Source organism: Papilio machaon, chromosome 27, assembly GCF_912999745.1.
Source record: "Papilio machaon chromosome 27, ilPapMach1.1, whole genome shotgun sequence".
Lineage (NCBI taxonomy): Eukaryota > Metazoa > Arthropoda > Insecta > Lepidoptera > Papilionidae > Papilio > Papilio machaon.
In genome coordinates this window covers 3,960,754-4,249,111 of record NC_060012.1, presented here as the reverse complement: position 1 = coordinate 4,249,111, position 288,358 = coordinate 3,960,754, and the positions used below count along the sequence as shown (strand labels likewise).

The window sequence follows — 288,358 nt, the reverse complement described above, 5'->3', positions numbered from 1 at the left end:
TTATTTTTGTCTTTACCATCACTACTAAAAATACTTTCTAGTGCGGTGCTGGTCGATATCGACCCGCCACTTTCCCTGGTTCATTTCTCATTTCCTGTTTGGCAGATCCCGGGGCGAATCAACTCTAAAGAAGGTGGGTTCAAGGTTATTCTAACAGTCCAAAAAGTACACACCTATATTATGTTTTCGCAAAGTTATAGCGATTTAATCTAACCTTATGCTGGTGGGTCGAGAAAGGCCTGCCACGCACTGGCGGAAAAATCATTGGGGGCACACTTTGGCCCGCCGCCGCACCAGACGAAGGTTTAAGATTTTACTTGCCGCAGCTAAGGTGCTAATTTTATGATGTTTTAAGATTGGCCATTTTTTTAACTTTATAAATGCATATTTTGCACGTTATCATTTCCTATTTCTTAAGAAAATTCGTCTAGTATTGAATCCAAATCTTTTGAAAGGCTCTGTTTGACAAAACTTTCAAGTTTAGATATTTTCATTATTTATTTTACTTACTTTAATATTTACTTTATATCTTTTATATGTAAATTAATAAATAAATATAAAATTAGCTTAATAAAGCTACAAAAAAAAAATAGTTTTATTTCACGGTCGCTTTTTTGATAAGAAATAAAAATTTTAACACTACTGGACCTCTTTTAATTGATGCACATGGCCGCTATATTTTATTACTTTCTTTGTAAGGTGAGTGTAATTATAGACATTTTACGACATTAAGAAATTAGGTTAAAGGCACACCGCGCGCTAAGCGGAAATAAAATAATTTTCATTTGATATTTAATGAGTACCTGTGTTCCGGTATTTTATTATTATCAGTTAAACAAGGAAGAAGTGTATTATTGTTTAAATCAATAAAATATTTTAATACAAAGAAAAAAAAATAGAGAAGTAATCGTGACATTGCATATTTTTTTCAATTGTAACTGTTTTTAGCCGACTTCGAAAAGAAGGATGTTATTTTTAAAGTCAGTAATAGTAATTTATTACTTGTTAATGTGCGGAATTAGTACAATTGGATTTTTATTCTGCTTATCTCTTTAGATATAGATATTCCTTTTATCTTTTTATCATAGCTATTAATTTCTACTATTAAAAGACGCCAAATCAATACCTCCCAAGAAGAACTAACCTTACTTATCTAAAGTATTTAAAACAATAATAATAAAACTTTTAATACCGCATAAAAGCATTCATAGTTAATTTAATATTCAAAATAGATAACAAAACTATCCATCAACAAATAAACTGTACCATGTGTGTCATCAACTTTATACTAAGATGTATTTTATTTGCTTTTAACTGTCGTTTGTTCTTTTAGAGGCGAGACATCGTTAAGCATTCAGCGGCAAAAGTAACTTGATATGACGTGATTGCAAATAATGAGGTCAGCATTCAAAGAAATTGAATCACGTATTGTCAATTAAGAATCGAGTTCAATTTATAATCATCATCATCAGCTCACTTTAGGTCCCAACTGAGGGGTTCGGAGCCTATCCTAAGTTAGGAGTGACTAGGCCATAGGCAACCACGTTAACACAGTGCGGGTTGACTTCACACATATCATTGAATTTCTTCCCAGATATGTGCAGCATCACGATGTTTTCCTTCACCGTAAGTCGGATAAATGTAGATATCTAAATCGATAAACCTATTGGTACATGGCGGTATTCGAACTTAGAACCTGCAGATTGTGAGTCAAGTGTGTAACCCCTGAGCCACCGACGCTCTAATACTAATTTATAATGTTTTGGTTAATTATAAACATGTTTTAGTTGATTGATTGAAATTCAATTGATAATATATTTACTTGAAGATAACTTCAACTATTAAAGTTATAAAGTAAAAAATGTAAAAAAGTTAACTAGGTATAGGCAAGTAATTTGCCAATAAACCGAAATCTATAGAAAAATAAGTTCTTCAAAAAAAAAATATTACAAAGGCTAGTTTCCGCGCGAACGCGCGTTCGCGCGGAATTAAAAAAAACGTAATAAGTAGCCTATGTGTTCCTCCAGACTATGCTCTACATCTGTGCCAAATTTCATCAAGATCCGTTGACCCGTTCTGCAGATACCTTCAAACAAACATCCATCCATCTATCTAAACTTTCACATTTATAAGTAAGAAGTAAAATTATACCAAGAATCCGATCCAAACCATGCCACTTCTCTAGTCTTAAGTCATGGTGTTACCTGTAACAAGAATAAAATAATATAGTTAATTTCTCATTCTATATTAGTAACTTTTTTTCCAAATAATAAAAGCAAATAGAGTCATTGGAAAACTAATAAATCGATCAGTGATTCACTTAAATGGCCAATCTGACCTTAAATAAACACATTTAACTACACCACTTAACTTACTGGCCGACAATAAACTAGATGACGACATCCCATTAGTACACAGTAAAAAACTAACACGACTAATTGAAAAACACGAGCTGTAAAAAGAGAAAAAGCTATTACACCCCACTGTGACATAAATATATGACGTAAGAAGACCTAGATAAAATCCAACTAACTGACCGGGTGGGCAAAAGTAACACTAAAATATAATAGCACACTAGCGCCACCCTTCAATATTAAAAAAGCATAATATCTTTATGGCACTAAAGCTGTCATGTTATGTTTTCGCTTTTTATGTATATTTCTTATATTTTCTGCCGGATAAAACGTTGATGTTATTTTTTTATTTTTATATTTTCAGAACTGAACGCGATGACAGCGCCACTCTCATCAAGGCAGACGAGTTTCGCACTATATCTAGATTGTGATGGCATGTTATTTTATTCTGACAAACACTTGGGAAAAGTAGGTCAAAAGAGGTTGGGGACAAACATTTTTCACCCTCTATCTTTGAAATGACACGTCGTTAAAATAATGAGGTTGGTGTTTAAGAAACATATTTTTACAACTAGTATTTTTGCATGAAAAAGTTTATATAATGCTAACACTGTTTAATTTCGTATCTTTTTTAGCGTGGAATTAAAAAATATAGCCTAAGTTACTTAAACATACATCAGCTACCTTCCAATAAACTTCCCGTCTAAATCGGAAGAGCCGATTCGTAAATTATCCGAAACAAACATAGACTTGCGAACAGACAGACAAAAAAATATGCTTTTTTTTAAATATTACCTACATACAGTCCAAAAATTACAACCAAATTTAGTTTCTTCTTCAAATATCATCCATGTATTACTTAATGTCTACATCAAAGATCTATCTTACTAATATTATAAATGTGAATGTATAGATGGATGGATGGATGGATGTTTGTTCCAGAACGGCTCAACGGACCTTGATGAAATTTGGCATATATGTAGATTGTAGATGAGTCTGGAAGAACACATAGGCTAATTATTATGTTTTTTTTAATTCCACGCGGACGGAGTCACGGGCGACATTCACTAATTTATAGATACCTAATCCGGAGTACAAAAGTGAGGCGAAAAAACTGAATATTTCGAAAATCGAATCTCGATTCCCACTTCATATTTACGTTAAAGTTAACCACACTAAAACAAGTTAATCTATGAAGGTAAATAAACGTTTTTCGTGTGGAAAATTCTACACAGAAAGTCCCGTTCGTATGACATCATATCAAACCTTGACATGGCGCAGGAATATTTGGTTACAGAACAAACTCAACATCATTCTAGTCTACATTTCGCTGTCCCATGTTGACATTGTACAAAGCAAAATATAACACGAAAAAGCAATCAGCAAGATGACGTAATAACGAATTTTCATTTGAAGACTACGTTTTTATTTCGTAGACATTTTCAGAATTCATATAAACTGGGTAAAGTCATTTAAAATATATTGTACGCATGATTTAATGCATTGTACACTCAATACTCATCCTCGTCGATTATCCCATTTGTATTAGAAACATGCATTAAATTAGCAAATAAAATGCGACAATCTGACTCACTTTATATAGAAGTAATTAGGTGTGAACGCGGAAAATTACAATATTAATTACAGTAATTAATTCTTTATAAATAAATAGTAAACGGATTATTCTAGTTAATTAATTAAGAAACGGCTTAACTCACGTTTGATCGTCCGGTGACGGCACCGACTAGTTTCGGACCCATCGGGGGTCCATCTTCAGGGCGAGTGTTTAATCCGAAGACTTCGCGGTCGCGTCGCGTCTCGCACTGATTATTCTAGTGGTACATTTGTATCGTCAGAGGAACAATTATCTCTGTTTTTTTTTTCAAAAAGACCGAAAGGGATAGGAAAATGTATGTATGCTTCAATAGGAAAAACCACGTTTTTTACGCTGGCAAACGAGCAAGTGGCCACCTGAATTCGCCGAAATAGCGATGTGACCTGCCCATAGACATCTGCAATTACAGATACGTTGCCTACATTTAATCAACGGAAGAGAGGACGCACAGATATAGGATGTTTGTCCATCCTATGCTTCCGCTCCTCCTCCAAATCCACTTCCCTTTCCCATCATTTTCTTATAAGTAAAGGGTGGGAAGGGATTGTGGACTAAAATTAGGGCTCCGTATGGTTAAACAATAGTCATCATAGCTATTGTTACTTTGTGAAATCGTATCACTTATGCTTTCACACAAGGGCAGTGCTATATTCCGTAAACAATACTATGTCCGTTCAATAACAGTACTGCACTGCCTACTGCTCTGCCTTGCTGTCATGTGAAACTAGCATAAAGCTGTATTAAGGCGTAATAAAATTCACAAAATATCTACAATATAAGATATTACTTAAGTATACTCCAGTGAGTCACTAACCTTAACCAACTTACATATAGTCTTGTTACTTAAAGTTCAATACGCGGTTTCTATGGCCCCTTAAAGATTACTATTTATTTAGTTACCAGAGTGCACTTGGCGAGGCCTTCAGAATGTAATTCGTATGATCCCGACGCAGCTACATACAAATAAATTTGAGACTCAGACGCGATGCGTGACTTTTAAACTGACGTTCAAGTTATATGCTGAAGCGAGTTTACCATAATTAAAAAAAAATCAAACATCTAATTTTAATTTCATAAAATAGACTATAATCAATAAAATGAAATAGACAATGGTTTATTTATTTATTTACACTTTTCTGAAAACCACGATAGAAAAAGTGAAAAAAGAAATAAACTTAACATAAAATAATTGTCCACATAATAAGACTTATACCACATTTTCCGCTACACTCAGAATCTAAGGTGAGCAGAGTTGGAAGACCCTTAATGTTTATTATAAAACTTTACTACCGGTAGTTTGAGTAACATAAACAGCTCATCTGTTTACTTAAATCGCTACTTCTTATGACTTGTAACAGCGGCTAACTCGTTGCCGACTCACGCCGGTACAGTCGCGGGCAGCTTTTCAATTGACTCCCATCATCTCGTGACTCAGCTCTGCGTCATTGAGGTGCACTCTACTTGCTGCCGGGTCATGACACATTATGTGATACATTGTGTCACACTTGTCAAAAAAAAAAAAAACAAAGAGCTCGACTGACTCTTCGTTTAGGTTCCAGTGGGCCAAGCACCATTATTTATGAAAATCCCCATTTTTTCGTAGTCAACAAAATTTGCATTAAAAACCCTATCAGGCGTAGCGTCGCCAGGCGTCCGGATAAAGCCGGACATAGGTAGGCTTTTTCATTGGGTCGCAAAATAAACGATTTTCCGATTTTTATTAGGCATTTTTACATTTCCCAAACGAGAGTGTACCTATTAATACTGAGACAAAATCCTAAATAATATAGGGTGTCCGAACTTTCTACCCAAATGTACGGCCAAACTGGCTGGTCTATCCGGCTAGTAGGTTTGGCGACCTGGCAACCCTAACAGTGCGGTTCTCGCGAAATTATTGTTGCGCACGGCCGCGTTGTGGAATGGTCTGTCCTCGGCGGTATTTCCAAACCAGTACGACTTAGGGTCCTTCAAGAAGCGAGCGTATCACCATCTCAAAGGCCGGCAACGCCTTTGCGATTCCTCTGGTATTGCAGATGTCCATGGGCGTCGATGAACACTTTGGTGTTCCCGCTGCTCGTTTGCCCCCTTCTATATTAAAAAAAGTACATCGAAAATGTCATACTTATATGGACATAATTAATGACGATACATGTCCAGGTCTACAGGTTATAATGGAATTATCATACACGCAAAAAACCTCTTGACAGTTCAATAAAATTGTTGCAATTCTTTCTTCAATAAAAAAAAAACATTCAAATTGCAGTAAAATTATATAATAACGATTCATTTGTTTTGCTATACGATACAATACCATTAAAATTCAATACAAGCCATTCGTGATTAACACCGATACAAAAGGCAAGGGACTTCCCTTCATATTGATTAGATCGCACCTTTGATGTTATGATGACGTAACAATATCTATGACGTAGTTCAATAACAACAATATTACCAAAGAAGCCGTAAGGTAAGAAAGGATATATAATAAATGTCATGTCTAAATTCACTTCCTTCTTATATCTTCTTTCACACAATCCATCCATACTTTCTTCAGTCAACCTTTTTAGCCTAGAACACTGTATACCAATTATATAAATATTAAAACGAAATATTATTTAAATACTGTCGAACCTGGATAAGCGAGGAACCTCTATAGGCAAGAATCATTGTCCCAATGGACATCATCCATAAGCGAGAACACAAGGTGGCAAACGAGCAAGCGGTCACATGAATTCGCTGAAATGGCGAAGCGTCCGTTGCCCATAGACATTCGCAATTGCAGATGCGTTGCCTACCCGCAATCGACGAAGGAAGGAAACGCACAAAAAGAGAATGTTTAACCTTCCAATGCATCTCCTCCTCTATCAAACCCACCTCCCCTTCTCATAATTTTCTTATAAAAAAAGGGCGGACTGGGAAAGAGGATTAAAATTAGGCCTTTATAGGTTTTATGTAATTACTAAATTAATTACAATAAAGATAATATAAATCATTCGAGACCGATTAATTATATTCATAATATGTTAAATGACCTTGTTTAGTAAATTAATTAGAAATTAATTCCCTTTAGGAATAGTCTAGACATTGTTATCTAGTGCTTAAAAAAGCGTGTTGATATTACAAAGGTCAGTTCCCAAGATAGATGTAAAACGTACATTACTTTATAAAATCTCTAGGGTACTTGTCTATGTCGATACTTACATGTATGGAGTTGTTTTTTTCACTGCTAAAAATATGTTACCATCTCTCTTTGAACAACAGATATTTTAGTATGTAAAATGTTGTAAGTATTTGTTCCGTGGGGTCCTAGCGCTAGAAGGCTTTTTAAGGAAACAGCAAAAAGGTTAGTCGACATCACAGGAGACCGAAGAGCTGGCAGCTACCTCGGACAAAGAATTAGTCTAGCCATTCAAAGGGGGAACGCTGCCAGTATCTTCGGAACCTTGCCTAAAGGGACACCTTTTAATGACATATTTTAGTTTTGTATTATGTTTAATCTAATATTTTAACTTTCCTTTTAATTGAATTCCATTTTATTATCTGTATACATAAACAACTCATAGTGATTTGTTTACTTCGCCTTTACCTTAATAATGTACATTTAAATGATAATTATAATGTTTTTTGTTAGCAATGGAAACTTTTTGTGAAGTCGTTTAGATGTTTATTAATCGTATCACATTGTATTTAGAGACATTTTGTTTTGATTTTTTAACTTTCAACTTCCTAGTGTTGCAAGATCATATTTTCATCTCTCGCATTTGCATTAAAAAACAAAGATATTATTGTTGTTGTTGCAGTGTAGTATTCTAAAATTGTTTTTAGTTATTATAAACTAGCTTTTACCCGCGACTCCGTCCGCGCGGAATAAAAAAAATGCACACAAGATAAAAAAGTTCCTATGTCCGTTTCCTAGTTCTAAGCTACCTCCCCATCAATTTTCAGCTAAATCAGTTCGACCGATCTTGAGTTATAAATAGTGTAACTAACACGACTTTCTTTTATATATATAGATAGATTAACCGTGGATTTTGGAGACCGAAATCTCTGTATAAAAATATCGTCATCCCTGTTTATCTTTGGCACAACAGGGATAAAAATATATTTTAAATGGAGTTAATTACAAAGCAATGAATATGTTTTGTACAGTTTTAAGGCTGACGTATTTTTGTATAGAATATTTTTTCAAGTTTTTCGCGATTTATTCGAGGTAAAATAATTCAAGAACGGGTTAATAAATAATTTATCACGCGGCAGCCATTTGTAATTCCGAGCGCGGTAAACACATACAGCCATTGTCCTTTGCCCGTTTCTGAGTTGCCATAATTGTGTATTTTTTATTTGTTAAAAAACTGTAATTTAAGTCAATTTAATTAATATTTCAGGTTACATCTTTAAAGTAATATAAGCTTGTAATATTTGCATCAAAACCTTAATAAAAGTCATTTGAGTTACTTTTTAAAGAATTTTTAATAGGGATAGATAGATAGATAAGGAATTTTAAAGAATAATTATAAGTACAAAACCTGTATTGAGACAAAATTAAATTTACTTATTCAATAAATGTAATGAAGTGTTATTGAATGAATACGTACTGAGTTTCACAAACCACAAACGTATTTACCGTAATTTGATATTTTATCTTATTTCCTGCGATTTAATTCCCTTTTGTAAAAGTGAGCGAAAAAACTTTCGATTATCTGTAAGATAAATCGACAAGAAAGCGGGTTATTGTGTTAACACATTTTAAAATCTTGATAATCAACGATATAAAAGTGCAAATTGCCAGATATAAAAAATTATTTTTATCAAAATAAAATTCACTCGAACAAAACGTGAGTGTCCGAAAAGAGATTATCTTTGCCTTTTAATGTCACTGAACCTTTCTCCTAAAGAACAAGTTTTTGTTTTATTCACCCTATATTGTTGTGAAACTTGAAAATAATGTGAATTATTAAATCCTTTTTTAAAAACAAAGTTGATATTCCGTCTCTATTATTTAGTCATTTTAATCTGTTGAAATTACAATTTTAACATATTTTTAATCTGTATTTAAAATACTTATACTGTATTTTTTTTTCTTCATTCAAAGTAATAAAAGCCCCATATTTAACTGGCAACTACAAAGCGCTTCACGCTACAAAAAAGATAAACTAGATATCAAAAGTATTATATCGGACATTATTAGGGTTGCTACCTCGTAGTTTGACGTAAAGTCTTCTTAACATGATGCTATTAACCCTTATATTGACTATAAATATCCGCTGCTTGGGAACATTGTGCTTGGATATGGAGCCTTTGCTTCGTTCCGACTCAAAAGCGCCAGTTGAATTTACTGCCTGCTAATTTTATATCTATTAGAAATGACAGCTTCTGCTTCCAATTTAAAATAACCGCTACCATCAGCGCTAAAATGACAAAAATGAAATAGGCACAAAATACTACGTCTTATAGCCAGTCCATTTACATAAGGACAGCTACCAACTGACAGTCATAACCAAATAGGCATAAAATACCACGACTTACATCTAGTTGAATATAGAAATCAGTGATTGGAATGCAGGAGAGTCCTCGTTTATTTCAACACGTCTATGGGTGTACATGTAGTTGCCAGCCCTAATCACATCGGACATACAAAGAGTCTGTGACAAAGCGGGCCACCATATCTCGTACGTTATCTTGATAACATTCCCATAAAAGCCTCGGTTGCATAAGAAATTCAACCCGACAAGTCCTCAGTCAACAATTATGAAAGGTATTATGTGACGTATAAATTAATGTAATGAAAATATTCTAGTAAAAAGTAAGTTAAGAAAAGTTTAAAAATTAACTAAGTAAATTAAAGAAAATATAAAGTTTTGTGTTGCTGTATACTAGCGACTTGCCTCGATTTATAAATTTTTAAGTTATTGTTAAGTTAAAGTTATTATTATTATATAATATTTCAATTTACATAAAACTATAATCTTACTTATATTATAATAAATGCGAACGTTTAGATAAATGGATGTATGTTTGAAGATATCTCCGGAACAGCTCAACGTATCTTGATAAAATTTGTCACGGTTGTAGAACATAATCTGGAGGAACACATAGGCTATTTATAGAGCTTTTTTTAATGCCGAGCGGACAGAGTCGCGGGCGACAGCTAGTAAATTATATAGCAAAAGCCTTCTTCCAAATAAATTTATTTATTAATGAACACTGTCTGCAAATTGGTATATAATTTTTGAGTTTATTACGTTAAAACAAACTGTTCATTTTGGGATTCATTTCTCAGAATCATAAACCTAAAATTTAAAATTCATAGATTATAAATTGTTAATAGATTAGTAGATAATCTTGCATTATAATTCTCATTATCAGATTCATTTTAGGTGTCAAAATTACATGACCAATGTCTACCAAAAGAAAAATCAATTCATTAAAGAAGTGTTACTAATCCGTTGACTAAACAACGTGTATTTTCTTTCATTCATCTAATCTCACATGAATGAAACACCTTGTTCCATAATTGGAAAGCACAATGCACTGTCTAGAGTGGACAGACAAAAAATACTTGTGCCAATTCAAAGCGCAACCGGTTGGTCGGCTATCCTGGAAGACTAGGGATGGACGAGAGTTCGAATGTAACTTCAGGATAGGTTGAGATTTTTGGTTTCCTTCTTTCGTGATACGGGAACACCTTTCTCTTGTATCTTTTAATACTAAACTAGCTTTTACCCGCGACTTCGTCCGCACGGAATAAAAAAATATGTACACAAGATAAAAAAGTTCCTATGTCCGTCTCCTAGTACTAAGCTACCTCCCCATTAATTTTCAGCTAAATCAGTTCGACCGATCTTGAGTTATAAATAGTGTAACTAACACGACTTTCTTTTATATATATAGATATAAGATTTATTCATTCAAGTGCTTCTAAGTAAGTTTAAATAGTTAGTAATAATGTAAATAAGTGTCTTGCCATAATTTCAACATCAATTAATAACGAAGTTTTTTTTATCACAATGTTTTTAATATGTCTACGCTCGATATCGATATAGTCATCGCAATGTACATCACTACAGTAGAATGCTGCTCAGTAAGTCTTTAGTGAATGAAAACTTTAGCCGTTAAAAAACCCAAGTCTGAAAGAACATCCCTTCCTAACAAATAAGCGGAAAAGAATATGTAGAAAGAGGATTGTTTTTACTTATTGCCCGACCAACAGGAGGGTTATATGTTTCGCGGATATAGTTCAACAAACTTATCTGGCCTGTGAGAGTGGAGCTTGACATGTACAGAAAATATTGGAAAACCTACTTAACATTAAATGACAAGACAGCTACATTCCGACAATGATCTTGTGACATTTTTTTGACATTATAAATAGGAGTTTTGATTTTTAAAATTCATTACTAAATTCAAAATAGTTCGCAGTGTACCAAACGTTTGCATTATATGTATTCTGAGGTCAAATAAAACGGGACAAAGAACATAAAATGAGACCTTGAATTTATAAGCAATGTGAACTAATGGCCGTGGAATCTTAAATAATATTGCCTGACATGTGCGTACCATTTGGCGTATTAAAGTTGTTTGAATTAAAGTACAGATAAAAAATACTTCATAATAGGTACAGAATACATATTACAAAATATATTAAAACACTCAAGACTAAATTTTTTATAAAAAAAACTACCGTAATTAAATTTTTTTTTTAATGAAATATGTACTCTATTATATAACGCGAGTATAAATATCTCCAAAATGTTCAATAAAAAAATCTTCAAAAATATTTTACATCAAAATCGTCAATAAAGTTTACTGTCAGTGAGTTATAAACGTGTAATTGTCATTTTCGAAAAATTTTGCTTCATTATTATTAAAAGACTAGTTGTCTCCCGCGACTCTGTCCGCGCGGAAATATAAAAGAATGTAATAAGTATAAAGAATGTAATAGTAAGATATATGTATTTAGGTTTAGCTGGAATTGTTTTTAATTTAACTAAGAATACGTGTATATTAATTAATTCAGGTTTATATAGCAAAACACGAGTACACCAGAAACCGGCAAATGTAACCCCGTAAAGCAAGGCGCGCGCGTTGACTCAGGTCATTGATCCCAAAATGGCGCTAAAATAGAATGAAAGAATGCCCGCCATTTCAATTCTAACCTCGAAAATTGTTTCACAGGGCCATCGTAAACAATCATTTTTTAACACTCACTATACTTTACGTACAGGAAACGTGAAGAAATATAAAAAAAAAGTCTTAAAAACTGTGAGTCATTTGTTTTTTTTTTTCGGTGAAAGTGAAAGTTTTAATTGATACACAAATATAATAAATAATCTTTAAATTTTAAAATAACTGGCAATAAAATGCTCTAATTTTTAATACAATTTATTAAAACAGAATTTGTTTTTTTTTTATTTGTTGACAAAATATAAATTGTAGTTAATATTTTTTAGTTTTTAGGCAAAGGTATGGCATTCAGCCACGCGTCATACCAAAGATTAAAAAGACAAAATCAACAAGTGTAAATCAATAAATTATTGAATAGATTTAATCCGATTAAGGATTTCATCCCTTCATATGGAGTACAATAACCTTGTTCAATTGTTGAAGCAATGAAAGTATTTAAGAGTGTGTATGCGGGTTTTTTATTGTCGCCTCTCGCTCCAAGTCAAATGGAGTGATTAACTCGATGACAGTGCGTACTGCAGTTTCACACGAGGACAGAACTAGTGAGACAGACTAGTACACATTGCAATACAAATTCAGTTCGAATGCAAACTGTCAAAACAATACTATTGAACAAAGTAACATAACGATGTCACTAAGCGACATGACAAAATTGTTTAGAACTGACATTAACTTTCAATATATCACGTGCTTGTTACATTTTGTCTATTAACGACAATCACTAGTTGTATGTTACATTGTCTACGGACTAATTACTGTTTTAACAATAGCAGTACTGCACTGTCTACTGCTCTGTCGACTTTTCTACCCTCGTGTGAAAGATGTACGGGAAATACGCATTGTAATTGTCAGAAGCAGTTATGATTTAAGGACGGTCTTTATGATAATTACTGATCTTTTTCGTGACCGATGGCTGGGAATTTTTTACTTTTCAAAGGACTAAAAGTTAGTTCACAACAGGTCAAATTTTTTTTATAAAAATACTTTTGTCTTTTAACCGAAATTTATAAAAGAAGGTTCAATTAAAAAGAAATCTATTTGGTATGTAACTTGGGACACCCAAGTTAGATGAAATCTTTGACAAAAAAGTGTTGAATAAATTTTTTAATTGGGATTAATAGTGGCCAGTAATTTGGTTAAAAAGCTGTCACATTAGAATTTTTACGGCCACTACGCTTTTTTTTCTAAACTCTTAAAGAACTGATGTATGCTATAGACGTCTATCTTATATATGTAGTCAGAAAGTCGTGTTAGTTACACTATTTATAACTCAAGATCGGTCGATCTGAATTAGCTGAAAATTGATGAGGAGGTAGCTTAGAACTAGGAGACGGACATAGGAACTTTTTTATCTTGTGTGCATTTTTTTATTCCGCGCGGACGGAGTCGCGGGTAAAAGCTAGTTTTTAAATATATTTCTATCTATATCAATTTCTCCCATACTTAAAAACTTTCTTTATCTTACTAATATTATAAATGCGAATGTTTAGGATGGATAGATGGATGTTTGTTAGAAGGTAACTCCAAAGCTGCTCAACGGATCTCGCTGAAATAGGGCATATATATAGAACATAGTCTGGAAGAACACATAGCTTACTTATTAAGTTTATTTTATAATTTCGCGCAGACGCGGGCGACAGCTGGTATAATTATAATATACTAGCTTTTGCCCGCGACACCGTCCACGAGGATTAAAAGAAACTTTATAAGTAGCCTATGTGTTCTTCCAGACAATGTTCTACATTTGTGTCAAATTGCATCAAGATTCCTTGAGCCGTTCCGGAGATACATTCAAACAAACATCCATACATCTAAACATTTATAATATTAGTAAGATTATACGATATAAGAATAACATTAAAAAGCATTAATCGATACATTTATTAATATTATTATATTTTTCTACACATCACTATTAAAGAAAGAGTGTCACTCATTGTTTTACTTCATCCGAATTTTTTATTCTATTTATAATCTTTGTCTAAAAACAACAAAGATAAATATTATCTGTGAACATGTCATTGTATGACATATTAATTAAATTTGAGACTTAAGTCTTACTGGTAAGGATGAATATTGTTTGTCTATTTCTGTCTGCTACTGAATATTTGAAAAATAAAGGCGGGAAACACCGAAATCTCGATGTCAATCGTCGGCGCGAGGAAGCCATTTATTTTTGTCGAATCAATTATTTTAATTGATTTCACAGATGCATTGAGTTTCACGTTTCCCAGAATTAAATGCGTTTCTGACTCATCCTTCTCAATAAAGAATTTTTTTTTTTCTGACTTTATGGGAAAAGAAGTCAATGTCAGTGAGATTGTTTATTTTATCCATTTCTGAGTTTTCCTATTTCATGTAATCGTCAGACGTACATTTCAGTGTTATTTTTATTTATTAGTTACTAGCTTTTTACCCGCGACTCCGTCCGCGCGGAATTAAAATATAGAAAACGGGGTAAAAATTATCCTATGTCCGTTTCCTGGTTCTAAGCTACCTGCCCACCAATTTTCAGTCAAATCGATTCAGCCGTTCTTGAGTTATAAATAGTGTAACTAACACGACTTTCTTTTATATATATAGATTAATATATTCGATTAAATTATTTTTTAGTCGACTTCAACAAGAAGGAAGTTATCAATTCGACTGTTTTTGTTTTCTTTAAATTTGTAGACATACACATTTTAAATTAAAACTTCAATGCAGTTAAAAGATTTAAATTCTTTTTCAATTAAATCAACAACATTTTATTGCATAGTTTATTTATTATGTTGGTGTTATGACAATAGTTCCGCATTATCTTGTAAAAAGACCGTCGGTGACTCAGGAGTTAAGCACTTGATTTGCAATCTGCAGGTCCTGGTCGAATCCCGCCATATACCAATGTGTTTTTCAATTTACATATGTACATTTATAAGACGATTTTACGGTGAAGGAAAACATCGTGATGCAACCTGCTTATACCTAAGAAGAAATTCAATGATATGTGTGAAGTCAACCCGCACTGGGCCAACGTGGTTAACTATAGCCTAGTAGCCCTAACTTAGGGTTGGCTCCGAGACCCTCAGTGGGGACGTATAGCTGATAATGATGTAATATAATAAAACTAGTTTTTTAATCACGATATTTCGATGACTAACATTTGTATAAAAAAAAAAATCAACACAACTAATTTTATGAGTAATTGTAAAACGCAATTCAATTGCAATAAATCGTTTTACAGGTATTTATTAATAAGCAATTATTATTATTGCGTTCAAACATGGCTGTCTGAATGAATGTACCCACACTTTATGATAGACCAGAATTACTTGATCTATTGTCGTTTATGTCAACTATGAAATCATAGTTCAATTAGAATTGAATAATCAAATAATCAAGAACTATGAATAAAATACAAATCATATTACAAGGAGGCTCTTTTAACATTGGACGTTTGATAACAAGATGTCCAATGTAATTAGACTGGTAAAATCACGTATTTATTATGGTGGTAGGGTTCTTTTTATAGTGGAAATAAACCAATTTAGTATGATCCGTCGTGACTTAAGCTTTGATATCTGATAGTAGGTCACTGATGTTTGGTCACGTTTTATGCATACTGAGACGAAGTTAGAATGTGTAAGGAAGGGCCGTCCATTGAGTAACTATATGGTCTACTAATTAATATGCTTTAGGATGGGCCCTGTTGGGAAATGTTGGTACAATGAATATGTTAAGTTTTACGCATTGCAATGCATGAGTTGTTTTGTATAAATGTTTATTTTGTTAAGCAGGGAAGTGACAATATTTTATTAATAGATATAAACAATGGTTAATGTCATTGAAGAAAGGATTGTGTCAAAACGTATAGGTGAAATAGTACTTACAAATGTTGTCTAGAATACTTGTAGTAGTAAAGACAATCAGCATTATTTTCTTACCTGAAACAGAAATAAGAAAAAAATAATAAATTTTTAGTATTACCTTTTTAAACAAAGATAATTTTTATTTTTATAATAAGCCATCGTAATTATTTATTATGATACTAGCTGTCGCCCGCGACTCAGTCCGCGTGCAGTTAAAAAAAAAATGAAAAATAGATATTGGCCGATTCTCAGACCTACTGAATATGCTCACAAAATTTCATGAGAATCGGTCAAGCCTTTTCGGAGGAGTACGGTGACGAAAACTGTGACACGAGAATTTTATATATTAGACTAGCTGTCGCCCGCGACTCCGTCCGCGCGCAGTTAAAATTAAAAAAAAAATGAAAAATAGATGTTGGCCGATTTCTCAGACCTACTGAATATGCTCACAAAATTTCATAAGAATCGGTCAAGCCGTTTCGGAGGAGTATGGCAACGAAAACTGTGACACGAGAATTTTATAGATTTTACTTAATCTTTGACGAAAAAAACTTTCTAATCTATGGTTGTTTTGGCGCGTGAATTAGTCAAATGGCGCGTAATTCGGTGCCCGCAAACAATGAAGTAACATTTTGTTAGTTTGTACTTTAAACATTGTTTACCGAATTTGCTCATCGGTGAAAGTCTGCGTAATTCCACTTAGCAAATCTCCTAATGTGGATAGAAATCGAGCTTGTTTAGTTTGAAATTAGGAATTACTAAAGAGTTTTTAGTTTAGCGTGTCGGTGGTTCAGGGGTTAAGCACTTGACTTGCAATCTGTAGGTACCAATGTGTTTTTCGATTTACATATGTACATTTATCCGACGTTCTTACGGTGAAGGATAACATAGTGATACAACCTGCACATATCTGCTAAGAAATTCAATAATATGTGTGAAGTCAACCAACCCGCACTCTCTAACTTAGGGTAGGCTCCAAGCCCCTCGGTGGGGACGTATTGTGAACTGTTGATTAAGAAAGATTTTTTTTAATAGAATAGTGACAGATATTTGTTGAATTATGTTAAGGGATTTTTACGTTTACGTTTACGTTTTATTTTATATACTTTTATTATATATTCGAATACCAACCAATTAAATAGAAGTACAAAGAGACACCGTTTGAACATCTCCATAAAGAAAATAGTTTGTTTAAGATTGAAAAATAATTTCGTAAAACATTTTAATTAATACACAGTACACAAAGTTTACATAAAATGTATTTATCTATATATATAGTCAGAAAGTCGTGTTAGTTACACTATTTATAACTCAAGAACGGCTGAATCGATTTGACTGAAAATTGGTGGGCAGGTAGCTTAGAACCACGAAACGGACATAGGATAATTTTTACCCCGTTTTCTATTTTTTATTCCGCGCGGACGGAGTCGCGGGTAAAAGATAGTTTTATATAAAATAAGAGACTAAATTCTACTACGTCTTAGTATTTGAATAATTCTTTAACATAATTCGAGGTTGAAGCATTAAAACGCGCTCGCCACAAATAAATCCCAAGCGAGCAACAATCATATTGTATTACATAATAAATCAAACAGATTTACGATCTTAAAGCATATACGATGTACAGTCGAGTACTTTGTCGGTGTAACATCTTTACAACGAAAATCGTTTTAATATTAAAATGAAGGAAGTTAAATGACGAAAGTTCAATTTAAAAGACGAAAGCTTATTGTGCCCCTATAGAGTGGGACAGGGAGACAATAATTAATTAAGACATTAGATTGTTTAGTAAGACTTAAACCCTTAATTTAAATTATGCCAGTACAGTAGGACAGTAGCACTCAAAATAAACACTGACAGTCAACTGGCGTAATGTAAACACTAACTGGCGCGACTAATTTGATTGTCATCAAAATATATAACTGGCCAGCGTTACGTTCCTACTGTACTGGTATAATGTCACCGGGCTCTAAGTCAGAACATTACATTACAATTACAGAAAATTTCAAATAACTGACTTTTTATTTCATTAAAATAGTCTCCACTCTAAGTGTTTATTTACAAGAATGGCCGAGAGCTAAGTTTGTTTCGAGATGCAGGATAGTTTTTCTGTAACTGGAATACCTCGTATGACGATGACTGTACATAGTGAATATAACAATGTTCAATTGTAACATACGGTTTCGTACATGAATGTGATTCTGTATGTACCAAGGTTAATTCAAAAACATACTTACTATAACACTCTGGGTAAAAATACGAACAGAATTTCAATAGATGGAAGATTACAAGATGATATATAAATTATCGTAAGTAATCAATCCTACAAACATCACTCTACTCTTAGTCAGACAAAAAAAAATACTAGTACATCTTATTTCTTACTAAAATTATAAATTAACTGTCACCCACGACTCCATCCGCGTGGAGTTATAAAAAACTTAATAAGTAGCCTATGTGTTCTTCCAGACTATGTTCTACATCTGTGCCAATTTTCTTCAAGATCCGTTGAACCGTTCCAGAGATACCTTCAAACAAATATCCATCTAAACATACGCATTTATAATATTAGTAAGATAAGAAAGTTTAGATGGATTTATTTATGGATGGATGTCTGAAGATATCTCCGTAAAAGCACAACGGATCTTGTTAAATTTGACACATTAGAACATAGTCTGAAAGAACACATAGGCTACTTATTATGTTTTTTTATTCCGCGCAGGCGTTAAATGTGAGAAATAAAAACAGATTGCTTGTATACATATGGAAGTTGAAACTAATATAATCAAATTTGATGTTATATTTATGTGGTATTTGGGTCAAATAAAACACATTACTGCAATATAAGTGGCCATTAAACTAGCGATTTTAATTACTGCACTCTAATGTTTAGTTTAAGGCATTTTGCATGTTAAGATTTATCAAGTATCCTCAGTATCTTTGACAGAATAGAGATTACTGTTACGTTTTATATAGTTATTTTGGTCTCAGAAACCAACGATGAATCGAGTGTATAACGATCTACGAAGCTATAAAAGATTATTTTTTTTTTTCTATTTGTAATGTTAATGTTAATTACTAATATTAATTTTTTGTTTATTTTAGAAGTAATTTAGAAGAAATATATGAGGTTTCATCACAACTATTTCGTAGCCCATTTTGTACTTCTACCTAAAAACCTAATTCCCTCCAACGAAACGTATGATCAACAAAAATAGACCAAATCAAAACAGCAATCGAAACAGACCTCAAATATCTAATAATTTACTCTGAAACAGAGATCTAATTAGACTGGTTGATTTTAGAAATATCTCTGATAAAACCAGGTCTATGTCCCTCTATACATCGTTTTACGTAACAGGTCTTGTTAAACTGGTTGTGAGTAACAGTCCACCATCTGTTTCCTTACAACACTTTTATTCTTTTGTTTATTTTGAAGCCGCCATTTTGAAATTTCACAAACGGATGCACAGATTAATGATAGAGAATCTAGACTTTACGATCTTATTTGGTCTAGATTTAGTACCTTGTTCTACTTTTTAGACGGTATAGACAAGTATGCTAAACAGAAATGACCTACATATAAAATTAAAAAGTAGATTATATGAAATTGCTTTGTTAAACTGTATATAATATTAAATATTTGCTTCGACCTACTTAAGTAAAGCTTTTAAGCTCATGGGATAATCAAGTACTTGATAAGCAAGTCAACTAAATGAACTTATCACTTTGTAAAGTCCCCTTTCCCTACCCACCCTTTTCTTATAAGGAAATGATGAGAAGGGGATTTGGATTTGTCGGAGGAGGGACGCATAAGATGGGGAAGTATCCTCTTTCTGACGTCCCCATTAAAGGTAGGCAACAGATCTACAATTACAGTTGTTCATGGGCAGCGGTCGCTTCGCTATTTCAGCGAATTCATGCGTCCGCTTGCTCGTTTGAAAAGAGGTGACGCAACTGTCAAAATGACGCAACTGTCAAAAGTGACGCAATTGTCAAAAGTGACGCAACTGTCAAAAGTGACGCAATTGTCAAACGTGATGTTCGCATGGGTGGTTCAATGTTAATTTGATTCTGGTTACACACACTTATTATGACAAGGTTTCGTAAATTTGAATGGATGTGGGTGTATGACGAAATAATGAGGTATCATCTTTTAAGCCAGTATTAATCTTACTAATATTATGAACTAGCTTTTACCCGCGACTCCGTCCGCGCGGAATAAAAAAAATGCACACAAAATAAAAAAGTTCCTATGTCCGTCTCCTAGTTCTAAGCTACCTCCCCATCAATTTTCAGCTAAATCAGTTCGATCGATTTTGAGTTATAAATAGTGTAACTAACACGACTTTCTTTTATATATATAGATAGATGTTTGGATGTGTGAATGGATGCTGAAAGATATCTCTAGAACGGCTGCATGAATCTCACAGAAATTTGGCATAGATAGAGAACATAGTCTGGAAGAACATATAGGCTACTAAGTTTTTGGAACGAAGTTCCTTATCGCGCGTTGTGAAAGAGGGCTGGACGGAAAGAATTCTTACGAAAAGTTGTCACGACACTTTTAACGTCTACTTCACCATGGCAACGACGTGACAATATATAACGAAAATTCATAGAAATAAAATGTACTTCTTGTGAAGACTTAAGTTTTTTATTCATAGAATAAACATTGGTTCCTTCACTAATTAATAGAAAGGAACTTCGTTCCATCCGGGTGTCCCTTGACACCTCTCAAGTTTTTTTTTTAATTCCGCGCAGACGAAGTATAAAATATTTGAAAGTCTGTGATTTTCTATTCATTCATTTGTTTAAACACGTTTAGTGCTGTTAATATTCATACGAAAAATTGTATGAAATAAAACTTGCCAGGCGAGTCGGCATTGAACTTGTTTAACATCTCATAGATTTATCGGTGAAGTCATCGGTCCAAGTAAAAATTATTATGTACGGCGAAATTACATAATTTATACTGAGACACTTCGTACAAAAGGCAACTTAAATAAACGAAACTAATATTGTATGAATGCGCCGCGAGAATTGTTACTCTCCGTCCACACGTTGTAACGTCGACGCGAATCGTCCATTTGATCAGTACAGGCATATGTACAAGTCAACTGTATATAGCTCCGCCATCTTGAAAATTGCAGCGATTTTTCTCACGATCATCTTGACAAATAGATTGCGAGCGACTTTTCTTAGTGATGACAGATAGAAATGTTGGCGACGCGCGCTGTGTAATGACACTGCATTGCGTCAGTCGCTTAGCGACTTAAATCACCGGGCTACGAAGATTTAAGATACCTAGTTTATGAAAAGCTTACTGCTATCTTTTTAGGAAGAACAGCAATATTGTTGATTAAATCACAAACATTTTTAAAGTAATTTACATCTTGGCAATGTGAAAATCGATTCCAAATCGATTTCATTGATGTTAAAATCGATCCTATCGATTAAACAGCCGTATTCGATGTTTAACACGCTTCGATTCCCAAGTAATCGAATGACATCGAAGTGTGCAGCTAATAATAATCGCCTTCCGGCGGCAGACTGGGCAGAATGTTGGGAGCACGCCAATGCGGACATCGCTCTTGTCTATGGAAATAGATTTAACGGGTTATGCATCTGTGATTGTCTGTGGTCGCTTCGATCAAGTTTTATTGACAACGTTCATGTATCTACGATTGTCTGTGGTAAATCAATACGATCTTATTGACACTCAGATGAAGAATTATATAGATATGGCATGCGCGTTCACCCGTAAGGGACAGATAGAGAGTACTATAGACTATACCTATATATAAGTAAAAGGATTGGGGTTACCAGTTATTTGTTTTGTCCCGAAAATGAATAATTACGATATAATTTAATATAGACCAATTTATATATTCCCAATTAAATTGTAATTAATAAACGTAATAAATATAAAAAACAATGCGTAATTTTTGTTTATGTGACTAAGATTACGTAAACAGATTTTTTTTTTTAGTAATACTTAGTCAGGTCATAAATTCTGTCACATGTTTAATATAAAATAATTGAAACAAGTTTATTCATTATGTGACCATTTATATACCAAATTGAACTTAACAAAACATAGATTCTTATGACACTAAAGTTTATTCAAAATGACATCCGTGATTTTGAATACAGGCCTTCAATCTGCTCGGCCAGTCGTCTATCACAGCACGAACGAGGTCCATGTCAATATCGGCGGCTGCCTTAATCAAGGATGTCTTGAGTGACTCCAAAAAAAGAATTTCCCGATATTTTTTCCCGCGTACCGCTTCAACAAAGCGCGGCATCTCTTCAGTCTTAGGTCCATTAGACGAGCATTCAAACGATGTCCTATTTTTCTTCGATATGCACGAAGCCCTAAGTCTTCATAAAAAGCTACAAAAAACATACCAATATTATAGTCATATAATTTTAAATTACTCTGTATATCATTACAGTGAACACTACATGTAAAACTACTTAATATTAAACTATTTTGATTGTAATTTCTAAGAAACATAATTTACATGGGACAAATTAAAAAGCATACTCTTTAAAATCAACGGGATAAGAAAGTATCAAATATTTAAAAACACAGCATATACCAGAATTAAAAACTCCTTTTGAAATCTGTTGAAAATAGTATAAAAAATGTGAATTGTTTCATTTATATACATTATACATACTATAATTTATTTCCCCAAAATTCAGGGTAATTTTTACAACAAGATGGTGGTATTATTTTTACGGGTAATAACCAACCAATTTGAAAAGAAGTTTAATATGGCCGCTTGTTTCCCAGATCTACAGTATATTATTTGACACAAATGACATCTGCGTTTGGGCGCATAATGTTCGAAAAATACTATTTTATTTTAGCTAATTTTACCCGTATTTTAACATATTAGTTATTACAAAGACTGTAAAAAACAACTAGTTTGTATTTTCTTCCTTATTTTGTATGAATACATGTGAATAAGTGCGTAGTTTCAGTACTTACGATTGAAAGGTTATGTTTTTCTCTTTTCGCTGACTACGGCTTTTACAACCAACAATACAGCAGTATACCATGTTTTATACACTTGATCTCACTAAAACTGTAATATCAAAATATTTTTGCACAATTACAGCCACTAAGTACTCACAATTTTCGAAAAATAGCACGAATGTCAAACTTTGTTAGGGACAACCTAGGTTGTTTGTAGGGGACAACCTTTGTTCCAAACAAACCCCAAACCCTGGTACGCAGAAAGGGACGGAAGATAGTTATCCCTGTCTTTGTCACGTCACAGGAATTGTGTATAACTGTATCTCTCTCACTCACGGTATTATTATTACCGTGTCATAGACTTGTATTGACACTTGGGCTTGTCTATGAAAATATATCCGACTCTATTCAATAGAAATTAAGTAAAAGTAGACAATTCAAATTACAAACATGGCGGCCATTGACATATGACTTTTTTTAGTTATTATGTGAGGAAAAGTGAAGTAATATATTGTGAAATAAGGTTAGATAATGTTTAATAATTATGTGCGAAGAAGTATACTTTGGAATTTCATCAGGAATATAAAGGAATTTTCAAGTTTTTTAAGACAAGATAGAGTAGATGTCAGATATCTTGGCGGCTCTTATCTTTGCGCGGGTCACGAGTCATTGAGTTATCCTTTTAAAAATCTAAACCAAAAGCTACTAAAATGACCACCCATTTGACAGTTTTCAACAAACATAGAAGGTTTGTCAAATATAGAAGGCTATCGTTTAAAGACCCTAAACTAACATTTGTTCCAACACCTCGCAAACCAATATTTGGACCAATGTTTTATGACGAACTATGATTAAACAATCAAAGCTAGAAATATTCGATAATTATTGCCGTAAAAATCGTGTTTTGCTTTTTTATTTCTTTATTTTATTTTAGCGAAATCAGATTGATTTTTGAATGATTTTATATCTTACTAATATTATAAATGCGAAAGTATAGACGGATGTTTGTTTGAAGGTATCTCCAGAACGGCTCTAAGGATCTTGATGAAATTTGTCTCAGATGTAGATCATAGTCTGGAAGAACACATAGGCTACTTATTAAGTTTTTTTTTTTAATTCCGCGCGGATGGAGTCGCTGGCGACAGCTAGTCTTCTAATAAAAATTACGAAATATTTTCATTTCAGAAATCTATCTATATATATAAAAGAAAGTCGTGTTAGTTACACTGTTTATAAGTCAAGATCGGTCGAACTGATTTAGCTGAAAATTGATGAGGGGGTAGCTTAGAACCAGGAAACGGACATAGGATAATTTTTACCCCGTTTTCTATTTTTTATTTCGCGCGGACGGAGTCGCGGGTAAAAGCTAGTTAATATTAAATGTTACGTTAACATTTAGATACAAATTAATTTATATATCCTTGGTATGTTTATAATGAAAACTGGGCATTTTAATTTCAGCCGATATCTACAATTAGACTGCGACGTAAACATTTCGACAACATGACTCACAGTTTACACTACGTGAACATAAAATTTACAATTGCTATACGTGACCGGGTTACAACATATATTTATGTATTTAGATCTTTTGTATAGGTTATTTCGAGAAATACAATCATGTTTAAATTTGCTCATTGCTCTGTTATGTAGTCGTAAGAAAATCATTATTAAAAATACGCTGTTAAATGTTACTGTTAGAAATTTTTTATCATCATCATCATCATCATCATCAACCTACCCTTATCCCTATGGAGGGTCGGCACAGTATGTACTACTCCTCCATACATCTCTATCAGCCGTCATATCTGAATTTACCCCCTTCTTACGCATATCCTCTTTCACACAATCCTTCCATACTTTCTTTGGTCTTCCTCTACCTTTATAGCCATCCACATTCAATCTCATTACATTTTTGTTTATATGATTATCATCCCTTCGCATAACATGTCCAAACCACGCTAACCTTCTACTCCTCAATTTCTAGATAACTGGTGCTACTTTTACTCCATCGATATGTATGCGAGGCTTTAATAGTTAAGTCATACTAAATCTCGACTAAGTATCCTCTCTATATATAAAATGCAATTCAAACAAGGGACGAAACCCACTCGAGTTTTGGCTGCAATTTTTGTCAGTATTTAGACTTGAGCCCCAATATTCAATCGATTATGAACTTACGAAGGGGCTTATCGAGTATACTCAAACTTGACAGTGAAAGATTTTTATCTTTCATTTTGAAAATATAGTCAAACCTGGATAACCATCAGGGTTACTAGACCATAGTCAACCATGCTGGCTCAGTGCGAGTTGGTTGACTTCACACATATCATTGAATTTCTTCTCAGATATGTGCAGCATCACGATGTTTTCCTTCATCATAAGAACGTCGGATAAATATACATATGTAAATCGAAAATCGAAAAACACATTGGTACCTGCAGATTGCAAGTCAAGTGCTTAACCCCTGAGCTACCGACGCTCTTACAGTTAGTAGTCAGGGGTTACAAATGCGGTATTTGTGTCGGTGCTTCAGTTTCAATGAAATACCTATCAAAGGGACCCCACATCTGCATATGTCTCAGTTAGGGTTGCCAAATAACGGAATATTTTACAAACTTAAAGATTGTTATAATATTAATCTTGATTTTTACTTCTTACTAATATTATAAATGCGAAAGTTTCCATGGATGGATGGATGATTCGATAACGTAACTCCAGAACTGCTGGCCTATCTGGATAAAATTCTAAACAGATAAATTAAAGTCTGCAATAATGCATGGGTTTTTAAGTCAGTTTTTTTTTTAAATCTCAAGGTCAGTTTAAATGTAACGAACGATAGCCACTAAGAGATAAAGAACAGAGGTAAAACATATTGATTTTTGTTCGAAAACCAGTGAAAAATTAATCAATTAATACTGTATTTAAAAGAAATTAAGATGACTTCAACAGTACAGCTGTAAGAAATTAATTCAAATAACTTTATTACGTTCCATTCACACCATCTCGCTGGTTTGCAATCCACGACCGTACAGTTTTCACGAAACTTTCTGTCTCGCAAAGCCGCGTTGTTGAATGGTCTGTCGTCGGCTGTTTTCCAAACCGTAACCGTCCTTGAAGAAGCGAGCATATCGTCATCTCATAGGCCGGCAGCGCATTTGCTTTTCCTCTGGAATTGTAGATAGGCGGCGTTGAACACCTCAGTGTTCCCGCTGCTCGTTTACCTCCTTATCTTATATAAAAAAACGAGCATTCTAATTTTAGCGGCCATACCTTTCTTCTACTTTACTAAGATTGAATTAAACAAAACTTTAAGCAATTTATTACCTATATAAAAGCTATAAAGTAATTTAGTAACACCCTGTAGCGCGCGGTAACCCAACGCCGCGGCATTAAAGCTACAGACGGGCTGCGGCTCGACTGATGTATGGATACTCTTTGTTCTGACAGAACTGGAGAATGTCAGTTATGTAGACATATTGCACTGCACTGTACTCGTATCAATACATATTGCACTGCAGTATACCTATATTATATTGGTACCACAATATCAGTGCAGAAATAACAACTTCAATCAACTTAATTTAAATTAAAACTTTAGTCAACTAAATATGAATTTCTTTGCAAATATGTGCAGGTAGCATCAAGATGTTATCTGTGTTCAAACCAGGACCGGATTACAAGTACAAATTTTTAACCACTGCGTCACTAACTAAACTAAAGTCAAAAAATAAGCAAGTCAGTAAGTAGCCTATGCCCTTTTCCAGACTTTACAGTCTGAATTGACCACTCTATTCCAATTCAACGGATCTGCGCTTAAGCTTAAGATCGTTCAGACAGGCTGGACGTGCCGCGCGTTCGAACGAAAAGGTTTGAATCATCGTTCCTTGTGCGTACTACAAAGATTTGGAATAAGTTGCCGGCGTCAGTTTTTCCGTCCAAGTACGACGTAGTGGCCTTCAAGAGGAGAGTGAATGGGCATTTGCAAAGCTAGCGCGTACTATCTTTAGACCACATCATCACTTCATCGGGTGGGATCGTGGTCAAGCGCTAGATTTTATACAAAAAAGCCGTTCTAGAGTTACGTGAATACAAATATAAATTCAAACTTTCACATTTAATAGTAGGAAGATATTTATCACTTATAAATAATAACTTCACTCTTAAAACGATAGTGTGATCAGATTATCCTTATAAGAGTGCAAGCGGCGGAGAAATTGATTCCTCAGGATGGTCAAGCGATGCAGACTATGAAAAGCTTTCGATTGGCAATTAGCAAATAAAAATGCCAGACATGGTTCGCCTTACATGTCCTGATTGCAACTTTATCTTCTTCCGACCGACTGATAGTGATGTACCAGATATACTATCGATATCGATGTCTAATAAAACTATCGAATTACTTGAACCAGTACATATCATCTTGTTCTCTTTAAAAAGCGACACCGACACCAAACAAGAAAACATTACTTAACGTATACATGACATTCCAAAAAAATGCTAATTAAATTAGGTATATTTTTTTAAATCAGTAAAGTCAAGTCTTTGAAATCAGAAGTTCAAGTTTTAAGGAAATCAGTTCTTCTTATATAAAAAATATGTCAATTAATAAATCACGAATACTTATATAAATTATATTCCGCTTATGAGAATTACGAGTGACAAATATCAACTGGAAATGAACCAAGAAATGTTTATACGAACTGTCACTTTAAATAAGAAAAATCCCTATGAGTCAATATAGGTCAAATAATTCACAGATATGAACACGGAGCTATCTATATATATAAAAGAAAGTTGTGTTAGTTACACCATTTATAACTCAAGAACGGCTGAATCGATTTGACTGAAAATTGGTGGGCAGGTAGCTTAGAACCAGGAATCGGACATAGGATAATTTTTACCCCGTTTTCTATTTTTTTTTTATTCCGCGCGGACCGAGTCGCGGGTAAAAGCTAGTATAATATAAAAGAAAGTCGTGTTAGTTACACTATTTATAACTCAAGATCGGTCGAACTGATTTAGCTGAAAATTGATGGGGAGGTAGCTTAGAACTAGGAGACGGACATAGGAACTTTTTTATCTTGTGTGCATTTTTTTATTCCGCGCAGACGGAGTCGCGGGTAAAAGCTAGTAATTAGATAAAACAGATAACTAATATCTTTGTTCTGAAATCCTCGAACTAGCGTTACTTATAAATTTTGAAAAAGTTTTTTGTATTGGCTAATAATCAAGTCTTTGTAAATACCAAAATTAAAGATGGGTTTCTACTTTACTTAACTTCAAATTCCAAATTTATGTTATGGCATAACCAAATCTATTATAATCTATAAATTTTTATCGATAAAACAAAATCACATCACTAGTAATGACGCATCAAGGTGAGAGTAGAATCAAAGACGTATCGATATCCATATATAGTCCGGTCTAGCACTAGGTCTGTACGGATGTAGGCCAGATAAAAGTAGTGTTAAGTTTTTTATTACAATTTATCATAGTCACTTAATACGGCAGTGGTTCTTTCCATATCGGATACGTAGTACATAAAAGGATATTAAATTGCGAAATAAATGCTTATAGTTTTAAACTTTCATTGTTTCTTTTGTGATCGGAGAAAGTAGTTTTATTTTATGTTAATTTGTTACAAGAAAATAATAGTCTCCTATATTTATCTAATATAGACTGTATTTATGGTTTTATTGAATGGTTTCTTTCATGAGTTTTAGACCACAATACTCATCTATCTATATATATAGTCAAAAAGTCGTGTTAGTTACACTATTTATAACTCAAGAACGGCTGAATCGATTTGATTGAAAATTGGAGGGCAGGTAGCTTAGAACCAGGAAACGGACATAGGATAATTTTTATCCCGTTTTCTATTTTTTTTTCCGCGCGGACGGAGTCGCGGGTAAAAGCTAGTACATAATATTATAATGATGGCAGTGAAATCGCAGTACAATTTTTTTTTTTTTTTTTGTATTTAATAGCATAATTTTATGCTGAGGTAATTTAGATTCAGCATAGAATAAAACATAGTTTAGTTTCTTTTCTTATTTATTTTTTTACGTTTTTTTTTTTAATTTTGATGTATAATTGTGCCAGTGGTAATGTAGTATAGTTATAAAATTAAACGAGCACTTACTGGTGTCTTTTTACGTAGGTTTATCAAATATTTCATATCCATATTGACTCAAGTGTACGAGAAAAATGCATTCCTTTGTAAGGTCAACTAAGTGCAGAGTAGAAAAATATCAGAGACACATCGATGTTTATTTAAATTTAATTTGTACTTTGAATACTCTGTCATTCTGTAATCTTACTAATGTTATAATGCGAATGTATGGATGGATGTTTGTATAGGTATCTCCGGAACGGTTCAACGGATCACGATGAAATTTGTCGTATATGTACATCACAGTCTGGAAGAACATATAAGCTTCTTAGTTTTTTTTTTTTAATTTGCGGTCGGAATCGCGTGCGACAGCTAGTTTCTTAATACAACATACTATATTTAACATTTAAGTTGCTACAGGATGTTCTAAATGTAGACTACATACTTTTAGTAATCAGGTGGTTGACGAAATATACTATCTCTGTTTTGTCCCAAGAGAATGAAAGGGATGGAATCTCATTAAAGATACAGTAAAATACATAAGAATTCTAGTAAGATTAAAGAAGTCTACAATGTACCATTTTATAAGACCTCCACATAGTTACGTAGACGACTTTGAAATTGTTTATGGTATGTCATAAGTGAAGATTGATCTGATGTTTAATAAACATTAGAAACATATATAATGGTATTGTGATACGCAGAATACCAGTGTGTAAATTGGCTTTGAATCGGTTCAAAAGATCACGGACTTGAACCGTTGAGTTGCGCTTCAAAAACAAATGACAGCTGACGATTCATTGCGGTATACTATAACTATGTGAGCTGACAAATCGCGAGCTGCCTGGTGACTAGCAGTTCGCAGCTCAGCTAGTAATATCTATGCAGATACAAATTAAGCTGAACTGTGAGCCGGTTCACTGATCTGCTTCTCACATGTGAACCGTTAGCAGATCTGCAGGTCATCAATTTGTAGGTTTACTTATTTTAAAAAAAAAGACGTACAAAGTAAAATTAAACCTTATTTCAATCGTGTAAAGCTCAATTTTATTAGCGGTAAAAAATCTGCTCTACTCTCCGCGCAAGAGTGTACGGACCCTAAGTAAGATATTAGGTTTTCTAGATAGGTTGTACATATCTTTAAATTTCTAACATATATGCAGGTACCATGATCTTCTCCATCACCGTAAGAATATCGGATTGTACTTAAGAGGTTCGAAGATTGTAAAACCACAGTGGTACATAAGGATCGAACCTGGATGTTCAATACAAGTCTGTTGCTTAACCAATGTGCTTGTAACGACACATACTTATGTTGAATGTCTTTGTCTGACCATTACAACCTTTTAACAAGAGTCATCAGTTTCAATTGATTGTTTGGATTTCCTCGACCATTATATTAAGATTCATCGATATGGAATTTTGTTTTTTTTGCTATACAAATATATTTATGTAGTCAATTCTTATTTATATTTGTTTTTTTCGTGTTTTTGTCGGCGCACCTTGATGAATAACTTATGATCACGCCTAATTCGTGGTATTTTGCGGAAGACAATCTTACTACTCGTAATATTATAAATGCGAATGTTTAGATGTATGGATGGATGTTTCTTTGAAATTATATCCAGAAAGGCACAACGGTTCTTTATAAAATTTGACATAGATGTAGAACATAGTCTGTAAAGACACATATGTTACTAATTAAGTTTTTTCTAATCCCACGCGGATAGAGCCGCGGGCGACAGCTACTTAGATATAATGGGTGTAGTATTTATTCGAAGCTGTATAAATCGTTTATGTAGTAGATAATATATAAAAGCTGTAACTTTATGAACACCGAACGGTATTTATAACGGGATCTAATAATAAAACACAACACCCTTGTTTCAAGAGCAGACCAACGTAAAGTACAGTCACGCACAATAACTGTAACATGAATAAATATTTGTTAAAAAAACAAAGAAGTAACTGTACATTTATAATCCTCAAGTAAAGAATACGGATCACTACATATCACTAATTAAAATAATTAAACTATTTTTTTATACCTCTCAATTTATTATACAAAGTAAATATATTATATTGTTAGATATTTGATGCAAAAGTATTTTAAAAGAAATAAATTAACAGCGAAATAGTGAATTTAACTCTACTTCTAAGTAATCCTCGCAATAGGATAAACTCAAACCGAACGTAAATAAACAAAAATGTCAGACGTTCCGCAATGACGGATGGAAAGAGACTGCCTCGAGCAGCAGCGCACGCTTCCTTATAAATCCTTTTTTTTGTGTGGCTACCCTCAACAGTCCTAACATTTGTGTGGCTACCCTCAGCAGTCCTAACAATATATACATATATTATTTTTGAATCAATGTTTTTGACTAAACAAACTTTCTCAAAAATAAACTAGACCAAAATCTAAAACACCCATATTTTAGAAGAGATTTTACGCCAATATAACAGACTTCCTTACTATGTTCTACTGTAATAAAGTTTGCTTTAAAACAAAATGTGATCGCTTTCTTTTTTTAAAACAGTTAGTGAAATGTCAATATGATTTGAAGTGTTTTAATACTGAAAATCCATGACTAATACATACTGTACGGATATTGTAACACCGCGTTTGAACGCGATTGTACCAATCACCTGGTTCAAACAAAGTTCGACAAGGTTAAGCAAACATCGTTCAGTTTGTCAGCATCGCTGAAGACGTGTTTGGACAAAAGCAAACAAAGACATTTTTGCTTTTTATTACAAAACTAGCTTTTACCGTTGACTCCGTCCGCGCGGAATAAAAAAATGCACACAAGATAAAAAAGTTCCTATGTCCGTCTCCTAGTTCTAAGTTACCTCCTCATCAATTTTCCGCTAAATCAGTACGACCGATCTTGAATTATAAATAGTGTAACTAACACGACTTTCTTTTATATATACTAGCTTTTGCCCGCGACTTCGTCCGCGCGGAATAAAAAAATGCACACAAGATAAAAAAGTTCCTATGTCCGTCTCCTAGTTCTAAGCTATCTCCCCATCAATTTTCAGCTAAATCAGTTCGACCAATCTTGAGTTATAAATAGTGTAACTAACACGACTTTCTTTTATATATATTGATAGTATTTATTTTCATTTATATTTTTTTTAGTACGTAAATCTATTTGAATGGTTGTTTAAAGATAATGGCTATTGCACTATGTTGTACATTTCATTACATGAAAGAGGAAGAAAGATGTCACAGAGTAGTTAGGTCGAAAACTTACTTACGTTTTAAATTTGTGGGAGTCACAGCCGGAGAATACTTTTAATAAAATACAGTCTTCTTTAACTCGTATATTTTCTTTGATGAATTGTAAATTACAACTTTTTTACAATTACTAATCTTACATCTGTCTCACGATTCCCCGAATGATGCCAACTTGGCTGTCATTCGGACTACACATTACAATACTTTTAATTTACGATATCGAATTACTGTCCGATTAATAACAAAATAAGTAGAATATTTCTATTTCAAATTTGTGAATCAAATATTTAAATAATATGGTGGATCCCAAATCAATGATAAATGATGTTATTTTAAAATAATCAAAAGTGTTATTGATTTATAGAATAGACAAAATAATGTTTTAGGTTATGGAATTACAGAATATATAAAATAGCTTACAGCTCGGCCTTCCTGCTAAAAGCGAGTCCCTTCGCTTGAAGTAATTAAAAATTTATCGAATTCATATATAAAATACATAGTAGTCGGCTCTAAATCATTAGTTATTTTAACATTAACTTTAAGAACAAATAAAATAAACTACTTCATACCTTTAACTAAACCACGCTTATCAATTAATTATCAAATTATTAATCAAACAGTAATTTTACAAAATAAAATAACCGCTCTGCACGAGGCTGACATATAAAACTTATAGTTTAGATCTTTATTCTCTTCCTCCTCTTCCCTATTATCGTCTTCAACAATTCGATAAATCTGATTTGTTTTCTTTTAGTTTCTTTATAATTGTTGTTGCATCCAAGGTCTGTTTCGAATCTGTATCTAAAAGTTATATTATTCCGCCTTTAACGCCTTCATCTTTTCATCGGATGACTAGCCTGTGGTGATCCAGTCCTGTTCTCCATCCTCAACAGCCAATACATAAATATAGTTAATAAATTCTAGCTCAACCATCTCAACCGGGTCATGGCTCAATGTGGAAATAAACTATGTTTCCGCGGTCACTCAGAAAATATTCCTTCAACGTTTGAGAAGCAGGGCCCACTGCCACGCCAAGAATATTCTTTTGTCACTTTTTAAAAGATCAGTTATCTGTGTTCCATATGAAGGGTAATTTTTATGAATTTTCCCAAAATCCAGAAGGTCTAAGAAATCCACCTAGTTCGCGCTGGATCGAAAAACCCAGATACAGCCTCAGTTCCATTGTAGCCAGGACCAACTCCACTTGCACTCACTTCATAGTCAAGAAAATCAATGGTGTCAAGGAAAAATGGCAAGATTAAGCAGCTCTAAAACTACCAAACGCTGTAGCTCCTCAGTTAGGTAGCTTTATAGCGTGACTCCTCGGCTATTAGTACCTGACAAAAACTAGAGTTAGATTCAGCGAGTAAAAACCTTGATGCCCGAAATCAGTCTAATAGGTTTTCAGTTCGGAGGGGTGTACAGTACCCCTTGTTGGCCCTGTAATTTAAATCACGACAGTTCATTTAAACCAGAACTAACCCATATTCCTCAGCAAAAACGAACCGGAACCTGGACAACCACCTCTACTAAACTTGTGGAACCTAGTTCGTGAAGTTCAACTGAAAAGCAACTCTTCTTTTCAACTATCTTATTCTTCAATGCTTAAATTATTCATCAGTATAAGACTGCAATTCAGCCATATTATAGAAGATAACGGTTCTAATATAAGTCAGAACCAAAAGAAGAATAGTAGACATACATTATTATATCCTTTAGTTTAACTATTATTCCTAAATAAAACTGTCTATAATGTCTTTAATGAGAAAATGTCATCAAGGCCACCAACATTGGACAGTTACGTCAACCAGGACAATTAGCGGCAATGAGTAACTGCAGAGAGCCCAAGCGTCTAATAGAGAGTCGACGAGAGGGACGTAGATTACATGGAAAACCGAAATAAACATGTTTGGATGATGTCGAACGAGATTTCAAGATATCGGCTAGAAACAAAAAAAACAGCCAAAATAGACCGATCATCACACCGCTGTGTTTAACTAGTATTGACATGATAAAGAAACGGAATTTGAATGTTTGAATTTTGAATTTCGAAGAGTGGAAAAAGGTCACTGTCACCTAACAAACCAGAGGCCTCTAACAACGATTCAATGTTCGTTTGATATAAAAATCCCTATAAATAATAGTTCTATAAGACTCGTAAGAACACAGCCATATTTCGATGCATATTTCTTTCTTGTTATTACTTTATATTTAAGCCTAAATAACCAAATGAAGACTTTTTACGCAATAATTAGTTTACATTTCCACTTCATCCTCATCGTATATGAGTAAGTAAGTGCTAAAACTCAACCGAAACACGTCAGATATTATTTTTATTTCTTTCATGCATAAATAGTTAGGAGTCAGAGGAACCAAAACTGCCTCGGCGCTCAAAACCAGTTGTAGCAAATTAATCTCTTGTAAGAGCCATCCGATAAATTACAAGTCTATACTCGCTAAATATACTCCTCGTTTCGTATTCGCCAAGAAATAAACAACACTTCTTTCCGGCTGTACCCCCAATAAAAAGTTAACATACATTTTCGGATCAATAAAAGGAGAAGAAACAACATGAACTACGCATGAGTAGATTTAAGCATCCTAACGACTCTAGTAGCTTCAAAATATATTTTAGCCCTGGGATCACCTCAAATACTTTTAGTGCACCAGTCATAAAAATATCAGGGATCACTGTAAATAAATGTTACTCACAAAGTCGTCACTTATCACATACATATCCACTGCCTTAGCAGTTCTCCTTACCTTAACTCTGAACGAAACCTCCGTAACGCCCTCCAATACACCTAGGCCATTAACCATGACAAAAGAGCGGGCCCGTCTTCTGGTGTCATGATGTCCCATCTCTGCACTCCTTCTACCATCGAGCTGGCAAGGGGTCATTAGCTTCCCAAATGCAAACGGCAATACACATTGTGGTCATTAATTTCAACGTCGAATATATATTAGTCGAGCGCCCCCGTCCGAATCAGTTGGGCAACTCTCCATATATCGTCTCCATTTCGGTCCGGCACCTTCTCAATGTCCTTATCAGAGCGCGCACCTTTTCGAAACAACAAACAGAGGCGCTACAATCCTTCACATGCTTTACTTTCCGTGAGCACACTTAAAGTCTCAAAAGTCAAACTCAAAGTCCTAGTTGGTCGGCTATAGCAAGTCAATCCTGAAGCATTTGATTTTGAAGCAATAGTTGCATTTCTCCTGTCATTACGAATATCAGCGTCAAAATATTTAATCGAGCCGTCTCTACAGCCATAACTTCAATACAATAAGCATTTCAACAAGCAATCGGTCGCCTGATGAACAAATATCCAACATCCGATCAACAAACCTACCTTCAAGTAGCAATAATGCTTCAAAAGTAATTACAATAACAATTTTAACGGTAATATATAAATTACAGTTCATAAAAGTAAAAGTTATAAAATCAATCTTATAATAACAGAATCTTAATGTAAACCAAGAAATTGTTTACACTAAATTATTTGATTAAAAATGAGCACAATTAATATACTTATACATTATTTTTCTTAGTCAACAAAAATCATTCATAGTTATACCGAGCTTTCTGGATACGCCACGATTTTAATCTATCTTTAAATGAGGCGAAGCTGGTAGCTACTGTGATGTGGTTTGGCAGGCGGTTGTAAACAGCAGGCCCACAACGTGTTCTCCGCTCGTGTACGTGTTCGTGTCGACTTGTCCGTCTCGTCCAGTCGATGCGCTACTAGAGCTAGCTTGTCCGCGCCGCAAGTCATCATACTGCTGCTGCCGGATTCCTTTTGTGTTTTAAAGTCGCGAAGCGTATAACGGGTGAACATTGCCACCTGGAAAATAACGCCAATCTCCAGCAGAGTGAAGGCTCCGGTTTCGACTTTCCTCTCCAACGTGGCTCCTTCGGTTCGCGGCGATTAATGCACACTTCCGCTTCTAGCATGTGCACCTCCGCACTGCAATGATTAGCCTCGACACGCTGCTACCGTAAAGGTTTCGGCCAGTTCAAAAACCTCGGATTCTCCCGTCTCACTCCGCTCTTGCATCTGGGTAAGTTCTTGGGTCTGTCATAGTTCTCGCTCCTAAGCATTCGCAGATTTGATCCATTGCTCACGCCCGTGAGCTCGGCAAATCTCGGCTGTCGCTCTCACACCTGAGAGAATACAAACTTTATTCATCGCTCTCTTACCTGAGCGGATACAAATCACGGCCGTCGCTCTCCCACCTGAGAGCACAACCTTGATTCATCGTTCTTATACTTGAGTGAATAAAAATCGCGGCCGTCGCTCTCCCACCTGAGAGCACAACCTTGATTCATCGTTCTTATACTTGAGTGAATAAAAATCGCGGCCGTCGCTCTCACATCTGAGAGCACAACCTTGATTCATCGTTCACATACTTCAGTGGATACAAATCGCGGCCGTCGCTCTCCCACCTGAGAGCACAACCTTGATTCATCGTTCTTATACTTGAGTGAATAAAAATCGCGGCCGTCGCTCTCACACCTGAGAGCACAACCTTGATTCATCGTTCTTATACTTGAGTGAATAAAAATCGCGGCCGTCGCTCTCACACCTGAGCGCACAACCTTGATTCATCGTTCACATACTTCAGTGGATACAAATCGCGGCCGTCGCTCTCCCACCTGAGAGCACAACCTTGATTCATCGTTCTTATACTTGAGTGAATAAAAATCGCGGCCGTCGCTCTCACACCTGAGAGCACAACCTTGATTCATCGTTCACATACTTCAGTGGATACAAATCGCGGCCGTCGCTCTCACACCTGAGAGCACAACCTTGATTCATCGCTCACGTCAGTCTCTGTTATAGCTCTCACACCTGAGCTCACGTCAGTCTCTGTTATAGCTCTCACACTTGAGCTCCCGTCAGTCTGTCACTGCTCTCACACCTGAGAACTCATAGGTATCTGTAATCGATCTCATATCAGAGCTCACGTCAGTCTTAGTCATTAGTCTCAAACCCGGATTGTCGCCGATCTCGCTTCTCAGCCGTGAATACACGCTAGTCTTATCATCACGCAATGCTAGTCTTTATTTTCACCCTGGTCCTCGCACCTGGGCACAACTGGATCTCCTTAATTATCGTTCTCACGTCCCATTGTGGCATCTGAAACTGACAATTATCAGCGTAGTAACCAATAACAATACTAAAATCTTCCAACATAATCTCCTTAGTTCGTAACAAAGAACAATACAGGAATAGCATAAAAACTAGAATTTTGTCAGGTTACATAAACAGCCATGTTCATTTTCTCTATAGATTTTTAATTTATTATTCATGTAAACTCGAAAATGTTTAATGGAATTTAATTATTATTGTACAAAACTCTGGTACCTACACATATATTGCTATGCCCTTACAGGGTGTCACATGTAAGTTCTTGACATTACAATTGTAAACATCAATATAAGTACTGTAACATGCAAGAAAGGAATAAATAGTAAAGGAATGAATCAATAATCCCAAAATACCAGTCACACTATAGGACTCAGGAGTTTTAACTCGCCTTAGTATCATAGTCACATACAGGTAAAACCAGGAAACCCAAAAATCAAGTGTTATTTATAAATTATGAGATATAAATAAAGAAGTTCTGTAATTTCAATACTTTTTTTTTTTGAAACTTTATATATTTATTTTAACACATCATAATTAATCTTAGGATTAGAGCAAAGTTCCACAAAACTTTATAAAATAATTTGTCTGCAGAATTAAAATGTAGGTTGTATAGTTAATCTTAAAAATATTAGATTTATTTCATTCAACAACATCTTGTTTTGTTAGTCAAAGTTAACTTTTATTTGTATTCATATTGATTTTCAAGTATATAAAAGTAGAAGTATAAGGATGTAAATCTTGAATTAATTGCTTTGGCTATGTGTAACTTGTGATATAGTATTTACTAAACTTAACTACTAAGAAGTTAATTTATGTGTATAATTACCCTTTTTGTACACATAGAATGTATTTAAATCTGTACAATACACCCAAATTTAAGAAAATAATTTAATTAAATAATAACAACATAACATTTTGTACTTTCCACATGTAGCATTTTTGACATAAATGTACAATCACCTTCATTTATGTTGTTCCATTAAATGGAAGATTGCTTTACTTTGCAATGTACATCCACAATCTCTGATATATTTATTTAATTATGTATTTATTTGGACAAAATAATAACCAAAATAACAAAATATTATAATAATATAATATGATAATTTGTTAAAAAAAACATAAAAGCAACTAATAATAAGAATCCATACTGAGAATAAGGAATAATGAATTAAAAAAAAAATAGCACACACTTTTGAGTGCTAGTGATATTTTGATAAAACCAAAAGTATCCATGTAGGTACTTTACTTTCCCCACATACACGAACCATAGCACAACCCTAAGCCATTTTGTTATGGCTTTGTAACCCAAAACAAATCCTTCTCTCTGTATTCGCTTACAGTTTATCTACAAACACACTTTTCAGCAATATGTTTATGTTTAAATTTGATTGAACAAGGTTTACTCACATGAACTTTGTAGACGTAGATCGAAAACAATGCTTGTTCTCGTGTCATCCCACTTCTGAAGCTGTGGGAGTCACAGCCGGAGAATACTTTTAATAAAATACAGTCTTCTTTAACTCGTATATTTTCTTTGATGAATTGTAAATTACAACTTTTTTACAATTACTAATCTTACATCTGTCTCACGATTCCCCGAATGATGCCAACTTGGCTGTCATTCGGACTACACATTACAATACTTTTAATTTACGATATCGAATTACTGTCCGATTAATAACAAAATAAGTAGAATATTTCTATTTCAAATTTGTGAATCAAATATTTAAATAATATGGTGGATCCCAAATCAATGATAAATGATGTTATTTTAAAATAATCAAAAGTGTTATTGATTTATAGAATAGACAAAATAATGTTTTAGGTTATGGAATTACAGAATATATAAAATAGCTTACAAATTATAGCTCTTAGGCCCTTCGTGTACAAGGCTACGTAAATCTTCGAAACCTGGCGATTTTAGTCGCTAAGCCTCGTTACCTATTTATTAAGATCTTTGTGAGAGAAGTCGCTGCAATTTTCAAGATGGCGGAGCTACAAGTTGACATGTAGTGTCGCTGTGCCAGTACTGACTGAATAGAAGATTATCGTCGACGATTCAACGCTGTGTGTACGAAGCGCTCGCAACTGCAGGATACAGTTTCATCGACTTATGTTTCCTAATATATACCAGTGTTTCCCAAAGTGGGCGATAACGCCCCCTTGGAGGCGTTTGAAACCTAGGAGGTGGCGATATGAGGCCCAATAGTAATTAAATTGTGGTTTTTAAGTTTTAGGGCTGAATAAAAATTAGGGGCGCTCTGAAATATAATTGATTTTCAAAGGAGGCAGTGAAAGAAATAAGTTTGACAATCACTGTTATATACGAAGGGCCTTGTGTTGATAGTTTACTAGATATGAGAGTTTAAGTGGGAAGCAAATTAAATTCTTTGACTGTAACATATTTATGAACACATGCAGTAATCAATATGTACATTAAAAACATCGATAAATTCAAAACACATTCGCCAATGGTCGGCGTGGCAAGTATTCTGAAATAATTTGTTTTATATCCCATCTCGGGAACATGTGTTGTAATTTTACTCGCTTGCGCAACACCACGCTCCGTTTTCATTATCACTGGTCATACGGCAACGTCAAAATTAGTATACAACAAACGCGTTACACTACTATAAAATTTAGACTAAATAAAAAGTCTGTAAATAAAAATGCATAAGAAAGTGTTTAGTTCATTATACTAATATTATAAATGCGAATGTTTAAATGGATGGATTCCTCCAGAATGGCTCAACGGTTTTCAATGAAATTTGCCATGGATATAGAACAAAGTCTGGAAAAACACATAGACTACATATCACGTCTTTTTTTTAAAAACAGCACGGCCGGAATCTCGTGCAACCTAACTAGTTTCCACTGAAATAAAACGTTTGCATAATAACAGAATAACAGAGATATCACCAGCATTTCTATAGTCTATTTTCACGCTGTAGATATTAACAATTTCAACAAAAATATTACTACTTTTAAGTGTCGTGTCGTATATCAATGGAGACGCGCAATGCCAGATAAACTGAATGGAAATGGGTCAGACGAGAACTTTCCTCACATCACGTAAGCTTTATACGATTCCCCTCTTCCGGACTTCAATGTTTTATAAAACATAATAACATCAAAGGTATAATAATGAGATGAAAGTTAAAAAATCACCTGTACAGTTATAAGTTACTAGCTGTCGCACGCGACTCCGTCCACGCGGGATTACAAAATAACGTAATAAGTAGCCTATTTGTTCTTCCAGACTATGCCAAATTTCATCGAGATCTGTTGAGCCGTTCTGTAGATACCTTCAAACAAACATCTATTCATCCATCTAAACATTCGAATTTATAATATTAGTAAAATAAGAATGTAACAAATAAGTTTCGAAGTAAAACAAATATACTACAAATTCGTCTGCGCAGAATTAAAAAAAAAATGATTAAAAATATCTCATTTGTTACTCAAGACTATGTTCTATATCTGTGCCAAATTTCAATAATGAACCGTTGCGAAGTTATCGAATAAATATATTAATCAAACATATCCGATGGGAACCGTACACATTTCCGGAATCGTATGTAGCCTATGTGTTCTTCCAGACTGTGTTCTACATCTATACGAGACTTCATAGAGATCTGTTCCACCGTTCTGGAGATAACTTTCAGGGCAAGAAATTAACCCATCTGAAGGTTTGGATTGCAACGTCGGAAATGATTTAAGTTTCTTGTAAGAAGTTATCGAAATTCCAGGATTTTTTTTAACCTGTTAGAGGAAAGTACGGTGGATGACGTAGTGGAATGTCTACTATTGCTCCTCTAATTTTACTGTCGTCTGTTGCGCCGTGTGTATTCAATATTGTTATTGAACGAAATATACTTTATAAGTTTAATTTTAATTTTTAATCTTACTTTAAATAAGATAAATTAATAATTTAATTAAGTGCCATGTAAGTACTTATTGCATTAACCGGGCCACTCTAACCTTATCAAAAGTTTACTTGGCGTTATCTAAGCACAATTAAGTTGCGTTGGACTAACGTCCACCGAGGCGTCGGAGAGATTTATTAGGTCGAAAGACAAATGAACTGGGTAGCGTTTATCTGCGTAAGAATAATTACAACTTTTTATATAAAAAACTATGTATTTTATATAACTTAAGTATATAAAAAGTATAGTTTTTTATATATCATATGTTAACTGAAATGGGAATCTGAGAACACTGAGTGAGAGAGTGAGCGACGGGCCACGTCCGCTTAATAATACCAGTCCCACTCACCCTGGTAAACGGCCCCCGATGGGCTGGAAACTAGTCGGTGCCGACACCGGACAAATGTATGTGTTTTTGCCGATTCCTATTTTAGTTAATGATAATGTCTCACGATAGTTTGAATAATTTAAAATCACATGTGTTCTCAAAGACTATGCTCTACATCTATAACAAATTCCAACTAAATATGTTGAGCCGTTCTGGAGATACATTCTTACAAAAATCTATCCAAACTACTAGCTACTAGCTATCAAAATACTAGATTTCGCGAACGACTTCGACCGCGCGGAATTAAAGAAAAACTTTATTAGTAGCCTATGTATTCTTCCAGATTATGTTCTACATTTATGCCAAATTTCATCAAGATCCGTAGATTCCGAATATACCTTCAACATCTATCCATCTAAACATTCGCATTTATAGTATTAGTAAGAATAGTAAGATTTCATTTATGGATTTAAGGATTAGATTTTCAGAAAGCTTAATGTTAATTATCACAACAGTAATGTAAACATAGTCTGGAAGAACACATAGGCTGGTAATTAAGTGTTTTTTTAAATCCATGTAGACGGAGTTGCGGGCGACATTAGTATAACAATAATTATTATCCACAAATGTTTCTTTCTACAACAGATATTGTTCGTAATATAACAATTAAAATTACTAATCTATCAAGTTTGGTTAACAATAAACAGTTGCACGTAAAATAATGATAGGTGCAGATGCATTGACCACACCTTGACTGTCACCCAGCGTGACGATAGTGTTAAATAAAAATATAGGGGCGCGGATACCATATTTATACGATTTTGTAGGATGTTTCAAAAAAATTATTAAGCATAAAAAAATCTCAAGTTAACTCACAGCACCTTATTCTGGTTTATTTCTTGTATTTACCTGAAATTAAAAAGACATTTTATTGATTATGTTTAAAAATGAAAACCAACGAAAACTTTAAAGATGTAGATGAAATTATTATCAGGAAGGAAACGACATTTTTACTTATGTGAAGAAATACAGAAGTTTTATAACCTTACTAATATTATAAACTAGCTTTTACCCGCGACTCCGTCCGCGCGGAATAAATAAAAATGCACACAAGATAAAAAAGTTCCTATGTCCGTCTCCTAGTTCTAAGCTACCACCCCATCAATTTTCATCTAAATCAGTTCGACCGATCTTGAGTTATAAATAGTGTAACTAACACGACTTTCTTTTATATATATAGATGCGAAATTTTAGATGGATGGATGGATGGTTGTTTGTTAGAAGGTATCTCCAGTACGGCTCAACTGATCTCTATGTTTGGCATAGATGTATAACATAGTCTGGAAGAATAAATAGGCTACTAAGTTTTTTTCTAGTAATAATTATAAATGCGAAAGTCCTGATGGATAGATACAATGTAACTCCAATATGGCTAAACGAATCTGGAAGAAAGTAAGGTAGATTACGGTCTAGAATAGCGCATAGGATACTAGAATAGATGAAGTCACGGGGGAGGGTTAAAAAGGTTAAACTGTCATAGGATACTTATACGATAATCTCAGTATTTTTCCTCTTAAGGCAATCTATAATATTTTCTATACAAAAAATTTAGAGTACAAGGTATGTGGTTACCCTTATGATATAGCGTGATGTTCCGATCAACTGAACACGAATTGAACTCTTTATGGGGTCAAATTTGATCGCTAAATTGTACCGAAATTGTTCCTCCAATAAAAGCATTAAAAAATTTAATTGATAATTATAATTAGATGTAAAGAAATTACATGTTTCGTGGAGTTCAATACCACAATTTATATATATTATAGCTGTCGCCCGCGACTCCGTCCGCGCACAGTTAAAAAAAAACTAAATGGGGGGGGGGGTTATGAAAAATAGATGTTGGCCGATTCTCAGACCTACTGAATATGCTCACAAAATTTCATGAGAATCGGTCAAGCCGTTTCGGAGGAGTTCAAGTTCGAACCCCGTGACACGAGAATTTTATATATAAGACTAGCTGTCGCCCGCGACTCCGTCCGCGCGCAGTTAAATAAAAAAGAAGTAAATGAGGGGGGTTATGAAAAATAGATGTTGGCCGATTCTCAGACCTACTGAATATGCTCACAAAATTTCATGAGAATCGGTCAAGCCGTTTCGGAGGAGTTCAAGTTCGAACCCCGTGACACGAGAATTTTATATATAAGGTTAAAATTGGAATGTCTGTATGTAACAACGAAAAATGTCATGTCAAATCTGTCCGCAAATTCGTGATTGTTCTTGGTTTTATTAGAAAAAGCTGTCCCGATTTTAATAGGAAGGTCCCTGATTTATGCGAGCATATGAGTTATTTTTTTTATTCCGCGCTAACGAAGTCGCCAGCGGTAAAAATCTTACTATTGAAACAGGGCCAATAAACAACAATAACCTAGTGGGTGATATCAAAATATTTTTGTAACTTTATCTATTCGCGGTTGAAGAAAGCATTCCCATGTAGGTCATTGAACCCGTCTAAGATTTTACTGTGCGGTACTGAATTGGAACAAATAACGGTAGTTTGATATGCATGTATCACACAATAATTTTACTAATATTATGAATGCGAATGTTTAGATGGATGGATGTTTGTTACAAAGTATCTCCAGAACGATACATAGAAGTAGAACATAGTCTGGAAAACATATAGGCTACTTATTAAGTTTTTTTTTAATTCCGTGACGGAGAGGCGGAGCTAGTCTTACATATTTTTAATCCAAAAGCAAGTGACGTGTTTATAAATATAATGAAATACAAAAACAAAAAACTTGAGAGGTGTGTTGGGACACCCGGATGGAACGAAGTTCCTTTCGATTAATTAGTGAAGGAACCAATGTTTATTCTATGAATAAAAAACTTAAGTCTTCACAAGAAGTACATTTTATTTCTATGAATTTTCGTTATATATTGTCACGTCGTTGCCATGGTGAAGTAGCGCTCATTCGTCGTTAACATACTTACTATAGCAAAAAATGTCGTGACAACTTTTCGTAAGAATTTTTTCGTCTAGCCCCCTTTCACAACGCGCGATAAGGAACTTCGTTCCAATAAAAATAAAACCATTTAATTCGTACATAAAGAATTACACTAAAAAAACTTAATTTCGTAACAAAAAATACATAATTTTTTCTCTCGCTTGAATCTTTTGACTTGCACCGTTTTTAATAAAGTAATAAAAAACATGAGTATATTTACCACCTATACGAACCTAATTTCGTTCTCCGCTAAAGCAATCCAACTGTTTCACTTTACAGAATGAATGATATGTTTCATTCCAGAATGAATGATTTGTTTCTCCCATTCAAATGTACACGTGCAACAATCCGGGTTTCTGGTTCATTCGGTGTATAAATTTTATTTAGTTCACGCTGGTTCATTAATCTTTTGTTTTTTCATGTACTAGCTTTTACCCGCGACTCCGTCCGCGCGGAATAAAAAATAGAAAACGGGGTAAAAATTACCCTATGTCCGTTTCCTGGTTCTAAGCTACCTGCCCACCAATTTTCAGTCAAATCGATTCAGCCGTTCTTGAGTTATAAATAGTGTAACTAACACGACTTTCTGACTATACATATAGACTAGTTTTTACCCGCGACTCCGTCCTCGCGGAATAAAAAATAGAAAACGGGGTAAAAATTATCCTATGTCCGTTTCCTGATTCTAAGCTACCTGCCCACCAATTTTCAGTCAAATCCATTCAGCCGTTCTTCAGTTATAAATAGTGTAACTAACACGACTTTCTTTTATATATATAGATGATAAAAAATTGTGCTAGCAATAATCCCCAGCTTTGTACGAGTTATATATTAAGACGTTTTGTATGTCTGTGTTTCGACTGTCAAACTTGTATTGACACATGTGTCATTGTTTCAAAGTCTTTTGTTTTACATGTTTATGTCTTTTTAATCTATATCAATAAGTAATCTTATCTATATATTTAAAAGAAAGTCGTGTTAGTTACACTATTTATAACTCAAGAGCGGCTGAATCGATTTGACTGAAAATTGGTGGGCAGGTAGCTTAGAACCAGGAAACGGACATAGAATAATTTTTATCCCGTTTTCTATTTTTTATTCCGCGCGGACGGAGTCGCGGGTAAAAGCTAGTTATATATATAATTACTTCAGTTTATCGACCGGTAAATGTTCGTTGATTAGGCCTTATAAAATTCAAGATAGGGTAACCATATGGTACATTTAGGAAAGGCATACGCCCAGTACTGGGCCAGATAAAGGCTGATGATGATATGGTACCCTAAAGGAACCACGCTTAACAATACAGGCTTGACTATTATGGTAACGTTGACCATAATTGATGAAGATGCGACAACATTCTGTGCTAGTGAAAGTCATGACAGCTGTGACGATATGCTTCGGTGACGCGTGCATGTTGAAATACGACCGACATTAATAATCCATCTCAAATTATTTTTGCTTCTCAGCAATGATTTAATCCGTTTGATTCAAATATAACCGCACTTAAAATTACCGGCCATTTCTTTAAAATTAATTTCAGCCGATAGTGAATCGAAATTGACCAATCAAAAAACTTTTTATATCCTTATCTTTTGTCTATTTTATTATTTGCTACATGGTCACCATATTATCGCCATTAGGGCGTCCCAACGATTCGGTGCTTTGTTTATCCGATGCAACGGAATACAAGAACATATTTAACAGTTTAATGTACCGTACAAATTTGTCGCTTCGCATTTCCGGTGCAATTGTTGTGATAAACATTTTAAGTGCTCAGTAAAAAATACAATGTGACAGGTAAATTTGAAGCCGAAATACGCTTTCGAATCGGTACTGGAAATTAGAAAGTTGTGACCATGATTTTGTTAGGATTTTCCTAAACATCCAAACATTCTAAGACTATTTTTTAAAAAAAAAAAACAAAAGAATGGTCAGGAGAAGAATGCAAATCGAGTGACAGCTCACTTGTCAAATGAACATCTTACCTTTTCCTAATATTATAAATGCGAATGTTTAGATGGATGAATATTTGAAAGTATCTCCGGAACGTCTCAACGGATCCTAATGTTATTTGTCACAGATGTAGAACATAGTCTGCAAGAACACATAGGCTACTTATTATGTTTTTTTTTAATTCCACGCGGACGGAGTCGACAGGCGAGGAGACAGTTAGTATGTATATAAATTCACATAATATATAAAACTTTCATACACTAGAAACACTTTATCTTCCTGAGTCAGTCGTGTATAAAGTAAATAACTCCTTCGTGACGTCTTTATTTACTGTTTATTACAGTAAATAAAAGAATAGCAAGAAAATCGATAACCTCAAAGTTTATCGCGTACAATAATAAGAAATTAGTAAGCATGCATAAATAGCAGTTATTGGATACAATATAGAGCTATTTCCCATTCAATATAGACACTTTTTCGCTTGTCGTAATTTACAAGATGAAGCGATTTTAAGTAAAATTTTATAAATTCCAACTTTTGACAAAATATCTGAAATAAAAATAATTTTATATGTAACAATACGACTCTAAATTTTTATTGTTTTTACATTTGTTACGAAAAATCCATTTAACATACATCGTAAGTACATTTTCTGTATTAATAATATTTTAATGAGATTAAATTAAAAAACAAATATAAAAAACACTTTTTTCCTTGTGATCCATTTAAACACTATATATATTTTATTACATATATAAATTATATGTTGACATATTGTAAAAAAGTTAACCTAAAAAATTATAAAGAGTTTGGTTAGATTATTTACGTCCAATCTTTGACACTAACCATAAAAAGGTCAGTTTCTTTTATCGCACGATATAAGACATTAACAGAAATCACGATTATTAGCAAAACAATAACAAGTAAACCAGAAACAGTATTGGTTATATACAGTGATGGTGGTAATCTATCTATATATATAAAAGAAAGTCGTGTTAGTTACACTATTTATAACTCAAGAACGGCTGAATCGATTTGACTGAAAATTGGTGGGCAGGTAGCTAAGAACCAGGAAACGGACATAGGATAATTTTTACCCCGTTTTCTATTTTTTATTCCGCGCGGACGGAGTCGCGGATAAAAGCTAGTATTTAATAATAATACATACTATTTTAAACCAATTCGATGTATAAATATATGTACTTAACTGTATTTTGAAGTAAAACAAACATCATCCATCTCATCTAAGTTAGCGCATCAATAAATCTTAGACATCAAAAAAATTCTAGTGTAATCTTATTCCAAGACAGGTTAAGCATAACCACGCGTTATGTAAAGCACCTCAAGTAAAGTTTTTTAATGGTGATATCAAACACACGACGGAGTTTTTATGGCAGGCTATTATGCCAAAATAGCTCAAAGGATGATATTTATAACGACTCATGTTAGAACTCCATATTTAACTTAATTCCAAGAGTACGCACGGCATCAAAATTTATTTAAAAAAATAATAAACTAAACGAATTATATTATGCTTAAACATAATCTGTGTTTGTTCTTTACCGTTTTTATAATATGATAAAGGCCCATAATTTATCAAAAATGGACACAAATGGACATCCGCAACACCAGAAGGATGGCAAATGCGTTGCTAGCCTTTAGAGCAGAGGTAAGTTTGCTTCTTGTTACTAAAATACGTTCGTAATAAAAATACAGTTGATTTAAAATGATTACAGTAATTTTTACAGCGCTATTAACCTGTATACTTAACCTAATTGCATTGCTTTAAAAACGCTGTAAGTTAACCTTTGCACCACAAATAAAGTAAGCTGTTAACCTAATTACTAGACCTACACTGCACCCATCCTACGTCTACTTAATTAATGGTCTAACACTGCAGGTCATGTATAAAACAATATTTATTTTAAACTAGTTGTAACCCGCGACTCCGTCCGCGCGGAATTAAAAAAAACTTAATAAGTAGCCTATGTGTTCTTACAGACTATGTTCTACATCTGTGCCAAATTTCATCAAGATCCGTTGAGCCGGTCTGACAGTGAAACAAACATCCATCTATCCATCCATCTATACATTCGCATTTATAATTAGTAAGATTACTAGTTTAATAAACAAACCAAAAATACCTGACTGACTATCAGACACTCTGGAGAAGAATGGCAATCGAACAACACCTCACTCGTTAAAATAGGATCAGCAGGAACAAAAAAACTTATATAGCCGCGAAAAGCATTAAACTTATCCACTTGTGTCGGTCACGTAACAAATAATTGACTTGTATTTTTGCTTAGTAAATTGGCATTGAATAAGAATAAGAATACTAGCTTTTACCCGCGACTCCGTCCGCGCGGAATAAAAAATAGAAAACGGGGTAAAAATTATCCTATGTCCGTTTCCTGGTTCTAAGCTACCTGCCCACCAATTTTCAGTCAAATCGATTCAGCGGTTCTTGAGTTATAAATAGTGTAACTAACACGACTTTCTTTTATATATATAGATTAAAACAAATAGTTTTGCCAGATTGTGGCATAGAACGCAGTCATTTGTAAATTTGCAACTACATTGGCAATGTTCCATGAGTTATGCAATAGGAACACAGAATTGGTTCATACGTATTTATGATTTGAAAGATCAATCATTTCAAACACAAAAGAATTAATAACACATTTCTAATGCCAGAGAAATGATTAATAAAATGTTTCTTTTTTTTATATTTAATTTTTGTAAATGTTTTTTTTTTATATTAAAGACTCAGTAAACGACGTATGACAATATGTGATTGCTTTCCTAAACTCTCTAATCTTTCTAAATTTAAGTCTTTTTAGAGAGAAGAGGTAAGAAGGGAAGGACTGAAAATCCGTCATCCATTCAGCCTCTTAACGCCCACTGCTGGGCATAGGCCTCCCCCAAAGATCGCCACGATGATCGGTCCTGTGTTACCCGCATCCAGGATACACCCGCAACCTTGACCAGAAATGTACAACCTTGACTAAAAATGATCCGTTCTTATTCCATTTTTAAAAAACTAAGTAATGTCAAAGAAATTGAAATAACAAAAGCTTATTGGTCAAAGTCATGGAACATTCACAAAGAAAAACCTGATGAAAAACATTCACAAAAAAAAATAATTAAACTTGCATAATTTTGATAATTTAGGTTTTTTTGTAAATATTACTTCTTGTCATACAAAGTTTATTTTCTTTTAGAATTAGTAGAATTATTAACCTAAACTATTAAAACGATGTTATTATGAAAATAAACTAACAAACAAAGGTAAGAGAGAGATGATCCAATGTTAAAAAGAGATAGCACAACGGCTGATCGTTCTTTGATGATAAATACAGTCTTTGCTTTTTAATTTAAAATTTAACTCGTATCTGAAAGGCATGGAAGAATGGGCATTATTGCTTTATAATGGTACACTGTTTGTTGTTTTTTTTTATTGACCTTTCTTCCGTGTGAGCAAAGATTACCTTTCGATAGAGCCACAAAAGAAACGACCATTCATCTTCGTCTTCAGAATGACTGTCTTTATTAGTCTACTAGCTATTTGCCCGCGACTTCGTCTGCGTGTCTAATCTAACCTATCTAAAAAGGCCTGTAACACTCGGGGATAGTGTAGCTTGACAGTGAATGAATTTTTAAATTCTGTCCAGTAGTTTCAGAGTCTATTCAATTCAAACAAGCAAACAATCAAGTAAAACTTCTCGCTTGGAGAATCAAACCTAAGTAACTCCGAATATAGCAGTAGTCACTTTAGCAATAAATTCATCGGAAAACAAGACTTTCATTCAGTCCAGTATGGAGGGTCGGTACAGTATGTACTACTCCTCTATACATCTCTATTAGCCGTCATATCTGAATTTACCTCCTTCTTACGCATATCCTCTTTCACACAATCCATCCATACTTTCTTTGGTTTTCTTCTACCTTTATAGCCATCCACATTCAATCTCTTTACTTTTTTGTTTATATGACCATCACCCCTCCTAACATGTCCAAACCACGCTAAGCTTCTGCTCCTCAATTTCTCGATAACTGATACTTTCAAACTTTCTCTGATAAACACATTAACTTTATCTTTTCTTGTCACAACACATCCTCAGCTACATGCAATCTTCTTCATCATACAGTAATTTCATATATCAATCTTTAATCCAATAAAGTAAGAGGTTAATATTCTAATTAAAATTTATGACAGCTCATGATGTATGAGTCTTGTTGAAGTGTTAATTTTGTGGTCAAATGCACCATACATAGTTTAACATTCACCTGTTAATTATTTTACGTATAGAACAGGTGCTTATTAATCAATCATTGACACTATGATTCATTAACGGTAGGTTTCTGAGACCATCGGTTTAGTGGGTATGCTCCCATTTGGGGAGAGAATCTCACATACTCGTAATTACCGTGTCGACCCCGAGGCACGGAGTATGCATTAAGCATTCCCCTCTGGTCAAAAAAAAAAAACAAAAATAGGTTTCTGAGACTAAAATGTCTATATGAAAATCCTATTATTATGTTTGATAAAACAGAGATAACAATGTTTTTAACTGAGATTATAGTCTCGGAAACACACGATAAGTGTTGCCGTGTTAAAGATGCATTCATTAAAGTGAGGTAAATTAATAAGCTATTGGAGTTGTTTTTAAATATTTGTCGTGTATTTTTATATACAATAACCATTGTTTTTTTACCAAAATTTAGAGGATTTTTATAGTTATCAGGAAAAGTATTATATTTTTAGTTTTTTGAACTTATCAATTATTGATTTATACAATGGAAAACTATATACTAACAAAGTATATAAAGATGATTAATAAAATAATTTGTGACATAATATATTAGATACTATATTAGATACTAGCTTTTACCCGCGACTCCGTCCGCGCGGAATAAAAAATAGAAAACGGGGTAAAAATTATCCTATGTCCGTTTCCTGGTTCTAAGCTACCTGCCCACCAATTTTCAGTCAAATCGATTCAGCCGTTCTTGAGTTATAAATAGTGTAACTAACACGACTTTTTTTATATGTATAGATATACTTATATACTATGCTACTGACCAGAGATTATTTAATACTATACGAGTCACTTTGTACAATAATGTATTTGACCAGACAGCGTGGGCGATCAAGTTCAATATCTTTGTCCGTCTAACACACGACCACAGACAATAATACTTGTACCATAGACATCGATTAAATAGATAATAAAAATTTATTGTTGTACATTATACATTTTTAAAGATTTTTGTTAATATCCTTCGCCTGATATCTTCCTTTCTTACTATGTATTAAAAAAAAACTTTTTAAGTAGCCTATGTGTTCTTCCAGTCTATGTTCAACATCTATACAAAATTATATCAACATCAGTTGATCCGTTTCAAAGATACCTTTAAACAAACATCCATCCATCCATACAAACGCATTTATAGTGTTAGTAAGATATCTGTTAGCTGTACTTTAATGTACCACTTGGCGTTCATCCAGACATTTGATTTCAAATGATTTTTCGAACATTTCTTCTATTAAAAACAATTGCAAATCTCAGAATACCACTACCGTTGATGTAAGTGATCGCCCATTGGTCAAAATTATTATCTTACTAATATTATAAACTAGCTTTTACCCGCGACTTCGTCAGCGCGGAATAAAAAAAATGAACACAAGATAAAAAAAGTTCCTATGTCTGTCTCCTAGTTCTAAGCTACCTCCCCATCAATTTTCAGCTAAATCAGTTCAACCGATCTTGAGTTATAAATAGTGTAACTAACACAACTTTCTTTTATATATATAGATGTGAATTTTTAGATGGATAGATGTTTGAAAGTGTCACCGGAACGGCTCAACGGATTTTGATGAAATTTGGCACAGATGTAGAACATAGTCTGAAAGAACACATAGACTACTTATGAAGTTTCATTCAAAAATAAAGATTTTTTTAATTAAAAATAATTTTATCCACTTCTTATAAAGAGGAATAATGTTCAATTCCAGTATTATATAACGATTGTAGTCTCGATTTTGGATAAATTAATGATGTACATAATTAAATAATATATACACAAGCAAAGCCGCGGTAAACAAAAGAAACATACAAGAGTAAAGGAATTATTTCTTTGAAACAGTCCGTGTTAACATTGGGTCATATAAGGACCCTTTATAAATGCTCTTATTCTGATAAAGTAGATTTATAACTGTGAAATGTTCATTATTAAGCGATAAATTAAATAATGGGGTCCATTTAGAGCATTAAAGGAGTTGTTTTTGTTGGGTCCCTTGTTAATAGTATCTGGACTTAAAGTTATGTCTTTATTTAACGTATATTGATAATTTCTATCTTATTTCTTTACAAAAACTGTTATTTCTTGGTAGGAAGATTTTAAAAACAATAGCATGTGACTTCGTCCGTTCGGAATTAAAAATCTTATAATATAGGTTATGTCAACTGGAGATAGTGTAGCTTCTAAACAGTGAAAGAATATTTCAAATCGATTCAGTAATTTCGGAACCTATTCAAAGCTAACAAACGAACAAATCTTTCATCTTAAAAATGTTATTATGAAAAAAAAATTAAATATATTTTTGGTAACCTATTAAAATCAAATAAAATAAAATGCCTACTTTACATTAGAGCATTTGCACTAGAGCATTTACATGTAACAGAACAACGAACCGTTCTATGAAATGTTCTAGTGTGTCCCTTTCATGAACCCAACATGCTTTGAAAACTGTGCTTTAACCTGTATTATACCATTCGTAAGAACGTTACATTATATAGAAATGCTTGAGAAAATGCTTTAGTGTATATTCACCTTTAGAAACTTCCGACTAAACTGTTATGAGGTAGCTGATTTAAAAAAAAAACAGAAGTCTTGCAAATTTTACCTGAACTTCTAAGAAATGTCCACTTATTTAATGGTACGTATATCTGTGTTATTGTACGTTTTCATTCAAAGAAACTACTCCAGCCGTTTAATGGCTGGAGTAGTTTCTTTTTTAATTTCTCGAAAAAAAAAGAAAATATCGGTGCGAAAAAAAATTGCCCGACTGAGTATAGCCTTCAGTAATAAGAGTGTATAAATAATTATGATGCTACCAAAATTTGACCGATTTTGTGGAGTTGTTTGGGTTTTGTTTACTAAATCTGTTCTTTAAAGAAACCTTCTTAAGGTTCATTTTGTAATATTCAATGATTTCCGTCGTACAAGAAAATGTAAAAAAGTACATACATCAACAAAAAGCTTACGTGACGGTACTAAAAAAAAAATATGAAAAAATGAAGGTTTTAAAATAGCCCTCTCATGAGTCGCGTTATAAGAAACAAAGCCTTCCCGTGACGTAGTGGTCGAGGTTATCTCCACCCACAAGTAGTGTTACTCATATTAGTACAATCAAGCACAAAAATGTTAACAATTTTATATTGATAATAGTAACTATTTGAATTGGGACATCAGAAAATAGAACACTAGTCTATTCGAAATACAAAATCGAATGCTGGGTACGGCTATAATTTGGAAAGTCCGGAAGAAAAGTATTGCTATCTCAATATTAAATAACTAAAAGAATACAGAAAGATTTTTCTCGTGTATAATATTAAATTAAATTCTATGTATATTTCGTGCGTGACTGTACCAACACTGTGGTGGTCTAACCCTTTGTAATTTGGAAGTCATCTCGGTTCACCGATCCCACAAATGATATCAATTCGACACGAGCCAGTGGCTCATTTTCATGTCCTTGTTACAAATGTACCTAAACTATGACAGTGAGTGTACATTGTTGGAATACGTGTATTACAACAATATTGTTATATCCCTCATTAAACAACACGTTATTTATGTTTTACAATTATAACAACAAAATTATTAACGTAAAAAATTCAAAATCTTTTGTTCGGTCACTTTTAACGACATTTTTTTCAGCTCACTGAACTCTTTAAACGACACTATTTTAATTACCTCGCAATTTATAGATTTATGTTAATATACTAATATTAATAATATTACCACCACAACTCACGCATATAACCCAGAGGGGTAGGCAGAAATCACGGACCTCCATTTGGTGAGGCCAAATGAACCTCCGCAATCCTCTTTTCGCCATATCGGGAGATGGAACGTGACGGGTGGCGAGCCGCGTCGCCGTCTTTTAAGCCGACTTCAAAAAGAAGGAGGTTATCAATTCGACTGTATTTTTTTTATGTGTGTTACCGCGATGCCCCGCCCCTGGTGGTTCGATTTTGATAAAAATTATTTTAATCGAAAGGAAGTGCTTGCAGATGGGTCCCATTTTTTTAAATAACTAGAAGACTAGTAGATTTTGAATTTAGCTTCAAAATTTGTTGCGAAAACTAGGGACAATTTTGCCGATGCGTTGCTCGCCTTTAAGATTTTGTTTGCATTGAATAGGCTCCTAAACTACTGAACCAATTTGAAATTTTTCCACCACTACTACAATTACTACTACTTCACTATTGGGAAGCTACACTATTCCCAGGTGACATAATCTGGATTTTTTACTAGTTTTTTTTTGCCCCATGGATGAAGTCACGGGCTACTACGGGCTTATCCATAATAATTCCTAAACTATAACTTATATACTTAAAGCCTTCCGTATAGTGTGACAGGTTATTTCCAACTGTGAACTTGACTGGCGAATGACACATAAGTATCGTTGTCTCTATTTATTCAAATAGAATGTATGAGATGAAAATATGTATACAAGTGCAAGTCGAAACCTATTACAATTTCACTAGTTTAAACTATTCTAAGGCAGTCCCATTAAATATAAAGACGGTTATAAAATAAAGATTTACGAACGACTAACTAATAATACAACTGACTGTAAGATAATAATAGGGTTTTAAAAACAGACCACCAAAGAGTTTCGTATTACACGTACTGCTTTTTATTTAATTACAACTCTACAATGGTAGATTTATTGAAGCAATAGAATTTAGGAAATACTAAAAAAAATGGTAATAATGTGAAGATGGTGAGCACAGAAACGAGAAAGTATTGAAAGAATAGATGGCTATAAAGGTAGAAGAGTGAAGGAAGTTTATATAGATTGAATGACAGAGGATATGCGTAAGAAGGTAGTGATTTCAGATATGAAGGCTGATAGAGTTGTGCTTAAAAGTATTAGACACAAAGTGGGGAAATTTTTCTCTAATCTATGCGATGTATACAAATTGTTAGATAGACTCTCGTACAAGGCTACGTAAATCTTCGATTTTAATCGCGAACATTTTCTTTCATCGCCAAAGACGCTACAAATTTGTCTAGATTACGAGAAAAATTGCTGCAATAGGCGACACGCATCCCGCGACGCAAATATTAACTTCAGATTTACGTTTCCTTCTCATGATAAACAAATGAACTATGGCTTCCTTCTTAGCTTCTGCAAAAATCCAGTAAACTCCAGAAGAATTATCTAAAATTATCATCGTATGAAGCAGCATTACTTGTCATGTAATTTTTTTTTAGGTTATATTACTTATATTTTAAATGCAAATTTTTAGATGGATGGTTGTTTGTTTGAAGGTATCTCCGGAACAACTCATCAGATCTTGATGAAATTTGGCAAACATGTAGAATATAGTCTGGAAGAACACATAAGCTACTTATTACTTTTTTTTTAATTCCGCGTAGACGGAGTCGAGACGACAGCTGGTATTTCTATAACCTTAAAAATGATCTACAATCGAAGGGAGACATTTCAAAGTATTCAAGTTAGATTCTTTCCCAGATATATTCTTTGTTGTTGTTAAAGAAATAACTTCTTGTCAAGTTGAAGCATTTTATCTAATGATGGTAACGGGTTCTAATACTGTAGTCAATTGTCATTATGTAGTCGTATTACTTTTATAAGGCGTTTATTACAACGGCCACCTACATTGAGCTGGCTATATTCCTTGTGTGGGTGAATTACGTTTATGTGTTCTTTGATATGATTTCAATTTACTTATTCATTAATGTCTTTACTTACTTTATTTTTATGTTATTTTGTGAAGGATACTGTACACTTTTTTGTGTTTGATGTCAACTACAATTATTTTGTAAATGTCACCGACGAATTGTGAACACCGCCCGTTTGTAATTAGCCTATACAAATTGTGTTTCATTTACAAAATGAAGCGTATTTTACCATTTTTTAAGGTGGCATTTTGATGGCAGTTGCAATATCATCTAAGCTCGACAGTTTTTTTTTTTAGCGTTTACAGAAAGTAAATATAAAGGAATGCAATCATTTTAAAATAGTGAATTAAGTAGTATACAAAATAAAATAGATATTTAAAAGTTAAACTTGTAAAATTTGTATGACCCCTCTACAATGGCACCTCCAATAGAGCACGAAAACAATAGTATTAAAAAAACCGAACAATAAGATCTAAAATACATTGACATTTATCCTCAACATCAACATAAAATACACCTTAAACAAAAGAATTAAGGTTTATTTTACCAGAGCTCGATGTAACTTTGGCGGAGCATTTTGAACTCTATTGCTATGCAATAAGGGATACAATTTCGTGTAATAATAATTAAGGGCTAGCGCGTGTCCGTATGTACGTCACCTGCCCGCGGCGGGTGTGCCTTCGTTGGACATAAATCTCTCCCTTTTGCCTGCAAGCGTGCCGATACTAAGATGACAATGATGTGTGCTTTTATAAAACACTAGTGGTCGCCTGCGACTCCATTCGCGTGGAATTAAAACAACAACTTAATTAGACTATGTGATTTTCCAGACCATGTTCTACATTTGGGACGAAGTTCCTTATCGCGCGTTGTGAAAGGGGGCTAGACGGAAAAAATTCTTACGAAAAGTTGTCACGACACATTTTGCTATAGTAAGTATGTTGACGAATGAGCGCTACTTCACCATGGCAACGACGTGACAATATATAACGAAAATTCATAGAAATAAAATGTACTTCTTGTGAAGACTTAAGTTTTTTATTCATAGAATAAACATTGGTTCCTTCACTAATTAATCGAAAGGAACTTCGTTCCATCCGGGTGTCCCTTGACACCTCTCAAGTCTTTTTTATGCCACATTTCAAGATCCGATTTTTTTTTTAGCCGTAGATATCTTCTAACAAACATCCATACATCTAACATTCGCATTTATAATATTAGTATGATGGATGCAATAGTGGGAGATTCCGCAGCGGCATATTGCTGACCAAATGTCTTGCAGGTCAATTCTAGTTTCCCCCACCCCCCTTTAAGTAAGAAAGGAAAATAGATTTGGCGAATCAAAAAGGTAACAATAGCATATCTGTTCATCCTCTCCCCTTTCGATTTAAAACAACGCATTTGCAACCTAGTTACTAAATCCAGATATTGACGGAAGGAGGTTTCTTTGCATTTTAGGCTACCTTTGCTACTTTCTATTATGTATTTAAATTATTTTATCTTTATTAACTGCCGATAAATATCTTTAAAATAAGTGTAGTCGCTTAAAAAATTACCATCAAAGATACAGTCTCTCTTAGGATATAAAACCATAGCCACACTACACAAGTTCCGAACTCATTGTTAATTTTGAAAGGAACTCTCAATTGTGGACGCACCTTTACAACACCTACATCGTCTTTTGTTGGGCACGCTTCATTCTTGTATGTCTAATTTTGATATGAAACTCCGATGAATTTGAAATAATTCTAAGAAAGATTCAGGTACATTTTTATTACAACATTTCCGTTACCAACACTGTAACATATAGAATAAGTCCGCTTTCAAAGGCTATAGACAGGCCACGTGATTTCAGAGAAAACTGTTCGAGAAAAGGACTACGTGATTAGTGTCTTTTTATAAAAACAAATGCAGTTGTAAATACTTTGTTTCGTCCAATATGTTATTTTAAACCTGTAGGTAACTTTGAACAGTCAAACCTGGATAAGAAAGAAACCTCTATAAGCAAGAAAAATATTTCGGTTCCGTGGACTCTCCCTTATTCAGGTTCAACTGTATTTAGTTAGTTTACTTTGATTAAAGACTTTCACCATCAGCTCACTATACGTCCCCATTGAGGGACTCGGAGCCTATCCCAAGTTAGGGGTGACTAGGCCATAGTCAACCATAGCCAAGTGCGGATTGACTTCACACATATCATTGAATTTCTTCTCAGATATGTGCAGGTTGCATCACGATGTTTTCCTTCACCGTAAGAACGTCAGATAAATGTACATATGTAAATCGAGAATCGAAAAACACATTGGTACATGACGGGATTCGAACCCAGGACCTGCAGATTGCAAGTCAAGTGCTTAACCCCTGAGCCACCGACGCTCTAAAGACTTACTATTGTTTAACTCTTTAAAACATGCCTAATATTATTGTTGTTGACCTCTTTTAATTTTGTAACATTCTTCAACAAAAGAAATTAACATTCTTACCCTAATTCACAATTATAAACTGCATTTTAAAACGGCGCCTCTGTCAAAGAGAATTTCCATCAAACCAATGTAGCGGTTGATATTAAATTTAAGACAAAATCAACTTTATCCCGATCCAATAAAATTTTACTGTTCCAAATTCGAATGATAATAAAACGTTGTCGAAATACCTTTTCTCAGGTAAGTAGAAGAATTTTGTTACAAAAAAAAAAACTTTAAAATCGCATAACAAAAACTGCGGTTTCTTTGACCGTAAAAGGTATTACAATGGTTAAACTTTACTGTTTGATACTGATTCTATCTTGATACGAGAAAACAATAGCTTCCTTACATACGTTTTTGTTTAAAAATCGCATTAATTTTCATGCAATATTCAACCTTATTTTTATAAGAATAAGAACCTTGGCAATTTTTTTTTTTTGGTTTATTTTTATAGCTTTTATCTGTTTTAAAAGAACATGAATGGGTTTCGCTAAACGCTCATAAAGTTTTGATGGATTTCTTATGTACTTTGTTTTTTTTTTCAGTTGGTACTTTTTTAATTTATACGGCACGTAATAAATTCCGAATGAAGGACTAAGCTATTTGCTCACATTAATTCATTTATAGTTACTAGCATTGTCTATTTATAAATGTACGTTTTGTTTTCAAATAATTTAATTACCCATAGAAATATTTGCTAGAAAAATAAATTCAGAAACACTTCATTTGTCATGATCTTATGGTTTTGGGCGATATTCGAGATACATTTTGTTAGAAATTTTGTAAGGTGTTTTTCAATATTTTTTTGAGCAATCTAAAGCCAGATATAAGTTACGTAAATTTGAACACACAATTTAAATTGAATTGAGATATCAGAAGTCTTAATTAAAATACATAAATGAAGTGATAAAATTCTTTAAAAGTAACAAATAGTTTTGCATGAGAACATTCGTACTCTATTTAGAGTTAACGTGCTAATAAGTCATGGGAGAATTCTTAATTAGTGTTCTTAACTAAACAACAATGTTAAACTTAACTTCTATCTCAAACTACCGTACTCAGAGTGAGATTGTTATTATAGGAGACTCTTAGCGTAGAGTATGAAATATACAATATTGTAAAGATTAAGTCACTAATAGACGGTAACCTTACTAATATTATAAATGCGAATGTTTAGATGAATGGATGGATGGATGTTTGTTTGAAGTTATCTCATGAACGACTGAACGGATCTTGATGAAATTTAGCACAGATGTAGAACATAGTCTGGAAGAATACATAAGCTAATTAACAAGTTTTTTTAAATGCTGCGTCGACAGAGTCGCGGGCGAACAAAAAAACTTTCAAATCATTTTTGTAATTTTTTTAGTGTATCAACATTAACAAACCGAGCGAGTTTATTTTTTTTATGATGTATTATAAATATCTATAAATTTAGTCACAGATTAAAGGATTGATGTTCTCAATAAATTGTTAAACAGCACTCGAGATATGAAATATACATTGGATAGATTATAAACAAAGGAATGTGGAGGTGACGGCAAAAAATGGACATTTTACGATTTGACTAAAATCATTCGCCGCAGGTGGCATTGTAAAAACAACACTCTATCTAGTCGTAAAACAATAATTTTTAGTGTGGAATTTTTATTCATGTTATAAATTCGTAGAATATTAGTATTATTTGTTGAGGTAAACACCGCTGGTTTCATGTTACATTTAAAAAAATATAGAAAAGTGTCTATTAAGTGTAGAACATAAATTTTAATATTTTTATAATAAATTAACTGTCACCCCCAACTCCGTCCGCGCAGAATTAAAAAAAAAAATAATATAATAACTAAACTAGGTTTTCTTCCAAACTATGGTCTACATCTATGCCAAATTTCGTCGAGATCCTTGGAGCCGTTATGAAGATACCTTTGTGGCGGACATACACACACGAACACTCACACACACACGCACGCACACAGATACCCACACACATTCATTAATTTCTTACATAAAAAAAAATAAAAAAAAAACAATTACTAATTTTGTATTTACAATTACAAAAAATTATAACTTTTTATTCTATATATTTTATTTAAAATATCAATAAAAAATAATAAGTAAATAACGATTCTAACGCCCTCTAGCCGACGCATTGAAAACGCTTCGCGTGAAGTTTGCATTAATTACCTGTCGTTGCGTCGGCTCAGGGGCATTCCAAAAAATCACACAGTCACGGCCATCTTTTGCGACAGTAAAAATCCCATACTGGTGACCCCTTAAAGTGAATACGTGAATTGATTTAAGAAAAAAATGATAAGCGACGGTGAACAGGAAATAGATTACGACGCGCGAGTGACGAAGCGGCGAGTGCGCGTGCCCATTGTGTCGGACGACAATTCAGACATTTGTCGTATAGGCGTAAGAATGCCGCCATTTTGGCCAGAGAAGCCATTATTATGGTTTAGTCAAATCGAAAGTCAATTTTGCATATCGAAAATAACCGATGATGATATAAAATTTCATTTCTTAATCACAAATCTGGACCGGAGATATATAAGTGACATCGAGGATTTAATAACATCACCTCCAACGACCGGCAAGTATGAAAAATTGAAAAGTGAAATTATTAAACGGCTTTCCATTTCAAAAGAGAAAAAATTAAAACAACTACTACAGGCCGAGGAGATGGGCGATCGCAAACCATCTCAGTTCCTGCGACATCTACAGCATCTCGCGGGCCCCAATATACCGGAAGATTTTCTTAGATCATTGTGGACTGGTCGACTCCCAAGTAATCTGCAGACTATCGTCGTGTCGCAAATGAGTATGCCCCTTAGCGAAATAGCTGACTTGGCAGATCGAGTACACGACATCGTCCCAGCTTCACCCGTGGTTGCGGCCGCATCATCTTCACAAACCAGGTTAGAACAAACCATTGAGGACATGGCGCGACAAATGTCAGAACTGAAGATGCAGGTCAGTACTATTAATTCGAAAATTGACGAGCGCTCTCGGCCACGTCATAAAGTTAGGTCACGTGAGCGGAGCCGTACGCCATCGAGAAGATCACAGTCGTCCTACAGAAAGTTTCCTACCTGTTGGTATCACTCCAGGTTCGGCAGCCAGGCTAGACAATGCATTCAGCCTTGCGATTACAAGTCGGGAAACGCACCGGGCAGTCTGTAATGGCGACGGATGACTGTCCCACATTAACTACTGGTCGCCTATTTGTAATTGATAGCAGATCGAAAGTGCAATTCTTAGTGGACACAGGAAGTGACCTATGCGTTTTCCCCCGATCTGCACTCAAACAACAACGTGATAAATCTGATTATGTACTGTGTGCAGCTAATGGTTCTATTATTCATACGTATGGTTATGTACAACTTAATTTAAATTTAGGTCTACGTAGAGATTTCATGTGGCGATTTACTGTTGCTGACGTCACAAAAGCTATCATTGGTGTTGATTTCTTGTCACATTTTAATTTAATTGTTGATGTTAGAAATAAGAGATTAATAGATACTACAACAAAATTGTCAACGTTAGGTGTTTCTGAAAAATTATGTAGCCTAATATCTAGTGTAAAGGTCATGACTGGTGATTCAATTTTTTTCAAATTACTAGCTAATTTCCCAGAACTTACACGGCCAGCAGGCACCCATCGCACACCAACACATAAGACAGTTCATCACATACGTACCACACCAGGTCCACCGGTTTCCTGCACACCACGCAGACTTCCCCCAGAGAAGCTGAAGATCGCCAAGGCAGAATTCCAGGTAATGTTAGCTAATGGTATTGCTCGTCCATCCGAGTCAGCCTGGTCGTCACCACTACACCTCGCTCCGAAAAAGGATAATGGTTGGCGACCATGCGGCGATTATCGCTTGCTTAATGCGAGAACGATCCCGGATAGGTATCCTTTACGCCATATACACGATTTTGCCCATAGTTTATTCGGTTGTAAAATTTTCTCAACTATAGACCTAGTAAAGGCATATAATCAGATACCAGTATTTGAACAGGACATTCCCAAATGTGCTATAACCACACCATTTGGACTTTTTGAGTTTCCTTATATGAATTTTGGTCTTCGAAACGCTGGAGCCACCTTTCAGAGATTCGTTGATGAGTTGACACGTGGTCTAGATTTTTGTTTCCCATATCTCGACGACTTTCTCGTATTTTCGCATGATGAGACAGAGCACAAAGAACACCTTCGCCTCCTATTTAACAGGATGAAGGATTATGGCGTGCTGATCAACACTGCAAAGTGCGTTTTTGGAGCATCAGAGGTAACATTTCTAGGCTACTCCATCAACCAGCACGGCACGAAGCCCCTGGAAGGCAAAGTTCAAGCCATGAAAGATTTCCCCCTTCCTACAAATGCAAGGCAGCTTAGAAGGTTCCTGGGCATGATAAACTTTTATAGAAGGTTTATCCCCCACGCAGCCAAAATCCAAGCTCCCCTGAATGCATTGCTTAAAGGTTCAGTCAAAGCGTCACAGACAATACACATGGACAAAAACTCATTAAAAGCTTTCCAAGACTGTAAAGATAGCCTTTCTAATGCAGCCCTGTTAGCTCATCCAGACCCTACAGCAAAGTTAGGTCTTATCACTGATGCTTCGGATCTTGCTATTGCTGGTGTCTTACAGCAACTCGTAGATGGTAGTTGGCAACCTCTTGCCTTTTTCTCTCGTAAATTGAGCCCATCACAAACGAAATACTCACCATACGATAGAGAGCTTCTTGCTATTTATGAGAGTATTAAGTATTTTAGACATTGGCTAGAAGCAACACCGTTTACTATCTTCACAGATCATAAACCACTGTGTTTTGCATTCAGTGAAAGGAAGGCCAACTGCAGTCCACGACAATATAGGCATCTGAATTTTATTTCCCAGTTCTCGACCGATATTCAACACATCTCCGGAAAAGATAATGTCGTTGCTGACGCACTTTCCCGAATCGAGGAGGTTGAGGAGATAGTAAGACCCGTGGACCTCGAAGTGATTGCTAAAGCTCAGGACTCCGATTCTGAATTAGCAACATTTCTAGAACAAGAAAGTTCCCTGCATATTAAGAAATTAAATATACCTGGAAGTCGATTGCAGCTGTACTGCGATGTCAGCACAAAGACTCCCAGGCCTCTAGTACCCAGATCCTTACGCAAGCAAGTATTCGATAGCTTACACTCTCTTAGCCATCCCGGCGCTATCACAAGCGCGAAGCTTGTTGCTGACCGTTTCGTCTGGCCATTGATGAGAAAAGATTGTCGCGAATGGTCTAGGGCGTGTTTGTCATGTCAGCGCGCAAAGGTAAATCGACACGTTATGTCGCCTTTAGGCACACATGATTTACCTTCAGCGAGATTCAAATACGTTCATTTAGACCTTATCGGACCATTACCTCCATCAGCTGAGTTCCGTTACTGCTTGACAGCCGTCGATCGCTTCACGCGATGGTGCGAAGCTGTTCCCTTAACGGACATCACTGCAGAAACAGTGGCCAAAGCATTTTTGTCGTCATGGATAGCGAGATTCGGCTGTCCTACTGATATTGTGACAGACCGTGGTAGGCAATTTGAATCGGCACTTTTCGAACAACTTTCAAAATTCATATCTTGCAAACATCGTAAAACAACCAGCTACCACCCTCAATGTAACGGTCTTATTGAGAGGTTCCACCGGCAGTTAAAAGCAGCTATCATGTGTCACGAGGATAGTAGCTGGGTCGAAAGTTTGCCAATAGTTCTACTGGGTATAAGAAGCTCCTTCAAGGAAGATCTTCAATGTTCTTCCGCTGAACTTGTCTACGGAGAACCAATACGTCTGCCAGGTGAATTTTTTGGTCATAAAGCGGAGAATTGCACTACTGATATAGCAGATTTTACAGCGCGTATTCGTTCTTTTGCTAACAATTTGCAACCCGTACCAACTTCTCATCACAACACGAGCAAAATTTTCGTATTTAAAGATCTTTCAACTTGTTCCCATGTCTTTCTAAGAGAAGACGCGTTAAGAGGCGCTTTACAACCAGCTTACACAGGTCCCCATGAAGTTGTTGAGAAAGGCGAAAAAGTTTATAAGATTAGAGTTAAGGGAAAAGTCTTACGAGTATCAGTAGACCGTTTAAAGCCAGCCTACATACTTGTATCCAACCAAGACCCTGGTTCATCTCCATTACCCATTCCTATTTCAGATGCTGTTCCACAATCTACTCCGACCGCAGTGACTACACGTTCTGGGCGAACAGTCCATTTTCCAGATTATTATCGCCCGTAGACACGGTCTCTGGGGGGGAGTGATGTGGCGGACATACACACACGAACACTCACACACACACGCACGCACACAGATACCCACACACATTCATTAATTTCTTACATAAAAAAAAATAAAAAAAAAACAATTACTAATTTTGTATTTACAATTACAAAAAATTATAACTTTTTATTCTATATATTTTATTTAAAATATCAATAAAAAATAATAAGTAAATAACGATTCTAACGCCCTCTAGCCGACGCATTGAAAACGCTTCGCGTGAAGTTTGCATTAATTACCTGTCGTTGCGTCGGCTCAGGGGCATTCCAAAAAATCACACAGTCACGGCCATCTTTTGCGACAGTAAAAATCCCATACCTTCAAACAAACATCCATTACATCTAAACATTCGCATTTAAAATATTAGTAAGAAATAAGATAAAGAACAAAAAAATCTAAACAAAGCGCTCTACTTTCCTACAAAACTAGGTTCATCCATTGAAAGTCAATCAATACGTATTGTATAAATCTACATACATGGAGATATCGCATATCCGCAATTTGATACGTTTCAATGGGCAGATGTATTGATTCGCAGATGTTTATATGTTCAATATACCTAGATAGTAACGGTTCTACTCCATTGTTGTACTGTAATTTGATTCGCATTAAGTCTATGAATTAATTTTAAAAGATCCTTCTCAAATAAATTCATTTAATTGGATACTACATAAATCAAATAATGTTAAATATTTTGATAATAAAAATTTAGAAAACCGTATAATTTTTGATCAAAATACAAAAAATTATGCTCGCTCAGATTGTCATGTTGGCATTGCTGAAATATTTTTAGGCAAAGGTCCTAATTCCATTCTGCCAATCTTTTTTTTTAATTTATTTTCACGTATAATTTTGTGTATAAAAGTTCCGCCCCCTCACACATTTTATTATGCATCGTTTAATAGAAGTACAGATACTAATCGACAAATGACAGATGTCGGCGCCATATTGCTGATGTGTTGTGTGCCAGTAATTTGTTAGTTTAAAATAAATTCACTTTTGTTAATTAAAAAGAAATATTTATTAGTCGAAGTATACCAGATATAGGTTTACATTAATCTCGAGCCATTTGGTATGCTATGGTCTAGATAGATGCTCTGAGCTCCGTCGCTGACGCTTATAATTTGGGGGAGCGCCCACTAGGCGCCGCTGTGACGCTGTCTGTTGCTATGACGACCGACGTATTTGCTCCGTTAGCTATGGTAACAATGATATTTGAGATTTATTAGGAAAGATAACAGTACTACTTTTTTGGAATTTACTGGTTGATGGTCTTTACAACTTGTGTATTGACACATGTAGTCATCGCACTCTCCCTCTTCAAAAAAAACGATAATATGTCAATGATTGTCGCTGCAGTTGTTCACAGTGCAAAGAGAAAAAGAGCGGAGTACTAAAATAGACTTTCCAGAAAACGCATGGCGACCCTATTGCTTGCCATAAGCGCGGTGAAAGTGGGGCGATCGTGCTTAAATAGACGGCGGGCGAATTCGGAAGGATATCAATGTGTTTTGGAATTTGGAACGTAAACGGATCTTACCGTTGGTTTTTGAGACCAAAATCGGTGTGTAAAACATACCCCTGTCATATTTGACAAAATAGAGATATTAATATGTTTTAAACCAGTATTTTGGTCTCAAACCCACGGTTATACAGTTAGAAAGAAACTTACTGGTCACGATTAGATTTATTGGACTCCTTTATACAATTAAATGGTAATTAAATCATTAAATTTTAGAATTCCACTTTAATCTTAATGAATAGCTAATATTATGAAGAATGCTCTTGTAGGAAAGAAAGCTTTATGGCCAAAGTATCTCAGGGCCTAACACGAATATTTGCGATATGCGTTATCTAAACGTCAAAAACATGTCAAAATTATTATGAGATTTGTCGTTGTACGGGCGCTTTACAAACCTAATACAAATATTGTCGATAAAGTTTATTCTTGGAAGAAAAAAAACATTAATTACGACACATTATTGTTCTATATGGTGACAAATATTATTGGATATATGCGAAGTTCCTTCATAACAAAGTAACTTAAAGTTCTGAATTATCCATCATTATGATATCCTTAGGTAGAATATACATTAACGCTTTTTACAATTTTACTGTAACATATTTAAATGCTACTAGAACGTTTTTCGTTACAAGAAATCTACGAAACAATGTATGGGTGGGCAAAATTGTAACTGCCTAAATCGTGATTGTTTTAACTTATTGAATTGATTCGCGAATCGTAACTGAATAGAATAACAATTACATTTCTCATGAAGGGACTCGTTTAGGGCTGTCACACACAAAATTAAATTTGCTTCCCACTTGAGAACAAATATAGTACAGAAAATTGTCACCATAAGAGCTCAAAGCCCGAGGCCTGATGAGAGGGGCGCTACTGTCGCGGTTAGTTCTGTCAGAAAAATGTATAACCTACATGGGCAGCTACAGTAAGAAAAGGATCGTGTGATAGTTTTTGACGTTGACAAAGGGGCTATAGTGAGCTGTCATAATTCAAATTGACTTATACGCCCAGGTCAGACATCCTTATCCGTCTATATAATAATTTAGCTTCTGTTGTTATGTCAACTACTGACTGTCTGATGATTTCATCGAAATGGGTAGGAAATAAACGTCCTGAACTGTACTTGTATAATTCATTTCTTAATGTAGTAAACCAGCAGATGGGCACCTCTGAACGGGCGCATGGCCCACTGGGACAGGCTGAAAACCAGCTCCACAAGGCTATGCCTTGCGGTCTACGCTGAGCCTGCAGCCCATTGTTGTCATATTTTTTGTTCTATTATTAATGCCTGAAATATTGGATCCCATATGATGACAATAAAGAAGTTTATTATTATTATTATTATTATTATTATTACTTTGTAAATTTTTCGCTAAATTTCGGATCTTCGTTTATTATAGTTGTCAGCCCTAATACAGGACATGATGTAATCGAAGTTTAGCCAAATTTATCTTATGGTAATAACATACGTGCCCTTCCGTAGGCGGTTTAATACTTTTTGAATACGATTTACTAATAATGTAACTACCCACATTATATGACGCAACGAGATGCTATCACACCCATATCATACATTTGTACTGGAATTAAACAGTGATATTATCAACGCATACTTATTGTACGACAAACGTCGGTCGGATGAGAGGCGCTACTATCGCGGTAAACTCTTTTAGAAAATATGTAAAATCTACACACACAGGCATAGAAAACCATATGAAAGAAAAAAATTATCGACAGCTACAGCCTATCTTCCCCTCAGAGGCAATCTTTTCAAAGATTACCCCCGAAACCAAAAAAATCTACAGTACATAGATGATCTTATGATTTTTTTGATGCTGGCAAGGGGCGCTAGAGTGCAGTCATAATTTAGTTTGACTTGTGCCCACCGGTTAAGATAACTTTATCGGTCTAAACAATGTCTATTTTAAGAATTGACATCTCATTCGAAGAAAAGAGTGGCATGTCTCAGGGGGTCTCATAATAAGTAAGCTCTGAATCGGTTCAAAAATTCAGGTCACGTAGACTTGATCCGCTGAGCTGGGACTCAACAACTAAAATGGCATATTATCTGTTTTAACCGAAGAGTTGTAAGCTATCTGGTGAGTCGCAGCTCGAAATGTACATCATAACTCAATGCAGGTACAAATTTAGCTGATCTTCGTGTCAGTTCACTGATCTACTTTACATATTTGATCCGTGAGCTGATCTGCAGGTCAACAATTTTATTTCAGTTACCCATGATTATGTAACTCTATTCAGATTGGTAGATCTTTATAAGGACAACTGTGAATCTCTATTCCTGCTCTTATCGTGAAAGTATTTGTTGGTTTAACTGTACTAATTACTAGTGATTTACGCAAAGTTGTACTCCATAATGGGGGCGAAAGATCGTGGAAATATCGTTAGCGTTTATTAGCAAGTCGAGTTTTTATTGCAGCGTAACAAATGTTACTGGCAGATAAATATTTAAACTTTTGTGTCACTTAAAAAAAAGTATATGAAATAACAATTCTGTTAGGTTTCTTAAAGGATTGCAATTGGTTAAGTGATTTAGTTTAACTCTTTGTATGGGCATAAATACTAACTCTTATTGTCGAACTTTATGTCGACTTTAGCTGCGAGCGTGTCATGTCAATGCCAGATGAAAATGAAAAAGAAATAATTATTTATTTACATCCAAAAAGATACAGTTAAACGTGTCATTAAAAACAAAAGCCTACCTCAGTTTACTGTACAGAATAATCCAGGATCGTACTAGGCGTAGTCTATATCACGAGGAGCAAGCTCGACTGACATCACCACCGTCTAATGATTAGGATGGACACTGAGTATAAAAAACAAACATGCATCTTAAAAACCGATGCACCTTTCATATCATATTATTGTACTTCGCCTTACAATCATAGATACTTTAAACCAAAATATATTAAACTTTTTTAATCTGCGTTTATTTCCAATTCATATCGATACTTATTCATTTGTTGAGTAATAAGGAAGGGAGTTTAATTATTTGCCTGTACGTTCTTCGTAACAAGATGCAATCTGATATAATAATGATGGACAGTCAGCACTCATTGGATTCCATTCCATCCGCATTCTTAGTTATTTATAATATGTTTTGAATTGCATTTCATTTAAAAAATGACTCGTTCAATATTTTCCTTGGATATTCAAAATCATGGAGTAGCTTATCTATCTATATATATAAAAGAAAGTCGTGTTAGTTACACTATTTATAACTCAAGAACGGCTGAATCGATTTGACTGAAAATTGGTGGGCAGGTAGCTTAGAACCAGGAAACGGACATAGGATAATTTTTACCCCGTTTTCTATTTTTTATTCCGCGCGGACGGAGTCGCGGGTAGCGCTAGTATATTATAATTAATTTAAACAAAAATATTAATAAATAAAACAACAGCAATTATCTTACTTTTAGAAAGGTGAACGTCTGGATTGAAATATACTCGTAGTGATGGACTAAATATGTTTTAACTGATATTTACCTGTAACAAAAACAAAATACAACATAAAATCATCATTATTTATACATATTCAATTATATTTTCTACTGTTCTCTGTATTAATACAATAGAGTCAAAACTAAGCAACTATTAAATACGTTTTTTACGAAAAGTCATAGAAATTTATGAACAAAGTTGAGAACAATTAACAATATTAACCATAGAAAAAAATACTTCAAATATAGATACTATTCTAAACCGGGATAATCCCGTATTATACTAAAACAATGTAACCAAAGGACTTCAACGCATTACAATAAATAACGTTACTGTGACAGGACAAACGCGTATCTATGCGCTGTTTAACATCAACAATAGCATTTTAATAATTTGTTGTCGTTATAAAATAAATTGTATAACGCGTTGGAATGCAATAGCAAACACGTCATAGAGTAAATTTTATAACTGACAAGAATACTAAATAAAAAACAACAACAAAATCCTCCAAAATCAAAGGCAGCCAGAGTTCCATTTGTCGCGTTCCTGATGCACCTATATAGCTTCTTCTACATTAATACATCTAGTGACCTCACCACTTTGTCCCCTTTCATTTTCGTTCCAACTTTATTGCTTACTAGATTTTACCCGCGACTCCGTCCGCGCGGAATAAAAAAAATGCACACAAGATAAAAAAGTTCCTATGTCCGTCTCCTAGTTCTAAGCTACCTCCCCATCAATTTTCAGCTAAATCAGTTCTACCGATCTTGAGTTATAAATAGTGTGACTAACACGACTTTCTTTTATATATATAGATAGATTTTAAAATATCACAGCACAAAAATACATTAATGAAAATGAAGACATCGCCACTAATATTAACTGCCTCATTCCCTTATGAATATTAATGTGATATTTATTTCTACCCCACCCTCTAGAACCCCTATTTGCCAATATATTCAATATTACGACAACTATTATTTTTTCGAGAATTACCAATGAAACTCGATTTCTGCGAAATTCAAAAATACTCAATTTAAACTCGAATGAAACGGATGCGGCTTTTCTAAAAATGACTTAAGTAAACAGACATTTTACTTTCGATTGCCAAGAATGCCATCTGCATTATCTCAGTTTTGTAGTCTTAACATAATTAGCTTAAGTTCCTGTTTTTCTATTTTTTTATGAAATTGCATAACTTAACAATAAAGTCGTGATTTAACAACATAATAGCATAGACTACTAATCCTTTTCTTCAATAATTGAATTTTTTTGTTACAATGTTTTCAATAACTAAAAATAATTTTATCCGCTTTTTTTCTTTTAAAAATTAATAAGGTGTTGCACTCGATTTTAAAAACTTAAATAATCTTTTCGAAAACCAATTGAAATTTATATTATCGATGTTAATCAGAAAAAGCTTAAACTACAAAAAACAAATTAAAACATGTGAAAATCTTTCGAGTTACTATAGTACTGGTCAATCTGGTAATTGGCCGTCTACATTACCCCAACTCAGTATTGGCCATGTTCGTCACACTCCCGCATGTTAATTGTTATGTCAATCGATTTCATTTGGCATCCGACGCACCAATGCCAAGGCCAATCTCAAACAATTGCTCTTTATAAATTGCTTGCAAACATTTTATTTTTGAAGTGGAAATTTTTAACTAGGCAGTCGTGACATTTGTGTTGATAAATATTTTTATCCTTTCGTTCTTGTTGAAAAACACAGAAAAGACATTATTATGAATCAATACAGCGGTAACGTTATAAATGTACATATCGACGCTGCAAAGCATAAACGCTGTAACCCTTGAAATCGCGAATATGTTTTTCACACGTTAATAATTTCAACCATTATCAAAGGATAATGATTTTATTATAGGTTAGCACAAACTACACAATATTGCTAAATACCGCATGCTTGTAGGCGTATCAGCTCACGAGTTATTATTTTTTGGCTCTCCTGTAAAGTTCATACTTTCGGGGTTACAGCGTTTACGCTTTCCAGCGTCGATATGTAAATCGAAAATCGAAAAAAACATTGGTACATAGCGGGATTCGAACCCTGGACCTGCAGATTGCAAGTCAAGTGCTTAACCCCTGAGCCACCGACGCTCTCACATGACAAAGAAAAAAGATATCATATATCAGTAGAGTGAAAGAGAGACACTCTTCATAATGTAAAATATAAGCTATAGTTATGTTTAAAGCATTAATTTTCAAAAAAAACTTGAGAGGTGTCAAGGGACACCCGGATGGAACGAAGTTCCTTTCAATTAATTAGTGAAGGAACCAATGATTATTCTGTGAATAAAAAACTTAAGTCTTCACAAGAAGTACATTTTATTTCTATGAATTTTCGTTATATATTGTCACGTCGTTGCCATGGTGAAGTAGCGCTCATTCGTCGTTAACATACTTACTATAGCAAAAAGTGTCGTGACAACTTTTCGTAAGAATTTTTTCCGTCTAGCCCCCTTTCACAACGCGCGTAAGGAACATAAGGAACTTCGTTCCAATAATCTTACAAAAAATATCGACAGAATCTTAGGTTAAAAAACTAACTACCACTTAACAAGAAGTTAACAAAAGCGGCAACATGAAAGCGGAAAGGCAATCAACGAATCGACCAATAAGCTACATTTCGATGTGTGCAATAAAATATAGACATCTATTGAACCCCTGCGGAAATTTGAAATAACTAATTAGTCGGTTCTACCCTCGGATGTTTTGACAAGCTAGGGGCTGTCAGTAGGTAGCGGTTAATAATAAATTTCGGACAATCGTTAAAGTGGCCGGCTAATATTTGCGAATTAGGATGGTTTAGTGATGTGCTTGTGATATCGATTGGTTTTCTTCAGTGCATTGCAAAAAGTTTAATATATAAAATATAATGTAACATATTATTGAAGTCATTCGAGATTTTAAACCAAAATTCACAGACGTTTACTGAACATGTATGTAACAATTTTTCAATAAAATAGAATAGAGAATAGAGAAGGTCGAGAAGAGAACACTTATTAAGGAGACAGCAATACAAAGAAAGTAAAAAAAGATCGTCTCGGAATCAGTAAACAGCAGCCGGATTAAATAATATTTATGACTTCATCGTACATTGCTCCTAAACACCTAATTAAGACATATACCAACCCGAATTACGTAATGTATGCAATCCAGAGATATATTCCCACGTTTTGATGTGTATGTCCCGTTCTCACGTACACAATTAGAACGGGAAGGGTACGTTGTGTTAATTTTAAGCCGTTTATACTAATTTAGAGTGTTTAGTTCGGTTTATCAGGGTATCATGCGGGTATAAATGTTGAATGTGTACTTTCGAAAGAAATTTACACGTATATCTATATCTATACATATAAAAGAAAGTTGTGTTAGTTACGCCATTTATAACTCAAGAACGGCTGAATCGATTTGACTGAAAATTGGTGGGCAGGTAGCTTAGAACCAGGAAACGGACATAGGATAATTTTTACCCCGTTTTATTATTATTTTTTATTCCGCGCGGACGGAGTCGCGGCTAAAAGCTAGTTTATAATAATTTTAGATTTGGAATTTCTATGACATCCCCTTTATCTTTTTTATCGAGGGGGAAATCTTCAAAAAGATACCCTACCTTTTCGGGACAAAGACAGGGTTATGAGATTTCTACTCACTAAAACCCCCTCGGTGGCCATCTTCAAGTGCGAGTGCAAGGTACCCGGGATCTTCAATGGAACACACCGGGTATCTTTGACATCTCCTACCAACTATATTAGTTTGGCAGCATAGTTACAGCCTGTTATTTATTGCCTGCAGAATATAAGAATGATATAGTGCAATAAACTTTACTGATCCGTTGTGAGGATACTTAGGCATATAAAATAACATACAAGTCAAACGGTAAGGATCTCGTGACAATTTTTGACATTGACAGAAAAGCTCTAACGCTATATTGTAAGTAAGTGTAATTTTTTGCCTATTAAGTCAGATAAATTTGTTGGTCTATACTAGCATATGTTTCAAAATGACGACCACATAATTTGATACAATGGAAGTAACAGAACTAATCAAGGTTAAGGTACACACACCTCAGTGGGCCTAGCACGATTTTTTGTGACAATCACCATCGTAACAACAAAAATAAAGTGTACCAAAAATCTCATACTAATATTAACTTTATTGACGATGACGATACGAAGACGATTGACACAAATATTAGGTCCTTACATATGAAATTGGCGTTTTTCGTACTGGCCACTTTAATCACGAATTTCTCCTCTTTGGTAAGGAATTCCAAATTCAAATTTGTACAGCTATAGACTCATGTATTTGTGGTTCGATGACCGTCATTCATTTGTTTTTTTTCTTCTGTTTTTGTCTATTTGCGTCACTCATTTTACAAAATGGAAAACTTAAAATATCGCATTATTTACGAGTACGAGTTCCGCCGTGGCACTAGTGCTGCGGAAACGACTCGAAGGGTGAATGATGTGTATGGCGGTCGTGTTGCAAAAGAAAACACAGTTCGTTTTTGGTTCCAACGTTTTCGTTCTGGAAATTTCGATCTGCAGAACAAGCCCCGTGGACAGCCTGAGACTCAAGTTGATAATGAAGAGTTGAAGGCTATTGTGGAAGCGGATCCATCGCAAACCACGTCCGAGTTAGCTGCAGGCTGCGATGTTAGTGATAAAACTGTTTTAATTCACTTGAAGCAAATTGGGAAGATTAAAATGCTTGAAAGGTGGGTACCGCACGAATTGACTGAAGCAAACCGGCAAACGCGCGTCGACTGTTGCGTTACATTACTAAACCGGCACAATAATGAAGGTATTTTAAACCGAATCATTACCTGTGATGAAAAATGGGTTCTGTACGATAATCGGAAGCGCTCAGCGCAATGGTTGGATCCTGGCCAGCCAGCCAAATCCTGCCCCAAGCGAAAATTAACCCCAAAAAAGTTACTTGTAAGCGTTTGGTGGACTAGTGCCGGTATTGTTCATTGCAGTTTTCTCAAATCTGGCCAGACTAATACGGCTGATGTCTATTGTCAGCAATTGCAAACCATGATGGAAAAGCTAGCGGCTAAACAACCTAGGCTGGTCAATCGCTCCACGCCACTGCTGCTTCACGACAACGCTAGACCACACACTGCGCAACAGACGGCTACTAAATTAGAAGAGCTTCAATTGGAAAGTCTAAGATATCCTCCGTACTCCCCGGACCTTGCTCCAACAGATTACCATTTTTTTCGAAATTTGGATAACTTCTTGCAAGGGAAAAAAATCAACTCCGATGGGGCAGTCCAAATCGCCTTCAAAGATTTTATTGATTCCCGTCCGACTGGTTTTTTTAGTAAAGGGATCAATGAACTACCTATGAGATGGCAAAAGTGCATAGAAAATAATGGTTCATACTTTGATTAATTAAATATATTATATTAAAAAATATTCGACTTTTTGTTCCTCCCATACAAAACGCCAATTTCATATGTAAGGACCTAATATTTGTGCTATTCCTACTGTAATTTCGCAGATATATGCAAACTAGATATCGCCCGCGATTCCGTCTACACGGAAATACAAAAAAAATAATTAACCTGTCTGTTCTTCCAGACTATAACTACATCTGTGCCAAATTTCATCAAGATCCGTAGAGTCTTTCCGGAGATATTTTAAAAAACATCCATCCATCTAAACATTCACATTTATAACATTACAACATAGAAAGAAAGAAAAAACATTTATTGCCACACAAAATAATAAGAAAAAAAATATAATATATAATCAAAAAATAAAAAAACACACATACAAGGCACAAAGTGTGGCAAAGGGGAGCCAGCTCAGCGAAGCAGGGACAGACTAAACTGCCCCTGCGCTGGTTTTCAGCTGGCATCTTTACAAAAATAATAGTTATGATAAAAAAGAAGAGAAAAATAAAGAAAAAAAAACAACAAAACAACATAGTATACATATACGTTACGTTAGATAATTACTAATAATGAAATCTAATTCCAACACTCGGATTACATAGCTTTCTTGAATCAAACGTGAACACTTCGCTCATCATTTGGTGTAAAATTACAAGACACAAGACACTAGAGACAAGTCGTTATTTCTTAGAAGTCGGCGAATAACAAACACTTGTACCGGATGCACTGATACTGCTATCAGACTCGAAGGACCGCACGTAGTGCTTAATGATCTAATTAAGGTTATGAACTAATTTTAAATATTGAACGAAACATGAATCTATTCTATCTATATAAATAAAAGAAAATCGTGTTAGTTACTCTATTTATAACTCAAGAACGGCTGAATCGATTTGACTGAAAATTGGTCAGCAAGTAGCTTAGAACCAGGAAACGGACATAGGATAATTTTTACCCCGTTTTCTATTTTTTATTCCGCGCGGACGGAGTCGCGGGTAAAAGCTAATCTAAAAGAAAGTCGTGTTAGTTACACTATTTATAACTCAAGATAGGTCGAACTGATTTAGCTGAAAATTGATGGATAGGTAGCTTAGAACTAGGAGACGGACATAGGAACTTTTTATCTTGTGTGCATTTTTTTTTATTTCGCGCGGACGGAGTCGCGGGTAAAAGCTAGTTTATTATAGTTTGAAATATATTGTCATCACCTCATAACTCTTTTCTTTCAGGATGTACCCCTTTCAGGCATCCAGTCTACCAAAGTTAAAGGTGACTTAGCATAATTAAAAATTCTTCGGAGATATGCACAGGTGGTATCACGATGTTTGTCCACTTTAAGATCATTAAATAAGTACATGAAATACGAAAATCTTAATTGGTATGGCGGAGATCGAAACCTGATCTATGGATTCCAGAAGTCCAATGCGCTACAGAGAAGAAAAACTGCCTTTTGTTCACATTATCATGTATTAAATATACCACAGATATACGAAAAACATTTTATTTTATTTACATAGAATTTTGTGGACTGTAGTCTGTTTTATTAATATTATAAACTAGCTTTTTCCCGCGACTCCGTCCGCGCAGAATTAAAAAAAAAAAAGAAAACGGGGTAAAAATTATCCTATGTCCTATTCCTGGTTCTAAGCTACCTGCCCACCAATTTTCAGTCAAATCGATTCAGCCGTTCTTGAGTTATAAATGGTGTAACTATATATATATATAGATATATAGATATATAGATGTGTATGTTTAGATGGATAGATGGATGTTTGTTTAAAGTTATCTTCGGAACGGCTCAACGGATCTTGATGAAATTTGGCATAGACGTAGAACATAGTATGAATAACACATATTACGTTTTTTTAATTCTGTGCAGACGGAATTCATTTCGCCCAGCAGCAGTTTTTAAAATATTCATAACAAAATAAAACAAGGTCTACATTTTTTTAAATCGTTGAATGACGTATAAAAAATTTGACAGCTTACAGTCCATTCCTGACTCTAGCGCCACCTACTTGGAGTTTTCAGTTTTTCTCCCCATTAAAAACTCTACAAACACAGTAATTGACAAATCGTTTACTGTCCGCGCCATATGTTGCAATTTCTCCAGCGTTTTCATAAAATCCAATTGACCTAAAACAAGTGACAGACAGACGGACGATTGTGAACAAGTTTTATTGATCGATGTTAAGTCGGTCATTTTCATTAACGACAAACAGGAGAAATGCTCTCAAAGTACAGTCTAAGTACATTGTATGATTACAAAAAAAGTTTCTTAACTATCAAATTAAAAAAATAGAGATTATTATTTTGTTTAATATAAACTTTAATCTTGGTTTCCCATTAACTACTTTATTATTCTTTTTTTAAACTTAATTCCGCTTTTAGTTACTAAATTAGTAAGCAAAAATCAACCTATGCTCTAAGATCTGTATAAAAAAATATCGTCATCTCCAACTTTTCAAAAAAAGTGAAAAGGATAGCAATAACTCGTTGTAACAATTTTCATGTTGACTGTACGCGTAATTAATTTCCCAGAAACTGTTTAGTGTTAACGTTTTTAATTGGTAACACCAAATGTTTAACGACATAACTTGTTGAGATATTAAAAGAAACATGTTATTATTATTATTAACAATAAAACTCTCGTAACCCTGAGATGTAGATAGTGACCACGGGTCTCCATTTGACGCAGTCCTGACACACCTCTCTCGCTTCTTGTACATACATCTACGTACAAATGCACGTCGGTTTCAGGCACCCATCTTGAATATTGATCCAATACAAATTGCCTATGAGCGTCGGTGACTCAGAGGTTAAGCACTTGATTTGCAATCTGCAGGTCCTGAGTTCGAATTCCGCAGTGTACCAATGTGATTTTCAATTTGCATATGTACATCTATATCTGCACGATATTATATGTGAAGTGAACTCGAACTTGACCAGCGTGGTAGACTATGACCTAGTCACACTAACTTAGGGTAGGTTCCTAGCTCTTCAATGGGGACGTACAGTGAGCTGATGATAAACTTGAATATTTCATTTCAGTGGAACTATTTTAAGTTAAAGAAACGCACTAAATTATTCTGTTAGTTAATTTCCCTTGACCCTTCAAATAATTTCCTAGTAATCGTACATCTTAATTAAACAACACCCTAATATCCCCTCCATTTCCCCCCACACTTCACGAGAAACGTTGATTCATTTGTATGGAATGCGCATTCGATATGCAGCTTGGGATTTTGTGAAAGGCGAATATATATACATCTTACTTCTTACTAATATTATAAATGCGAGAATTAAAATGAATGGATGGATGTTTGTTTAAAGGTATCTCCGGAACGGCTACATGGATCTCCATGAAATTTAGCACAGAAGTAGAGAATAGTCTGGAAGAACACATAGGCTAAATATTAAGTTTTTTTTTTAAATTCCAGACAGCTATTAAATCAATAATTTCGACTCAATTAAGGAGAATAACAATCGAATTACACTTAAGTTTTCAAAGTTATAAAAATTTACGCTAGAAAGTTGCGCTTGTAACTACGACTAGTAAAAAAAACACTCACAACATTAAGGTACCGCGACCATCATACGTTAATCTTACCAGCTTCCCATTTATCAATCATCAGCATTATTATAATTTGAATAGCTGTGAAGAAACAACGTAACATGTTGAATGGCTTAACTGTTTAATTAATTAAAACGTGACTTTTGTCACTTATTCGTCATTAAGTTAAAAGTGGTTGAAGATAAATGGTTAAGAGGAAACTTTATCAGGAAATATAACTAGTTATTAATTTAAAAAAAACTCAGGAGATTACGAATCGAATACAACTCGATCGACAAAATAAGCCGACACTTTTTGCTATAGTAAGTATGTTAACGACGAATGAGCGCTACTTCACCATGGCAACCACGTGACAATATATAACGAAAATTCATAGAAATAAAATGTACTTCCTGTGAAGACTTAAGTTTTTTATTCATAGAATAAACATTGGTTCCTTCACTAATTAATTGAAAGGAACTTCGTTCCATCCGGGTGTCCCTTGACACCTCTCAAGTTTTTTTTTTTAATTCATTAGATCTAGACCATATTTCCATCCAGTAAGAACACTATAATTTTTTGTCGCTTTTGTGACATCTCCCTAAAACTATTTCCTGTTCCAAACATCTGTAATCTAAGCTGACAAGGGTATATAACCCTTTCACTTCGTTACCCCTGTTGATGTAATCTCTGACAAAGTCCATCAATCGATAACCGCTTATTTATTTTACTTATGTTGTTATTAACGCTTCACTATAATTGATACAATGATTTAAATCGGTCGTAACTCAATTTGAAAAATAGAAGTGATGGATAAGTTAGTTAATGTACTTTGAGTCATTCGTTGATTAAGTTTGTTATATATTTATGAACTTGGGATATAGATTTTTTTATATTACAAGGTGGCAAACGAGCAAGCAGCCACATGAATACGCCGAAATGGCGAAGCGACCGCTGCTCATAGACATTCGTAATTGCAGATGCGTTGCTCTCAATCGACGAAGGAGGAGACGCACAAAAAGAGAATATTTAACCTTCCTATGCATCCATCAATTCCACCTCCCCTTCCCATCGTTTCCTTGTAAGAAAAAGGTGGGAAGGGAAAGAGGACTAAAATTATGCCTCCGGTACCACACTCATCAGACGAAACGCGGTACTTCCACTTCACGCCCGTCCTCTGTGTGTTCGTGGTATTTCACTGAGCGAGGCCAATTCGTGCAACTGATGTTGTTGTTGCTGGCGTCTACCACTGTTAAGATGTTTTAATTTAATATGAATGTCAATAAATTGAATATTGGACTGACGTATATTATATGAAATTTTCATTCATTCAAGAAAAAGTGTTTTACGAAAGAAATGAAGTAATTCATGGCTGATGTTAAGAAAAATAGTCAATTAGTGTAAAGCAAAAAAATACTTGAGAGGTGTCAAGGGACACCCGGATGGAACGAAGTTCCTTTCGATTAATTAATGAAGGAACCAATGTTTATTCTATGAATAAAAAACTTAAGTCTTCACAAGAAGTACATTTTATTTCTATGAATTTTCGTTATATATTGTCACGTCGTTGCCATAGTGAAGTAGCGTTCATTCGTCGTTAACATACTTACTATAGCAAAAAGTGTCGTGACAACTTTTCGTAAGAATTTTTTCCGTCTAGCCCCCTTTCACAACGCGCGATAAGGAACTTCGTTCCAAAAACAAAAGCAAAATGATTATTCCTTTTTAAATTTCGCAATGAACATAACATCAGAAATTAGGATAAATTAAGGTGCATTAATTCCACTAATTCTGACAGGTCAATGTCAATTCCCAATTAATTTAGGTGCGGGGAATTGGCGCACTCTCATTTGTCGAATGACTTTTACTACATTTTATTACTGAGGGCATTCGTTTCAGCTGAAATATTTTCAAGGATAACTTTGTGATTAATAGCAATTGATGTTAATTGTAAAAGGAAATGATGTATGCTCGTATAACAACGTATATTATGTATAATAGATCAGTTTAATGATTTGTTAAACTTACTTTTTGGTAGAGTGTAAAAGAGAAAGTGAAAAAAAAAGTAATTTCAGTTTCAACATCTCTGTCACAATATGTCGTAAAAATTCCACGAGACTTTTTTGACATATCACAGAAATTAAATATTATTTATTCTATTTTCCTATGTTATTCACAATATCATGTTATAACTCCACGTACATACAAAAGTACGTTGCCTTAGCTTAGTATGGATTTAATCAATACTAAGAATCAAATTAAGTAATCTTTAAATACAACAATCATCTTCAAATACCTCAAACATTTAAAAAAACGTGTCCAATTCAGAAAAGTTAATTATAAATTGCCATTAAATATACTAAAAATAATCAATTGTTTTCTAACTGGTAACACATTGCATCGACAAACGTCAAACCCCCACAACGCTCAACACGTGCGAGCCGCCATCTTATATAGAGCTGTCAGAATTGTACTAATTGGCGTTATCTAGAATACGGTAGGAGAGTTGAAAGGTTCATGCCCCTTTTTTATCTGTCGTTTTTTATTATCTTTGTTATTACAGGTACTATTAGGGTGTTGTTTTTTTTAATTTCACCGACGTTATTATAAAAAAAAACTTAACTAACTTAATAAATATTTAAAACTTTAACATATTAGTATATATTTGAGGTTATTTATATTTAAAGGCACTAAATCTAATTGAAAAGTTAACTCTTTTCTAAAAAAAAGATATTATTAGGAATATCTTTTCAAATTACGTTATTTAAATATAAAAAAAAGTACAACGTTAACCAAAACCATGGCAAGAAAACAGCTATCAAACGTAACACCAACAGATGACAAACTAAAAGATAAATTAGTAGAAAACCCCATAAGTAATAAACCACTCAAAGTTGTAACAAATGTAGTTTTTTCCGCACAATACTTCTCATATTGAGCGAGCGTGTGAGAGAATTCGTTTGAAGGCCGAACAAAACTGGTTGAACTTCGGTTTAGCTCTGTTTACGTTACGGCCGCGTATAATTTATTTTTTAACCGGTGATTAGTCATTTTGACGGTAATATTGTTTAGTCTACCGCAGCTGCGAGGGGTGGCTTGCGTTAAAAAGACCCACCTATGTCGCTTGTTATTGAAATTACACTGAGTTTTTTTGTCAATTACACGTCAAGATGAAAATTATTATACCACATTTTTTTAATTCTACTGTAGTTAGTAACAATGTACCAATGAAAACTATAATCATCATCATCATCAACCTGCCCTTATCCCTATCGAGGGTCGGCACAGTGTGTACTACTCCTCTATACATCTCTATCAGCCGTAATATCTGAATTTACCCCCTTCTTACACATATCCTCTTTCACACAATCCATCCATACTTTCTTTGGTCTTCCTCTACCTTTATAGCCTTGCACGTGGAAACTATAGTGTCTAATTATATACTTATATATTTAAAACAAAGTTAAAATTAATTATATTTAAGAACATATTAAATGGTTGAATAAATGAAACGGCCATTTACAACTAGCGAAGCGCTATTTAAGGCGAATAAGAGCTGAAAATCTTGTCGCAAACACAAACAGTACGGCCGAGAATAAACATTCAACAAAATAAGGATATAAGATGTACCTAAAGGTTAGATAAAATTATTAGGATAACGATAAGTACATTAAACATAATAAAACGAAACACTTAATAAAATCAAAGAGAAAATTCAATTACGGAAAATTTCATTCTAAAACACCAAAAAGATCCACGATCTTGAACATTCCACAAATACAAAATCTTGAATCATATTATAATACAGTACTTCAGTAATACCCAAGTAAACATCTTTATAAACACACCTTCCAGTATCAAGTTGGAACTTAAAACGTACAAAACCTTGAGTACACAATCTTGTGATGCACGTCTAAAAATATACCACCCTTTCTCCGTCGCCTTGGAACATCGGTGCTATAAACTGATTGACGCACATACAATAATTATTAGTTATGTATATTTGAAATTTAATGAACCATAATTTAGCTTATAAATGGATTCTCTGAAAATTTTCACTGACAACTATCTACTAATATTTTGGTTAGTAGAAATCAACTGGAATTATGGACGTAAATCTCTCAATTTAAAATTAGCTCCCATATCTTAATACAACTAAGATCAACAGAAAAGAAGTTAATATGTAAATGTGGCCATTTTGTTATTCAAAAGTAAGACTGAAAAACATGACGAAGTCCTATCTACGAGTCTATAAAGGTCTTTGAAACGATGAAATAGTTCTACCAATGAACATTTACTTGTGGTAAAACGTATTACTCTCGATCTCGAAGAATGATTTCTGAAACACTTTACTAAACTTTACGAATGCTTCAAGTTTGACGGGCATTGATAAAACTTCTATAGAAAGACCAGAGCACTTTAAAATATTTATTATTTAATGCAAAACTAAAGAAAATAAACAACTCAGTGCTGTAAAGACGTCCAGTTTACATTTGTATTAAAACAAAAGGGCACGAAGTATTTCTGCGAAATTGTTTACATCAGATCTTGTGGTAGATTCAGATGCTTAATGCTTTAATAATAAAGTTCAATTTTGAGTAATAGGTTCGATTGTGGCGTTAACCTTTTATTTTTCATTTATAACAAGATAAGCTTGCGGTTTGATCTCCGCCGTTGTGAGATACAAGAGTTTATGATTTATTATGTGAGAAATAACACGAAGCTCTTTCTATATTTAACAAGGACTGTATTTTTAAGATCTTGTTGTCGATGTCATGCTATTTTCATAATAGTGCGTGTATTTAAAATGACATTTGTTGAGACTTTATAAAATTGGTATTAATTTAGATCCCTGTGGGACGCCAACTTGTTTGTGAAATTATTTATTATTAATACAGTAAATTCTTTGTCTATTATTATTATACTTTATTCATAATGTTAACTAGTCAATATGTACTTTTAAAAGTTCTAGACACACTTGTATAAATTATATTTTAAATATGTAACCGTATAAAACGCGTTTTATAAGTCAATGACAATTACCTTATTTAGCTGTTGAAAAGTTATCAATAAATTTATAGATGAATAATTTGAATTTTGTAATTTAATGATAATATAGACGAAGATATTAGAGTATTTTAGCCGCACCCAAAATGTTCGTAATGAACATCCATTAATATTCCTTGAGAGACATTAACCAAAACTTATTTCGCGGTAACGAATTTTAGGTTATAATTTACGGTGTCGATAAATCAACGTGAAGACATAAAAAGAAATAAACCTAAGGATATAAATTACTTTGTAGTTAATGAAGATTTCTTGTTAAATCTTCTTTGGATTATTTTTAGAGCAAATACAGAAACAAATATTTTTTTATTCAAATAGAAGGCAAGTAAGAAATTCCTATGCTTTGACTTTTTGGTATACTTTAAATTGAGTCACTGTTAGTAAAATTTTTTCATTGTTAACCTACTTTACCATTTTGAAATCAACTTTGAACTTAAAAACTGTCCATGAAAAGTTAGTATATTATGTACATGACTGGCCAGAGCCAGTCAAAGAGGTTTTATATATATACTCTTTTTTATTTATTAATATTGTAAAATGTCATCGACTTTCAATTGTTATTTTTCTCTTCTTGCTAGTTCTGGTTTTGTGTCTTACTGTTACGGAATTATACATGTTTTTCGTACAATCTTTTTATTATTTTACACCACAATACAGTTCACTCGATAACAAATGAGTACTAGCTGTTGCCCACGACTATGTCTGCGGGGTCTTAAAAAACACAATAAGTAGCCTATGTTCTGCCATCTATGCCAAATTTCATACCTTTAAACAATCAGCACCTACCTCCATCCATTTAAACATCGCATTTATAATATTAGTAAGTTTAGTTACTAAGAAAAGATCTATTTACAAATTGGACTGTAACGTAAACCAAACAAACAAACGAAAAAACATTCATTCACACTTCAGAACATTCCACACGACAAAAAAACAAGCAAACTAAAGAGCGTTTACACAACGACGTGCGATATTTGCTTCTTATACCTTTGATATTGGCCTTGGATGTGTTTATGCAACATCAATAAAATCGCCTTGTTTACTTAATAACCCTACCACACCTTAATTAACGTAAATATTTGAACTATTATAAACACACTGACCTATAACACGTAAACATCATAACGTTTTATAAATTCCCTATAATGTTATTAATATTACAAATGCGTAGATGGATGGATGGATATTTGTTATTAGGTAGCTCCAGAACGGCTAATATGTCCCACTAAAATTAAGAAAGTCTGGAAGAACATATAGGCTACTAATAATTTTTTTTTTCATAACCCCTGCACGATAATACATTTTAGAAATGAAGGAATATTAAAGAAAAAACTAAAATGTTATATTCAGGAATAATTTTTTTATTCCCAAAAAACCCAAGGAAACAAGTAAAAAATTACTCGAAGTTATCTTATCGTGTATGACGCAAGATTTGCGAGTTCCACACCACGTGTTCGGGTGAAGTCATTCTAATTACAAAACTTATGATCCCTACTATTGTAACTCATGCGCAATTCTCGATCGAAAGTCGAACCTATAATTGCCAAAAGCATAACTAATTCAATTGTATAGAGCTTTTATTTACATAAAACATTCCAATTTCATAAAACGAAATTCAAAATCATCCTCTTCCTTATTTCTTCTTTACATAATGACGTCACAATATGTTCTCTTCCATACATCTCCATATCCTGCCATCTAAATTCACTCCCTTACACATATGTGTAAGATGTGTAAGGGAGTAAATTCAGATAGTATGGATTGTGTGAAGAGGATATCCTCTTTCACACAATTCATACTTTCTTAAGTATTTCTTTACCTTTCCAAACTAATATAAGAGCTTAAAATATAACCTACAAAAAACTATGTAGCTCGACAAACAACTCGACAAACTCTCGACAGCAAATCGAGAACTTATGGTAAGATTAACTTGTTATCAAAATTATGAAACTCTTAATAAAGATAATTAAGCAACTCTTCCGTTTACATTTTTTGTGATAAGAAATAACGTTGATAAAGTTAATTAGGAAAGCTTAGAAAAAGTTTGGCAAATACTAAACAAAATGGTGTAGCTAAAATTATATATAAGTCAAAAACGAATAATAATTTGTAGAATAATTGGAATAAGACCAATACAAGCCATATTTAAGTAAACTTAAGTAACTTAACTTAATAAAGTAACTTATCTAACTTCTAACTTAAAGTTACAGTTTAAAAACAAAACAAACGACTTGTTACATAAACATTTTCTATTGGACGATGTTATCCAAGAATAAGACAATAAAATAAAAAAACTAGTTATTTAGTTTAAAATGAATCTATCTTACCATTGACTTTAAAGAACTAATATATTATCTAGATTCAATAATACACCAAATAGTTGACCTACTTTAGTATTACCAAAATTATTTTACGCAAGTACTACGAATAGAGTAACCATTAAACAAACAAAACCTTAAAGTTTACACAATCTGTGGTGTTTATTTGACAGTCATGAACTCAAGAACATTCAAATACCAGAACCATTGGGAACAAGGTCGTATAATATTATGTGACTTTATTCTTCTGAAGATAGAGAAACAATTGATGAACTTAGACAGGAATAAAGAAATTAAAAATTGGGACAATCCGCTAGGTTAAATGACATCCACGCGCAAAACAATACCTTCGAGACAGATGTGTCAAAATAAACTTGATATTCAAGACTATATGTAAAGGTTATTTGCCAATATTTTACATTTTTGTGAAGAAATTCATTGTGTACGAAGTCGTGTGTTTTAACAGTGGTAGACGTCAGCAACAACATCTGTCGCAAGAAGGAGCCGGCTCGCCCAATGAAATACTACGACCACACAAAAGACAGGCGCTTCAAGTGGAAGCAATTCCGCATACAGTCTGATGAGTGTGCGTACTGGAGACCTAATTTTAGTCCTCTTTCCCTGCTCTTCCTTTTCTTATAAGGAAATAATGGGAAGAGAAAGTATATTTGAGGGAGGAACAGATGCATAAGAAGCGGAAATATCTTCTTTGTGTGCATCCCCTCTTCCTTCGAAGTAGGCAACGCATCTGCAATTGCGTGTGGGTCGCTTAGCTATTTCGGCGAATCCAGGTGATCGCTCGCTCGTTTGCTACCTTATAATAAAAATGTCTGTGTATTTAGGAAAGGGTCGTGTCCCTAGAGTGGGCATGTATATGAACTGATGATAAGACATGATCAGATTTACGCTAATCTTTTGTTTTGTAAGTTTTCTAAAAACCTGTCATGAATTCGTTTCAACCTAGATACTCTCTTTTATCAGTCAAGTTTTATCTCCACATGTGATGTAAGACAAGTATTGTTAAGGTTTGAGATTACATTATCAAGAGATTTAGAAGTTTTCCAAAATCTTTTAGCTCGGCCTACTTTACAAGAATTTTGGTCATTTAAATCTTTTTTTACTGTAAGAACTACTTATGTTTGCTTTTCTTCTATTCCTAATGTAAAATTGATTTTACTTTGCTCCGGTATAAATATTTTGTAACGTAAAAAAGCATTTATTTGTACAATCATGATTAACTGTCGTCAACTAAAGGTACCTCTTCTATAATTGCGGATGTTTAGGGACAGCGGTCGCTTTATTATTTCGACCAGTATTCAGGCCGCTTGTGCGTTTGCCGCCATCTACATATATAAAAGAAAGTCGTGTTAGTTACACTATTTATAACTCAAGATCGGTGGAACTGATTTAGCTGAAAATTGATGGGGAGGTAGCTTAGAACTAGGAGACGGACATAGGAACTTTTTTTATCTTGTGTGCATTTTTTTATTCCGCGCGGACGGAGTCGCGGGTAAAAGCTAGTATGATATAAAAAAGAAACTTATATGTAGGGAAATGTTTCTTGTCCAATCTATAACTTATTGTCTTTGTAACAAAGTTATTATGCAATTACATAGACATTTACAATACTTATACCGTGACAACGGTACATTACAAATTCAATTTATCCTCCATTGTTCGTAATCAAGGATGTGGTTTGTTTGATACATCATTCAAACGATTTCATTCATAACATTATCCATTACCGGTCTTGTATTTGCAAAGTAAATATACAATGACAGTTTTATTAAATAAACTATTATTGTAATACGAACAAAGTTGAAGATCCCAGGCGTTAGTGAAATCTTTAATAATGCATTAACATCCCCTTCTTGTATTGCGATCCTTGTAGTACTGCAGCTGTTTTGACCTGTCTTAAGTGCTATTTTCTATATCTAAGTAAATTATTTAACAGAAGGAACAGCGATACCAGTTGCTCTAATACCAGTGTTAGGGTAAAGCGTGGTTGGGACACCGCACAGCACAGAGATGTTAGCCACAGTGCATCTCATACCAAGCTAGATAAACTTAAAGGAATATTATAAATTGTCCGTATTGTATATACATATATATACTAGCTGTCGCCCGCGACTCAGTCCGCGCGCAGTTAAAAAAAAAATGAAAAATAGATGTTGGCCGATTCTTAGACCTACTGAATATGCTCACAAAATTTCATGAGAATCGGTCAAGCCGTTTCGAAGGAGTACGGGAACGAAAACTGTGACACGAGAATTTTATATATTAGATGTATATTCACATATTTGGACCGAACAACTGATGCAATACCATGAGAACACAGAAGACAGACGTGAAGTGGAAATAATTGCGCATTTTGTCTGATGAGTTCAATTTAGTATTTTGATGAATTCAATCAGCCGCTTGATCTTTTTATTATAAAAACATGGTATATTAAGACGATTTCAAATTTATTTCAATTAAAGAGCAAGACGAAATCGGTATTAAGCAATAAGCTACATTACGGAACGCAATCAACGTCCGGAATGTTGTAACACGAGGTAACCTTTCAAAGTTAATACTATGATCTTAATAGTATACAATATAATAAAGCAATAGAAAATTTAAATAAAACAGTTTACGTTACTATAAAAACATACTGTTAAAGACAATGAAAGGGAAGATAGAAATTTTGCAGCAATTATGGTGTCGTAATGAAGAGCGCCGGTGGCATAGAGTTTAAGCACTTAACTTGCAATCTGCAGTTCCTGGGTTCGAACCTCCAATGTGTTATCGATTTTAGATTAACATATGTACACTTGAAGTGATTCAATTTGCACATATCTGAGAAGAAATTCAAAGATAAAAAGTCAACCCGCACTGGACCAGCGTGGTTGACATGTGACATAGGCTCCGAACGCCTCAGAGGGGACGTATAATGACCTGTTGATGAATAAGTTATCGGTTTTTGGCCTTTTAATACTTTCTAAAGACATATTATATTTTGAAGTGAAATTCCAAAGACCTATTCTATTCCTATTCACCTTTCCTATCGAAGTGATAAACATTTTTTTTGTTTTCTTAACCGTAAATAATAACTTATTACCTAACTTTAATCAAATGTTTCTATAATTTAAACAATATCTTCTGCATTGTACTTTAGTAGTTCAATTTAATTTAATAGACTAGTACAGTCACGTACATAATTACAATCATATCATGAATCATTTTCATTTGATTGAATGATCAAACAGATAATGTTGAATGAATCGACTATTGTTTGTACATTTGATAAGTAATAGGCGTAATTGAGTAATTAACATCAAATTATGAGTAGGTGTAATCTTTATATGTTACGTAGTTTTTAGGTTAAGACAAGATTAGCCAAAAAAAAAACATATTTCAAGGTTCTTTTTTTCGTAAGACGTAAGATAGTAACAATTGAAAGTAAAACATAGCATATTGTATAGATTGTGTGAAAGTTTTTTGGAACGAAGTTCCTTATCGCGCGTTGTGAAAGGGGGCTAGACGGAAAAAATTCTTACGAAAAGTTGTCACGACACTTTTTGCTATAGTTATGTTAACGACCAATGAGCGCTACTTCACCATGGCAACGACGTGACAATATATAACGAAAATTCATAGGAACTTCGTTCCACCCGGGTGTCCCTTGACACCTCTCAAGTATTTTTTGTTTTTTAGAAAGGAATTTATTAATATTGTTTTTACATATTTAACAAAATTTCATTTGTAGAATTAAAATTGTAAAGTTTTTTAACAACTTTCAGTATTTCAATTTACAGTAAAATAAAATATTTAAGTAAATATCAGTCAATATTTGCACTTTCTTTGCTAAACAGTCTGATTCTCACAACGTGTTATCTTTCACCTACATTTTGTTGCGAATTTCAAGATAAGTATTGACACTTTATAAATGATAACACTTTCTTTAACTTCCATGTAAATAAGAAAATAACTATTTACTAAGTTTAGATTTCGTCTACAGATAATTAAATCTTCAAAAATAAGGTAAACAATGGCATATAAAGATAATTGATATAAATGAAAAAATACGATTTTCTATTTTTACCAACTAAGATGAAAAGATATGAGAGCATAATTTTTTACATCTATATCTATCTATCTATCTATATATATAAAAGAAAGTTGTGTTAGTTACACCATTTATAACTCAAGAACGGCTGAATCGATTTGACTGAAAATTGGTGGGCAGGTAGCTTAGAACCAGGAATAGGACATAGGATAATTTTTACCCTGTTTTCTTTTCTTTTCTTTTTTTTATTCCGCGCGGACGGAGTCGCGGGTAAAAGCTAGTCTATATATATAAAAGAAAGTCGTGTTAGTTACACTATTTATAACTCAAGAACGGCTGAACCGATTTGGCTGAAAATTCATGGGTATGTAGTTGAGAACCAGGATACGGACATAGGATACTTTTTATCTCGTTTCCTTTTTTTTTTAATTCCGCGCGAACGGATTCGCGGGCAAAAGCTAGTCTATATATATAAAAGAAAGTCGTGTTAGTTACACTATTTATAACTCAAGACCGGCTGAATCGATTTGACTGAAAATTGGTGGGCTGGTAGCTTAGAACCAGGAAACGGACATAGGATAATTTTTACCCCGTTTTCTATTTTTCATTCCGCGCGGACGGAGTCGCGGGTAAAAGCTAGTATATATATAAAAGAAAGTCGTGTTAGTTACACCATTTATAACTCAAGAACGGCTGAATCGATTTGACTGAAAATTGGTGGGCAGGTAGCTTAGAACCAGGAATAGGACATAGGATAATTTTTAACCCGTTTTCTATTATTATTTTTTTATTTCGCGCGGACGGAGTCGCGGGAAAAAGCTAGTTTACATTAAAGAATAATTTGAATAGATCTTTTCGAATGTCATGATGGTAAGGTCATCAGTGTGCTTGCTGCACAGTGCCCTTCCCCATCCCTCTACATACCGCTACACGTAATATTGTGCTGCACTCAACTCGCGCGAAGTCAAAAGAAATGCATGTACGGATGTTAGGTATAAAATATCTTCAGAACTGCTAAACGAATATGAATTAAATTTGGAACAAAGAAAAAATACTAGCACAGAGTCTACTAATTACCTACCTTTCTTTTAATACCACGTTTACGAAGTCGTGGGCGGAAGCTATCATACAATAAACAGTTGAATATGTCACTCCTTTCATTGTTGTTATTGATTTTACAATGATCTGAGCAACGGCCTTATTGCTATAAGCAATTTCTTACTGGCAATCCAGTGTGACTGGATTCTTTAGTCATATACCTCATCATACCACATATCTTTACTTGTTTCAAAAAACCTGTTATCGTAAAACATATCAGTATATCCATTGCGTGCATAACTACCATTTTGTCTCCCCGAAATTTACAAGAAACACTTTCATTAGTGAATCAATTTTGACAAATGGATGCGGTATTTATTTTATTTACTCTTAATACAGTTTAGATATCTAAAGTGTTTAAACTAATCGCTTTCATCTATATATATAAAAGAAAGTTGTGTTAGTTACACTATTTATAACTCAAGACCGGCCAAATCGATTTGACTGAAAATTGGTGGGCAGGTAGCTTAGAACCACGAAACGGACATAGGATAATTTTTACTCCGTTTTCTATTTTTTATTCCGCGCGGACGGAGTCGCGGGTAAAGGCTAGTAGTATCTAAAAGAGTTTATTTCGCACGGGAAAATATTGTAAATATGTTTCGAGTGGGAAAAGAAAAGAAAATAACTATAGACCTCTGAAAGTCACAACTTTTGATTATTGCTGTTTGACTCTTTGTACAACCACTAGGCACTAGGTAGTAGCGTTTAGTATTACGTGGTCTAGCAATAATGCTTTTCCTTTTAGCAGTTTCTTTACCTCCTTTCGTCTATTTAACTCTGTTCCGTTATCTATCAGCATATAGTAATTTCTAATTCATGTTATTCTTTGGTTAAATACTACATTGGAGTTTTTGTTTATCAACTTACCATGAGTGTGACTATCCCACGCGACTGTCATAGATATATCCGTTAAATTGCACGTTAACATTATTTGCACATGTTGCACATTATATGAAGAGCTTGATGGAGACTAATACCATATGTGAATCAAAAAGGTTGATGCACTCGACATTTTGCGATATTATGCAGCTGCGTTGATAGATCAACTATTAATATTAAATACTAAATATGGAAGACAGTACTTCTAAATTTAGAATTCTAACTATTATTAGGAAATTATATTTTTTCCTAAAAAAAAACAATATTCACATCTCTCACAATTAAAATTGTAAAGAGTCTTAAGTTAATTTTTGATTAAAAAAAATCAGAAAAAAAATGTTCATTGTAAAAAAATGCCATATCCACACCGTATTTATTACTCTAGCATAATTGAAGTATTATTCAACGTTGGTAATGAAGTCGTAATTAATTTGAAAAGGTCTTTGACCTCTGTCGTTTTGGGTGTGACTGTATTGATCATTTGAACAGTTGCAGAGAAATTTGCTTTTGCCCGAAAAAAAACATAGTTTATGTTGAAAAGTATACCTACAACAGATAAACAAACATCTTTGGCATAAAATCAATATCGCTTTTGTCCAACAGGTGGTAAAAAAATAATAATTGTACTATCAGATGTCAGGGTGTAACCAGTTGTCAAAACTCTAAATAGAAGTACGCATAAAACGCTTTCGAAACTCCAATTGCCCAATTACAACGCCGTATACGGTAGAAATATAAAAACTAATAATACGAACACACATAGAGTATCAAATTAAACAGTATTATATAAAATTACCGTTATATTGAATGTACTAAAGACGCCAAATCAAATGTCAGCCGGAGGCAGGTAACGGAACGTCAAAATTGATTAAAAAAAGTTTGACGCTGTCTATGGACTTGATTATTAGACGCCATGTTGTCTACGTGTGTTACAGATATATGTATAACAATAAATTGTTGTGAGTTACTTCCAATCTTATTAACATACTAGCTTTTACCCGCGACTGCGTCTGCGCGGAATAAAAAAAAGAAAACAGGGTAAAAATTATCCTATGTCCATTTCCTGGTCCTAAACTACCTGCCCACCAATTTTCAGTCAAATCGATTCAGCCGTTCTTGAGTTATAAATAGTGTAACTAACACGACTTTCTGACTATATAAATAGACTAGCTTTTACCCGCGACTCCGTCCGCGCTGAATAAAAAATAGAAAACGGGGTAAAAATTATCCTATGTCCGTTTCCTGGTTCTAAGCTAACTGCCCACCAATTTTCAGTCAAATCGATTCAGCCGTTCTTGAGTTATAAATAGTGTAACTAACACGATTTTCTTTTATATATATAGATGACATAATATGTTGCATTCATAAACTGAACTGTTATTTCTAGGAATTTCTAAAAATACCAAGTCGCTTAAGTTATAATTCAAAATGATGTAAACTGTCTTTAAATTTAATATAACTTAAGAATAAAAAACTGTTAAAATCTGCAAATTAGAAAAAAAAATGATGGCAGAACAAATAAAACTTTCGTTAACCTGATTAAAAAAAAAATAAGCCATAAAGAAATGAGAGAATTATCACCGTTACAAATTTAATTCATGGCCAAAAAAAAATAATCTGTTTTAAAGCCTTTACTGTGAATAAATTAAAAAAAAATTAGCATTATAATCTATGGTCAGTTGGAGAAGGTATAATTTGTCAGATTAGTTAAGGGCTTAAATAATAAGTAGGTCAGGGATTTTGTTTATGTAGTTTTATTTGATGGCATGTATTTTTACTACAGTCTTATTCAATTCAAATAGACAGACAATATCAATGTCTATGGATTTATAATGGAATGTTTTAATGTTTAAATTCATGATAAAAACATGTCTGTTTTTAATAAGTCTGTGAATAAAGCGTTATAAAAGTAAAACTGTTTAGACAGATCTGTTATAATATTCAATTTCTAATAAATTCGACTATACAGAAAGAAGTTTAAAACTAATCTAATTGAAATGCTTGTTTTTGCTATTGGTAATTTTAGTTGGCCTTGAGTTCAATCTGGATTTAAAGTCTATGTACACAGCTACCCAATCTAAATGTATTTACACAGATTTGAAGAACGTAACCAGGGGTGTCTACAGCACAAACTTAGGTTTGACTATTCTACGAATTGTGACAGCCCTGATAAGACGACTCTTGCTTTTAATAATCATAATAGGTCTTTTTAGTGACTTCTATACTATGTGGTTTTCCACTCGTAGATTTTTTACTTAAAAACATCATCTAACTTTTTATCCTCGACACCATCATATTTATCCAAGTAAAAAAAGAAAAAACAAATGACATTCGACAGTTTTTTGGTACGTCTATGGTTGGCAATAGACACTTTTTTTCAGATTCTGTTGACTGTAGACATAAGTAATTTATATTCTGACATGTACCGTATACAAGTGAATTAAAATTGTAGTCCATTTTACATGACTCAACTGATAATTGTTTCGTAGTCGTATTTTTTGCCTCCAACTTTTTTATACCAATTTGACTAGCGAATTTAGTCAATGACCTCGTTACGATTCGATAATTTGGAGATCGTGCAAAAATCTAAATCCGCAATGCAGATAAATAAGGCATCTGTTTAGATAGAATAACCATAGAGTAAAGAAAGATGGCGGATATTCCCGCTAATATTAAACGCGCCAACTTGTATTTTCTATGACATTTTCTACTGCATTCAAAATATTTTAATGTCTAAATAAAATTTCGTTTAGTGTAGATTTCTCAAACTAAAAAAAATAAGTTAAATAAAAACTCAGATGCGCCATTAGTGACCATTTAATGTCTCTGAGTACGACATTACTGTATGCAAATTTACTTGATTTTATTTTTCAAACTACACTATAATGCGATACTGGAATAATAAACATAAAATAAAAAAATTGCTTTATTCGATTAGGCGTACAACGAAATATGTTTTACGATAGATGGAAAATATAGTACCAAAACACGCAATAAAATATGTATTCTTGTGTATTCTTTATAATAAAATAGCATACCTGTATTCTGTGCGAAGCATACCACCGCTAAGACCACCGTGCAATACAAAACCCATCTCAACTCCATCTCTGCAGCTATTTTTGTATCTCTCACACAAGAACAAAACACTACAGCAATAAACCTCGTTGAATTTTATCCAACAAATTTAAACTCTATTCCAATATACACTGAGTTACACTTTCACTGAAGGCACATCCCTTTACAACAGGCACTTTCGGATATCTGTAAACAAAACAATATAAGATTAATAAAAAGGGATAATAAAAAAAGAAATTCGAATTTTAAAATAATTCAACAGAAAAATAGTCATAATATTATTTTACAAATTCGAATTTTAAAAATTTACAGATGTTAAAATTAAAATGCGTTCCGTTACTCGAAATATGTGCGTTTAATTTTATTAAATGTGCATTTCATGTTTTATAATTCTAACATTATTTTTTGTTATATTAAAATACAAAAGTTTATTTGTGTCTGAAACGGATTTATTACAATTTTTTTATCAAGTTATACTAATATTTAAAATTATACAACTACTAGCTGTCGCCCGCGACTCCGTCCGCGCGCAGTTAAAAAAAAATGAAAAATAGATGTTGGCCGATTCTCAGACCTACTGAATATGCTCATAAAATTTCATGAGAATCGGTCAAGCCGTTTCGGAGGAGTACGGTGACGAAAACTGTGACACGAGAATTTTATATATTAGAAGATAGTTTTAATACAAAAGCAATAGGCAAGTAAATGCTCGTTTAAAACAAATTGTTAACTTAATTTAGGAATAATATCAATAAATGGTTATTATAAAATTTACGTATCGTAATATTTAAATTAAATTCACACTTTTATAGTTACATTTAAATTAATCATTAAAAATTTAATTAAACAACATACAACGAGTTTTCCATAACACTTCGATATCCAATTTTTAAAGTTGATAACTTCTTAAATTAAACTAGAAATTTCATAGAATTGGTAATTTTAAACGATTAAAATTATTACAGTTATTTTTATAGTTCAATCCGTCAAATGAGGAAGCGGTTCACATGATGTTAATAAACCGTTATTCATCAACATCCGTACAATCCAAAAGTTATTAACTAAACTTCGTCTTTGGATAGGAAAACTGACAAGTTTGTTCTACCACTGATGAATATACCATACTACTACGGTCTTTATACTAAAACTAGCTGTCGCCAGCGACTCCGACTTAACAGCGGAAATAAATATAGATAGTAGCCGACCCTCAGACCTACTGAATATGAATAACATAACTGAATTCACGTCCTTCTTACACATATCACAGTCCGAACACTTACATACTTTAGATCTTTCTGTATCTTTGTAGAGTATAATATTTTGACATCCCGGTGCTAAGAGAGTACAACCATCTGTGAAAGATGGCTTACTGTTAATAGATGCTTTTATTATAATCTGTATTAAAAAGCAAAGCTAATAAAGTTGCGAAACAAACTCTATTATTCGGTCAGTATAGATTATAGTAATAAAAACCATACGTGCCAGTTCTATAATAGTTCAACTATCGAACCAGGAAATGCGTACTTATGGCACGGCTGGTGTTTTAAAAATAAACTTAAGAATTTATTGACTTATCCCAGCTTCCTTCCGTGGTTCCTTTGATCTTTGGTAACGTAACGACTTTAAGAATCTGTACTAATAGTGTGACGAATAAAACAAGATGGACGGCGATGTCATTGCTTTCGGTTATGGAATAAAATGGCGGAGAAATTAACTGTGACATTTGTAAAGAAGCTAATTTTCATTTTTTCACCAAAGTAATTGTGGTTATTTTAGACAAAATAATCTTACTATCTTACTAATATTATAAATGCTAATGCTTAAATGGATGGATGGATGTTTGTATGAAGGTATCTCCAGAACGACTCAACGGATCTCGATGAAATTTGGCATAGATCTAAATCATAGTCTGGAAAAACACATAAGCTTACTTATTATGTTTTTTTTTAATTCCGCGCGGACGGTGTCGCTGATGAAAGCTAGTAGTAAATATTTTTAAACCAAAATAACTGTGGGAAAGTACACAAAGTAGACTGATTTCTTTTCCTTGGAAACTAAATGGCCGGAAAATTAACAATCTGATCAAACGTATTTTATAAAAAGCATGAAATTAAAATTGATCGAACGGACATAAACAAAATTGTATTATTTTTAACATCACATTTAAACAAAAAAGCGGGAAAAATGTGATATTTGACATTTGATCAAAGACTAAAAACCTTCTAAAGACAACATAATATTGTCGGTGGTCCAAAACATCAAAGATTAAGAATTCAAATATTTAAATCAAAACGCAAAGCTCACATTAACAGCCCTTACATTGAAACTCACTCAGATATCAATATGGCTTGTAGCTAATAAACTTGATAGTACGACCCGAACGAACCAGAACTACTCGATAAGAATATTGGAATTGCGAAACATTCTCCTTATCGTAGTTTACCGAATGTTTAGTATACGTAAGACACTCTTAACCGTGTGTAATTCAAAGACTAAAAAATGTAGTTGTGTAACAATAATTTAAAGAAAAAGAAACATTTTATTAACACCTTTTATTATGTTCTTGTTAATTAAAAGAAAAAAAACCCTAAAGCCGATGTGTTATCGCTTCATTGACTATGGTTACCTTCCAGTTTCATCAGAACAGCACCATGTCAACATAATATTGCAATGTCACGCAATTTACACATGTATGGAAAATTTCAACTCAATCAATAACCAGGAAGTGGATCAAATTTAATCGGATAAAAAACATCGGGACAAGTGAAATTACAATTAAAGCTCTAAAAAAAGTAGAAACGACTGTCCCTAAATCTGTTTAATAAACACTGACAGTTTGTTTGTTAGACATTTATTTATTGATAGTTAACTTGTATATTGACTACAAAAATTTAATAATATCATGTGTTAATAAACATTGTAATTTTCCTCTTTTCTAACTTTAAGTACTCAGTCCTAAAGTGCAATTTCGAAATGTATTCGAAGTATTATATCAACGTGGCAACACCGAATAAGGTACATCCCACACTATCGAACATCCAAGGTCGATACGGTTCAATGGTGGTCCAAATTATGCTGGTTGAGCAACAAGCCTAATATAATGTAACCTTAAAGCCTTAACTCTTTGTCTAATCAAGTTACACTTCACTAAGTATGGCATTGGCCCTTAATGGGATCATAATTGTGTATATATTTGGGTACAAGAATCATTGTATTCTTACGCTACAGGAACATGTAAAGTGAATGTAATTAAGACTTTATACGTTCTATCATTCAGTAGTTTTTTAAAAAGTGCATTAAATTCAGTTATGAAAAAAATATTTACTATTTTTTTTTGTTACATCGTTAGTGTTTAAAAAGAATCACTGACGCAAAATAGCGTCGTTCGAAGGTTTTTATTTCATGAAGTATGTAATCATAATTTTATTAAAAAAGTAAAAAAAATTGTGCAGTTCTAATTTCAAAAAAATAAATAAAATTTTACGACCGCCTCCGTTACAAGATTATGTCACATGAGGTTTTATTGTTTAAATTTAGAAAGGTCAAAAGTGATCTATTATCTGTGGATTTCTGAGACCAAAATCTATTTAAAAAAAGTCGTGTTAGTTACACTATTTATAACTCAAGAACGGCTGAATCGATTTGACTAAAAATTGGTGGGCAGGTAGCTTAGAACCAGGCAACGAACATAGGATAATTTTTACCCCGTTTTCTATTTTTTATTCCGCGTGGACGGAGTCGCAGGTAAAAGCTAGTATCTGTATAAAACGTTATTCATCCCTGTCATGATCTTTGACAAAATAGAAATAACAACACGTATTAACCGATGTTAATATTAGAAACCCACGATAAATTAGTCATTGAATGGATTTAAAAATAAACATAACCTAACAAAACATAATCAAAGCTTGCATATTACGAAAACAAATTGAAATAAATTAAATAAAGATATAGGTTTACCTTTGACTTTAAAGATAGTATTGGCCCACTAAATTTGATGAATGGTAATTGACAATAACATAGTCAAAGAGTTGGTTATCAAGAAAGTCGTTCCAGTGACCTCAAGTTATATTTCATAATAACGACATTATATCATTTTATCAAAGTAACTCTGTAATTGAAATTAATTAAGATTTAGAACAAAGAGATTATTGTTACAAATTATAGAGAAATTCACAAATCATTTACGAGTAAGTAATAAAGATGATTTTTTTATATTAATTCGTAATTGAAATTTATTGATTTATTAACATACTAACTTTTGTCCGTGACTTCGTACTCGTGGATTAAAAAATTGTTTATTTATAAAAGTATAAACAACAGCTAAAATTATCACACTATTTTTAATATCATAAGGTGGCAAACGAGCAAACGGCCACCTGAATTCGCCGAAATAGCGAGACGACCGTTGCCCATAGACATCCACAAATGCAGATGCGTTGCCTACCTTTAATCAACGGAGAAGGGGACGCACAGAAAGAGGATCCTTCTCCTTCCTATGCATCCCCTCTTCCGCCAAATCCACTTTCCCTTCCCATCCTTTCCTAATAAGAAAAGGGTGGGAAGGGAAAGAGGATTAAAATTAGGCCTCCGGTACCACACTCATCAGACGAAACGCGGAATTGCTTCCACTTCACGCCTGTCTTCTGTGTGGTCTTGGTATTGCACCAGTCGACCTGACCCATTCGTGCACCCAACAAATATTGTTGTTGCGGGATCTACCACTGTTAAATCACACTATTACAAAGGAAAAAAGAAAAATAATTATACACAAAACTGATAATTTAGCCAACAGGTGCATAACAACATTATTAGAACAATATAATAAAGTTCGTTGTTAATACGCTATTCCAGCCAGTAATCTACTCGTATCTTTGTGTCCAATTTAATTAAGATCCGTTTAGCCGTTAGAGAGTTGTTTGGTAACAAACATCCATCCATTAATAAGATTTTTAAATAAAATTTTATGGAGATATCTATAATAATATTAGGTCCTTACATATGAAATTGGCGTTTTGTATGGGAGGAACAAAAAGTCGAATATTTTTTAATATAATATATTTAATTAATCAAAGTATGAACCATTACTTTCTATGCACTTTTGCCATCTCATAGGTAGTTCATTGATCCCTTTACTAAAAAAACCAGTCGGACGGGAATCAATAAAATCTTTGAAGGCGATTTGGACTGCCCCATCGGAGTTGAATTTTTTCCCTTGCAAGAAGTTATCCAAATTTCGAAAAAAATGGTAATCTGTTGGAGCAAGGTCCGGGGAGTACGGAGGATGTCTTAGACTTACCAATTGAAGCTCTTCTAATTTAGTAGCAGTCTGTTGCGCAGTGTGTGGTCTAGCGTTGTCGTGAAGCAGCAGTGGCGTAGAGCGATTGACCAGCCTAGGTTGTTTAGCTGCTAGCTTTTCCATCATGGTTTGCAATTGCTGACAAAAGACATCAGTCGTAATAGTCTGGCCAGATTTGAGAAAACTGTAATGAACAATACCGGCACTAGTCCACCAAACGCTTACAAGTAACTTTTTTGGGGTTAATTTTCGCTTGGGGCAGGATTTGGCTAGCTGGCCAGGATCCAACCATTGCGCTGAGCGCTTCTGATTATCGTAAAGAACCCATTTTTCATCACAGGTAATGATTCGGTTTAAAATACCTTCATTATTGTGCCGGTTTAGTAATGTAACGCAACAGTCGACGCGCGTTTGCCGGTTTGCTTCAGTCAATTCGTGAGGTACCCACCTTTCAAGCTTTTTAATCTTCCCAATTTGCTTCAAGTGAATTAAAACAGTTTTATCACTAACATCGCAGCCTGCAGCTAACTCGGACGTGGTTTGCGATGGATCCGCTTCCACAATAGCCTTCAACTCTTCATTATCAACTTGAGTCTCAGGCCGTCCACGGGGCTTGTTCTGCAGATCGAAATTTCCAGAACGAAAACGTTGGAACCAAAAACGAACTGTGTTTTCTTTTGCAACACGACCGCCATACACATCATTCAGCCTTCGAGTCGTTTCCGCAGCACTAGTGCCACGGCGGAACTCGTACTCGTAAATAATGCGATATTTTAAGTTTTCCATTTTGTAAAATGAGTGACGCAAACAGAAAAAAACAGAAGAAAAAAAACAAATGAATGACGGTCATCGAACCACAAATACATGAGTCTATAGCTGTACAAATTTGAATCTGGAATTCCTTACCAAAGAGGAGAAATTCGTGATTAAAGTGGCCAGTACGAAAAACGCCAATTTCATATGTAAGGACCTAATATTATGAAGACTGTGATTGTTTCTTTGTTGAATAGACTCGGAAACAACTGAGCCAATTTGTAAAGATATTTCACTGTTGGGAAACTACCCTATCCCCAGCTGACATGGACTATATTAATATGTAGATATTTTTGTTTAATTTGCGCGGAAGAAGTCGCAGTCAACTGCTAGTGTATTAATAAATCTCATAAACGTTGTACACGCACTAACCAGACACATCACTTTCTACTTACTTAAAGAAAGCGAAAATGACCAATATTTGTTCAACGTTCGTTTGACGATCTCTTGGAATTCTAGTGACCCATATTTGTGGACCAAATTGACAAGTCTGTTGGTATGTAATTTTCGATATGTGTGGCCAACATTTCGGAATAATGACAAACAAAACTTTTTTTTAACTTTATTTATAAAAAAACTGAACTTTCGCTTTCATGTTGCATATTTTAACACAGTTTTGCATACTTGATTTAAATTGTAATACAGTTACTCTGCCAATTTAATTAACGTTGTAACTTTAAATTCGTTGTTTGTTTTGATTTTAATTCTTGAACTAGAGTTAAACAGGTTTGCGTACAACTTGAATCTATATAAATATTTATTTATACCAACCGGTTCCAAATTCCATTCATATTTTTATATAACTATGAAACCTTTTTAATTTGAGGTTATAAAAATGTACTCAGGCTATAAAAAACTAATCGATATTTTCTTGCACTATTCTCTTATAAATAAAAATAATCTTGAGTCGCAAAGCTATAAAAATATATCGTCTTGAATGCAGTTTTGTATTAAAATTAACGATCCTTACAAAATTCCCCCATCGTAAGTCTATTGGCTCACAAAGAACCCCAGCAATAAATCCAATCATCAAAGATCCCAAAAAAAGATGAAATTAGCAGAGTATTGTTACTATAGTCGTTATTGATTTTTATATCAAACTAGCTTTTACCCGCGACTCCGTCCGCGCGGAATAAAAAATAGAAAACGGGGTAAAAATTATCCTATGTCCGTTTCCTGGTTCTAAACTACCTGCCCACCAATTTTCATCAAATCGATTCAGCCGTTCTTAAGTTATAAATAGTGTAACTAACACGACTTTCTTTTATATATACCTATATAAGATTACGAGTGGCAGAAATTAGTTGTGTACCTTTGCTTTTCTAATTTTAAAAAGCTACATTTTGACGTTTACTTGTGTACGGTTCGGTGTGCGATTTTTGTTACTACGAAGTAGTTATATACTTTTTGGTTACATTTTGCCTTACGATATGTTTTGCTCGTTAAAGTAATATTTATTAAAATCTTAGTTGATATATTATATATGTTTATTCAAAAATAATACAAAGCATGACTTTTAAGGAAATCTTTCGATATTCTTTCGAAATCCACTGTGAAGTGTATCGCAACAAAAATTTGGTGAATCTTCAGTTTGGTAAAACCTCCTTGGAAATTTTCTTGACGGTAAATCTTATCATTATCAATTTATGTAATCTATATTACCAATAAATCTGTACCGTAACTAATAACTTAAACTAAAATTACCACAAACCAACACTACAATTATTACTGACTTCGATGTAACCGAATAACAGGGATAACAAACCAATGGCATAATATTTTTGGTTATATATATTTTAGTATAAATCAGGTATTTTATGAGGAGAGAACGCAAGTGATTCCGTTAAGGAGTGCATCCATTAATCACACAGTCAAGATTATTTAATAGCATGTCTAAAACCTCCTTATTATATACTTTTTTTTAATAAAAATATGGCATTTATACTTAAAGGTTTGTTATTCCTGCCGTATATAACAATGTTACCTGCGATACAAAATCGATAAGTTATCGGTTTTGCGTCATTCAAACTACGCTAGCTCAAGTATGATAAGCGTTTTGTACAATTTTTGTGGCTGATTTTGATGCTATCGACAGTAGAACAACTGATCCTTACTTCATCTACAAATATAAAGGTAGACTGAGGTAAGCATCAGTCTTTTGTTCAGTAGACATTCTGTAACCGTCTCATCGCTTTATTTAGTACTAACTGTCGCACACGACTCCGTCCGTGCCGAATCAATTATAAAAAAAAACTTAATTAGTAGCCTATGTGTTCTTCCAGACTATGTTCTACATCTATGCCAAATTACATCGGTATCCGTTGAGTCGTTCTGGAGATACATTCGCATTTATAATATTACTAAGATTAATTTTATTTTATTTAATAGAATGAATTATACGTGAGTATTCATTCATCAATCTCTTTGTAACTTTTCTTCAGTTTAAAGATTGTTCTAGAAAAGCAAATACGTCAATGTACCGTTAGAATTGAACGCATAGGAATCATTTCAAAACGTACACTTTCAAATAACACTCAATATTTGATACCAAAGGGATCAAAGGGCTAATAAATAACATGTTCCGAAAGTACATAAAGAACGTCTTTTTTAATACATCCGAAAGAAAGTCCGAAGTGCACAGGCCTCATTCACTGACCGAACGAAATTACCATAACCCGCTCTTACTGGAAGAAATAGTACGAAATTGAACATGCAAAAATTAACCCTAACACGATAGGATTGAGTCTAAAATTGTGCAAAATCACAACTGTCGCCAGAGACAAATTGTGGGCACAAACAAGTTCCATATTTTGTTTTTATTTTAACAATTTACCGGTACTGATGATCAATCGCTATAAAAAGATTCAGTCACGAACGACATTTTGGATCGATTGAAAATCGATATTGAACGACATAGACGTGTAAATCGATTCGAAATTTGTTTCGGCGTGGGAATTATGATTGTTGGGATATATTTATTAGTATTAAGGGTTATTGAACTTAAACCTAAAAAACTGATAAATAATTCGTAAACAACGTGGAGAATAATAAGTAGAGATATTTTAAATAAAGACCTTCATTTATCCACTGGCTATCACAAAAAAAAGAATAAATTATATTTCATGGCAACTTCAATTTATAATCTTTAAAAAAAACAATACATCTAGATAATAAAGTTGCTTTTGCCTTAAGTCCAAGAAAGTAAAAAAAAAACAAAGGTCGTGACATATGCCAAAATGAGATATTTTAAATACGGCAATTTCAACACTACCCTTAAAAGTAACAGATAAAACTCGTTTCATTTTAAAACATCAGACATCACCAAAAGAAGAAACTGTAAAACAATTATGACGAATCAAGGGATGTACCTGAATTTAAAGTTACCTTTCACGATTTAACCGCGCATTTTAATCGAACAATTAAAATTGTCGTCGCGTCGAAATTTCTTTTTTTCCGGCCAGTACCATAATTATAATTTCCCGCCATTTTGAGACTTTTTTTTTATTGTCTGAATTGTTTTAAGACATTTAACATTATATAAAATGTCATGGAAACTGAGTCATAAATCTCAAGAGAGAAAAACCGGTAAGTTAAATGCACAACCAATAACTATAATGTATCCAATCTATTTCTAAATATTCAAAACAGTACTAATCTGATAATCTGATTAAAGGCTTATTCTATTATTATATTGTAACTAACTGTCGCCCGCGACTCCGTCCGCGCGCAGTTAAAAAAACTTAATAGCGGTATGAAAAATAGATAGTAGCCGATTCTCAGATCTATTGAATATAAATATAAAATTTCATAAAAATCGGTCAAGCCGTTGCGGAGGAGTATAATAACTAACATTGTGACACGAGAATTTTATATATAAGACTAGCTGTCGCCCGCAACTCTGTCTGCGCGCAGTTAGAAAAACTTAACAGGGGTATGAAAAATAGATGTTGGCCGATTCTCAGACCTACTCAATATGCTCACAAAATTTCATGAGAATCGGTCAAGCCGTTTCGAAGGAGTACGGGAACGAACATTGTGACACGAGAATTTTATATATTAGATTATCGTACAACGCATTTTTTAATCTTAAATACTCTCGTATAATATACGATTTAACAAAAATTATAATTGTCATAGTTTACAGCATAAAAAAACACTAACTGTATTACTCCAAAAAAATACAGTTAGACACTGTTTAGCTTAACACGTGTTTTAACACTTTAACTGCCGCTGATTGATATTATTGACGTCAACGTAGTTATATGTTTCACTATAAATTTGCATCAACACAATACTTTCGGTATAAGTACTTCATCTATATATATAAAAGAAAGTCGTGTTAGTTACACTATTTATAACTCGAGATAGGTCGAACTGATTTAGCTGAAAAATAATAGGGGCTAGCTTAGAACTAGGAGACGGACATAGGAACTTTTTTATCTTGTGTGCATTTTTTTTTATTCCGCGCGGACGGAGTCGCGGGTAAAAGCTAGTTTATTAATAAAGAACACATTTCGCAAGCCTACGCCTAATGTTTCAATAACCATGATTTGTCAAAAATCCGCGCCGAGTGTTAGAATCACGTTATAAAAGAGTTGACGTATGTTTAAGCTAAAATTTATTTGAAACATGAAATTTTTAATGGTAATGCTCTAAGTTCATAAAAAATAGAATGCATCTAACTAAAACTATTAAAACTTGATACTTTAAACATAATTCGAATTTTATAATAATCTGATAGGCAATTTTCCCGCCGTTTTAATATGATGTTACAGTCATTTTATAAGACTGATCGACGTGCATTCGAGTTCTAAGCATGGGTTACACCAAAACCGGTATAAACGTATGCACATTTAATGAATCAGTAAGCCTATTACACGAAGCGCGACAAAAATAGCCCACCTGTTGATAGGGTTGCTACCACATTACGATACCGGTTTTTGTAATATTGTTGCCAGGTATAAAAATAACCATAGAGTATTTATATACTACAATTAAATTGGTGTTGTTCTATATGTCATCGCTTTAAAAATATGTAAATTAAAGTCACAAAATGTTTATGTATTAAAATAAATAATGTTTAAGAAAAACAAAGGTAAGGTCAACTCTTTTTTTATATATCGGTTTAAAGTTATACGAAAACCTACTAAGAAGGTGTTTTTCCGTGACATTGAATTTCACCGGTTTACATGGCAACCCTATTTGAACCGTCTATTCACCTCAGCCGTTACAGATAATACCTATTAAGTAGTGCTTCGCGTCGCTAAATATTGCGAGATAAGAAACCGGTTCAGGAACACTGTAGTTTGCATTATGACACGTCTGGTTAACCATTCAAGTGAAAGGTATACAGTAGCAAGACATAAGTATAATACTGTCTTATCAAAGAACTATGAATCAACTAGTTTAAGGCAATTTTGATTGCTATCACTACGTTGGGAAAATGTTAGTAAATTGATCTTGTTTGGAAGGATGTTTGTTAGAAGGTATCTTCAGAACGACTCAATGGATCTAAATAAATTTTGGCATTATTATAGAACATAGTCTGAACGGACACATCAGCTACTTAGCAAGTGTTTTTAATTCCGCGCGGACAGTCATGGGCGACAGCTAGTAATAACACACTTAACAGATATTAATAAATTAAAATCAATTTAATAATAATAAACTAAAAGAAAATATACGACGTATCATATATATTAAATTGGTAGTAATGTTCCAGAATCTCTGTAGAGATTTCATTTTCATATCGTCCAAAAAAAGTCGATTTTTCTAGTAAATTACATGTGTTATAACTAAATAGATATATGCCCGTATACCACACACTATATTAGAATATTAACTAACATGCATCGGTTAACCTTTAGTGATAAAAATGTTATCATATAATATTGTTTTGTTGGATTCCGTATAACAATATTTTAAATACATTGTTACGTCAAGTTTATTTCAGTCCAAATAACAACGGACACTAAAATACAGAATAATTCAATGAAAATAAATATTACGCATTTAGAAATTCAGTAATTCAGTGTAGATTTAGTATGAAAAAGACACACAAGAGCCATTTTACTTAACCATTTAACGCAAGTACTAGTATATTCTGAGTGCGACAGTTATCTCTTTTCCTTAAGAATTATTTTTTTGTTCAAATTAAATTATAAAATATCTTCTGAACTTCGATTTTTAGATTTAAAATACCTAAAACCAGAAATTTTTATGAATTAAATTCTCTTTTGAGTAATAAAAAATATGAATAATGTCTTGTAGTATATAGGTTTTGAGTTTGGCCAGTTAAAACATTAAAAACCAAAGCGATATTAAAGTAAGAGAAGAGAGTGACAGAGATGTATCAAGGAATAGTACATACTGTATCTACCCTCGGTAGAGATAAGAACAGGTTGATGACAATTGTCAGGGATCCCTAAAATCTACAACTGCGCATCGTTATTGCAAAACATGTGTTCGATGTCAATACATGATGCACGACTGTTATCGTTTATTTCAACATAACCTAAGTATTGATAACAACTATGTTTACGTGCTTCTCTATGCGTTATGTAATATCAAATTGTCTATTATTAGTTATTTCATCTGTGGATGAGACGTATGGCGGGAAAATATGTCACAGAGTAATTTCGTTTCTTAGATAATTAGTTAGGTTTGGCTCACTCAAAGAATTGATACTTCTTTCACTTTATATTGAAGTAATTATACTACAATAATTGTGGCAAATGTATAATTTTTATTATGTATATTTTAATTAAATCTGTCAAATGTATACAGGTAATATATAAATTTTTTAACTCTTTAAGCTTGATTACGTCACGCAATGAAAACGAAAATATGTTTGTGATAGAATAAAATATAATCTGGTAATATTAAATTCTAAGTAACAGTAATTTTTATGTAACACAATACATTTCGGCAATGCCACTCCAAAAAGTAATAGAACGGAACGTTATTATTAAAAAAAATGTCATCTGACAGCTGATGATATCGTGGGACAGTGGTTGCCAACCTTGAAATATAATACAATGAAATAAGCAAATATCAGGGGTGCTAAACAATAGGTACATTATTCAAGATGATAAAAAATTAAAGGTGTGAAGGGTGACGCCCTTGAAATTATAAAGGGTGCTTGTGTGATGCAAATTATGTAGTACGGGAAGCCCTAAATCATTGCATAATCGTCCGTAATAAGTTGACAGCAAATTAGGTGGATAATTTCATTGGAAATGTCAGGTTACGTTTTAACAATAATTAATAGTAATAATTGACTTAAATACAATTATTTTAATTTAAAAAAAATTACTGAATAGCATTCAAATACATTTCAGTATTTTTTCTATTAAACCAGACCTCTAAGAAACACAGGGTACAAATAAAAAACATGTAAAAAAAAACCGTTGACTCTATGACTACATATTATGGTCATTCTGGAATTGTCTATATACATAGTCGTATCCTATTATACATTGAGTTTAATCACTTGTCGATAACATCACTTCGTTATCCATACAAATGCAAATACGGCAATAAAGTTTTATCGACTCGAAGGTCAATTCAATAACGTCCTGCTTTGTTAATAGCTCAGCTGTTTTTATAAAGAGATTACCTAATTACGTACCTTTATACGCAAATTAAATAATAACAAAATAAAATATGTATTCACGTTAGTATTCCACGAGACTAAAAATACTACGGGTTTAAACATGGAATAAAAAAAAAACATACAACAAAAATTTCTTCGTTAACAATATAATTTAGTGATCAGGACACTAAAATATAAATAAAAATTTCTAGCACAGAAATCTGAACAAATAATAAATCGATCATATTAACGAGACTATATTAAAATAACTGGATTATTAAAGTTAAATGTGTTTGAAAAAGGTAAATAATTGCATAATTTGTTACTACACGACTTATTTATGAAGAAACATTTAAATAATTGCTTTCATCTAACTCACCTCTTCTGTTCTCTATGGCTCACAGATTATAAAAACTTATGCAACTCAAAGTCAAGGTTACAACAGTTATGCAAACCGGTTATCGATATGCTAATAGCGCATTAGCAATTTGCAAATATGCATTCGATTACCATCAACAAAATGCATAACATTTTCACGTTTCCGCGCCGTGTTTCTAAATTTTTAATTTCAATATGACGTAAAAGGCAAAGGCAACGTGATCGTACGGATTGTCTTATTTATCTGTTGCTTTAATTTATTGATTTTTATATGCGTAAGATGGGAGTGAATTCAGATGTGACGGTTGAAAGACATGATTGGCAGATTACGTTGTACATATGCACCAACCCTCTTAAGGAAAAAGGGCAGGATGTGTTTTATAAAAGGAAAGTGATGACCGTAAGTCTTAATAAATAATTTATGTTACGGAAGTGAATTGAAGTCGGTTTCTTATCTGTTTTAAATATTGGATATCATCATGATGATCAAATATCAATTTTAATAATTGTAATATAATAATCCGGCACAAATAAATAGATTATGACATATCACACAGCGGAATATTGCTAAGAGATATAATTTTTACATCACGTACGCATTGACCTTGAAAAGTAAAAAAAAATTACCACATATTTAAATTTAGAATGTGATCATGATTTATTTATTTTTTATTTTAAGGACATCAAAAAATAATGAAAAAAGAAACACCATACTCCTTTCATTTCTTTGCAGACATTTAATATAGCCGACAGTAGCAACAGGATTGAAAGGTATGATGACGTCATCTTCAAAAATTCCAAAGCAACATTGTCATATAGAAAATTTGACAGTCGCCTGTTTAATATTCCAGTCAAAAACACACGTGAAATCGTCACATGCGAGTGTATAGTAACTTTGACTACTAAGAAAGGGACAAAGATCCGCCATTGTACTTTATCAATTCTGGCACTTTTAGTAAGGTAAAGATGACAATCACAAATATGCATGCTGATTTACATAAAATTGAAGCGTCTCTAAACGCATACTATCTAAATTATTACACAACATAAGAACACAAGAAAGTTAAAAACTTATTATTCGTTATTATTTGACTTAGATGCGCGCTTGACAAGTCCCGTCTTTTAAAATTCAATGATAGCATCGATACTAGTAACTAGAAGTAACTGGATACAAATTCCTTTATAATGTACGGCTCTGGATCCTAATTTGAAAGTAAAATAAGTCACGGATCCACGGCGAATAAATAAATAGACTTTACAAAGAGAATTCAACAAAAAAACAATTTATTATTAATACTTTCACGATTTAAAAAAATACTTAAATGAAAGCTTCCAGTTATTGATTAATAATTTAAATTATATTTTAAAAGAATAAATTAAAAAAATACATTTTTTTAGCATCGATGATTTTTGAAAAATAACCTCTCGTCTATACATTCCTGTTATTATTCCCGGCATAACTTTGCACAGACAAAAAATAAATCGTGTAATCTTCCACAGATTATAGCGCATGAAATTGCGAACCAACCTTGTACCTAATGACAGCTAGGCGTTATCGTACCTAAAGATTGCGGCCCACGATAATTATGATTGTACATGTATTACGATGTAACAAAAAATATTTACTCGTAATATGTAACGTATGTAAAATTTTGTAATAAAATATTTAATAGAACATATTTTACCTGTGCGTCTTCAAAAGGTTTTAGTAAATATTTACACAGTTTTTGCTATAAAATTTGACCTATTTTTATTTGTTTCAACGGACATTTGTAATTGTAATTAAATCAAGCAAATTAAACATATAAAATGTTTTTCAATTAACTAAGCAATCTAAATGACAATGCAATTTTAAATTATATGGATTTTTTTAAAAATCAAATGAAGGCTTTTAAACGTTGTCATAAAAAAAAAACTGTAAAAAGTCAGTATCTATATAAAAAATCTTAAATTCAACTCTTAGCTTACCCGTAACATGATTTTTTTTAAAAACTATACCAAAAATCCAAAGTTTAACAACTTTTTAACGTAAATGATTAATTGTAGGGTAAAGAACTCAAAAGAGAGAGCCAACCCATCAACTACCTAAGACCTTTGGCCTCAGGACCTTTACAAAGGTTTAAATCTTCAAGAAATAGTTTTATATTTTATTTTGAAATATTAGATGAAATATAGAATATTAAATGCGGTGTAGCGTTATGAATATTTAGTTTGCTCCGACTTTTCCAACTCGAATGCATCTTGTCTTGTCTAAAATAAATTCCTTACCGCACCGCGGAGCTATTTTAAGTTTTCGCAACAAACCCGCTCAGACACAAAACAAAAAAGTGGTCATAGCATAAAATCTTATTAATAGGCATCTCACGCCGACACAGAATGCACCCAAGCTCTATTAAAAATAATCCTTTGACACTTTATTGAAAAAATAAAACTTCCACAAGCACAAAATAAAAAATAAATTAAAACACAACACGTGACTTTTTAAAAGAGCGCGAAAGCAAAATTAAAAAAAAAAGAAACACAAATATCTATGCCATTAAATTTAAAAAAATACAGATTAAATATAAACGCGGCATGTTTTTAAACGGAACGCATTTGTGTAATAAAAAAAAGTAAAAATAGTTGGTGCGTTTGGCACGTACCGAGCGGTCGTATGTCGCGACTGTTCCGTCGCGCTCGGAAACTCTTACTGAGGCGACTTTTCGAGCGCTTCGCTTTCAGAACAAGCTCTGCCATCTTTCTTTAGTGTGTGTTTGTAGTGAAGGACATCATGTCGATAGGTTAATGTTATCGAACTATTTATCTATTGTAGATTCTAATATTTTCCATTGTTTTCTTTAACTGCTACCTAATCTAATTTGTTCAAGTTTTCAATTTATGATTCAATTACTTGAATTCAATTTATTTCGTTACCTACGTACGCCATTATTACGCAGTGATAATTTTCTGTAAGCACTACTATTTATATTACATATTATTTTAATCTATTAGAAGAGCTGAATAACGTAGACTACCAGTAAAGTCATTGAGTTGGTAAATTTAAATTTTGTTTGTTTTGGTTATAGGTAATAAACCCGAATGTGCTGTTTTGAGACACTGGTTTCATACACATGTCCATGTGCCTAGTGCCTCAAATCAACGCTGATTTTTGAATTAAATGTTTTAATAATTTTGTCAGTTTAAATTTAAATTTTACTTATTAGTACTACTCTACTAACAATATATGGACTTATAATTGGTCTCAATTAAACGATTTTTATTTTTTATTTTAAAATTTTCATTATTTACCAGAACAATGACTTTAATTTCACTTTCCGAATGTTGCCATTTGTTGTGTCTTATTTATTGAAGCAATCACATTTTTCCAATATCTTTTTATTACTAATATGAGCAAATAGGCTATTTATCATTGCTGAGATTTATAAATACGTGCATAAAAAATATATTTAAAACATTAAATATCGAGTTCCTATACACCATGGAACATCACTAGCCTGGAACATTATCCCATAACACACACGTAATTCTATTCCAAACACACACATACACATTTAGTGAACTAGAGCTTAAAGCTAAATTATACTGTCCATAGTATTTTTAACTTTAATTCCAGGGTGTAAAGTCTAATATAAAGTTGAATATATCTTCTAGGTGATTTCACAGCTCCAGAGATTAATAGATTTTATTGTCTTTTCTCCTTGTTTGTTTTATCATACATCTTAGTAAAGTTTCATGACTTTAAATATAGAGGATAACTGTTTTGTATATATAAATAAGAACATTTAACTATTTCAGCACTTATAGGTGAGTCAATTTACTGTTGATTTCCTAGACCAAAATCTCTGTATAAAATATACCGTCATCCCTGTCATTTTCTTTGACAAAATCTAGATAAAAATATGTTTTAAACGTATATTTCGGTCTCAGAAAACCACGGTTAGTAGGCTACATTTTACATCACTCAATTTTGGCTTCATAAAGGCCTCTTTGACTTAAAAAAAACACGACCAACAATTAGCCAATGAAGTATTTTTGGTTTAAATTACTGCAATTATATTTGTTTAAGTGAAGGGGGCAAACGCATTAGGGAATACAACGGTGATTATCGACATGGACATGCGCAACACTAGTGGAACCGCAGATGCGTTGCCGGCCTTTGAGAAAAAGATACACTCGCTTCTTGAAGGATTAGTCGTACTGGTTTGGAAATACCTCTGGGAACAGACTGTTCCACAACGTGGTAGTGCGTCGCAGGAAATTCCTCTAGAATCGCTCCATTGAGAAATTTCCCATCAAAGTGGTGTGCACGATAAATGGCGGACTGTCGTGTCGTCCGAAATTAAAAACAAAAATAATCACAAGAAATGGAAAGGATACATACGTATATACTAAAAATTTGTTTGTTTACAATAGTTTTCAGATATCTTAAAGGCTTTTAACATTGCACGAGTCGCTGGCAAACATATATAGGCGCATAGATGTAGAGAGCACGGCACAGCTCGCCAATAACCTTGGACCGATAAGTTATTTGAAAAGATCCATACCTACCTTACAGGTACCCAAAAATATTAAAAAATTGTCAATTATCTCTAACCTAACATTGATAGTTATCTTTACTTGTTTATTATTTACTGGTTAAATGGATAAGTCAGTATTTCTCTCTCATCTATCTATATATATAAAAGAAAGTCGTGTTAGTTACACTATTTATAACTCAAGAACAGCTGAATCGATTTGACTGAAAATTGGTGGGCAGGTAGCTTAGAGCCAGGAAAAGGACATAGGATAATTTTTACCCCGTTTTCTATTTTTTATTCCGCGCGGACGGAGTCGCGGGTAAAAGCTAGTCTATATATATAAAAGAAAGTCGTGTTAGTTACACTATTTATAACTCAAGAACGGCTGAATCGATTTGACTGAAAATTGGTGGGCAGGTAGCTTAGAACCAGGAAACGGACATAGGATAATTTTTACCCCGTTTTCTATTTTTTATTCCGCGCGGACGGAGTCGCGGGTAAAAGCTAGTTGATGATATATCTGCTTGATTTCTTATCTCTGTATTATCTTATGTTTACATAACTGTCATCACTCCACACATAAATGCATAATAGACTACAAAGAAAGGAATTCAAATTGCTCTATCACTCTCTATTAAGTACAGAGCCTCAATCTTAATTCCTATTATTCAGTAAAAGCGATTAATTCATGACCTAGAATAGATGTGTATATAGGTTAAATATTATACGTAATTTATTCCACCCTAGTGACTCAAACATATAAAGCTCGTAATATGTATGACTCATTCATCTCCAAGGGCGAACTTTATTGCTATTGAAATCATCCACGTATATATATAAATTACGTAAACTGTTTGTCTGGACTGATGTAATCATACTGTACTTATCCCACTTTATATGAACACCAGAATTTCCTCTTCCAGATCTATCTACCGCCATTTCTGTCAATCTTGCTCCTATTTGTAAGATTTAATACATTCGATGAACTTCTCCTTTGCTTTTATTTAAAAAGACAGTTTTTTTATTATTTTCCGCTTTTTCGTTCAATCTTATAAGATCTAGGTCTAGCATTTTCTTAATAAGATAGTAAACAAGACAACTGCTATAAAGATAACATGATATCGGTTATTTTTTTAATAGTGTAATGTAAGCATTTGAGCGTCGGTGGCTCAAGGGTTAAGCACTTGACTTACAATCTGCAGGTACTGGGTTCAAATCCCGCCATCTACCAATGTGTTTTTTTCGATTCACATATGTATATTTATCCGACATTCTTACGGTGATAGAAAACATCGTGATGCTGCACATATCTGAGAAGAAATTCAATTATGTATGTGTAGTCAACTCGCACTGGGCCAGTGTGGTTGACTATGACCTAGTCACCCCTAACTTAGGGTAGGCTCCGAGCCCCTCAGTGGGGACGTACAGTGAGCTCATAATGATGCAAGGACTTGAAGGTATTTATTTCATTCTGTTTGATAAAACTGAGATTTTTTTGTATGCATGTATGGACAGTGTAAACCCACGTTGAGGAATAAATCCTTAAAATAGTAAAAATGTAAGTCTGTCGTATAATGGACATTGAATAAGCATGTTGGTGGTTAGCTAGCGGTAAGTCACGATGGCCCACATCATGGGACAACCGATCGCAGGCGCACTAGTGATGTACCTTCAACTTCTTAATCAGCAATGAAATTATCGATATTTAATTTTTATCGATATTTCAAAAAAAAAATTACAACACTATTTTTTCACATAATTCATTTTCTTTTTTGCTCGTTTTTACATACGATTGCTTGAATTGAAAACTTGAGCACTGCAAATTAAATTTGCAACGACGATTAAACGATTAATCGGGTTTTTAGATACCTTTTGACATTCCTAGAATCAGTTAAATCTAAAGAAATGGACAACAAACTATTAAATATTCAAATCATCTTTAAAAAATTTGATAAAGTCACATCACTAATAGAAAGTCAGGGAATTATGATCGGGCAGCGGGCAACGTGCAGCTTTGACCATAGAGAAAAATACTAGGCAAAGAGCAATAAATTCTGCCATTTCACGGTCGATGAAGTAAAAATAACAACCAGATATTACATGTATATCATGCCGCAACTGACTCAATTTACACTTACACAAAACGAGCACACAAACAAGCAAATTTAAAACAGATTATTCGTGTTTATTCGACGGAATGGGCGCGCTTTACAAGTCCTGTCTCTTAAATGTCAAAGGGCATTGGTATCGAGCACGATCTGTAGCGCTGCAGCGCTGCAAGCAGCTTTAATAGACTATTGTTTGTTAAAACATTGTTCCTACATTTCTGATCGCATTATCAATATGTAGCCCAAAATATAAATATTAATTGTAAAATAAGCTCTAGTTAGTAGGGGTTATGGTTTCCCCAACTCTACATCTAACTTTAATTCTCCATTAATGAACACTTACTCAAAGTATGTTTATGTTCACTGTCGCTTAGTACATTTCTTATACTAATAGAATAGAATAATCGTTTATTGCCACACAAAAGAGACTTATGAACTAATATTAAAACAAAAAGATTAAAAACATGGCAAATGGTAGCCAGCTCAGCTGATACAGGGACGACATCGGCCCTCCCTGAGCTGGTTTTCAGCAGGCCCCTTTGCTCTCACAACATATGCACTTAGGTGGTAGGGTAACTAAACTAAATAACAAAAAAAGAGAATTATAGTACAATTTTTTAAATTTTAAACAATGTTTGTGCGAAGTTAATAATAATTTTAACTTTCAATAACAATAACATTATATGGATGGACTAATACATTTAAAGGTCTCTAAGTACTCCATAAGTTCCATTGTAAATGGGAATAGAAATGGGAATAGATTATTTGACTGTACATGAAACCGATCCATATTATTATGTCACTAGATGTCACCCATTCGACCGTCGACCTTAATAAGCCTCTGTGTTCTTTCAGAGTAAATTCTACATCTATGCCAAACATCAAGATCCGTTGAGCTGTTTCGGAGATACCTTCAAACAAATATACATCCATCTAAACATTCGCATTTATATAATTAGTAAGATTAACTGATATATCTAAATGAGAGATGACAAATTACAAAAAAAGAACTATTAATAAAGATTCGAGTACCATAAACATAATGTTAGTCACCACAACAGATAATAAATAATTCTTTATAAATACAATTCAACCAAAGCATTGAGTCAACTATGTAATAAATAAAATAAAATATAATACATATGCAACCGCAGTATTGCATATTATTTAAAGATGGCGATGACGTTTCTAAGAACATAATAACATGTCATTTAGTACCACATTTAATCTATGACACAAACGTTTCAAACCTTTCTGTGCCATCGATTCCCTCTCCATGTTCACTTTAATAAACTTACTTAGTGGCAGTAAACGTTTTAAAGTGTTTGGATGTAACGAAAGTCAGCTCTATAATTGATTTACAAATTCGAATATCTCTGTGTAATATAAACTTTAATATGAACTCATCAGTAGGCAGTGATATTTAAATCTTCCCAGTATCAAAGAAAAACATTCCACAAAATCAATTAAAATAAGTTTAAAGTTTACTTTATCTTTAATACTAACGCTCGCCCGCGACTTCGTAAGCGCGAAATAACAAAAAGTAACCATAATATGCCCGCATGTATCAACCTTCCAGTAAAAGTACCGCCAAAATTGGTGCAGCCCTTTCGGAAATTACCCGAAACAAATGCAGCTAGCTGACTGACAGATACACAAAAATTTCAATTGGTTTTTCGTTGTAGGTAAAGTAAATACGTCACGCACACGAAATACGATTTTATTTTCGATATAACTTACAGACACTACAATTTTATTAACTGTATAGATCTTACTAATATTATAAATGCGGAAATTAAGATGGATACATGGATGGATGGATGTCTATTACCAGGTATCTCCAGAACGCCTAAACGTACCTCACTGAAATTTGATATAAATGTAAAACATACTATGGAATATAATATATAGGCTACAAATTAAGTTTTTTTTTCAATTCCACGGCAAAGGCGGAAAAGAACTAGTGACATTATAAAAATGCGTCATAAAAATTTCAGCCTTTAATTTACTTTTTTTAAAAATCAAATACTTAAGAGGAAAATAAGATCTGGTTTTACCATATGACTAATTTTCTTATGACTGTTTTAAAATTGAACAATAGCTTCATAGTAAAATATAACCACATTTAGGTTTGACCCATTGTTTCAATTCTCTTTATAATTTTAATTTAGATCAGAAATAAAATGTACGTAGGTCATATTTATTAAGAAATACACGTAATTTCTAACCACTGGAATAACAATAAGTCATTGGTCTTTTTATAAAGTTGTAAAAAAAATTAACAAAACGTTGTAAAAACAATTGCTTGCTGCCTCTGTAAGTCCAGATTATCAGCGACGCACATGGTTTGAAGTAAGTGCAAAAGCCGCCGCCATATTGTGACGTCATAGGTCTCACATTAAAAAGTTGGTAGTCTTTACAGACAGCTTACCAACTTTATCAAAAAATTATTTTTTAAATAAAGATTTAATTAAAAAAAATATATTTACCTAGTTGTTTTTTGGTTGAATTTAAAGTTTTTTTCTTGCAATTTTTGACAGATCATAGTGAAACAATTGCATATTATTATTTGAAATACATAATACAGAAGAAAAACAGTGATAAAGGTAAACAACGACTTTACATCTTTATCACCTTCAACTTCAACGCAAAGTCATAAAAACATTACGCATAGCCTAATTAAAATCTAGTTTTGTCGTACACGTTTTAATTTCCTCGAATTTTACTAAATCATGTTACAACGCTATGTTCACAATGAGTAAAGTATGCTTTGTACAAGTACAAGAAAACAAAATATATGTTTTCGCTGTCATTTTATATTTTAAGACAAAGAATCTTATATAATTATAGTTACTATACTACGATTGTACCTCCAACTCTATTTTCAAAGTTAGTCGAGCCGTTCAGATTACAGTTAGTTCTTAGATTCAAATTTTCCCAACCGTTTCTTTTTAGGAAATGATGGGAAAGAGAAGTGAATTTTACGGAGGAGGGACCGCAAAGGAAGGATCCTCTTTCTGTGAATCCCCTCCTCTGTCGATTAAGGGTAGGCAACGCAACTACAATTTCGGATGTCTATTGTCAGCTTTCGTTTCGCAATTTCGGCAAATTCAAGTAGCCGCTTGATCGTTTGCCACCTTAATTAATTAGTGAAGGAACCAATGTTTATTCTATGAATAAAAAACTTAATTCTTCACAAGAAGTACATTTTATTTCTATGAATTTTCGTTATATATTGTCACGTCGTTGCCATGGTGAAGTAGCGCTCATTCGTCGTTAACATACTTACTATAGCAAAAAGTGTCGTGACAAATTTTCGTAAGAATTTCTTCCGTCTAGCCCCCTTTCACAACGCGCGATAAGGAACTTCGTTCCAATATAACGGTTGTATTTAGTTTCTGTCCTGCAAAATTCTAGTAAATCAAGCAAATAACAGTATGAAATTACCTTTATACTATTCGATGAATCAACGAGCTAATCCTTACATACTAAATCATCACATATGTATGCATAACGAATGATTTATAGATGTCGCCACTTTGTATGTCATGATGTGTGTGACACAGGAAGGCCTAGAAAGTGCTCGTAAAATACCATGCGATAAAACTCTGGTAATTTGGGTACGATGGAACAAAATTATTTCTCGTTATAAGGCCGAGCGAAACAAAAACTACAATTGCGGTAAATGCTAACAAGTTAGGTGAATGATTTCTAGTTAAATTCAGTATAAATTAAATGAAGGAAATAGTCAGGTTATACCGGTCATAAAAACTAAAAATACAGAGGTATTTAATTTATTCGGCCAGTAGTGTCAATGTCAAACGCATCGTATATTTCGGGCGCCGAAAACGATTACCTTTCTAGTAACAATAGTATTCTACTGTATAAGGTTTACGTCTAGGTCGCCTAAAAAAGCTAGGCGCTAGTCACTAGTCACGCTTTGATGTCTGAGAAAGCGTCTCTTTCCGTTGATGTCATTGTTCGGGTGTTGAATTAAAAAAAAATAAGGTGACCATGTTGCCTGATTAAAATAATTGGAACGGTAAGACAAAACTATTTTCTGGCTTCATTATCAGATTTCTTATTAGATTTCATGTATAATATTTTCTATTCAAATACAGGTTTTGACTTTAATGATATTTTATGTAGATGAAGTTAATTTTTTTGTAAGTTCACGACGAAGCTGAAAATGAGGTTTTATTAGTACTGTTTATTTTCCTTTTTGGGATCAAGCTTTTTAATCTATCAATAATATCGATTATGTTATGATTCTGTTATGATACAAATCTTCAATTAAAATAAAAAAAAATGAAAAAAACTTGTTATTTGTACGGATTAAAATGAAAAATATAAAAATGTCACCACCATGACCAACTGACTCACGTCAATAAATCATTAAACGCGCGAAACGCGTTACTTTTTTTTGGTACAATGTCCCGTATAGAGACGTGCTTAAACTGCTAATGTTGCTAGTTTAAATTTGTAAAGATAGGTGGCGAACGTAACGCGCTAATTCATTCATTAAAAACATCAATGATCTAAATACTTTGTCACGTAGGCTTCATTAAATATTTATTGGTCAGATAAATGGAGTAACAGCAACACGTGTACATTAAATTTGTTTTTTTTTAGTATTTTCATTGTTTTGAGAATTAGTTCAAACTTAATTTTTATGTTCTTGTAGGAATAAGTAACTCAAAATCAAAATCATCCTGCCCTTTTACCTACGGAAGTCGGCACAGTATTACATCCTTATGGGTCCTCTTATTTGAAATCACTCTATTCTTACACATATCCTCTTTCACACCATCCATCCATACATCTTTCGGTCCTTTGCACCTTTGTAGCCATCCGCATTCAATCTCATTTCTTTTTTGTTTATTTGATCATCAACTAAGTTCATTTTCACGTTAACTTAAAAAATGTGTTTCTATGTTTACTAATAGCTCCATGATCGCATTTGGCGTTCTAGTCATCAAAACGAGAAACTTCCAAAGTTGTAAAACTAAAACCTAAAAAATTTATTAAAAAATATAGTTTGGAAATGTCTGAAAGCGAAATGCGCGGCTTTAAATAATACTTTAGAAACGGTAATGAAAATTTAGTCTCTGTCATTATAGATCCAAATATTAACTTACTTCAAAGGGCTACATGTATGAATACAGGGTAAAACTTTCAAGTGCGGCAAAGAGCATGCGGCTGTAGCAATTTGTCCATTATACTTTCACTTTGATACAACTCTCGCCATCTATCGACATTTTTGAAAACTCGCCTCACGATAAATAATTAATTTTTCAAATAATAAGTTGCAGTAAATAGTTAAAAGCTTATTTTCAATTAAAATTATAATATCTATATTAAATCTTCCAATTTTAATATAAGGATTTAAAAGTAAATGTGCACATTGCTCATTGAAAGTATGAAAGTAATCGATATGGCAACACCAGGCTATTCGCGGTCAAGGTCAAGTTCATCTTTGCTTTTTGTTTTTTGGAATTTGTACTTTGGATTTACCTGTTTATATTCTGATAGTTGAAGATATAAGTATTGTGCATTGAACTGTGATATAATAACCATCAAAATGTGTTCATTAGCAAAATCATTTAATTATCTGAGAAATAGTAACAGAGTTTTAGGTAAAATGAAAACATTGATTTATTTAGCCGACATGACCTTTTCGCGAAACTATAAATTGTTTTATTACAGGATTATTTCCGAGATTATATTCATCGAATACACCTCAATATGAAACTTTAGCTGTGTCAGTGCCGAAAAAATATGTATATCATGTTGAATTGAATAGACCTAACAAGTTTAATACATTCACACCAACTATGTGGAAGTAAGTTTGAACCGATTCTTTATTTTTTTTTTACAAAAAAAAAAGTAAATAATAACTAATAAGCACAGGTGGGCACAGTTAATCGAAAAGTTAACTTCGTTAATTGTTAATTCGTTAATTAAAAAATTAACTTCGTTAATCGTTAAAGCGTTAAATTCTCGAAAATTTAACGCAAGTTAAAGTTAATCGTTAACAGTTAACCATACCAAAATTATACATACTAATTTCACACTTATTGTGCCGACACTTGTTTAAAATGTTCATTTGATATTATAAAAATGAATTTTATTAATATAAAAATTAATCTTAATTCTATAAAACATGAGTATAAGAGACAAGTATGAATGCATTATAGTATATTTCATTACGAGTGCGGAAAGCCTGTCATTGCAAAGTGTTCCGACAAATGTCTACCCGACCTGAGGCGCAGCCGAAGGTGAGGGTTGACAGTTGGCACAAGTTTTTTTAATACAGTTGCGAAAAAATTAAGAAATTAAAATAATAATAAAAACACAATAAACTCAACTAACTAAAAAGTTTGAAAAATTGCGCCAACCGTGAAAGAATACAAACAGAGATTTTTTTTGTTTTCTTCACCCATTCTGGGTAGGCAAAGGGAACTATGCCCAAACGTCCAACTCTTCAGGAGATTATTTTTATTGATATGACATGAAAATGAAATTTAATGAGATGAAATAAAATGAATCCAACCTAATTCATTGAATCTAATCATTAAATCTGATATTGTAACAAATTAGGAGCTTCTTTTTAGAAGTATTTGTATGAATCATAAAAACTTCAATGATTTTTTTTTCTAAAAACTTCGTGGTTAGTTTTTTCTTTTTAATAGATATTATTTTGACAGTTGGGAAAGAGAACGCACGAGTTTGGAAAAGTAAAGAAAAAGCACGAATAAAAAAGTGTTTTTAATACAGTAGCTCAAAAAGTGGCGTATTGCAGGGACGAAGAGCGTTCGGAATGTGGGCTATTACATACTCGTGCTTTTTTATATACTCGTTATGAAATATACTATTTCGAACCTTCTTTTGATTTTGTCCTGTTGGTCATGTCTTTCCCGGACGCTCTGATGCATCACACTTGCACGCGAACTTCACATATATCAATTATCAACTCGCTCGTTCACCATTCGAGTCGCCGACAGTTGCCCAACATAGTTAAACTTACGAGCGTGCCGTGGCGCGTAATTTTAACAAAATGACAGCACGTCTCCAAGTTTCTAATTTAACGATTAACGGACTTTTATTAACGGAAGTTGAGTTTAACGGAAGTTAACAAAAGCGTTAACACTTTTTGAAGTTAACTTAAAAGTTAATCCGTTAAGCAAAATGTTAACTTCGTTAATTAACGATTAACGGATTAACGAGTTAATGCCCAGCTCTGCTAATAAGTTTTATACTCTGCCAGTGTGTCAGTACTTAGTTACATGTTCAAATGACTTTATCTGAGTTATATTTTTCAATCTTAATAACTATAACTGTTATTGTATAAAACAGTTATATGGTGTTCGGCCAGGATCTACATCTATATATATAAAAGAAAGTCGTGTTAGTTACACTATTTATAACTCAAGAACGGCTGAATAGATTTGACTGAAAATTGGTGGGCAGGTAGCTTAGAACCAGGAAACGGACATAGGATAATTTTTACCCCGTTTTCAAATTTTTTTTTCTTCCGCGCGTACTGAGTCGCGGGTTAAAACTAGTTTGATATATTTACATAATATGTATGTTGTTTTAGCTAATGTTAGATTATCAGTAGAAACTATCAGTAGAAATAAAGAATTATTTGTTCATGTTTAAATTATAAGTTGATGTGTTTTTGTTTTTCATTAAAAAGTTTAGGCTTTCAAAGTAGGTGCCATTTTTTTGTCGATTTTTATGTATACAAATATGTTTTGTATAATTAATTTCAGAGAGTTGATCACTTGTTTCTCAGCATTAAGTGATAACCCGGAGTGTAGAGTTGTAATATTATCGGGACAAGGAAAACATTTTACTGGAGGTAACATATTTTACTTACTTTCTTACTAATATGATACAAAAGTTTGGATATTTGTTATCAAATTTCTCCATGGTTCGTCCATCCATTTTGGTATAGATGAACACAGACTACTTATAATCCGGAAAATGTTTGGCTACTTTGGAATAAGTTTCATTTGCATATTTACTTAATAACTGCAACAGTTCAACACATTTTATTGAACTTTGGTACAGGTATAGAACATAGTTAAGAGTCACAGATGAGATACTTAAATTTTTTTTTTAAATTCTGCAAAAGCAAAAGTTGCTAGTAAAAGCCAGTTAACAATATTTTTTTTAAATTAGGCTATTGTATTTTGTTTGTATGACTTTGTAAGTCATGTAAACTTGGCTGAAAAGTCAATGTAAGTATGTAATAAGTTATGTCGTCAGAAACTTATCTCCGTACCATGAAACTAAATTATTAAGTCCAACATCTGATTTATATTTAAAATTTTGATACTCTCTTGGATTTAATGTAGCATAAATAACATAAGATTGAGAGTAAATGTGTCACAGAGGTAGCGGAAGACTGAAAAAAGTATGGATTATGTGAAAGAGCATGTGCATAACAGAGACTTCAGATATGATCGCTAGTGAATGTATTTACGAGTTCATAAAGTGCTAACATTACATATGTCAAGCGTTGGTTGCTTAGGGGTTAAGCACTTGACTTGCAATCTGCAGGCCCTGGGTTCGTATCCCACCATGTACCAATGTGATTTTCAATTTACATATGTACATTTATCCGACATTCTAATGGTGAAGGAAAACATTGTGATACTGCACATATCTGAGAAGTAGTTCAATGATATGTGTGAAGTCAACCCGCACTGGACCAGCGTGGTTGACTGTGGCCTAGTCACCCCTAACTTGGGGCTCCGAACCCTTAGTGGGGACATATAGTGAGCTGATGATTGCATAGGAAAAAGGACCAGCTGATGTATTATTTTCTATTTCAGGTATTGACTTGAATGGCTTCGTGGAAAATGCTAGTAAAGCCCACGAATTGAGTGATGTAGCAAGAAAAGCTAGATACCTGTACAAAATGATCGAACATTATCAGGTATATTCTGTTATTTTGAAATCATATTTATTTATCAAATATTAATCCAAGTTTATTAATAGATTTTTTCAGCCATATTTTTCTATACTTTGTTCTAATAATACATGTATGGGTAAGCAAATACAGTCCAACCTTGATAAGCGAGAATCCAAGCGAGCGGGAAATTTTTCTCGCTCATGGAGGTTGTTCATTGGGACCGAACCATTGTTCTCTCACAGAAGTTTCATATTTATCTAGGTTCAAATATATTTCTTTATACAAGACTAAAGAATAATATAGAATTCTAATGATCTAAGAAATTTTCGAATTAATTTTGTACTTTATTTGTTACATATAAAAATTCACATACAAATTTCTGCTCTTTATAATATTAGTGAACATATCTTACTTATATTATAAACTAGCTTTTATCCGCGACTCCGTCCGCGCGGAATAAAAAAATGCACACAAAGATAAAAAAGTTCCTATGTCCGTCTCCTAGTTCTAAGCTACCTCCCCATCAATTTTCAGCTAAATCAGTTCGACCGATCTTGAGTTATAAATAGTGTAACTAACACGACTTTCTTTTATATAAATAAGATATAGATGCGAATGTTTAGATGGATGTTTGTTAGAATATCTCCGGAAAGGCTCAACGGATCTTGATGAAATTTGGCACAGGTGTAGTTATAGTCTGGAAGAACACATAGGTTACTAATAAAGTTTTTTTTTTATTAAGTGCGGATTGAGTCACGGGTTATAGCTATAGCTAGTTATTTATAACAATAATATAAATTTCCAGGATGGTATAACAGCATTAGAAAACTGTGTAAAGCCAGTACTTGCAGTTGTTCACAGCGCATGTGTCGGTGCAGGAGTTGATTTGATTACAGCCGCAGATGTTAGGTGAGGATTTTTTTTTTCATATAAATGTTTACTTAATTTCTATGTACTATATTCAAGTGACCAGTTTTAAACAGTGGAAGAAGTCAGCAACAACATCAGTTGCAGGAATTGTCCTCGCTCAGTGAAATATCACGACCTTACAGAAGATAGGCCTCAAGTGGAAGTAATTCAAAGTACAGTCTGATGAGTGTGGTGCCGGAGGACTCATTTTTGTCCTCTTTCCCTTCCCATCCCTTTTCTTATAAGGAAAGGATGTGGATTTGATGGAGGAGGAGATACATAGGAAGGTTAAATATTGTTTTTATGTGCGTCTCCTCCTTCGTCGCTTGAGGGTAGGCAACACATCTGCAATTGTTAACGTCTATGGGCAGTGGTCGTTTCGTCATTTCTGCGAATTCATGTGGTCGTTTGCTCGTTTGCCACATTGTAATATAAAAAAAAAAACAATTCCCATAGACATTTGCAAGTTTAACTCTTACAGGACCATAAGATTTCCAAGACTGTAAATAAGCCAACACAATATTTTAGCTACAATAGCTTAGCACAGTTTTTTTTTAATTAATTTGAAACACATTTGCTGCTTTGGACATATATTTTATTTTGACATTCAGGAAAAAAAATAGCTATTAAATAATAATTGAACGATCCATAACGGTTTTTGTAAAAGGGAAAAACATTTCCCTTGAACGTGAAATTGTTAAGGGACAGAGAAAAGTTATATCTCCTTAATCGGGTTAGATTAAATATTGCTATATTTTGATTTTGTGATGTTTGTTAGTTTTTTTTAATTATTTAATATTATCTTTTCTTTTGTAGATATTGTACAGAGGAGGCTTGGTTTCAAGTTAAAGAAGTAGACGTTGGTCTTGCCGCTGATGTTGGTACATTACAGAGATTACCAAAGGTAAGTTCTAGAAGTTACAAATTATTAAATAAGCTCTCATATTTGCAATTACTAGATATATTAGCACAATTGGTATAGTATTTTTCAGTCCAAAGTCAATATTAAGATCTAAATATGAGTGCCATTTTTTCTTTTTTTTCCAGTTATTTTGTAAAATTTTATAAATGTTAATGTAGTAAGTTTAGATAAATGGATGGATGGATGTATGTTTGAAGTTATCTTCGGAACAGCTCAACAGATCTTGATGTAATTTTACATAGATGTAGAACATAGTCCGGAAAAACACATAGGCTATTAATTTAGTTTTTTTTATAATTCCCCGCAGACGGAGTCGCGGGTTAAAGCTAGTATAATATATTTATGTAATATCTTAGTATTTATGTCTCCTATACACATGACACAGTATTTCTACTAATCCTAATTATTTAAGTTTCTAATTTTATAACTTAGTAACAAAATATAGATTTCTGTTGTCCAAAATAAAGAATTATGTATTTAAATATATATTTATATGTCTACAGGTAATAGGTAATACATCAATTGCCCGTGAACTTTGTTACACAGCGAGAAAGTTGCCCGCTAAAGAGGCCTTGGACATTGGTCTTGTTAGTAAAGTGTTTCCAGATAGAGATAGGTAAGTTATTGATTATTATCTTAATATATATAAATCTCGTGTCACAATGTTTGTCCTCAATGGACTCCTAAACCACTTAACCGATTATAATAAAATTCGCACACCATGTGCAGTTCGATCCAACTTGAGAGATAGGATAGTTTAAATCTCAAATTATAGTCGCAATTTTAATTTATTGCTAATTATTTGTCTGTTATTATTTGACAGTCAGCTTGACCGATTCTCATGAAATTTTGTGAGCATATTCAGTAGGTCTGAAAATCGGACAACATCTATTTTTCATACTCCCCCCCATTTAGTTTTTTTAAAACTACGCGCGGACGGAGTCGCGGGTGACACCTAGTAATATTGTAAAAAATATTTAAAATATAGATACAACCTCCATAAGCGAGAAACTACTATAAATAAGAAAAAATATTGCGGTACCTTGGACTCTCGCTTATCCAGGTTTGACTGTATAAGTATATAAATAGAACCAAACCAAATTGTATATGAAAAAACTACTACTGGTAGAGTTTTGCTTTAATAATTGAAAGCTTTGACAGATATCGGTATTAATTATGTACCAATATGATTTATATAATAGAAAGGGCTAGTAATGTCCGCTCTATAACTAGTATTATATTTAAATCTATTTGATATTTTTTTACTAGAATTTTATTATGCTTTAGTTGAAATGTAGCCTTTTACGTTATTGTTTTATCATTCTATACTTAAAATAAATTATCGTACACTTAATGATGTATTCAGAACCATTAATTGGTAACTAAGGGAGACCCTTAGCTTATATATCTCCAGCTAAATCTACACAAAGGGAAATTAATTAATGATTTGGTGTTTTGGATGTTAATTATTTTTATGGCTGACATACTTTGTGTTTACTGCCATCTATTGACAGGTTGTAATAACTAATTGTTATTGTAACATTACCGATAGATGGCGTTGTTTTTAATGAATACTGAAATAGTTTTAATATTAAATTCTAAAAATTAAAAAAAAAGTTATAAATTGTGTAAATTAAGTAGTCTATATGTTCTTCCAGACTATACTTGATACATTTGTGTCAAATTTCATCAAAATTCATTTAGCAGTTCTAGACATACCTTCAAATAAACATCCATCCATCCAAATATTCGCATTTCTAATATTAGTAAGATTTACATTAAAATTTCATAAAACTAATAATTACTACATTCCGTTGTAACACTTTTCGCGCCATTCTCTAATAAATCTTTTTCTCATCATCATCAACCTGCCCTTATCTCTATGTAGGGTCGGCACAGTATGTACTACTCCTCCATACATCTCTATCAGCCGTCATATCTGAATGTACACCCTTCTTACGCATATCCTCTTTCACACAATCCATCCATACTTTCTTTGGTCTTCCTCTACCTTTATAGCCATCCACATTCAATCTCATCATTACTTTTTTGTTTATATGATTATCATCCCTCCTCATAACATGTCCAAACCAAGCTAACCTTATTAAATTTATTTCTAATAAATCTTTTTCTAATACAAAAAAAAGGCAAAGGTATCAATGACCAATGCCACCTTTTTGGCAGAATATTTATTTCTCCACTCAACAAAGATTAAAATTATCTATTTACTAATAAATACATATTTTTATTTACCTTCCAGTGCAATACAACAAGTATTAGAAGTAGCACAGACTATAGCATCAAAGAGTCCTGTAGCGGTACAAGTGACAAAACAATCACTGGTCTATTCACAAAGTAGACCTACATCTGAAGGATTGGAACATATTGTGAGTATAATTTTTGATACTAACTTCACATCCCCCCCACGTCTCCCCACTTTTCAGGTAATCTACACACTTTTGAAGCTCGGAGCTAGAGTTAGGACTAGGACATAGTCTACGTTGACCTAGTATATGTTGACTTCATATATATCTTTGAATTATACATTATAGTGTTTTTATGTCGGATAAATCTTGTTTAATATTATAAATGTGAATGAATGGATGGATGGATGTTTGTTTGAATGTATCTCCGGAACAACTCAACGGATTTTGATGAAATTGGACACAGATGTAGAGCATAGTGTGGATGAACACATAGGCTACTTATAAAGTTTTTTTTTAATTTTGTGTGGACGGAGTCGCGGTTCATAGCTAGTTGTTAATTATGATACGATTTACATTGTTTAATATTAGACAGATAGATGGCGCTCAAATAAATATTAAATATAACTATAATTATTTTTCTCTAAATTTTTTGATTTGTTTTTGGTTATTTGAAATAAGTTTTAATTGTGTATCATAAATTAAAAAACGACATTTTCTAAAATCAAAATTGAAAATCAATTTTCGAACGAAAGATTTGAACCTACAACCATTTTGTATCGTTACATGTTTTTTTTTTGTATTCTTGATCTTTTAACTTGAATAGTTGTTACTTCATTTTAATTGGTATTAAAATAAACATCTTACTTCATTTGAGTTAATTAAATACAAAGGAAGAGTTATCAAGTCGTACTATAAATATAAAATACGTGTTAAGATTAATTTTTTTTTAAAGATACCAAAACATAAATACTTTTTTTTTATCATGTTTCTATCATCTCAAATAAAATATCAATGAGTTAATTTTATTCTAAACCTTTTTTTTTAACTAAAATTATTTTAAATTGTTAGGAACATTATTTATGAAATCCAATTACACCCGCAACATAAAAGAATAGGCAGAGATTATAAAATTACATTTAATGCAATCTAAAAACGATTTTTTGCTTCTTAATTACTTAACTAATTAAGTTACTAAAGACAATTCTATACTAAGTGTTTCACTTAAAGACTCTGAGTGTGACATTTAATTTTTTTTTAATTTTCAGCGTTTAATAAATCAAACAATGCTACAAAGTGATGACCTAACAAAGGCAGCGATCAGTCAAGCAACAAAAACTGAAGCTGAATTCGACGATTTGTAATTCATTGAGAATTATTTAATTAAATTTTTATATTTATATTAAATGAAATCATTGAATGAATTAGTTGATTTATTTAACCCTATTTTTCGTAAATTTTTTTTTTATTTTTGGTCAAATAATTAGAAAATAATATTGATCTTAATATTGCAAGTTTTATTGAAAATAAATAACAGCTAATTTGAATTATTAAATAAATATTCTTTGTTTAATTAAGAAAAATAATAAGCTATACTTCAATAATATTATAATTAAAGTTATATTAAGTTAAATCAATGGCCGATATTAAAATAAAGAAAACAAGGAAGTTGGGTGTGTTATAAAATTTCATCTCTGACGTCACGCTCGCAGAAACTACGTCATCGCGGGACTATTAACAAAGAAAATCAGGTAACCTAGATTTACGGAGGCTGCACTTACGTTTGCAAGCGAATGACCTGCCCAAATATAGAACGGCTATAAATAGAGTCGGGGGCTCGTCGGCCTCCGCCCCTGAATGCAAGCCTGCAAGTGGGACACGCTGCAACGATCTGACCTATTTATTTTTCAATGGGTCGCCGCATGAACGGGAAGGGAGGGCCCATTCCGAGCCTCCATTCAGTAACACTCGAGCCTCGAATACGAACTCACCTACGTCGCTCTCGCTCGCCGGCTTTATCTATACAATATTATAACGTTTGACGAGAATAGAAACACTTAACAGCTTGAAATATCAGTAATAATCTAGAAAGTACCAAGTGGAAACGTAAGGAAAAAGTGTTAAAGACACCCATAAAAATTTTAACGAAAATTTTGACATTTAAAAAACCCCGCGTCTTTGTTTTCGCCCTTCACCAAGACGTCATTGGCTGTCGGGCAGTGTGCTGCGCTCTGATTGGTTGAAATACCCCAGTGAGGGAAATAAGCCAATAGCGTGTCGAGTTTTCGAATTTGTCAGCGATAATCGCGCCACCTGTCGCACCAACACGTTTCGTTCATTGAATAACCCGCCCGGATTGCTTTATTGACGCACGCGCATTGAGGCCCAACAAAGGGCCGAAATAAGAACGGTTCGCAAGTGTGTCTGATGTATTTATGTCATAAAAATGGTGAAATCTGTGAAGTGGCAAGTAGAAATTAGGATATTCGACGTGTCGAATCATGACCGAGGCATCTGAAAAGTAAGTGGTGTGAATTTTACTCTGTTCAAGCGATTTATGTGTTCGCCCTGTGCTCGATAGGTAGGGTCCTACCCGGCCATTTTCCGTAGCTCGGCTCAGTAGTAAACTTTTCGCGTTATTTACTAGCTTTAACAGTAGAATATATTGCTTAGCATAAACTTTTTAAGTATATAGTTTGTATATGTCAAATCTCGATTGATGATATATGACCGCCGCCCTTTTCACCCTGCGTGGTGTGTAGTTATAATCAATGACTGCTAGTTCATTCAGAATGAAGCAGGCGATTCCTTTCGGGGTCATACGAAGCTAAGCCCAGCCGAGCTGTTTCGCTCAATGAATTGGGCGTTACACCAATTGCTGTGCGACCAATCATGTTAGGAATATTACGCGAGAATTAAAAAAAACACATCAATGGAACATAATCTAATCATGCTATCATTGTTTTTAAATTCATAATTAATAAAATTAATTGAATTATACTTATTTTTATTACAGCTATATATAAAAAATATAGCTTACTTTACTCGTCATATTACTTCAGTAAAATGAAATAAAAAAAAACTAATTAAGTCACTCTTCTTTCTTTTATTTCAACCAGTATTAAAACACAAACATTTTCAGAAGTTAATTACTTAACTGTCAAAAGAATAATTATTACATGCCAGTGTCTCTTTCATAAAAAAAAATAAACTAAAAGAGAAATTTTAGGCTAATGCTGTTTTAAAACTTACATTTTAAATATAAATTTCCACTATATTGATATACTCTATCTAAAGCATACTCTGTTGGCCTAGAAATTATAAAAGAATCTTTCTAATATTATAAATGCGAATGTTTGGATGGATTGTTTGAAGGTATCTCCAGAACGGATGCATGGATCTCGCTGAACTTAGGCATAGATGTAAAACATAATTTGGAAGAACACATAGCCTAACAATTAAGTTTTCTTTTTAATTCCATGCAGATGAAGTCATGGGCGACAATTAGTTCAAAATAGAATAGTAGTAGTAGTAAGGGGCCAATTTTTTTACTGTTTCAGAATTTATAACTTATACCCAATTATTTATAAAATGTTCAGTCAGGATCTAAAGTTATTATAGCCGAAACCAATATATTTTAACCTAAATCATATTCTAGGAATATTGTGCATTATAATGCATTGCAATCATACAAAAACAGACCTATACTAAAAACATATATTTAAGATATCTTTTTCCTTCATTTTGTTTTCCAAAATCAATGGTTCAATTACTGAGCAATATGTTTACCCCTTATACACAAAGAACATGGCAGACATATTGTTGTTTTCACCAACCATTTGTTAAATTTAGGGATTAAGTAGCATTTAAGTGGACCCTAGTAGTTTAATTGATGTCACCTAAGTTAATTTTTTTTAGATTTAGAGAGACCCTTAACCAAAGTGACACCTGTGTACTACTTTAGGATACTTTACTGAAATAGGCAAAACACTGTCCTTTATTTAGGAAATTTAAATGCAATGTAAGCAATTTAAGATGTGGAAATATATTTCTGTTCAACTTATTTTTGTTTTCTCAATCAAGAGTAATCTCTTTGTCTATGAATGTTATGGCAAGGCTATACCCAGTCATGTCAAAATGTCTATTATTATACCTATCCTTCACTAGTTAAGATGCATAGCTAAAACATCCGTATTACTCCAAAAAATACATAGACATTGTTTAGTGAAACATACATTTTAACCAGTGATAAATAATTGATATTATAGATGTCAACATAGTTAAAAAAAAGTATTTTTTACCATAAAAATATATATATATATATATATATATATATATATATATAATCTCTGGTAATGTCTAATATCAGTGTTGACACTTAACATATTAAAGCTATAATTTGAATGAAAAACTATAAAGATTTTTAATGTTAGGCCCACGGTATATAATAACCAAGTGAAACACTTACACAAACATTGTTCTACCTCTCATTCATGAAAAACACTTAGACAATATGTCTTTGCAAACATGTTTCGACGATAGAAACGCACAGTAACGGTAACTCGCGTTGCAAATGACAGCTTCCGGTGTTCGTTTTAACCAATAAACGTGAGGACAATTGATAATTATAGAAGCGTTGTTCTTGCCTTGCAATTTTCTACTTTGAATTAAATTATACAAGTATGGGTTGTGCATATCTTTGGGGCAAAGAAAAAACAAGAGAGAGAAAAGAAATAAAAGAAGAGAGAGGATGTTTTTTCGGCGATCGCGACCGTCTCATATTGAATACCGCGAGCTATAAAATTGTCAGATAAACTTTAATGTCGTCAGATCAGATCCTCACTGAGAAGTTAGCCGACCCTATTAATGATTATGTCTTAGAGTCTTAGATTATGCCTTATTTACACTGTCCCAGTGCGGATTGTGACTTACATAGTTGGGGTATCCCTGTCTACCCCTCTTAATAACGGATGGATGGTCCAAATAAAGTTCTATTTTCTTAGCTTCTTAAGCTCTTAAATAACTGTCGTAAATCAGGTTTTTTTTATTATTATAGTATTCTATGAAGTCTACATTTTATATCGACGCGACGAAAAAATATATATCTCTTAAGAATATAAGAGACTAGCTTTTACCCGCGACTCCGTCCGCGTGGAATAAAAAAAATGTACACAAGATAAAAAAGTTCCTATGTCCGTCTCCTAGTTTTAAGCTACCTCCCCATCAATTTTCAGCTAAATCAGTTTGACCGATCTTGAATTATAAATAGTGTAACTAACACAACTTTCTTTTATATATATAGATATATAAAATTCTCGTGTCACGGTTTTCGTCACTGTACTCCTCCGAAACGGCTTGACCGATTCTCATGAAATTTTGTGAGCATATTCAGTAGGTCTGAGAATCGGCCAACATCTATTTTTCATTTTTTTTTAACTGCGCGCGGACGGAGTCGCGGTCGACAGCTAGTATATATAGATGTTATACTTTTTATCGAATAGATCATTGTATAAAGTTGTATAAGTTATATATTATAGTGATATAGGATTCGAACCTGTCACATTACATTGAAGGTTGCAATGCGCGCGCAACAAGGCCAACTCAAGTGCTTTCTATATCAATGAAAATGAACATCAATGGAAACGTAACGCCCCATTTCATTGTTAATGTCGCAATATGGTAAATATATACTATGGTTTGTTTTATTAAAGGTCATTCTATTACATGGACAGGCTTAAAGCCGTGGTATTTTGTGCCTGTTTGATTCACGCCATTTTGGCGCTGACCGTTGCGGTTGTTAGCTGTGGTGATGATGCGAACTAATTATACAGATGGAATTAACTGTCAGTAACTTCGATTAGCGCAATGACGTATTCGTTTATAGATATAATACTAGTTATAGAGCGGACATTACGAGGACTTTCATTTAATTAATTATATTTTAATTATATGCACGCATCTTTAGTACGGCTATTGGTCACAAGTCAAACTAGACAACCGAAACTTTATTGGTACATCTTTTTAGGAGGACTGTTTGGTTCGTAATGTCCAGTCTATTTATATATGTATATCTTTGATACTAAATTATCATTTTTTCATTCTAGGAAACTAATATTTGAAGTTCTATAAATTGTATTAACGTATAAAATAAACCTGACTTTTTTTATTCACGTAAAAAAATAATGCTAATTATTCTTTGTCTTGCGGTTATTTTTCAATAGTTTAGTCTAAGTTTAGTCTTATAGTTTTAGTTTAGTCTTCTTAATTTAGTCTTATATTTACACAAATATTTTTCGTACCTATTTATAAAGTACGCAAAATAGTTACGCAAAGTAACTGTATGGGCTCTGAAAATTTCTTTTCGTAATTGGCTAATGTTACCAAATATTCTGAACCGTTTCAAAATTAGCAATGTTGCAACAGTTATAGCTTTTGTATGGTTTCCGAACTCGAAGTTTGCTGAAGTTTATTTAAGAATCTTGAATAAAAAAAATATTTTTTAAGAGTTTTATTTTAACAGTAAGACATCGCCGGTAATTTATATTGTGAAATTAAAAAAAATACTTAGAAAGTAACATGCCTTATACCAGACAGTAATTTATCCCTGTATCAAATTTCATCCGATCAGATCAGTTTTGAAGTTATATATTTAAAATATTACTGGTGGACGCCCGCGACTTCTTCAGCGCACAATTTAAAAAAAATAGGCTATAATATGCCTGCACATATCAGCTACTTTCTAGTGAAAGTCCCGTCAAAATTGGCCTAACCGTTTCGGAGATTACCGGGAACCAACGCATCTTGCGGATAGACAGACAAAAAGAACACATTAAGAATATGTTCTTTTTTATACATTTTAAATTCTTCTTTTTCAATTCACCAAAAACACTTAAAATCAACTTTAACAGTAGGATTACTATGGGAAGCGAATACTTCGTACCTCTTTTTATTTATTTTTTTGCAACAACTAACGACTACAAAATAGGTATCTAATATATAAAATTCTCGTGTCACAGTTTTCGTTCCCGTACTCCTCCGAAACGGCTTGACCGATTCTCATGAAATTTTGTGAGCATATTCAGTAGGTCTGAGAATCGGACAACATCTATTTTTCATTTATTTTTTTTTAACTGCGCGCGGACGGAGTCGCGGGCGACAGCTAGTATATCTATAATATATATATATATAACAGATACAATGTAATTATGTATCCAACATCGTTGTTCACAACTACAGAAACCTCTTTTTAAGGAAATTTCTCGAACGGACGAACGTGGACACAGATAAATTAAATATGGAAAAAATGGACATAAAATTATGATACATTGTGTGCAGTGCCTATCTGGTGCGGGTGCGAGCGCAAGTGATGTGCCGCGACGAGGGCACTGGAGGCTGGGTGGCGCTGGGCGGTGGCGGCCTGGCCGACGTTATGGTCGGCAAGCGCCGCCACCATAGACCTTCCTCTGGTAAACAAATACTGACAATTAACATTATCATGGAATAAAATCTTTCATCACTTTTAATAACGTATCACATTTTACTTGTAAACAAGACTTTCTGCTGTGTTATTGTTGAAAGATTTTTGATAATACCTTTATAAAATGTATTTTTAATATCATAAGAAGGCAAACGAGGAAGCGGAAACCTAAATACGCCGAAATAGCGAAGCATCTGCTGATTATAGACATCTGCAAATGCAGAAGCGTTGCCTGCCTTTAATCGAAGGGATAGAGATGCAAAGAAAAAGGATATATCCTTTATATGCGTCCCCTCTTTCATCAAATTCACCTCCTATTTAAATCCATTTGTTATAAGAAGATTGTGGGAACAGACGAAATCGGAATTACTTCCAATTGAAGCCTGTCTTCTATGTGGTCGTGGTACAATTTGTGCAACAAATATTGTTGCTGGCGTCTACCCCTATTTATAGTATACAGTAGTTTACTAGTCCGTACAGGACCTGCAGTTGGATTACAGAAAATAAGCTCGCATTTAACTTTCCACTCTCTTATTGCAAAGCAATACAATAGTGAAGCGAGTCTGTGTGTTGGTTGCCTCGCAGAAGACTTGCTTCAAGTGAACTATACCTGCGTTTCCCTTGACTTTTTGTTTGACCGAGGCCTATTTCTAGTCCTCTTATCAATTTAATTTTTTACTAAGGATTATAAGGGGTGATGTATTTGGCGAGAGTGTACGTATATTCCTGAGAAATATTTTTCTGTACACCCTTTCCAATGTTCATTAAAGCTTCCAATATTTATCAGTAAGTACTCTTTAACCTTTAAAAAAATCTAAATGTAAATAACAGGAATCCATTAGCTAAAAATAAATAAATTAATTAGAGATTTTTACCTTGTAAATGTTCCAAAATATTCCTTTTTTTTTTTCTTTATAATTACGCTTCAAAATAAAACGTTCATTAAAGTTATTTATAACTTTTTGTTGATTCGTTTCAAAATAATAAAGGTGAATTTCCACTACCGTAACACAATCTTTGATAAATTGATATAACGGCAATAGAAGCCTATAGTAACCTATGTCTCCTACGTAAGAGGAATACGGGAAGAGGAAATATTCTCTGATCGTCCCCTCCTCTGCCTATTAAAGGTAGGTAAGGCATCTGCAATCATTAAAGATGTATCGATTTCTTCGCTATTCATATGGCCATTCACTCGTTTGCCATCTTTAAAAAAGACCGACTTGACGTCGACCGACAAGACAACTACAAACAGACAAGGATCTTGTGACTGACATTGTCAGGATCTACTGTATAGTTTATACTATATCTGTCTACCTCAAAATAGTAGTCATGTATATATTGCAGCCGGCGCGGACAGCAACGGGGACACATCCACCTCTACCTCGGCTCCCACACACGAGTACTACATACACGGGAAACGCATCAGCGATAGCATGGTAATGTATAACTCTAACACAGTTTAATTGACAGGGTAGGGGACGTATCAGTAGGGCGTCGTTGCAAACTAACGTGATCCCGTGGCACCCCATATAATGGTCTTGAGGGAACAGTGGGGTTTAGTGGGTATGCCCATTGCCCATTCGGGGAGTATGCATTAAGCATTCCTCTCTGAAAAAAAAAAAAGGGTAGGGAACGTATAGGAAGGGTAATTCAGTACATCTCTGTCCTTATAAGATGGCAACTCATCTGCAACTTCTGACTTGAAATTTCAGAATGAGTTTTGTTGAAATATGTTTTTTTTTAAACTAGCTTTTTCCCGCGACTCCGTCCGCACAGAATAAAAAAAAAAAAAAGAAAACGGGGTAAAAATTATCCTATGTCCTATTCCTGGTTCTAAGCTACCTGCCCACCAATTTTCAGTCAAATCGATTCAGCCGTTCTTGAGTTATAAATGGTGTAACTAACACGACTTTCTTTTATATATATAGATTAATGTATCCTTGTACACTCCAGGTTGTTCTAGAATGTACTATAAAGAAGGATTTCCAGTACAACAAGGTGATGCCAACATTCCACCACTGGGTGACGGATGAGAAGCGCTTCGGTCTCACTTTCCAGACGGCGGCGGACGCGCGCGCCTTCGATAGAGGAGTCAGGACAGCTATCGAGGAACTGTTGGACGGTAAGCTTGGTTAACGACAAAAAAAACTTATTATGTAACAAAAAATGGTCACCATTTAAAATATATATTTAGTACAAGCTGTCGCACGCGATGTCCGTGTGGAATTAAAAAAAAAACATTAGTAGCCTGTGTTTTTCCAGACTTTGTTCTACATCTGTGACAAATTAAGTTGTTCCGGAGATACTTTCAAACAAACATCCATACATCCATACATTCACATTTACGAGCATTAGTAGTATTACCGGTGTTAGAGTTTACAAGTTTTGTTCCTATTAAACCTGTTTTATCGGTTTAAAGCAGAATTAAATCTCCACTAAGGGTGTCCTTTAATGAATGTGACAGTTGAAGGGATTTTTAATTATTTATGCATAAACTTGAACTAATTTATCTAATGTGTTTTATTTTGCCTTCCCTCTACCGTATACTGGATTCCTACACGGTGAGTGATAACGTATTTACAACTAGCTGTCGTCCGCGACTCCGTTCGCGGTTAAAACTTAATAAGTAGCCTATTTGTTCTTGCAGGTTATGTTCTATATCTATACCAAATTTCATCAAGATATGTTCAGCCGTTCCGGAGATAACTTCAAACATCCATCCATCCATCTAAACATTCGCATTTATAATATTAGTATGACTAGCAATACAATAGAACCTGGATAACTAAATTATTTAAACTTTCGTGAGACATTATCATTAACTTATATAGGAACGGCTAAAACACTCACGTATATATATCCGGTGTCTTCACCGACTAGTTTCGAGCCCTTCGGGGGTTGGATAAGCGAGAAAAATATCACATCTCTTGTACTCTCACTTAACTAAGTTCGAGTGTAGTTAAAAAAATAATGGGCTTATTACACTTAAGGGAAGAAAAAGAATTTAATATTTATCATCTTCATTCGTCAAAATCGATTCAGTATTTTAGGCTGGAGCGTCGGTGGCTCAGGGGTTAAGCACTTGACTTGCAATCTGCAGGTCCTGGGTTCGAATCCCGCCATGTACCAATGTGTTTTTTCTAGTTTCGATTTACATATGTACATTTATCCGACGTTCTTACAGTGAAGGAAAATATCGTGATGCTGCACATATCTGAGAAGAAATTCAATGATATGTGTGAAGTCAACCCGTACTTGGCTGTGGTTGACTATGTCCTAGTCACACCTAACTTAGGGTAGGCTCCGAGCCCCTCAGTGGGGACGTATAGTGAGCTGATGATGACTTTAGGCTACAGGTCATAATGGAACATAACCTAAAAAATTCTTTTTTATCATTAGGTTAGAAAACTATGTACATTAATTTCCACTGAGCAATCCATAAATACACTTTATTAAAATGTCAATCGCCGCAGTGGAAATTGTCCATATCTTGCTTGTAAAAATAGCAGTTTTTAAAGATTGTAGCGCAAGTCGAAAAGCGGTTCTAACATTAACAAGTTTACATTTGTATCAAAAAATACTCATTATAAACAATTTTTTCATGTCTTAAATGTTTCTATACTAGTATTAAGACAGTGTAAACCCACTATGAGATAATATATTTATCACCAGGTCTGGGTGGGGCGTGGCCGTCGCTTCACGCGTACAAAAAACACAATCCAGCGCCAAAAGACGACGACGAGGAGCAAAACATATTTGAAGTGAGATGAATTCAACAGCATACAATTTATATCGACGCTGAAAAGCATAAACGCTGTAATCCTTGAAATCGCGAATATGTTTTTCACACGTTAATAATTTCAATCATTATCAAACGATAATGATTTTATTATAGGTTAGCACAAACTACACAACATTGCTAAATACCGCATGCTTGTAGGCGTATCGGCTCACGAGTTATCATTTTTTGGCTCTCCTGTAAAGTTCATACTTTCGGGGTTACAGCGTTTATGCTTTCCAGCGATATATCGATAGGTCCTATGTATACGGGTCAAAGTAACTAATTTATAATTTTTTAACTTGTTTTAAAAGCTACCTCTTTGTTTAATTAACATGCATTAAACTAAATACATATTTACAGGTGTTAAAGTTATTTTTTGCTAAAGAAACTTTAACACCTTCTGAAAATTTGTCTTGCAAATTGTCCCTTATTTGTAGGAGCCATTGGTTTATTTCATCTCTTTGTTTATATAAGTTTCGTCAGTGTAAGACCTTGTTAATTTCTAATTTCAGTGTCTCAATCTGCCGTCGGATTCCCGTTCAAGTTCCGATACGTCGACGACCAGTCGCCGACGCGCCGACATCTCGCAGACGCCGATACTCTCCGCAATCACTGGGCCCAGACATCCGCTTGACGGTGAGATATACACAACACTCATACACAACCATACAAACATTTACACTTGTATAATACAAATTCAATTTTTTACAATACAAATATCGTTGTTGTAAAATGAAATTTGCGTTATTACTGATTCTAATTACAAGATTTTTTATAAAATACTAGCTGTAGCCCGCGATTCCATCCGTGCTGAATTAAAAAAAAAACTAATTAAGTAGCCTATGTGTCCTTCCAGACTATGTTCTACATCTGTGCCAAATTTCATCAAGATCTGTTGAGCCGTTCCGGAGATACCTTCAAACAAACATCCATCTAAACATTCTTATTTATATTATTAAAATTAATAAAAAACCTACTGTCACAACAGAATTGACATACATACAAAAAAAACATACATATGTTCAAAACATTACCCTTTTGAGTCAGTCGGGAAAAAACTTTAACAAAAATAATGCACCTTTGTAATTTAATAAACATTTCCTTGTTTCAAAAAACAAATTCATGAATTAAAAAAACAATATTACCAAAAAATATTAAAGATTTTTGTTTAATAAATATTAAACATTTAAATATTAAAATGGCAACTTAGCCAGGAGCTATTTTTATTTATTATTTTTTTTGTTATTGCAACACTTGTCTTATAAAATTAAATTTTCACGCATGTCATTTTTTTGTTAAATCTTGAAATAAATATTAATTAATATGTTTAAGCTTGCATTTTTATTGTACAATTTTAAAAAAGTAAAGTCAAATGTGTATTTTCAACTTAAATTAAAAAGTTATATGTTTTTGGAATGAAGTTCCTTATCGCGCGTTGTGAAAGGGGGGCTAGACGGAAAAAATTCTTACGAAAAGTTGTCACGACACTTTTTGCTATATCACCATGGCAACGACGTGACAATATATAACGAAAATTCATAGAAATAAAATGTACTTCTTGTGAAGACTTAAGTTTTTTATTCATAGAATAAACATTGGTTCCTTCACTAATTAATAGAAAGGAACTTCGTTCCATCCGGGTGTCCCAACACACCTCTCAACTTTTTTTAATTTTATATTTCAGAATCCGGGAAGCAGTTTGAAGTACAATATGAGGACAGAGGAACCACCGAGGAGTCTGACCCTGAACGATGTCCTTATGTACACTTGAGAGCGGTAAATACTATATTTAAATACATAATTACAGGAAAACTAATGAAAAAGAAACAATTATATTAAAATATCCTTTTTATATATGTTTTTTTAATTTAAATGAATAACAATATATTTTGAAGAAAATTATATTAAAAAACTTAGAAAACTTAACAAACTAGATTAGATAAAAAAAACTTTAGATTCCTAAAGTGGATATTGAACTTAAAGTATTGCTAATTCTAACTCTGTCTTCTATTGACTTAAGTCTGGATTGATCTTAAAAGTAGGTAATCTGGCCATGGGGGGGGTCTGGGGTAACAGTTCATTTTGGAAAAGGGGGTCACTTGTCCAAAATAGTTTGGGGATTCCTGCCCTAGACTATGTTCTACATCTATGCCTTTATCAAGATCCATCCATCCATCCAAATCAGTGATTGTCAAACTTATTTCTTTCACCGCCCCCCTTTGAAAATCAATTACATTTCAGAGCCCCCTAATTTTTATTCAGCCTTAAAACTTAAAAACCACAATTTAATTGTTTTAATTAATTTCAATGCCCCCCATTTTTTGGGCCCCTTATCGCCCCTTCTTAGGTTTCAAACGCCCCCAAGGGGGCGTTATCGCCCACTTTGGGAAGCATTTATAATATTAGTAAGATTTATGCTCCGAATTGAATATATAATTTAAATATAATTTTGAATTTATATAATTTTCAGGTACACGAGTACACTTACCCACAAGTGGGCGCGGGCGTGGGTTCAGAGAGATCTTCACCCAACACTAAACCACCGTTACTTAAACGGGACTCAGGTAAGTCATTAATCTATATATATAAAAGAAAGTCGTGTTAGTTACACTATTTATAACTCAAGAACGACTGAATCGATTTGACTGAAAATTGGTGGGCAGGTAGCTTAGAACCAGGAAACGGACATAGGATAATTTTTACCCCGTTTTCTATTTTTTATTCCGCGCGGACGGAGTCGCGGGTAAAACCTAGTATACATTAAAATTTTATTTGATACTAATCCTAATACTTTTTATAAAACTATATCTAAATTGATTAATATATATCTGAGATCAAAGCACACAAACACACAGACAAAAATACCTGTAACTTCGTCAATGTAAAATAAAAAAATATATTTTCCCACATTCCCACGTACATAAGCCACTTTCTAGTCTAAAGTTCCGTCTTCTGGAACAAATCTTTGCATACAGACATACAAACAGACAGATATTTAAATTGCTCTTTCTTTATTACCAAAGTAAAATACATCAAATGTAAGTACTTTTTTTTGATACATAAAAAAACCAAATATTTAATGTATCCTAATGAATAAAAACCATTAAATATAGTAAACAGAAGAATTAAGGGATTAATAGACAATTTTTTTTATTATATCAAAGTATCAAATATTAGATACTAACTTTTACCCGCGACTCCGTCCGCGCGGAAAAAAAAATAGAAAACGGGGTAAAAATTATCCTATGTCCGTTTCCTAGTTCTAAGCTGCCTGCCCACCAATTTTCAGTCAAATCGGTTCAGCCGTTCTTGAGTTATAAATAGTGTAACTAACACCACTTTCTGACTATATATATAAATAAGATTTGATCTAAAAGTATTTTTAAAAGAAATAAACTAACAGCGAAATAATTTAACTCAATTTTTAAATAATCCTCACGATCATATAAACTCAGATAATCGTAAATAAACTAAATATCAGACATTCTACGATGAAGGATGTAGAAAGACTGACATGAGCAGCAGCAAACTTCCTTAGAAAACCTTTTGTGAAACTACCCTCAATAATCCATCCATACCTAACAATAGATATTTTCATTACTAAATTATCTGTTATATTTCTAATCTCTGTTGACCCCTTTTTTATGATGCAGGGTCAATAAAGAAATGCAGCTATCCAGGTCCACCGCCATTACCGGACAAGAAGCCAACTGACACATTCCAAGCGAGGCTCAAATGCAGGTCATTAATAACTAGAAAAAATATCTAAGCATCTTTAGTACAAATTTCTAGTCAAACAAGAAAATCTGAATCTGTGAGAGGCGCTATCGTAGTCAATTCTGTCAGAATAACTTAATTTATTTCTGAGACTGAAATCTACATTTAGGTCTTTTAGGGATTATGATATGTTTTATATAGAAATTTAGATCTCGGAAACCAACGATTAAATGACAGATATAGTACTAAAGAGTTGTAACGTTTTTGACGTTGACAGGGGGGCGCTAGTGTGCTGTCATAATTTAGTACAAATTATGTCCACCGGTTCAGATAATATTATTAGTCTAGACATCCATTTTTTATTTCTGAAGTAATATAATAACAAATATACAATCAATGAAATAATACATTCTAATATTGTATGTATAATATATTCTAGACACTGTCACGAATGGTACTTGGAGAGCGCGAACCGAGCTGGAGCGTGCGAATTCGCGCCTGACTGTTGCCGCACCTGCATAGATTGCGTCTCATGCATCAAGTGCGCTCAGGTACCTAATCATTACTAGTCATGATCAGTCATTACCGATCACAAGTAGTCACGATCAGTTACAGTTAAAAAACAAAGTCAATCTTCTCGATAACAACGAAATCTGTGACTATGTGCCATTATGACATATTCAAACAGTCAACATTTGTTGATTATAGAAACAAAGCTGTCAATTCAATCACAAATACTATAACACAGTTTTATTTGAATATGTCATCATCGTTTTATTTAACAGTGGTAGACGTCAGCAATAACATCAGTTGCAGGAATTGTCCTCGCTCAGTGAAATACCACGACCACATAGAAGACAGGCCTCAAGTGGAAGTAATTACAACTACAGTCTGATGAGTGTGGTGATGGAGCACTCATTTTAGTCCTCTTTCCCTTCCTACCCCCTTTTCTTATTAGGAAAGGATGTGGATTTGATGGAGGAGGAGATGCATAAGAAGGTTAAATATTCTCTTTTTGTACGTCTCCTCCTTTGTCTATTGAGGGTAGGCAACGCATCTGCAATTGCGAATGTCTATGGGCAGCGGTCGCTTCGCCATTTCGGCGAATTCATGTGGCCGCTTGCTAGTTTGCCACCTTGTTATATAAAAATAATATCATCAGTCATAAATTATAATTCAACATATTATTTACATTTAAAAATTTACATATTACATTTAATTTCATAAATAAATATGTTTTTACTACGTTTTGCACACATATAATAAATTTCGGCTCGGAAAAATTTTAATAGCGCGTTCTAATTCGATACTAACGCCATCTAGTATCACATAGACACATTTAATAATGAATCTATCTTATTTCCCAGTGCATGTTGTACCACTGTATGTCTGATGCTGAAGGTGAGTTCGCGATGCATCCCTGCGCCTGCAACAAACCTGACGACGCGTGCGCAAAGAGGTACATACATACATACATACATACAAATACATACAATTTATTTATAAACAGCGCATTTTATTTAAACATATTACAGTTATTGCTCTATTGAAAATTAAATATCTAAATATATTGGAATTTGCAATTTGTCTATTGAGAGTGTTTTCTATTGGGATTTAGATCATGGGTTAAAAAAAATAAACATTTGCATTATTAATATTAGTAAGATTATTTAACATAGTAATAGAACAAAGTTCAGTAAGAGTTTAAAAATGGCTATTATCTAAGTTCTATTTAAAAAAAAACAATGTGTTAAAAAAAATCTTATTTTCCAGATGGATTGGTGTGGCATTACTAAGTCTGTTAGTGCCATGTCTCTGTTGCTACCTGCCACTGCGCTGCGCACATCGAGGTGCGCGGGCGCTGCATCTCGCGGGCGGACACCACGCCCCGCAGCGCAACTAGCCACGCCCCAGCGCAACAAGCCACACCCATCAAAGGCAAACGGCCACGCCCCACAGCGCAATTAGCCACGCCCCATAGCGCAATTGGCCACACCCACAGTGCAATTGGCCACGCCCCCAACTCAACTAGCCACGCCCACAAATACAAGTAGCCACGCCCCAGCGCAACAGGCCACGCCCCCGACTATAAGAAGACTATAAGATAATCTTCTCATTCCTTAGCCTTCAAAACAGATATTTGAAGAAGAGAAATTGAAAAAGAGATTGAGATTTTAAAGGAAATAGACAGAAATCATTAGAAGAGAGAAATATACTAAATCTTTTGTATATTTCAATAAGTGGGAGAGAGATAAGCACTTTACAAGTGTAAAAGAATTGTGTTAGAAAGAGACAGATGTATTGTAACGGCTAAAGTGTGAAAAGGACAACATTAATATCAGAAGTTTAAATATAAAGTTAATATTAGAAATGCCTCTGACAGTTATAATTAGTACTAATATTTGTACGAATTTTCAAAATTCATGATTAATTCGAAATATATAAGATATATATCCATATATAAATCAAATCAGATACATTATATATATAAAAAATTATTCTATATACATAATCTTTTTGATATTATTTCGAACTAAAAAAAAATCCAATCTAAAAAATGGTTGTCTTATTTAAAACGGAATAACATAATGTAAATATATTAATACATAGAAATATTTAAAAAAACAATATTGAAATTATTCATAAAAAAAAATAAACGTGAAATATATCATAGAAAATTAATATACGCCAAAATATCGAAATAATGTCGAAAAGAATTAATAAAAAGTAATTCTGAACACTGCCGTTAGTTAAAACGTGTTTACATATAAATAATACCGTAATAGTAACAAAATATCTACCAATTACGAACGGTATTAAAAATTATCGATGGTAGAAAATGGTAAAATATTTAAATTAAAAAAAAAACGATCAAGATGTGAAGAGATTTTTTTTTAAATAAACAAAATTCTTAACCTTTTTAAATGAACTAAATTGGCTGTATTTTTTTTTAATCTATGGCATAGATATATAATCTATGGATAGAGATAGAGTGTCGTTTATGGATAGTAAATAACAACACTAAGAGAATTTATTCCAATAAAAGGCATTTTCAGGTCTTTTTACTCCGTTTATGCTCCGGAATAAATGTCTATAAATTATATAATTATGTTCTTTTGTATATAAAAACATCTCTTTAAATATTATTAAAATTTAAATAAACTATAATTTTTAAATAGTTAAGTATTTGAAAGTATTTAATTCATTAAATTATAAAAAAAAAATTAGTGTTACGGTGATTTCTGACACTTGAATTATGACATATTGACTTGTTTCTTGTCTTTGTTAAAATATAGACAATATGTTATAAGGCAAGTATCATTTATAATCTATGAATTAGACGATTTGTGAAATCGCTAGTGTTACCAGTGCGACCAGTGTTACCAGTGCTATAAACAATAAAATAGCAACTTTCCAGTGTTGCCAGTGCATTGATAAGTGTTGCCAGTTGGCATTTAAAAGTGAAATGTGTTACGGATATTAACAAGTGAAGACAATTGGTAAGTTAATATTTATTAGCAGTATTATTATACGTATATTTGATGTTTTGTGAAATTGTGCTTACTATTAATTCGCCATGTTTAATATATATTGGGATTTATTATGTGCCATATTTATTAGGAAACATTTAAGTCTTCCAGGACTGTAAATGTATTTATATCTTCCGATGTCATGTCTTTCATACTATGACAAAATAATAATGATTCCATACTTGATTTATAAAGGAAATGCACACTAAGAGAGGCACTTTGATTTATTTATTACCGTCAAACGGTAAAAACAAAATTTCTGTCAACATCTCCCTGACTCTATTCCACTTATGTGTGACACAAGGTTTTATGAACCTTAAAGTTTTGGCTTAAGTTTTTACGACCGGCTACTGGCTTAACTCACATATGATTTTCGTTTTTAATTAATTATTATGTCTCACGAAAGTTTAAACAATTTAATGATCAACTTCATATATTGTCCTTATTTATTTGGATTACAAATATGAATTTGTAAATTTAAAAAAAAACATTTTCTTCCTAACATAAAATTATTATACAAATCTTGTATCAAAGAAACTGTTAAAATGTTTTTTTTTTAAACTATTACCTTTTTTCAAAGTGCTTCTCAATTTCTTTAATAAAATTGTTATATTTGATATTTGTATAACTTTAAAGGATTCAAATCAGTTGTATTTGTTGTAAATTCTATTAAATTACATAATATATTATATATACATATAATTGTATATAAGGTTAACATATCTAAATATTATAAATAATTGTGCTTTTAACGATTCAATGTTGGAACAATTTTTTTGTTTTAAACGAATACTTGAGTTTTTATCATCTATATTTAAAAAAAAACCTTAAGATACAATCTGTATTGTATATAGTGTAGTTTTGAATCTAGCACAGGAAAGAGTTTAAATCAATTTATAATAAATTCGTAATAAATCAATAGAACATTGAAATTTTAACACTTGCAATGCTAAATTATGGTGATTATTTTCATAGGAAAAGAATCGTAGTGGCATGGAAGGTGTTGACACAAACTTAAATCCAATGAATTCCTCATTAAATATATATTTTTTTTATATAAAAACTCTTTCTTGTGCATTGTTGTAATGTCATTCGGAACAACAATTCTATTACGATGTAAAATGTTAATTATATAATAAAAAAATTAATCTTCATAAATGTGGAAAAAGTTTTTAAAAAATTAATTGTTTAATATTTAAAATAAAATATATTTGTTGTGTATCTTCGAAATGGATATTTCAAGTTAATCCGTTCAGTTTTCAAGATCAAACATTTGTGTACAATGTTTTTGTATTTGGTCGACACAATATGAGATATGCTACGATATAAAAATATATAAACAATTTAAAAAAATACAATAGAATTTTATTGGTAAAATGAATAAAAAATCTCTCTATTTTCATAGGATTCTAGGGCTCACCTATGAAAATACATGAAATTATTTTATTCTAAATTATAACAGGATCAAAGTGTATTAAAAAAAATAAAAATCAGATTTCAAGATGTATCAATCATTGTAGCATATAACATATTCCTTTTGTCCAAAGACAATTTCTTTAAAATGTTATGCTGCATTGTCTCAAAGAGGTTTTATTATATTATTAAATGTGTAATGAAAATTTGAGAATTAAAAAATGTGAATTTTAATTTTTTTTAATATCAATAAAAACTTCGATAAAATAGAAATCGGATCCATTATTTTAGAAATATAAAGAGACTATTATTTACTGTAGTAAATTTAATTCTATTTAAGATGAAATAATGTTTATTGTGTGTTCTAACACACAAAATGGTCACAAGTAAACCAAAGTTGTATTTCCGACAATCTATAAAATAAAAAAAAATTGGTTGTTTAATATTAAAAATGAATGTATTAACATATGGAAATAAATAATAATATAGAATGTTTGAATTTCATTAAAACTTACCTATTTCATGTTCTCTTAGTTGTACGTACTTTTGTATAATTCAAGATTTTGATGGCGGAACGAAATAAAAATGCGTGGATCTTTTAATCAAAAATTAAAATGACTTCAACATTAAATTAATACTTTATTAAAAGGGTTTCTCTTAAAAATTATCTTAATTAACTTAAACAAATAACAGTAGATGTCAAAAATAAAATTGCGATGACGTTTAATCTTTCCCGCGCTCCCTCGTCTGACATTGGCATTTCGTTGAGACGTTCGAAAACATGCGCTTGAGTGATGTTCTCTGGTTGTTCTGATTCCGGTTCTTCTAATGTCGGAGTTATGTCTTTGTAATCTAGTGTTACGGGGAGAATACGACCCACTGAAATAAATTATTTAACGTTGATATTGGAAGAAATATCAATTAAAATGCTTTGAAAATAAAAAAGTAAGACTTTAAATGTTATTAATAAAATATATCGAATAATAAATAGAAGTTTGTTAGAAAGTATCTCCAGAACAGATAAACGTATCTTGCTGAAATTTAGCATAGATATAGAACATAGTCTCGAAAAACTGCAGAAGTATTTCCTGGCGACAACTAGTAAGTCTAAGTAATCAAGTGATCATTTTGGTGTAATATTCCATTGTCATAGTAATACATATAATTCTACCTCCGGGTTCAGTCGCAAAATGTAGAACCGCCGACGTCTTACTCCATCCGAATCTAAAAGAATTTTTAATTATTACTTCTTAATTTCTGCAAAACAATTAGTATTACTAAGGTAATAATTTGTATCATGCACAATTTAGCATACCGGAACAATATCTCGATCTAATACCATTCTGACGCCATCTTTTTAATTGAATTTTGTAAAATTACGAACCTGTTTCTAGATGTAACAGTCGCTTCATACACAGTAGATGGTGTCAGTCCCCTAACTGTATAACTTGCGCTGTGGATTGGACCTGAAATAAATACTATTGATAAATACCACATAGCAAAGTATCGATGGTTAAAAAATCTCTAAAATAAAATTAGAAAAATAACTTGAAAACTTTTCGAATAAAATATTTAATATAGATACCACGACCTCACAGAAGACAGACCTCAAGTGGAAGTAATTCTAAGTACAGTCTGATGAATGTGGTACCAGAGGACAAATTTTAGTCCTCTTTCCCTTCCTGTCCCTTTTCTTATAAGGAAGGAATGGGAAGGGGAGGTGGATTTGATGGAGGAAGAGATGCATAGGAAGGTTAAATATTCTCTTTTTGTGCGTCTCCTCCTTCGTCGATTGTGGGTAGGCAACGCATCTGCAATTGCGAATGTCTATGGGCAGCGGTCGCTTCGCCATTTCGGCGAATTCATGCTCGTTTGCCACCTTGTAATATATATGAAGTCGACTAAAAAAAAAGAAGAAATCTATCCTATTCTTAATGTAAATTCTTCAAACCGTCAATAGAGTCTCCAGGTACAACGATCTTGCTCCAGAAGTAATCGGGTCCTACAGTTGACACAGAGTCAGGGTCGTATGGAGTACGACTGCCATAGTATGGTCGGATCCAAAGATTGTACTCTGAAAAAGTTATGCAATTTTTAAGCTACGGTTAAAGTGATTTTTAACAAATTTTACAACTAACTCAAGTTAGTTTATTTTAATTTACTTACCAATAATCGTTGAATATGAATCCACTTCCCATATAAGTGTGAAACTAGTTGATGTCGCTTTATTTAACACTGGATCAACTTTGAACGATGCAACATTTGGTACACCTGAACGAATGATAATTATTTTATAAAAATCTGACATTTATCTGCTTTTTTAGTGAAATTAATATTGTATTTATAAGGAAATTGCTACACACCAGTAAGTTTAAATGATACATCCGCCATTCCCAACTTATTCTCCGCTCGGAATGTATAATTCCCTAAATCAGATTTCCTCACAGTCCTAAATATTAACTGATGAGAATTCTCGTGACCCATAATAATGATCCTGAAAAAAAATTTAAATTTGTAGAAAAAAAACCGTAAATTTTAAAAACTTTACCCATAAAAATAAAATGCAGGCACATCTCTAGTAAGGAATTTATTTGAGTAAATTTTGACATCGATTTACTTGACATGAGAAATATTTTTCTTTTCTACGGAAAACCAAATGTATTAAATAATTTATTACTTGTTGCACATTCGAAATATGATTAACTGCTATATTAAGAATCATTAAGTGGTCACTAAAGTAATAACAAATCTCCATATAAAGTTCCTTTAGAGACAAGGTACTGAAGCACACATTTTTAAAGCTTAATTGTAGAGTTTACAAAAAATACCACTAAATAATAACCTATCATCAGTCTTGACCGGTCTTCCGTCTCTAAACCATGCGGTCTTCGCAGGCGGCGCGGCAAAGTCCAGCCTCGCCTGGAGCGCCGCGCGGAGCCCTATCGCCGTGTGCACGAATGTACGCGCCGCAGATACTACTGGTGCATCTGAATAAAGCAATTAAATAATATCACATTCATTAATACAGTAAAAGATAATATGGTCAAATGCATTAAGTTTTTTTAATTTAAAATTAAAACATCTTTGTTTTTGAATTACGGTTTCTGAACGAAGTGCGATCTTGTATATATATTCATGTGACAAGAGTATTGAATTTTTAATCTGTACCTTGAATGATCACTCTGATGGCCGCCTTGACAGGATCTCCGACGCCATTGTCTGCGATACATTCGTAAACTCCGGCCAGCAGGCGATGTTCCGCTCTAAATCTGATGCGTGATCGATGTTCTAAAAGTGCCATAGCTTCACCCTGTTCAAAACATACAATAAAAAAACAAACTGTTGGCACTGTTTAGTGAACTTTTTGACCGCCACTGATTGATATTATTGACTTTTTTTAATATTACAAACGAGCAAGCGGCCGCATGTATTTGCCGAAATGACGAAGCGACCGCTGCCCATAGACATTCGCAATTGCAGATGCGTTGCCTACCCTCAAGCGACGAAGGAGGAGACGCACAAAAAGAGAATATTTCTGGGCCCATAACCTGAAGGGTTTTGGGAAAAATAACACGGATTGAGTAATATAATTGAGATTTATTAAGGAACACATCTGACTTACATGGTAGAAAAAAGCAAAGAGAAAGAGTGGCAGCAATCGACACCATAGATTATGCAACCGGATAAACATTCATCGATTAATCGATACAAAGATCATAGAGTATAATTAATTACAAATTGATTGATTTATATAATTTCCAACACTATGCATCTCCTCCTCCATCAAATCCACTAGGAAAGAGGACTAAAATTAGACCTCCGGCACTCATCAGACGAAACGTGGAATTACATCCACTTCACGTGTCTTCTCTGGGGACATCGTATTGCACCGGGCGAGCCGGACAATTCGTGCAAAACGTCAACGTTATTTTTTTCACCATAAATATGTATCGCCACAATACTTTCAGTATAAATACTTCATTATGTATTAGTAAAGATAATATTTCACAAGCTTACGAATAATAATGTTTCAATAAAATCCAGTTCAAAAAACAAAGCGCAGTTCTGGCACTCCCTTGCTCTTCTACAATCAGACATCTACATACATACGTACGTCGGTTTTGGGTGCTCTTAATATGTTTTGATAACCATTTTTATAACCTAGTAACCATGTCGCAATCAAAACCAGAAGTATTACCAATACATAATTTAGCTAAAATTGGAAAATTTCAAAGCTTAATTACCAAAAAAAAAACCGTTTAACCATAAATATTTTGGAATGTACAGATTAGTGTATTATGAGGTCAATGTTTTGGATTGGAGTTAGGTATACGTACATTTTTCCTCCACTCAAAATTGGGTTTAGGCGTCCCTGAGGCCTCGCATCCGATGTCCACGTACTCGCCTTTACGCACCTCAAGGAATCCTTCTTCTGGAATCGTTCTCACTGATGGTGAACCTAGGAAAGACAGATTATTTTAGGACCTCAAAGACATTGTTTACATCAACAATATTAATATTATAAATTTATATTGTTAGTACTACAACTCACATTGGACTTCAATAGAATGTGACTGCTTTATAGGTCCTAATGGCTCTTGTCTTATCACCTAAAATTAGAACAAAAACTTTATAAATTGTTATAAAACTGCGTTTAATTGCATTTGCGGCTGTGTTACATGCATAATCATAACCACATATACTCGTATGTCATTAAATTATGTCTCAGACTTAAGAGGATATGCCACCGTAATCGTTACAATAAGGCATGCACATAAAAAAATATTATTTTGTACGGATGTTTTGGCACTAAAATCCCACGTTCAGACTATACCAGACTTATTGGGTTACTAAGTTAATTAAGGAAGTCCTGAATCATACAACAGCTGCTTGTAACAAGATCATCCGAGATAATTTAGACTAGTTCTCGTCCGTGACTTTATCTTGGAAAATAAATTCAAAATCCTGAAATAGGTACAGATTTTTATATAAAAACTAACTGTCGCACGTGACTCCGTCTGCGCGGAATTAAAAAAAACTTAATGGTTTATGTGCTCTTTCAGACTATGTCCTGTATGCCGTTACGGAGATACCTGCTAACAAACATCCATCCATCCAATTAAAGTTTTGCTTTAGTAAGATTGTTTTTGTACAAGTAATTCTGTTGAAGGACAAACATTTCTCCATACAAACTTTCATCCCCATTTGTGTATTCGTCTAACAGAAAACACTCTACCAAAGACATCGTTGTTATGAAAAGGTTATGACAGTTTTTTAAGAGTTTAAAATAACTGTAGGTATATACAATTTAAAATAAGAGTGACCGGTTTCAACAAAGAGTTGAGCAAATTGAGTAATTGTATAATTGATTGCTAGATAGATAGGTTACGTAGTGATGTGAATAATGTCGATATTTTATCGATGCAATGTTGAATAAAAAAGGTGTAATCTATTTATAGTACTTATTGTGGTGCAGCGTCCTCTACAACTAATGACGAAGTTCTGCTTCGATAAAAATATTTTTCATCGAAATTCTGTAAACGTTTATTGTGTAACATGTATAAAATTAACATATATTAACATTAATATATATATTTTTTTTAGTTTCCAGTATATTAAAAAATTCGAGACACGTGTAATTACAAAATGAAAAGATTCACGTTTTAAAGGCTAGTGTTCTTTATGTAATAATTAAATCGGTTTTTTTCTATGTACCTAATTTAAATATAATAACTATGTTTTAATTTAGAGTTTAAAGAAATGTATGACACCTAGTATATATAACTATCGATAATTTATCGAGAAACGTTCGCATCATTAGCTTCAACTAATTGTTAAGATCGAAAGGCGGTACGTTTATACGAATTTGTACAAGTACTTAATTGGTGTAAGCCCGCATTGTTTCGCAATTCATGTGTTGAAGAATACTTCAAATACAGTTACTAAAGTTCATTTCGCGGAACTGCTTTATTCACATATCTTACTAATATTATAAACTAGCTTTTACCCGCGACTCCGTCCGCGCGGAATAAAAAAATGCACACAAGATAAAGTTCCTATGTCCGTCTCCTAGTTCTAAGCTACCTCCCCATCAATTTTCAGCTAAATCAGTTCGACCGATCTTGAGTTATAAATAGTGTAACTAACACGACTTTCTTTTATATATATAGATACGAATGTTTAGATGGATGTTTGTTAGAATGTATCTCCGGAACAGATCAATGAGTTTTGATGAAATTTGGCACAGATGTAGAACATAGTTTGGAAGAACACATAAACTATTTATTACTTTTTAATTCCGCGTGGACGGAGTCGTAGACGACAGCAAGTTAAATTATAAAGACTTCGTGATTATTACAACATAACAAAGACAACATGTGTCAACAAATCGATGGCTCCAACGAATAAGGGCCAATTGACAACTTTACAGGAGAGGCTCTCAAAGATTCGACCATATAGAAAAATAGGCCGCATAAGCCCTTTTACTTCAGCAAAAAAAAACATTTACACCTATAAATGTGTATTTTATTTACTGCATGTTGTTAACTAAACAAATAGGTAGTTTTTAACACAAAAAAGTAAAAATCATCAATTTGTTACTTTGGCCCTTATACATAGAACCCATCGTAATATCGCAAACAAAACAGTAAAGGATAAAAGATAAATACCAACCTCACAGGTATAATCAGCTGTATCGTGTCCTCTCAAGCTGTCAATTTGCAGACTGTAATTCCTGTGCAAATACATCCTGCTAGGTAACAAAGTGTGTTGGTCCAGCGTGTCACCAAGTAGACGGTTGTTCTTGTACCATTTCACTCGAGTCACAGTCTCTGGAATAAATAATAGATGGCTTTGAAACCACATCACAATAACAGTAGAAGAAAGTCAAAGTATGGTTGTTTGACTGCGCTTATTTCTGAAAGTAGACTACGAATTTAAACCTTTTTATTTTTATGGTACATTAAATCTATCAAAAACCTCAAAATCAGAATGTTTTAATTTGTTAATCTCTATTAACATGTTCAATATCACAGACTTCTACTTATAGAAGTAAATTCGTAAGCACACGTAAGTTGTTTTTTCTATTACATACACTACAACAAGAGGTCCGTAATTCATTGACAGTACAATTTGTACATCAATACGTGAACTCTCAAGCGGGCAAGCGACAATTGCCACACAAAGATTCAAATCTAACCTCCCTTCCTGTTGGTAACTATCTGCTGATGTACGAAGATTTGCACACTTCGAAATGGATACGATATATTACGGTAGAATTTGTCTGCTGTGACTCTATTAATAATACTTATTGTTGTCTCTATTTTTCAAGGTGAATAAAACAATTTTGAGCTTTTTGAACTTTTTTAACACAATCTTCTTGCAATCATCGTCCTTGTTCCTTTATTTAATACTAGCTTTTACCCGCGACTCCGTCCGCGCGGAATTAAAAAAAAATAGAAAACGGGGTAAAAATTATCCTATGTCCGTTTCCTGGTTCTAAGCTACCTGCCCACCAATTTTCAGTCAAATTGATTCAGCCGTTCTTGAATTATAAATAGTGTAACTAACACGACTTTCTTTTATATATATAGATGTAAAAATTACTTTTAATCATACCACATCCACAACTTGCAATATTCGCATAACAATGTTCACCCAATGACTAAACCGACGTGACAATTCACGTGTTTGTGGCCCGTGACTTGTTGCGAACCAAATAATTTCACTTTTGTGTTCACCCCTTTTGTGTTTAGCGTGATAGACAATAACTCAAACGCCATTGTAATTGCGAAAGCGGGAAATTACACAAAGTTCTTTTTTTAAAACGAAATTCCAAATTCGAATTTTGAATACAATTTTGTAGATCAATTTAAATAAATATTTTAATCGATAACCTAAAAATAATGGCCAGCCCTATTAGTATAATTCTAAAGTAATAAAAAAAGCAAAGGTAAAAAGGTTAAACGTATATTTGTATAATAAATTATATCTGTAGCAGGCATACAATTAATTTATTCAAAAGATACAGCTCTTTATAGTAAGCAATTTATTAAAATTAAAGCCGCCATCAAACGTAGTTATCGAAAAGATTTTGTACGTCGTGATTGTCATAATAACATTATTATTATGCGTGAAACGTCTCGTTTTTCTACGCAAGGTGTGTAGAAAGCCTAAAGTTTTTTAAATGATTGCAGTTATAAAGGCTTGGGATTTTAATGTAATCATAAAAATGTAAAATAAATAAACAGTAATTTGTAAAACCATAATTTAAAACAAAGGTTAAGTTATTAAATATTTAAATACCTTTCTATTTCATATATTTAATAGTATAATTAGAATATGTATTTTTCATACTAAAATAGCTTTAAAATTATTACAAATAAAGGTCAAATTAATATCATCTTAACTGAAAGAATTTTAATCGAAGAAACAAACATACTATCTTCTCTCTCATTATATTTGAAAAAATAGAGATAACGAGATGTTTTTCTACACGTTTCGAGAGTACTCACGAAAACGTAGTTATGCCCACGTTTCTTATTTATATTATTAACTACCGTTTATAATATGTTAGATTCGCTCTAGAATATTCTAAAGGTTTTTCTAAGATTTTGTCTTTGAATTAATCGTAATATTTCTAATTAAAATTACAATCCATACGATTAATAAAATTGCATTGTCCATTGCGAAAAAAAAGTATTTGAATTTCTTTTAACGAAATTCCAATTTTCAAAATTCCTCAGCGTATGTCTGTCGGCCAGGCCGCGTCTGTTCCGTGTGATCACCGAAATTGATGGACTGATTCTGTCGGGACTTTTGAGGGAAGGTAGGTAATATGTGCGTAACTTAGGTTATGTTTTTATTGTGTGCTGATGAAGTCGCGGACAACTGCTGGTTTATAATAAAAATTTGTCTTATCTTCATGTTAAAACTTCAAAATGTACAGCCCTAGATGACATTCGATCTAAGTTGAGTTGTAAAAAAATTGAATGAATAATTCCTACTTTATTATGCTAATGCATTTTATGTTCCTCGATTTAAATCGGAGCACAAAAGATGTCCGTCTGTAGCTTTGTATGTCCATTGAAGTACGTGAATGGACATAAATTGAACTAATCAAAGTAAAAAAGGTGTTATCCAAGTCCATAAAAATTAATATATTAATTTATTTAAGTTTTGGTGAACTTTTTTTGAATAATTACAGTTGAAATTAGAAATTAAACAAAAATTATTTGTCACTGACTATATGATTAAAATTAAGACGTAATATACTTCTTACTAATATTATAAATGCGACTGTTTGGATGGATGGATGGATGGATGTTTGTTTGAAGGTATCTCCGGAACGGTTCAACATATTTTGATGAAATTTGGCACAGATGTGTAACAAAGTCTGAAAGAACACATAGGCTACTAATAAAGTTTTTTTTTTAATTCCCCTCGGTCCAGTTATTTTTCGTTATTAGGTTTTATTTCAATTTACTGATAGTTGTGTATACAAATGTTTTATAAAATTTCTCGGCACATTTTAAACAAAATGTTAATTTACAAAAGTATTGTATTCCTAAAATGAAAATCTTTATTTTTCCTTTCATTGTCTTGTCTATTACAGATTACATCCTACGCATTCAAAAACAAAAGGTAGAAAGCTTCCCGCCTTTTTAATGCATTTCTCTAATAAAAGTAGATAATGTCAATACAATGAATATACACACGTCAATAAAAGCGCGCCAGAACCGGATTGGATACAGATTAAATATATCCTATTGATAACTTTTTAATTGATGCTGGCCGAATTGAATACGTAAAGAAAGTACATAGAGACCAAAAAGTTTTTATAGAAACTTTTCGTTGTATTTCGTTGTTGTACACGGAATTTATACGTTTTTTTCTTGTTAAGAGTGAGATTTAGCGGGTCTCATTCCCGTTCATATTTTGCTCTCATTTTCCAGAAATATTTCATTGCTTTTTCTAACATAAAGGCTGAAAATTTAAAAAATATATACCTTACGTTAATGTACGCGAAAAAAACAATGACTAGTACCAAATCTTTTGGTCATTATTAGATTAAATATACATAAATAAGCTATGTTGTTAAATAAATAATAAAAATTAAAATAATACATATAAACTCACCATTATCTTGTATATAACACGGCAGTAGCACAGATTCATTTTCGTAAATCTTGAAAACGACAGGAACGCTCTTGAAAACTTTCTCACAAACGCCAAAATTTATGAATATAATTATAATTACAACTAATAATATATTTATTGACATCCTAATCGACATTATAATTTTTTAAATTTAAATAATTACATTTGTCTTTATAATACAAACAAAAAAGAAAACAAAAATGTGTTTTATTTAAAAACCGCACAATAAAAAGCCTTTGCCTGCTCTTAATTTTTTTTCTTTCTATTTTTAAAATACTAGCCAACAATAGGTACGATTTTTTTTTAATACTTAGCAAAAGCAATCTGTGGAATTTTTGTCTTGCAGTGCGCACGATTCAACTAACCGAATATGACTGTACTGTCCAAGCGCATGTCGCCTCGATTACAATAAAGTTAGGGATACAATGAGCAGATATACTGCGCAACTGAAGTATTATTTTACAATTCATTTTGTTTTATTTTTAATACAAGGTTTACCTTCCTACCTATCGACTTTAGTCGATAACATCAAGCTCTACCACTATTGTTCTTAAATATATAACTTGTAAAAAATGTAGTGTCATAAATGTACTCAGTGTACCACTGTCATTCGTATCCCGTCAATTAATTGATTCACCTTTATAAAGTAGCTGGCATCTGTAATGTGAGAGATAACTCACTGCGTCTTAACAGCTGTCAAATGAAGATGTTCTAGACAAAAAAACCAGGCGTGGGTCCTACAGTTAAGATCTATATACATTAAATGACTTCTAAATGCTTTCTCATCTGCCTTCCGTTTCTTAACCTGACTTTTAAATAAAGTGACATTGCATCTGCAATTTGTCATATTAATCTTCTATATATATAAAAGAAAGTCGTGTTAGTTACACTATTTATAACTCAAGAACGGCTGAATCGATTTGACTGAAAATTGGTGGGCAGGTAGCTTAGAACCAGGAAACGGACATAGGATAATTTTTACCCCGTTTTCTATTTTTTATTCCGAGCGGACGGAGTCGCGGGTAAAAGCTAGTAGGTATAGTATAATAAATGATTATCACTAATAGTTTCATTATTCCGACGGAGGCGTTTTAAATGCGTTGTAAGTGTTCGTCCCAACTTTGACACGACTGTCAAAAAGAGCGGGAACTTTTCCTTTTGGACATGAAAATATTTGATGATTGATATTTCTTGTGAATAATTGACGAAGACCACAGCATACGTTTCAAATAAGATTTTTCATAGTAATTTTCATAGTATCACTTTAATAATAAATTAAAGAAATATTACGAATATATAAATCGACGAATAAATTAGGACCTTTGCTTCGTCTAGGTGACTCAAAAGAAAATTAACTGAACAGAACAGATTTACTAATAAAATTAACAAAAACAAGAATTTAGACGAATTCTTGAACAGAAAAATAATGATAACACTATATTAATATTTACATCATAAATTCCTTGTACTACAAAAGAATAATAGCTTTATGGCTATAGAAGATAATTCAATAGCCTTATACAGAAATAATTTCATTGGATAATATTTTAAACATGACAAATACCGTCATATATTATATATTACCTTTTGTTTAGTGAAACAATATCTAAGTAGTTGAAACATTTTCAACTATCTAGCATTTATAAACTAAACAAAAACATAAATTGAACTTGAACTACGATATATAACGCCATTACTAGTTTCGACTTCCATTATAAATACAAAGAAAGAAATAAAAATTAAATATAGCTTCAGAAACGTATGATAATTACTCCTTTATTTCTCTACCGATAATTTGACAATCATCTCACAGCAATTACAATAAAACATTAAAACACATCAGAAACTGTTAATCTAACTAACCGCCATTTTTTATAATTGCCGGCGAGCCGCGGGCAACATACGTTGATTATTGGCGGCCATCTTGAAAATTATTTTAATTAATATTTTGACGTTTTCATATTAGATCTTAACAGAAGAATAATTAATTACTAGTTAGTTCTGAATTGTAAAATACATATCATTTCAAATGTAATCAAACAAAAGGCGTTATTAAAAGCGGAAGCCGACGTGCATGTATGTGTAAACGTATGAAAGTGGAAGAAGCGAGTGAGTTGTGCCAAGACCGAGCCAAATGGATGTTTGTTATCTCAGCCTACCCGTTTGCGTTACGGGCATAGCTTGTGTTGTTTGGTTCCTTATAATATGAAACAAAATGCAATTATTTTTATTAAAAGCGTGACCCTTTTTATGTATTAGTACGACCTTTGACCTCTGCTTAGTGTGTGGTCACTGGTCGCTTCTATTTGTTAGCTAAATCAGTCTTCGACGTCTCCGTGTTTTGCTATACAGGTTGTGATGGATTTCATTTGGGATATTTACAACACAATCTCTTTCAGCTTTTAGGAAATCGTGAGTTTTATTATAACGATGTTTGGTTTTGTTTGTATTATAAAAAAAAAGAATTGTTTCGATGTGTGGTCGAATTTTATTTTTAAATTATGAATTTCTTATCGAGATTTTACTCGAAACATTAAAAGCACGGAATTAAAAAAATCTAAAAAAATCTAGTAACAGACATATGCTATGTTACTCGATGATAATGTAGCTTTCTAATGGCAAAAGAATTTTGGGAATCGGTGCAGTAATTTTTGAGTTTATTAGTTACATACAAAAATAGAAGTCTTTCCTTGTTTTATCCGAAATACGAAGAACGATTTATTGATGCATGCACTGCCAGAGTCGATAAGTAAGTAGTACTTAGTATTAGCTACTCAGCACAAGAGACAATAATGAAGTCTCTTAAGTCACTAATTAACTAATATGAGATCGACAGTAAAATTTTAAATGTCAAAACATCCTGTATAAATCTATTAAATGTTCTTGAATAGTCTGCTGCTAAGCTCACTGTATGCTTGATATTTGTATAGTTAGTGATCAATTAATCTCAAGAGTGACGACATGATTATGGAATCTGTATTCAAGATCATCAAATACAGAAGTACACTGAGTGTTATTTAGATTTATTACTTGAATGGTTTCATTTGGTACATAATCAGATTATATATTATGGTAACGTTAAAACATTCAACCTTTACTTTAACACACTTTTGTCATAGTAGCCCATTCCGCTGAGGGAGAGCCATAGTCATGAAACTGAACCATCATAATTTTTGTATAGAAATATGAATACTTCCGAAAGACTATTCTTCTTACATTAGATAGCAATAAAATAGTGTTAAAAATATGAATATTTATTATTGTATTGTCGTTTGATTCAATCCAGTACGATTTAAAGCAAAAAGTTATTGCAATAACTTTTTCATTTTGTTGAAATACTGGATTTTCCAGGTGGAATAATTCACAATGGTGGAATGTTTATAGCCACTAAATCAATATTTTTAGAAACCTTTATCATTTTATTTTTTTCCTTTTTGTAAAGCCTCCAATACAGATAACAATAAAAAAAAATTTTAGAAATATTTCATTTAATTTGCCAAGCTGGCAACAATACGTCTGGCAACATTTACAAAATGTCCGACACTAATTCCGAAAATGACGTTTTAGGGCCGCCTTCCTTAAAGAAAATTAAAATTGACGAGCAAAATGAGAACGGTGTCGACGACATTCAATTGGAATTGAAAGACTTTATTCCTGTGAAAATTCTTAACAATAATACGAATAGGAAAACTGTGTGTATTCAAGGTACATATAAAGACAAAACTGGTGTGGCTTTGGTTTTGTTAGAAAAAAATGCTTTCAAAGAAGAAGATTTAGACAATAAAGGGTATTTTAGTGAGGATACAAAGCTGCGAACGTTCTTCAAGAACGATATTTATGGTTACTTCGAATGTTTCCCGCTTCCTGAAATAAATGGTGAGTGATTTGAAAGTACTTTCAAAAATCTCAAGGTTTCCCCAATCGACGTGATTAGTCATTTTTCTCAGTTTATACTTGATGTTCTATACACTGTGATATTTACGTAAAATCGTGAATGTTTCATCTTTTTGTTATTAGCATGTTTTTATATTGAAAATGTACTTTTTAAAAATAATTTTTGAAACATCTGTGGTTTCAGTTATTAAGATTAGATAAGTTATTTGAGTCAGCAAAGTTATTACTAATTATAAAGGTCAGATAACTGTTATTTACATTCATTTAGTTCATTCTATAATTAAACTTTAAACAATATTTATATTGGTTACAATTTCTACTGAGTTTTACTTATTACTTTTCTTAAACAGGTATTTTTGAAGTATTCATAATAATTCTATTTTGCTGTTTAAAAACGAGTTCTTTTAACCTTTCAAACATTACACAAAGATAATTAATGTGCTTTTTTGTTATTTTTAAATAGTTTAACTTTATTTAACTTGATAAATATTCTTTTTTTTATTATTTGTGTTCTAACTAATATACAAACTAGTTGTCTCCCACGATTCGGTCGGCATGGAATCTTAATTAGTAGCCTATGTGTTCTTCCAGACTGTTCAATGTCTATGCCAAATTTCAGATAGATCCATTCAACTGTTGGAGATACCTAGTAATAAACATCCCTTCCATTTATACATCCAAACATTTGCATTTATATTGTTTATTCATGATTTAGTTGGATTAGTTTATATATCTTATATATATAAAAGAAAGTCGTGTTAGTTACACTATTTATAACTCAAGAACGGCTGAATCGATTTGACTGAAAATTGGTGGGGAGGTAGCTTAGTACCAGGAAACGGACATAGGATAGTTTTTATCCCGTTTTCTATTTTTTATTCCGCGCGGACGGAGTCGCGTGTAAAAGCTAGTATTGTATAATACTTTGTTATTTACTGATATGTGAGTTTATGTTTCCAGGTGTAAAAACAACAATCATCTACCCTGCTACAGAGAAGCATATCACAAAATTCAGTCAACAAGAAGTTCATGTTATATTGGAAACTCCAGAGTTGTATGAAAAATTGACTCTACCACATATTGAAAAAGAACAGTTTAATTTACAGGTAACTACTGTTTTTTATAAACTATTTAATAATGCATAGCACTCATATGTAAAATGATTGACCGAGATATATAACATACTAGCTTTTACCCGCGACTCCGTTCCCGCGGAATTTAAAAAAAGAAAACGGGATAAAAAGTATCCTATGTCCGTATCCTGGTTCTCAACTACATACCCATGAATTTTCAGCCGAATCGGTTCAGCCGTTCTTGAGTTATAAATAGTGTAACTAACACGACTTTCTTTTATATATATAGATAGATAGATATAAGAGATGAAGGAGTGTGTTCATTTTAGGTCAACTTGAAACAGCTTTAAATAATTCTAACTGATAAATTTTGTACTCAGTTTTTATTAAATCTAGTCATACTATAAAAGTAAAGTACTAAAAAAAACCTTGCCTTTTAGGATAGTGTGTGCAATTTATACATGTTAAGAACATACTGTATATGTTTTTAATTATCTTGCAATCTATAATAAATTGCTGTTTATAAAATTTTATAAAAAAAAATTTGATTTTATTAGTATTTTGAATCCTTTTTCAGTGTTTCTGCATGTATACATCTTTATAAGTAACTAGCTTTTACCCGCGACTCCGTCCGCGCGGAATAAAAAATAGAAAACGGGGTAAAAATTATCCTATGTCCGTTTCCTGGTTCTAAGCTACCTGCCCACCAATTTTCAGTCAAATCGATTCAACCGTTCTTGAGTTATAAATGGTGTACACAACTTTCTTTTATATATATAGATTATATATTTACTAAACTTGTCATTTTTATCACTCAACATCATGATTATTAGAAGATTCCTCACATTTTTGAAGAAAAAATCAGATAATGTTTTAATTTCTAATTAAATTTCGCTAAGTTTTGATTGTTATTTTCCAGTGGGTGTACAATATTCTAGAAGGTAAGAGTGAGCAGGACAGAGTGATATACGATAACAAGTGTGAAAGAGAAGGCTTTGTCCTAGTCCCGGATCTAAAGTGGGACGGTCTCACTAAGGAGACATTGTATTTACTAGCTATTGTGAGACAAAGAGGTATCAAGTCTTTGAGGGATTTGAATGAAACACATTTGCCGTTACTAAAGAGAGTCCGAGACGAGGGAAAGGTAAGATATTTAATTATTTAAAATGTTACCATGTCAAAAAATATTTATACTTAGGTTAGGTTAACAAAACAAGTGTGGTTTTAATATATTTGTATGTATGTATGTATGGATGTAGTGATCTGTATGAATATTAGAATAGATATCATCATTATCAGCCTGGATTTGTCCACTGCTGGACGTAGGCCTCCCCCATCGATTGCCACAATGCCCGGTCCTGTGCCGGGCATTGTGGCAATCGGTATCGATTGAGATAAAAATTGTAGTGGTAACAAATTATTACTTTTTTTTCCTTCCAGAAAACAATATACTCAAAGTACAAAGTGTCAGGTAGTCAGTTACGTGTCTATCTTCATTACCAACCTTCATTCTATCATTTACACATTCATTTTACATATCTAAGACACGAAGCACCCGGTATATATGCGGAGAAATCACATTTACTTGACACTGTCATTAATAATATTGAAATGATGGGAAATTACTATAAAAAAGCAACTTTACCTTTCACAATTCGTGAAATGGATACCATTTTTAATGTCTATGAAACAAACGGACATGTAGAAAGAATTAAGACGGATAAATAAAATAATATAAGTGAAAATGTTAGTAAAAAATATTTTTATAGAATTGCGTTCGCGATTACGTAGTTGTAATGTTTATATAACTACTAGTATTGATTTAAATAAGAATTGTAATTTAAAAATTAATATACAATCGAATTGCATTGTACTGAATTATTACAACAATAGTGATTATATAAGAAGGGATAGTCTATCCTCGATAGAAAGTCTGTCAGATTATTCTGACGATGAATTCGATGATACATCTATAATAGCAATTGATGAGTTCTGTCATATAATACCGAATTCAATGTCATGTCTTAAAATAGATAAAAATACGATATCATTTCGTGTTTTAACACAACCGAAAAATGGTGGTAATTTTTACTCGGAATTTCTATCAGCAAATAATCTTACAGATTCATTAAAAACTAGTGAATTAAAAATTAATCTAAACGCTGAAAATGATATGAAAATAATTTGCGCCAATTGCTCTAATGTCATATCAATTGAATCTGTCAAATTTGACAGAATATTGGAGTTGCCAACTGAAAATATAGATATGTCGGAATGGTTCTGTCACGGTCATAGTCATGGCAGTACTTCGGAACCGATCGTTTTGAAACAGAATAAAAACGATTTTCTTTACCGTTTAACATATTTTATAGTTAATAAAAATTTGTTATCCGAAAAAACGAACAAATTTAACCTCAAAAGGGATATTTATCATTGCAACAGATGTTTAGCTTGGTTAGGTATAAAAATTAAAGATACAGTCAAATTATTTAATTCCGAAATAAAAATTCAACAAAATAGTACAGATAGTTACGTATTTTCGCATAATAATCCAACTAATATAAGTATAGACGATTTTATTTACACTATCGAATGTATGACGAAAGAATCAAACTTAGGTCTGCAATATGCTGTTATGTGTAAAATTGTTCTGGAATGTTCTATAACATCAACAAACAAACAGTATCTATTAATTTGGGTTATGGACAAAGAGTTACAAGTCTTAAGGAATAATGAGGTTATAGAAAGTGAAAAAGTTACATTAAATTCTAGTTTTTTGACTAAAATATTGTACAAAGTTGAATTATGTTTGAATGAAGAGGTTGAAAGTTGGTTGTCGGATCCTACAGTGGTCAGTACAGATATATCTAAGAGTATGTTCTGTAAAGGACTAGAACATCTGAAGTCAACATCGCAGAAAGTTCCAGAAGCATTCCGTAGCAGTAACGGTTATAGCATCAGTTATTTGAAAGTCTGATAAATAAAGATCAAGCATATATTTGTGTTTTTTATTTTAACATTTCCTAAAATCATTTATTTTACCGTTCTGAAATGCCAGAAAACAGACAAATTAAATTTTTTTTTTTTTGCGAAATTGGTATTAAAAATGTTAGCTTCATTCTTTAGTGTATTTCCTATAAATTAAATAAGGATAAAAACACTTCATAAGGATATATAAATATTTAACAGGAAAACAAAACATCAACATATAATACAAACATATCTTTAGTTACTAATGGGTCTTTATGTTTAGTTTAACACTACCTGTCGCCCGTGACTCCGTCCACGCGGCATTAAAACATAATAAGCCTATGTGTTCTTCCTGACTATGTTCTACATCTGTGTCAAATTTCATCAACAACCGTTCCAGAGATACCTTCAAACAAACATTAAAACATTCACATTTGTAATATTATACATTAAGAAGTAAGATTATGCTTGTTTTATTAGATTACATTTAAAAAACTAACAGACACTTAAAAATTGTTAAATAATCCCTTCAATTTTTATATCAAACTTTCTTATTAATTTTCACATAATGTAATAGAGTGGTTATATAAGTTTGCATTAAAGGAAAAATAAACAATAATCAATACATAGTATAAAACAAAGTCGCTTTCGCTGTATGTCCGTATGTATGCTTAGATCTTTAAAACTACGCAACGGATTTTGACGCGGTTTTTTTTAATAGATAGAGTGATTCTTAAGGAAGGTTTGTATGTATAATAAATGCATAATATAGTAGAGAAACACTGATAAATTTAAAGGTTTCTAATGTGAACGCTGTGAACGTTGTGTATAAGGACATTCTGTAGTAGGTATATTTTGCATTGCACCCGTGCGAAGCCGGGGCGGGTCGCTAGTATATAATAAGTTTAAATATAATTATTTATTTAATAAACCTTATTGTGAAGATAAAAAACATGGAATTATTTTAAAAATTTAAAAGAGTAATAACAAATTATTTTTAACAAACTTAAGAGTTTGTAGAAAACAAAGGGTTGTCCCAAGTAAGCTTGGCGACAGGCAGGCGGCCGGTCGTAAAAACTTAAGTCAAAACTTTAAGGTTTATAAAACCTTGTTGCCGACACCACGTGAGTGGGTAAAGGCCAGGGAGATGATGATGATGAGTATATTTTGAAGAAAACATAGACATAGTACATATTAAAATCATTTTTTTATTAATCCAACAAGTAATTATATTATAAAAAAATAACCCTTAAATAGTCTTCTTATATTTATTACTGCTACAGTCATTTAATTGGCTACTAAAAGTCAAAATGTAGATTTAATGCTGCATTCGGAGAAATTAATTACTCTCTTAGTCAGACATTTAGTGTAGTTTCTGTATTAAAGATCCACACTATGTTATTGATTCTACTCGAGGTGTCTCTCTAATATGAACTTCCTGTCCTCTAGCGAGGCATAGCAGTTGGGGACACTCACAATATCTGTCTACTCTCATAAGTTACATAACCTTAATATTCTTTAACTAACAACCCTATTGCAGACAATTTTTACCATGAAAATTTAAAGAGTTATAACTATTATGCCTGAACATATGGCCGATGTCAGATAGAGTGCAATTTTTTTAAATCTACACTGTAATTTAGTAACCATCAAAATAACTGTAAGTGGCAGTTAATGTTCATTGTAGCTCCGCATGTCTCTTTATGTCTCTCGTCTGTAGAACTCCATTCAAGATAATAGAGTAATTGAAGTACCAGAACAAAGTAAACACAAGCACGAAAAGAACATCTGAATGTATTGTTAAGGATTTATTGAGGTTATTAAAATAATTTACAGTAAAATGAGATATCATCATCAGCTCACTATATGTCCCCACTGAGGGATTCGGAGCCAACCCTAAGTTACGGGTGACTAGGTCATAGTCAACCACGCTGGCCAAGTGCGGGTTGACTTCATACATATCATTGAATTTCTTCTCAGATATGTGCAGCATCACGATGTTTTCCTTCACTGTTAGAATGTTGGATAAATGTACATATGTAAATCGAAAATCACATTGGTACATGGAGGAATTCGAACCCAGGACCTGCAGATTGCAAGTCAAGTGCTTAACCCCTGAGCCACCGATGCTAAATGAGATATGGATTGTTAGAAAAAGTTAGAGACTTAATAATCTTTAGATCCTATAAGTTAGTAAATAAAATTGATTTTCATTTAATATTTAACAAAAAGTTACTTAATATTGTTACTTGTATATTTTTAAAAAAATTAAAATGGAATTAATACTCAAACAAGCTGCAACAGAGTTGATAATTAACAAACAGGAAAGTGTAAACGTAATTCACGCTTTACGAATATAACAACGTGTCTTAGTAATTAAATGTTACCTTGAAGGAAAACAATAAGTGTTAATGTTTTAAATACTTAATAAAACAACTTTAAAACATCACAATATTTTCAATTATTCTACATTTTGGAATGAGATATTATGAATTTAAGAGAACACTCATAGGTTTATGTGCACACAAGCACAATAATTGAATTGAGTATTTAAAGAAAAAAATTATTAATATTAATTATTTAAAAAAATTACAGGTTTGACGAATGGAATAAAATAATGACGGCTAATAGTAACGAAAATATTTACATCTAATTACAATTTATAAAATAGTAAGGGCTTATAAAGGGTTATAAGCCCTTACTATTTTATAAATTGGTATAAGGGTTATCAAGGGTAGAAATATGACCTGAAATAGTACACGTTAAAATGTTAAGTATGTAGGTAACCCATAAATATTAGTTTAACGTTTTAAAAAGGATACGTATCACCACTTTCTCCCAAGGTTCCACCATATATAATTCTGTAGCTAGTAAATATCTTGTATACCAACGCTTCACAAATTTACGAATTCTTTCCACTGCATCCGACATTTTAATTAATATTAGATTTATTGATTATGTCTAAGGCAATTTGTAATAAATACTTGAATACGTTCGTTTAAGAAGCTAAGGAAATACAAATTAAAAATTTTACACTACAACTCTCCAACAAATGTTTATCAATTATCAGTGTTACTGACAGCTGTGCCATGCGTCAAAGTGACAACTGACGTTGACGTCTTTGGATTTTTGCTTTGCCTATGAACCTTTTCGCCACATGGAGAAATTATTCAAAATTCAAAATTAAAGTTCTTTAAATCTTACTAATATTGTTATTGCGAATGTTTAAATGGATATTTGTTTAAAGGTATCTCCAGAACGGCTCAATGGATTTAGATAAAATTTGGCACAGATATAAAAAAAAAAATAGAACATAGTCTGTAAGAACATAGATTACTAGGCTTATTTATAGTTAATATTGTGAAAATATTAAATAATTTTCTATAAATAAACTACAGAAAGAAAAAAAAACAAAGGCCAGTCTACAAGCTAAAGGAAAGAAAATACCTCAACGCAAGTTGTAAGCTTCTGGCATAGAAATCTACAACTGTACCAAAATAAAGTCATATCTTTTAATAAAACAAAATTACGTTACCGAATATCGTTTTCGCCATTTCTATTCAACTAATCTTCTGAATTGTCCCGAGAGAAAATTAAAACAAACCTTTCAATATCACGATGTCTTTCGCCAGATTACAATTCGGCAATCGCTGCGATAATCTCCAATAATTTCAAAATAAAATAGGGAAATATAAACAAAAACCATTTATTTTAATAGTAATTTATTAATCGGGCTGTTAATAATAATGTGACCTTACATATAAAGTAGTTGGTATCAGCCATTTTATTTCATAACAAGTGTTGCAAGCAAATATAATTTTCACACTGGTACTAAATTAATCGTAAAAAAATTCACGATTTTTGTACTAAAATTACACTTAAAATACAATAATATATTTGTTATATAATTTTAAATGATTTTTTTTTAATTAAAATTATTACCTACTTAAAAGACATGTAGCTAAAACATTGGCATTTATAAAATTTTTAAATAAAGCGTACAGTGTCAAGCTATGTATTATATCATGCATATGGTCGACATAATTTTCCATATATATTAAATATTTATATATTTACATGTAAATATAAGATATATGTTAGGAAACAGAATAAACTATCACTATATTTTTTATTAAATTTATTTTTCATAAAATCACAAATAACCTAAACATAAATGTGATACTATTCGATAAAATGGCAACATTCAGTTGCTAAAAGCGCTACATGGTAACATTAAAAAAATAAGCGTGCATATAAATTTTAGCGGAAAATAAAAATTACATTAAAATTGATCATATTTATTGTTTTTTTATTTCATAAGACGATGTTTATCAGTCTTTGTAAAGGCACCAATAAAATCGGATAGATTTCTTTTTATATATAAAAATAGCTGCTTTATATATTTCTTGTACATATAATTGGCACATAACAACAAATCACATATTTTTAAATATAATGAAATTAATTTCAAATACTGTTTTTACTAACATTTATAGGTTATTCACTAATGCCTTTTACATGGCAACATTACAAAAATGCTGTCAGTCTGTCTATTATTTCGTAAGTACATTAAAAAAACTAAAGTTTATTCGAGCATCTGTAATTATAAAAGAAACAAGCTTATGTTATTTTTTATTATATTGGACGAAATTCTAAATGGAAGTAAATGCATATCTCACAAAATATCCAAATAAAAAAATCTAAACAGAAAAATACTAGTTGGTACGAAATTGTTAATATTTATTATCAAAAACCGATGATCCTGGCTTTTTTACAATATCGGTTTTTACGACTGACACTCCTCCAATGTCGTTGTAACCGAATTTTTACTCTATTCGGATTTATTATTGTCAAACACAACATTCTTATTGCATTCATATTATTTATTTTATATAGTTTTAAAACAAATGTAGGAATTTACTCATCATATTAGGTCCAAAACTCTCAAATAATTTTATACGCATATAATAAACTCATATATTTAATATTATAATACTCAATATTACACGAATATTGAGTTTAAATTTATAAATAATACAAATTGAACAATGCTTTTTGTATTAAAATACATTTAACTTAAACATATTTTATTCTTTAAAATATGTTTTCTTAATACTTTCTAGTTTCTCAAACATCTGAGTTTGAATTTTATCAAAAATGTAGTTATAAATATCCATATTAAAAGAAAAATTCATATGAATCATTAATAATTCGCTCAATATAAAATAAATATTGAGTCACAATCAATATTTGTTAACTCAAATATTGAGTTGAACTTTCCAATACTCAATAAATATTGAATATTCACTCTAAGTATTCAGTGTACCCCTGTGCCCCGGTGAATATCACATCAATCCATATCCTGGCAGCTTCTCCTGAAGGTGCCATCAGATAATATTGTCTCTGTCTGGTTTTCACTATGAATGTGGTCTGAGGGTTTGGTGACTTAGAAGTGTTGCCGTGGTCTAGGTATACTTCTTCGATTACCTAATAATGTTATTAAAAAAATATTGTTACCAACCAAAAGTTAAAACTATATTTTATCTTACTGATCTTATAAATACAAATCTTTGGATGTATGGATGTTTGTTTTAAGATATCTCCGGAACAGCTGAATGGATCTTGATGAAATTTAACATAGATGTAGATCATAGTCAGGAAGAACATATAGGCTACATTAAAAAGCATAAAGAGTCGCGGGCGATAACTAGTTTATCTATAAAAGTATTAAAAGAGCAATATGAATATCCAAGTTGCATTCGAGACAGTTTTTTTTGCTCATTTCAGAGAAAAAATAATATAAAGAAAAAAAAATCCAAAACAATACAAAATACATAGAGCAGTTTATGTTAAAATGAATTCACATGTATGTTTCTATAGAGAATGTTAGAGATATTATAATACCTGGAAATATGCACCACCTCTCGGCTTCTTCTCTGTCTTGTCCCAGTAGTAGACGAACGTTTTCGTCTCGCGGTCGAAAACGAACCACCTAACATAAATAAGTAAAACTAAACACTGATTTAACTAAAAATTTAAACTAGATGACATCTGTATGTTATTTTGATCTAATCTTATATATATAGTCAGAAAGTCGTGTTAGTTACACTATTTATAACTCAAGATCGGTCGAACTGATTTAGCTGAAAATTGATGGGGAGGTAGCTTAGAACTAGGAGACGGACATAGGAACTTTTTTATTTTGTGTGCATTATTTTTATTCCGCGCGGACGAAGTCGCGGGTAAAAGCTAGTTAGATATAAAAGTTAAAGTTATTTTTGTTTACTGTAACTTTATTTAAGAAAATATAAAACCACGCCATCTTTGTGTTAAGTTATGACTGATTGTTTTTATTATTTGAAAATAACGCCATCTATGTGTCATTTTGTGACTTTTGCTGCAAAATACCTCACCTTTTGGACCAAGTGTGGAACTTGGCCCCCAGCTTGTGCAAGTAGCCGCGACATGACGTCGAATTGATCGTCAAGTAAGGGCACAGCTCGATCTGGTGACCTGGAATATACTTTCTACAATAACTATAATGAATAATTGCTTTGGCGTCGCCAGACGACGATTCAGGTTAGATCTAGACCAGGGATTCCCAAACTATTTTGGACAAGTGACCCCCTTTTCCAAAATGAACTGTTACCTCAGACCCCCCCATGGCCAAATTATCTACTTTTAAGATCAATTATTATTATTAATTCTGACTTAGGTCAATAGAAGAAGACAGAGTTAGAATTAGCATTGCTTTAAGTTCAATATCGACCCCTTTGGGAAACCCTGATCTAGGGGAAGGGGGGCGAGTAATATTTTTTTAATTCCAAAGAGAACGCTTATTGATATATCGTCCAGTTTTTTTAAAGAAATACTGACAAGTCGTTTGATTTTACAATTCTTAATTCACTAAGAGTGGGATTCACAAAATTTCGGCTTCGCGTGATGTGACATACATTGCGTAAGTTAGCGACTAAAATCGAAGATTTAATTTGCCTTGTGTACGAAGGATAACTAACTGTAGTTTGGTAGTGTACAAACAGGAGTTTTCCTACAAAACCTGATAAAAGCTGTTGTTGATACATACCAGCGGACTCGACATGTCTGCGCAGATCAAAGTCATCTCTGTCAACAGGTAAGTAGCGTGTGAGCGGCCGCTGCCACTCCTGCGCAGACACACCGCGCCGACTGCGCCGCGGGGCGTTACTGAGCGATACTGAAACAACAATCATACAAATCTATATCTATCTATATATATAAAAGAAAGTCGTGTTAGTTACACTATTTATAACTCAAGAACGGCTGAATCGATTTGACTGAAAATTGGTGGGCAGGTAGCTTAGAACCAGGAAACGGACATAGGATAATTTTTACCCCGTTTTCTATTTTTTATTCCGCGCGGACGGAGTCGCGGGTAAAAGCTAGTGGCATATAAAATAAGATATCTGTGATATTTTTCTATCCATTATTCATCAAACATTCTGCGAAAAAAAAGTACAATGGTCTTTGGTCATAAGAAGTTTTAAAAAAGTTGACTCTGGGGCATTATTGCAGCAACACCGATCCCGAAGTTGAGTGACCAGTACACATCGCACAACCTTTTTTTGGATATAATGTCTTGTCGTTGTAAACTATTTCATCACGAAAACTAGCTCTTTTATTTCTTATGAATTAACCTTCATTATCAATAATCATTAAGTTAAAATTTTCACAAACTGAAAGCTGACAATTAGAAGACAAAGGAAGAGTTAAAACACATATCGACACTGGAAAGCATAAACGCTGTAACCCTTGAAATCGCCAATATGTTTTTCACACGTTAATAATTTCAACCATTATCAAACGATAATGATTTTATTATAGGTTAGCACAAACTACACAACATTGCTAAATACCGCATGCTTGTAGGCGTATCAGCTCACGAGTTATCATTTTTTGGCTCTCCTGTAAAGTTCATACTTTCGGGGTTACAGCGTTTACGCTTTCCAGCGTCGATATTCACAAATGGAACATTTCAATGGTATGGGATACAAAGATAATATTCTTAAGTAGGTACATGTTAGAATACTAACGTATATTATCCCTGCTAAAATCGGAAGCATGGCTGAGCGGCCGGCTGTCGTCACTACGCTTATCATCCTCAGTGGACTCCGTGCGTGAGTTGCGAACTTGAAGCTGTGGACAATACACAATAATGTGATAACACCAATAACTATAATTAAAAATGAAAATTGATATTCTAAAGGTAAATGTACAAAGAACAAATATGGTCCTAGAATCGAACCTTGGGGTACTCCCTAAGATAATGTTATTAAATTCAGATATAAGCTAATTGTTATCTTAATTTTATATTTATTTAGATATATCAGACTTAAACGATATAGGCAAATAGTCTGTAATTAAGGAACATATAATTTAGAAACTATTATACTGTGACATAGTTTATCAAATGCTAAACACAAGTTAGTATAAAGATCCTAAGATATCTTCTATCTATCTATCTATACTCGACTGGTATTATACCACGAAGACACAGAAGACAGGCGTAAAGTGGAAGTAATTCCGCATACAGTTTGATAACTGTGCGTGCCGGAGGCCAAATTTTAGTCCTCTTGCCCTTCCACCTTTCTTAAAAGGAAGGGATGGGATAGATAGCTCCAGCAGAAGATATGACGCATAAAAAGGAGAAATATCCTCTTTCAGTGCGTTGGCTCCTCTGTTGATAACAATTACTCATAATAAATAGAGAAATTGAAATAGCGTAGTCAATTATTCAAGAATTTTTAATTTCGTTTACAAGAAAACAATATCTACTTTAATCGTTCACTAAATTAATCTGTATTTAACACATTAGAAATAATATCTTCCATTACGATGTGTCAAATGTGCAAAGCTTTTTATTTTGGCATAAGCCGTCTAGTCGTAAAAGCAATTTTCTGCAAATTTTCTTTGAACACCCTTTTTTACTACATTTCAAAAATAGAATTACTTTTCACTTTTTACGTTCACATGAAATATTTTCTGAACAGCCCTTTTAACACTTGCCATGCAGGCAACGTATTTTTACGTTTTGTAAAAAAAACGTAAAAATACGTTGCCTGCGTCCGTGACTAGAGCGCGGGTCACGTAAAAATACGTATTTAGTAGATTTATGTTGGATACCCGCTAACCACCACAAATCTACGAAATAGGTTAACGAATACGTTGCTAGGTTTTGCATTTTTTCTTTCCACAAGTACTGATATTCAGTCTTTCACTGAGTTATTTCGTCTTCAATCGTAGCTCCAGAGCCAATTTGAAGCTAGGTGTTTTTTGTTATTGCTTGCAAAATTGATAAAGTTAGCCGTTGTGACAAAACCGCCTGCTGCACGCGTAATTCGGCGGCAAAGTATGCCCGCATGCCAAACGTTAAAATGTAAAAGTAAAACTTTAGATTTGTTGAACAAATATCATCGTATGGTACCTATGTCTCAATCAACACTTTTTGTTTCAGACGTAAAAAAAAAACATTTTGACAGATGAAATAAAATTGTGATCAAATAAAACTGGCGATGTTTAATTTTTAAATCGCCAAAGAGAAAAAACAGGGACACGACAAATTTTAAACACAGCGGCCATTCGGATTTTTTAGTATGTGTGTGAAGATTTTGAGAAAAAGTTAAGTGTTTAATTAAAAACATTTTGAAATTTATGAATACTAGCGTAAATTTTACTTTGTCTATGGTAAGGTATTTCGATTGAAATCCGGTATATATCAATTTCAAGCAAAACAAAACACTAGCTTAAGTTTATAGTCGCGAATAAAACGCGTTAAATTCGTCCCAAAGAACTCCATTACCTCAATTACAGCAAATAAACGAACAGATTTAAATCTTTTACGCGTTTCTATTTCGATCATGGCAGGTCGTTAAGAAAATAACGGTTATTTTAGCAGTTGTATACAAAAATAACGTTTAATTGCCATTCACATGTTTGAAGCATCTGTGGTTAACGATCTCATTTTTCTATGATAATATTAAAAAGAGGTTCGAGGATTTGTTTGATTGTATTGGTTTGGCTTCGCAACAACTGGACAGATTTGAAAAATTTTTTCAGTGTTCAGAAGGTACATCCACGGGTGATAGGCCATATTTATTACTAGATTTTTTTCCCGTACAGACAAAGTTGTAGGTTTTCTGCTAGTATCTTGTAAATATTCAATTGTTTGTTATATAAAACATAAACTTCCTCCCACAATCGATAATACAGTCAATAAAATCTTTACAGTGCCTGTAAAAAAGACGTCTATTTTACCCTTACCTATATCAATTTTTATAAATAAAGGAATGGATGTAACCTTTTCAGATTTAGTGGTAAAGATTATAAATCTTTTTGCCTATCTCCATGTATTTCACGTTCTTGGTGAGGTTGTTACAGATGGCTAAAGACTATAGGTAGCTATTACAAATATATACTAAAAAAAACTAAAAAAAAATCTCCAATCATAAAACGAAAGCAAAAGATTAACTTGTGGTGCACAATGACGTAGTCTTTTGTTACTGTTCTGTGGTTGTTTTGTTTCTTTATCCCGGATGCTGATTCTTTGCGAGATGAAACATTTCATATGATCCACATGACGTAAAACATATTTACATGGGTCACAACAACAGACTTACTTGTACACTATTTTAAGATATTACAAATATAGATCAATAAAAATAATTTTGTCTGTAATAATATGACTGAATCATGGAGTCCATTTTGGGAGTATGAGTGGCTCAGAGGTTAAGCACTTGGAATCTGCAAGTCCTGGGTTCGAATCCCAACATAGTACCTACAAAGTGTTTTTGCTATTTAAATATTATACATTTATGGTGTAACTTGCAATATGTGCGAAGAAATTCGAAGATATTTGTGAAGTCAATCCTGACTGGACCAGCGTGGTTGACTATGGCCTAGTTACAACTTAGGGTAGTCTCCGAGACCCTCAGTGGGGACGTATAATGAGCTGATGATGATTGAATCAATTTTGAATAATTTTATTACAGAAATAGAATTGAAAAGTGGTAGAGTTTGCAGCATTAGCAGCACAAAAGATCCACTCACCCTAGAAGATACCTATGAAGTGGATGTTTAACAATGGTAGACACTAAGGACATTTATTACACGAATGTGTCGGCTCGCCCTTTGCAATACCACGACACAAAAGCCAGGCGTCAAGTGGAAGTATTTCCGAATACAGTCTGATGAGTGTGCATGCGGGAGAGGACTAATTTTTATCCTCTTTCCCTTCCCATCTATTGACGATTTGATAGAGGATTTCCCCTTTCTATGTGTCCCCCACATGGAAAGGGGAAATCCTCTCCTTTTGTACGTCCTCTCTTTCGTCGATAAAATGTTGTTAACGCATTTGCAATTGCTTATGAGCAGTCACTTCGCTGTTTCGGCGAATTTTAGGTGACTGCTTGGTCGTATAATGTGAGATATTTGAAAATTACTATCCATATTACATACTGTGCCGACACTACTCGGGGGAAGTTCAGGATGATGATATAGTTAATACTTACGAACACGGGTTTGCTCGGACAGGTAAGACCCCAGCGAGAACTTTTTATAAGCATAAGCCACACAGACATACTGTCCAATCACATTTATATATGCACTTTTTAATGCTAATTCCACATGTACTTTCTTAAAATTTTGTATAAAAAAAAATTATGAAAGGTATGCCAAAAAGACTTCTGAGTCTATGTGTCGTGTTAGTTAGGCTAGTGTTTTTTTTTAATTTCACGCGGACAAAGTCATGATTAACTGCTAGTGAAGAAGAAAAGAATTTTTTGTTTTTATTTGATGAGTTATTGTTTACTGAAACAGCTGTTTTAATAAAATCTTTCATCTGATCATAAAAAAGGTTTATTTTATGAGTTAAGGGCAACAGAACATTCGGCAAGAGTTTTTGGCATAATGCCACAGGGTAGTAAAAACAAATACGATTTTAGGAATAAACTTGCTTAAATCGGTTAAAGAGTAACTTAATTGAATTTACTTGAATATAACTTAGGGTCTTAGTAACTTAGTAACTAAGAGATTTAAAATTTAAGACATCCACAAGAAAACAAATGGTATTTTTTTGTATTTTTAAAATATTTCTACTATTATTTCCATTTAATATTATTCTAAAATTTTCTTGTAGTCAGATGTATATTTAAATGTATACACATTTATAAATTCCGTTTGGAACATCTCACATTGAAAAATAATCCTTACTTTATTATTATTATATTATTTATTATTTATTTATCCTTAATATTATAAATGCGAAAGTTACTCTGTCTGTCTGTCTGTCTCGCTTTCACGCCAAAACTACTGAACCGATTTAAATGAAATTTGGTACACAGATAGTCTAGAGCCTGAGAAAGGACATATTTTAACGCGAAAAAGGGGTTGTAAGGGGTTGAAAGTGGGGATAAAAGTTTGTATGGAATTATCGTCATTTTTACAGTTAGAAGTTTGATTCTTATTTTTAAGGCTGCTAATTTGATATAAATAATTATGAAATTAATTTTATGTAAAAATTTTACCTCCAAGGGTGCTAAATAAAAATAGGGAATGAAATTTTGTTTGGGAATATTTTAGACATTTGGTGCGGTCCTGGCACACCTCTCTCTATGTTCTTCTACATCCATACATCAAATCATAGCACGTCGGTTAAGTAAAATAATAAGCCTTAAAAAATTCTATCCGAAGACAGAATTTCACGCGGACGAAGTCGCGGGCACAGCTAGTATACTAATAAAGTGTTACATCTGGTAGATTTCCAAAATATGCGGATTTATTATACGGATGCAATTTTTTATGCGATTGCTTTAGATTGACATATGTGTAAACTAAGAGTATTATTATATACAAATATACTAATCTTTACTAAGTTTAAACAGGAAACATTTGGCGTTGAAAAAGCTTTATCATTATAGCTATTCAACTTTTAAATCTTCAGAGCGACTGGCACATGAGTGTAATGTTTATACTCGGTTGATTCGCGAGTAGCTTTATCGCTGGTTCAAACCGGTTCAAAAGTTCAGTTCACATGAACTTGAACCGCTGAGCTGCGGTTCAACAATTAAATTGGCAGCCAGGTGATTAGCAGTTCGCAGCTAACATAACTCTATGCAGGTACAAATTCAACTGATCTGCGAGTCGGTTTTCTGATCTGCTTCACAGATGTTGTGAACTACAGGTCGTAGATTGTGACGAGTGAAATTTGAACTTGTTTTTGCAAAAATTTAGTAAATTTTACTTCCTACGCCCACTAGTCAAAGTTAGTTCAATCCTTTAGGCGCTAGACTTCTAGACGATAACAAAGGTAATATATATACAAGCCCACATATATAAAAAATCTTAAAGCGTGAAAATCATAATCATCTTTGTGGTCGGGTAAAAATTACGTCCACCCAAGCGAAGCAGGGAAGATACGCTAGTTTTTGGCACAGCCAAAACATTAAGATCTTTATCGGTCGCATATCTGTTGTAAATGTTATGTCGCACTTTGTGAGCCAATGTCAAGGTTGTTTGTGGCTGAGAATACAATCTGCTAAATGCCAACTCTATCTTTAAAACACCACAAAAATGTTTATTTTACGTAAGCTTATTGAGAGATACATTGTGAGGTTATTGTCATATTATTTAAATTTATTTTTTTATACTTTTCTACATAATTTGAATGTTCAACTTTTGACATGTCTGTGGTTACTACATTACGTTTTTTTCCTTGTTTTATTTCTTTCAAATATCATCAATAAAAGACGTTTTAACATGGTCTTATCTTCTTGTGTTTTTATTTGTCACTTGTTTTTCTTGTTACTGGTTGAAATATACCGACATAAAAATTCAATGGAAGTTGTTCGAGAAATTAATATTATAGATTATCCTATTCCTGTGTAAAAAACAACGAATTAAGGAAGTTTATTCGTAATTTATATGAGGTCAACGAGGTACTGGCACATTTACCTTTTTCAAGAGATGCAATATAAAAAAAAACAAGCGTTTATTTTCGAGTCTTCAAACAATGGGCTTGCCGCATTCCTCAGTTATTTATCGAATGAACGGACGCGAGTTGTAAACACGAACGTCACTAGATAGACAGCGCGCGCTTTTTTATCCGCCATCTTTAAACGTCGCGCTTTTTTTTAATAAGCGTTCATGAGTTTTATTTAGTTTGAATTTTGTAACATCTGGATTATGTGATGCTGATTAGTTTTTTATCACTCACAGTCTTTAATTGGCTATTAACGGAGACCCTTAGCATTGATTAAGTATGAGTTCTTATTACAAAGGAAATGTTTAAATAACCATTAATCAAGTTATTACTTTTTAAGGTTTTCATTTAAAAAAAAAAAACTAAAATTCGTCTACTTCTAGTCGTTACGTGAATTCACAAAGATTTTCGAGTTATTGAATAATTCACGGAAAACGAAAAATTCATGCAAGGTCTTTACTATAAATATGGGTCAAAGATTAAAATTGTATACAAGACTTTTTTCAAAAAGATTTTCAACGGTGGAATTAAAAGAGAAACACGTGGCCTGTATTTATTACAAACAATAGGAATATATATCTAGTTTATTCACTAATATATTTTGATTGTTTTGGTACAAAGCCAAATAGTTTTGGTATGATCAATGATACGTTTCAATATAATTAGGACTTAATGCGACTTCCTTTGTAGTACGTTTCCATTGCAGAAACACTCGTATAATAACATATTATCAATAATTAAAAAAAAGACAACAATTGTTAAATATGTTCAAAATAAAATAAAGCAACGAATAAAAATTAAAAAAAGAAAGTAAAATATTGTAAGGCAATAAATATAAAGTTCAATTATTAATAAATAAAATTATGTTTAGCTTGTTGTTAATTATTTACTCAAATGTTTTCTTAAATTAAAAAAACAATTAAAAAGAATTTATTAAAAAAAAATCACTAGAAAATTGGCATACCAAACACAAATATTTTTTTTACTAATAACCGAAAAAAAACACGTTTAAACCAACAACTAAAAACAGTTAAGGATAACGAAACGAAACCGATTATTTCAATAAACAACGTACACGTCCGTTTTCCAACGTCTTTCGCGTCAACTGACTTAAAACGACGAGGATTTCCGTAGAAATTTATTTAACAACTCCAAATACAATCAAAGTGAGTCATTTCACAGAGTTATTTTTAACACCTCTACGATAATGCTACGGCGTAGCATATTATACGACCATTTAAAATTTAAGTACGACTCAATTTTAATTTAAATTTTTTAAACGTCCCCAAATTATAGTCTTAAATCAAACAAGAAGGTATAAAAGTAATTTTACCGAAGTAAAGTAAATAAAGTATTTTAACATAAGCATATGTTAAAAAAGGTGGATTTACACTGCTTAGAAAAGGAATTAATAAGGATGACAACGAGTGTTTTTAGCAGTGGAAACCAACTGTAATAAATATGTATATAGATAAAATATGTTTGTCAGAATGTTATTTAGTTGTTTACATTGATGTAAAATATAATTTGAATGTTAAGAAAGTTCGGACGTTGATGTTTTCACAGCATTATTTATTCCCAGCAACTGAAGGATCTTTACTGACGTCATTGTGATGGTGTTTTCTTAGAATTCCAATGTAAACAAGGAACCGTCTTAAAATACAACACACTTCAGTTCATTGAAACTACAGATTGGTGTAAGGATATATCTTCCTAACCGTAAAAGGTTGAAACGTTCAAACATCATCATCAGCTTACTATACGTCTCCACTGAGGAGCTCGGAGCCAACCCTAAATTATGAGTGACTAGGCCTCACCGTAAGAACGTCGAATTAATGTATATATGTAAATTGAAAAAGTCATTGCTACATGCTGGGACTAGAACTAAGTACCTGAATATTACAGGTCAAGTGTTTAACCCCTGAGCCTCCGACGCTTTAACATATTATTAATATTTTTGATTTTTTCATTAAATTTAAGTCATCAGTCAGAAAATAAATACATGCGATACCTTGTTTTATACCCCCCCCCCCTCTTCTTCGTGATGTTTCGTGATTTTCAGTGGGGTCCAATTCTAGTATCAAGTGGTTAATGGACGATCCCGTAACCAATTTTAAATTACTTTACTTGCCATAAAAACATATAAAGGTAAATAATATAGTAATGCCAAATACCGATTGATACTTGAATTGGTAGAGTTTATTGTTGTTATGAGTATTTTTTCACTTATAAATTTCCTCCAACTATGGATATAGTATTTCACAGTAAAACGTTGCTATCAAAAGCTAAACAGCATTTAGTTACATACAACGAATCAATAAGATAACAGGCTGATAACATTGTTCATTAAACCATAGCTTTATCTAATATCTGAGTACAGAGTTACGTTAACGTACAAATATGTAAAACTAACCGTTGGTTTCTGAGAACAAAATCTCTGTAAACATATCGTCATCCTTGTCATTATCGTTGACCAAACTGAGATAACAAGTTTTAAATGGAGATTTCGGTCTCAGTAACCCACGGTAAAACGTTTAACTATGAATTTGTTTTTAGTTAGTAATCTCTGAATTTTATATTTAAGTCCGATTTTCTTGTCCTTACGTTGTAAGGTAGCCATTTTTAATTAATTAAATAAATTATACTAGATGAAATAACTAAGATTACACTATTTTATATTTTTACTGTTGGCTTATTTTCATAAATAAATAATTTAATAGAAAATTCTAAAAATGGAAAGCCACAGTATGAATACATTTATCGACTGGATTATATATACTCTGTCTATCCTTCTTGGTTAGAGAATTAACCGTTGTTTTGTCTGTAATCAGTGTTTGCAGCATATTAGCAAGGGATATTTTAGTGATCTAACATTTACAAAAGTTCCTACAGATTTTATTTTCATAGTAAGAAGTAAAATAACTTTTTAAATATCCCGTTATATTTTTAGACTTTTGAAATATAAATGAACGTTTGTGGCGACATCTGACGACGACGAGTTTTGTCAGTTTAAAGCTATACCACAGGAAGAGTGACATAAATCGTACTATTAAAAGATGCCACACGTAAGATGAGACTTTTAACATCAAACTAAAGGGTGGTGTATTCTTAAGACAGTAATAATCTTATCTATATCTATCTATCTATATATATATAAAAGAAAGTCGTGTTAGTTACACTATTTATAACTCAAGAACGGCTCAATAGATTTGACTGAAAATTGGTGGGCAGGTAGCTTAGAACCAGGAAACAGACATAGGATAGTTTTTACCCCGTTTTCTATTTTTTATTCCGCGCGGACGGCGTCGCGGGTAAAAGCTAGTATATATATAAAAGAAAGTCGTGTTAGTTACATTATTTATAACTCAAGATCGGTCGAACTGATTTAGTTGAAAATTGATGGGGAACATAGGAACTTTTTTTATCTTGTGTGCATTTTTTTTATACCGCGCGGACGGAGTCGCGGGTAAAAGCTAGTTGGTTTATAAAATATCCATACAATTTTACTACGCGCACTTTTACGCGTACTTTTTTAAAAAGAAGAGGTTACAATATTATTTACGGGTTAAAACAGTAAAAACCCACACTATACACTTTATTACACAACTTAATTTATGTTTAATAATATTTGAGAAGAGAAGAGCGTCGGTGGCTTAGGGGTTAAGCACTTGACTCGCAATCTGCAGATCCTGAGTTCGAATCCCGTCATCTACCAATGTGTTTTTCGAGTTTAGATTTACATATGTACATTTATCCCACGTTCTTACGGTGAAGGAAAACATCGTGATGCTGCACATATCTGAGAAGAAATTCAAAGATATGTGTGAAGTCAACCCGCACTGGGCCAGCGTGGTTGACTATGTCCTATTCACCCCTAACTTAGGGTAGGCTCCGAGCCCCTCGGTGGGGATGTATAGTAAGCTGATTATGAATATTTGGGGAACTATTTAAAATTAGTAAAAAATTACCGTCAAACAAGCGTGAATCCAAGTTCCACTGTTTTTAAAGTTATAGAACAACGTTTTTTTTTTACTTTTTTTTCTGTAAAGAGGCAATTTGTTAAAACCAGATAACATATGAAAGGATAACCTACAAGGTAGGAAACAATATTTAAAAATGATATTTTTCATTTCACACTGTCTAAAACAACTTCCACATTTGGTAAGGATAAATTGGTTCCTCAAACAAGCGGATGTGCTTTTTTCTTTAAATAACCAAACTGTAGGGTTGACACAAAAGATTTTATACCAAATTAATGGGCGTCCATCGGTTGAAATTCGACCATAATTTACGACCAAAAAAAAATTTTTTTTTTTTTGCTAAAATTTACTTCGTGCATTTCTCCACATTAGCAGTGTCAAATTTCACGTAAATTCACGAAAATACCTTAAAAAGGAGTATTAAATAACTATATTCATACTTGAGAAGACTATTTTGTATGTGATTTCGAATATAATTAAGATAATTTTTCTTACGATAATATTAAAGTGAAGTTAATTTGATTATTCTAAATTGAAATTACCTAGAAGCTTTATTTAAAACGATTGACATAGATTTAATCTGAAAAGATCCATATCCAGATAAATATACAAGCAATTGATTTGAAAAACATTTTAAATCATGTCTAACTAGCTGTCGCCTGCGAATTCGTTCGCGCGGAATTAATAAAAAAAAACTTAATTAGTAGCCTATGTGTTCTTGCAGCCTATATTATAAATCTATGTGAAATTTCATCGAGATCCGTTGAGCCGTTCTGGAGGTACTTTGTAACAAACATCCATCCAAATATTCGCATTTATAATATTAGTAAGATTTATACTAAACCCTGTGAACTACTGATTTAATAGAAAAATCGAAACACATCGAAAAAAAAAACATTTCTTTTACAAAAATTACTGACAGCCCTATAGATATGTTCATAAATAACTCAATGCGTCTTTTCCACTTCCCAAGTAAAGATTGAAAACATCTGAAGTCTCTGTCATAATTATTTCAAAGAGCAACTTAATGTTTGAAATTATTTTTCCTTAGTTAAAAATCTTTCTATGAACATTTTTAGTTATTACAAAATAACCATAGATTAATAAATAGCTCTGTAAACAAAATCTGTCTGTTCATCTTAATCATTTTGACAAAAAAATATTAAAAAAAAAGAAATTAAAACTTACCTCTTCAATAGACGACGACAGGAATCCGGAACTGAAACAATAAAAAAAACTTTCTAAAATACATATTTCATAAATGTATATACAATTAATAAAAATTAGTCTGTGTGTCTGTCCGCAAAGTTTGTTCCGCGTGATCTCCGAAACGGCTGGACCGATTTTGACGGGACTTTTCCTGGAAGGTAGCTTATGTATGTGAGAGTAACTCAGGCATTTTTATTTTCAGCACAAAGTCGCGGTCAACCGCTACTTACAAATACAAAACCAGATCCGTTTAGCCGTTTTGTAGTTTATCTCAACAATGGTAAAGCCCGTGATAATATATTTTCGATTCTTCGATCTTTTCGACCGCCGAAATACCACGACCAAACAGAAGACAGGCGTCAAATGTCGTGAGAAGTCATTCCTCGTTTCGTCTGATGAGTGTGTGTGCAAGAGGCCTAATTTTAGTCCTAATTCCCTTCCCACTCTTTACTTATAAGGAAAAGATGGAAAGGGACTCATAGAGAATAGAAATATCCTTTCATCTGCAATTGCTGATGTCTTTGGGAACCGGTGGCAAATCATTTGTTTATCATTTTGTTATATAATAATCTGCTAACAAACATCCATCCATCCAAATTTTTGCATTTATATTATTAGTTTACATTTAAACTTTAAAAAAAAACTTACCAGCACAGGAAGCGAGATTTTTTCTCTTTAGTGTTAGACATTATTAGTACATTTGAATTACATTTACACGATTTTTTTTTTTTATTAACAAGTTTTTATAATCACCATCTGACATTTATCGATGTTTTGAAATGTTTTTAATTAATTTTACCGACTTTATGATGATAGACTGGTTTGTTTTTTTGAAAAAAAAAAAGAGTCAAGGTATTGTTATAAAAAGTGACCTTTATTATTTCATTCTTATTACAAGGCAAACAAACCGAAAATGCTACAAACGTTGTATACAGAAATATGTTTATCTGATCATATATTTGAAAAGGATAATAGTATTTAAAATATGTAAGTTTAACACAGTGGTCAAGATGGACCCCTTAAAATCCACAAAAGACCAGGCAGGCGTACAATAGCGGGAAATAAAGTCAAGGATTCCGAAATCTATATATATAAAAGAAAGTCGTGTCAGTTACACTATTTATAACTCAAGATCAGTCGAACTGATTTAGCTGAAAATTGTTGGGGAGGTAGCTTAGAACTAGGAAACGGACATAGGATAATTTTTACCCCGTTTTCTATTTTTTATTCCGCGCGGACGGAGTCGCGGGTAAAAGCTAGTTGTATATGAAATTTAGCAGACGGTTTATCAAGTCTAATAAATCTTTAAAGAGTTGACGATACTTTGATTTAATTTATACGCAGGATAGAAATTTGTAAGTACTCTTGTTATTTTGAAACTTAACTGATGAAAAATGGAACATGCTTTATACTTCCATAAGACAAAGCAGAACGAACGCGTTATAATAGATTCATATTCGTTGATGGCTTTCGTTGTAAACCGTATTCGGTCAATGGAACGATGTCAACGTATGTATTAACGATTATAATGCTTAGTACCTTATAAATACGATGTACATTCGCTTGAATTTATTACGTTTGTTTTCATTTGTGTGCAGATATGATTTCCTTTGGCCTGGATACTTTAATGATATGGGGGAGGTCGTTCAAGGTCGTTTGATTTATAGACCAAACAGAATGGATATTAGTATGTTAGTTATATGTATATACTAGCTGTCGCCCGCGGAACTGTCCGCGTGGTATTAAAAAAAAATCATCAAGATACGTTAAGGCGTTCTGTAGATATCTTCAAAGAAACATCCATCCAAACATTCGCATTTATAATATTAATAAGATATATTAATTTGAATATGATATTCAAGTATATATAAAAATACTAGCGGTCGCCCGCGACTCCGTCCGCGCGCAGTTAAAAAAAAAAATGAAAAATAGATGTTGGCCGATTCTCAGACCTACTGAATATGCTCACAAAATTTCATGAGAATCGGTCAAGACGTTTCGGAGGAGTACGGAGGAGTGACACGAGAATTTTATATATTAGATAATTAAGTTTTTATCTCACGTAGACAAAAAAATTTGGTCAAGTTTAAAAAACATACTGTATACCAATTTCAAGTTAACCAAATGAGTGTTTGGACAGAAATTGGCACTGACATTGATTGCAAGGTTTTTACGGTATTACAGATTACATCATAACAATTGTTTTATTGTTTAGTTGACTTTATTAATACCAAGATGTTATCGTATTTCACATAATAAGAATCTATCACAATATATTGACTTCTCACTTATTTAAAAAAAAAAAACAGAGACAAATATCCTTCGTTTCAATCCAAAGCCGAAATTAAATAAACAAAGGTAATACCATTCACAGCCATTATCATAAATTTTTAGTTTAGTAATTTTGTAAATATTTTCAGATAAAGTAAAATGATATTGTTAAAAAAGGCTAATAAATGTTAAAAAGTTATGTGAGAAAAAGTATTCATCATCATCAGCTCGGAGCCTACCCCAAGTTAGGTGTGACTAGGACATAGTCAACTACAACCAAGTGCGGGTTGACGTCACACATATCATTGAATTTCTTCTCAGATATGTGCAGGTTACATCACGATGTTTTCCTTCATTGTAAGAACGTCGGATAAATGTGCATATGGAAATCGAAACGCGTGAATGGCGGGATTCAAACCCCGGATCTGTAGATTGCAAGTCAAGCGCTTGTTTTTAAATCTTACTCATAAAATAAATGCGAATGTTTAGATGGATTGATATTTGTTTGAAGGTATCTCCGGAACAGTTCAACGGATCTTGATAAAATTTGACACAGATGTAGAACATAGTCTGCAAGAACACATAGGCTACTTATTACGTTTTTTTAGTAACAGCTAGTTTCTAATAAAGGTAATAATTATGAAATTGAAACAATAGCCGGTAATTACTTTCCTTTGATTGTCGTTTGCTTTACTGAGAAAGTATACATTTCTTTGAATTTAAGGAAGCATAGTTTTTGTTTCCTTTGAACTTTGTATGATTCATCAAAATGTACATATATATGTAAATGTAATAACTATGTACATAATAACGTATTAAAATAGTAGTGTATGTAAAATAATAGATTTTTTTAAACAATAAAAAAACAGACTTCAACCTATAATATAAATTTTAAACTAAACAAATTCACATTTATTTACACTGAAAATTATTTTTTAAAACTTCACACATCAATATATTTTAAAATTTAAATTCTTACGTTTCGTAATTAATTTTTTTCGCACCACACGAATGGTTTGTTCGAATGTCGCGTCGCAACTGAGCGATACCTTATCATTAACTGATTAGACTTGATTCATAGCAAATTGTATTAGGTGATACATTCCGTCTATATTTTTTAGTTTACATTCATTTATTTATGTAGGTATGATATTTAAATAAGCACATTTAAGTATTCAAAAAGAAGGGACAGTTTCAATACTTTTCTTACAAAAAATTGCAAATTTGATTTTCAAGCAGGAGTCAATCGAATTGTATTTTCCTCCATAGTCATAATAGAGATAGTCCAGCGTATTCGATATAACGAATCTTACAAAATAAACTGTTAATTTCTTTAGAATTTGTTAAAGTTTTGTGATTTATAGGAAACTAGCTGTCGCCCGTGACTTCGTTCGCTTGCAGTTAAAAAAAAACTTAATAGGGGTATGAAAAATAGATAGTAGCCGATTCTCAGACCTACTGAATATGCATATAAAATTTTATAAAAATCGGTAAAGCCGTTTCGGAGGAGTACAGTAACTAACATTGTGACATGGAAATTTTATATATTAGACTAGCTGTCGCCCGCAAATCCGTCCGCGCACAGTTAAAAAAAAAATGGGGGGGGGGTTATATAAAATAGATGTTGGCCGATTTTCAGACCTACTGAATATGCTCACAAAATTTCATGAGAATCGGTCAAGCCGTTTCGGAGGAGTATGGCAACGAAAACTGTGACACGAGAATTTTATATATTAGATACAATTTTATATACAAATACAAATAAAGTAGGTATCCTTTTTGGTATTATTTCATTTATATGAGTACTACACTATTTTATCAAAGTACGATGTGGGAGCCTTCAAGAGTAGAGTTATTAAGCTCCAATTAACTATCGCGTTTCTATTTTACATCACTTAACATCAGATGGGATCGTGGTCAAGCATTAGTTTATAGTCAAATCTGGATAAGCGAGAAACCTTTCTACGCGAGAGTGATTGTCCGGTCTCGGCGGATGACCTCCATAAGCGAGAACCTCGGGTTAAAAAGAAACTTCTATAAGCGAGAAAAACTCAAGGGATCGATATTCCCTTGAGTTCTCGCTTAGGTATCCAATTTCAACTGTATAACCAGCTGTTTACTTCAGCGTGGAATTAAATAAAAAACGTTCATCAGTTGCCTTCTAGTAAAAGTCCTGTCAAAAACGCGGAGATGCGCTCAAACAGACAAAAATTTTGAAAATTCTTTTTTCGTTTTGATCAACGCAAATACATTTTTTTTATATTACGTACAGACAGAACAATATAATTAACTCTATAGATAGATAAAAAATTAAAGTAAATAATTAAAACTCACCTCTCTTCAAATATAGTCGAGCTGGTTAGATTAAAAGCGTCATCTGTCACGCCGGCATCGTCCACTCCATATCTGACGTCATCGGTGACGTATCTGTCAGTTCTGACGTCATCAGTGACGTGTCTGTTAGTTCTGACGTCATCAGTTACGTGTCTATCTGTGACGTCACGGCTACGATCGTTCTCGACGTCACCGTCGAATGACTTGGTCTGTCCCGACCTGTTCTTCTGGTCCCATAGCTTTTTGGTTTCGTCCTGAGCTCTTCTCTTTAGTTCTGATATCTTCTCTCTTTCGTTCTCTATCATTTGGCATCCTGGATAAGTTAGTTTTTGGAAAATTTTACTTATATAAAAAAAATTGTTTCATATTGGAGCCTTCTTAAAACTAGTTAAGGATTTTTTTAAATCATTTTTTTTTCGTATAAATTTTGAGAAACGGTTGGAGGTATTTAAAAAAATGTATTTTGTATGTATTTTTGAAACAAGCTTTTATTTTTTTAAATTAAATACAATAAAAATTAAAAAAAAGTCAAACTACTCGTCAAGAAGATTCAAACGAAGCCCAAAGTCGATGAGGTTGTCTAATTTAATTACGAAGTTATTATGACCACCTTCCAATTCCATCATCAGATCATCACCAAATCATCATAATGCATAATCACTCAACACATGCATGCAAAATCTAATATCCATCCATCAGTAAACGGGTAATGTATAAAATTTAATTTTCAAGATTTAATCAGAAACATCGGATCAAGTGAAATTAAAAAAAAAACTAGTAAAAACCGATATCTCATATCTAAACGTAGATTTCTGAGACCAAAAACTCCATTTCAAATATACGGATCACGAGGTTTTTATCTCAGAAACCTACGATTAGACATTATAAGGACTTGTAACCAGAACATCTAGTAATTTAACCTACATTCTAAATTAACGTCTAACTACTAAAGTACTATAATTAGTATAATCTAACTAGAAATAAACCTACCTTGTTCTTCCAACATCTCAATTCGTTTCCTTTCTATTTCCATTAGACTGTCCAAAGTTCTCTTCCCCAAGGAATTCATATCTGTGTCACTTGATAATATAGGAGCATCCATTGTCACCTTTGATATCCTATCTATGTCATCTTGTGACGGAATCTTACCAGATTCTGTCATCTTATTGAATTCCAAACTCCTATTCGGTTCATCACCACAACTTTTTCTATGTACAACTTTAGTTACTGAATCATTGAAATCGGTTCTTTCAAAAGTTACTGTCATTGATTTTGCTAATTCATTTTTATTATCTAGATTATCTTTCTCATTTGTCACTTTATCTGGTGATAATGATTTAGATTTGTATTTATTTTCAGTTGTCGGTTTAACGTTTTTAATATAACGATTTTTATTTTCATTAGCTTCGTCTATTTTATTTTGTATCTTTTTATTGAACGAATCTTTTTTCATTATCTTTCCTAGAGCCGCGAATGTTGGTATTTTTGATGATGAATTACTTTTTAATGGTCCATTATCTTTTTTATTCTTTTTCGAATGTCTCAAACTATTAAATTTGTCTAAATCTATTTCTATATTTTCACTATTATAGAAAATATTTTCGTTAAAACTCTGCGACATGAGATCGTTCTTTTCTGGTTTTTTCTTATCTTTGCTTTTCCGCTTTAAAGAATCGAAATTCCTCTCCCAAAATCCTTTCTTCTCTTTAGAAGAAGTAGAAGACTTAGATGGACTTTCGCTTAAGCGAATTTCGTTAACTTCTGTTACATCTCGTCTTTCAATATCAACAATCATAGATTGTGACATCTGATCTATTGAATTGAATTTATCTTTTATTTTTTTCGTATGATCTTCGAAGCTTGTTATCTTAATGTCTATATCATCGCTGTCAGAAGTTTGAGGCGAATAACCAAATTCTCCTGATTTAGCTCTAGTTTGGTCAGTATAAAATGCACTGTCTGGTGATTGAGTTCTTTCTATATCGTTTAGTTTATTTACTATTGGTTTTAATTCTGTCTCTATATTTTGTACTTTGCCCGTTAGTTCCTCCACTTGATTTAGTAATTCTACATACCTAGCCTGTAATACTTTAGTTTCGTCTAAAGCTGAAGTTAAATTATTGTTGGCTTCAGTCTTTAGAGTTAGTATTCTACTTTTTTGAGCGTCTATTTTCTTTGTTAAAATGATGATTTCATTTTGTAAATCTTCTCTATTTGCTAATCTAAAATTGAAGTACAAATGAAAGGTTACTCAAAATTTTCAAAGATTCACAAAGATACATAAAATAAGCCAACTTACAATTCTGATTCCTCTTCTAAATGTTGAAATTCCAAATCTTCAAATATTTTCGTCTCGTTATCCAAAATGTCTTGGGCATTTTGTAATTCTTCTAATGTAGCTGCATTCTCTTTTAAATCTTTTTCTATTCTGTGAAACAATAATACAAAGACATTTAATTTTATGTAAGAACATATATTTTAGGTGTTGAAGGAACAATTCTGAAATTATTAAAAATGTGCAATTTGTCTATGATATACTTTTTTTTGGAGAAAATTCAAAGTAAATAACTAAACTCCAACCTTTCAACTTTCTTAGTTGCAATTTCTACTCTTTCTCTTATTTCATTCTGTCGTATTTCTTGTTTCTCTTTCAATTCTTTAATCTCTTCTTCTATCTTCTTTGCGTTCTCTGTTAATTCCGCTTTCTTCTTCTGTTCTATATTTAATATTGCTATCTCAGAGTCGTATTCACCTTTGATTAAAGCTTTCTCCATTTCCAACTAAAATAACAAGTAACGATTATTTAAAAAAATTAAATTAAAAAGATTACGTCACGAATGACATCATCATCACCACACTAGTAATATCATGAAAAAAATTAAAGTCAATTCCTACTTTTAGCAAAACATTTTTAAGTTTTTTAATTTTAATTTTGAATGTCTAAAAAAACATATAATAAAGGAGAACACTAAATGTCTGCAGCAGAATTCTTTGGTGTACATTTCTCTTATAACCTGTCGAAATGAGAGATGATTTGCTCACTAAGGCATTTCCTTAGTGAGCAAAAGACTGTTCAAATAACGACAGAGTACCGCTGTTAATGAAAATCAGTACTGAAAACTCACCTCACGTAAAATATCATCTTCCTGTGACCTTATTTCCGACATTTTACATTTCAATTCATGAATATCTGCAACCAATTTTTTTCTTTTTTCTTTCAAAGTATCATATTTTGATTTCAAATCATCTATATTTTCATCTAAAACAGCACTGTCTATTGAACTTGCTTCCAAATCCATTTTCCTAACATCCTCTGTTATATTTTTAATTATTTTATCCCGTTTTTTATTATCTTTAAGATCATTTTCGAATTCTTCTAATTCAGGAATATCAGCCATTAATTCTTTCTTAACATCATCAAAGCTTTTATTTTTAATAATTGTCTGTTCTATATCAAATTCTACTGGACTTGGAATATTTTCTTTAGTATCAATTGTATTATTTTCTATTTTATCATTGTATACTTTTGAATATCTGAATTCTAGATCGTTAGCCAAATCTGAATCATCGATCATTGGTATTTCGTCTTCTAGACTTAGCTGTTTTTCTATTCCACTACATTTAGTCTTTTCTATATCTTGGTTATTAGGATTTAGTTTATCTGGATTGAAATTTGTTTCTGTTGGAAATACAAAATATTGCGGAGAGAGATTCTTATGTGCGAAGCTTGTTTTTATTCTTGTTCTAGGACTTTGGGTGTTTGGTGATTTCGGTTTGAAATTTGTGTAGTTATTTTTGAAATATAAATTTTCGTATGGACTATTAATAGGTGATGATGTTTCACCGTTTTTCCTTATTAATATAGGACTAGATACTTCTGTGAATTCATCATCGAATATTGGTATTCCTATTTCGTCCATACGACCGATATTATCTCCGATAGTCACTTCTGGTGTCATTTGATCTAGTTTTGATGGTGATTGTGTGTCATCAAAATTTTCATAACTAGATAGATTCCTTTGGTGAGGTAATGAGTTATTCATTGATGTATTTCTATTGCTAGTATCGAATCTAGAAATCAAACAACTAATAAGTCAAGTTGCATTTTAAATATAGTCGAATGTGGATAAGCGAGAATCCAATGGACCAGGATATTTTTCTCGCTTATAGAGTTTTTCTCTAACCCGAGTTTCTCGCTTATGAAGGTCTTCCGTCGAAACCCGACATTAACTCTCGCTAATAATGATTTCTCGCTTATCCAGGTTCGACTGCGTTACATTTTCCCTCTTATTCTAAATGAGTTAAAGTAGAAATGGATAGTGAAAACTATATGACAAAACACATTTTTTTTTTACTTTTTTATGTTGGTATCTCAAGATATGACATTATTTCGTACTTTCTAGTAGTTACAAAAAAGCGTTGGGTAATTCTAGTAATAGAAAAATAAACACAATATAACACACTATAATTTTCTTTTTTCATATATTTTTATCCAAATATTTTTTATTCAAACTTACTTGTAGTATCCGTCACTGGTCTGTATAAAATTGGGGTTGTTGAGGGCAACACTACGCGGTAGAGACCCGTTTGTGATAATTTTATTGTGTGACCTCTTTTCGGTAGGAGTAATAGGGTTGCCTGTAACAACAAAAATAACATTTCATTAACATTGCATTTTATTACTCATCGTTACAAACATCGAAAAAAAAAACATCGTTTTTATTCATTTTAATAAATACATAACATCAATATATAAGAACTACCAAATACAGTCGAACCTGGATAAGCGAGAAACCTCTATTAGCGAGAGTTATTAACCGGTCCTTACGGACAATCTCCATAAGTGTGAAACTCGGATTAAAAAGAAACGTTTATAAGCGAGAAAAATATCGCTGTCTGTTGGACTCTCGCTTATCAAGGTTCGACTGTATTTGCTCTGATCATAAAATAATATATAGAATTACTACAATACCAATTAATAAACAAAAGATTATGATAAAAATATATGTCAATAGGTTACGAGTATTTTTATCAAGTTGTAGCAATTTGATTATTAGCTACAAAGATACAGAAAGACATAAAAAAATTATAATGAATTGTGAAAAAGGATTTTTTTTTATATCATAAGGTGGCAAACGAGCAAACGGCCACTTGGATTCGCCGAAATAGCGACATCCGCAAATGCAGATGCGTTGCCAACCTTTAATCAATGGAGAAGGGGACGCACATAAAGAGGATATTTCTCCTTCCTATGTGTCCCCTCTTCCGCCAAATCCACTTCCCCTTCCCATCCTTTCCTAATAAGAAAATGGACGGAAAAGGAAAGAGGACTAAAATTAGGCCTCCGGCACCACACTCATCAGACTGTACGCGGAATTGCTTCCACTTGAGGCCTGTCTTCTGTGAGGTCGTGGTATTTCAGAGGTCGAAGCCAATCCATACACCTAACAAATATTGTTGTTGCGGGATCTACCAATGTCAAAGGATATAAGTAAGAGTGTATTTATTGAAAATACCAAAAAAAACACAAAAAGCCATTAGAGTGAGATTTTTTATAGCTAGCATTATTTATAGCTAGTTAATAATGTCTATTTGGAACATACCTGTGGCTATTTGTCGTTCATATTCCGCACACATATTGAGTATTTCCTCCAATCGAGCAGTTTCTGCCTCCTTCTGTTCTTCTTCTTTGATTCTATCCTGGTAAGCCTGGTATAGAAGTCAACTATGAGTACTAACACGATGCGTTTGATAGCACACACTGATTAAATAAAGCATTTAAACTAATTACACATTACGTACTGATTATTATCTATGTTGATTATTTTGATAATATATTTGGGTACCGTGTATCTATTCGGTATAGTTTTAAAGTAAGTACTTTTTAATGTGTTAAAAATTAAATTAAAAAAATCGATCTGAACCGAAAATAGGTACAAATAACCATTTTTAGTTTTTGTCATAATGCAGTGTATTTAAGACTTACCATGCCTCCAAAAAGTTTATCGATCTTTTTAAGGATATTATTGTAAATTTCAGTTTTAAATTTGAATTCGTTAACTTGATTATATTTAAAATCATTGCCAACTAGAAAAACATTACTGTTCTGTATTGGCGCGGATTTTTTTTCGTTACTGGCAACACATTTAACGTCCGTCATTTTGGATATCTGCGTTTTTAAATCGTCATAGGATTGTTTTATTTGTGCCTGTAGTTTTATTATTTTATTATCTATGGTATTCTCGTGGTCTCTAGTTTCTTTTATGTAATGATTCGTTAAAACAGTATTTATTGTTCGATATATTTTAATGTCGTTTCGAAGTTTATGAACTACCTCCAATTTTTCGTTAACGGAATTCGTCAGTTCAAACATTTTATCATTGTCGTTCTGCAATTTATTTTTCTCTATGGAAAATTTTAACTCTTTTAACGCGAATGTATTTTGTTTTACCGTTTTGATGAATAATTTTAAAAGACTACTTTGTGAATTTTGTTTTTTATCCGTCGAGTGAACGGTTTTGTACATCATTTTGTTTTTTTTAAAACACACACACTTAAAAAATAAAAGCACTATTCAATCCTACATCACAACTCGGAAAAAATCAAATATACACTTTGTTTTCGCGCGTTTGACATTACTGGACATTGTCAACAATTGACAGTTGCCACAAGAATTTTGAATTTGCGTGAATCTAGACAAAGGTTCGTTAACAAACTGCCAAGTTTTGTCGCATAAAGAGCCGCAATAATTTATCATTACGTCAAACGATATCTTTAGATAACGCTATTGTTTCCTTAATTTCAATTACTTACTCATTTAATTTTATCTATTATCTGTGTAGATTGAATTAAAAAGGTCTCGTGAATGAAAAATCTGAACTATGTTATGTGATAATTTACACTAGATGTAGTTAACCAGAATTTAAACTTGCGAAAATGTATTAATAACTAGCATTATGATTTAATTTAAAACTAAGTAGTAAAACTTTATCGCAGTATATCAGGTAAGAAAAGTTTCTCGTCTAAAGAGGTTGTCTGTTAGGCGGGACAATAACTCTCGCTTATAGAGGTTTCTCGCTTAACTGGGTTCTACTTTATATAACAATAAACTTTACTATAAAAATTATTAGTCATCTAATTTTCTAGTAATAACTACTTAATCTTACTAATATTATAAATGCGAATGTTTAGATGGATGGATGTTTGTTTGAAGATATCTCCATAACAGCTCAAAGGATTTTGATGAAATTTGGCACACATGTAGAACATAGTCTGGAAGAACACATAGGCTACTTATTAAGTTTTTTTTATTTCGTGCGGACGGAGTCGCGGGCGAAAGCTGCTCTAGAAATAACAATACAACTAAACAGAAAATTGAAAAAGTAACCAATACATAGTTTTATATGTAAAAATACGTACCTTTATTCTCATATTTTCGGCATCTGCACTTCTGTCATATTGACAGTTGCTATAAACAGGCATATATTGTGGACTCCTGTCATACGATGACGTCACAATCCCTTTCTGATCCCTTCTAGAACATTCCTCCCCTTCCAGATTGTTCTTACAATCCAAATTACTTTTAGATTCGCAATCTTTATTTATACGACCATAGACATTTTCCGATCTCATTTCATTGTTTATCTTTTTAGGTAGTTTATTAGTGTCATCGAAATTTCTTACGATATCCTCAATTTTAGTTTTATTTCTAACAGCTATGTTGGAGTAAGAATTCTTCGTTTCTAGATTGTTCTCACTTAACACGATCATTTTCTGTTCGTGTTTGAATTTCGTCATATAATTGGGAACATTTTTACCTCCTAATACATCTTTGGCTGGTGTATTTACTGTTAAAGAGTTGGAACTAAATACTTTCGGTGATATTTCATTATCATTTGACGTATAAAATTGACTTCTACCCACACATTTTTGTTGTTTAGCATAATATTCGAATTTAGATACTTTCGCCATTATACCTGACATTTTAGGTCTCGTTTCTTGATCTGAATTAGAGTCCGATTGGTCTAGGTCTCTGAATGGTTTTTTTGGGACTAGAGGTGGTTTTTTTCTGGACATTTCTTTTAGTGTCATATCAAGTTCTTGATCTAATTGTGATAATGTTGTATCTTTATAGATCTTTTGTATGTTTGTTTGGTAACATTGTGATGGTTCTGTATGATGATTGATATAACCTGAATTATAAAAGAAAAATAGATTAAAAAAAAATATTACTTTCCCAACTTAATATTCATAAAAATTTATGATAATAGTAAGCAAGAGAATTTGTCAATTTTTCGTCAAAAAAATCTGTTGATGGTAATGCTTTTTTTTTTGGTAACAAATATTTAATCTGTGCAAAATAAAATGTCTAAAAGTTCTCTATGACCGTGAAAGAACTGCTATTTATATCAAGACAAGATAGACATATTTGTCTCTGGATTAATTTGTGTTTTTATTTGATAAAATTATTTAATAAAAATGTAAACATTGAAATTATTTTATAGACACAAATACGCAATTTAACAAAATACTGTAAATGTCTGATGACCTTGAGAATGACCTTTAAATGGCCTTACTTTTAATATGAGAAATCTACACTAAGGGTTGTTTTTAGTTAACTCCAAGTGCGTCAGTAACCTTACCCGGAGGTAGACACTGCTCGTTAGGCTGGAACTGTATGGGTGCCATGGAGACGTGACCTGATGGTAAAACTGACTTCATCAGCTTGGCTTCCTCAGGATGATTGAAACGGAGATAGTTAGACCGGCCGATTGTTAACATACTACCTGGAAATAGGGATAAATTGTACTTTAATTTGGTTTATTAGCTAAGATCATCATCAGCTCACTATACGTCCCCACTGAGGGGCTTGCAGCCTACCCTAAGTTAGGGATGACTAGGCCATAGTCAACCACACTGGCCCAGTGTAGGTTGACTTCACACATCTTTGTGTTTTTTCTCAGATATGTGCAGCTTACATCACGATGTTTTCCTTCATCGTAAGGACGTCGGATTAATGTACATATATAAATCGAAAAGCATATAGGTTCATGGCGGGATTGGAACCCAGGACCTGCAGATTATACGTCATGTGCTTAACCCCTGAGCCACCGACGTTCCTAACCCAAAATATTTTTCATATGTAAGTTAATTCTGCCAAATCAAATACAACGTATTGTTTATTTAACCTCTATTTTTTCAAAGCTCATGAAAGGAATGCCTATTAGTTTTTGCACAGACTAATAAACCAAATTATTATTTATATATATATTAGTATTAACCAAACCAATTATTTTATTTTATTTTATTTATTTATAATTAATTATTTTCAATTGCTTTACAAGAAAAAAAAAAACAGTAAAATTGTTAATTATTCGCTGAGCCGACTCCCTTTTGCCACACTATTGTACCAAGTTTGTGCCTTGTATGTATGTGTTTTATTTTATTTTATATCTTTTGTGTGGCATTAAATGTTTTTTTCCTTTCTTTGCTTTAATTAATCTATGTAAATGTAAAAAGCCATTTAACACTTTTAGGATAATACAATTAAAAATCTACAAAAGAACAATTCACCGTGGGTTTCTGAGACCAAGGTCAAAGATAATGACAGAGATGACGATATCGACGCTAGAAAGCATAAACGCTGTAACCCTTGAAATCTCGAATATGTTTTTCACACGTTAATAATTTCACCCATTATCAAACGATAATGATTTTATTATAGGTTAGCACAAACTACACAACATTGCTAAATACCGCATGCTTGTAGGCGTATCAGCTCACGAGTTATCATTTTTTGGCTCTCCTGTAAAGTTCACACTTTCGGGGTTACAGCGTTTACGCTTTCTGCCGTCGATATGTTTTATACATAAATGGTGGTCTCAGAAACTCACGCTAAGTAATCATGTTTTACATTGGATAAGTTCATTTTATTTAATCTAATTACATCGTCTAACTTTGATACATACCTTGAGACAATCTAGTGGGCTTTTCCACTGGTAAGCCATCTAACAGTGTACTTCCACTAAGAGGATAGAGTGTGACAACACCGTGCGAGTTCTCGACGCGGCAGTGCACGCTGGCAACACCGGTGCCTACCACGTATATGTCGCATGTTGGATCCGAGCCGATTGTCACACGACCTGGGAAGAGGACCAAGATTATGATACAAATTGAGCGTGGAATTCAAGTATCAAAATTTATTGGTCGTTGTCGAGAGTATAGGTTACAAAAAAAATTGGACTATGGAATCCCTTTTTAAAAGTAATTCAGTAAAGTTTTGTTTGCTCAAGCTTTTAATAATAATTTGACAAACACATTAAGTTTCACAGAAATTTTGATCGTTTAAATATCCCTTTAGCTTTATCAATGAATATTGTCATGTACCTTTCATAGGGCCTACCACGAGTATTTGCGATATGCGCCTTCTTATGTCAAATATTGTATGAGATTTGTTAGTGAATTTTACGCCCGGTAGAATGCCTTAATTTTTAAACAAATTTTGTCGAGGATGTTACGAAAACGTTCTCATAAACATTCGTGCTAGGCCCTGTTACAACTATTGTTCTAGTGTGATTTAACAGACATAACTCTGTTTTTTCTTTTTTTGGAATGAAGTTCCTTATCGCGCGTTGTGAAAGGGGGCTAGACGGAAAAAATTCTTACGAAAAGTTGTCACGACACTTTTTGCTATAGTAAGTATGTTAACGACGAATGAGCGCTACTTCACCATGGCAACGACGTGACAATATATAACGAAAATTCATAGAAATAAAATGTACTTCTTGTGAAGACTTAAGTTTTTTATTCATAGAATAAACATTGGTTCCTTCACTAATTAATCGAAAGGAATTTCGTTCCATCCGGGTGTCCCAACACACCTCTCAAGTTTTTTTTTACTAATCGTATCGTATCGTTATTGACATTGTTATCACCTTGTTTGATGGGATGCAGTGTGACAGCAGTACTGAGGCGGCCGGTGCCCAGACTGACCAAGTGGGGGGTGTTGCTCGCCACTCTGGAAATAGAAGTACAAAATATAAGTTATAACATACTGCTTTAAGGTTCTTCGTATACAAGGCAACTTTAATCGAAACAGAGAGTGGGATTTCATTTTGTTTTTCTGCACATGGAATGAAAATAAATCATAAGTTTAAATCTTTTGCAAGGTATTTTTTTAGCCGACTTTAAAAAGGAGGAAGTTCACAATTCATCTGTATGTTTTTTTTTGTTACTTTGTAACTCCGCTCCGGATTGATCCATTTTCATGTATTCTGTAGTTTATTTTTATGTAAAATTTTCAACCGAACCAAGGTTAGAAGCGTTATTTGCAATCTTTGCCTGCGATCGAATAAAATAATTATAATTTGTTGCCATATACAGCGAGCGGCGGCGCGGTCGATCGCTAGTTAAGATAAAGTAACGAAGCAATAGTGTTACTATACGAAATTAAAAATAACCGGACATACGCAAAATCTAACTGGAGTTCATATTTGCTGCTTTATACATAGCTGTTGCCGCCGAATTAAACAAAACATAATAAGTAGCTTATGCGTTCTTCCAGACATCTACGTCTATGCTGAATTTCATCAAGACTCGTTGAGCCGATCCAGAGATACCTTCAAACAAACATCCATCCATCCAAACATTCGCATCTATATATATAAAAGAAAGTTGTGTTAGTTACACCATTTATAACTCAAGAACGGCTGAATCGATATGACTGAAAATTGGTGGGCAGGTAGCTTAGGACCAGGAAAAGGACATAGGATAATTTTTACCCCGTTTTCTATTTTTTATTCCGCGCGGACGGAGTCGCGGGTAAAAGCTAGTTTATAATATTAGTAAGATTAATTCAAGCAATAATTTGCTGATCTTACTACGACAATTTCGGGAGACTTTCCTGTATATTTTTTATAAAATGAATAGCGTATTATCCAATATTACTTGATTTGACGCCCATAGACATCTGCAACACCAAAGGAACCGTAGATGCATTGCTGGCCTTTAAAGGAATTATATGCTTTTTTCTTGAAGGCTTCAAAATCGTAACAAACAAGGTGACAAACGAAGAAACGTCAAAGAGCGAAGTGACTGTTTCTCATAGGTATTTAAAATAAAGCTAGAAGATTGCATTTTTAAAGTACAGAGTAAGGGATAAACAGAAAGAGGACATTGCTCCTTTAGTAATTTGGTTACCCTACTTTTATGCACGCATGCAAGCACGGGGACAGGAAGCGAGCAGTCTATTTCCAGTAGCGCCCGCACACCTTTTACCCATTTTGCAAACCAAATGCCATCGCTCCTTGCGTATTTAATTAGCAACATAGCAAACAAAACAAAAACACGTTAAAGAAAACATTAAGTTCACTGGAAAAATTTATAATTTTACAATCTAATATATAAAATTCTCGTGTCACAGTTTTCGTTCCCGTACTCCTCCGAAACGGCTTGACCGATTCTCATGAAATTTTGTGAGCATATTCAGTAGGTCTGAGAATCGGCCAACATCTATTTTTCATACCCCTTTTAGTTGTTTTTTAAGTGCGCGCAGACGGAGTCGCGGGCGACAGCTAGTAATTTTATAAAAACGAAATTGAAACATTCAGAGAAATACACGGATCAAAACTTTTCGACAACTTCGTTATTGATACAAAAAGTGCAGGAAACGCAAGGTGCATTAACTAGTCATATTTCAGATGTCATCGCAAGCTGCAGTTGTCACTCCCCGCCCCCCACTTGACACAATCCGGGTGTCGATTTTATTTTTAAACATCTGTCGATAAAATACACTCTATCCCACAGTAATAAAGTTTAATTTACAATGACATGGTACAATACATTCCAGATTTTCAAATAATTTATTTTCGTGCGTTTTAATTACTCTTATTACGATAGTCATAAAGTTGAAAATACCTTAACTGATTGTATAATAAGATCAAATGGATTCCAAAAAGGTGCACGTGATTTGTTTTATTTTTGTATCAACAAGACGTTCAGAAATAGACCAGACAATGTTTGTTATGATTTTGACAAATTACATACCAATTATGATAATAAAATAAACGCCTTTACATCCGATTGTTGGCGCAAGAAATATATACTAGTACCATCCATCCATCCATTCAGCCTCGTAACGCCCACTGCTGGGCATAGGCCTCCCCCAAAGATCGCCACGATGATCGTTGTCGTCCGCGAATTCGTTCGCGCAGTATTAAAGATACATTATTGAGTAACCTATGTGTTCTTCCAGACTGTTCTAGAGATATATTCTTACAAACATCCATCCATCCATCCAAACTTTCGCATTTAGAATCTTAGTAAGATAGATAGGTTAATGTTTAAATGAGACTATAAGTTGCGAATATCGGTATAGAATTGAATACAGTCAAACCGGGAAATGCGAGAAATTCAAATTCAAATTCAAATTAATTTATTACATATTTTTACAAAAATCATACAATTTTCACAAAAATATATACCATGCAGAAACACATAGATTTATCATAAGTCAACCACACAAAAATTCTTCTACGCTATAGATAAAGATAAAGATATGGAAGTCCCGACGGACGACCTTCATAAGCAGGAATTCTGATTAAAGAGAAACCTCTATAAGTGAGAAAAATATCGCGATCCTTTGGACTCTCGCTTATCGCAGGTTCGACTGTACAAGGTATCATTTCCATCTAATGTTGTTACCGATAGTTAATTCAAAGTATGAATATTTAAAACAGATAAATCTTATCAAAGACATGGAATCTAGCCAGTTTACATCTGCTATTTAAACTTTATAACTCAGGATATTCATACATATTTTTTTTTATTTCTATCAAACGACCTTCAACCACCCGGTAAAGCCTCTACCAGACGAGCGTGAAGACAACGTTCCGTTTCAGTTACGACCTCAAATTTGCTCCAAAATACGACCTTACTACGTATTATATTTAATTTATAAATTAACAAATACTATCCTTAATTATTTCGTTATCCTTATCAATCTAAACTTAATAATATTTTTTTATATACTATAAGGTGGCAAACGAGCATGCGACCACATGAATTCGTCGATCAGCAAAGCTCCCCCTGCCCATTGACAGGTACAGTTAGAGATGTACCTTTACTTAACGGAGGAAGGGACACACAGATAGAGGATATTTCTCCTCCTACGCGTCCCCTCCTCTGCCAAATTCACTTCCCCTTGCCATCATTTCCATCACTAGTCGAGCCGGCCCATTCGTGCACACAACAAATATTGTTGTTGCGGGATCAACCACTGTTAGAACTCTAAGGATTTCACTGGATACATGTTTCGAAACATTATTTAAAATAATGTTACTAATCAATTATTCCGCAAAAGGATTTCAGCAAATTCATAAGGTTAAGTTAAATTTCTTTTTAACTTTAGGACCTGTTTCACAAAGTCTCAAAGTTCTAAATAAGCTACTTGGAAATTATTTGCCAAATAAAGTCTGTCAGTCAGTTAATTTATTTTTTACCGTGGGTTTCTGAGAACAAAATCTCCGTTTAAAACATTTTATCTTTGTTTTGTCAAAGATAAATGACAAGGATGACGATATGTTTTATACAGAGATTTTTGTTTCAGAAACCAACGGTTAGTTAGCTATCCAGTATTTTACTTGGTCAATGCGAAGTTTTGGTCGAAGTCGCGGTCGACAGCTAGTTAATTATATGCCTGTTATTAATTCCCACATATCAACTTTACGTTAATTACTTGTAACCGCAATTATCTCAGTGAATTAAACAGTTAGAGAACCGGCCCTAGGTAACCTGACGCTAGGTAACACGAGAGTCTAGATTACATGAAACGCTAGAGGTTTACGCGTTTAGCTCCACTGCTCATATAGGCTAGATCTTACTTGTGTAATACTTGTTGATAGTTTCATTGTCTTACGACATTGAAATAATAGTTATCTTACTTATATTATAAATGTGAATGTTTAGATGGATGGTTGGATGTTTGTTTGAAGGTATCTCCGGAACTGCTGAACGGATCTTCATGAAATTTGACACAGATGTAGGACATAGTCTAGTTTAGCCGCGCGGACGAAATCACGGGCTACAGCTAGTATAATATAAACGAAAAAATATAAGGACGGATTAAGTGTAGAGTTAACAGAATCTGTGTTTTTATGCATTGATTGCACTAATTTCATTGTAATAAATATTATCACCCCCAGCTCACTATACATCTCTACCGAGGGGCTCGAAGCCTACCCAAGTTAGAGGTGACAGGCCATAGTCAACCACGCTGGCCAAGTGCAGGTTGACTTCTTACATAGCTTTGAATTTATTCTCATATATATGCAGGTAGCATCACGATGTTTTTCTTTACCGTAAGAAAGTTGGATAAATGTACATATGTAAATCGAAAATCGCATTGATACATAGCGGGATTCGAACCAATGACCTGTAAATTACATGTCAAGTGCTTAACCCCGGAGCCACCGACGCGACGGTCATATTACCAATAAAAATAAATTATAAATCTCCAACCTCATCGTTATTCGAGTACAGCTCTCGGAAGGTTAAATGTTAAGAAATGAGGTAATTAATACGTTAAAGTCAGACTTCGAAATGATCATTTGTTTATAACATTAAATTATAAATTGTGTACTGATATGTAAAATAAAGTAGATTTTACCTTTAACTTTCCTTGTCCAAAACCCTTATTCCACTAATAAAAAAAAAACTCAACATATATGATACTAAAGGGAAAAATATCAATCGAATAAAACCTTAAACGTCAAAATCGACTAAGTCGTTTATGTTTCTGAAAGTCATAATGGATCTTTCATACATACAAACCCACATAGAGAAAAAGAAAACTAACCCTCTTGTCACTCACTGTCCATCTCTGACCCAGTCAGGATTACTCTTGTCGTGGTAAGGATGATAATCGCTCATTTTATTATTTTACAAAAAAACAAAGAAAACAATATTGTTTTTGTTTCGGCAGTAAAACTCTCAAATAACTTTAATCCTGTTGAACGGAGAATACTACGTAGAATTAAACTCCGTTCGTTTTGATATTAAAATACCTTCAACATGACTCGTTATGTGCATAAATATCTATCTACCCGCAACGACCGTGTCCAAGGCTATACCCGATATCGGACCTAGGTCGTTGTTGTTTTACAGGCATGGATTTTAATTGGGACCGGTTTAGCATAGGGCTGGATTTAATATCAACTTGAATCGTATACGCTGTTCCAAACTAATATCTAAATATCTAATATATAAAATTCTCGTGTCACAATGTTCATTCCCGTACTCCTCCGAAACGGCTTGACTGATTCTCATGAAATTTTGTGAGCATATTCAGTAGGTCTGAGAATCGGCCAACATCTATTTTTCATTTTTTTTTAACTGCTCGCGGACGGAGTCGCGGGCGACAGCTAGTTGTACATATATATTTTTTGATATTATAAGGTGACAAACGAGTTTGCGGCCACTTGAATTTTCCGAAATAGAAGCTCCCGATGCGCATTGAGAGAATTTCAGATGCGTCGCCTACCTTTAATCAACGGACGAGGAGATGCACAGAAATAGAATATTTTCCTTTCCCGCCTCCGTCAAATGTACTTCCCCTTCTCATGATTTTTTATAAGGAAAGTGTGGGAAGGGTACGTGGACTAAAATCAGGCAACCGGTACGCAAATATTGTGAACACCAATTTTATAGAAGACGGTTATAGGATTTAATATAGGTTGCCAATTCTATTCATAGTCCATTCTTTTCTAATAAGGAAAAGACGGAAAAGATAAGGAGACGATCCTCTGTTTTCCTCTCCTTTGTCCTTTAAATTTAGGTATATAACCTTCTATCTTCTGTCTACAGGCAGCAGTCGCAATTTTAGCGAAATCAGGCCACTTGCTCATTTGACACCTTGTTTTAAAATCTAGTAGTCATATAACTTTTCCAATAATATTGAACAATCCAAATCCATACGCTATCCATCTAACATTCACAACGTATTGACAGCAAAACACAACTGTACACTGGTCAAACCAAGTATACAACTGCATTATACAACAACACATGTATGTGACATACGTAACATTTTGGACCTGGGTATATAAGATTTACGATCTATTATCGAGCCGGCATTCCAAAGGCCAGTCGGTTTGAATGCGTACGCTTGCGTCAATATCTGATGTCATCGTACAAACCTTAGCTAAAATTCGTAGAATGTGTTTAAAGTTGAGTTTACATAGCCGAAACATTTACATAAAACATGTTTTTTAGGTAATAATGGAAGATGTAATGAAGCAAGTTGTTTATTGACAGAGAACTGAGGCCTTAATGCATTTATGTTGATAGTTCCAGAGTGCAACTTCACATTTAAACAAATACTAGTTGTCTCCCGCGACTCCGTCCGCGCGGAATTAAGTTAGTTGCCTATGTGTTCTTCTACACTATGTTTTACATGCCATGCCAAATTTCAGCGAGATCCTTTGAGCCGTTGTAACAAACAATCGTCCATCTCAGCATCTTATATATATAAAAGAAAGTCGTGTTAGTTACACTATTTATAACTCAAGAACGGCTGAATCGATTTGACTGAAAATTGGTGGGCAGGTAGCTTAGAACCAGGAAACGGACATAGGATAATTTTTACGAAATTTTCTATTTTTTATTCCGCGCGGACGGAGTCGCGGGTAAAAGCTAGTTTATAATATAGGTAGGGTAGGGCGGGGCAAAAAGGTCCAATTTCACTTCTACCAATTATATTATGAAAACCAAACCTACTACATCAAAATAAACAACACATATGAAACAAACAATTATCGAACTATGTTTGGCTCAATTCTTGGTTGATTCATCATTATAGAAATATATCTTTTTACTGTTTTTCTAAACATTGTCATCTGTCTCTTTTTGCCCCATAGTAGGGGTAAAAAGGGACAGCGAGGAGGCAAAAAGGTCCAATATTTCATTCTTAATTTTAAAGGGTTTCATGAAATTATAACTCCAAAAGATTTAATGGAAATCAAAATTATATTTGGTTTTCAAAAATCAAATACGGTTATCATTATTATAGAAAAAAAATATATTCTCTTCGTTGAAGTATAACTAAATTTAATTCAGTCTGAATCAAATAACAATATGTTTTTTGGAAAAATATATTTTTATAACCAACTAGCTTTTACCCGCGACTCCGTCCGCGCGGAATGAAAAATAGAAAATGGGGTAAAAATTAGCCTATGTTCTTTTCCTGGTTCTAAGCTACCTGCCCACCAATTTTCAGTCAAATCGATTCAGCCGTTCTTGAGTTATAAATAGTGTAACTAACACGACTTTCTTTTATATATAAAGATTTATAACTACCTTAACACTTTACTTAATAATCAGTCTCAGTTGAGGAACAAAATTAAACAAATCAGCACTTAAAATTTTAGAATATTAAACATAAATGTCTCTTCTAAAACAAAAACAATTGAAATAAACATTAAATAAAAAAAAATCTTCTAACTTATTATAAGAAATATTTCTGTTTTATCCTAATCAGTATCACCATTTTCTGAATCACAATTATTACATACAAAGTAAACACAACCTCTGTTTGCAATACATTTTTCATGGGCCCAGTTTTTGCAAAGATTGCATTGTATCCAACCTTCGCCTGGAACGCTGTCACTGTAGGTTTCGCAGCAAATCAAGCAAAAGTATTCGTCATCAGAGCTGGATTATAATAATAATAATAATAATAATAATCAATTTATTTGCCAGAATATGGTACAAATGGTATTACATGATTAGACGAACAAACATATTCTGCCACGTATGGCATGCAAATATTATATTGAATGCAAATTTAACCTTATTATATAAAATCATATTAGTAAGATTATTTTAGTCATAAATTATTTATTAATTATTAGGTCAACATTTTGTAAATTGTCAGCTAGGAAGTGTTCAACACTATAATTTCTATTATACTCTAGTAAAATTGCTTTTTTAACTTTCTCTTTTTTATTTACTTCCTGTTTCTTCTTGTTTACACCTTTGGTCTTTTTGTTATTTGCAATTTCTTGTTATTTTCGAAGATTTTCCTTTTCAGGTGTATCTGTTAAATTAGCAGTTTTACGTTTGACGTTTTCTGTTGATGTTTAATTTTCGTGGACCAGCTTTTGGTAGCGGACGTACGACTTCGGGTGAGAAAACTTCTTGAGGATTGACCATTGTATCATCAGTGTCAATCTGAGAAGCTGACGATGTCGATGGTTGTGGCTCATTTGTTTCATTTCCCAAGGGACGATCCGTAACATGTGGGGTAAAAAGGACCAACTGGACCTTTTTACCCCAATCACGTGTGAGTATTTATAGAAGTTATACAAAAAAAACCACTCAGTCTAACGTAAAAATGACAATACAATTTAAAAAACAATTAAATAGCGTATACTTAAAAACTATATTCGGGGATCGTAGCCTTAAAAGCAGTCCTTGAAACCAAAAATATTAACAACGAAAAAAATTACTTACGTTAAATTTTGAACACACGACCTTGTATCTCCCACAAGCAACGTCGCACGATTGTAGGCGATTGTGCGTTACTCCCCCCGCGCCTGCTTCTTTACACTTGTATCATTAGCAATAATAATAATAATAATAATAATAATAATAATTTATTTATTTCAGATAAACATCCATTAATTGTTAGTACAGTGTTTTACTTAAAAAACTATGTTAGTAATAACTTATATCTAAAACAATAACTTATACATACAATATATTTTATAACAGCACATGGGCATTAACCCAGTGCTTCCACAATGGGCTATCCACGCGACTCGCAAACACCTCCAGGATAGTGTTACGGCTGCCGCGCACCCGCTCCATCAGGGAGGCAATGTGCTTGCGCCGAATCGCGGCGAAACCATCAACCCGCGCCTCTGCAAACATCCCCGACGCACTGCAGTGGCGCGGCAGCCCCAACAGTGCCCTGAAGGCGTTGTTATATTGTACGCGTAGGGCGTTGTACGCGCGTTGGGTAAAATTGAACCACAAGCTGCATGTATAAAACGACTGGCAATACGCTCTGAATAAGGTTAATTTTACATCCCTAGAGCACGCAGCAAACCTCCTAATCAGCATGTTGCTCCTAACGGACAGCGCCCTACGTTCCCTCTCCATGTCGTTTTCATCCGTTTGGGTCGCTGTTAGCCAGTGACCTAAATACTTATATTTTGAGACCATTTTAATAGAAACTCCGTTTAGGGTAACCGGCGGAACATTTGAGTAATATTTGTTACCAGCGTGAAAAACTAACAATTCAGTTTTGGTCACATTGTATTTAAGACCATGATCTATTGCAAAGTTCTCGCATATATGGAGAAGTTTTCGGAGCGCGCCGATCGATGGGGCCAGTAGCACCATGTCGTCCGCATAATTTATATTATTCATAAAGATCCCATCGACCGAGCACCCGACCTTCGCACCGCTGAGCGCACCGATCAGCCGATCAACATACAGACTGAAGAGCTTCGGTGACGTCAGCCCTCCCTGTCTCACCCCGCACTCCAACCCGTATGGTTCCGATAAAGCGCCCGCCCATCGCACCACGTTGCTCTGGTGATTGTACCAATATTTAAACAACTCGATTAACTCTCCTGGCATCGTGGTTGCCTCGTATAGCTTCTTCCACAAAACCCTATAGGACACCAAGTCGAATGCCTTCGACAGGTCGAGGAAACATGCGTATACTGGAGTCTTTCTATCGGTATAATATCTTACAGTATGCTTGACACAAAGAATTGCCGTTTCCGTAGATAGGCCCGCTCTAAATCCGAACTGAGCATCGTTGAGGGAGATATGTTTGCCGAGTTGTTTGTCAAGCAAACTGTCAAGTACTTTCGACACTACGGTGGCCAATGAAATGGGCCTATAGTTATTTGCATCAGAAGCATCACCTGATCTGTCTTTTACTATTGGCACTACAATTGTCCTCATCAATTCATCAGGCAGGTATGAGTGCCCAATACAAAAATTGATAAACATAGAAAGTACCCTGGGTAGATGAATGCCGGCATTCTGGAGATGTTCTATACTCAGCGAGTCATGTCCAGGAGACTTTCCGCGTTTCATCCCTCTAATAACTTCAGCTACCTCTTTTGCTGTAAATCTAATGTGATAGTGGTCAGTTGTTTGTGCCACTGTCTTGTCGTCGACTGAACTTAATGGAGATTTAACAAAAAATCTATTTTTAAAGAGGTTGGCGATCGAGGCGGGCTCACTAACTCCGTCAACACTCACGGGGAGGCTCGACTTGACATTTAAAGCATTGGTTTTTCTCCAAAAGTTGGAAAAATCTTTTTTATCATGACATGAAGCTATACTATCCATTCTTATCTGCTGTTGATTGTTTTGGCACCATTTAAGTTTGTTTTTAAAACATTTCTTGGTACTTTGCATATTGTCATAAACTAAACCCACTTTTGGCTTACCATACCAAACCCACACCTTAAAGCCCAGCCGAGCCTCCTCGTAAGCCTTCCTTACGTGTTTATTCCAGCCGGACAGATTTCTTTTTCTACTCTGGTTAGTTGTACTTTTATAGCTATGGCATGCCGCATCCTTCAAAACTTGTGTTATTTGGTTATACATTTGATCTAAAACACGTCTATGGTCTAAATTATTACAAATCTTATCACTACAAAATCTATAGTCGCGTGGAAAGTCAATTGTCTTCAGTCTATTATTACAAAATTCTTTATATAATTCTATCTGATTAATGTCTCTATTCCCCCAGACAATTTTATTACATTTATTCACACAAGCATCAAGTTCTTTTTGAAATACCTCTAAATTACAATTAATTTTTAACGGGAAGTGGTCTGACCAAAATACATCATACATAATGCTAACATCGGTTATAGATTTCCAAGCCGTTTCCGACACTACACAATGATCTAGCCAGCTGTGAGAACCGTGGGCATCACTGACATACGTATAGGCGTTAGAATTAAGTCCTAATAATTCAATGTCTGCACATCGCCAGTTAAGTTCTGTACAAAAATTGATAAGTTCACTACCGAAAGATGAAGATGGATTTGCGTTAAAATCACCTAAAATATACACTGAGCTTACACAGCTATCATCGACAATGGCGGCGATCTCACCCATACACTCCGTAAATTCTGTGAGATGTTCAGGTGAGTCCGTTGGCATGTATACCGAGAACACCAGTGCACACCGACCAGCTGAGTTAATTTTAACCGCCGCCAAGCGTACACTGTTGCATTCTATGACCGATACATCTGCAAACATGCTCCTCCGCCACAATATTGCGACACCTCCGTAAGGCCGGCCGCGCAGAATACCCAAGCTGGTGTCGACTGCGGATCTCCCAAAGTACCCGAAGGCAGGATCAATATTGCCAAGTGCAGGTATGTCGTGAGGCAATAGCCATGTTTCCTGCAGTGCTATTATGTCCGCCTCTCGGCATAAATGCCTAATACACTCTTGGGAACGCATAACCGATTTACAGTTAAAACTAATCATTTTAATATTATTCTTTATGTTGTCCATCATAAGCCTTTGAATTTGAGTTCACGTCAGGCTTAGTATTTTGCCTTTGATCATACGTGGTCCTGTTAAGAAATACAAAACGTCGGAATTGAATTCCTTCCGGCCATAAATCGTCATTTAGAAAAACTGATAGCTTGTTGTGTGGTACAAAAATTTTGTATGCGTCGTAGCGTTTCTGTCGGACCATGTTAATTTTCTTGACAGACACAGAGATATCTGTTTTTTGCAATATGTAGTCACTGATATCTTTTTCCGTTGTCGCCTTATCCACTTTGTTGATAAATAAAGGTATATGTATGTTCGCAACCTTAAAATTAGATTCAGGCTGTATTTGCGCCTTCCCTTTACGACCAATAAATTTATTTTTCGACCTTCTTTTCTGCACCGTCACCCAATCCTGGTCCATAGTATCCTTTTTTTCCCACTCTCCTTCATCACTTTTTAAAACTTCCGCCATCGTTTTTGACTTGGGCCACACGCTAATGGTTGATTTCGAATGCTGCACATCTTTTGTCTTCTTTTCACATGTTCTTATTGCGCTTGTTATTTCATCATTGTCGCACGCGCATGCTATTGGTTGCGCGCAAGCTGAAATAGCATCATGCGTACCTTCTAGACAAGAAGGAGATAAATGACACGTTGATTCTAAGATGTTTTTAATGTTTGTGCTGTCTTTATTTGCAGTGCTAATAGGTGTCGTATTTACATCTGTATGCAGTAGGCCGATTGGCCCACTATCCAGTCCGCAGCTATCGATGATCCGACGTACCCCCCGTTTTCGGTTTACGTGCTTGTCAAAGATGTTTTCGTTCGTTATTTTCTTTAAATTATTAATTTCATTTCTAAGTTCTCCGAATTGTGATTCCGTGACGAAATTATGTTTTATGTTTTTGATTTCGTTTTGGATAATAAGTATGTCCTTTAACAGCCGACTCGCGTCTACATGGTCGAACGTAATAGGCGGCAAGCGGTGTAATTCTTTCGCCACAAATGTAGGCACCTGTTCGGGGTCAGTTTCTTTAAATAATGTGATCACATCATATAGATCTCGTTGTTGCTTCCCAGCTTTTCTTCTAGTGACGTTGCGCTTAGTTGTCGATACTGCTTCGAAAAGCAAGCACTTGGCAGATTCAATTTCTTCAACGGAAAAAGACGTAGTGCATAATCTCACAAGGCTTTCTTCGTCCATTACGTCAATTTTATTCTGTATGTACGCCAACACCTCATTTATCACTATATTACACATTTTACACTTAATCACATTGGAAGACATTTTATTTTATTTTTTCTTTAGTACATCAACATTTCATGCGTGTTAGCGGTAACACGTCACGTGTCACTCATAATGAGTCGTCACTTGTTTTTGAGATATTTGTGGTGGACCTTTTTACCCGCGGACCTTTAAGCCCCGCCCTACCCTACGTTTTACGCACATTTTGGAACTACAGTCAAAATCTGTTATAACGACATCGAAGGGACTACTCATATTGAGTCGTAAAAACCGATAGTTGTAACAACCGGTGACAGGTATTAATAGGAAAGATATGTATATAACATTCAGCCAGGACCTTTGATTTTGGTCAATTTAACCGGTATGTTGTTCTAAACGATGTCGCTATAAACGGTTTTGACTGTATGTAACAAAGTGTGGTGATTAACGTATAAGAAGTCGCTGGAAATTATAATTTAATTATTTTTCTAACAATCCGAAGAAATAAAAAAAATAGTGCATATTATAAATACGTAATTTTCTGGTTTAAATGTAAATAAACACATAATTATTACACACACTGATGTCATAATAATTTACAATATGACAAAATATTATAAACTATACGAAAAGAAACTGTTTCGTAAAGATGCTGCTGATAAGAATTAAACTCAAGGTAAATCATTAATTAATGGTGCTCCCACATTGCCGTTAGAAAATGTTTGTAAACATTTTCTAACATAAAAACATTTACTCACAAATGTTGTCAATTGTTACATTTTGTTAGGAACTGTTACATGTTATAAGTGCTCCTACACTAATAGAAAATGTTTACTAACATTTTATAACATTTAAAATCTGGTATTGGCTCGCAGTTTGTTTGCGTTCTGAGAGCGTCTACACGAAAATGGAAGATGATTTGCTCATTGGAATGGCTTAAAGTTTTTGTTTAAAAAAGAATAAAAGGCGCCCTTATTCGATGCGCGAAACGCTAAAAGCTAGAGGAAAATATAGTGCCACAGACTATCTCAAGGATTTGGGCATTGATGGTTGCTTAAAAGATTAGTTGAAAAGAAAGTTACACATGTTTTATTTTGTTATAATTTGTTAACTTAATGGTGCTCCCACATTGCCGTTAGAAAATGTTTATAAACATTGTTGTAAACATTTTCTAACATGAGAACATTTTTAACATTTGTGATTAAATGTTTGCCAAAAAATGTTTAATAACGTTACTAAACTTTTTCTAACGGCAATGTGGGAGCACCATTACAAATAAACATAATAGGGTTGTCAATTATAAAAAAAAATTTGAGAGGTGTCAAGGGACACCTCTCAATTTTAGATAGAAGAAGATAGAACGAAGTTCCTTTCGATTAATTAGTGAAGGAACCAATGTTTATTCTATGAATAAAAAACTTAAGTCTTCACAAGAAGTACATTTTATTTCTATGAATTTTCGTTATATATTGTCACGTCGTTGCCATGGTGAAGTAGCGCTCATTCGTCTATAGCAAAAAATGTCGTGACAACTTTTCGTAAGAATTTTTTCCGTCTAGCCCCCTTTCACAAAGCGCGATAAAGAACTTCGTTCCAAAAATGTTTTAATGTTAAACGAAAAAAAAAAACAACGAAGAGGGGACAGAAAAAAAATGGTTCCTGTGTAAAAAAAAAACTTAGTTAATAACCTATGTGTACTTCCAGACTATGTTCTATATCTATGTCAAATTTCATCAAGATCCGTTCCGTTGAGCCGTTTTGTAGATACCTTCAAAGAAACATACATCCAAACATTCGCATTTATACGAGTAATATTAATAAGTAAGATGATAAAATTTCACGTGACATACAACTTTAAACATTATTTCAATTAAATTACGCTGCATGAAAAATCACCTCGTGATAGACACCCGAAATCTCACATCTTTTGCTTTCAAAATTAAAATTATTATAGTTTTCAGCAAGTTATTGACCAATGAGAAATGACTGGACTTCAGCTCTTTTCTTTTAAGAGGTTCAAAACACTAATTTAGTGTAATTTAAACAATTTATTTTCCTTACACAACATTTAAAAGAAATTAAGTATTAATGAAAATCTTATTTCTTATTTTTAGCCGACTTCAAAAAGAAGGAGGTTATCAATTCGACTGAATTTTTTTTTTTTTTTTTTTATGTGTGTTACCGCGAATCTCCGCCCCTGGTGGTCCGATTTTGATAAAAATTATTTTAAACGAAAGGAAGTGCTTGCAGGTGGGTCCCATTTTTTTTTTTTTTTTTAAATAACTAGAAGAATAGTAGAATTTGAATATAGCTTCAAAATTTGTTGCGGAAATTAGGGACATTTTTGCTTTCAGCGCTTACGTAGGCTAAACTATAAGACCTACATCAAAATGATGTATGGCGAATTGTAGCTCTTTAAATGTGCTAAATAAAAGTCCGCGATAGCATATATCTATCTTTTATAGTTTTCTCACAATAACCATTTTTTTCTTTACGAAACATTAATTAAATTCATGCCCTATTTCCGACGCTATTATTCAAGTTCAGTATTAACCCTTATGTAAATAAATATGTTCATTATCAAGAGAATTTAATGTAGATTATATTTGCAATTGAAACTATTTCATTCTGTCTAATAGTTTAGGAGATATCGTAAGAATAAAATTACGCGGAAACGAAAAATGCTACATCGCGTTACAATGAATAGCACAAATTTGCTTTCTGGGCTTACGTAGGTCAAACTATATGACCTAAATTAAAATGATGTATGGAGTAATTATAGATCCTTAAATTTGCTAAATAAAAGTCTCAGGTGGCATATATCTATCATCGATGGATGTCTCACAAAAACCATGTTATTGTGAACAAACTTCGATTAAAATGCACACGAAAAACAGCGTCGTAAGCTTACGGCGCTATTATATTATATTCGATATGAATCCTTATCCAAATAAATATGTTTGATGGCTAGAGTATTAAATGCAGATTACATTAGCCTTTAAACTATGTAATTCTGATCAATAGTTTGGAAGATATTAAATGATTAAAAACTACGCGCATTCGAAAAATGCTACTGCGGCGCGCGGCTGGACAAAATTAGAGGCAAGCTACGATGTATTAGTTCGTTAATTTTCAATTTGTATACCGATTTTGATAATTAGTTCATTGTTTAAAGGAATAGTGGTTATCTGCTGCATTGTATATTAGTTTTTGAGTACACACATATTAAATAGGAAAGTCCTTTTCTTTATTTGTCTTATTTCTTTCCTCATGCGTATAAAGGAAATTTGTAATTGAACTTCAAATTCACTAAAAATTGTGAAATAAAACAAAAATTTTAAGAAAAAAAAATAGCCGACTTCAAAAAAAACAATCTCAAACAAAATGCACTCAAAAGTAACATAAAAAAACAATCTCAAACAAAATGCACTCAAAAGTAACATAAAAAAACAATTTCAAACAAAATGCATTCAAAAGTACCATAATAAACAATCTCAAACAAAATGCACTAAAAAGAAACAAATTAATGACATGAAAACTTCTTTCTTTCTTTCTTCTCTCTTTCAAAAACCCTCTAAACTCTAAAGAAAGTTCTCTTCTTTCTTGTAACATGTCTATATTGTATAATTATTGTTATTTTGGAGTCGGTTTCGGCCTAAGTAGGGACATAAAATGTATAATATTATATTTACTTCGGCCGACACCGACTGCGAAATAACAATAATTATACAATATAGACATGTTACAAGAAAGAAGAGAACTTTCTTTAGAGTTTAGAGGGTTTTTGAAAGAGAGAAGAAAGAAAGAAAGAAGTTTTCATGTCATTATTTTGTTTCTTTTTAGTGCATTTTGTTTGAGATTGTTTATTATGGTACTTTTGAGTGCATTTTGTTTGAAATTGTTTTTTTATGTTACTTTTGAGTGCATTTTAATATTATAAGTGCGAAAGTTTGGATGGATGGTTGTTTGTTTGATCTTCCGATCGGCTCAACGGATATTGATGTAATTCGGCACAGATGTAGACCATAGGCTACTTATTAACATTTGATTCCGCGCGGACGGAGTCGCGGGCGACAGCTAGTAATAAAATAAAGTATTACTTCTACTCTTGTTTACAAAATTAAATAACTACGCAGTGCCAACCCTAACTAAATAATCTATACTGAGAATTTACCTAACACTCGAAGGACATATCAAGCGAACTGAGATTAGACAACAATCTTCAGATAACAAATACATTTGGTCACTGAATTACTAGGAAATTACTAAATTCCACTAAAATCCTTAATTAGAATTTCTACTAAATCTACTACGAGTACAACAACTTCAATATTTACATGACATAAAAATCTGCTGAAAATATATCCGTTTCACACATTGTCATGTGATAGACCAGGATAGATATATCTTATCATTCTGTCGTGACGTAATCTTGTAAAATTGGGTTTTGTTTACATTTATTATCAAGAATCGTTTTTCAATATAAAATATTCAAATAGTAAAGCCTCTAAATGTAAACCTAGACTTTATCTATCGCATGCGAAATGGTTGCTATTAAACTAGTAGATAATTACAGAAATAAACAATATTGTTGTCTTACTTTGTTATGATACCTCAGGAAAGAATACGAAAGGAAACAAAGCAAAACAAAATCATATTTGTAAATTGAATCTGCAAACCCTACTCGTACTAGATCAGTAAAGTGTGACAACTTTCTACATATAAAAGGCAGATTAATACGGTCAGCAAATGCAAACGTCTGAATCACCTTCGGAGAAAGCTTTAAAATAGATTCGACGTACAAAAGGTCATGATTCACAAGTTCGCATTAATATTTCACACCTACAGATTGCAAAACACATTTATGACTTCTTATTATTGTATAAAAAAAAAATTGAGAGGTGTCAAGAGACACCCGGATGGAACGAAGTTCCTTTCTATTAATTAGTGAAGGAACCAATGTTTATTCTATGAATAAAAAACTTAAGTCTTCACAAGAAGTACATTTTATTTCTATGAATTTTCGTTATATATTGTCACGTCGTTGCCATGGTGAAGTAGTGCTCATTCGTCGTTAACATACTTACTATAGGAAAAAGTGTCGTGACAACTTTTCGTAAGAATTTTTTCCGTCTAGCTCCCTTTCACAACGCGCGATAAGAAACTTCGTTCCAACATTTTATCGTTGATAGACAGTGGACCTTTTAACAGTGGTAGATGCCAGCAACACCAGCATCTGTTGCACGAATAGACCGGCTCGCTCTGTGAAATACCACAACCACACAGAAGACAGGCGTGAAGTGGAAGCAATTCCGCGTACAGTCTGATGAGGGGAAGTGTATTTGACGGAGGAGGGGACACAAAATAAAAGTGAAATAATCTCTTTCTATGCGTCCACTCCTACGTCGACTGCAATCTTGAATGTATGAGCAGCGGTCGCTTCGCTAATTCGGCGAATCAATTCATTTACTTAAACAACAAGATTCGAATTTCAAACATAAAGTTTGATCAACATTGTGAGATACAAGTCAAGTTTTTGTGTACATTTGATACACATTTTGTGTAATTCAATAAACATTACACAAGAGACATACAGAGGCATTCAACTGGACCATGACTCAGAGACACTGAGTCACAGCTGGTTTCGTTATTAAACTTGACTTAAAGTTAACCATTTTAACTAAGCATAAATGCACTATACAAAGTTGCGTATGCGCATAAATTAAACAAAAATTACACCGGGTTCTTAAACATAATTAACATCTATATTAATACGTTAAACGAAAACTGTGTACAATTTAAAGGAAATTGAGCTTACGGATGATCGTAAAAGACGTACAAATTTAATATGGATAAAAAAGCACGAAGCATTATTATAAACTAGCTTTTACCCGCGACTCCGTCCGCGCGGAATAAAAAAATGCACATAAGATAAAAAAGTTCGTATGTCCGTCTCCTAGTTCTAAGCTGCATAAATTTTCAGCTGAATCAGTTCGACCACTAACACGACTTTCTTTTAAATATATAGATATAATAAAAGAAAAACTTTGACTATGAATTATGGTCGGAATTCGACCGATAGGCGACTAACCACTAGAAATATACACTTTAACAACAAACAGGGTTACAAGTACGGATATCAAACGTACGTGTTCAAATGTGATGTTAGGATGTTCTAGGCCAGTAATTTCTAAAGTAGTCCGGGACTCCTCGGATTAATAGAAAGTCTCTTAAGTTATTTAACTTTCGTAAGACATTATCATTAACTAATATAGAAAACGGTTAAAACACTCACGTACATATGTCCGGTGTCGGCACGGATTAGATTTCAGTGAGCGACGGACCGCATCCGCGAAATAATACCAGTCCCACTCACCCTGATGAAGGGCCCTCAATGGGCTCAAAACTAGTCGGTGCCGACACCGAAATGTACGTGAGTGTTTTAGCCGATTTCTATATTAGTTAAAGAAATACTCGTTAAGAATTTAGTAAAATTTTGACAGCAGTCTACATTAAATAAAAGTTTGAGAACTTCTCATGGAAAAATATAATCAAAAATTATAGTAAATAAATAGAAACTCGATACAGTAATAAAAACGTGTTAAAGTAACTTGAGATTATTAGCACTTTATTAAAATTTACGATATATAGTTAAATTTTATAAGTCACTCAAAAATATGTATATAAAAATATCTCACCGCAGCGAAGTGCATCTAAACATTTTAATGTCGGACAAAAATAAACTTTTAATATTTGAATGAATCATTTCACAGAACTGGACAGCCATTATGAAATTAGGACTAAATAAAGATAAACTTTTAGAATAATACAAATAAAAACTGGAGAGCCTAAATCAAAGATTAACGAAAAAAGACTGGACTGTTCTGACAACACCAGCAAAGATATGTGCTCTAAAAAACAATAACTTATTTTCGTTCCTAGCAAAATTTCCTAAAACCTTTTTTAACCTTTAATTATGCCAACTTTTTGATATTATTTTTGACAAATACATGTGTAAATTACGTTCCAACTCCACAAATTATACAACCGATTTCAAAAATTTTACTTCCATCAATTAACACCTAGTCAAAGATTAAACAATCCAAAAACGGACACAAACTCAATTTTATGTAACATCAAAGAATTCCTTTTTATTGCTTAACCGAATTTCTACTCAAAGATGAGACCACGATCAAAGAACTGTAGGTACTTTTTGAAGGTGATTTATAACCAACTGTAAAAGGTAATATCAACAGAATTTATATTTAATGGTCTCTGTTTACACCATTTTTGGTTTTGTGGTTACATTTTCCTTTATTAGTAAAACTTTAGGTCATAATCATCTTTGTCATGCACGTTTTAAAAACAATAGCATTCAGTTTGTGCATGCGTTTGACAGCGGAACATGTACGATATTACTCCATGCCTTTTAAGTTCCATAACTTACATATATGCGTCGGTAGCTTAGGAGTTAAGCGCTTGACTTGCAATTCGAAGTCCCTGAGATAGAATCCCACCATATACCAATGTGTTTTTCGCTTTTCGATTTACATATGTACATTTATCCGACATTGTTACGGTGAAGGAAAACATCGTGATGCAACCTGCACATATCTGAGAAGAAATTAAATGATATGTGTGAAGTCAACCCTAACTTAGGGTAGGCTCTGAGCCCCTCAGTGGGGACGCATAGTGAGCTGATGATGAACTTACATATTATTATATGAATTAGTAGGTTTACAAAAGCATTAACAAACTCTATTTTATTATATAGACAATTAAATTAAACTTTAATAGTAATCAATAATATTGTTATCTACTTAATGACTTGTTAGTCATTTAATTATGACACTTGTATACGTTATATACATATATATATATATATATCAATCAACTCGCCTCTTTATGTATGTATATATATATATATACAGTCAAAACCGTTTATGGCGACATCGTTTAGAACAACATACCGGTTAAATTGACCAAAATCAAAGGTCCTGGCTGAATGTTATATACATATGTTTCCTATTAATATCTGTCACCGGTTGTTACAACTATCGGTTTTTACGACTCAATATGAGTAGTCCCTTCGATGACGTTATAACAGATTTTGACTGTATATATATTACATAAGTACTCTGCGAAAGATTACCAATCAAATGAAATACATATAACTCATCTTAATCAATTCAGCCGTTTAGGTTATAAAAGCTCACAAGTAAATGAATTTAATGAAAGGCGAAAGTATTTTTTCCTCAAAAATTTTAGTTTTAATTTTTAATAAATAGCAACAAAAATTTAAAAATCTTTTGTTATTTCGTATTGCGAATAAAATTATAATCCAATTTTCATCTATATTACCTCTATCCGCAAATAAACTATAGGTATAAAACTACGTATACATTATCTGATCTATGACGGGCTAGAAATAAACATGGCGGCCAACGACCTTTCGTCGAGTTGCATCAATTTAATTGTTACCGCATTCGACGCGACTCGTCCGGTCCACATCAAAGCTCGTGAAAAATCATTTCCTACACGCATTTAGAAAAGGGTAGGAAACTATAAGCATTATCAGTGATATAGAGGCAGGCAGAGATTACAAATCTTACTAATATTATAAACTAGCTTTTACCCGCGACTTCGTCCGCGCGGAATAAAAAAAATAGAAAACGGGGTAAGAATTATCCTATGTCCGTTTCCTGGTTCTAAGCTACCTGCCCACCAATTTTCAGTCAAATCGATTCAGTCGTTCTTGAGTTATAAACTAACACGACTTTCTTTTATATATATAGATAACTGTCGCCCGCGACTCCGTCCGCGCGCAGTTAAAAAATGGGGGGGGGGGTTATGAAAAATAGATGTTGGCCGATTCTCAGACCTACTGAATATGCTCATAAAATTTCATGAGAATCGGTCAAGCCGTTTCGGAGGAGTACGGGAACGAAAACTGTGACGCGAGAATTTTATATATTAGATGACAAAATTTTGAAGGATGGATGGATTTTTGTTTAAAGGTATCTCAGACTTTATTAAATTTGGCACAGATGTAAAACATACTCTAGAACACATAGGCTACTTAATACATTTTTTTCTTAAATCCGCGCGGACGGTGCCGTGAAGGACAGCTAGTATCTAATATATCTCTGACGTGCTCTTGCGCAGTTCTATTAATATTGCATATTTCTCATTAATACCCTGTGATGTCAAAAAGTGCCATAAGTTCCTTGTCGGACTGATACTGTCATTATGTTGTAGAGAGTCTTAATATATTTTTCAAAGATAACATGATTTTAAAGAGAACTTTTGTGATGCTGGAGGCATAATTTTAGTCCTCTTTCCCTTCCCACCCTTTTCTTATAAGGAAAGGATGGGAAGGGAATAGGGATTTAACGGAGAGAAGGTGACGCATAGGAAGGGGAAATATTCTCTTTTTGTAAAAACCAAATGTCACAAAGCCTAGTCTTTGACGACAATGCCATCTAAAAAATCTACTAGTCTTCTAGTTATTTAATAAAAAAATTAAAAAAAATGGGACTCATCTGCAAGCACTTCCTTTCGATTAAAATATTTTTTATCAAAATCGGACCACCACGGGCGGCGATTCGCAGTAACACACATAAAAAACAGTCGAATTGATAACCTCCTTCTTTTTGAAGTCGGCTAAAAAAACACACTTCTTGGTTAATAAAACAAACGTTGTAATACCTTTAATGGAGCTTATTGATATTATTCCAAGTAACTTGTTACAATCGTATACGTCATATCTCCTATTCTGACACTTGCAGTGACCTATCACGTAAGTTTTACAAAGTTAGGAAGTTTCGATATGACGTTGTTAGTCTATTTAAGGCGTTGATAGAATGTTATAACTACGTCTAAGGTTCGAATAAAAACATGAATCTGACAAAGAAAAACACAATCTGCACAGTAGTGGTGTATTTTATATAATAACTAGCTGTCGCCCGCGAATCCGTCCGCGCGCAATTAAAAAAAACTTAACTTAACCTACTGAATATGCTCACAAAATTTCATGAGAATCGGTCAAGCCGTTTCGGAGGAGTACGGGAACGAACATTGTGACACGAGAATTTTATATATAAGATGTGTAGAATATTATTTATATCGCGTTGATGGTTCTTAACGAAAATTTATCTTATTTTATGAATGGATGTATGTTTGTTTGAAGGTATCTCCAAAACGGCTCACGATGAAATTTGACATAGATTTAGATCATAGTATAAAAGAACGCATAGGTTACTTACTATGTTTTTTTAAATTCCGCATGAACCGAGTCGCGGACGACAGCTATATATTATAAATGCGTATATTTAGATGGATGGATGTTTTGTTAGAAGGTATTAGAACGGCTCAACGGATCTCGATAACAATGTATTTATGTAATACATAACCGCATTATGGAATAACAGCTTATGTTCAAGGTTAAACTGAAGCCTTAACTAGTAATAGAAAATCTGAATACTGTCAACAACACACCGTTACATACTTTGAAATATAATGTCATATGTAGTTAAGCACAGAATTTTGAAGTCTAACCGTGAGTTGATTTTTGAAATTCCTATTTGGGTGACAAACAAGAAAAAGCCACCTGAATTCGCCGAAACAGCGAAGCGACTGTCCTTAGACTCATGCGTCTCCTCCGTCTAATTCACTTGCTTTCCATTCCTTATAAGTAAAGGGTGGGAAGGGAAAGAGGACTAAATTTAGGCTTGCATACGAAATTGCTTCCACTTGACGCGTGTCTTCTGTGTGGTCGAGTTGGCACATCGTACCATGTAGATTTTTCTAGAAAAAACACGAAACGGTTCCTTCATATATCTACAGTTAAGATTTAGGTTATCACTGATAAGAGCCATCTTGTTTTCTATTACGGTGCTAAAATATCTAGGGTTGTCACACACTAAGAGATTTTTTTTATGTACTACGTGTGCTATCGTATTTTAATATTAAAAATAAAAAAAACATGTATCTTGTAGACAAAACAAAAGAAGCGTCCTAAAGTGCCAAATAAATATATTAATAACTAGCATTTGCCCGCGACTTTGTCTTTAATTTAAAAAAAAAATCTAGTCATCCGGCCATAGATTAACTGCTCAACCGTGAAAGAATTCTTCAAGTAGGTTCAGTAGTTTCGGAGACTATTAAATGCAAACAAACAAATCTTTCCTCTCCATAATATTCTAACTGTCACCCGCGACTTCGCCCGCACGGAATTTAAAAAAAGTTAATTTGTTACACATGTGTTCTTCAAGGCTATGTTCTACATCTATGTCAAAATTCATCAAGATCAGTTGAGCTGTTCAGAAGATACTTTCAAACAAGCATCCATCCATCCATCGCATTTATAAAATACTAGCTTTTACCCGCGACTCCGTCCGCGCGGAATAAAAAATAGAAAACGTGGTAAAACTTATCCTATGTCCGTTTCCTGGTTCTAAGCTACCTGCCCACCAATTTTCAGTCAAATCGATTCAGCCGTTCTTGAGTTATAAATAGTGTAACTAACACGACTTTCTTTTATATATATAGATAGATGAAGTATAGATAATTTTTCTACCTTAATAGACTATGATTATTCACCTATGGCATAGTTTGCCAAATGTAAAGACAAACATTTAAAGCTATCTTCAAAATCACCAGTTTTATACTCTGGCAACATTACATAACGTAGCACGATAATGAAGCGACGCAGATGTCAAAGTGTTTACACTAAATATTAACGATGTACACAAGAGTCTGTCGTAAATGGATATGATATATATGGATAATGGAAATCACTGTAGGTCTATAAACATGCACTTAATATGTGCTAAGAAGATTCAAAATGGCGGACAATTTTGGCGCGATATCTAGCGTTGACACATTACAATCTATATACAGTCTGGATAAGTGAGAGGCGACCCGCTAATTTTTCTAACTTATAGAGCAGGGATCCCCAAATTATTTTGGACAAGTAACCCCTTTTCAAAATGAACTGTTACCTCAGACCCTCCATGGCCTAATTACCTACTTTTAAGATCAATTGTTATTATTATTACTTTTCATTCTGACTTAGGTCAATAGAAAAAGACAGAGTAAGAATTAGCAATGCTTTAAGTTCGATATCGACCACTTTGGGAATCCCTGTTAAAGAGGTTTCTATCTTATCCGAGTTTCTCACTCATGGCGGTAGTCCGTCGGGACCGGACAATGACTCCATTATAGAGGTTCCTAGATTATCCATGTCTGATTATATTATCTATAGGTTTGCATTGCTGAAACAACAAGGGAAATGGAAACAAAACAAAACAAACAACAAATATGGCGGGGAATTTTTATCCTAAATTTATAATCTCTTGCATATATCCCTTAATATTCCTAATAACGTAATTTAATTTGACTATTAAATAATATTAAAATTCTTAACCTAACCCACTCCTTAATACAAAAGCTTATGTAAGATTTTGTACTTTTTTATATTGAAAAAGTTAGCGCTTTCGATCCCACCCGATGAGGTGATGATGTGGTCTAAAGATGGGACGCGTTAGCTTTGTAGAAACCTATTCACTCTACTCTTGAAGACCTCCACATCGTACTTGGACGGAAAAACTGACGTCTGAAGCTGACGTCGACGTACTTAGCGATATCAGATGCTAAGTCGAAGGTGTAGCGGGAAGTCGTTGGATGCGGAAGGCGGAGGACCGCGTACTATGGAAGGCATTGGGAAAGGCCCAGCAGTGGGCAGATAAAGGCTGTTGATGATTATATCCGATAACCTGACTCAAGAATACTTTAGTTTTTAAAAAGTTTTGATCGTTTTCTTTTCGTCAACGAACTTTTTATCACTATAAAAATTCATTAATGAATACAAAACCGGTTTGAAAGATAATTACATCAAAGGCCTTGGCTCTGCGCCGTTTCCTTTGTCTTTTTAAAGTGTTCGTCACGTAAACGACAAAAAAATAATTGCCTTAGATCAGTGGTACACAACCTTTTTTTTAGTCATGGAGTTACAATTTAATATTTTTGCAAGGATTTCGATTTGAAAAATGAAACAAGTACACTAGAAATTTGCGTAGAGGGCGCAGCAATGCCCCCGCCCAGCTGAGTCGTTACAATTAGTTGACCAATTTTTATTAATATTATAAATGCGAATGTTTGAAAAAATGTTTGAATGTGTTCAAAGGTATCTCCAAAACGGCTCAACGGATCTTGATAAAATTTGGCACAGATGTTGAACATAGTCTTCAAGTATACACAGGCTACTTATTAAGTTTTATCGAAAGCGGACGGAGTCACGTTCGATAGCTAGAGAATTGAACACCATTTATTTCGAAGTAACAGTATTCTGACAATTGTCTAAACAGGTAATCGACGTAACATTCTATTTATACATATTATTATCTATACGTTTATTCAAAGAAAAGGAAATATGTATTGACAAGTAAACAATTAAAATCCACAATTATTTTTAATGTTAATCAAAGATAATGTTCATAATATCGACCACAGGTTGACAACCACTGCCTTCAATGTTTATTCACTGTCGTCACATCGAGGTTGTAAGTTACGATTGATTTGTTATTGAAACTTGTTAGAAACATTTACCACTGCAATAATGCAATATGCAAAAGATAATAAAAAAAAAACAAGACCTACACTACAATACTCCTAATAGGATTACGTATCAAACTCTTTTGACTATATTCATAAGAGTCAAAACAAAACCAACATGCAGAATCATACCAAACGGGTGAGAGAGGGCCAATATGTTACAATTAGGGCAAGTAATTACTACGGTGAGAGAACAACTAAATACCTTGTTCCGAAATTGTACAATGCTATTGAATGGCTTAGAAATGACCCACATCATGTGATAACATCAAAAAATGTTGTAAAAGAAGACTTTTCAAGACTTAAGATGGGTTAGCTAACATAGTTTAATATTGCTTATATTCGAGATACTAAATCTATTACATCATTAGTCAGTAATTGGTCATCCATCCGCCCGCATACAATGAGCCAGATGTCGTACGATGCGTCCGGACTTGTCCGGTTCACACGTAACAAAACAACATCCATACATAAGTTCCCGGTCTTTGAACTGACTGATAAATACAGATGTATAGATAGATAGGTTATTAGTTCCGTTTGTGGCAATATAAAAGTGGCATAGGAATTCGCCTGATATTAAGACCTCTTTTCCACTAGGGTGACAGACCAAGATAGTGTCGCGCCTCAACTATTTGTAGTCCTGGCCATGTCAGAAGTAACCGTACGAGTACTACGCACCGTAAGAGGACGTTAAAAAGATTAAGTGAAAATTACTTGAAAATTGTTTTAAGACGGAAATATATCTCGTTTAAGGTCTACTGAATAAAGACTGATATCAAAAATCTTCGCCAACGTAACAACGTAACGCAGCATAACAAATTATCCGCTCTACTGACCATCCCCTGGCTAACGGGATACGAAACTAATTTTTATTCATTGAATCCGAAAGGCTGTAATTGCGTGCGTAATTTCAACTATTATGAGACCAACTAATCTTGATACTCAGATTGTTTTCACTTACAGTATTTTGTTGAAGTTTTAAAATGGAATTAACACTATTTTCAAGATGGCGGAGCAAATCTATACAGTTGATATTTAGTAGCTATACTTGTACTGACCAAAACTATATATACGATGCGCGTCGACGATTCAACGTTGTGCGTACGTATTTACTCAGACGATTTATGTTGTGTCGTGTACGGAAGGCTTTAGAAGATTTTTTTAATGCCGCACAAACAGAGTCGCGGGCTACAACTAGTATTTTATAAACCTTAATGTTCCAAATGTAATCAAATGTTTACAAAAAGAACGCTGTACCAATTATCTTTTAGAGCGTAACTTAGGAACAACTTAAATTTCCCGTAAAGTTAATAAAAAGAAAATCACCGGTAAAATCTTTTTTCTTTTCTACTATTGCGATGAATGTTAACAATTAAGAAATGCCGTTAAATCTGAAAATCAACAATGAAGTTACTACTATTGGAACAAAGTTCCTTATCGCGCGTTGTGAAAGGGGGCTAGACGGAAAAAATTCTTACGAAAAGTTGTCACGACACTTTTTTCTATAGTAAGCTATTGTAAGCTGTGCGGCGTCGCATGTTTCTCTGTCTGTCTCTCTCTCTCTTATAGAAAACAAGCCAGATATTTTCATTTCTATTTCGCATTGAACAGTGTGGTGTCGCGATTTAAAAAAAATTAAAAAAAATTAATTACAATTCCTTCACTAATTAATCGAAAGGAACTTCGTTCCATCCGGGTGTCCCTTGACACCTCTCAAGTTTTTTTTTTGTTTGTGTTTCAACAGTAACTGATGTTAACGCTCTCACCCTGGCAACACAAATATATAATGCAATGGATATCACCAACGATAAGAAATCGTTTTGATAAGTCATGGTTACGAGCACTAACATAAGCTTAAATTATCTACAGTTCAACGACTCGTTAAATGTTTGGTGGTCATTTTATTAGTTTATACTTTAAAAAAACAACTTCAAAAATAGAGATTAAACATTCTTCAACTGTCGAGTTTAAGTCAGGTCAGTCAATTATATTAGACCAGATTTATTATAACACATCAATATTACGAGACTGCTTTAACGAAAACTAGGGTAATAGAACTCACCTTAAAGCACTTCCTTGTTCCCGTACGTCGACACCATTGATAAGATCATCGCTCCTTGTCGGCAGACCCGACATCTTAACGCGGGAAATCTCCGCCAATCAGAGGCGAGATCACGTCATCGCGTACCCAAACCGACCAATCACAGCCCAGGAAATGACCCGCACATATCTGCAAAGATTTGAAGCAATTTAAATTCGGAACGCGGATTACCGACTTATCCAATATGGCGGGCGAAAGGAAGTTGCATTTCGCGCGTGCCGTTACGTAACTGTTAATCAAATATAGAGTACATATTCCGTCTCTGTTATACGGAATATATTAGTAAGAGATAAAATACATTTTCACAAAGTTTTTGACAACATAGTCATGAAGGCTAACCGCACAGTAATGGGTTCAAAAAAGTAACAGTTCGTAATTTAAAACTGTTATCGAACAGAGTCGTTAACTTTATGGCAACCATTCAAGAGAGGAAGTATAGTAAAACAGTTTTTATGATTCGTACAAAGTAAAAAATAATGTTTTTACATATAGGGGCATCTAGACTGTTAGACCGTGGGTTTACATTGTCCACACCTGTAAATATCGTTATCTTTGTTTTTTTCAAAGATAATAAGAGAGACGGCAGTGTGTTATCGAGACAGACAAAACATGATCACAAATAACGTATTAAAATTAAAGTACACATTTTCAAAGCACGAACTCTAAGTCATGTTTGTTTTAAATAATTACAGAGAAGCGATCTCGGTAAGAGGCCTACGTAGGATCTGTGTTGTCTGAGCATTGTAAGGTAAATCTTAGAAACCTAGCGATTATAGTCGTTAAAAGATTTGCGCAATATCATGGATATTTGTAAAAAGGAACGTGTCGCCGATATTTTTTTGTTTTTTAGTGGTCAGAATCTGTCGCTGGCAACGTGATGGACACGATCTTCGTGAGAAAGGTCGCTACCATTTCCAAGATAGCGGAGTAAATCTATGCTGTTGATGTGTAGTCGCGCGCAACACGATACTTGCCACGCAAGATTTATGTTATCTTGTGTACGAAGTGCAGTTGGGGTATCGTTGTGTCACCGGAGATCCTTGAGCCTCGCTAAAAGAGGTACCTTCATTAGGATTTCCTCCATGACAGAAAAAAAACAAAATATTTGCAGACCTCTGCCTCTTGCAGGATATTACGTGAAATGTACATAACACGGCCTCACAGAAATTATACTTTAATTTGCTTATGTAACACTTGTATGTAGATTACCAGATAGACACGCCAACTTATTAAAAGATAAGTCAAACTGTGCTCCAATTCAAACTTCTGTCATTTATTTATTTAATACTAGCTTTTACCCGCGACTCCGTCCGCGCGGAATAAAAAATAGAAAACGGGGTAAAAATTATCCTATGTCCTATTCCTGGTTCTAAGCTACCTGCCCACCAATTTTCAGCCAAATCGATTCAGCCGTTCTTGAGTTATAAATAGTGTAACTAACACAACTTTCTGACTATATATATATAGAGATATAAATTAAAGTAAAACTTGTACCATAAGAAATAAAGTTCAAAACACTATAAACGTATGAAAAAGCATTGGTAACTTTCATAACCCGCATGACGTATGAAACAATTACATACATTAGCAGAAGCAACAGACAGACAGACGGTTTCTATGATGACCTTGAGCCCAATCATCCCATTGAACTAGTTACAATAGACTCTAATGTAAACGTTCAAAGAGTGAATGACTTTGATTGAATCTATTACAAAATTGATTATTGACAAGATAAGTACAACCCTGTCCTATTTATAAGCCAGAGTTGTACTCGAACTTTAGCCTATATTGTGACAAGACTGTAGGATACCAGATATTACGGTATCGGAAATAGGTTTAAAAAAAATAGATTGTGAAAAATCTGTAATCTAATTTCTCAGTTTACATATTAAAAAATTTCATCAGTATCCTTTGTGCCGTTCCGGAGATATACCTTGAAACAAATATCTATCCATCTTAACATTCACATTTATAATATTAAGTAACATAATTGTCTCCTTTACCTTATACGTGTAAAGCTTAAAGACTACAAATACCAAATAGATATAAACTATTTGTAAACACAATATGAAACCCTTTTAGCAATTGTAATGCGTCAAGCGATGTAAACATCAACTTACTACGCAGACAATCGCAACATGATCCCGCTGTTTGCCATAAGACATAAGCGACAAGCGTTTTAAAGCGATAGACGTTCTGTGTGCTCAATGCGGGGACACTCATCCGTGTAAAATAGTTACCTGTTAGATTCAATACTGTTTTTATAGTAGAAAATAAAAATATATTTCGTAATATTTCTAGTAAAAATGCACCGTTAAAAAATGCATATAAAATAACAACTTTTTAACTGTCTTAAAACAAAAACAAGCATAGCAATAATTTAGACAAGATGTTATAGTAGTTAGTAGGAATTTTATCACAAAATCTAGTTTCGAGTTTTATTTTATAAGCCTATTTGCTAACCTAAATAAAACGGAGTTTGATTGTTCTAAACTCTACAACTATTAAAGCTAGATCTTATATTCCGTCAAATACCCCGCTTCCAAAAAGGGTTCCGTAGTGAAATAATTTAGAGAACCGCTGGCTTAACTTATCATTAAACTCAGGGTGTAGTATAAACTGATTAAGTAATTTTCTAACACAGTTACAGTGAAATCACTTCAGTCTGTAACTTTGGTCACACGTAAACTTACTCGAAGTGGTAATGACATGCGCCCGCGCATGTGTTGTGTACAGTAAAAACCCACTGATATTCGATGCACTAAAACTGAATTCATAAAATTTTTCCTTAAGCAGAAGTTTAAGTCTTTCCTTGATTTTATCTTTTTAGTATACATTTATTTCACGTAGGTATCTTTAAACCCTAATCTCAGAAGTCTTCCATTTTTGTACTTTAACTGGATGTAAGTTACTGTTCACCTCATAATCTTGCAATTTAAGAATATGTATAACCAAATAGATAAGAGATAAAACCGAATATATTAAAGTAAAAAAAAAACAAGTCATTATAACAACTAGTTCACGTTTAAACTGGTTAGTTGCAGTCATTGTAGTTTAATTTTTAAACCATTCCAAATTTAAAAACGTGTCCAACGAGTACATGTAAAACCTCTTTCGCTAAATGTAACTGGCACACGATAAAAACGTTCCAAATTCAAAATCCCATAACTGGTATCAGCCTTGACAGCCGTGTGCCCGAACAGAAACCTTTAAAGTGCGTTATCTAAGGTTGTGCAATGCAAATCTTGTGCGGGCGTACATTATTTTGTGTCAGGGGCGTTTATTTACTTTGTTAATGCGTATTGTTCGTGTCGTTTTTACAAATAATCTTTTGTACAGCCCTATTATTAATTATTTTTCTAGAAACCATCCACAAAAATCGACCCATTCAAGGAATTACTCTTTACGTCTAATGGCGATTAACGACTACCTAACGATTTTTTTAAACGGTTTTTATAACGATAACACCAATCAGAATTATCATAATCAAATGTATCGTTATCTGTCCTCAATAATCAAAAATACAAAGTTTAAATTAAATCCGACATCTTGAAGGAGCAGAAATCCTGTTTAAGAATATCTGTTATATACCAGTGAAGCTAATACTAGCTTGTTTTAAATTTTTCCTATAAATTCGAACCTAAGGATAGTCTTTGATGGCGCCTCCCATTTGATAGCTATCAAGTCTCCTCATTTAACGTCTTCAGATAACGATGACCTCATCTGATTACAGACATAGTTATAGTCCTGAAGTCTTTCACAATGACCCACATTAGACCCCAGAGAAGGTCAGCACTACTAGTAGGGTTGGCATTTTTTATTTGATTTCAAGTGAAATAACATTTAAATATTTAATTTATTCTCTTTTAAAATGTAACAATCTAGGATTTCACAGTTTCGTTTAAAACAGCGCAGTTCCTCTGGTATTCCATGGACGTCGATGATAATCGTGGTGTTATCGCTACTCTTATAAAAAAAGTTTGCTTTTTAAATGACTTTTGGGACAAAACAGCAAATTTATTTTTTTATATCATGTTTTTGCCGCAACTTTCCATTCACATTAAAAAAAACAGTAACAATTAATGCATTATTTCACACTAGCTGTCGCCCGCGACTCGGTCCACGCGGTATTAAAAAAAACTTAATAAGTAGCCTATGTTTTCTTCCAGACTCTGTGCCAAAATTTCATCAAGATCCATTGCGCCGTTCTGGAGATACCATCAAACAAACATCTATCCATCTAAACATTCGCATTTACAATATTAGTAATATAAAAAGTATATGAAATTTTAAACTAGTACAGCCCTATAAAAATCACATTATAACAGTAACCGCTATAACGTAGACAATAGCTGACTCAACAGTCCGTGGGCAGTAGTTAACATAATTAACAGCTGTTACTTTTCATTCATTAAGCCATATGCAACGCTAAGACCTCAAATATTAAGGTATTTTCTTCAATGATACGATGACTGTACTCTTTTCAATATTCGTAGCTTACATATCTTACTAATATTAATGCGAATCTTTGGATGTCTGTTTGTTAGAAGGTATCTTCAGAACGGCTTCATGAATCTCGATTAAATAAATCTTATATATATAAAAGAAAGTCGTGTTAGTTACACTATTTATAACTCAAGAACGGCTGAATCGATTTGACTGAAAATTGGTGGGCAGGTAGCTTAGAACCAGGAAACGGACATAGGATAATTTTTGCCCCGTTTTCTATTTTTTATTCCGCGCGGACGGAGTCGCGGGTAAAAGCTAGTTTAGTATATTTAGACTGGAAGAACACATAGGCATACGATCCCGGAAAAGTGTACAGTTCCCTTGGGATACTTTTGATTTATATACTCGTTAACTCCGCAACTCTTCAACACATCTTATTGAAATTTGGACACACACTTTTTTTTAATTCTGCAGACGAAGTTGGGAGCAAAAACTCTTACTAATATTATAAATGCAAAAGTTTAGATGGATAGATGTTTGATAGAGGGTATGTCCAGAACGGCTTAAAGGATCTCGGTGAAATATGATATAGGTACACATATAATAATTAATACATAAACTATAATAATTAATTTTTTTTTAGTTCTACTAGTATTTATATATATATATATATATATATATAAATGTATTTATATAAAAATGTAACTGAGCGGTGTCTGTACTTGCGAAATATTTAAAACAATTTAAATCAAATATTTTTTTTTACTTTTTATCACTTTGTGAGTGTGCGCTCTAAACTTAGAAACGGCCTTATCGATTAAGATGCTGTTACCATTATTGAATTTTGATATGTTTTGTTTAACATTTAATGTTTGTTTCACCTCAATCAGTCTATAAATAAAGAAAGTTAACGTCTATTGAAATTTGATTTCAACGATTTTGGTTTCCAAAAATTTGGATCTCAGATTTATTTGAGCAACCATTAAAAAATCACAGTTTTACAGGAGACAACTATTGGGTTGTTCGGAAAGTCATTTCGTTTTTATTTCTATTTTCTATTTTTATTTCTATGTTTAATAATGCCTTTTATCAGCTCCAACCGACCTTCCAGGACGTGGTGCATCTTTTTCGAAAATACACGAATCCTAAGTCGAGAAAAAACGAAATGACTTTCCGAACGACCTAACAGTAGTCAATAGTTACTTGTCAACTATGTAATCAAAATACGGTTATAGCTGTTAATTTAACATGCTACAAAATTAACTAATCGATAAAACACACATTTTTAACTAGGTTTATTAACCTATAAAATTTTTAATGTCTCGTTTTCGTAGTTTGGCGCCAATCGTTCCATTGATTCTTAAATGAGGTAATATTTAAGTTATTCAGGTTTACAATAAACCAGATTTCGTAATCTAGTTCAGTCTAGAATAATCTAGATCTGGGATAACATCGAAGTAATACGGTCATACTAAACGATAATGTTTGTTTAACACAGAATTTTCATGTTTTATGTTTAGTTTACGCGTTAATGTGTACTCAAGATGTTTTCTTGGTAAAGAAATTAGAGTTTAAAATTATGCTTTTGACTGCAGTGACATACAAATAGATGTCTCTTCTTTTTTGAATGAGTATGTAAGAGTGGCCATATGTATTAATACAGTGTCAGTTCTGTGGAGTGCGGTCTCTTTCTCGCTCTGTATTATGCAACTGTTCTGTTTCTTACTCTGTGGTGAGCTGGCTTCTCTTTTGTACCAAGTTTATGCCTTATGTGTGTTTTATGTTATTTGTGTGGTAATAAATGTTTTTCTCTCTTTCAACATTTTATACCAGAATAAGGGGGATAACACTATGTTTTTGCACATAACTTTAAACTGTCTATCAAGTGACATTTACGTTGAAATACTAATAATAACTATAGACCAATATATCTGACCTGGTGTGCATAAGTTAAATTAAAATATAACAGCTAACTAGCGCCTCCAGGTTGTCAATGTTAAAAATAATTGTCTTAAGATCCTTTTCGTGCTACGAGTATAGCTTTTACATCATGTATTAGATGTCGCCTGCGACTCCATACGCGTGGAATTAATAAAAAAACTTAAATAGTAGCCTATGTGTTCTTTCAGACTATGTTCTATATCTATGCCAAATTACAACGAGGTACCTTGAGCCGTTCTGGAGATACCTTCAAACAAACATCCATCCATCTAAACTTTCGCATTTATAGGAATTAGGATAAGGCATAATAATAGGAAAATTTTTCTTTTATCCCATTTTATGACATAACTTACGATAAAGATCTAGTGACACTTTTTTAATATTATCTGGGGGGCGCTAGTGACCTATCTATTTGTGCCCAAAAACAACTTTGTCGGTGATATTACTATTCCTACATAAACAATAAGCGGAATTAATATATAAAATACTTGACCAATAAATATATTGCAATATCTTGGATGTACAATACGTATTGTATAACTATAGATTAAACAATGAACATAAAAATTAAAAACAATCTCAACGCTGTTTTCATTTCCGCTACAGATTATATACAGCATAAGATAACTGCCTGAAACAATGGTTGTACGGAATAGCGGACTCATCGAGACTTATTGAACATGTTGTGTGGTACAAGTCATAAGCGAATAGTACATAAACATTTCGGAAGTATTTCTTTTTAGGAGGTCTGTTTGCATTGCAAGGAGTATACTGGATTTTATATAGCCATATTTCCTATAAATATAAGCAACTGTTATTACGAAGTTCTAAAACAAAAGTAGATTAAGAAAAGAATAATGGCAAAAGACTAAAGAGGTTATTTCAAATACTATCTGTGACTATATTTCTGTCACTTTTTATATTGAATTAGTCAGTTGCTTGATATGACAGCATTTAAGAATAGTTAGAGAAAACAATAATTACAATTACAATTTTATTGGTAACTAGCTGTTGCCCGCGACACCGTCTGCGGAATTAAAAAACATAATAAGTAGCCTATGTGTTCTTCCATACTATGTTCTATATCAGTGCCAAATTTCATCAAGTTCCGTTGACTCTTTTCGAAGATACCTTCAAACCAACATCCATCCATCGATCTAAACATTCGCATTTATAATATTAGTAAGATATATCCGATACGCCTTACTCTCCCAACTTGAACCACACATAAACGCAAACATTAGAAAGCGATCTACCATCAATATGGTCAATTTAGATAATTTGTGCATTATAGTCGCGTACAGAGAAACTGACGCACGTGTACCAATAATAATGCATTACAGTGTATACTTTACAATTGAATGGGACGAGCATCATGGAATATTCATTATATTGCATCATGATTCGTGGTCATACAAATCTAAAACGTTAGTTTAAATAACCGAACCATTTTGTTATCATTTTTTACCAAAGGAGATCTGATGTTAAAGACATTCTTACGGCGAAGGAAACAAAAATGTAAACTGCGGATATTTGGGTAGAAATTTAAAGATATGTGTGAAGTCAACCCGCACTGAGCCAGCATAGTTCTAGGCTCTGAATAAAAATAAATATATACTCTAGTATAGTAATAAGATTTGGATTGTTTGTCTAATATAGAGAAAAAAAAATCATAATAAATACGTGAAATTTTCGCATGTTTGTCTGTTTGTCTGCAAGGCCGCGTTTGTTCCGGGTAATCTACAGAACGGCTGGACCGATATTGACGGGAAGGTAGCCGATGTACGCGGACATATTAAAGGTTACTTTTTTTTGTTTCGGTTACGTTAACTTTGAGCTCAGTCGCAGGCGACCGCTGATACAAAATATTACATGAATTGGGTAACGGTCACACATTGCAAAACGTGTTAAACATTGTTTATATGACCCATATCAAAAAATAACAATAGTCTAAAGACAGACAGAAATTTTACAAGTTAAAGTCTTTGGAGAGGAAGAAACACCTGCAACAATAAGGTAACGAGATCACTAGAAACAAAAATAAACTAAACATTCTTGACATTTTTCATCATCATCTCGCAGGCTGGTTTCATAAAGCTTAAAGTTTTGGCTTAATTTTTATCATAATATATCGTCATATTTAGACCATGAAGGGATCGACAGTTGTATGGTTAATGTTTTTTTGATTTTACCAAAGGGGTGCTAGTGGGCTATCCTAACATTCATTGATATATACCCACAGGGTCAGTTATCTTTGTCTGTTTATAATAGTTTATAAAACACATCTTTATTTTATCGTTAACCTCTTTTTCCACTAAACATCCGACCCAATAAATCAGTGCTATATTGCAATATGTTAAACCGTATTCAACGAACTAACTGTAATCTATGCTAGACTAGCATCAATTCTAAGAATCGATTCATCGTATTCGAATATAAACATTCCCTAGAATCGATTACTTGTTCTAAAGTCCATCTATTGAATGTTTATATAGACTTCATTCGTCGAAATCGAACCGGGATTTGTCTGCGATGCAACTTGAAGAGTTTAAAATAAACTATCACGTATATTCCACGAAAAAGAGTGGACAGAAATGAGATAAAAACCACAAACAAGTCAAATTGTAGTCTTACGACTTTACTATTTAACGTCTCATTAGGTACTTGACAGTTTATAATATGACGAAGTGTTATCGTCTAATTGTGTACATATATTTTGAATGCATCATTAAATTAATTAAAGATGGATGATTTTGTATGTTAAATTGTACATTAAAATTAAATCTAAATCCATCCAAAAAAAATCGGAAAATAAAAGAAATGGCAGTGGGTTTTTCAATGTTGCCAGCAGTGAAAACGATAAGAATCAAAAAACTATCCACAGATAATCTTACTAACATTATAAATTCGAATGTTGTTTAGATGGATGTTTGTTTGAAGGTATCTCCTGAACGGCTGCATGGATCTCGATGAAATTTGATATAGAGGTAGAACATAGTCTGGAAGAACACATAGGCTACTTATTACGTTTTTGTCAATTCCGCACGGACGGTGTCGCCTGCGATAGCTAGTAAATATATAAATATAAAAGTAAACCCAGTTCAATTAATTACAGCAAAGAGAAACGCATTAAATATAACATGCCCTTTTACTTTCGACTTTGATTTATTGTTTTAAATCTTAAAATATCATTCAAGTTATCGGACATTAGAAAGTTGTCTTCGAGGCAAAGGAAACATTAACATTATGCCACTGAAAATCAATCTTACTAATATTATTAATGCGAATGTTTGGCTGGTTGGATGGATGGATGTACAGATGGGTGGATGGATGTTTGTTTGAAGGTAACTCCAGAACAATCTCGGATCTTGATCATAGTCTGGAAGAACCTATAGGCTGCTTATCATGTTTTTTTTTAATTCCGCGCCGACGAAGTCGCGGGCGACAGCTAGTTATGTATAATACGTGAAGCAAAAACTTTGTAACGTGAAAAAAAACAACACAATAAAAATATTATTATTTTAACTAATCGCAATTGTAGAAAATAATCATAAAATCCATTATTCAGAATTTTAATTGACATTTAAGTTTCGCCATTTTGTTATTTTAATTAAAAATCTTAAATCACTGGCCGCTTCCGTCATTTTGATTAACGTAAAAGAAAGAACACCAGTCTGTGCTTTACGATCAGTCAATTAAATGTACGAAATAAACATTCAAGGACATGATTCTGAACGCTGCACACCAAATACACACTTAAAAAATATACGATACAGTAGATGATATATACCTACCTATATATTAGCGACTCGTAACTTTGCGCGAATCGCTGAGACGAAAACAATTTTATGTATAGCGGGGCATAGCAGGATGAAGAGGGACCGTAGATCGCCAACATATTCAAACACAGCGAAGGTGTCTTAGGACTAGTGATGCAACGGATGTCTGTTTCCGTTTCCGCAAGTGCGGAAGTTCCGCGCGCTTTTCAACATCCGTTTCTGCTTCTGTTTCCGCATCTTTTATAACGGAGATAAAACGGAACTTTACGACCCGGAACCCACTCGGATCCGAGTGGTCAGCAGTGAATGTATTAATAAAGAAATATATTTGTAAAATGGTTTTAATATTTAAAAGCCTCCGTTTGTCAACACGTATTTTAACTTATCGCAGCACAGTAAAAATACATACATTGAAGGCTAAAGGACACTGATATCAAATGCCTTAATAAATTAAAAACGAATACAAACTGTTTTTACAAAAAAAAATATATATTTGTAAATATATATTTTTTTTCATATTATTTACACTTCTGTTTCCGCATCCGTTTCCGTTTCCGTTTCTGCTAAAATTTCTTTTTGACATCTGTTTCCGTTTCTGGTTCCGCTAAGACACTTCCGTTGCATCACTACTTAGGACCGTTCCAAATGGAGGTCCGAGATCTCTACCTACTGTGAATTACAGGAGTGAGTTGTTGTACTAAACCAGCAAAAGAAATTAGCACATATTTGGAAAATGTATCTGAATGTAGTTTTTATAAATGATAATTAAAAAAAAATGTAAATAAAAGCGCTTTTAAATATTTTTTTTACTTACTAGCTGTCGCTGCGATTCCGTCCGCGCGGAATTAAAAAAAAACATAATAAGTAGCGTATATGCTCTACATCTATGCCAAATTTCATCAAAATCCGTTGAGCCGTTCTGGAGATACCTTCAAACCATCCATCCATCCAAACATTCGCATTTATAATATTAGTAAGATTTAGTTAACTAATTGTAACTATTAGGCTAGGCGGGGGCATTTCTGCGTCCTCTACGCAATTTTTTAATGTACACAGCAATACACACATACTCAGTATTAAGCTAAGATATGTCATGAATCAAAACAAGTTTTTCGACTTAACGATTACGTTTATCTATACACGTTTAAATACCCAATACTTTTTATCTATCCAATATTATAATAAGTTAATTCAAATTCAAACTTGACACTTTATAAATAAGGCTCTTTTTCCATCGAATAGTGGTAACACAAACATTTTGTATTGTTTACGAACGTTAAATTCATGGACAGCGGTTTGACTGATTGCTTCAAAAATTTATTAAAATATGATTAAATATTCATAGATTATTTTAAGACTAGCTGTCGCCCGCGACTCCGGTTGCGCGGAATTAAAAAAAAAACTTAATAGGTAGCCTTTGTGTTCTTTCAGACTATGTTCTACACCTGTGCCAAATTTCATCAAGATACGTTAAGCCGTTCTGGAGATACCTTCAAACAAAGATCCATCTATCCATCCATCTAAATCGCAGTTATAATATAAGTAAGATGTTAATTATCAAGTATTAATAAATACAAACTCTATGCGGTGTAAAGCACGCAAAGGAATTTTCTCTATTCTACTAAAAATTGTGCTTCTTAGATGCAAAATTCCGAGCCCGTATAAAGTTTGGATAGCACTATATTTTGAATATTGGTCATGACTATCACAAGCGAGTCTTGCAAGTGATTTAGGACATGTTATTGCCCTCATAATAAAGTACAGTTAGCCGACACTGATATTCGTTCTACGGAAAAGAAACTCTTCCCGATTATAACTATGTAACATTTATTATTAGTTGTGATTTAATATATACAGTAAATAAAATATGAACGTCTATATGTCATAGTGTACGTGATATGTTTTATTTGTATAAAAACTAATTTTTAAAATTTTTGTCTATCCGTCAGCAAACCACGTTTGTTGCGGGTATTCTCCGGAACGGCTGGATCGATTAGCAAAGGATTTTTTTTTATTTCGCGCTGACAAAATCGGACTTAAAGTCGGGTGAAACTGCTAGTTTATATATATATATATATATATATTCCTTATAAGGATATTAGTGTAAACATAGGTATTAACATAGTTATTTATTTAAAACTCCTTGGCAAACCTTAAACATCGTAAAGTGAAAGCGACGTCCAAATGTCTCGGCGCCGGCTCGTCTGTAGCAAGCTTAAAGCAATCGATACCATTATTTGTTGTAGAAAGTGCGTTGCCCTTAAGACAGTCTGTTGTGAACCGTAGCGGTCAGCACTTGAAGGTTGTCAAGGGATTTTGTGGACGAGAAAAACTAATACAGTTACTTCGAAATAAAATGTACATTACCAAAAAATCTATTTTATTTTTTAAAAATGAAGATAACATTCTTTTTAGGCCCAAGTTTAGCATACATGGAATGATATGCGCCAGATTTTTAAATCATCTATCCATTCAGCCTCGTTACGCCCACTGCTGGGCATAGGCCTCCCCCAAAGATCGCCACAATGGTCGGTCCTGTGCAACCCGCATCCATCATACTCCCGCAACCTTGACCAGATTTTTAAATACAAATAGTATGTCTTACTATATTACTAATATTATAAATGCGAATGTTTAGATGGATGGATGGATGTTTGAAGGTATCTCTGTAACGGCTCAAAGGATCTTGATGAAATTTGGCATACATGTAGAACATAGTCTGGAAGAACACATAGGCTAATTAAAAGGTCTTTTTTAATTCTTCACGGATGGAGTCGCGCTCGACAGCTACTACTTTATATATCTAAAAAGCTTACACCATAACTAGAAAACCAAACCATTTATCCATCTATGTAATACATCGAATCATACGACTTTCTAACGCATTTTATCTTAACAGACGTTCTGATACTTATTGCTAAGGAAATAAAGGTTATATTTGTAAATATAAATGTTTGAATTGAATTAATCTTTTCAATGAACGTTGTTTCATCGGAATGCGAACATCTGTATGATGTCATAGATAACGCAAGGAAAAGAAATCTTACTAATATTATAAACCAGCTTTTACCCGCGACTTCGTCCGCGCGGAATAAAAAAAATGCACACAAGATAAAAAAAGTTCCTATGTTCGTTTCCTGGTTCTAAGCTACCTGCCCACCAATTTTCAGTCAAATCGATTCAACCGTTCTTGAGTTATAAATAGTGTAACTAACACAACTTTCTTTTATATATATAGATCGATGCAAATGTTTGGATGGAAGGATATGTTAGAAAGTATCTCCGTTACAGCTCCATCCTGTTAAAATTTGGCATAGATGTAGAACATGTACTGGAAGAACACACAGGCTACTAATTGTGTTTTTTTTCACACGGATAAAGTCGCGAGCGACAGCTATTATTATTAAAACTGGGCGTAAGACAGAAAGAATCCTCACAGGTCTGAGATTTAGTCTCACATATCCCCTCAAAGGCATGGTTAAGTGGTTAAATAAGAAATGAGAGGTATACTGAAGGAAGTATGGATTATATATAACCTCCTTCTTTTTAAAGTCGGCTAAAAAGTGGATATGTGTAACAGATATGACGGCTGATAGAGATGTATCTACTAGTAATACTGTACCGATATTACATACACATTTTGGGTGTCCTACTCAAATAGCCCTAGGGAACAGAGACGCACCGATCGTTGAGGGACTTGTGAAGGTCAGTAAAGCCCTAGCGCTCCTGCATCCATGACAAGAAGTTGTTACGCCAATTAATAAAAAAATGTATTAAGTGTAACTAAAGAAAAAATAATGAAGCTAATTAAAAAAAACATAAAAAAGAGGAACTCTTTGTTGTACTTTAGCATAAGGAATAGGTGCAAAAAAAAAAGTACGGATCTAGAGTCTGTAGATGTCATTTGCTATTAAAAACTTTAGGGAGCGATGTGAAAGGAGTGAAACAGAAAAAGGTGATGTACAATTGAGGATGTTTTTTCCTACCATTTGGGTGAAGTAATTTGACGATCAAAGCTAGATGATAAATATCTTAACATAAACTTAAGGTGACAGTTTGTTATATTCGATTTTAAGTGGGAAAGAAATTTAATTCTTTGATTGTGTCTTGTAACACCACAAGGAAGTAGAAGCGACGCGAATCAATAAACACTAGTTAACTTCATAGGTCACTTGATTTGCCGAGACCAATACTTTTAGTGATGTCTATTGTTTTTAAGTGATTCTATTGGTATTTATAGTCCGGTCGACTGGGTGACCTAGTGACTTTTAGCGGAGAAGTACTTAACTAGTAAAGTTTGAATCTTGTTATACCGACTAGTTTTACAATTACAAACTTAACTAGATTTTGCCCAAGCAATGGTTTTAAAAAGAATTCAAACTCGAAATTATTTGCAATAGATAAACTACACATTTTTTTGGGAAAAACTCGAAACTTTAACGACGATAACTACGTAAAAAAAGTACAACATCACTTTATTCCACAATTGTCCCTTTTTTAGTCAACATAAATTTTAAAACGTATTTGTCTGTTTGTCTATCCGCAAATCCGCGTTTGTTGCGGGTAACATCCGAAACGGCTTCACCTATTTCAACGGGAATTGAACTAAAATGTAGCTGATGTTTGCGGGGATAACTCAGATTATTTTTTTAAACTGCGCGCTGACGAAGTCGCGAGCAACAGCTAGTTATAACTAAATATAGAAGGTTCCCTCTCTTTGTATTTACTTCTTGGAACCGCAGTATCCCCCCTCACGCCTCCCCCAATACCCCAGTACCGAGCAATGCGTTATAATTACAAGGAATTGTACGCGCACTGACACCCGATGTCCCAGATACCACACGTGTTGGCCGTTTACTGGCCATAAGAGACTTTATTATTGTTACCATGATTTTAAATAAATACAGGACAAGTTAACTTAAGAAAAAAAATAACCTGAAACAACATATGCGAAAAGATAGATGGATAGTCAATTATACATATGTTTGAATACATAATAGTACAGTGGATAATTAAATTTTTGTTACCCTCATCCCCTCTAGACAAAATGATAAATCTCTAAACGTGATAATCACGTGACTTATTGAAAGTGATTGTCAGTTCTATATGTTTTTTAAGTTCATAATGAAATCACTTCGGAGCAAATAAAATTTATATAAGTGGGGCTGTAATATTATTTGAGAATTAGAAATTAATTATTTTTACCACACCTTTGTAATTTTAACGACAACCAATATAGTCTTGTGTCTGAATCTATGAGCTTTATCACCATCAACGTCCATTCAACCAATGCCGTAGTAAATGATTACTAATATATTTAGGAACCATCTGATATGAATTATTGCCTAGTTACAAAATAACATTGTCCTAGATTAAACAACAAATATGGTCACCATAGCTTCATCCAATTGCCTCAGCTTACTGCTATGCAGTGTGGGAAGTGTTTCATTTGACACATCATTTACCAAGTCAATGGCTTTCCGTGGGTTTCTGAGACCAAATTCTATTAAAAACATAATATAATTATCTCTGGTTTGTCAAAAATAATGACAGGAATTATTATATGTTACAAAAGTTTTTGATGTGAAACATCTATAGGATCACTTGTAAACCGAATTGTTGGCGTGGCGACGCTTGCCGTGGCGACGGGTCGCCACGCTATACTAAGGTATATTATCATTATAATCATTATCATTATTATCATTATTATTTATTTATTTATTTAATTATAATATTTAATATTTTATGCATTTTACTTGTACACACACAATGTCACATCTGCCAGGCGTCCCATGACGGCTCACATTTTTTTTTGTCTCAGAAACAAACATTATATATGAATAACAGATAAAACTTATTAGATAAATCTCAAGCAAAAATACCTAGAAGGACTTCCTAAAGACTCTTTAGGGTAGAAGTCCTAAAGACTATAAAGAATCACCATCATTATATTCCTGGATATTTCTGTGAATAATCGGCATATTATGTACTACTCATCCATACATCTCCATCAGCTGTCATATCTGAATACCCTATATCTATATATATAAAAGAAATTCGTGTTAGTTACACTATTTATAACTCAAGAGCGGCTGAATCGATTTGACTGAAAATTGGTAGGCAGGTAGCTTAGAACCAGGAAACGGACATATGATAATTTTTATCCCGTTTTCTATTTTTTATACCGCGCGGACGGAGTCGCGGGGAAAAGCTAGTTATTCATATTTCACACAATAACCATACTTTCTTCAGTTTACCTTCTTATTTGTTAACTATAAATAAAGTAGAATGATTATTAAACTATCAAAACTCAGATTTTTTAGTACAAGGAGTTTAGTACAAGTACAAGGAGGACTTAATACCTAAAGGCATTCTCTACCAGTCATCCGGTATATGAGAGGAAAGTATAATTATGTGCAGGGCAGATATGAATTGAAGATACTATTTCACTAATACAATATTATGTAATTTTACTTCAGTGTTTAAAAAAAATCATCAATCCATGGATAACAATTTGTTTATAAGCTTTCTTCTACTTTAAACAAATTCACAAAGACTGTTATAAGTTGTGTTTAAATAATTTAGTATATTAATACAGCAAACTGGGTGATTAATTAAACATATACTGAACATACAAATATGTATGTAACATAGTTTACTATTTAATTTGCATCTTACAATCACATATAAATATAAGCTATACTATGACTATATTCTGTTAATAAAGACTTTTAGGAATTAAGATATACTTGCCTACACATTAGCTAAGTACCTTTACTTAGGATATACCTAAATGCTAACTCTGGGTAAGAAGCATTATGTAATCAATTGAATTTTTAACTCATTTATAAAGTTTGAATTATGTAAATTGTTTTTCTTTATATTCATGTAACAAATTTATATTATTTATCACTGTTACAACCGGAGTTGTTAAATAGTCACTAAGGGTAATCCTTAATATAGATGATTATAAGAAATTAACAATAAAAGTCTGATTTAATTATACATGATTCAGTCATTATAATATGGGACGTAAAAATGTTTTAAAGAACAAAACAATTGATTACTAAGTATTACATTATAGAGTAAAAGTGAAACTATATCAATAACAATCCTACATTATTCATCAAGTAAGCATTCAATTGAAATAATTAACAATTCAAATTAATTTGGAATAATTAAAACATTTAACCCATGGCATAAAGAAAAAGAAAAAACAAAAACTGGCAACATTTAAGAGAGCCAATTGTTGTAATCCTAAATGAAAATTAAAGACGTATAACTTTTTTAAATGTAACGTTTTCGAGCGGTTTGTCGTTTTCATTTATTTTATTTATTAAACATAGACAAAATCACTTCTTATTTTCTTGGACCATATGCCTTTTTTTAACATCGAGGTCAACTTGGATGGGGATATAGCAAAAAAATTTTGCAATGGATGTCAAAAAAGGCGACAACAAGTTTGTTGGTTGACCGTCCGTAAAGTTTGATTCGTGTCCTTTACGAATTTTATACTCTTATAAAAGCATATTAAAACTTCCCTAACTTACCAGAACGGCAAATTTCTGTCACAAAACTTGTTCTTTTATTCAAACAATGATTTATATTAAATAAGAACTTCACAAAATGAAAACAATCACAACTTGCAGGCACAGTTTGGCAACTTTATATCAAGACAATATCACAGATATGCCACAACACAAATTCATAACAGTTAATAAGTTCCACAAAATAAAATAAGAAGTCGGTTAGTTTTATTGCAAAAAAATAAAACACAAAACATAAACGAAAACAACATCCACCGACCTAGAAGACCAAACGAACTGTACTGAACTGAAGTGAAGTGAGTTGAATTGCATAAAGTTGAACTTGAATGAAGTGAAGTGATTGGCGAAACATGTGTAACTTGCAGCCATCTAGTGGCATTTTCGCTCCCTAACTTTTAGTTCGAATCTCTTTTTTACTTTAGTTTGACAGATATAGATGGCTCTTTTTGATTATTTATGTATTTTTTACTTTTTTCATGCTCCTTAATTCCATAATTCGATTTTACTAATGTTTTAGAAGTAAACATAAACCATTATTTTCTGTTATATCCACAACTGGTAGCAAAAGACAGATTTTTAGGTGTTAGTTATGAAACAAATTTTTAATAATAATTCTTCATTTATTTACACATACACATTACGATTGTTTGTTTTTTTACATTTCATAAAAATTGCATCAAAATAAATTATATAGCGTACACATTTTAAACACATAGAATACACAAGCCATGGTCGTTATATTGAGGAATGTTCGAAGGTTGTTGTCAGTAAGGTCCAGTTTCTGCCGCCTCCACTGAGATACGAGGTTTGAAACCGCGCTCGTCTGCTTCGTATTCCACTATCTGTGATACAAAGCAATTAGATCATTCTATTAATACTGTTTATTGTTAAACTATAGTCAATATCGAACTGACTAAGGTAACCTTAATTAACATTTTCAATCCATTTGATTTTTTGACCGATATAAAGATCGAAATAGTGATTAATAAACATGGATCTACATCGAGGGCTTCTCCAGCTGCCAGGAACGTATTAACTAAATTAGACGCCCAGGTAAAAAAACCAGTCTGGCGCCCCAAAAAGTACGTTCATTGACTGGCGCTGGTTAAGGGCCGGCGCCTGGCCTTCAACGCTTAATTCGCGTATTAACACGACCCTGTTAAATGTCTCATGTCTCACCTGCTTGGTACCATCCGGAAGCACCACGAAATACGAGCCCTCTGCCCTTTCCGCTTGTCGTGTCTCCACATGGCCGAAGTCACTGCCACTGCTGTAGTCGCTCACTTTGTATCCAAACTCGTAATTTGCTGGCTCCTGGAACATAAATATAGGGCTGTCTATATCTATTTATATACAACTGGAATCAAATCTTGGAGAAATTAATGACATCAAAATAGAAGTCAATTGTCCGAAAAATGTATTAGTCATAGGGTACCTGATTAAGTAGTTCCTCAAGAGCACTTCTGGAGTAACTGTATCCACCAGATGTATCACTGGGTGTAGCTTCGTAGCCATCTTGCGAAGATCTGAATGGAAAAGGACAGGATATTTTAACCGTGTTTGTTATTAGCATAAACATTCAAAAAGATAACTTTAAACGGATAAATAGAGAAGACACAAGATCTGAAATTGTACAAACATCAAAATATTAATAAGTCATGAAGTCATACATAAAAAGCTCACCTTACTGCATAAGACGAAGCTATTGTATTAGTTTTTTCAATACTCCTCGCTTCTGGGGTTCCATATTCTCCTGAAGGAGATCTTGCAGTTGGAGCTCCATACACACTCGACAAAGAACGGGATAAACCTTCAGAATAAGAATCTCTAGCAGCAATTCCTGGTGCACCGTATTCAGTAGACAAAGACTTGGGTGCACCATAAGTTTGTGAAACTGTATTCCTTAAAGAAGCAATCATAGGACTTTGATAATGACTTCCATGATTAACAGGTGATTGGTTTCCAAATCTTGGAAGACCATACTTCTGAACTGGATGTCGGCTAGACTCTGGAATACTGTAAGATCTTTGGGGGGCATTGTATGTTTCTAAATGGGAGTGTCTTGGTTCACCGTAAGTTTGAGATACTCCCGATCTAGAGTATTCTTGGGAAAATTCTGCAGCAGCGTTATATTCTTTGGGACTATTTCTAGTATTTGGTGTTCCGTACAATGATGACGGTGATCTGTTGAAAGTTGTACCGTATTGTTGAGATATACCACGGAAGCTAGGTGGTCCATACTCATGGGATATTTCATTTGCCTCATTGAATGATTTGGATCGTGCTTCAGAGAAATCTGGCGGAAGATATTGTCGATGTGCATGGTAACCATCACTGGAAGTAAAAAATATATATATTTGAATGGAACAAGGTAACAATGGACTGAATTCGATGCCTATTCTTCCGAATTTTTCCTACAAAATACTGGCCGTTCCTCGTGCAAGTACACAAATGAGGTAATATCAGCGCCCTCTATATTTTTTTTCCTTCATTAATATGTCAATCAATGATATCTATATCTATACATATAAAAGAAAGTTGTGTTAGTTACACCATTTATAACTCAAGAACGGCGGAATCAATTTGACTGAAAATTGGTGAGCAGGTAGCTTAGAACCAGGAAACGGACATAGGATAATTTTTACCGCGTTTTCTATTTTTATTCCGCGCGGACGGAGTCGCGGGTAAAAGCTAGTATATATATAAAAGAAAGTCGTGTTAGTTACACTATTTATAACTCAAGAACGGCTGAATCGATTTTACTGAAAATTGATGGGGAGGTAGTTTAGAACCAGGAAAAGGACATAGGATAATTTTTACCCCGTTTTCTATTTTTTATTCCGCGCGGACGGAGTCGCGGGTAAAAGCTAGTTTTCTATATTTAAGGTACTTACCCGATTGGAGGCTCACCAGCAACCCATGACACCAAACATAAAAGTACAATTATCATCTGCGAATAATTAAAAACAAATTTGTATATTGTACCACCATGATGTTTAATAACTACCAAACAAATTGACATGTTAAACTTCCCGACAAAATAGTTTACGCTTATTTGGAGTTTTCGTAACTCAAACGGCGTCTTTATTCGACAAATAAGTTCCAAGTGGCTTATTCAGTACTTGACTATGACAGGACTTGACTATTACATGGACACTGAAAGGGCTTTAATAAAAATGACTAATTAATGATGCGATTGTATGAATTTACTACTGTCAATTAAAAAAGTAAATATGGACTTTTTTACACTAACAGACCCTGGAAATGGTCCGGGAATCTCCTAGAGAAGGTACAACTAACAACTTTCTAGTGAGTTAGATACTAATTTAGTCCAAAAATAAAATATAAACTACCTACCCTGCTATTTAGTTGCTATCCGATCGAGATGAACCTTTCGAATGATATTCCAAAAAGTTTAAAGCTCTATTTATACTGATTGCATTTGACAGGATGAAAGCATTGATAACTAAACTGTAACCGAAACTTAAACTCTATTGCAATAAGATAAAGGTGAGTTTAGAATGACAATATTTGTCGTGTATCAGAAATAACCCTATTGTTAGGCTTCAAGGTGCAAATGACGACATGTGACCGTATTTGGATCACTCATTAATGTTGTGAACATCATTTAATACTATCTTGAGGTCTAAATGTTTCGATTGTTCATATTGATATATACAGAATGTTTGGCATAGCTTTCTTAGGAATAAAGTTAAAACGTTGGTAACTGAGGCCAAAATCTCTGTCTTCGTAAATTCATCCCTCTCATTTATCATTGAACGAAACAGAGATAACAAAATGTTTTATACAGAGATTTTGGGCTTTAAAACCAACTGCGTAGGAAGGTTAAATATACTCTTTTTATGCGTCTCCTCCTTCGTCGATTGAGAGTAGGTAACGCATCTGCAATTGCGAATGTCTATGGGCAACGGTCGCTTCACTTTTCGACGAATTTATGTGCCGGTTGCTCGTTTGCCACCTTGTAATATTAAAAAAAACGATCAAAAATGCGAACTGAAGAAAAATCATTTTACATTAAGGAAGGGATATTTATATAGGTAGTTAATATTATAATTAAATGCGTATGTTGGTGTAGTATTGGGAGACTAGTAAAATAAAACAACATCTTATGAATGCATATCAACGACTGACTTTATTAATCTACCGTCTTTATAACTCTCATTATTTATATGCCACAGTTGGGATGGATGGATGTTTGTTAGAAGGTATATCCAGAACGGCTGCATGGATCTCGAAGAAATATGGCATAGGTGTAGAACGTAGTCTAGATGAACATATAGGCTACTGATTGAGTTTGTTTTATAGCTCGTGGACGGAGTCGCGGGCGAAAGTTAATTTATATAGTGGATATGGATAAAGGTGTAACATCCACTCTTTTATTATTAAGTATCATTTAAATAAATGTTAATTATGCTTTAATTAAGGAAGCGTCGGTGGCTCAGGGGTTAAGCACTTGACTTGCAATCTGCAGGTCTTGTGTACGAATCCCGCCATGTACCAATGTGTTTTTCGATACTTGATTTACATACTCGTATGTACATTTATCCGACGTTCTTATTGTGAAGGAAAACATCGTGATGCTGCACATATCTAAGAAGAAATTCAATGATATGTGTGAAGTCAACCTGCACTTGGCCAGCGTGGTTGACTATGTCCTAGTCACCCCTAACTTGGGGTAGGCTCCGAGCCCCTCATTGGGGACATATAGTGAGCTGATGATGATGATGATGCTTTAAGTTTTTGCTGACTAAAAGAAAGTTAAACTTTTCAGTGGGCTTGTGTACATAATATTATATTATATTTGAATTTGACCTATTTTGACGGGACTTGGACGTCGAGATAGTTGATACACGTGGTCATATTATAGACTACTTGTCTTTTTTTAATTCTGTGCCGACGAATTCGAGGACGACCGTTAGTACTTAGGTAAATAAATAGACGTTTATCTTTTATAACCATGGGCCTGCGGTTGGTATCATATTTCTAAACATTGTCTATTAATTCCAATCGTATATATTAGAATCGGTGATAAGATTATTTTGTCTGATGATGGTATTTTGTTTTTCTATTTTCTCGTTGTTATTTTGGTGCAGACACAAATCACCATCTAGATCTATTAGTTCGTTTAAATTATTATTTTGCTGGTGTTTCCCCTTAGGTCGATTGATCGTTAGGTCTAAATCACCTCACTTTTTTGACATAGAATCGTTTTTTTCCAAATACGGGTCGACAGACTAATTATTCGTGAAGACGAGCCCTAACTCGATGAGGTTATCGTTTCATTGCAAAGTTCCTATCGCCACCTTCCAACTCCATCATCAGATCAGTACGCATTGCATTGTCAGGAGTTTTACGCATGTATGGATAATTTCAACTCAATCAGTAACCGGGAAGTGGATCAAATTTAATTTTTAACATTTGATCACAAACATCGGGACAGGTAAAACTAAAATTAAGCTTGTGAAAACTATTTACTTTTGTATTCGTATCTATTTCAAGTTACATTGTCAAAGTTGTGTGATTTAATTACTTAAATAGTTCTAGTTATTTAATATACTACACAAAAAAATATTCCGAAACATTTTTGACAATAATAAAAAAAAAACCTTGATTCAAAACTTAAAAATTTATTAGTGCTCTTTCTAAAAAAAAGTGTTACTAAGTTCAATTAAAAAAAGATATTTAAAATGTCATTATAACATTATTAGCTGTCGCCCGCGACTCCATTCGTGCGGAATATAAAAATCTAATTATTAGCCTATATGTTCTTCCAGACTATGTTCTACATCTGTACCAAATTTCAGCGAAATCCATAAAGTCATTCTGAATATACCTTCTAACATACATCCATTCATCTTAAATTTCACATATAATATTAATATTATAAGCAATGGTAAAAAATAACAGAGTTTTTGATAAAATTTTATTTATTAAAATTTAACTGGATACAATAATGGATACATTAGTACGGCCCTGCATTACGACTGTCTACATCTGCTGGCTGCACTGAAATCCGCGGCTTGAATCCCTCCTCATCGGCCTCGTATTCTACAACCTGAAATAAATATTATAAATCATCATCTCCTTAAAATTGTCCCACTTACGTAGGGTTAGCACCAGGTTTCCGTCCTCCAAATAAATCTGTCTGCCGTCATCTTCATTGTCAACCCCTACTTGATCATGTCACCTTTCACGCAATCCATACATCTCTTCCTAGACCTACCTCTACCTGTGTACCTCCACACTCATACTTAACGTTTGAAAGAAATATAATTTACTAATTGCTCGAGACTTCACCCGCGAGAAATTAAAAAATATAGTAATAAATATATATAGCATAGTTTCCTAACAGTGACATTATTTTTCAAATCGGTTCATTAATTTCGGAATCTATTCAAGGCAGATAATCAAATCTCTCGTCTTTTTTGTATTATAAACTAGCTTTTACCCGCGACTCCGTCCGCGCGGAATAAAAAAAAATAGAAAACGGGTAAAAATTATCCTATGTCCGTTTCCTGGTTCTAAGCTACCTGCCCACCAATTTTCAGTCAAATCGATTCAGCCGTTCTTGAGTTATAAATAGTGTAACTAACACGACTTTCTGACTATATATATAAGACAAATAAAAAAACATGGTCCGCATATTTGTCTCAACCTAGGTATGCTTAGAAAACTGAACATATTACTATAAAACTTTGAAAGCGTGTTCTGAAGACCACTCAATAGGTCAAAAAAATTTTCAAAGCAGTTGGTGAGCTGGGTATCAGGATTAGTAAAGATAATTCACAACCAACTTAAAGCCTTTCTGAGGACCACCAAAAAGTCTTCAAAAATTATATTATATGGCTTGCATTACTTTAAACTTATACATAAGAAAAAATTTAGAAAAGAATAGACTTTCCGTACGACCGTATTCTAGTTGAAAGTAGTTATTTTACCTGTTTTGTTCCATCTGGCAACACAACAAAGTAAGATCCTTCAGCTTTACCCTCTTGTCTCATCTCTATATGACCAAAGTCACTACCGCTTTCATAGTCGTCTACTTTGTAAGCAAACTCATAGTTTGCTGATTCCTGTTACATTAAAAAAAAAATCTTTAGACTGCTAAAAGGAATATTACGAATGGAATAACATGTCATAAAATTTTGCCAAATTTTCGTTGTTTTACTTATTAATAATTGTGTAGAGATAACAAGTACCTGGTTTAAAAGATCTAAGGCATTTCTGGCGTAATTATAGCCCTGATCTGAAACTCCATCAACTGGTGCACCATACTGATTGGATGGCATAGAGTCCCGAGATTGTGGAACGCCATATTGCTGAGATGGTGATCTACGAAATTACATAGAAAAACTGTGAAAAACTCTAAACTTCAAACCCAATTAAGTATAATTATAGATTCTTTTGACAAGTGTAAGTGCCGGTGACTTAATTTCAGTCCTTTTTCTATGCCCACAATATGGAACAATAATTTCTATTAGTAAATTCGAGTTCTTTGATGAGGATAAGTACGAGGTGACGATAATATGCCTAGACTTACTTAATCGTCGAGTATGATGAAGTCAATGCATTAGTTTTTGCACCAATAGATCTTCCTGCAAGCTGTCCAAATTCTTGAGAGATTCTTGCATTAGGGACACCAAATTTCTCTAAAGGTTCAGAATAGCCATTCCAAGCTTCAGGACCGCCATATAACGTTGGCAAAGAACGAGTTCCAAATTGTGAAGGTGCTTTTGCTTGGTAGTTACTTGATCTGGCAGAGGAAAGAACAGAATTCGAGGAACCGTAACCGTCAGAAGTAAATTGAGATTGTCTGCTTTGGAATTTAGGTACGCCGTATTTTTGGACAGGTGATGAGTTTCTAGTAGAACTTCTACGAGATAAGTCATCTGGCAATCCATACTCTGTTGATGTTGAACGTTGGGAAGGAAGATAAGAACTAGACGGAAGTATTCTACTAGTTGGTGAACCGTAATGTGTTACACTGCTTTTTGGAATAGACGAAAAATTGGTATCATCATATTGTGAGGTGGCTGGTACCCCATATTCCTGAGATAAAGACCTAAAAGACTCTTTGTTTGGTGTCCCGTACTTTTGTGATAAATTATCACGAAAATCTGGAGTCCCGTATTCTTGTGAAAGTCGGGAATTCTTTGGTGCTCCATAAACTTGGGATAAATTGTCTCGAAATTCTGGAGTCAAGTATTCTTGTGAAAGTCGGGAATTCTTTGGTGCACTGTACACTTGGGACAAATTGTCCCGAAAATCTGGAGCACCATGTTGAGATAGTCTAGAAGTTGGTACATGTTGAGGGTTGGTTTGATGTCGTGCAGACGGTGCAGTCAGGTCAGGTATATATTGCTGGTGAAGTCCATGATCTTGGAGTGATTCTGCTGCGTCTAGATAACTGTCTCTGAAAATGATAACAGATATAATTTTGTGTTGTGAGTAATTGAAATTAAAATTGATTTGAAGTCGTTGAATTAACAGCGTTGTTGGGTCGAATACATCAAAGCTTGTTGTCTTAACTTAATGAAGGCCTTAGTAATGCTTAATCCCATGTGGAAAGTTTCAAAGAAAATTCATTGTAAAATCGTACCGTACAGGTGGTTCCGCCAGCGCCAACGAAAGCAAACATACAAATACGATCATCTGGAATAAAAAAAAGATAATTTTTTAATTGTTCATGTATTTTTATTACATTTAATTTTTATCGGAAATATACTAGTGAGATAACTTTCTTCCAAAAAAAATTAACGTACCCTAAGGATTCAAAGCAGGACTGTCTGATATGAAAGACTTGTACTGAATACTTTCTTGTATACATGATAGCTGTATTTATACCAAAAGTAATTCAACTGTAACAGAACCTTACAGATTGCATCTTCAGAATAAAACTGTAAATTAAACTTTATGTCTATTGAAATAAGATCGGGAATGTTTGATGTGCGTGTTGTATTGTTTAAAGCATTTCTATTGTTGATAACACCTTCGTTTAGTTGTGACATCTGCCATTTGTAGGTCACTGTTGTACCCCTGTTGACCCTTCAATCTTCAATTATTTTTTAACTAACTATTGCCCGCAAATCCGTCCGCGTTAATTAAAAAAAACTTAATAACTAGCCCATGTTTTCGTCCAGACTATATATTACATATGTGCCAGATTTCATCAAGATCTGTTCAGCTGTTCCGGAGTTATCTTCATACAAACATCCATCAATCAATAAAAACATTCGGATGTATAATATTATAGTAAGATTTCTTATCCATCGTCTAAATTAAGTAAACAAAGAAATGTCAAATTTTAAACATGGCGGCCATTACATCGTTTAAATTTTGTGGTTATTAAATCTATGTTGAAAAAATTTTGGGTTTTGAATTGAAACAAAGGATAAACGTCTTATGATAACTAAATTTTACTCACTTTCTAATATTTATTCGTATAAATAGAAATAATATACAAAACACACTTAAAAATAATTATAATTTTAATTTAGTTTTTTTTAGATTTATATCTAATACGGAACGGCGATGGCGGGGTTACTATATTTATTACATCTCCGGTAAAACTATCAAATATTTCAACACTAGGATCTGCATAACAACGTATTTCGATTAATTCTGTTGTCATTATTTTATTAATTAAACCTATAGCTTTCATAATATCATCAACATTTGGTGCCCAAAAATGATATTTTCCATAAACATGTGCATAATTTAAAACAATGTTTCCTATCAAATTAGCCACATAAATAACTTCGATTAGTATAATTAATTTCTTTCCTTTAAGTCGTAAAGTTGCTTTATTTCCTGGTTTAATATTAATATAACCATCCTTTTTTATGCCAAATGGTAGTGATACACTGTGAAAATTATTTTTCCTCCATTGATTATTAAATGATTTAAAATGTCCATGAAAATTATAATTGATGTTATAAAAAATATTATCATCTGGTAAACCATTTTTATTCCAAAATGATGTAACTGTATTTTCTATTATTTCATATATAGATATATATTTTTTTATACTTTCTGTTGTATTGTTGATATATTCGTGATTTTTTATGGCAACATTTTCTGTTATAACTTCAATGATTTTTATATTTTTCACTTGCAATTTTCTTTTCACAGGCGTCCAATTATATTTATCGTATAAATTTCCATATTTTGTTGGATCGTTTAGAAAAATATCATCCGGTTCTTTACCGAGTTCAATTCTTACACCTTTATTTATATTATTATTTGTTATATTAAATAAATTTATTTCCATATTTGTTATTATTTTTTTATCATCACCAGTATAAGACACTTTAATATCATTTTTATTTGATGCCGTTTTTATTTTAATTTGTATTTTACTATCACAAAATATTATAAATAACAAAATAAATAATAAATAACGAAACATATTTTTCAAAATTAATTCTATAATACAAAATTATAACAAACAAACATTTGCAATGGAATTTTTGCAATAAACTGAACTATTCATAGTTTAAAGTAAATAAATAATAGTACAAATCTATAATAGATTTATCACAAACGGAATAGTTTTCTCTGCAGAAAAACAAGAACATTAAACATATTGGTGTCTCAGTTTAATTAAAGAAAAATGAAAGGGATACCAATGTATTTGTACGAGTGTTTTTAATATTAGAAGACGACGTTAGCTTTGACCTATTTATCAAACACAGTTCAAGACTAAAGACATTATAAATTATACTACAATATTGATAATCTTGTGATGTTTATGTATAAGCTTTCGACCGCGACTCCGTCCGTGCGAAGTTAAAAAATACTTAATTAGTAGTCTATGTGTTTTTTAGGTTATGTTCTACATCTATGCCAAATTTCGTCGAACCGTTCTGGAGATACCTTCAAACAAACATCCATCCATTCATCTTAACATTCGCGTTAATATTACTAGTAAGTAAGTTTAAATTGACTAGTAACAATACCCTCGGTTTGTCTTATTGAATTTAATTTCAACATATACCAAACATATCAATGTAGGTAAGAACATGTGTCATCGAGAGTTGATTTTCCAAATGTCATTTTGAGTAGTAAATAAAGAAATTGAAAAAATTTATCTGAACTAAAGACTTTCGGTGGCTTTTTTCGTTGCACTTTTGTACTCCGGAATAGGTATTTTTTCTTAGAAGTATTATAAATGCGAATGTTTTTAGATGGATGGGTGTTTGCTAGAACACATAAGCTACTAATAAAGTTTTTTTTCTTAATTCCGCGCGGACCGAGTCGGGGGCGACAACTAGTGTTTTATACAGAGATTTTGGACTCGGAAACCCACACTTTATCAATGGTTTTTCCAGTCACTAAATAAAACAATATGTAAAAACTAATATTATTTAACAATTTCGTTGTAATACTTTGATATAATGATTTATTTAACCTTTGATCTTTGACTAAGAAAAAAATTTGTCAACTTGAAATATCCCAAATTAATCAGTTTCATTGATCATTTTGTACGGACGTGAATTATTAGTAGAATTTAATTTTATTAACATCAAAATGATTGCATCAAAAGTGTTATTATTTCTAATAGTTTTAATATTAGTTGAAGCAAAGATTTCAATTGATGTTAATATCGGAAATACGCCTAATAATATTACAATAAAATATTCAGGTTTTGAGCTAAACGTGATTGGCAATAAAGAGATTGAGTTATTCAAAATCGGAAATTCAAATATAAGACAAGCGATAAAAAAACATTACGGAAAAAAACCTAACAATGTTTATTTAAAAAGTCCTACACCTTGGGGAGATTTGTATAAAAAATACAATTGGGAAGAAGTATCAAGAGTTCTAACTGTAAAATCGGCAAAACTAAAAACGATAACCAAAAAGCCAATAATTATTTTATCACACGATTTTGAAAACGTATCAAATAAAACAATCAAAGTGAACACAGGTATAAGTCAAACAGTTGAAAACACGATAACAACAAGTTGGACGAAGACAAAAGAAACTACGATATCACAAGACATAGAGTATGAAGTTAACGTGATGTTTGGTAAAGCGACAGGTACATCTGGCATATCTTTTACATCCAGTTGGGGAGAAAGTGAGGAGAGAACTGAGAGTGTTACGATCCAAGCCTCCAGTTCTGTGGAGACGGAATTACAACCAGGACAAGCTGCAACAGCGGTACTATCAGCTAGCAAAGGTTCTTTAGAAGTTGAAGTATTATACCTCGCAACACTTAGAGGTAATGTGGCTGTTAATTTCAAATCAGCATACAAAGGACATCATTTCTTTGGACCATCTATAGACAGTGTGATGAACAGTGGTGATTTAGATAATGAAGTGATTATAAAAGAAATTATTAATATAGGATTTTATACGGAAGCTAATTTGAAAGTTTACGATAAAGTGTCAGGTGAGACTTTGTAAGTTTATAATGATAAAATGACGTCATATGTGAGTTCTTTTGTTTTTATCTGTGAGTTGACGAAACACCTACACAAGATATTGTTATCCCGCTTGTTACTGACAATACTAAACCTTTATACAGTTAATAGGTTAAGTAAATAATAGAAATAAAAAAAACTTGAGAGGTGTCAAGGGACACCCGGATGGAACGAAGTTAAGGAACCAATGTTTATTCTATGAATAAAAAACTTAAGTCTTCACAAGAAGTACATTTTATTTCTATGAATTTTCGTTATATATTGTCACGTCGTTGCCATGGTGAAGTAGCGCTCATTCGTCTATAGCAAAATGTGTCGTGACAACTTTTCGTAAGAAATTTTTCCGTCTAGCCCCCTTTCACAACGCGCGATAAGGAACTTCGTTCCAAAATGATATTTAACATCTATACGACAATTTTTTATTTAATCCTAAGACATAGAAATTAACTGAGAACCCTCTGAGAGCGCCCATTGCCGATGTGCTTGTTATTACAACAAGTATTTGTACAAGTATCTCGTAGTGGAAACACGTGATCATATAACATTAGTTGAAGTATTGCTTTCAATTATAGAATCTATATAGTAAATGACAATGATTTAGTTCTTAAATAGCTAATCATTACGATGCTAAAATTGTACAATTAAGGCCAAGGTCGATGTGTCCGAATGAGCTTACACAAAAGCTATATTCGTCACGATTTAAACACAAGTTCTCAATTGTTTATGTCAATATTAAATAAGCTGTTGGTTTCCACTGTCGAAAGACATGTAGAAAAACATATGACTATCAGTTTTATTGCACCTTATTAATATTGTAAATGAGAATGTTTGGATGGATGGATGTTTATTACATGGTATCTTCAGAACGACTCAACGTATCTGGATGAAATAGCATAGATATAGAGCATAGTCTGAAAGAACACCTAGGCTACTAATTAAGTTTTTTTTAAGTCTGGGCGGAAGGAGTCGCGGGCGACAGTTTGTTAATAAATAATACAAACTAATTATCATTTTACGTACATATATCCGACTTACGATGAAGGAAAACATCGTGACCCAACCGTTTATATGTGTGAAGTCAACTCAAACCGGGCCAACCTACTCACCCTTAAATTCTGAGCCTCTCGGTGGAGACACATAATGAACTGACGACGAATTATTATTTAAGTAACTTTTTTAGGTGTTTATTAACCTTTAAAAGGTTGTGCTCATGCTTTGTAAGCGACAAAAAGAAGGTTTACCTTTGATCACGGAAATAAAAATGTGAACTGCCCCTTTGCTATTCAAGCTGTCTTTAAACAAATCTATGACGTCATAGCTAAGGCAGGTCTACAGTACCAGCTAAATATTACGTGCTATACCAGAATAATACTAGATAGTTGTTTAAAATTTTCTTAAACGATCATGTTTCAGAGGATGTGAAAAGTAACTGGCGATCATGTTCACGACTAATTCGGAGTAAGGTCGACTAAATTGTAGCAGTTCGTCTTTTCGTGTCGTCATTGTAGCACATCCTTGTATGGAACAATAAATACTTAGAGAGGACTTCAATAAAAACATTTGAATGTTAGCAAAACTATCTTATTTTTAGTCGACTTCAAAAAGAAGGTTATAAATAAGTACTTTTTCGTATAACTAATAAATTAATGAAAAATCACTGCACATTTGTTATAATCCGGTAAAGACTATGAATAGATTAACATTTCACACATCAGAATTGGTAAAGCTATTAAGACCAGATCACAATAGAACATACATATACAAAAATAACACTCCTGGTTGTCAAGCAAAAATTAAGAAACAAAATTAAAAATGTTTGCTGATGTACTGAGAATTTTTCCTTGTTCGACTCCACTGATTGCTCTCTGCTTTTAATAACAATCCACCTTGAAAGCTCCTCTATTCTTCATCTAATGAGCGACAATATGTCAACCCCCGCCTGCTAGAAACAGTCTCTATAAAACCAAATAGTACTGAGCTTAAAGTATCAAACACAACAGGTCGTTGTATCAACAAAGTTTCACTACAAACATGAAGGTATATTAAAATTTAAAGTTTTAAAATAGCTCTAAAAACAAATAAACAGTTTTAAAATTTGAATTACTGATTTTAAGAACGTTTATCTTTCTAACAACATTGCATATTTTCACATTTAGACAGTATAGTTTTTTTTCCAGACCCTACTTATTACCGTTGCCCTTGTTGCCTTCACCGCTTCGGAACCACCACCATCTAAGAGGTAACCAAAGTTTGACATATTAATAATCATTCGTATTTAAAACATTTGTGTTTATATGTTCCATTTGTGCAACAGATGTTGCTCGCATTTTACGATTACTGATTGACTTAATGTAACCTGATACGATACATTAAAATGAATGTCGTAAAAGTCGTTAAAAACAAATCAACTCGTTCTTATCCCACTCATATCGATGGGTCATATTTATACGGTCCAAAGTAACAAATTGACGATTTAATTTTTTTTGCGTTAAAAGCTACCTCTTCATTTAATTAACAATATGCACTAAACAAATACAGGCAATCGAGGCCCTTTTATTTGCTGAAGTAAAAGGACCTATGCGGCCTATTTTCATATATGGTTGAAACTTTGAGAGCCTCTCCTGAAAAGTTGACAATTTGCACATTGTCCCTTACTCGTAGGAGTCAACGATATAGGGTAGGCGCATCAGTTTTCGTTGTTCCAGATGAATCTATCTTCCCTCATTTCAGTTGTCACTCTAATTTTAACCGTATCTTTGTAGTCATTCCAGATTTTGAAACCTAATATAAACGTGTTAAAATAATTCATCCTTCAGCTATTTGCCTCCACCATCTGGTCGGTCAACGGGATATCCTCAAGGTCCAGCAGGAGGAACTGCTTTTGACACAGGAATCCCTGAAGTTGTCGCCGCAAGAAGCCTTAGTCTTCAAAATACTGACAATGGATTCGGAAGGTAATACCTAATTGCATGACTATTTAGGGTTTAAAAAAACTTGACAAGGAAATAATCAACTTAATAGTAACTGATATTTTCCCTTAACTACATATTTTTATTCAGGAATAGTTTCCAAGAGCGTGGGGTAAACGCTAGACTCGTTAATGGTCTAAGAGACCAACAACATGGAAGCTTCGGTGCTAATGGCGTCCGAGATGAAAGTGACGTAAGTGTTATTCCAACAACGAAAAGAAGAATATTAGTCCCTTTAAAAACGCCTCACCAATGTCGTAACGTTCTTTCCAGACCGTGAGCCTTGAAGCGGAAAATAGCGGCTTCAAATCTCGTATATCCTATCAAGACTCTGAAGAACACAGTGGATACGACGCAAGCAATGGTCGTTCGAATGGCAATGGCTACCGCACACGTGGCAACCATGCTGCACGATCAAATGGCTACTGATGACGTGTTGTTTTCTTTTTTTTTTAATATTTCGTGTATAACAAATTCAGCCAGTTCGTAATTTATAATTCGTTTTTCAAGCTTATATATGTATTCATTTATTTTAATAAATCTATTTTTGTTTTTATAACTTGTTGTTTTCATTCTTAAATTATAGAGTAATCGAGTGAAGCCAAATTTAGTCTATAGTATTAATTACACCTAATTGGTAAAATGGCAACCCTATATGATCTTTTTCAAGGTTATGTAACATCAAATCGATTTCAAAGAATATTGCCCAATACGATAAGTAAATCAATATTTATAATTAGGTAATTAGTTCGAACGTAATATACACATTTTAATAGAATAAAGAGAAATACGATATTCATGTCATCTTTAAATGGCTAAAATAATAGATTTTAGAAAACTTACTTTAAAAATAAAAATATCAATAGACCAATTAGATCTGAATGTAATAAAATGTTACAATGTCTTTTGTAGGATAAACGTCGTTTTTAATCATTTACTAGACGTCACGTCGCCCGCAACTTCCTAAAATACAGACAGTCCAATTATATTTATTACTAGCTGTCGCCTTCGACTCCGTACGGAATTTAAAAAAAACTGATAAGTAGCCGATGTTCTTCCCGACTATGTTCTACATCTGCCTATCCAAACATTCGCGTTTTTAATATTAGTAAGATTTAAACACACCAAGAGCATATCTATTTTAAATACAGTCGAACCAGGATAAGCGAGAAACCTCTATAAACGAGTATTATTGTCCGGTCCCGATGGACGACCTCCATAGACGAGAAATTCGGGTCAAAGAAAAACCTCTGTAATCGTGAAAATATTGCGGTCTCTGGGATTCTCGCTTATTCAGGTTCAACTACAATCTAGATACTATTTATGGTTACTTCGGGTATTATGCAGGCCTCGATTATTCTCAGACTTAAACATATTTTCATGGTACTGCGGACTTTATTACTTCAACTTTACATTTTCTAAGTATAACCAAGTACTTTTTCAATCTTTTATCCTTGCCACGTACTAATTAGAATTGCTTAATCAATTAAATGGATAATCGGAACTCTAATTGCAAATATTTGACTAACATATGGTCTTCGATTTGTTTGAGGTTCTTTAGTTAAAGGTAAGTTTTTGGTATAAATACGGGATTTTATACTGCTTTAATATCATAGTCTAGTGAGATCTCAAATTATCAAAATGAGGGTAAAATCAAAATTATTATTACTAATTATTTCTCTAATTTCATCACATTTTAAAAATGGTAGAGTTTTAATTTGATTTATTTATTTCAGATATTCGCTGTTGCCGCCCTTTTCATTGTCTCTGTGGCCGCTAAAGGCTCAGGACCTTACTTACCAAGTGGTTGGAGACCAGAAGGTCCCGCTTTCTATCTGCCATCTGAAGTACAAGTAAGTGAACTTATAGTTTATTTAACATTTTACTAATGTTATGAATACGAATGTTTAGATGGATGGATGGATTTATGTTTGTTTGAAGATATCTCCGGAACGGCTCAACGGATCTTGATGAAATTTGGCACAGATGTAGAACATAGTCTGGGCATTGGCCACTTTTTAAGTTTTTTTTTTTAATTTACGTGATTTCTGTAAATGTTCTAAATAATCAACACATGGTAAAGATAGGCTTTTGTTTAGTAGTGAATTGTAGCTGTAAGTGACAAGCCAGTGCTATCTTTTTACAGAAACCAAAAGAAAATCCAGTCAAAGACGTGTTATTCCAAGAATCAATAGCATCAGGATCCGATTCATTCCAAGAGTACGGTCCACCGAAGGTCGAGGTGGTACCATTAGAATTGTCAAAGCAAGGATTACCTGATGTGGTGATTGAACAATCATTCGCCGTAATTGAAGCTAAATCGCAGGAAAACGTTGAGGAGCAAGTCGAAGTCGTGACTGAAACTCAAACTATTATAGGAGATTCTGAAGGTAAGACCACATATTTCTATCGCTTTCTTTTTTGTACAAGGAGATGAGTAGTCAGATCGCCTATTAAGTAACTGCTGACAGAAAAAAAAACAAGCTAATGAAATGCCGATAAGCTCCCTAGTTGACGGAAAAGAAAACAAAGAAACGAACTCTTTCTGACTAATTTGGTGTATTATTAATCGTTTTATTTTTCTAGCTAATTTGAGTCAACAATCATTTGTACAAGAAGCAATACCAGTAACGAAATTAGTCCTCGAAGAAACAACACCTTTAGTTGAAACCGAAATCATTGAAGAAATCCAACCGGCTGTTGAAGTAACCACACAACTTGTAGAAGTAACCACAGCAGTTGTTGAAAACGAAGAAATCACACAACAAAACGAAGCTGAAACTCCAATCAATGAAATACTAGCGAATAAAGACATAACAACAGAAGTAACACAGCAAGAGAATGAAAACGCTAACAGCAATATCGTATCCACCTTCCAAGAAAGAGTGCAAGTAGAGGAAATACAAACCGTGAAAGAAGCAGTACAGAAAGTCGAAACTCAAGTTAAAAGTGTAGAGACTGAGGTACAGAAAGTAGAAACGCAAGTTCAGAACTTTGAAACAGAAGTCAAGACTATCGTACAAGAGGTTCAAAATATTCCGGAATTGTTGAACAGTATTGATAATGAGGTCCAACAACAACAGGTAAAAAAACCATTTTTATGTGAAACTAGTCTAAGTTATAAAGTAGAGTAAACTAATTATGTTTATTTTTCAGGTTGAAACTGTTCAAGACGTATCTGCTAAGGTTGTTCAAGAAACATTTGGGTAAGATAGAAACAACTTTATTTGCTTCAAAAAGCAGTCAATTATTGAATAAACACTATATTGTTTTTCAGAACTCTTGAGCAAGCTCCTGAAGGCTTTTTGGAATATGGACCTCCCGGTTTCAAAGAGTACGGACCACCAAAAGAGGAAGTTGTTCCTGTGGCTGAGGTAAGATTGATCAGAATAGAGTATAGTTTTGTGTCCTTTTTTCAGATATTTAATATAACTGACTTAATTATAGGTAATTCTGCCAGTGCAACAGACAATTGACAGCAATACCAACAGAAGACGACGATTTTCTCCCAAATTCAGGTAACTACGTCTTAAAACCAAAGGAGTATATCTAATACAATTTGTCAAATGTAATAAACAATGTATTTGGCTTGTGTCATATGTGGACAATTTGCATAAAATTGGGTTGCATGAAAAAACAAATTAATGATTAAAATAAACTACGATTAATAGTATTTTTTACAAATCAAGCTCGTTCAGACTTGGCATTAAGGAACATGATATAAAACACCAATCAGAAATAGTTACGTCACGCCACGATCGGCGCCATTGTTGTTGGTAATTTATTTAACTTATTAATTATTTTATGTTTATAGGACTGCAAGGAAAGCGAACAAACAATAAAAGTAAACATCATCGAATTTAAAGATATCTACAACGACTAAATGGCGAATATTGCAATGAAAGAAGTAAAAACGTTACTGTAAATTATGCATATAAATGTACTGTAAATAATTAATGAATATTGAACATTAAACGCTTTTCATTCTTTACCCATGACACAAAGACAATCCTGGTCTGTTACGTTTTAATATTCATTTGAATTCTTTGTAAATCCAGATATTAAATATTATTGAAATATCATACAACCAATATTGGCGACTGTGACACGATAGTTTTGGCGAATTAAATAGTAAGCACATCATTAATTACATAACCATAATCTCGTGCGGGTGGTCAAATTCTTCGCCAAAAAAAATTTTTATTTCACTTGCCTAAGCAAAAACACCTTCGCTGAATAGATAAGAATATTTTATTGATATTTTAATCCTGTTGTTTAGCATAATATTTAGAGGTTCAGTGCTAATAGTTCAAGTAGCCATGATAGTCGCCAGACTCCGATAGAAGATGGCACCCAAATAAGATTCTTTACCTCATGGTTTTTCAAGAATAAGTGATATTTCAAATAGTAAAATGAAATAAAAAAATTGGATTTTTTCCTTTTCAGTGGCTAAAAAAAACTAATAGCTGTCACATTAACATTAAGTTAAGACGAAAAAGCAAACGTCAAAGTTTTCAAATGTCATATGTCAGTGTCATTTTAATACTGTTGTTGACTGGATTCATTACTAGAAATAAAAGCAGATAAAAGGGACAAAGTTCTTCTTTTATTCGTAATTAATAAAGACTGAAGAACAGCGTCCTTGTACCGCGATACTGGATAATTTTATATACATGTTAGTCTTAAACATTGTTTTACCCGAAGCACACTTACTTGACGTTTTATTCGGTCACGTAACTGTAAATATTAACAAAATTTAAACTCTTATTTTACCGTAATTTAACCGCACTAGTCATCAATTTCTTCTGCTTTTCAATTCAACTATTTCCCCCGTGTTTTAACACTCTTTTTTACCTTTCGATTAAGTGATTATTTGTATTAAAAATGATTAAAACGCAATGGATAATGACGACTGTACTCCTGTATAGCTTTTTGTAAGTTTATTTTTTAAATATTTATTCAACAATATTGTGTTGTGGGAAAACAGATTTCTCACAGTGATGACTTGTTGTTATATTGTGTGTTAAGTTTTTTTGAAATGTTTTTGTTGTTTGGATTATAAACTATAAAATACGTTATAAATGCAAGAGTGGCAGTAGTGGCTGAAAATGGGTAAATTTACGAAATTTATCGTAAGATAGAGCAGCATTGTTGTGTACTCTTGGGTGGCTTTTGCTTAAATATATTTCAATGGTTCCTATATAAAATAGAATCAAAATTTAACTACATGTAAATCTTTTTTATTTTTTATATTATATGGTGGCAAACGAGCAAGCGCCTACCGGTTTCGCCGAAATAGCGAAGCAGCCGCTGCTCATATACTCACAACTGCAGATATGTTACCTGCACCTTTAATCAACAGAGGAGTAGATACAGAGAAAGAGATTTTTTTCCTTTCCAATGCATCCCCTCCTCTATCACATCAACTTCCCATCTCCACCCATTCTTTGTAAGAAGGACACACACACTTCAGACAAAATGCAGAATGTCTTCCACTTGACACTTATCTTCTGTGTGGTTGTGGTATTACACTGGTTGAGTCGGCCTATTCATACAACAGATGTTCTTGCTGGCATCTACCCCTATTCATCTACTAATTTTAATTAAATTAATGAATTATGTTACATTTAAAAGCAAAATAACTTAAGAAACTAACTATCCTCCCCGTGACTTTGTCAAATAATGTCTTCTGGAAGCAATTTTTATTACTTAGACTAATTATCTTACTTAAAAGTATAAAATACGAGCTGTCTCCCGCCACTCTGTCCGCGCGGTATTTGAAAAAACTGAATAAGTAATTATCTTTTGTGTTCTACCAGATTATGTTCTACATCTGTGTCAAATTTCATCAAGATCCATTGTGATACCTTCTAACAAATATCCAACTATACATTCGAATTTATAATATTAGTAAGTTTACAAAAAAACATATTAAACTTTACAAAACAATTCATTTTAATCAGATTTAACAGTGGTAGACGCCAGCAAAAACAACATCAGTTGCACAAATTGGCTTCACCTGGTGAAATACCACGACCACACAGAAGACTAGCGTGAAGTGGAAGTACATAATTCCGTGTACAGTCTGATGATTGTGGTAGCGGAGGCCTAATTTTAGTCCTCTTTCCCTTCCCACCCTTTTCTTATAAGGAAAGAATGGGAAGGGAAGGTGGATTTGATGGAGGAGGAGATGCATTGGAAGGTTAAATATTCTCTTTATGTGCGTTTCCTCCTTCGTCGATTGAGGGTAGGCAACGCATCCGCAATTGCGAATGTCTATGGGCAGCCCTCGCTTTGCCATTTCGGCGAATTCCTGTGGCCGCTTGCTCGTTTGCCACCTTGTAATATAAAAAAAAAACAATATTCCCATACAAACATTCATCCCCTATTCCTTATTGTGGGTATTGAAGGTAAAACTTTTACAAACATTGAATTTCATATATATGAAATAAACAGCTTTAAAAATAAGTTTCAATCATTTAGCTGTAAAAATTGTGATCAATCCAAATTTTCATCACCCCTTTCAACTCCTAACATCAAATTTTTCGCATTAAAAATGTTATCTTTTCTCTAAACAATTCATGTACATTACTGCTGAACCGATTCAAATTTCATTTAAATTTTTCCTACAGTTTTAAAAGTGAGACAGACAGACAGTTACATTTGCATGTATTATATTAATAAGTAGTTAAAGATATTGCATGTTGCTTTTGCATGCAGTTTTATTAATAGTAATTATACTCATATCTTGATAAATTTCCATTTCAATACAGGCCAAAAAGGGGGGGAAGTTTCCGAAGAAATCACGAAATATCACAAAGAATATAACAACATATGAGTTTTATTTATTTTTATCTCATTAATAATTTATATTCATTTATGCATGTTTTTTATATATGCCCTTTTCCCTATATAGTGTCAGCATACTATGTACTACTTTTTCTTACATCTCTATCAGCCGTCATAACTGAATTCATTAGCTTATTCATATCCTTTAATGTCAGTCAAAAATAACCTGTACTTAATTTCAAACATCACGTGATTATTGCGTGATGTCCTATTTATACAGGAGTCACAATCTGTGACTTTCTCATTGTCGGATACTGACACGAAAACATGTTGTGATGAGATAAAAATTATATTATATATGTAAATATTTTCAAGAAAAAAAAGTCAAGGTGAAGTTAATTAAGTTTATAATATGTGTAAAAATAACATTGTTATGACTATGAGTTGTTTGAAAGGAAGTTCCTACTACGTATATATAATTAATGCAAATGTATTGTGCATATAAAATATATTATTATCACAGTAAACATTTATATAAAAAAAACTAACAATGCTCTATTGTGACAGTGTGGAGTATAAAATAACACAGCTTAAAGTCAAGGCTGGACATGACAAAAGCCTGAATCTGAACATTAACAGACAACAAGTGGAGAAAAATAGATGAGGTTTTTACTCAGCAGGATCATGACTTTTTTATTTACAATCGAACCTATTTTTCTCGCTTTTAGAGGTTTCTTTCTAACCTGAGATTCTCGCTTTTGGAGGACAATGTATTATATCAAAATTTTATGAAAATTATAACAATCGAAGTTAGATAGGCGAAACCGGGATGATCTTCCTAAGCGATAATATCTGGTTAGAGAGGAATCTCTATAAGCGAGAGAAATAGGGTCCCTTGGACTCTCGCTTATCTAAGTATCGACTATATTATGTACAAATTAACTATTCTCTAAGGAAAAAATTGTGATGCAAACTGCACATGTGTGACAAAACTCTGACGCATTGCGTTGATGATGTTCATGTAAAGAGTCTGTTTTTCTACTTTGTTCATTATTTATTTGCAGGGGGCTGTTTCTCGGCGCTTCAATATCAGCCGGTATATTCATATTCCAAGTCGCTGTTGTCCCTTTGATATTTAAATATTCGAAAACATTCCGAAGAAGTCTGATTTTTGCTAATTTCGGTGAGTTTTTGTGGTAGTTTTTTTTTCAATTTAATTTTTTTTTGTGGTAATACTGCTTCATCATCATCAGCTCACTATACATCCCGACTGAGGGGCTCGGAGCCTACCCTAAGTTAGGGGTGACTAGGTCATAGTCAACCAAGCTGGCCAAGTGCGGGTTGGTTGACTTCATACATATCATTGAATTTCTTCTCAGATATGTGCAGCATCACGATGTTTTCCTTCACCGTAAGAACGTCGGACAAATGTACATATGTAAATCGAAAAACACATTGGTACATGGCGGGATTCGAACCCAGGACCTGCAGATTGCAAGTCAAGTGCTTAACCCCTGAGCCACCGACGCTCTATACTGCTTATGGATATGAAATTAACTTAAAATTATTAAATTAAAATAATATTTTTAACGATATTAAGTCGATTTTGCAACTAAATTGTATGCATATACTGTTATTGAAAATGACATTAATAAAAAAAACGGACTGACACTAAGAGAAAAAAAACGAATCGAATGACAACTCACTCGTGAAAATCAATTACAGTTGTTTAGTCTACAGCCAGTTACAATGGAACTGATATCAAACTACGCGTTTAACTAAAAACATACTCGAAAACTGATTAACCGTTGGTTTTCCAATACGTTAATAATAACAAAACAAACAAGAGCCGAGGACCTGCGGGAGCTCTCGACCTTAGTTACTCATAGGTTTAGGCTAAGAGTCATCTGCACCTAGGGTTGCCAGGTCGCCAAACCTGACAGACCAGCCAGTTTGACCGGACATTTGTGTAGAAAGGTCGGACACCCTATATAATTTAGGATTTTGTCTCAGTATTAATAGGTACATTCTCTTTTGGGAAATGTAAAAAGCCTAATAAAAACCGGAAAACCGTTTATTTTGACCGGACACGCAATCAAAAAGCCTACCTATGTCCGGCTTTATCTGGACGCCTGGCAACGCTATCTGCACCCGACCACCTCAAGCCTGTTGAAGCTGTAAATGTCACTTCAAGGCAAAATGTGAACAGTCACAAAAAAAAACGTTGGTTTCTGAGACTATAATCTGTATCAAAAATATAGTGATTACTAAATTAATTATAATCTCGCACTGGTCGAGACACTACGCGACCGAGAAGTTATCAAAATAAACACTCGCCCTGAAGATGGACCGACGGGTCCGAAACTAGTTGGTACCGTCACCACACGTTGACACGTGATTTAAGCCGTTTTTAATTAATTTATTATTATGTCTTACGAAAGTTTAAACAATTCATAATCATTCTTGTTATCTTTGAAAAAAAAACAGAGATATTATTAAGTTTTAAACGGAGATATTAATTTCAGAAACCTACGGTTAGTCAGTTAATAATAACATATGATATGTTGTACACAGATTAACGGTTGTAATGTTAACAAGACCAGAGTGACGTCTTAGATTATTTATTATCAAAAGGATTATTTCTATTGTTCCTACTAGAATTATGATAAATTTTTACATTAATCTTTACCTTACTATACAATAATAAAATAATAATTATTTTTTTATTTATATCTTATAGGAAATAGTAATTTATCAATATTTTAATTAATTGTACAGATCAAAGTTTAAAAATAATCTCATTTTATAACAAGTAATGGAAATCTTTTTATATTACTAGCTGTCTGCGCGCAGTTAAAAAAAACTTAATAGGGGTATGAAAAATAGATGTTGGCTGATTCTCAGACCAACTCAATATGCTCACAAAAATTTCATGAGAATCGGTCAAGCCGTTTCGGAGGAGTTCAAGTTCGAACCTCGTGACACGAGAATTATATATATTAGATTACAAGGTGGCAAACTAGCAAGCGGCCACATGAATTCGCCGAAATGGCAAAGCGACCGCTGCCCATAGACATTCGCAAATGCAGATGCGTTGCCTACCCCCATTAGAGGAGGAGACGCAAAAAAAGAGAATATTTAACCTTCCTATGCATCTCCTCCATCAAATCCACATCCTTTCCTTATAAGAAAAGGGGTGGAAAGGGAAAGAGGACTAAAATTAGTCATCCGGCACCACACTCATCAGAGCAAACGCGGAATTACTTCCACTTGGCGCCTGTCTTCTGTGAGGTCGTGGTATTTCAATGAGCGAGGACAATTCGTGCAACAGATGTTGTTGTTGCTGGCGTCTACCACTGTTAAATCATTAAATTAATATGTAAACTTAGTGATGCGAAACTTTTTAAGGAAATTTATTTAACAAACGAACGTGATATTTATTATGATCCAGTTAAAATTAATTAGAGAATTGCGTAAACCTATTTTTATTACATACATTTCTTGTCACTTAGTCACGAGACAATAGTCTTTGTATTATCAGTTAATCGCAATCGATGTTTTTATATATTTTGTTTCCAGTACAATGGCCTTTAAGTATAGACTACGAGAATCCATCCTCCACTGGTTTAGAAGGAGCCAGAAACTTTAATATTGAATATCATTCCAAAATTGACAGATATCCAGTCAGAATTGGTAAGTACCTTACTAATATTATAAACAAGCTCACGCCCGCGACATCGTCCGCGCGGTATTAAAAAAATATAATATATGTCCATGTGTTCTTCTAGACTATGTTCTACATCTATGCCAAATTTCATTAAGATCCGTTGAGCCGTTCTGGAGATACCTTCAAATAAACATCCATCCATTCATCTATAGACATACGTTCGCAACTTACATATTATAAATGTGAATGTTTAGATGGATGGATGTTTGTAAAAATCATTAATTTGTTACTGGTCCTTATTATACATAGGACCTATCGAGATAATCTAATGCTTTTTAAAATATGTTTTTTAAATTATATGTTGTATATTTCAGGTATTTGGCATATACTACCAAAGAGTACGTATGAACGTATGAAAGGTAGTTTTGAAGGGAATTGTGATAAAGAACAATTAAATATTAAAATGGATGACGAATTAGTTAATTCTAAGACACCTGTCATATTATATTGTCATGGTAAGTATAAAATATTTAGTAGGATTACTAAAGAAATGGGGTATTAATAATTTTAATTGACGCGTATGTAGCGGTATGTAGAGCAGAAGTGTAAATCTCAATTTTACAGAGGGCTATATATTAAATGTTGAATTAGTATCTGAGCTAGATTAAAAAAATGAACTGAATTATTATAACATGTTTATTTATTAAACTAGCTTTTACCCGCGACTCTGTCCGCGCGGTATAAAAAAATATATAACGGACTAAAAATCCTATGTCCGTTTCCTGGTTCTAAGCTACCTGCCCACCAATTTTCAGTCAAATCGATTCAGCCGTTCTTGAGTTATAAATAGTGTAACTAACACGACTTTCTTTTATATATATAGATTGAATCGAATGAAGTCTAAAAGCACTAAAAACATTCATTTTTCTGTGACACATTGAGATCGCGGACCGTATCTTTGACATGACTGTTAGAGCTTGACTAGTAGAATGCACACAAGATGGCCGCCGTTACAAAATGGCAGATGACATATTTCCATCCAACCCCCTTTATAGTCCAGGAGGTTTTCATGACTAAGTCTCTCCCAATCGAAAATTCTTAAAATGAATCTTTCTCTACTCTCTCTATACTATGAATACTGAAATTAAAAAAAAAACTCCATGCGTGGGAGGCTGCCACTGCCCACCCCACCCACGGAGTCGCAGCTGACGGTCGCTATTCATAGTATAAGTCCCTTAAGCATTTTACGAAGTTTCGCTCGAGAAGAAATAGTTGACCGAAAATGTACCTGGCTCCTGGACTATTAAAAGGATGTAACAAACGATTGAGCTTGATTACAATAACAGTGATTTATTAAATACAAAATGGCCACCGACAAAAGATTTTGGTAAAAGTTAAAGTATGGCGGCTTTACTAGTGAAATACAATGAATACAAAATGGCGATTATTTTAAAATGATTTTTTTGTTTGCACTCGCAGGTAACGCTAATTCTCGTGCCGCGTGGCACAGGATTCAGTTGTATAAATTTTTCCAACAAATGGACTTCCACACTATAGCTTTCGACTACAGAGGTAATATCAAATATTTCTTACTAATATGTATAAATAATGGATGGATGGATATTTGTTACTATGTAACTTTGGAAAGGTAGTACGTGTTAAAGATCGGACGTAATTTTAACAAAACCCTACATTTTTTTTTCGCATCGCAAAGACGAAAAGAGTTTTATTCTTTAAAAGAAATTTTACTTATTTCATAAACTTACCATTTAGTATGAATCAGTGAAAATTCCACAGCCTATTTTCCAACTGATAGTATGTGGATAAAATTAGGCAGAAAGATATAACTTAGTCTAGAATACGGAAACAGTCGAACCTGATATAACCGAGAGTCCAAGGTACCGTGATATTTTTCTCACTTATAGAGGTTTCTTTCTAAACCGATTTTCTCGCTTAAGAAGGTTGTATTACGGGACCGGACAATGACTCTCGCTTATAGAGGTTTCTCTCTAAACCGATTTTCTCGCTTATGAAGGTTGTATTACGGGACCGGACAATGACTCTCGCTTATAGAGGTTTCTCTCTAAACCGATTTTCTCGCTTATGAAGGTTGTATTACGGGACCGGACAATGACTCTCACTTATAGAGGTTTCTCTCTAAACCGATTTTCTCGCTTGAGAAGGTTGTATTACGGGACCGGACAATGACTCTCACTTATAGAGGTTTCTCTCTAAACCGATTTTCTCGCTTGAGAAGGTTGTATTACGGGACCGGACAATGACTCTCACTTATAGAGGTTTCTCTCTAAACCGATTTTCTCGCTTGAGAAGGTTGTATTACGGGACCGGACAATGACTCTCGCTTATAGAGGTTTCTCTCTAAACCGATTTTCTCGCTTAAGAAGGTTGTATTACGGGACCGGACAATGACTCTCGCTTATAGAGGTTTCTCTCTAAACCGATTTTCTCGCTTAAGAAGGTTGTATTACGGGACCGGACAATGACTCTCGCTTATAGAGGTTTCTCTCTAAACCGATTTTCTCGCTTAAAAAGGTTGTATTACGGGACCGGACAATGACTCTCGCTTATAGAGGTTTCTCGCTTATCCAAGTTTTATTGTGAACAGATTACTTTTAAGCTCGACAAATATAAGTTTTTTTTTTAATTTCACGTCTCTAAACAGCGTTTTTATTAAAGGCTTTCTTAGTAAATAATTAAATTCCAGGCTACGGAGACTCAACAAACCTGACACCAAGTGAAGGCGGTGTTGTTGAAGACTCACTCATTGTGTACGACTGGTTGAATACTATGTTAGATAAAGGCGCGGAAAAACCTCCATTATTTGTATGGGGACATTCTTTAGGTATACCAACATGTTTTTTTATACGAGGTAGTGGAAAATTAAGCATTTTAGAGCAAAATAAATAACACTATAAAAATCAGTTAAACGATTTTAAAGTCGAAATGAAACAAGTACAGTCAGGGCATTTCGCAGTGTTGTACTTCTCCACAACTTCTTATCATTTTCATTTATCAATTAGGGAGCATAGAGTTGCAGATTGGTCTTTTTACGTACAGACATTTAACTTCTGCGTCCTATTGTTTGTTGTTTCCGAGATGTTTCAATGCTTAGGAGACATTAAAACGTTCGTCGCTTTTAAGATGGAACACCGCCAGATACCCTGATAGTACATATATAACGGCAAAATGCATTATCTTCGTCTCAGTTGACTAAAAAACATTTTGACTGCTATTGTCTTGGTATATTTAAGTAAAAGGTTAGCGTTGTATGGACATGTTATGAGGAGGGAAGAATCGCATGTGGCAAAGAGAATGTTAAGTATGAGTGTGGAGGTACACCGGGAGAGGTAAACCTAGGAAGAGATGTATGGATTACGTGAAAGGTGACAAGATCAAGAAGGGGGTGACAATGTAGATGAGGGCAGATAGATTGATTTGGAAGACGGAAATCTGGTGCACCGACCCTATTTAAGTGGGATAAGGTCAAGGAGATGATGATTGCCTTCATATATTTACTACTAGCTGTCCCCGCGACTTCGTTCGCGTAAAATACTGTTTTCGGGTAGCATTTTTAAGGCTTATTATTTACTTAACCGAAGTGCTATGAGGTGTACCAGGACTGCGCCAAATGTAGGTGCTTGATCTCTGCCTACCCCTCAGGGTTACGGGCGTTAAAATGTAGCCTATGTCCTTCCTCGGGCTCTAGACTATCTGTGTACCAAATTTCATTTAAATCGGTTCAGTAGTTTTTGCGTGAAAGCGAGACAGATAGACAGAGTTACTTTCGCATTTATAATATTAGTAAGGATTTTTTATTGTTATATTATTAATATCTTGTAATTAGGTACTGGAATATCATCTCATCTTCTCGGCAACCTGAAGGAGTTGTCCTTTGAGATTCTAGAACGTTCTAGTCCTTTACCTCAACCGAAAGGACTCATTCTGGAATCTCCATTCAATAATATTGCTGATGAAGTCGCGAATTATCCACTTGCAAAGGTATTTTATTTTATATTGTAATGTGGCTAACGAGCAATCGGCCACCTGATTTGGCAACCATAGAAATCCGCAGATGCGTTGCCTACCTTTAATCGACAGAGGAGGGGACACACAGGAAGAGGATTCCCCTTTATAGCGTCCACTCCTCCATCAAATCTTCTGCCCTTTCACAGGATTAAAATTAGGTCTGCGACACACTTATGTCACTGTATTCAGAATTCTACTTCAAGCTTGTTCATTTGTGCAACAGATGTTTTTTCTGGTATCTACTGTTAAAAGATAATAATTGAGATCTAATTGCAAAGGTCATTTAGTTTTTAATTTAAATCATGTTTTTTGATTTTTATGCTACGTTTTATAGAAAAAAAAAATGTTTATAATACGTTTTTAGTTAGTGATATGGTTGCCGTACTTTGAGAGTGCATTTGTGGATCCGTTCCGAGCGAATTGTTGTGAGCACGCTTTCGTATCTGACGTGCATTTGACACGAGTGCGCTCTCTGCCAATCCTCTTGTTGCACGCGAAGGATGACATTGTGGTGCCATACGTCGTCGGCAAGAAGGTAACAAAAATACCAACAAAGTCTTTAATAATCGGAATATTTTAACTGATATTAAACTTTTTTTTATTACGGAACTCTAGTTTTGGAACGAAGTTCCTTATCGCGCGTTGTGAAAGGGGGCTAGACGGAAAAAATTCTTACGAAAAGTTGTCACGACACTTTTTGCTATATCACCATGGCAACGACGTGACAATATATAACGAAAATTCATAGAAATAAAATGTACTTCTTGTGAAGACTTAAGTTTTTTATTCATAGAATAAACATTGGTTCCTTCACTAATTAATAGAAAGGAACTTCGTTCCATCCGGGTGTCCCAACACACCTCTCAAGATTTTTTTAGGTTTAATTTTCTAGATCCTAGACTAATTAAATACTGATTACAAAAAAAAAATATTTTCTGAAGTTCAATTCGCGTTGAAAAATTATTTTCTTAATTTTTTTGACAGATTTTTTTTTCTTCTGGCAACCTTTTAATTTTGTACAATAATTTGTCCTGTTTTTTTTGTGTTGTTGAATTTAGCAACAGATGGTTATTAAAATGCTTTTCCACTGAACGGTTTTAAGTGTAATTAATCATTAAATGTCCCTAAGTGAGGTTTCTTATTTGTATATTTTCAGTTATACAAATCTATATTAGAATCTCGTACTGAAGGCGATGCTGTTGTAAAACTACACGCTTACGACAGCAAACACAATTTGGGACACAAATGGATCTGTAACGCACCAGATCTGCCCGATGTTGTGAGGTGAGATCTTATTTTTATCAATAACTAGCTTTTACCCGCGACTCCGTCCGCGCGGAATAAAAAAATAGAAAACGGGGTAAAAATGATCCTATGTCCGTTTCCTGGTTCTAAGCTACCTGCCCACCAATTTTCAGTCAAATCGATTCAGCCGTTCTTGAGTTATAAATAGTGTAACTAACACAACTTTCTGACTATATATATAGATATATAATTAGACACTTAGGCTTTAATTTAGAATATAGTATGTTTTAGTACGTCACCCATATTTTTGTAGGATTTTTGTTATAAATTTAAATAATTTTCTTTTCCAGAAACTTCGTGAAGGCACATCAATGATTGTGGGACTGAAATTTACTCTTACATTAAAATGGTTTTTTACATTTCACGTGGCAACAGAGATGTTACACTTTTTATAACACGCCATTTATTTATTCTACTTTTTTAAGTTTAATAAAACGATTTTGTAAAAACGCGTTTTGTTTTATTTTTTTCATAGTCGCGACCCATTTTGTGTTATATTTGACGTTAGTATTTTTTATAAGAGCGAGCCTTGTTAAGAGCGTCGGTAGCTCAGGGGTCAGGGTCACTTGACTTGCAATCTGCAGGTCCTAGGTTCGAATCGCGCCATGTACCAATGTTTTTTTCGAGTTTCGATTTACATATGTACATTTATCCGACGTTCTTACGGTGAAGGAAAACATCGTGATGCAACCTACACATATCTGAGAAGAAATTCAATGATATGTGTGAAGTCAACCCGCACTGGGCTGTGGTTGATTATGAGTCACCCCTAACTTAGGGTAGGCTCCGAGCACCTCAGTGGGGACTTATAGTGAGCTGATGATGAAAGTTTTTATAATCTCAATTTCTTTTCATTTCTTATTCGATATTAAGAAGAGAAATAACATGAATTACTTTCACTCTATCTCTTACGTAGAATCGGAAAGAGAAACCATTATTCGAATTTTTCACTGACCATCGATTTAACATAACCTTTTTATTAATCTAAAACTCTATTGGATTTGTTTATGGTCATATTTAATCTGCCATTTTGACAAACCAGAATGACGCACACAATTCAGTAATATTTTTTTTATAAAATGTATAAAATAAAATGATAAAAATCGATAATCAAGAAAATTAAAAAAAAATCACGTAAAAAAATAAATCATGGTGTTAGGGTGAGTTTAGTTTTATATTATTATTAAGAGAAATTTTAAAAACTTATCATCAACCTGCTAATCCCTTGCCCTTATCTCTATGGAGGGTCGTCACAGTATGTACTACTCCTCCATACATCTCTATCAGACGTCATATCTTAATTTACCCCCTTCTTACGCATATCCTCTTTCACACAATCCATACATACTTTCTTTGGTCTTCCTCTACCTTTATAGCCATCCACATTCAATCTCATTACTTTTTTGTTTATATGATCATCATTCCTCCACATGTCCAAACCATAACCTTCTGCTCCTCAATTTCTCGATAACTGGCGCACTTCCTATGATATTCTAAAAACTTCTGATATAACCACAGGTGGGCACAGTTAATCGAAAAGTTAACTTCGTTAATCGTTAATCCGTTAATTAAAAAATTAACTTCGTTAATCGTTAAAGCGTTAAATTCTCGAAAATTTAACGCAAGTTAAAGTTAATCGTTAACAGTTAACCATACCAAAATTATACATACTAATTTCGCACTTATTGTGGCGACACTTGTTTAAAATAGTAATTTGACTGTACATTCTATAACACATTAGTATTAGAGACAAGTATGAATGCATTATAGTATATTTAATTACGAGTGCGGAAAGCCTGTCATTGCAAAGAGTTCCGACAAATGTCTACCCGAGCCGAGGCGCAGCCGAAGGTGAGGGTTGACAGTACGAACCAGTTGTAATGACAGTTCCGCACGTGTACTAAACAACTATTTTAATACGGTTGCGAAAAAATTAAGCAATTTAATAGAATAATAAAAAAAAAAAACAGTCGAATTGATAACCTCCTTCTTTTTGAAGTCGGCTAAAAACACAATAAACTCAACTAACTAAAATGTTTGAAAAATGGCGCCAACCGTAAAAGAATACAAACAAAGATTTTTTTGTTTTCTTCGCCCATTCTGGGTAGGCAAAGGGAACCATGCCCAAACAGCCAAGGTTTCAGTAGATTATTTTTAATGATATGAAATGAAAATGAAATTTAATGAGATGAAATAAAATGAAACCTAACCTAATTCATTGAATCAAATCATTAAATCTGATATTGTAACAAATTAGGAGCTTCTTTTTACAAATATTTGCATGAATCATAAAAACTTCAATGATTTTTTTTTTGTAAAAACTTCGTGGTTGGTTTTTTCTTTTTAATAGACATCATTTTTACAGTTGGGAAAGAGAAGGCACGAGTATAAAGTGTTTTAATACAGTTGCTCAAAAAGTGGCGTATTGCAGGGGCGAAGAGCGTTCGGAATGTGGGCTATTACATACTCATGCTTTTATATACTCGTAATGAAATATACTATTTCGAACCTTCTTTTGATTTTGTCCTGTTGGTCACGTCTTTCCCGGATGCTCTGACGCATCACACTTGCACGCGAACTTCACATATATCAATTATCAACTCGTTGGTTCACCATTCGAGTCGCCCAACATAGTTGAACTTACGAGCGTGGCGTGGCACGTAATTTAAACAAAATGACAGCACGTCTCCAAGTTTCTAATTTAACGATTAACGGACTTTTATTAACGGAAGTTGAGTTTAACGGAAGTTAACAAAAGCGTTAACACTTTTTGAAGTTAACTTAAAAGTTAATCCGTTAAGCAAAATGTTAACTTCGTTAATTAACGATTAACGGATTAACGAGTTAATGCCCAGCTCTGGATATAACCAATAATGTATTTGAGATACGAGTACAAATAGCGGATTATAAATCTTACTAATATTATAAATGCTAATGTTTTGATGGATTTTTGTTGGAAGGTATCTCCAGAACGGCTGTGTGGATCTTGATGAAATTTAGTATACATGTAGAAAACAGTCTATAAGAACCCCATAGACTACTAATTAAGTTTTTTTAAATTCTGCGTGGACGCCAGCTATTTATTAATACAACACGAAACTTTACCGTTTAGAATTGGGACGAAAAACAATACCACTCTACTACACGAGATTTTATCGCAAACTGTTGAATTTGTGTGAAAGAGGATATATATAAGGTAGTTAATTTAAATATAACGTCTGATAAAGATGTAAAGAAGAGCAATACTGAGCCGAAACTACGTAGGTCCTTGAAGAAGCGAGCGTATCACCATCTCAAAGGCCGGCAACGCAACTGTGGTTCCTTTGGTATTGCGATGAACACCTTGATGTTCACGCTGTTCGTTTGCCCTCTTATCATATAAAAAAGGCAGGATGACGACTATTTCAATTTGGCAAGGCAATTGAGACGAGAGAGGGGATTTGTAGCCCTTTTATTTCTTCCCCTTTTCCAACAGTCCTCTTTTTTCCAGGGGCATACTAATGGCGGGTGCATCGCTCACGGCAAGTGTCCTACTTATACAAGTAGCTGTGTTACCACTCGTTTTTAGATATAGCAAGTGCGTGCAAAGGAAAATGGTTTTTACTAACTGCAGTAAGTGTGCATAGTTTAAAAATGAAGTATATTGAATGTTGTTGCCTGAAGAATATAGACAATATCAGTATGAAGTAGATATTGCTATAAAATTTCTAACAGGCGTTTTATGTTTTTATTTGAATTGGAGTTTTATTTATTTATCGTCTATTACAGTAAATTACCCAAGGAACTTGGATTATAACAACCCATCAAGCTGTAATATTATCGGAGCGAGGAATTTTACAGTGGAATTTCAATCGAAAATTAACAATTGTAAAATATGTCTAGGTAAAGTTTAATTACTACGTTTAAAAAAAAATTACGACCTTTTAGTAATCTGTCTTAATGGTATATTAAAGTTTGATGCAATAATTATATTAATTTAACAATATTTCTTAGGCGTATGGCATATAGTACCATGCTCTCTCTTCAAGGAGATATTCGTGGTCCGAAAGCATTTGGATTCGAACGCGAGACTTATGAACGAGCTTAGACAGACTCAGAACACTGTGGTTCTTTACTGTCATGGTAATTATTATCTATATTATCGTAAGTTTCGAAGATAACATTAACATTCCTTTCTCAATGATTTAACATACATTTCCTGTTTACTATGAAATCAAAATACTAGCTTTCATATAGAAAGATCAATGGATGACGTTTTCAGGTAACTGCAACCACAGAGCGTCACCGCACCGCCTTAATTTATACAAAGTATTTCAAGAATTAAACTTTCATGTCATCACATTTGATTATAGAGGTGAGTTATTTAACCAAAAAGGTTGATTAAATATAACGAACCGATTTTACAATTCAACTGTACATATCCACCTGTCAGTCGGGTATTTTTTCCTGATTTAACAGCGACCTTTACTTTTGGAACGAAGTTCCTTATCGCGCGTTGTGAAAGGGGGCTAGACGGAAAAAATTCTTACGAAAAGTTGTCACGACACTTTTTGCTATAGTAAGCTATTGTAAGCTGTGCGGCGTCGCATGTTTCTCTGTCTGTCTCTCTCTCTTTTATAGAAAACAAACCAGATATTTTCATTTCGATTTCGCATTGAACAGTGTGGTGTCGCGACTTAAAAAAAAAATATTACAATTCCTTCACTAATTAATCGAAAGGAACTTCGTTCCATCCGGGTGTCTCTTGACACCTCTCAAGTTTTTTCTTATTAAGAACAGCGCCATCTATTCAGGTTACGGAGATTCAACAAACGTGCAGCCGACAGAGCGCGGCGTGGTGGAGGATACCCTCCACGTATATTCTTGGATACTTAGGTCTATCAGTCGCACGCACAGACCTATGGTGGTAATTTGGGGACATTCTTTAGGTATGTTTATAGTCTAAGAGCCAACGAGAATAAACCGTTGTCAATTATAGGATAGTAATTCCCAAATAATCCAGCTGGATACCCGGGGGTCTACGGAAGATCTTTTGAGGGTTTATGGCACAAAACAAAGTTGAAGGTTCACAATTTGCAGAAGAAATGTAGCGGCAAAGGGTTCTTCGAAACCAGTGGAATTTTGAATGGGGTTTTTGAATCACTGCTTTACGCTAAATACTGTAGGTATGCCGCAATCATGGGCGTCGCCAGAGATATGGTGGAAAGAGGCCAGCTGCCCCCTAGAATGGATAAACGTAAAACATCTGTAAAGGCTATTTCGAATAAGACCATATCAATAGTATCATCGGCTGTCCACTCTCATGGTCGTAGTACTTTAATATGACAAAGGCTTGATTAAAGACTCAAGGCACCATTAAAACAACATCGTTGTAAGATATCCCAGTGTCCTTTTTCATGTCCTAAGCCTGCACCTATAAGTGGGAAGCCATTTTATGGAGTGAATCCACCTCTCATGACAGAACTGTGCTCCAAGCATCATTTATACTACTACTATTTGTACGTTAATTTTACATGTTAGACTAGAGGAGCAATAAATGAACTCCGTAGTTAATTAATATTTAATAGGAACCACAATCCAAGTTTGTAAACTTACAAGTTTTCTCGGAAGACTTGTGTGAAACTTTACGGAATTAATTATGTCTTTTCCTCCGCAAGTTTTATATCATTCAACATGAATGTGTTACGTATTGAGTGAATATTCCAGAAATAAAATATTCGTTAGTTATTTAATTAATTTTGTTAAATATAAATATGCAAATAAATTAGAGCAGCTGTTCTCGAACCTATTATTTGACGGTACCATAAATTCTCGGTTTGATTATTTTAGACTCTAGTATTTAATATTTTCTTGCATCCCTCGTTCAGTTTGCGGCTTAACTTTTTGTAGGTACGTAATATTAATCTTTCAACTGATTTCTAGAACCTTATAGAACCTTTAGTATATATTTAATTATGAAAAGTACCTTTCTGTGGACCCTCTCCCCCAAATAGACTTTATTTTACCTATCTAATAAACATTTAAAACTTCCATACTAAATATTAAAATCTAATCAAATGTCAGATGCGCAGTTGAGTTGGCACATCGGGCACAAGATAACTCTTGTTTCTAATGTGCCAAATAAAGTACCAGGTAATATAAAGTTTTATCGACTTTTTTACACGTAGGTACAGCAGTAGCAGCTCATTTGGTGGCGCATTTGTCTCAGTTATGTGGTAATATGGGACATGGTACTATGCCACAACCCAGTGCTCTCATCCTGGAGGCTCCTTTTAACAACTTGATCGAGGAAATCGAGAGTCATCCCTTTTCTAAGGTATGTATTAATGCTCTTAAAATCACTATAACGGTTTAAAAATACTGACATATCTCTCTTTCCCTTTAAATAAAACAAAGATAGCAAATATTTCGGCAGTTGTTTGTCACGGTTACTGGTTTATCACCAATCAATAACAGTTTTTTTTTATATCGTAAGCGGTCACCTGAGTCCGCCTAATAGCAAAGCGACCGCTGTCCATAGACATCTCGCAATTGCAGATGCGTTACCTACCTTCAATCGACAGGGGACGCACAGAAAGAGGATATATCCTCCGTTAAATCCACTTCCCCTTCCCATCATATCCTTATAAGAAAAGGGTGTGAAGAGAAGGGAACGAAGTGCAATTAAAATAATTGGAGTGTCTATATGTAGGTAATATCGAAAAAATAATATGTTTATCTATCTGTCAGTTTATTTCGAGTAATCTCCGAAACGGCTTGAGTGATTTTGACGGTACTTTATAGGCTATCTTTTTGTACGCTTAGGAAGTCGCAGGCCACCACTAGTAAAGAAATACTAGATTCATGATGTCTGTACGAGTCTTTAATTTTATATGACAAAATACTCCGAGAACAAAATAGGTCAATAAGTTTTCTATGACCATTTACCTCTTGCTGGTGTAATAGTTGGTGTCCTGGCTACCGTACTACAAGGCGACATTCCTGAAGCCATTCGCAGTGTCTTCAGAATACGCGTTCACCACAGACCAGTACTTGATGTTGGCACCGCAAGTACCCATCCTCATACTGCACTCCAGGAGCGACAGGATCGTACCTTATGAGCTGGCTGTAAAGGTATTACTTCCATTGACTTTGATTAATTTCTTTACCTCTAGCACACTGACATCCGAAAGTAAGCCTAAGAGTTTATTCCACATACGCGTAGTGATGAATATATCCTCTATTATTTGTCCGTCTACTGCATAAAATAAATAATACATCCGATAGTGTGATCGAAGACGGCTGGTAAATTTGTCGACGAGGTCGTATCATTAGTGTGAGAACGATTCACGAGTGAGTTGATTTGATGACTTGGTTGGATGACGTCAACATGTTTGTCTACAACTACAGTCTATAAATATGTATGTATTAACAGTTGTACACCAGCACAGTAGCTAGCAGGCGAGAAGCGAAATCACAGGCCCCAGTTGTACTGCACGGCTTCGAGCGCGGTCAGGGCCTCGGCCACAACAATCTCTGTCAGGCGCCCGATCTTCCAGACGTTGTCAGGTATACGACAACTATGTTAACAAATAACTGCCACACGTCTTCTCTCGTTCGCGGACTAGGTAAAACTAACGTAGGAATAAACTAATGTGCACATGAGGCAGTGTTCATCAAAGTATGAGGTGGCAAACGAGCAAGCTGCCACCTAAATTCGCCGATATAGCGCAGATGCATTACCTACTACTTCTTTGTCAGAGGAGAGGTCGCACAAAAAGACGATATTTCCCATCCTTGGCGTATATAAGGAGTAGGTGATAATCGATGGTGAAACAAGCAAACTATGTTAGGATTGACAGGTGATAAAAAAGTATAATAATCCGCTTTGACCGGAAATTGCCGCATATTTGTAAGGGCTGGTCGACATTAACATTTTATAAAAAAAACTTTATATGTACCTAATAACTTTGTAGATTTTACGATGTTCTGTGAAATTTGACGCAAAGATCTCACAAAGTAGTTTCTTCTAAAAAAAATTTATATTAGTTAATCTGTGTGTTTAGCACAAATATTTGTGACAATCTATGAAGATACTAGAATGATCTACTTGTATCAAAAATTTGTGCAGCGCTCTATCGGTCATAAAGTACACCAAAGATCTCATAATAATCTTACTAATATTATAAACTAGCTTTTCCCCGCGACTTCGTTCGCGCGTAATAAAAAAAATGCACACAAGATAAAAAAAATCCTATATCCGTCTCCTAGTTCTAAGCTACCTCCCCATCAATTTTCAGCTAAATCAGTTCGACCGATCTTGAGTTATAAATAGTGGAACTAACACAACTTTCTTTTATATATATAGATGCGAATGATTAGATGGATGGATGTTTGTTTGAAGGTATCTACAAAACGGCTCAACTGATCTTGATGAAATTTGTCACAGAACATAGTCTGGAAGAACACATAGGCTAGGTTTTTTTAATTCCGCGCGGACAGAGTCATTACTAACGATGACGATACGAAGGCGTTCGTCGCAAATATTCGTGATAGGCTTACAGT

General features: G+C 33.5%; 12 protein-coding genes and 1 long non-coding RNA gene across 15 annotated transcripts in view; 8 read left to right on the top strand and 5 right to left on the bottom strand.

Annotated features, from left to right (window-relative positions):
* LOC106709626 (protein amalgam) overlaps positions 1 to 112,679 on the bottom strand; it is a 139,221-nt gene extending 26,542 nt beyond the window's left edge. For both annotated transcript variants that reach the window (XM_045684772.1, XM_045684773.1), the window contains exons 1-2: positions 112,635 to 112,679; positions 95,872 to 96,094 (exon numbers count right to left, since the gene is read on the bottom strand). In XM_045684772.1, coding sequence (XP_045540728.1) covers positions 95,872 to 95,938 — 67 coding nt within the window. In that variant the 5' untranslated portion in view covers positions 95,939 to 96,094; positions 112,635 to 112,679. The remainder of the gene's footprint in view (positions 1 to 95,871; positions 96,095 to 112,634) is intronic.
* Positions 112,680 to 122,112: 9,433 nt separating this feature from the next.
* Positions 122,113 to 130,939, top strand: LOC106720520 (delta(3,5)-Delta(2,4)-dienoyl-CoA isomerase, mitochondrial). The gene is made up of 9 exons (XM_045684771.1): positions 122,113 to 122,253; positions 122,324 to 122,459; positions 124,393 to 124,481; positions 125,461 to 125,564; positions 126,346 to 126,449; positions 127,266 to 127,353; positions 127,875 to 127,987; positions 129,632 to 129,758; positions 130,844 to 130,939. The coding sequence occupies exons 1-9, from the start codon at positions 122,199 to 122,201 to the stop codon at positions 130,937 to 130,939; spliced, it is 912 nt and encodes a 303-aa protein (XP_045540727.1). The 5' UTR covers positions 122,113 to 122,198.
* Positions 130,940 to 131,928: 989 nt separating this feature from the next.
* Positions 131,929 to 146,461, top strand: LOC106720523 (sprouty-related, EVH1 domain-containing protein 2). The gene is made up of 12 exons (XM_014515241.2): positions 131,929 to 132,096; positions 136,911 to 137,041; positions 138,400 to 138,491; positions 139,009 to 139,177; positions 140,728 to 140,816; positions 141,349 to 141,472; positions 142,521 to 142,612; positions 143,307 to 143,400; positions 144,490 to 144,577; positions 144,993 to 145,104; positions 145,921 to 146,012; positions 146,327 to 146,461. The coding sequence occupies exons 1-12, from the start codon at positions 132,077 to 132,079 to the stop codon at positions 146,454 to 146,456; spliced, it is 1,233 nt and encodes a 410-aa protein (XP_014370727.1). The 5' UTR covers positions 131,929 to 132,076; the 3' UTR covers positions 146,457 to 146,461.
* Positions 146,462 to 150,150: 3,689 nt separating this feature from the next.
* Positions 150,151 to 159,778, bottom strand: LOC106720521 (neurotrimin). Its single transcript, XM_045684762.1, has 12 exons — positions 159,634 to 159,778; positions 156,169 to 156,326; positions 154,049 to 154,106; positions 153,834 to 153,955; positions 152,665 to 152,806; positions 152,339 to 152,483; positions 151,860 to 151,990; positions 151,663 to 151,767; positions 151,448 to 151,570; positions 150,881 to 150,962; positions 150,668 to 150,720; positions 150,151 to 150,375 (listed from the first exon to the last, which is right to left on the bottom strand). Exons 1-12 carry the CDS (start codon positions 159,776 to 159,778, stop codon positions 150,170 to 150,172), a joined length of 1,470 nt encoding a protein of 489 aa, XP_045540718.1. The 3' UTR covers positions 150,151 to 150,169.
* Positions 159,779 to 163,180: 3,402 nt separating this feature from the next.
* On the top strand, positions 163,181 to 166,379 carry LOC106720528 (m7GpppX diphosphatase). The gene is made up of 4 exons (XM_045684727.1): positions 163,181 to 163,530; positions 164,509 to 164,654; positions 165,541 to 165,765; positions 166,062 to 166,379. Exons 1-4 carry the CDS (start codon positions 163,188 to 163,190, stop codon positions 166,347 to 166,349), a joined length of 1,002 nt encoding a protein of 333 aa, XP_045540683.1. The 5' UTR covers positions 163,181 to 163,187; the 3' UTR covers positions 166,350 to 166,379.
* Positions 166,349 to 167,611, top strand: LOC106720527. The gene has a single exon (XM_014515243.2). The coding sequence runs from the start codon at positions 166,366 to 166,368 to the stop codon at positions 167,596 to 167,598; it is 1,233 nt and encodes a 410-aa protein (XP_014370729.2). The 5' UTR covers positions 166,349 to 166,365; the 3' UTR covers positions 167,599 to 167,611.
* A 5,185-nt stretch (positions 167,612 to 172,796) lies between these two features.
* On the bottom strand, positions 172,797 to 248,836 carry LOC106712195 (pleckstrin homology-like domain family B member 1). Its single transcript, XM_045684811.1, has 19 exons — positions 248,592 to 248,836; positions 230,834 to 231,001; positions 202,331 to 202,413; positions 201,365 to 201,538; positions 200,039 to 200,182; positions 198,816 to 199,588; positions 197,000 to 197,105; positions 195,914 to 196,034; positions 194,522 to 195,467; positions 193,977 to 194,176; positions 193,696 to 193,824; positions 192,387 to 193,618; positions 191,397 to 191,709; positions 186,771 to 186,801; positions 175,661 to 175,763; positions 174,676 to 174,804; positions 174,005 to 174,104; positions 173,496 to 173,583; positions 172,797 to 173,078 (listed from the first exon to the last, which is right to left on the bottom strand). Exons 2-19 carry the CDS (start codon positions 230,905 to 230,907, stop codon positions 172,896 to 172,898), a joined length of 4,929 nt encoding a protein of 1,642 aa, XP_045540767.1. The 5' UTR covers positions 230,908 to 231,001; positions 248,592 to 248,836; the 3' UTR covers positions 172,797 to 172,895.
* A 516-nt stretch (positions 248,837 to 249,352) lies between these two features.
* On the bottom strand, positions 249,353 to 251,979 carry LOC106712211 (pro-resilin). Its single transcript, XM_014504702.2, has 6 exons — positions 251,946 to 251,979; positions 251,483 to 251,538; positions 250,272 to 250,922; positions 250,024 to 250,114; positions 249,768 to 249,902; positions 249,353 to 249,430 (listed from the first exon to the last, which is right to left on the bottom strand). The coding sequence occupies exons 2-6, from the start codon at positions 251,536 to 251,538 to the stop codon at positions 249,353 to 249,355; spliced, it is 1,011 nt and encodes a 336-aa protein (XP_014360188.2). The 5' UTR covers positions 251,946 to 251,979.
* Positions 251,980 to 254,571: 2,592 nt separating this feature from the next.
* Positions 254,572 to 262,177, bottom strand: LOC106712196 (pro-resilin). Its single transcript, XM_045684695.1, has 6 exons — positions 262,144 to 262,177; positions 257,209 to 257,261; positions 256,150 to 257,022; positions 255,809 to 255,941; positions 255,548 to 255,682; positions 254,572 to 254,664 (listed from the first exon to the last, which is right to left on the bottom strand). The coding sequence occupies exons 1-6, from the start codon at positions 262,174 to 262,176 to the stop codon at positions 254,572 to 254,574; spliced, it is 1,320 nt and encodes a 439-aa protein (XP_045540651.1). The 5' UTR covers position 262,177.
* A 1,675-nt stretch (positions 262,178 to 263,852) lies between these two features.
* On the top strand, positions 263,853 to 264,483 carry LOC106712212. Its single transcript, XR_006756518.1, has 3 exons — positions 263,853 to 263,991; positions 264,097 to 264,199; positions 264,280 to 264,483. It is a non-coding gene; the product is annotated as an uncharacterized LOC106712212 (long non-coding RNA).
* A 1,114-nt stretch (positions 264,484 to 265,597) lies between these two features.
* LOC106712210 lies at positions 265,598 to 267,981 on the top strand. The gene is made up of 8 exons (XM_014504700.2): positions 265,598 to 265,653; positions 265,743 to 265,859; positions 266,153 to 266,396; positions 266,593 to 267,089; positions 267,163 to 267,212; positions 267,284 to 267,380; positions 267,454 to 267,524; positions 267,821 to 267,981. The coding sequence occupies exons 1-8, from the start codon at positions 265,648 to 265,650 to the stop codon at positions 267,846 to 267,848; spliced, it is 1,110 nt and encodes a 369-aa protein (XP_014360186.2). The 5' UTR covers positions 265,598 to 265,647; the 3' UTR covers positions 267,849 to 267,981.
* A 563-nt stretch (positions 267,982 to 268,544) lies between these two features.
* LOC106712197 (lysophosphatidylserine lipase ABHD12) lies at positions 268,545 to 280,209 on the top strand. Of its 2 annotated transcripts, none has more exons than XM_045684735.1 (10): positions 268,545 to 268,681; positions 271,860 to 271,978; positions 274,375 to 274,488; positions 274,837 to 274,977; positions 275,942 to 276,034; positions 277,188 to 277,325; positions 278,328 to 278,482; positions 278,874 to 279,044; positions 279,666 to 279,793; positions 280,105 to 280,209. In XM_045684735.1, coding segments are annotated over exons 1-10 (1,086 nt in total). In that variant the 5' UTR covers positions 268,545 to 268,679; the 3' UTR covers positions 280,130 to 280,209. The 2 variants fall into 2 exon arrangements, with proteins under 2 accessions (XP_045540691.1, XP_045540690.1); XM_045684734.1 differs by having other exon boundaries at positions 268,545 to 268,940.
* A 729-nt stretch (positions 280,210 to 280,938) lies between these two features.
* On the top strand, positions 280,939 to 287,447 carry LOC106712198 (lysophosphatidylserine lipase ABHD12). The gene is made up of 9 exons (XM_014504685.2): positions 280,939 to 280,974; positions 283,305 to 283,426; positions 283,583 to 283,696; positions 283,808 to 283,936; positions 284,076 to 284,168; positions 284,608 to 284,742; positions 285,982 to 286,130; positions 286,760 to 286,927; positions 287,229 to 287,447. Exons 1-9 carry the CDS (start codon positions 280,964 to 280,966, stop codon positions 287,445 to 287,447), a joined length of 1,140 nt encoding a protein of 379 aa, XP_014360171.2. The 5' UTR covers positions 280,939 to 280,963.
* The last annotated feature ends 911 nt before the right edge of the window (positions 287,448 to 288,358 follow it).

What these genes read in the sequence shown, in the direction of transcription:
- LOC106720520 (XM_045684771.1), top strand. Translation starts at nt 122,199, where the DNA reads ATGTGTTCATTAGCAAAATCATTTAATTATCTGAGAAATAGTAACAGA. An exon ending in AAATAGTAACAGAGTTTTAG is followed by an intron (nt 122,254 to 122,323) that starts GTAAAATGAAAA and finishes GTTTTATTACAG; the next exon opens with GATTATTTCCGAGATTATAT. An exon ending in AGGAAAACATTTTACTGGAG is followed by an intron (nt 124,482 to 125,460) that starts GTAACATATTTT and finishes TTTCTATTTCAG; the next exon opens with GTATTGACTTGAATGGCTTC.
- LOC106720523 (XM_014515241.2), top strand. Translation starts at nt 132,077, where the DNA reads ATGACCGAGGCATCTGAAAA. An exon ending in ATGACCGAGGCATCTGAAAA is followed by an intron (nt 132,097 to 136,910) that starts GTAAGTGGTGTG and finishes CATTGTGTGCAG; the next exon opens with TGCCTATCTGGTGCGGGTGC. An exon ending in GCCCAGACATCCGCTTGACG is followed by an intron (nt 141,473 to 142,520) that starts GTGAGATATACA and finishes TTTATATTTCAG; the next exon opens with AATCCGGGAAGCAGTTTGAA.
- LOC106720521 (XM_045684762.1), bottom strand. Translation starts at nt 159,778, where the DNA reads ATGTCAATAAATATATTATTAGTTGTAATTATAATTATATTCATAAAT. An exon ending in ACTGTTACATCTAGAAACAG is followed by an intron (nt 150,721 to 150,880) that starts GTTCGTAATTTT and finishes AAATTCTTTTAG; the next exon opens with ATTCGGATGGAGTAAGACGT. An exon ending in TTTTGCGACTGAACCCGGAG is followed by an intron (nt 150,376 to 150,667) that starts GTAGAATTATAT and finishes AATTTATTTCAG; the next exon opens with TGGGTCGTATTCTCCCCGTA.
- LOC106720528 (XM_045684727.1), top strand. Translation starts at nt 163,188, where the DNA reads ATGTCCGACACTAATTCCGAAAATGACGTTTTAGGGCCGCCTTCCTTA. An exon ending in CCCGCTTCCTGAAATAAATG is followed by an intron (nt 163,531 to 164,508) that starts GTGAGTGATTTG and finishes TTATGTTTCCAG; the next exon opens with GTGTAAAAACAACAATCATC. An exon ending in AAGAACAGTTTAATTTACAG is followed by an intron (nt 164,655 to 165,540) that starts GTAACTACTGTT and finishes GTTATTTTCCAG; the next exon opens with TGGGTGTACAATATTCTAGA.
- LOC106720527 (XM_014515243.2), top strand. Translation starts at nt 166,366, where the DNA reads ATGTTAGTAAAAAATATTTTTATAGAATTGCGTTCGCGATTACGTAGT.
- LOC106712195 (XM_045684811.1), bottom strand. Translation starts at nt 230,907, where the DNA reads ATGTCGGGTCTGCCGACAAGGAGCGATGATCTTATCAATGGTGTCGAC. An exon ending in CAGACATGTCGAGTCCGCTG is followed by an intron (nt 174,105 to 174,675) that starts GTATGTATCAAC and finishes AGTATATTCCAG; the next exon opens with GTCACCAGATCGAGCTGTGC. An exon ending in TTCCACACTTGGTCCAAAAG is followed by an intron (nt 173,584 to 174,004) that starts GTGAGGTATTTT and finishes TATTTATGTTAG; the next exon opens with GTGGTTCGTTTTCGACCGCG.
- LOC106712211 (XM_014504702.2), bottom strand. Translation starts at nt 251,538, where the DNA reads ATGATAATTGTACTTTTATGTTTGGTGTCATGGGTTGCTGGTGAGCCT. An exon ending in GCTTCGTCTTATGCAGTAAG is followed by an intron (nt 250,115 to 250,271) that starts GTGAGCTTTTTA and finishes TTTTCCATTCAG; the next exon opens with ATCTTCGCAAGATGGCTACG. An exon ending in TTCCGGATGGTACCAAGCAG is followed by an intron (nt 249,431 to 249,767) that starts GTGAGACATGAG and finishes TTTGTATCACAG; the next exon opens with ATAGTGGAATACGAAGCAGA.
- LOC106712196 (XM_045684695.1), bottom strand. Translation starts at nt 262,176, where the DNA reads ATGTGTCTCCACCGAGAGGCTCAGAATTTAAGG. An exon ending in GAGAGGCTCAGAATTTAAGG is followed by an intron (nt 257,262 to 262,143) that starts GTGAGTAGGTTG and finishes TTTTTATTCCAG; the next exon opens with ATGATCGTATTTGTATGTTT. An exon ending in TCATCATACTCGACGATTAA is followed by an intron (nt 255,942 to 256,149) that starts GTAAGTCTAGGC and finishes GTAATTTCGTAG; the next exon opens with ATCACCATCTCAGCAATATG.
- LOC106712210 (XM_014504700.2), top strand. An exon ending in GTTGTTCAAGAAACATTTGG is followed by an intron (nt 267,213 to 267,283) that starts GTAAGATAGAAA and finishes ATTGTTTTTCAG; the next exon opens with AACTCTTGAGCAAGCTCCTG. An exon ending in CGATTTTCTCCCAAATTCAG is followed by an intron (nt 267,525 to 267,820) that starts GTAACTACGTCT and finishes TTATGTTTATAG; the next exon opens with GACTGCAAGGAAAGCGAACA.
- LOC106712197 (XM_045684734.1), top strand. Translation starts at nt 268,891, where the DNA reads ATGATTAAAACGCAATGGATAATGACGACTGTACTCCTGTATAGCTTT. An exon ending in TGTCATATTATATTGTCATG is followed by an intron (nt 274,978 to 275,941) that starts GTAAGTATAAAA and finishes TTGCACTCGCAG; the next exon opens with GTAACGCTAATTCTCGTGCC. An exon ending in CGAATTATCCACTTGCAAAG is followed by an intron (nt 278,483 to 278,873) that starts GTATTTTATTTT and finishes ATACGTTTTTAG; the next exon opens with TTAGTGATATGGTTGCCGTA.
- LOC106712198 (XM_014504685.2), top strand. An exon ending in CATCACATTTGATTATAGAG is followed by an intron (nt 284,169 to 284,607) that starts GTGAGTTATTTA and finishes CCATCTATTCAG; the next exon opens with GTTACGGAGATTCAACAAAC. An exon ending in CTTATGAGCTGGCTGTAAAG is followed by an intron (nt 286,928 to 287,228) that starts GTATTACTTCCA and finishes ATGTATTAACAG; the next exon opens with TTGTACACCAGCACAGTAGC.